This window comes from Falco biarmicus, chromosome 1, assembly GCF_023638135.1.
Source record: "Falco biarmicus isolate bFalBia1 chromosome 1, bFalBia1.pri, whole genome shotgun sequence".
In the NCBI taxonomy this organism is placed as follows: Eukaryota; Metazoa; Chordata; class Aves; order Falconiformes; family Falconidae; genus Falco; species Falco biarmicus.
In genome coordinates this window covers 28244795-28488587 of record NC_079288.1, presented here as the reverse complement: position 1 = coordinate 28488587, position 243793 = coordinate 28244795, and the positions used below count along the sequence as shown (strand labels likewise).

The 243793-nt window shown below is 49.4% G+C and overlaps 2 protein-coding genes and 1 long non-coding RNA gene across 9 annotated transcripts; all 3 read left to right on the top strand.

The window, feature by feature from the left end:
* Window positions 1-1560: 1560 nt before the first annotated feature.
* PITPNB (phosphatidylinositol transfer protein beta) lies at window positions 1561-37497 on the top strand. 2 transcript variants are annotated; one of them, XM_056338746.1, is made up of 12 exons: window positions 1561-1686; window positions 4442-4472; window positions 5327-5472; window positions 7350-7441; window positions 7879-7886; window positions 9130-9204; window positions 10389-10472; window positions 24250-24327; window positions 29011-29121; window positions 31315-31437; window positions 34586-34670; window positions 35561-35624. In XM_056338746.1, the coding sequence occupies exons 1-11, from the start codon at window positions 1667-1669 to the stop codon at window positions 34631-34633; spliced, it is 816 nt and encodes a 271-aa protein (XP_056194721.1). In that variant the 5' UTR covers window positions 1561-1666; the 3' UTR covers window positions 34634-34670; window positions 35561-35624. The 2 variants fall into 2 exon arrangements, with proteins under 2 accessions (XP_056194721.1, XP_056194713.1); XM_056338738.1 differs by lacking the exon at window positions 34586-34670 and having other exon boundaries at window positions 35561-37497.
* A 1081-nt stretch (window positions 37498-38578) lies between these two features.
* LOC130143749 (uncharacterized) lies at window positions 38579-50641 on the top strand. Of its 3 annotated transcripts, none has more exons than XR_008819854.1 (4): window positions 38579-39834; window positions 40948-47666; window positions 49451-49531; window positions 49920-50641. It is a non-coding gene; the product is annotated as an uncharacterized LOC130143749 (long non-coding RNA). The 3 variants fall into 3 exon arrangements; XR_008819855.1 differs by having other exon boundaries at window positions 38579-45403; window positions 45619-47666; XR_008819853.1 differs by having other exon boundaries at window positions 38579-47666.
* A 7263-nt stretch (window positions 50642-57904) lies between these two features.
* MN1 (MN1 proto-oncogene, transcriptional regulator) lies at window positions 57905-170272 on the top strand. Of its 4 annotated transcripts, none has more exons than XR_008823734.1 (3): window positions 57905-61803; window positions 87466-87737; window positions 93666-93802. XR_008823734.1 is itself a non-coding variant. In XM_056350451.1 (3 exons), the coding sequence occupies exons 1-2, from the start codon at window positions 58362-58364 to the stop codon at window positions 167064-167066; spliced, it is 3630 nt and encodes a 1209-aa protein (XP_056206426.1). In that variant the 5' UTR covers window positions 57905-58361; the 3' UTR covers window positions 170079-170272. The 4 variants fall into 4 exon arrangements, 3 of the variants coding, with proteins under 3 accessions (XP_056206426.1, XP_056206423.1, XP_056206435.1); XM_056350451.1 differs by lacking the exons at window positions 87466-87737; window positions 93666-93802 and adding exons at window positions 166879-167066; window positions 170079-170272; XM_056350448.1 differs by lacking the exons at window positions 87466-87737; window positions 93666-93802 and adding exons at window positions 166879-167098; window positions 170079-170272.
* The last annotated feature ends 73521 nt before the right edge of the window (window positions 170273-243793 follow it).

Genomic DNA, 243793 nt, shown 5'->3' with positions numbered 1-243793 from the left:
CTGCCCTGCCCCCCCTCCCCCCATTTCTCTTGCCCCCGCTCTGTTGTTTGATTGTTGTGTTAATAGAAATGTGTTGGATGAGAAGGGAGTCGACGCTTTTTCACTGTACAGTGAAAGCATGTCCCACCCCTCTGCCTCCCAGTGAGGTACCTCAGTAAAACTCATCTCCTGCCACACACACTCGTAAATTGAGTGGTGTCCACTGCCTGGTGTGGAGGGACTGGGCACCAGCACCCCCCTGAGATATGAAGGCAGTTTCTCTCCTCAAGGACTCGAGTTTCAGGTTCTTTACAGGCTCAAGGAACTTCACTGGGTATTCTGCCCTTGAGGCTATTTCAGCCAGCTTTCAGTGCCTCTGAGCCTTAGAAGCTTCTTTCGTTTTTTCACTTTTGATGAAAGTTGATGGTCTCATATCACCAGCAGGTCTGTGGGACCAGAGGGTGCAGGTGGGTCTGAGCCCAGCAACGGCTGTCTCGTCTTATGTATGTCAGCGTGTCGCTTAACTTCTGGTGGTGGTGTTACCTCTGAATGTGATACAGGATAAAATAAATTATCTCACAAGAGGGCAGCATTGGACGCAGCGATCGCGGGTCCTTGTGTTACAGCCTTTACATCAGTGAGAGCGTCTCTCCCTTTGTGGCGGCATTAGCAACTCTGTGTCTGATTTACCGTGTTTCCATTTCTGCGGCAAAAGGGGGGCAGCCCCGAGGTAAGGCCACAGCAATCCACCAGGAAAGGACTCTGCCTGCAACACACCGCGGAAAGACATTCTAGCTTCCCCCCTCCCCAAAAAAATTTAAAAAAAAAAGCAAAAAGCACCGCGCGGTCCGGCGGCGAGTCCAGCAGAGGTGCCCGGGCCGGCTGCGCAGGCGGGGGCGCGCACGGCGCCGGGGGCGCGGACAGGCCCCCCCGGGACCCTGGCTGCGGGAGGAATGACATCGATACACACCCCGGGTTGCCCCCCGCGGCCGGGCCGTTCCCCCGGCCCGGGAGCTGGCTCCGGCCGCCGCGCACCTTCGGGAGGCGCCCGCGCGGCCCCGCTCCCTGCCCGGCCTACGGCAGGCGGCGGCGAGCCGGGCCGGGCCGTGCGCGCCGGCCGCCCCGCGGGTGCGGCTCGCCACGGTCAGTAGGCGGGACCCAAGCGGGGCTCTGATTACCGGCTGCGGTTTTTCCGGGGCCGCCAGAGGCCAAGAGCAGGAGGGGTGCTGCCCGGTAAGCCGCTGCAGCCCGGACACCGGCAGCCGGAAATGCCCCGGTCCGGGCGATCGGGGGCGGCTGCTCCCGGCCAGGACCCTCCGACCGGCCCCGCCTCACGGCGCCGCGGGGCCCCGGCCCTGCCTCACGGCGGGGAGCGCCCGCCGGTGACGTCACCGCGCCAGCACGCGAGACGCGGGCGGCGCCGGGAGCGAGCCAGCCTGGCAGCGCACTCCGATTGGCTGCCTACGGGTGAGGTGGGGCGCTCGCGGGAGCTGCGCGCCCTCGGATTGGTGACGGCCGGCGCACGCGCGCCTTGCCCAGGGTGCGCTGGGGTCAGGAGCGGGGCCGCACGGCGCGGCGGGATTGGGCGCGGCGGCCTGCGGGGGCGGGGACTTCCCCGGAAGCGCGCGGTGCAGCATGGGCAGGCGGTGCCGGTGGCGCGTGCGCAGTGTGGGCCTGCGAGGGGAAGATGGTGCTGATCAAGGAATTGTGAGTCGGGGCCGGTGGCGGGGGGGCGGCCCCGGGGCACGGCCCGGTGCTGTACGGTGGGGCACGGCGCGGCGGGAGCCCTCCGCGGCTCTCCCCGCTGGGCCCGGCCGCCGCTGGGTGGGGCAGGGCCCGTTCCGGCCCGCGCCCCGCTGGGCCTCCCTGGGTTCCGCTGCGCGGGGCCCGGCAGCGCCTGGCCCGCCGCCTCGGCCGCTCCTCCTGCCGGGCGGCGCCCTGGGGGGCGCCGAGTGTCTGGCGGCCCGGCGGGGCCGCACCCATCGGGCCGGGCCGCCGTGGGGCTCGGGGGGCGGCGGGGCCGGGAGCGCTGCCGGCCGGGGCGCGGGGCCGCTGTATGTTTCCCTGCCCCGCCGTGCGCCCACGCACCGCTTCCCCCCGGGCTTCAGGCCGCGGTCGCCGCAGGGCACCGAGCGAGGGTCCGTTCGGCTTTACAGGCCCCCGAGTGTGCGGTCCCCGGCGAGGCGGTATTGCCCGGGGCGGACGGGCCGTGTCCCCGCGCGATGAATCCCGGACTCGACCCTTCGCGGCTGAGGCTCTGCTGAGCCGGCCGTGCCGACGTGTCCCAGCAGGCGCCGCAGGCAGAGCTGTGTCTGGAGAGCTGTCGGGCTGGAACCTCATTCCGCTTGGGAAGGAGCTGGAGTGGCAGTGGTGACGGCCCTGCAGCACGCTGCAGTTATCTGTCCTGGTCGTGCTGGGAGCTCCACTAAGCTCCCAGATCTTCCCCTTTGGTAGATCTTTGGTAGATCTTCCCCTGAGGTCTTCTGCCAGCCAGCCATCGACTGGTTCCTTCCTCCCTCCCACCCCTTTGGCTTTAAATTACCTCAAAGTCTAGTAATATGTAGTGTCTGCTGTAGCAGTAAAGATGATGTGTATGTTCAAAATGATGGATAGTAGCAAATGTGTGTGTTAGGTTCCAAACGGGCTTCCAAAGACACTTCAAAGATTTACCTAAACTTCAGGAGAGTAGGTGCGAATGGGCAGCACTGAGGTACCAGGGCTGTAGCTGGCAGCGTGGTGTGAGATCCAGGTGTCCCGCTCATCCTGCATTTTAGCAAAAGCTTACACCAGCCCTCACAGGAGAAGCTGTCTGTCTGTCTTGCATTTCCTGCAAGATAACGGTGGGTTGTGTGTTTATTTGTAAGGTAAGGTCTCATCAGATTCCTTTGCTACTCAGCTCTTTTGAATTATCACAATGTGTCATCGTTCTTAAGTTCAAAAAAACCTGTTCCTTACGAATTCTTCCCTTTAATCCCTTGCTTTCCCTTGTACGTTTGCTGTTTTCCTAATTATACCCCTATTTTACGTATTGTCATGTTGAAGACTAAAACTGAAGTTGCCCAAAAATCTCCTGTACTGTCTTGCAAGCCACATATGTGTCCTGTCTAGGTATTGAGTCAGCATCTGCTGGTGCCAAGACAGCTGTCTTCTGTCTGTATTGGTCTTGATAGCCAGCTTTAAAAATAGTTTAAGGACTTTTCTGTCAGGTAAAATAAGATACACTAGGGCTTCTTGTGGGAATTTTATTTTGATTGCCATTTGGCCGTTCTGTGTTTGGATGCAAGCTCTGCTTTCAGCCAGACACTTGCCAGCATTTGAGGCTGATTATGTTTTTCTCAGTTTCTCTCTGAAGGTTTCACAGTTTAAATAAAATTGTTTCAGTGAGGCATATAGTAGGCTAAAATAGAAAAATCTTTGTCCAGTCAGGGATAAAGAAGAAGTTACTTGGAAATTGCAAGACTGAGTTTGACCCGCAGGGATGATAATTTCTATCTTGTCAAGGTTGCGGCGTTTTCTGCCGGGGGTGGGGGTTGAGCAGAGCACTTTAGCTGCTGAAGTCATTTTCACAGCAGTACCTAAACAAAAGCATATCAAACTCACTGTTCACAAAGTGCAGACACAGTAGCAGGTAGCAATAGTTGAATCAGCTAACTGTAACTTTCTTCCTCTCTAGAACAGTGGGCAGGCTTAATTTATATTCATGCTTTTGGGATGATTATGTTGCAATTGAATCTTAATGGCTATAAGGTTGTCACTAAGGGAGGTAACATCACTTAAAAGCACTAGGAACAATGTTCTGTGATGTTGCTTTGCAATAATAGTGATTTACATCGTCTCTGTCCATTTTATAATGTAAGGTGAAACTGGAAAATACTGTCTGTGCAGCGTACTGTTGCTGTGAAAAATCAACTTCTGTGTCCCTGACGCTGCTTTTAACTGTACAGCGAAACAGTTTGCCTAGAATGCACTTGCTTCTGCCACCTACATGGGGTATGAGCTGTGGTTGGTTTTTAAACAATGCATAACAGCTGTAATTGCCAAAAATAATTCGTAGGCTCTGAGGGCCTATGCATTTGCCTTTTTAAATTGTATAGATGGGACTTCTTACTGTGTAACATGTGAAAAAAGCTCACACCTCAAAGTTTAAACAAATTCAGCACAATACAAAGTTATGGCAGAGCTGGAAGCAGATCCTAGATTTCCTGGCTCTTCTGTGCAGGTTCTAACATTCTTAACCCTCTTTTTTTTTTTTTTCTTTTCCTTTTGTAATGTATCTATTGTTGGTTTTTACTTGGGTTTGTTGCATTATATCCATGCAGCCTTACTGTCACAGAGCATTTCTAAAACAAAAACTGGAATTTTGGCACTTCCTTCTTGAATGTCTTTGTTACAGTTTATGTCTGTTACTTGCAGATGAAGTATAATTACTCATTTTGTTGAATTTGCTCTTTTCTTCTTTCAGCCGAGTGGTTTTACCTTGCTCAGTGCAAGAGGTATGTCCTCATCCTACCTGCTTTTCTTTCGGGGTGATGGGTGGGAGGATGTTAGTGTCTTATTTAAATCTGACTAGCCTGGATCCAAGTGGTTCCTGTGCTGTACACCCACCAGGCTGCGCAGGTAAGTTACCAGATGTGTAAGCCACCAGTGAGCAGAGTTAACCTCTTGTAGATCAGTGAATTTCAAAGGAGGCACATGCCTGCCAGCAGAGAACCTTTACTTGTGCAATTCTGCACGGCAGCAGAATTTTTCAGCTGATCAAGGCACTGAGTGACTCCAAGCCTTTTCCTAAAGGCACTGGTAGGAATCGCCTTCCAAGATCTGAAGCCTGCAATTTAAATGGCACTGAGATATGTTTAAATGATTGTCCCTCAGAAATATGTTCAGACATTCTATCGTGAAAGTGTTACACTTTTTCCCCTACAGTGTGTATTTTATGGGTCCTGTGAGAGCAGTATCTAGTTAAAAGTATGAATCTGGGGGGCTGAGTGCTGGAAATCAGTCATTTCAAAATCTGTAAATAAAAATCATATTTCTCTTATACAATTAAGAACAACATATATACTTTGCTTTTAGGATGGGAAAGATTAATAACAGCATATTTGCTATGCTGTACCAAAGTGTTGCATTAATGTGAAACAAACCGATTATAGACCTGGTACTTGTGAGCTACATATAAATTTTGCCAGTAGCTTGTCATACTTTACTAAGTATTTTTTACATGGTGTATTTTACTTTCCTGATAATTTTCTTTGTACACCTAATTTTCACTGGAAAGAGCTAATTTTTTTATACATTAAAAGTTTTGGCTAACTTTAATACAGAAATTTTACTTCTCTTAATTTTTCAGTATCAAGTTGGGCAACTTTATTCTGTGGCAGAAGCTAGCAAAAATGAAACAGGAGGTGGTGAAGGAATTCAAGTCTTAAAAAATGAGCCTTATGAAAAGGATGGCGAGAAGGGACAATATACTCACAAAATCTATCACTTAAAGAGGTGAGAAAAACTGATACGTATCATGGTCACCTGATGTTGAGTGAGAAATGTGTAAAAGTGAGGGCAGCCTTCCATTCTTTACTGTTCGGGGGTACTTGTATTTTTCTACATTCTGTAATTTGCTGAATTGTGCATGAATGTTCTGGTGAGTGGGAAAATGTGAAATACAGTGGATTTTAAATATGTGGGATAGAGTAATAGAGAACCGTGCAAAATGTCCCATTTGTTAATAGACAAATGCATCTCTAAGTAGGAATAATTTGAATTCTTAGTATATCGCCAAAATAATGGGTTAGTATCACGGATGCTTTGTAGGGTAGCCTGAAGGACAGGAATGTTGATATAGAAGGATAGAGAAAATGAGTGGTTACTGTGTTATAAAGGAAGAATGTTTTTATATGATCTGGTATTTAAGAAAGAGTTCTTATGGCCTGACTGCTCCTTAAAAACACTCTGTAAGGAATCACACAAAGTCTTGTGGTGTGGTAGGGTAGTTTTTTCTCAGAGAGAATGAGTAAGTTAAAGAATATTTTCAGAAGTTACCTGCGTTTCAGAGCAGGTAAAACCAGGGTTATTTGGAAATCTGACCAACCTGGGGTCTGAACATGTAGGGATTAACAGTGGATGTTACTCCAGGGGGCTGCAGTACTGTAAAGGTAGCCATGTCATTAGGGTTTGTAATATGTTGTCAAGTTGTGAGGATTAGTGTTCCAGATGTTTATAAATGGGGGAAAAAAGATCTAAATTAAAAGTTGAAGAACTGAATACAGTTACGGTTGGCTACCCCTGGGGGAGGCACAACGATGACGTGGGAAAAAAATACTGTACAGCAGTACTGTTCCAAAGCATCTGAGTGTTTAGTGTCTCGGCTCTGTGAAAGTAAACAGGAAGGCGAGCTCACTGCAGGGCGGTGTTGTGTGGGATTGCTGCACACAAGGTATGAATCGTAATTCCTTTTGGTTGGCTTTGGGCATGGGACTTTCAGATGTGCATGAACTGGAGGGTAGAGAGAAGTGTGGGCAGCGTGACTGGTGTGGAAGAGCTGTAAGAATTGTGTTTGCTTATTCTAGAAAAAGTCCCAGATGGGTGGGACTTAAGGTTCCTGCAACGTAAAAAAGGAATCATCAGTAGGCTTTTTTTCCTTAAATCTAAAAGAAAAAAGGACAGGAACTCACTCACCATCCTTGGAGGAAAACTGAGGATGGAACACTTACACAGATTGAACTCTGGCTGTTCCTTACACACTTCTTGCTGACTTAAAGGCACCAGTCTCAAATACTCTCCTAGGTAATACCAAATTTTCTTTGTATCGGGTTTTGTTACTTTTTTTCCAAGCATCCAGGTTTGGGCAACTGTCACAAGCCCTCTGTTGGACTACAGGGCAGTTCCAGAGCTGGTAATTCTGCTGCTCATGGTGAGCTGCAGTTTTCCTCTTCAGGCGTGGCTGGAATAGCTGAATGGCCTTCCATCTGTGTTGTGGGCCAGCCAAGTTACAGCTTGCTCACTGATCAGCCTCCAGTTTTGCTAGAGAGTTTGGAGTCAGGATCCCTGATGCAGTGCTCTCCCTCTACAATTATCTTTGCTGTTCTTGAAGAGAAAAGAAAGCACAGCTTTCATTGTTGTTGTAGTTTTTTTCCGAAAATATTTCTAGGTCACTCTGCATTATCTTGTTATTACCTTCCCCATTTTTTTTCTTTATTATTTTGTGATCAGTAACAATGTTGGAGTTTCTGCATGTTTAACTGTGGATAACTTGTACATCATTGCCTTTAAAGTGCTTAGGTAGAATGTGCCTTTCTTACTAGAGTGGAAGAAATCAGTGAGGAACTTCAGCTGGCAGAAATTTTGAAAACATTGTCAATGTTTGTTTTTCACAGTAAAGTTCCTGGTTTTGTAAGGATGATTGCTCCAGAAGGCTCCCTGGTGTTCCATGAGAAGGCTTGGAACGCATATCCCTACTGTAGAACAAGTAGGTCTCCTGCTGTGTGTTTTGCTGTCAGTGTTCAGTCAAGGGATGGTCTTACACGGTTTGGGAGAAATGATTCTCTTAAGGTCTAGAACAGAGCCAGTTTGAAAGCTCTTCATGGTCCATTAGAATAAGGTGACTGCTTTGTTTTAATACTTTCAATTCTAAGTATTGAAGTAAGTTCTAAGAGTAGGCCCTATGTCTTTTGTGTTTCTGTTCAGTATTTGAAGTATCTTATAATGAACTTCTGAGGCTAAGGCAAGCAAGTCAGAGTTTGCTGAACTCTGCTGACTTGACACACACAAATGCTCTTAGAGTAATTTTGAATTTTTCTTATGCTGTGAAGCAATCATTAGATGTGAGACTTCTCAAAAACGATTGTATCTAATAACACTTTGTTTTTCCTTTTCATTTTCTTTGCATGTGTTTTCGACGGCCAGTTGTGACAGTGAGTATTTAAATTGCTATCAGTCCTTTGTTGGTTTTTTTTTTTAAATATATTTTTTCTCTTATTACTGCTGCAGTTGACTCTGACTCTAGCAAGCTAGCTCCAACCTTTTATATATGCATATGTGCCTCGCCAGGGTTCCTGGCATAGACCTCCTTGTTACTTTATTTGTCTACACATGGCTATAATTAGAAAGAACTGTAATTTGTCAGAGAAATGCTTTCATTTTTTACATCATCTTTTTATGTCTTTACTTACCATTACAGCTGCATAATGTTTGTCCTGGTAAGATATAATGCTAAAAAAGAGAAAAACAAAAAAGCCAAATTGGAGGTTTCTATTCTCTTGAATGCAGGAAGAGCAATGAAATACAAGTAGTCCCTGACTGTCTGAGAACCTGTTTCTGTAAGGTTAGAACAGGTTAACTGAGAATCTAAATGGACCATCATAGCTGAGTGGGTTGGGTTTTTTTGTTTTTTATTTAAGTTGCATAGGAAAGAGATCATTAAGGCTGTTTCCCTGTGTATTTATTTTGGTGACCTAGGAAGCTCATAAATTTAATGTTAAATTGGTTTATCTGCTCACTTGGAAACTCGATTTAGATTGTCACTAGGTGGATGCAACATAAGCAGTAACAAATGAGTTTGTGAACTGTTAACTTGACTCATTGTGATAGCGTACACCAGTGTGCACACCTTTCTTCTGAAATTAGAAATGTTCTGTGCTAGTCTTCAGAGATGCAATTTAGAGGTAGCTGGACCTTTATGATTGAAGTTGTGCTATACAGTAGCATCTAATGTTTATAAGCTATTACCCTGCCTCTCAGAATAGTATCATTTATTAAAAATTTCATGCAAATGTATTTTAGTTGTTTTGTCATAACTGCAGTATTAATAATTTGAAAATTACTTGAACATAGAGGTAAAGAATTTCATGGTTGAGGAAGAAGGATGGTAAATGACAGTATTATTTCTATTTGTATGCACAGAGTCAGAGTTGGATTTCTCAAACATGGCCGGTTTTAATTTAGTACTTGCTGCTGCAGCTGATACTTAAGATTTAGATACTAGTTATCTCGTTTTACCTATTTCTGTATGTGGGTAAGGGGGCTATTTCTTGTATAATTTAAATAAAATGTGTTGCTAGTCAAGGCTTAGTAGGGACTAATATGTGAATACCATTTATCTAAACTTTAAGCAGAGAAGGTAATCAGCCCTATGCTTTTTGATTTTAATTCTTACAGAATGAATACATGAAAGACGATTTCTTTATAAAAATTGAGACCTGGCATAAACCAGATTTGGGGACATCGGAGAACGTGAGTTGGGATTTGTATACCGGGCATTAGTATTACTTTCACCACATAGTCATCCAGATAAAGCATTCTATACCTGATAATGGTGGATAATTACTGGATAAAGGCAAAGCCCTACCAGTGTTTAATGTAAAACAAGAAAAGCGTTATTCAGATCTTTCTAAGGTGGTCAAGCTGTCTTACCTATACAAGGTGTAAGAACAAGAGAAACTTATTTTCTATATTGAGGTCAATGCAGATACTTGATTCTCCCTCAAATCTTTAAATAGATTTTGAGTAAGTTCTTTTTAATTTCATGTTCTCTCACCTTAGGCATGCTGTGCTACTTGGGCTGACAAGTTTGTCTGAAAACAGGTTTCCCGAGGCTGTTGGAGTTTATCTGTGTACAGCTTCTGTAGAGTTATGTATTGAAGCTGCTTCTGTAAGTTTCCCAGGCTGGCCATACTCTTGCTTTCCTCCCTAGGCAGTTGGTTTGGTTGACAGGTCTCAGGAGATTTTTATTTTTTTAATCTATAGTGACAAACATATTTATAACTCATCCACAAAGGAATAATGGTCAGAGTGTTTTCAGTGCTTGGATGAACTGTAGCACTAGACGTACTACAGAGAAGATGAGTATTTCCTGGACAGCTCTGCTTGCTATAATTATAAGTTTAGGTGTGCCTAGCAGACTGCAGGTGTGAAGCTGATTACATCTTCAGACCTTTATATATCTTCATACCACACACACTTCATCTGGTCCATATTAAAGGCAGCCCTATGATTTAGGGTACCTATAGATTAGTCAGGTTATTGTAGATTAGTCAGGTTATTGAAACCTGCCATATTTGCACTTTGGAATTTGTGCAGCTTCTTTCTAGATCAAAAAGCTCGTGCAGATTACTGAATAGGTAATGTTTCTAATTAGAGCTTGATTTCATTAGCACTAATGAATGTGACAGAAGAATACAGCTTAATCTTAAATCCAGGTTTCCTGAATGCACAAGAAGTGAAGGCTTTGTGCTGGTTTAAAATTGGTTAATGAGTGAATTAAACTGTAACTGAAAGGCAGAGGACGAAAGCACAGATTTTGAGAACACTGCCTTGATAAATCCAGAAAAAAATCCACGACATGCATATGTACTGTGTAAGATGCACTACTGTGTAAGGTGGCAGCATGGAAATCATTCCTTTTTCTCTTCTTGCAGGTGCACAATTTAGATCCAAACACATGGAAGAGTGTTGAAATTGTCCATATTGACATTGCAGATAGAACTCAAGTAGAACCAGGAGTAAGTAAATGCTCTGCTATTGGGGTATGGATGTGGCATGTAGCATGCAGCTAATGACATTGATGCTTGGTGTTGATCATGTTTTACCCAACAGATAAATGAATATTGTCTTGAATAGAATTGTTCTTTCCAAAGTTTCACACTTGGTAAATGCATTTACAACTTCAGTCTACTCAATTTGACTTCTGGTTGCACAGGACACGAAGGGCAACAGACTTCTGGCACAGGTGTAGTTTTCACTTTTAACTGTAGATAAAGTAGTTGATTTGGTCAAGCAAGCATTTATGTGTGCGTCTTAGTGCGTGAGACCAGAATCGGTCATGCAGGACATCTGGGACAGAGCACAGTGGCTCTGCCAAGCTACTTCCATGCTTCTGCTGCTACTTCTGGGTTACAAATTCTTCAAATTACATTCTGTTCCTCCACACATCCTGCATTCTGGGGTTATGGCAATCTCAAGAGGATCAGTCAGGTTTTGCCATTGAAATCTAGACCTTGTTTGTTGTTTAGTTTTTTTAAACTTTTGTTCATCAGGGTAGTTCTCAAGACATGAACTGCTCATCTCTTCTGAAAGCTGTGGGATTACTTCTTCAGTTTTGTCTTTAATGATTGCTTTGGCAAGCGTAAGTGTCCTGGATACACTCAGAAGTCTGTCAATAGGAGCCTGTGGTCTTTTCCTTGAGAACTTGAAGCTTAATATCATGATAGAAGAAGCAAAAATTTTGGACAGATTTTATTAGTAAGAGTGCATGGTTACTCGGAGAATTTGTATGTTGAGCACAGGTGTAAATTTGGAAGGAGTGTCCATACCAGGTTGTGTGGAGTCTGTGTTAGCTTGCCTAGATGTGTGTTGGAAGGAGGCAGCTAGATGAAGAAGTGAGTGTGGCAAAGTTTAGTGCTGGGCATGCGCACCTTCAACTTGCCTTTTCGATAGCCCTTTGCACAGAGAAGACAGTGGTACTGTGAATGGCGATTGTATCAAATGCTACTGAAGTAAATACATGAAGGGATTTCTAGTTAAGCTTTATCTGCCATATTGAAATTTTGCTGACAGGGTTAACACTAAATATTTGTAACAGTTTCTGTTCTTTTCCCTTCTGTTATCAATATTTTGTTAACCAGCTCATAGTCGTATGTTTGGGTTGGAAGAGTTTTTCAAATATCACCTAGCTCCAGCCCCCTGCCACGGGCAAGGACACCCCCCCCCAGCCCAGGCTGCTCCCAGCCCCGTCCAGCCTGGCCTTGAGCCCAGCCAGGGATGGGGCACCCACAGCTGCCCTGGGCAGCCTGGGCCAGCGCGCCACCCTCACAGGGAAGAATTTCTTCCTAATATCTAACCTAAATCTGTTCTCAATTCAGAACTGTTGCCTCTTGTCCTGTCACTACAGACCTGGGTAAAAAGTGTTTCTCCATCTTTCTTATAAGCCCCCTGTATATTAACAGGCTGCAGTGAGGTCTCCCCAGAACTGTCACGTCTCCAGGCTGGACAACCCCACCTCTCTCAGCCTGTCCACACAGCAGAGGGGCTCCAGCCCCTGACCATCTCCGTGTCCCTTCTCTGGACCCGCTCCAACAGGTCCCTGTCTGTCTCTTGCCGGGGACCGCAGAGCTGGATGCTCTGGAGGGGGGGTCTCACCAGAGCGGAGAGGCGGAATCACGTCCCTCCACCTGCTGGCCGTGCTGATTTCGGTGCAGCCCACAGCTGGCTTTCTGGGCTGCGAGCACACGTTGCCAGCTCATGTCTGGTTTTTCATAGTGCATATGGTTAATGTGAGTAAGAAGGTAGGATATGTTGATTGTAGATGCTGGTTTCTGCAGCTTTAGAGAGCAGCTTCACCATACTTATGTGCCAGCCTTACTTCCCTGTTTTTACTGCTGTTGATTTCTACACTTCTGTATCTATTGGGATTGTTGTCTGGTTTGTTCAGTTGTAACAGCTGGACTGGTCTGTGTGTAATCATTAATTTTTGGATAGTAGGAAAATGGTATGCACTAATACCAACACCAATTTTTTTTACACAATAATTTGATTTTCTCAGTTTTGTGCAAGGAGACATTCTTTATACTATTTAATTGTTATTTTATGAAAATAAATACTTGGATATCCTGCATTGTGGGAGAGGACTCCTTTGCAGGGAACAAGGGGAAAGGCTGTGTCGTGTGAAGGAGAAAGGTTACTGCTTCATAAATTTCCATTTGCATTACCAACATTGCACTGTTGCTTAATTGATGTTAACAGATGATCTGTGGATTTACATGTGTGAAAATACATTGTATGGAGAACCTCCCTGTAAACCAAATTAAATGTGTCTTGCCTATTTTAATGCAGCGAGGAATCGTTTTGCTGCCCCTTGTTCTTTCAGACATTCCATATGACCTTAGAGCTGAACTGGCAGGTAAATGTATGTTGTGCATTCCCTATTACATGCCTGGAATTGTGGCAGACAACTACAATGCTGTCATCTGTCAGAGTGCTTGCTTGATCACAGTATGTGTAAACAAAGGGTTGTGCTTATTACTGTGTGTTGAACTTCAGTATTTATTCTGTTTGAAGTACTTTCAGTGAACAGCACTGCTCATGCTGTATGCCCTCTTGCACCATTAGATTACATGGCCTGCCTTTGATATTGCCAGTTTCCTTTGTACTGAAGACTGACAGATGGTGCTGTGCTAAAAGAAGTTGTATTTTTGGCTCAGGGCAAAGATCCATCTAACCCAGTATCCTGTTAGTGGCCAGTAGCAGATACTTGTGGAAGGATAAGAAACTTGGGAGGTATATACTGGAAGCTGCGAGGTGCATATCTCTGAAAGATCAATCTGTATTTAAAGGACTTCAGAGCTAGTGGTTTTATCTGTCCTATTGCATTCATTATCCACTTACATGCCCATGAGCACATCTAATTCATTTTTTTTAACCCATTTATACTTTTGACCTTTATGGCATCATGAATTCTGTAGAGTGTTAGATGCTATGGAGGAGAAAAATACTTCCTTTTTGCCTGACTGATTAATTAACTGGGGGGGGGGGGGGGTGGGGTGGAGGAATGTTACTTGTTTATATTTTCTGCACAATTTATTTTACAGATTTTGATCATATTTTCTTTTTCTTCCCCCACCTTCTCTTTAGCATACCTTTCCAAGCTGAGGGTCCTTATCTTTTAAGTCCATCTTCATGTAGAAGCCATTTCATGTGTAGAAGTCCTTGGAACTATTTTCAGTCCGTTATCCTCTTTTTATCTTTTTTTACATTTGACCTACAGAGTATCAAAACTAAATGGAGAGTGGTTTAATCCAGAGTCTGAAATCTCTTCTGATGTTTCTACATTCTTTCTTTTTTAGTACCATTTAACGCTATTTGTGCTTTTAGTAGATATCTTCAAATTTAAACTCACAGTGTAGCCCATCATTGCGTAGGAATACTTGGGACTAATTTTCACCATGTGATTCAGATTTTCATTTCCATTTCATCTCCCAGAAGTTGTTTTGCAAAGTCCTGATTTCATTGAACAGATGACTGTGTATTCAAACACTTACACGGACCTCAGTAACTCTTGAGTTATCTATTGGCAGATGCCCTTCCCGCTCCACTCGTTGGACCCTTTCCTAGACAGTTAAGCAGAAATTCTCTGGGACCCACTCTTGTAGTTTCTTTTGTTACGAAAATTTGCAGTTTCTGGCCTTTGTTTTCTCTCTCTTTACTGCTTATGACTCCATGAGAGAGACTTTTCATTCGTGCAGATACTTTTATGAAGTTCAGGTAATGGAACTTGAGGAATTTTTTTGGGGAAGATCAGCTACATCATAGTAACAAAATTGCCCTGATCTACTTACTTTATGTCTTCGGAGAAGGCTGCTGGTTTTGGAAAGTAAATGTCCCCTATGAAAGCATTAGCTGTTTTCTGTGTATTCTGTTAGTCCAGAGGTTCTTTTCCTACAGTTTCTTCATCTTTGTTCAGTAATATTAGAGCAGTTGCTAGTTTACTCTGAGTAGTTTCTGAAATCATGTGCGTTGTATGGCGTTTGGTTTGGTTTGATGCTTGTTGTTTGGGAATTATCATTCTTAGTGGCTGGTGGGTTTTTTGGTGTGCCCCTTTTGTTAGGGAAGAGGGATAGTCAGTGTGGCCAAAGGAAAGTTTTATTTGTACATTTATTTTCTCGGTCTCAGTTTTGCCTGGAAAAGCAACTCAAATGTACTATCTTGGGTAACAGTATGACTGAAAGAATGGAACTATCTAATTTATCAAATCCAGCAATTTTGATAAAAGTTTTCATATATTTAAGATTTATCATTTCATTCAGTCACTGAACCTTGTCCAACCCATCATAGTGTAGCAATCATGTTAGTTCCAGAACTACAGTCAGCATAAATATAAAAATAGTAAATTTCTTTAAGATACTAATGGCATGCATATGCTAATTCATGCTCATTTAAGTATGTATAGAAATAATTTGGCTGACATCTGTGGCTTTCTTTAGATATAAATTTAACCCTGCCCTCTCTTAATCATCTCCAGCATACAATCTATGTAGCTTTATGTGATTTGTATACAAAAATCACTTCCCAGGAGAATAAGACTTTCTAAAGTGTAAGCAGAAGACAACACTCAATTAACATCAGAAGAGACTACACTTTTGGAAACAATTTGTAAGAAAGTAGAGTGTAGTGAAAACAAAGAAATTGAAATCAGGTTTGTAGATATTTTTGTAAATGAAGAAATTAAATATCTTGTTCTAGGTCGTAGTGGATCTTCGTTATGTTACTTAAAACAAAGACCTAAAAATACAGTTTTATACAAATCAGTCAAATTACTTAATGCGTGCCTTAAGGGATAGGATGTCTATGTGCTGTGCGGTAAGTATTATTCCTTGCCCTACAATTTGAAGAAATATAACGGCATCTAGGATATGCTCTTCGTTTGTAGTCTGTAAAGAGTGTTAAAAGATTCTTGAGTGACAGAGCTGTTATTCTCATAGGTGGATCTCTTCCATTTTGGACCTAACTTATCATGTGATAGGCATCTAAAAAGTCCATATTACTAGTCCAGAAGCTTAGTATCATCATGCGTTTTATTGGTAACAGTCTTGGAACACCTTATCTGGGTGATAGACTTGACTATGTATTAGCAAAATGATCAAAATATACCTCTTAGTTTCTTTGAAAAAATCAAGAACATTTCTTTTTGGAGAAGCATGAGAAAACCCTCTTGTTTTAAACTTGTTTTTTGTTGGACTTCAGTTCAGCGGGGCTATTTCATTTTGGTGTCCAGGTGAGGCAGGTGTGTGGATGTATGGACCACTACTGGTGCTCAGCAGGTGGATGATAACTAGTTGACTTTGGATCACATAGTCCTATCTTTATTCAGCAGTTGTTTCTCAAGCCTTGTGAAGCTCCACTGTCACGCTGCCGTAGGTGTTTGCAGTCTAGTCTATAAAATCACCATGTGCAGAAGGATGCTACAATGGCTACAGGTCTGGAGTGGTCAGTTTTTATTGACCTGCTGCTGAGGAGAGCCCCAGTGACTTACGAGACTTGAGAGATCCAGGGGATTGTGGATCCTGTTTAAAAATACGTTAGTGGTCAGGATTCAGGCGCCAAAATTGGCAGTCTGGTGCTCAGAGTACTGCCTGAAAGTGACCCTGTGGCTGTGTCTCTGGTCACCAGGGCTCCTTGAAGTGTCAGATCCAGAAATGCATGGAAAATACTGACTGCTACAGACTTGACTTTTGCCCCAAAGTGTGTGTTCTGCTTTGCCTTGGACATTTGTATTATCAAAAAAGGCTTGTCTGAATTACTGAGTTTGAATAGATGACTGTTCAGCCTCCATCAGTACTACTTTAGAATAAAAATGCAAAGGATTGTTTGCTCATGTGATTCTTAGAGGGCCCTGGTACTTTCTCCCAATCTTCAGCCTGCTTCCAGAATCAGCCTTTCTTCATATTGGGATGTTATTTACTGGTATAGAAAGTAGAATAACCTGTACACACTTTGAATTTTGCTTAATCCCTTCACTAGTACCTCTGGCTTCTTTTACAAGTATGCGTCTAAAACTGCGCATTCCATGGAACAACCTATGTATGTATAAATAGGGCTTATTTCTAGTCAACTGGTTTTTTCCCTCCCCTGTTTTCTATCCCCTAACTAAGGCTTTTTTCATACTGTCCTGGGTGCTTGTAAATCTTCATGTCCTTCAGTCTCTTTCATGGGACCTTTGACTTCTAGGACACGGCACAACACTGCAGCATACATCTGTGCTAATGGAACAAGACTGGCTTTATTTTAAATTTGAACCTTGGCATTCTTTCAAAGGGAATTTCAGGGAGTAGTTCACCTGATAGCTGTCCTGTAGATACAGGACTCTTCAGGAGATGGGGATGACTGTAAGGTATCTGTTACTAAAAGCCATGTAGCTAAACCTACCCAAAATACTTGAATGTTTTTTTGCATATCAGTTAAGTGGACAGTAGTGCTAGTGATTTTCAGTTATGAGACTTGGGAATATGACATACTTTGATTAACCTGATCTTGATCTTTATTGTGCTGTGAACAAGTATTCACAGAGCTCTGGATCATTTTGGGGAAAAGTGCTAGTATACGTTTCCTGCCCCAGTCAACTTTGTGTTTTCTGCAAAATAACACTTAATATTATGTATGTTCTCCCTTTTAAAAAGCTAATGCCATATTGAGTTGAAAAGCCAGAAACTGTGTCCACCTGCCTAGTTGGTCTTATGGCACTCTGTGTTCAGGAAGCTTTTTTCATGAATTTACAGGCATGACATCAGACTTGTATCATTTTTATGTTCAGTTCTAAAAGTTTTCGTTCTGTCCTGTATGTATGTTTTCAAGTTTTATATTACTTGATAGAGTAAATTATGAGCTATCTGGAGTACTGTTACTACTTCTAGCAGGTCTTATAAATTAGAATTGTAAAGAAGCACCCAGATCCCAGGTTTGTTGCAATTACTACTTTATTGTATAGGACTCACAGTCTCTCTAAACAAATCTTTACAACAGTTTGTTGCATTCATGCATATTACATTGAGATTTGAGCAGAAACTGCCTATGAAATGGTATCTGTATATTTCTTTGAAATGTTTTTTGGCTCCTCTGTATTGTTATGCTGCTGTGTAATGATGTTTTGCCTGTCTAGCTTTCAAGAGGGCTTCAGGGTTTTTTCACCATAATATTTGTTCCAACAGCTGCCTGTTTTTCTTCCTAAGAAGGACTTGTTGCTGTCAGGAGTTAAGCTCTTGCTGCACAGATATTTTCCTTAAACTCTGCAAAGAACTGTTGTTTATTTGTACTTTGGCTCTAGTCCAGTCTTCTTCCTTCCATGCTGTTAGGGTTTGTGTATTGAGAAGAGTTCCTACAATGCTCTCTTGTCCATCTCGTCTTTAAGTTAGACAGAGTTTTTTCTTTGTCCTTAGCAGCATTTGTGTTAACTGAGTCCTGAAAGGTCTTGGTTCAAAGCCTCTGTATGTGGTCTCTAGCACAGAAAACTTTACCATGACTTAGATTATTTTTCTTCAAATTTTTGTTTTCACTCCTGTATTTTACTTGTAGGTAACATTTTTTTTTTCCCCTCCCAGTGTTTCCAACTGTGTTTATATGTGGGTCCTAAATGCAAGAGCACAGTTGCTTTTTACCAGTGTCCCTGTGCAGGGAGAGGTATGATGGCAAATTACATGGTGTCACGTGGACTTGGGTGTCCCTCTGGTATCCAGTCAAATAATTCCACAACATATAAGAGGCAGGTCAAGGTTGCATGTATAGGTTAGTTTAAATGACAAAACAAAGATTGCATATGTAAGCAAAGTTCTTACCTTAGCAAGTTTTCTCATCACTGTATATTTGAAAATTTGCATCCTACTGTTCATTTCTATAAGCTTGTGTGGTATATACCATAACGTGCGGGTCTTAAGTACTGATGATGCAAGATACCACAGGTTTTGTTAGCGAATGCAATTTTTAATATTAAATTTTTGGAGGATTTTGAATGAACAGTCTATTACTTGGAAATAGTGACGTTTGTTGGTATTTTTGCTTTATTTCTTTTTACTATTTTTTGTCAGGAAGGGGTTTGCAATGCAGATGTAGAAGTTGCCAAATATATTTCACTTTAGTCACGTGTCAAGATCGTTTACATTTCTGCATTGTATGGAACGTGGAAGCTGTCTTTCTGGTGGAGAAAAAGCCTTGTTTTCTGAAGTTCGTTTAGCTTTCTTCAAGCAAGGATGCTGACTTCTTAAGTTTTTAATATTTATGTAGATTTCACATTGTAGTGCTTACAAAGGAAAGTAGCTCAGTTAAATATCTGTATCTATAAGCATGCTTGCAGGTTTTTGACAGTGCTTTGCAGCAACTTGTAGCAAGTTGAGGCATTTCATCTTTGGTGTGTGTTTAACACTGGCTATCTTGCTGGTGTTGTGAGGCATGTATTAGTCCCTTGTAAGCTTCTCGGAGTACATTGATTCTTCCCGTCTGTGCTGGTTCCTGGATGCTACAGGGCTGTGAAGAGTGATGGCGGTTACTTTGGTGACAATTTGAGTGAAGGGGTTTTTGTCTTTGAAAATGATTTTGACCTGGGTCTTCCAAGCTAGTACAAAGGTCCAGTCTAGTAACAAGTCATGTCACCTAGTCAAAATATGTGTGCTTTATAATCTGATGCAGGGTGATTCATGCAGTCTCCTGTGGATTTTTCTTACTGCTATTGACATTTTTAGATTGGACCACAACAGTGTGCGTTTTCCAGTAGTGATCAACACTGGATGTTAAGGAAGGTAGAAACCTCCGCTGTGCTGCTTACTCCCCCTGCTTCCCAAGTGGAATGGGTGTAGGAAGGGCTGGTTAGGCAGAAATTATATTCAGCGTTGTCTAATTGGAACCAAAAGCAAGACAAACAATATAAATGTAACAATTGTGGTATGTAAATACATGTTTTTATTTATATGTAATCATGTAAAATAATAACTGTATAATTAAATTTAAATTGTGTAAACATAAACAATATTACAAATACATAATCTCTGCAATATTGTATTGATATTATTGGGGAAGAGATGTACTGTTTTCTATCTTTTTCTGCATCGTGGGGCTTCCACATGTTATTGCAGCCTAAATTGTTTCATGGGTCAGAAAATTGTTCAAAATAGTCTAATTCCCTGTACTTCCTTTCCTCAAGTATAACGTTGACAAATAAATTGTGTTTTATTTTTCTGTTTAATGAGAAGGGCTGCACTTAATTTGAGATATTTGTCGTTAAAATGAAGTGGTTTGCTGCATTCTCTATCTTGGGGCTTTCCATGGTAAATCCAGTGCTGATGAGCTGTGTTGTCTGATGTAATCTTTCTCTTTGACAGTTATGTAGAGAAATCTCTGCAGAGTGTGCCGTTGTAAAGGAACAGTCCAAATTACATCCTGTTCTTCATGAGAATGCACTCCTGTAGCTTTAGTAAGGAGTCGGAACTGCAGCTTATCTGTCCTTCTAGTGAACAGTTTGGAAAAAATGTTTTACAGCCTAGAAACGTGTCACTGTGGCAGCACAGACACCTGGGCCCAGCCAAGCACTGCCTATCAGAAGGCAATTAATTCTCTTTCAGCAAAAATCTCTAAAAGATTTCTGTGCCTTCTTTCTTTCTTTATCATTATTGACCTCTGATGGAGTTAGCAGTATTCTGCCTGTATTTGTGTTGAAAGTAACTTAAAATTTTTGTTTTAAATCGCTGGCAATTTTACCTGGTTGGGGTTTTCAGTTTCTACTAGCTCCAGCCCCTACCTACATATATTCCCTTTCTGGTTTTGCAGATTTCAATTTTTTATTCCTCTCAATCATGTTTTTTCCAGGCTGAAGATTCATGGTCTGCCTTGTTATTTGAATGGAATTAGTTCCATAATTAATCATTCTTGCTGTCTTCTGTATCTCTTCCACTTCTAATGTATTCTTTTAGAGAAAAGGATACCAAAAATCAATGTAATATTCAAAATACAAATGTACCTCAGAATTGTAGTCTCATAAGGTATTTTGTGTTATGTTCTTGCCTGGTTTCCTAATATCCCAATGTATTTCAGATGTTGGGCTCATTTTGATATTGCCTTTCTGTTGCTTTTAGGTTTGGTCTGTTGCGCTCCGTAGCGATCCATGAAAGCACAACAGCAATCTCATTATAATTATTGCAGTTTCTTCTTTTTTCCTTTAAAGAAAGCATGGAGATACTCTTAAGAACATCCTGAATATGGTATCATCACGCAGTGCTGTGAGACACTGCTTACAGCTGGGACAGCAGGCCAGGCAGCATCCTCCGGGTATCACTAGTGCAAATGAAGTTTATGGTATGGATGTCCCTGTGCCCTGCACCGCTGCGGTGCGAGCTCTGCCTTGGTAGGGTATTCAGACAATCAGACTAAGAAATTCAGGGTTGTCTCGATCCAGTACCTGGCTTTATTTACAAAACTGGCATGAAAATATGGAAGCTTTTGTATTCTGTGGTTCTGTTTAGCACAGCGCTACCTCAGAACAGCAGCAATATTTATGCCAGGAATTAGTTCTCTAGAACAACATGTTTATTGGAAAATTGTTTATCCGTTACTATAGCTTGGTCCTTTTCTTAGTGTCTTCCATCCAGTGTTTGAGTGAAATTGTTAAACGCAGTTATAATCAGTAATTTAAAACATTAAATATATTTCTGTAAAAATATTCTGCCGTAGTATTTACATATATTTTTAAAACGTGATTTACTTGTGAAGAAAATGCTTCTTTTTTTTTTTCCCCACCCAAGGATTGTTAAAAAAACAAGTCGTGCGCATCATTCAGCCTCCAGAATATGCAGGACCTGGGGTTTCGAGTAGGTTGCAGCTGTCTTCAGCCACAGTATTTGGAAATAACTAATGAATGAGAAGTCTGCAGCTGGTGGCGAGCACTGTAAATTGTGTGCCCTCAGCTCGCCTCCCCCTTGGCTTCCTTGGCTTCCTGGAGGAGACAGGCTGCGCACAAAGGCAGCAGGCACGCTCGCTTGGTGCGCGCTCCCGTACAGCAGTAATTGGGAGCTACGGCTGCGTGTTGGGTGCTGAAGCCATCACACACTTACTTGCTCTTTTTGATGTCTGTAAAAAGGGCATGTCCAGTAAAATAATAAATAAGCAGGGTTTTACTAAAGTTCAGGTGACAAATACTGCTATTAGTCTTTCTCCAATTATAATAATACTGAGTAATAAAAAAAATTACATTTAAGTGTTGCTGAATTTAAATGTTATATACAGTGCTTATGCTGATTCCTCTGATTGTCCCTGAGGTAGACAAAGTATTATCTTAGCACCTGTGGGACCACCCTGCTAAAGTTGTCTGGCCATGATATCCGTTCTTTAAATAAACATACTGTTTCAGTTTAGAGGAAAATACTACTTGTAGAAGTTCATAAAAAAATACTGGTGAGCAATGTGATTGAATGTCTTGACTCAGATGTTTCTAGGAAATTCTTGCTCAATTCTTAAAAGTGCACGTTTGAATACTCAATGTGGAAGTTTGTCTGAATACCTATTAATACTTTCTAGATATATTAATTACAGAGGCTGGAAAAAATCTGTTAAAAGGTTTCTTCAGCCTACTTTAATACATAGTGTAGGTAGCTACATTAGAAGAACTGGGAACAATGAGGAAAAAACTGGGGAGAAGAATGTATCAGAGAATAACAGCTGATTTTCTGTAAGTGAAATCAGATTCCTCTGAGAGGATCTCCTGGATTTTCCAGTTCCATCTAGCTTGCAAAAAGTGCATTGTAAATGTCAAAATCTTTATGAAAGCATTAATAGCTAATTTGTGTAGCCTCGCTCAGTGGATCTGGAATTTCAGCCTAGAAGTAGCCTTCATTCCTCTGTGCTAATGGAAAAATGTAGATTTGAAAACTGGCGTGTTACACGGGATCTTAAAAACTTCTGATGGCTGAAACAATGAATTCCTGTAATGGCTCCCCCATTGTATATGCACTAGCACCATCTGTTGAATTCAAGTTACATGAGTTAAATGTGAAAAGTAGGGAAATGGAGCTGTTTTGGGAGGGCTGAGGAAAGTTGATGGGAATTCTTTTGTGTGGATTGGTTTTCCCATGTTCGTTTGGGATTGTCCCGGTGAATAAATGTGAAATCCCTTCAGAACAATGAGAGGGAAATGCTTTTGCACAGGTGATAATTCATCAGGTGCTAATTATCATAGGGTGGGAACTGAGGCCAAGAATAAAAGTGGAGAGGAATACCCAGTTATATGATGGTCTGTAACTGAGGAGTTTATATCCTTTCTGGGAAAAAAAACCCAAACCCAACACAGAATAGGGAAGACTAAACTGTTCATTGCTTGGAGTGACAGCTCTGTCTTGGGTGTTTGCATCCTTCCATGAAGCATCTGTTACTGGCCACTGAGACAGAATATTAGATTAGAGTGGTCTCTTGTACAACTCCGTCTGACAATTCCTGCTCGATCATGTTACGGTGTTCGGGTTTTTCATGTGTGCTTATGTTCATGCTTTTGTCTACAAGAATTAACTTGGTCATCTAGGGAAACCAGTTCTCCAAAACACACTGCTTCTGCAGCAGGGTTGTAGTTAGATGGTTTCAGTATGCTTCAGAAGAGACATCACGATTTCAGTGGGTAATATTCAGAGAGCCATTTTTTTAATTCACATCTATCTTGCTGCTGATGGCATGTAATTTTGAATACAGGGGTGAAGGTCTAGTTTTAATTAATCTTAGAAGCAGTTTACAAACGTGATTCCTTGTTGACAACTCTCAGGTGCAGGAGTGGGGGGATGCCAGTAGCTACTTTTCTGGTGGTATTACTTTCACTCCATGTTCTGCAAATTTTGTCCTCATTGAAACTTGTTTTTCAAAATGAGACCTTAAACTCTGCTAAACTTCCTTGGGGCTTTTCAGTAGGACCCATCAAGCATTTGTTCTGCTTTAAAGCAACTTAAACTTTTACGGTTCTCCACGGTTGCGTGGGTGTAGTGTTATTCTTAGGGTTGATGTTTTTCATGCATTGTGTAAACCTTAGGTGTTTTCAATTACTAAGGTCAGAGTTTTTAATCCTTTCCTAATTTCCAAGGTAGCATCTTTATCAGGTAATCATTTTCATGCCCCTCATTAGGAAAATTTAAGTAAATCTCTACATTGGAAGCATTTGTCACTTTTGACTCTGTGGGTAATAGTTTTGTCCCATTGTGTATGACTAGGTAAGCAGGGATGTCTGTTGTGAAGCAGTGCCACTCAGACTGCTGCCTTCCCTCTCTGTGCTTAGCCTGCTGATGTCTCGCAGATTGAGATTATGCAGTTTCTAATTTTGCAAGTTAGCTCACTTATGCCTTCTTCCCTTTCATTTTGGGGTTCTCAGGAGTGGACACATGTTACAGCTTGGAAAAATGTTAGCGCACTGATTTCTGTATCACTGGGTTCTGTATTACTGCTATCTCTTCCCCTCAGAAGTTCACAAAACTGATAGATAATGCTGATGTCACACAGTGTGCAGCACAAAAAAAATCCTGAGCTAGAAGGCAGCCCAGGTGTGCTGTCGTAGTATGAACTGGTAATGAGCACCACTGGTGATAACACAGTGAATGGGTGAGTGTGATGGAGTATTCAACACAAATGTAAATCAACCTAACACGTGTTCCACCTGTTCTGCTGCACATCACTCAGGAGAAGCAGTTTGGTAGTCCTCAACAGAAGCTTAATATAGTGGAGTATCGAATCTGTTTGGGTTTGTTTTCTGACTCTCACGGGTTTTTTATGTTATAGGACTACAAAGCTGATGAAGACCCTGCATTATTCCAGTCGGTTAAGACGAAGAGAGGACCTTTGGGGCCAAATTGGAAGGTACTAAGAACTGATGTTACAACCTTGTGAAGTCTTTATCAGCAGAAAAAAAGTCATGGTTCCTTAGAGACTAGCACTAGTACTGTTAGTCTTAAAACAAAGGGCAGAAAATGAATACTTTTTTGTATTCAGCTAAAATTCCAAATGTGTTAGTAAGCAAAAGTACTGTCTGCTACTTGTTTAACATCACTACTATAACCAAAGCTATGCAAATTTAAATTGGATGAACTTTATGCTTACTCAGGTTTGATATGTGAATATACACTGCGATGAATTCCATGGAAGTCATCAGTGCGCTGGAGGTGACTGAAAATGAAAAAAAAATTAGTTGGAAATTTCCTTGTGTTTAAATGGATATCAGTGTATTAGAGCAGGCTAATAGTTACTACCTGTGTATGTTTTATTTAGTTACCAAACAATTAGCAGAAAAGACTGGCAACTAAATCTAACCCTGTCTTCACCTTACCATACTGAGTATCTAGGTATTTTTCATTTGTATGGAGTGTGTACAAAATGCTATGAACCTCCAGTAATTCATCATACTTTCCCTCAGTGAGATAATGCACCGTGCTTGCATTTGTGCATGTTTGTGTACATGCATGCACAGATGCATCTACCATGTTCTTGACATTTTCAGTCTGGCATATGTAATGTGAGTTGATTTGGGAAATCGGTTTTCTACATTCTTTGGTCATTTAGCAGTTCCTATGTGGCTGTCAGTATGACTGCAGTGTGAAAGCTTAGCACTTAGTCACATCCAATGTGAATTTGTTCTGCTTATATATTCAACTACAGGAAAGTCATGCTTGAGAACAAAGTCTTTCGTAGGTAGCGTGTGTACTGGTGCAGTGCCAGAATATGTATGTGCCACCCTTTGTAATGCCTCTGTACTTCTCTTAACAATTTAGCCTAAACAGTTACTGCATACGTAAATATGATCTTATCTTGAAATAACTTTTTGTAGAGTCTCTTGCCTGGGTTCCGCTTCCATTTCCTCCAGAACCTTGCTTGACTCAACTCAGGAACACATTTCCTGTGGACCAGCACATACCACATGGAACCCAACGACACCTAACAGCAATGCAAAACTTGCCAGCACATCCCTGCCCCAGTCACAAAGCACACCCTTCCACAGACAGCCATCCAAATTCATGTATATATGCCCATCCCAGAAAGAAATACACTGTCTGCTACACCACATATCCTCATAGAAACTGAGAAGCTAACTGGTGTATACTGGAAGGAATATGCAGGCAGTCTGTCAGGAATAGGCCCTCAGTTACCAATTATGATATAGGTTTTCACTTTTGTTGTTACTGTAAATGAAATATTTCATCGACAGAGCATAATTTTACTTCTTATGTTTAGTGTGTATTGTGATGAATTATGCTGAAGTCTGTGCTGAGGGGTTTTTTAATATATTACAAAAGGTGCCCCAGTTCCTGAAATTTTCTTGTAAAAGTATTGTCTCTCATTACCCAAAAACGTTCTGACTGCACCATGAATGTTTCTGTCAAAATACAGTGTGGAGGACTTTCTCCGAGAGGTGTGAATTTTCTTGTAGTTCATTACTTTAGATGTCACCATTAGTTATTTTACCACTAGCTTTTGCAAAGCAGCAAGATAAGCGTCAGATATTAGAGTGGGATGCATTTGGACCAGCAAGCTGTCCGTCTGATTTCCAGTGCTACAAGGTGGCTGTGCGAGCTGAAGTGGGCAGAAGGCACACCACCCTTCTGCTGTCCGAGGCTTGGCCTGTGTCTTAAATGTCCGATAACTGCCCGGTGTGTCTGACAGAGCGGAGGCCCCGTGTCCCAGCACACAGGACCACGCTCGTTCCCAGCTGGCCTGAGATCACTAATAGGCGCAGTCTGAATTCAAGGACGTAAGGTGTCTCTTGTCCCACTGTGGCGTGAGGCTGTGGTTCAGGGGCACCACTGTGCAGCGCTGACTGGTCACTCCTCTACTTTAGTACCTGCTGCTACGGTGATTTTAATGCTGTGTGGTAATTAACCTAGGGGGAAAAGTAGCAAACCAGGTTTTTGTGAGAGGATGGGAAGCTATGTGGCAACACAGGGAGCCATAACAGGACCATTGAGATTTTCAACAGATCAGAAAGGGTTTGGGCAACTAAAGCTGGCACCTCGCTGCCACTAATGCTGTATTATCAGAAGAAAAGCTTGCAAAGGTACCTCCTGGGTCCTCCACGTACTTCAGTTTGTCTTGGTGAGAGCTGAGGATGCAGTCAGTGTATGCCATGGACCTGTTTGCTGTCACCATAGCTGTTCCTAATGTCGTCTTTTCAACACGATGAAAGATCCTGTGATAGTCTGACTGTACAGACACAAAAATAATGTAAAATTCCATCTGAACACCAGAAAGCACTTTTTTACTATGAAGGCGATTAAACACTGGACCAGGTTCCCCAGGGAGGCTGTGGAGTCTCCATCCATGGAGATACTCAAAACCTGACTGGACACAGTCTTGACAGCCTGCTCTTGATGACCCTTCTTGAGCAAGGCTCCTGCACCTGGTGGGCAGGGACAGTCCTTTCCAACTCAGCCATGCCATGATTTTGCAGTCTACACATACCTACACGCTTTGTGTGTCCAAAGACAGAAAACAGCTCTGCTTCAGAAAGTTTCTGAGCTTATGAGTAGCTGGAGATTGATTGAGTTTCTAAGTGAATTATCAATATTTTCTTCTTTGCGTTTTACTTTTTTACGTAGGTTTCTACCATTAGTTGCTGTCGAAATACTGAGCCAGGTAGACTTTGCGTCTGAGCGGTGGGGTTTGTCCTAGGCCCAAGCATTAGCTGGCATCTCATGATAAAACAAGCGTATTGCGTGTACCAAAATGATGGCGAGGGGAGGCATGTATTCGAACTCCCATTATTGTAAGCTCATTCTACCTGGGCTAAGTACTCTTGCTAGCAGGGTAAAATTGTCACAGGGGTTTTTTTTGTGAACTGGGCTGAGAATGTGTATCCTGCCTTAGAAGCTCGTTGTTCCTTCCTGCTCAGGAAGGAAGGAGGAGGCTGATGCAGGAATAGCCTGCGTGACCTAAAGAAAGCAGGCAGTTACTGGTTTGTTTTTTAAAAACAGCTGTAGAATGATAAGGAGAACTTTAAATGCCTGGAACTGGTGGCACTGAATTTGCATGTGCCATTTAGTTCTGCCCTGTTACTGACGCCTGGACATAGGCTGGTGCTGTTTGGGAACACCAAACAACAGCTGCACTTTGTTTTTTGCTCGTGAATAGACCATCAGTCTTCTGATTATAACTGGTTTTCCTTTAAGTGCTCTCTGGTGGTGAGTATTTGTGAATAAAAATCTGTCTTAAATATTCATTACACACCTAATTTTTTTATACGTTAGATATGTCTCACAGTAATCTTTTTATTGTGTACATGACCAACAGGAGTTGTCCTTTTCATGGTTGAAAGAAATCTAGCTTTAAAGTTATGTAAAGTATTCCTACTTAGAAGTTTGTTGCAGATACAAAGAATAAAAATCTGTGGACTTCTAGTAATTGTTTGTTGTTCAAGCCACACACACAGATTTTTAGGTTTTTTTTAAGCTACTGTCAACTTCCGTTTTTGGTTTGGTTTTTTTGTTTCCTTTCTTATTTTTCCTTCCTCTTTTACAAGGCTTGGCATAACCTAACACACTTTGTTGAACTGAAAACATGATATGGGCTCTTGTATTATGTAAATTGGACCACACGAATTGTAGGAAAATCACTGTGTATGATGTTACAGGTACTTGAAAATTGTTTGGATGTAGGAACTGTAAGAAACCTGGGAATTAGACAAAATGGTTGTGGGCGTCTCATGAATTTCCCTCCGTTCATTCCTCTGGGGAATCTGTGCTCTGCACGAAGTCCTTAAGCTGGACCTGCTTCCAAGCAGTTCGAAGTGGAGCTTTAGTTGCTTTTACAACCACCTGTTGACATTGATGATAAACAAATTCTCTCCCTATTTTTCTCAGGGTAGTAGTCAGAAGGTCTGCAATTCAGTATGCAAAAATAAATATGTAAATTACACCTTAAAACTAGAAATTATCTCTGCCCCTGGGTACAGACGTACCCTTCTGGCACTGTCTGCAGGAGAGGGATGTGATGGAGGGAGGAAGAAGGGGGAGCACGCCAGCGTCTGTGTGGGCAGAGCAGAACCGCAAGGAGATGAAGTTTTGTACTTTTGCGAGAGGCAGACCTGATGGGCGGGTTTCTGCCACTGCTGAGCAACTTGGTACAACTCTGATTATAATTGCCTTTGCACAGTAGACCCAAAAGTAAAAATAATTTGGTGCTAGCTGTTGTAATCTAGCTTCATTGTCATTTCAAAATGTCAGAAAGTATATTACAGTGGAAATCATGAAAATTAAATCCGTGGCAAGACTAAGATGTCTGCAGCATGGATAGAATTGTTTTACAGATTTAACCTGATAGATTGTTAATGCCCTGTGTTCAGAGTACAGTGCTAAGTATTTACTAATACTTGGAATTCCAAGTACTATCATAATTCTAGTAATACTTAGAGTTATAATTGTAACAATTATTTAATTTACTATAAATTAACAATGTAATCCTAATAGAATACTTGGAATTATAATTTCTAATAATGAATTTGACTGAAGTAAAGTTTTATAAAATTAAAAATTCCTTCCCATTATCCATGAACAGAAAGAGCTAGCAACTGATGAAGAGTGTCCTAAAATGTGTGCTTACAAGTTGGTGACTATCAAATTTAAATGGTGGGGACTGCAGAACAAAGTTGAAAACTTTATACAAAAGGTAAGTGCCTCTGCCTTGTTGGGAGGCGGCTGGGGAGGTGGGTCTGTGGCGGTGGGGGGGGTTGAGGAGGAAGAGTGATGAAATTTCCTGTTGCTGACTTTCTGTTCATTTCTTCAGCAAGTACAACCATTGGTGTCTTAATCTACTAGTGATGGTGTTTCATTGGTGGCACTAGAATAACTTTCCAGGTTAAAAAAGCGAAGGTATAGGCAAAGAGCCTGTCTCATGCAGGTTTAGCACTTGATTTGGTACGCACCGACACTTGGCAGGGAGAGAGGTCTGTGGTTCTTTTTGGTTTTTTTTCTCTCCTAAGTCGAAAGTTGCATAAAACGTGCTGGTGTTTCTCTAGTATTTTATGTTCTAGTTTTCTTATGAAACTCTTGTGTTTCTGCTAATTCTAAACTATTTGATTTTTTTTGGAATTGAGTGCTTGCAAAACCAGGTATGACACCGGTAGAATCCAGTGCACTAGGGTGTAGCTGGCGATCGTGGTGTTTGGTCAGTTTACGATTATGTCTTATTTCGTTACTGCTGTATCACCAGCATATGAATAGTAAAATATTTTCTAAAGTACAATGAAATATTTAGAATGTGAACTTAGGTGTAGCTAGAGTGTTTAATCTAGACCATCATGCCAGTTCTTTCCAGTCCAGAGTAAATACGCTGTAACAGTGGGTTAACCAGAATGTGATCATCCAGTAGCGGCTGGCCGTCGTGTTTCCTCATGGACAGCCAGCGCCAGACCTTTTTCCTTGTGGTGACCAGGGCTTTCAGCTCCCAGTGGACCACACAGCTAACTGCATTAAGTGCTTCTTATGGATTTCAATAAATGTGATAGCAAAAGAAAAAAGTTTCAAACAATAGTAACTGAAAAATGTGATGGAGAAGGAAGTTTGTGATGGCGACAGTATAAAGTAAGGGTAAAGAGACATTGGAGACCACATTTAGCATGGTGGGTTTGGGAAGGAGTTGCCTGTCATGCATTTCAAACTGAACACTGTTAGGAAATAAGCTGAGTGGAAGAGCCAAGACCGATTCTGTGGTCTGATGAGGAGTATTTGAAGATACAACTTCTTCTTTTTTTCCTTGCTTTACTTGAAGCTTACTGTTTAGAGGAAGTTATCTCTGTCTGCTAGTTGTCAAGAACGGTATGTTAGATATGGTCAGCATTGGTTTTGAGGACAGCCAGCAGCTTGAGTGATGCAACGTCTGGGAGCAGATGAACAAGACGAGAACTTTAGGTGGCAGCCTGGGTAGCTGAATGCATGCAGAAGTCATGAGTTTTAGTACTAAAATAGATGCCAGTGTTGTATATACGTGACTACTTTTATCCGAGCAGTCGGAAGCCGTACTGGAAATCTTGCAGATCAAATCATTTGTATGATACATCTTTCATCATCCAAGTTGCTGTTATAAAAGCTGAGATTTCAGGGCACTAGAGATGGGCTGAGCTGGCAAGTTGCAGTTCTTTGGCACAACACAGCGTGGTTTTGGAGATGGAGAGTGTTTTGAAATGTGAAACCTACCAATTTAAGTAGGAGAGGTACAGTGAAAATATTCCTACTGTCATCGATTCAGAACACAGAGAGGTGTACTTCAATGAAAAGGCTGTGGAAGCCTTAGCTTGAATATTTATACTGTCAAGGTTTTGTACCTCTGAAATTGCATGGCAGATATTACTGGGATGCTGATTTGGTACAAATTACAAGCATGCCATCTTTGGAGTCAGAATTACTTCCCTTTTTGCTTCATTCTGGCTTTAGGAATTGGCTGCTCTTGTTTCTTTTAACAGTGAGCACAGAACCTGCAACAGTTCTGTTGTAGATTTTTTGTACAGTTCATGCTAAATGTTCTAGCTGTTGCAATGCTGCTTTTATTTTCTTTAGTGCTATCTTGGAGCTGGAACAGATTTTGAAAGGATTCTTCAGCATTTTCAAGTGACATGAATTGCTGAACTTTCTTAAAACTTTATTTTTTTATAGTGAAATTTGTTAATTTATTTCCATGTTAAAGCATGTGAGAAATGAGATGAGTTAAAATTGGATCCAGGAATATGAGGGGGCTGAACCTGTAGCAGTGTGAAACAGCATGCACCTAAAGATCATAACTTCTCAAATTGAACAGCTGCAGTCACTTCACCAGTCTTTGGCAAAATGTAGGCCTATTATCTAATGCTTGTTTATCTTCTTAAAGCAAGAAAAAAGGATATTTACCAACTTTCATCGCCAGCTGTTCTGTTGGATTGACAAGTGGATTGATCTGACAATGGAAGACATTAGGAGGATGGAGGATGAAACCCAAAAGGAGCTGGAAGCGGTAAGGATGCTTTTTTGAGGCTGAGGTGTGTGTGCTATCTACCCGTAGATTTATCTGTTCGGGAATTGGCGCAAGTTACGTTGTGTCCATTCCCGTTTGTGTGTTTGGGCAAGTGCTGATGAACATGACAGGCCCTTTAGTGGTTCTCCTGTGCAGACCTGTGCACCTCAAGCTTCTGCATACTGTGTTGTGTCAAGCTGGAAGTGGCTGTAAGGTAAATATTTCTGATGTCACTAAATCCAGAATGTCTGCCCTGACCACCCCTTTACTTATGGTGCCATACCCATTGACGAAGTTCCATTTGGGGCCTTTTTGTCACTTGTCAGTTAGAATTCAGTTGTCATCTTGCTTTTCCATCCTATGTCTTGTTTTGTTTCCTTTCTAATCATCATTAGATCTTTTTACTTTTTCTCTTCAAACGTGTCTTCAAGAAAGCTTCTATGTGTCACTTCAGCTGTTCCACTCATCCCAATTAGCACACCAAAACTGAGAATTGTTCTTGCAAAAAGGAAGTCAGTGATAATTAACAGGCTTGAGATAGTGTCAGTGTTCGTGCTCTAGTGGCTGTGAGGACCGAAAACGTATAGCCTGGTCTGTCTTTGGACTGATGTCTAGAAGGAAACTCATCCATAGGGCACTTTCTCTACTCTTTCCTTTACGAGGCAGAGGAGCATCCCAGGCTAGGCAGGCACCCGCCTTCTGCAGTGCCATTCCAGAGCATGACCTTTCTCATTGTAAGTCCTGCTGGTTTTTTGAGTTTCTGGCAGTCTTTGCCAGTTGCCTTATGCCCCAAACCCATTCAGCTTGTCACTTTCCTTTCATTGTCTTGGTTCATTCAAGACACGATGTGTCTTCAGCTATAACTTGCTTTTTTGCATGGTTTAACTCATTTCAGCCGCCAGACATCTGTAACCAGATTGCCTGGTGCTTTAGACCTGCTGTTGACAGTGGTTCTGAAGCGCATTTTGTGGTTTGTGCCTAGCACATCTTTTAGTTTCAAAACTACCTGTAGCTCCTCCATCCCCACTTGTTGCGCTCTCCATGTTTGGGCTTTACAAACTGCGTGGAACCATCTTGCATTGGGTAGAGTTGTTTTCTGGATTTAGAAGACGTGGTTCTTCGTTGTGCTTTGTGTTAATAGGTTGATGTTCTAAGCTGGTAAAACCAAACTTTTCCTTTCAAATAAGCAGAAGGGTTTGTCTGCTTTGGCAGTTCCCAGAATATGCTTTGGAAGAGAATGATACTCACTTGCTCTTGCAAACGTTGTGCTCTTTCATTGGCATTTGGATATTTTTGGTTACGGGAAGAGTTGTCTGACATGGATTCCTTTAATTCTACTTTATAGTAGAACCTATTCCTAGGTGTCTGTGAAGGAGGAAGAGTAACCACTTTCCTCTCTCCAACTGATTTTTGCCAGAGGGGTTCTCTTTGGCACACCCATAGTTCTTTATTTGGAATGAAACCGACTTAATCCAATTTCTGTGCCAAAGGATAGTGGCAGTGTGAGGGATGCATACAAGGTGGTATTGGAGAGAGCAAGCAGCACTTGGCACATCTGTGTGCATGAGAAAATTTCCCTTTTGTGTTTCTGTGCGCTGTGGATGTTTGTCTTCTTGTAGAGAAAGTTCTGTTTCACATTTTTTGCTGGTAAGTAATCTTTTAGTATTTTTTTTTTTTTTGCAAAATATTTGCTGCTTTTTAGTTCTTACCTTAAGCCAAACCCAGATCACATGCTTCTGGGTGTCACACTTAGCCTCATTCTTAAATATCAACCATGTTTGTTTACTGTTTTCTTGTTTTGCAAAGCAATGCAAATATTTTATTTCGAATAACTTGTTGTGTAAGACATTACCATCAGGAACTTAAGTGTATTACTTGTTGAAAAAGTCAGCTTTTTGCAAGAGAAATGTATTGATGAGTTATACTAACACAGCTTTTCTGTGTGCACTGTGAAATGTGAGAGGAGTGGGGACCTACTGTTAAAATTTTGAGGTTTTTCTCAACTGTTATAATAGTTATCTACAAACGCCTGTAAATGATGCAATTTCAAGGTTTTTGTGGTGAAGTGCATTATTGGAGAATAACCTAAAGGCAAAAATGTCACTGCCAAATAAAATACAAATGCCAATTTTATCCCAAATAATTCGTGTTTGTTTCAGATTTAACTACTTCATCTGTTGTGCTAAACAGTAACTTCCACTAAATCCCAAATGTACCACAAAACCTTATTTTTTTCATCATCTTTTGTTTATGGCCAGGACCTCTGGGAAGTGAGAACACTTAGTGATAAGGTGCTTAATATGACAAGAGTATCTTCCTGCTTCCATCCCTGCAGAGTAGTTGGCTTTTGACAGTATTGCACTATGCAGTTCTGTGATGCTTAAAAAACCAACACACCTGCAGGAAGCAAACCTGATAATATTGGCAGCATTACACTTTCTTACACACGATGCTTTCTGTTCCTGTTTGCTTTCTCATTAACACCCTTTCTTCTTCCTGGTTTGAGCTAATCTTTCGCTTTGGCTTCTGTGCACATTTCAGTTCTTTTGTTGGTCCTGTTCTTCATATTAAGTTGACTTTTTTTTTTTTTTGATGGTCGGGATATCTGCTTTTGTTACTTCTTTTGTTGCTTTCTGAATAGTCATCAGTGTTCTTCCAGACTTTCTCTAGCCCAGCCCATCCTTTTCTCACTGATTTTCTTTATCTTTTACTTTGTGGTTTATGTGTCTGACTCCTGGAGATGAGGAGCACCTGTGTGCTTCATTAAATACACATCAGCTAATCAGTACATAGTAGAAAAGCATCTGACCCTGCCAGAGCACTGTGACCGACCTACTGCATGTCTTTGTGAGGGTAGAAACACCACATTGGGTATTTCAAGCAGGGAGGCTCCATGCTGAAGCATCATGGGCTGTTAAAAAATTTAAAAAGTGTCATTTACAGCTGCTATACAGTTCCCAGTGTTCCTTCCCAAAAAGAAACACTGTGTCCCCCATCTCCAGACAAACCCTCAGCTGTAGCTTGAGGCTGGTTCTGGTCCTGGCCAGGGAAAGGTGGTCCTGGTCATGTAGGTTATTACTTCTCTCTGACTAACCAACAGCGTGATAGGTTCTTTATGTGGTAGCTCACAGTTTTATTTTACGTTTAGATGCGTAAGAAGGGTTCCGTTCGAGGCACTTTGGCTGCTGACGTCTAGAGGAGTTCTCTGTAGGTTCTGAGGCAAATCAAGCTGTGTAAGTCAACTGCTGGATGGAAAAGGAGAAAAGTGATTAATGTTCTGATGGATGGGAATTGCTGGCAGAAATCACCTGAATGGACATTATCCATATAACACTTCTGGGCCTTACCTCCCTCCTGTTTGATAACCTTGTGGTGATCAACATGTGGAGATGACCCTTGGTGTCCAGGGTGCACAAGAGACCTCCTGTGCTGGGGGCGCTCGCTGCGGTGGCAGGACGCCTGCGGTGTTGGCCACCTCCCCTGGTCCTGCCTGCTTACCCAGCGCAGAAGCCCGCTGTGCGTGACCTGTTGGTGTCACTGCTGGCACTGAGCTCTGAAGCCCACAGGTAGTCTTCTGGGCACAGATCAGAGAAGTCGCGAGCATCATTCTGCTGCACACCCAGCAGCAAAGTGATACGTGGACTTGGTCCATGTAATTTAGGGAAACCATGGGCTGTAGTGGTCAAAGCCTGTTAAGTCCCTGAAATTCAGTTCCACCCAGATACTTATAAATTGTTACTAAATTGCGTTAAAACTGTTACTGCAGGAAACGGGTTGTCCCTGAGTTGCCAGCTTTTGAGTGCGCGTGTCCAGTACTTCGCTGGGGGTGTTTCCCGCCGTGACTTTTAATGCTGCAGATGGGGTCCCCAGCCAAAGCGTTTTTAAAATCCTGCTGATTAGTGTGGGGCTCCTCGGAGACTGGAGCTGCTGTCCGCCACTGAGCACAGCACCCAAATTAAGATTCCCTAACGAGTCTTGCATTGCTTTGGTGTGATTTGCTCAGTCCTGGTGATGTTTTGACTGCTCTGCCCTACTTTTCTTGGAGATTAATAAAACTGCCTGTTTGGAATTTGCCGTTTGAGGAAACTATTAATGCTTAATTATGTATTTTCTCTCTCCACAGTTACGTAATCAAGGCCAAGTCAGAGGAACAAGTGCTGCCAATGATGAATGATGATGGATTTAACCGTCACATGCAGTGTTGATATACAAATGTGTGTGTGGATGCATGATTATTTGTATATAATTATATATACGCACATGCATACTGAAGGGGGTTGTTACAGTGTCTCCAGGGTACTATACCTGTCCTCAGCAAAGATTCAAAGGAAACTGCTTTCATTATGTATACCCGAAGCAAATAAAAATCAACTGAGTAATGTCATTTAAAGGATGAATTATGCTAACTGGTATGTTTCATGAATGTCAATACTGGACCAATTTATTCCCTACTTGTGTTTTTTTCCTGTCTTGAGTCACTCTGCTATAACTTGCCCCATATCTCATTGTAAAGAAACAGATTCAAATAAGTTAATTTCAGTTTTGTGTCTTCCCTATGTGGTTATTTTTGGAATAGGAACAATGAATGTATTTATAGCTATTTATTTCTGGGTTGTCATTATCCTATAGTCAAATCAGAAAAAAAAAATTTCTATTAGTGGAAATTGGAAGACTTTTACTGTTGAGTAAGTTTAACCCAAACTTTACCCATTCACTGATTTAAAAGGAAAAAAAATCGTGTTTTATTGGACTTTTGTACATTGAATTGCTAATGTTTTTTCTTCATTAAAATTGGCAAGATTAAGGAAAAATGGCTTGTGATTTATAAAATAAATGCAACTTGAAATTTTCCAGAAGCTGGCTTTTTTAGACAAAGATACTGGCAATACTTGTAGACTATTTCAAGTGTATCTGTGGACGTGGAGGGCGATGGTAGCCCTTCCCTCAAGTGATGCTTCCTGTTAATGAAATCGCTGTTCTCCAGAGTTTCACTTTGGAAGCTATGCAAATGGTCTTGATTTCACACACATTACGCAATGGGATATAATTGTGATTTTAGCTCTTTTCATGTTGAAAATACACTTTAAAAGAGATGTATACTTTCAGATATGATGAAAGTTTAAATTGTAGCATCTGACATATTTCTCTGATATTTGTTAGGAGTAGACACGTAAAAGAAAAGATGGTATAATAAAGACCTCCTGTAGATAATTCTCAAATAGGGGAAATGTCTTCAGCATTTTTTAAGGAACTATTCAGAGCATATCATAGATGTATATTATCAAAATGCTTGCTAGATCAGAAACGATTATTTTAAAAACACTAGTTAGATAAAGTTATATTAATGCCTGGTTTCCTCCCAGCATCCCCAGAAGCCTTGGTGGGGTGAACCTTGCTTAAGCTTCCATCTTCATCATCTCACATACCTCCAAGTACTTTGACATCATTTTGGACCTACTTTGCTTACAAGAGGAGTGATCTGATTTTCATTACAGTCAGTGACAAAATCTTCCTAAACTTCCAGGGTGGGCCAGGTCTGCCGTGCAACTTGCCCTGCCTGCACGCCTGTCTGCTGTGAGTGCCAGGCACTGATGTGTCTGCCAGCACGCGGGCATCTGTCCCTCTCCGGTGTAATTGCACCCTCCCACCCTCTGTGTTGCGAAATTAATTTTTTTTTTTTCCTTTCTGGATTGGTAGTTAAATGGTTTTGTCCTCTGTACCATCAGGAGGTTGGTTTTGTAAATGTACATAGAGAGATGCGCACGCATACATGCACACGTACCATTTGACAAGTGTGAGCAGCCAGGAGGGCTGTTGCACACCTGGAACCCAAGGGCTCGGTTCTCTCTTCAGCGCTGGAATGCGAATCCCGCTGCCGTTGATGTGAGTCATAACGCAAACTGAGGGAAAGGGACCCTACAACTTTCATGTTTTTGGACTAGTGAAAACTTGAGAGAATCTTGTAGTGAATGTAAAATGTTTAGTTTACTTTGGCAGTCTCTGGTGTGACCTACAGTAAAACAGTCAATGAAATTTAATTAAATAAATTTGATCATAAAATGCTCTGTCTCTTGTCTTAGGTATTAGTATTTGCAGTTCGCTAATGAGCTGGCATTTAGTTTTATTGAGCTGTGTGAGAAGCTTGGAAGTCCTCTAAGGATGCGCTCTGGCGGCCGTGAGCTCAAACCTGGCGGGGGGAGGGAAGGGCTGCTTGTGATTTTTCTTTTGTTTCAGGACTCCAAGCTGAGCAATGCGTATTTAGCTGGAACCATGCCACTATCTAGAGGAGGATGAGTTCCTTTTGCTTTTGTTGTGTATCATGACTGCCTACCTTAACGTGCCAGGCTGACAGTTTTGCAGACACTTGGCGTTTGATGCTCTCAGTCTGCAGCAGCTCTCTGCCTGTGGCCGTCTTCGTCTGTTACAGCTGCTGCTGATTCTGCATCTTGCCCCTGCGCTGAGAGGATGGTCCTGCTGTGCGGAGAGGACAGGATGGAGGCGCGGAGCTCACCTTGCCCGGTGCGGAGGCGGCTGTCTGAGCACAGTTTCCTCCGGAGCGAACAGCCGCTCTGGCAGAACCTGAGGGAGCAGCACATAAATTTGTGGGTCTCTTGGCAAGGATGGCTGAGAAACCTTTCAAGCTGGGGTAAGATCATGTGAGTATGGAATATGTATGTATGGCGTGTGGGGGAACGGCTGCGCAATTCCAGGCGGCACGTTCAGTCTGGTGCCGGTGATGCGCAAGGCTTCAGAACAGACTTTTGGAGAAATAATTAGAAACGGATTAAGTAATATAAAATTAACATAGGCAGCTGCCTCATCGGGTGGCACCGGGTGGCTGTTGGGTACCAGAGTGCTTGCGGTAGTCCCAGGCAGGACGTGAAGCCACACAGTGCGCCCGAGCTGGAGTCTGGATGGGAGAAAGGGTTGCGGGCAGTGGGTGCTGATGCGGGGGTCCCTGCCCAGCTGATCCCATTCTCTGCCCTGTCGGCTCCCGCCGGCAGGCTGCCCTTGCTTCGCAGGCTGGTGGCTCCCAGGCCAGCACGGGGAGGGCAGCAGGGCAGCTGGGTGGGGAAGGGGCTGCCGGCGGGGGTGGGTGTTGGGGTTGGGGTTGCTGCCCAGCAGCGCTGGCCTTCCCCAGCTGCATTGCTGATGGGATGCATCTCCAATGGGCTACGTCTCCCGGTAAGGCCTCAAGACGAGGAGCAGGAGCTCGCTAATGCTGATTAAAACCATCGTCCCAGGGGAGGAGAAAATGAGAAATGGATCACGTGCTGCTGGTCTGCTGAAGGTGCTGGATTTCAGAGAGCATCTGTGATTTTTAAAAGCTTTTTTGAAAAGACATAGTCATTGTTGGGTAGCGCGAGGTCCTCTCGCTCCCTGATCAGGCCCCAGAAAGTGCTGCGAGAGCTGCAGGGTGGAACAGGAGGAGCCTTTGTGTTTGGTACGTACAGGACTGAAGCTTGCCTCGGTGTCCCGTTGGAAGCTGGCTCTGGCCTCCCCTCCCTGGCTTCAGTCTTCTTGTAACGGAGCATCCCAGGAACGACCTGGTCTTTTTGTCAAGTATTTTAAAATAATATAACTGCTGTAGTGAGGGAGAAACGATCAGAATTGTGGCAGGAAAAAAGCAGTCTGTGCAATCATGGAACTGATAAATTACAGAAAGGCTTAAGAGCAGCGGCTGGAGATTGCAAGGCACTTTGCAGTTTTTACAACAGCTTTACTTTTTACTTTACAACAGTAACTTTTCCTCTCGGGTCCCAGCTTTCAGCCTTTTTTGATGAAAGTTTGAGTTAAACCGGCATCGGCATTGCTGCTCGGCATTGCCTGCAACAAGGCTTTACTCCTGTCTTCTTTCCCCCTCTTCTCAGCACTCGTTGCACATGAGCTCTTGCTGTCAAGGTTGCTGGCACTGGGTTTGCTGCCTGTCCCTGCTGAGCAGCAGCGCTGGGGGTTTGCCCCCCCGACCACAGAGGCTGCTGCTTGGCTGCAGAACGGCTGAGGGATGCGGAGCATGGTGGGGGCAGCTGGAGCAGGAGCTGCTGTCCCCCCTAAGCTCTGGGACATACGGTGGGTGCGTGTTACGGGATGCTGGGAGTGATGCGTTAGTCCAGAGAGGTATCGCAGAGGCACAGCATCTCTCTGCAGCCATGGGTGAAGGGGGCAGAGGGTCTCGCCCTGATGCTCGGTCCGTGTGGGGAGCGGGCTGGCTGGCAGCTGCGGCAAGAAAATGGTTCAGAATTGACTGTTGGTTTTCTGCTTTCAGCAGTGAGTGTGTCAGCAGGAAGGATGCTTGTTCTACCTGAACAGAAGTCAAAGGGCTGGATGTCAGATAGGAAGGAGGATGCAGGTGCCTCCATCCCTGGTCTGGCACTGGCAACCTGCAGCCAGCAGCAGGTAAAGCTCCTTGCGGGTGGCACTGAGGCAGGAGCGGGTGCACGGAGACCCCCTCCATCTGGGTGCCTGGGCAATTCACAGCTGCCGCTCAGTGTCGGGGGAGCAGGAGCGTGTAAAGTTGGGGTGTTTGGTCCCGCGGGGGCAGCAGGAGGGAGGCACCGAGCCCCAGCCTGGCTGGGGAGAGCCCTGCGTGCTCTGGGCTTGGTGACACCCCAACCCCTGCCTTCAGGGACCTGGGGTTTGGGCAGGCACATGGTGATGGGCAGCGCTGTTCACATGGGGTTTTTTCTTGGTGGAAGGCTCAGAGCAAGGAAGTGCCCCTTCCTCGGGGAGTTTCTGAATATGTAACACAAAGCCTGAACATGACACAAGCTGAGCAGTGCTTGGTGGCTCCGACAGCGTTTGGCTCTGTGTGCAGCCTGCTCAGGGTGAGCGGGGCGAGTTTTCCACAAACATGTTTCCAGGCCGGTCTCCGGACCGATGCTCCCATGTGAGATGGGTTCTCCAAAGGGCTGTTTGGCACGGCGGAGCCCTCGTGGCTCTGTTAACTGCCCTCCCACATGGGCACGGCTCCACTCTCGGTGGGCAGATTTCTGCCTGCTAAGGTTCCGTAATCGCCTGCTATAAATTGAAACTTGTATGGCTCCTTTTGGTAAATGCAAAATGGAATTATTTTATTTTTACTACACAGCTTGTTTAGCTTCCAGATGGCAAACCAACATGAAGTAATGGAAGTGCAACATAGTTTTGTTATAATGGATATGTAAACGTGATATTTATTCACTGCAATAGACTGCTGTGAACCATATTCCAGCAGTAACCTTTTAAATCCATCACTTGGCTGCACATAAGTGTGGTCTAAAAGGGACTTCTAAGGGATTTGTTTTTTTCTGGAGGATTTTTTTTAATCATTGAAAAGAAAGGGGAGTGTTTTCCATCTTTTGCCTTAATGTGTGGACTGGGAAACGTCAGGAAAAAAAAAATCTGCTGAGATTTGTGTTTTGGGATTTTGGGTGTGTTGGGTTTTCCAGCCTAACGCCTTTGTAAGCGCTCTCTGAGCAGTCTGAAAACGTCTCCAGTAAGACAACTTACTATGAATTTCCCCAAACTCAGTTGATTCAGCTGTATTTAGGAGCTCCATCATCTACTTGGCGGTGCTCTGGCTCCTCTGTGTCGCACGCCACCGGCAGGGCTGAGCACAGTCACCCTTCCCACCGCTTGGGGATTTCTGACTCTGGCGCCACCCGTTTTGATGGGTCCATCACCACCAAATCTGCATTTCCAGAGGTGAGCATCTGTACTTAAAGTATAATTATTCCTCCTCTTCACTCTTTGGAGCAACTATTCCACCATTTTTGTGAACAAGCGGGGCAGGCTGCACTGCCTGTTTCCCCTTTGGGTGAAGGTGCCGAGGGCACCGAGATGATCTCCCGGCAGGACCGGTGGGGCTTAGTGCCAGGTCACTTGGTTACTTGTTGTTTCTCCCCCTGTTTTTAGCTTCTTTAAAAGAAAAAAAAAAGCCGAGCCCCTCTGAACGTTACTTCGGTGGTGTCACTCCTCGGTGTACACAAGTGCTGTGGCAGGAGCGGTGACACTGTCTGCTGGGCCCTTGCGGAACCGCCACCCGCACGCTGCCTGTGCCTGCAGCACCGGCCTTGGCCCTCTGGCACCACCGTGAAAAATTGGCACGGGATGGGCAGGGATGCGGGTGTGAAGCACCAAGCTGACAAAGTCTAAGCAAGAAAGAACCCCCCCAGCATTTAATTAAACTTGAGGAGAAAATGGCTCCAAATGAGCCGCTGCCCATGTGTGGTGGGTCCCGGGGGAGCTTCCCCCTCCCCGTATCTCCCACCTCATTCCCTGCCCTCCCGGGGTCCGTCTGCACGGGACGGTTGATCCCACAGTCACGGGGCAGCGCAGGCATTTGAGCGGGGCTGCCTGCGTGTGCCCGAGGAATGGAGGGACTGCGCTTCCACCGAGACAGCGTGCCCACTCACCGCCCGACCTGCCTCGGGCGCCCAGGCATAAGCCAAGCCCACGGCACCGACACCAGCACCGGGGCCTGCTGGGGGCCGTCGTGGCTGAACCCAGCAGGTGCATTGGCGTCAGACGGGGAGAGCAGCCACGGCGAAGGTTCCTGCTGTCCTGGGGCTCCAGAGGGACAAGGGGCCGTGAGCAGCCGCCGGCACTTCCCTGCCCGTCAGTCTCCCTTAAAAAATGTATTTCATAAAGCTTTTTCCCCAGGCGCTGGAAATTTGTGTTTCAGAGGAAAACTCAGAAATTTTCAAGTACGAGGCAAGGCTCCTGGCCTCCTCACCTCTGGAGGATGCAGCCTCCTGCAAAGTTTTTGTTTTGATGTAGCAAAACCCCTGTGAGCTGAGGATAGGTATTAGAGCCCTTTCGTCTGTCAGGTCACCAGTTTGTGTCTCGAGGACCTTTTCCCAGTCTCCTGAACCAGCGACAGAGTCTTGGAGCAACTGTAAATGCTTTTTAAACTGTCCTTAAACTCTGTGCTGATTTGGGCTACAAGCAAGAAAACGGAAACATGCTAAAAGAACTACATATAACTCAACAAGGTGCCTATCGATAGAAGTTCAACACCTTTGTTTCTCTTAGGACACCAGACCACATGGAAGTGTACAAATAAATGCCTCTGAGAGATGCACAATAGGGAAGGGGGATGGGAGGAGGTTTCCACATGTGGGCATGTGCCAGAGTGGGAGCATGGGCACAGGGAACGCTGGAATTGCAAGGGCCTGCCCTTACAGTTTGCTGCGATGGCACAAATCTCTTTGACGATTTATTGAGGATTATTTAACCACCTGCTGAAAAGCAGTTGTTCTGGCTGGACTCTCACTGACCGTGTGAAACAGTAAGAGGGGGAGAAAAATGGCTGTGAAGGATTTGTGTTGTATTTCCATAGCGCTTCTAAAAAGTGAAATGGATTCAGTTCCTGCTGTGCTTAGGCTACCCCTCCACAGGGCAAAATCCTGCTCCGGCACAGTTTTGCAAGACTGAAAGCCCAAATCCTGCTCCTGTCCCCCTCACTGGGACTGGACCAGCTTTCCGCAGAGGTGCGTGTGGTTCCCACCGGTACTGGCGAGCACAGTGCTGAGAGCACTCGTGTCCGCACCAGCAGCTCCAGGAGCAAGCAGTTGGCTCTGGGCTGTGGGGGTCCAGCCCAGCCGGTGCCACAGGCTCAGCGCTTGCCATCAGCAGCTGGGCTGCGATCATGAAAAATGCGTCTGGGTCTGGTAAGCCAGAGGGATGAACGTCAGGGCAGGTGATGGGCTGTTGGCAAGCCAAGGTGAAGGCTCCTGCATGGCCAGCCCTGTTCCTGCCTTGGGGCTGCTCCTGCAGCATCGGGTGGTATCAGTCTAAAATGTTACCCTGCCGCGTGCAGCTTCTGCTTTCTGAGCTCTTGGTGGGTCTGTAGTTGTAACACCTCAGCGCGCTGCTATTATCTGCCAACATCCACCGGCAAAAGCGGAGGATGAATGCTGCTCCTGTCACCCCACACCTTCATGTTTGCAGCACCTGAGCTTGTGACCGGCAGAAGGCTGGCACCGGCGGGCGCACGCCTCAGGATGGTCACGGAGTGTTGCATGGGCAGATAATCCTGTGTCAGGTGTGGTGGGGCTGTACAAGCGCTTCCACCTCTTTGCTTTGCCCCCCTTGAACCCTGGAGCAGCGTTGCCTTAAGGCCTGACTCCTGCTCTGGTCTGAAGCGCGCCTGACAGATGGATTTTAACATCGTGACCCCTCCCCAAAGAGCTGGACTAAGTGTGTGCTTCGCTTGAAATGTTGAAATAGTATGTCTATGCTTGTCAGGAAGAATAAAATAGCTTTGTAACTTAGCAGAAGCTTGCACCGTGTTTCCCTCAGCACTTAGCTCTGCAGGCGCTGGCAGCAGCGCAGCAGCTCCGTGTTAAAGGAGGATGTCGCTCGGGGTTAATCAAGGCAGGGCGCTGGGTGCTGGCTAAAGCCTGAGGTCTGCAGGGACCCAGAACGGAGCTGGCACAGCGGGGAGGTCCCTGGTGGTTTGTGCCTTGGGGGGCTGCAGCCCCAGAGGCACTGGGCTGTGCGGGGCACATTGGCACGAGGGTGGGCTCCTGCAGAACGAGCTGCTGCTGAGGCTCCATGGGAATAGCGCCTTGTTTGTGTTGGGAAGCGGAGAGAGAGCTCCGTCGTCTGCCAGAGCAGCTGGCATGGCGGGCTGAGGGCACGCACGTGGCACGTCATGGTCAGCAGTGCCCGAAGGATGCAGGTGCGACCCAAACCAGTCTTCAGCGACACTGACCACCACGTGGTGCCTTTAGGTGCTGTCATCCTCACCTGAGAGCTGTGATTTTAGGAGAAAGGCTGGTGCTGGCTGGTGTGCTGGGGTGAGGTTTGAGCACCAGGTGGGTGTGCGGTGGCCGTGGCTGCCAGTCGGGCTCCGTCCTGCTATGAACAGCCGGAACGGCCCATCAGCAGGTGCCAGATTCCTCCGGTCTCAGTTCCTTTTGTTCACCATTGCTGTTTTCAGCTGATCATCAACTGATTTCAGCGTCTTCCTTCTGTGTCGGCCTGCTCAATGTATGAGCAGCACCAAGACACCCACAGCCCTTTCCCACTGCAGGGACCTGTATTTCTTGCAGACACCTCTGCTTCCCCAAGACCTCAGTGCACACTTGGGCATCTCGCTCCTCTCTCTGCTTCCCTTCTAACCAAACCCTAGAAATACCACTTCGTGTGTCGTGGCCAGCAGAGGTGCAGAGGGCTCTGCAGAGCCCCTGGGTGGGCAGGGACGCACAGCGCAGACCCTGCAGGTTTGCAGAAAGCTGGAAATATTGCATGTGGCTGGAGCCCTTGTCCCCAGGGCCATCCTGGGGGTTGCTGCTGCAGCTCTGCCCTACCTGCAGGTAGATGCAGGCATGTGTGGGTGCTGGTGCCAGCCCTGTGAGGCTTTCTGCCCCTGCACATCCTGCTCTCAGGTGCTCTCGTCATATTTTTGGCTGAGAGGAAGAAGTTGTGGCTGATCTGTGGTTAGAGCAGTTGACGTTTCTGTGTATCACTAAATCATAATTGCTGGGTTGGAAATGATAGAACATTAAAAATTAAATGCCCATGTGGGTTACGCTGGGGGACAGCACCTCCCCACACGTGGCTGGTGTTCATCCCTGCAGAGGCGTGGGAGGGTTTGGAGACGGTTGATACGTGGAAAAGCCTGGTGATGTTAAAACTGTGTTTTGTTACATTGTGTATTGGTGGATAAGGTCTAATAGCTTTTATTTGCTCTTCCCTGGCAGACCTGTGGTGTATGAATATTAATGCCTTTCACACAAATGTGGAGGGTTTAGCTCTTTTCTAGGTTACGGCGCACAGAGCTCCTTAGGTGGGCGCAGGTGACGTGCTGCAGAGGTGCATCAGGAGCTGCACTGAGCGACGGCGAAGCTGGGAACTGGAAAACTGCCAGCACCTCCCTCCTACAGTGACCAGTCCAAAGGAAAAAAAGGCTGGAGGTGGCCAGAAGTGCTCGAGGCAGTTCTGCAGCAGCCACCGGCTGCCCGTGACTTGCCGGGTTCAGGTGCAGCGGCCAAGAGTGAAACCTGTTGCTTTTGGGGCTTGTTTGTCCTTTGCCACTGTCAGGTGTCACTACCCACCTGTAGTTTTGCTAGGGCAAAGCTTTCTAAAAAAAAAAAAAAAAAAAAAAAAAGCATTTGATTAGCTTAGTTTGCAATGTTCATGAGATTTTTCAAAGGTATTTCCTTTTTGAAAAGTTCTAACGTGTTTGTTTTGCAGATGCAGCCGCCCCTTGCTGGCTTCCTCCCGGAACAAAGACCACCAAGGTCCACTCACTTCTTGGTTTTGTAACCACACCACTAACGGCATTGCTACAGCTGCAGGGCCCCGCCAGCCTGCAGCTTCCTTTGCGATCTGGCAAAACTTGCTGCAGTGAAAATGAAATACCTCAGCGGTGACGGGGGTATTTTGTTCTTGCAACGTTTCCTGCCAGTGCCAGAATCTCTGCAATGCGAAATATTCTCTTACAGTCAACATACTCTAAATCAAGCTTTAGTAGGGCAGCTTGTTAAAAGGCACAAAATCTTTATTTTATATCATTCACACACACAGTGTAAACTTCAGTTTTGGTCCTGTGGTTCCTGCAGTAAATACCTCCCTCCCCAGCCTCTGTTATAAAGCACTAACAGGTCACACCTGGTGCATAGTACCTGGTGAGAAGAAAATCAGAACATGTCTCTGATCACCACAAGCCCATCAGCAAAACCTTTTCCTCATGTGTCTGATGATTAGCCAGCTTCCTCAAAAAGGATCTGCAGCTGACATTAATCAGCATGGAATGTTTGCTAATTGCTTCTGCTTTAAAATAAATACAGATATACCTGTAGAAGCAAAAGAGGAGGCAGAGTTCTAGCTGAAGCACTGTGGGTACAGCAGCATGTGGTGGTGTATCGCTCCCAGGAGCTTTTGTAGTGTGTATTTGTTTTGTCACTGCACAGAAATGTATCTTCTTTAAAAATTTGATTCCTGAAACTTTATACTAGTAAATAGTCTTTGATTTGAAGCTCTTGGTAGCAGAATCAGTATTTACAGTATTTTTTGCAATTTATGCTGTTCTGTTTATGCAAAAAATACTCCTGCTCCATTTGAGGTAGGAACAAATGTGATATATTCCATGAGTTTCCAGCAGATGAAAGAAGCAAGATAAGTAAGATTTAAACGTAAGCATTAGACAATTTCCTAATATGACTGCTGAAACAGTCATATATGGCAGATACTTTTGAGTACCTCAGGATTCAGCATATGTCATACAAATAAACAAGCATTATCTATTGCTTCTAAATTTCCATTGACATTAATGTTCTTTTCTGATGGACTAACTTGCCTTTATTTAAAAAAAAAAAAAACTGGTGAAATTGGTGAAATGGATTTGCTGATACAGAATTATGAAAATGAGGTGTGTGTCTGTATATATATATGTGTGCATGCACACACACCACTCGGCGAAGTTACTCGCCGTTTTTCTGACTTGCCTTTGTACGTTTCTAGCTAAGTTACATTTCTGAATACAGCATCTGTCATTAGTTTTGTGTTGTAACTTTCCCTCTTTGTGCGTGTTTGTATCAGAAGTCAGAGCAGGCAGAAGCCAGGCTGTTCCAATTTTGAGACTGCATCATAAACTTTTAGCACAACAGAAATATAAATAGTATTCAGTCGATTAGAGGATCTTCTTATCTCGAAAGCATTTACATTGTAACTGGGAAATATTAGCTCACTGCACGTAATACATTCCTAATTGCTAGAAAACATTTTAAAACCCTTTCAGATGTAGGTTTTAGGAACAAGTATCTCATGGGGACAGACTCCAGCATTTCCAAATAGTCAGGGCTGACAAAATGAAATACGGGCTGTTACTCTGCAACTTCTGCTAGATGAGGAAAAATAACTGAGCATTTGTTACACAGTCTTCAAATTCCAATAAAGCCTTATCTATAGCGTCTTGTGCTCTATTATGCAGTATCTGTGTTGGGCAATTAGCTAAAGCAGACATTTATTTTCGCTTTCCATTAATTTGTAGATAATTGCGTCTCCCTAAATTAACGTTAGCTGTAGGAAATGGTGATGCATTGTGAAAGCCCAAGCCATCCTATCCCTTTTTTAGGTCCAGCCTTGACGTCCCGGGGTCATCTCTGCTTGCAGAATCAAGTGAAGGAAGGACCATCCTGTTTGCAGCTGCGCTGCAGCAAGCAGCTGTTGGACACGTTTGGATGTTTCAGTGGGTTTGAAGTGGCAGTGGCCACACAGACAAGAAACCCCATCTCAACCAAGTGAGTATTTTCTCACTTGGAAGAGGAGCCAATATTTTGGCAGCTTCTGGAGCTTTTACTCCGGAAAAATGCACACACCAAATGCCTCAGGCGGCGGCCGAGGGCTCCAGCCCCGCTCGGAGGAGGACCAGCTCTGAAGCAGGGTCAGGTCAGGCAGTGCTGTGTCCCACCAGGATGGGGGGTGTCCCCCGGCTGCCAGCCTTCCTGGTGGGGGCACTGGCCTGTGCCCCCTGGGTGCCGCAGGGGCGAGCCCAGCTCCGTGCAGCAGGCGGCAGCGACCGGGGGCTCTGCTGGAGGCACCACTGCCCTACGGATGGCTCACATGGCAGGAGAACCTACTGATTTTGTGGTTGGGATCAAATGATCTATGGAGAGGCTCTGGATAATTTTATGGGACATCTTTGTTTCTTCTGATGTAGAAATGTGTCATTTTCTATAAGCTCACATTTTGTAGCAATGACATTTTTCCCAAGGGTCTTTTTTCTGAGGAACTCTGCTACAATTACTTGAAAAACTTTTTCTATTTTCATATTTTTATTTTAACAAAATTTTTCAATAAAACATAGTGGTAATGATTGCTACCCTTTTGTTGACCACTGCAAAAATTTCAGTGGCTGCTATCAGTGTTTTTATATTAATCTGACCGAGAAATTTAATTGTTTTGTAATGATTCTTCAAAACCCAGGGTTGTTCTGAGGTCATGCACAAAGGACTTGGTCCCAACCAACACAGTGGCTGGAGAAAATGAATAGCTCTCTGCAAAGACAGCTCGAGCTAGTGCTGCCGGGCGACTGAAGGCTCTCGGAGGTGCTCCCGTTCTCTGCTCTGCCCGTTTTCCACCCCTGCCCCCAGAGCGCTCTGCCCCCCACTCCCCGGCCCCAGGCAGGGCTTGCGGTGGCGATTGCAAAACTGCAGGCACATTCACTATTTATGCCTCTGTCATTAATTAATCTTTCTACGAGTTTCCTTTGGGGAATGATATTTCTTACATGGGCCACTGGCAGCGGGGAGAAATAAAAAAAAAAAAGAGAGAGTGCCTGGGATGGTGCCGTGGTTTTAGAGCAAAGTCTGAAACTTGGGGCTGTAACTGTGATTTTTTTCTTTTTTCATTCAGTGCATACAATTCAATAGTCTTCTCTATTGAATTATGTCTCAACAGAGACATCAGAAAAATAATATCTTTGTAGTTTTGTAACTCTTTTTACTAAAGACTTTTTACTGGCTTGAATTTATATGGAAAATTAATTTTAATCAAGAGCAACTAATTGTTAAGACCATAGTGTTGCCTGGCAAGGTTTGACTCAGCCTTATTCACACTTGGGCTGGAAATGAACAGTTTAAAGGGAACTTGCCAAAGGAGGGAAAGCATTCTTTGCATGAGGAAAAAAGAGTGTCTCTAAGATCTGAGGAGGGTGGGAAATGAGACAGACATTATCTAGAGGACGGTGACTGCCATGCCTCATGCCTCTTACCGGGGCATGTAGCCACTGGGGATATTTTATCCACTGCTACCCTGGATAGCCTCCTCCCCTTCTCGTTACCTGCTGCCAAACCACGCCAAGAGCAAAGTTCTGGCACTTGCCATGATTTAAAAGAAGGATATGTCAAACCCAGCTTTTGGAGGCATGCTTTCAATAACTTCCACCTGAGCATTGCCTACATGAGGACAGGCTGGACACTTAATTTGTCTTGAGTTCAAGGCTATGCGGGATCTTGTCTCACTTAGGCTGCCTCTGTTTGAGTAGTGGGTTATGGTTCTGATGTTCCTCCCCTTCCCTCCACAGAGATGCACCTGAAGTGGCTGTTTGAATGTAACACACACACCCCCAGGCAACAGAGACGAGAAGGATCTGCTAGTGCCGAGGGTATGTATTTTACGTTTTGCTTTACAATGCACTCTGCTGACAGAACCTGGAAGTAGTGTTCTTCTACTTGTTTTGATACTTGTTCTTGTACTTACTCTGCTTTGTTGCTCCTTCCCCCCACTTATCCTGGATGTGTTGTATTTTTTCAAAACGCCAGTCTCGGCGTGCATCAGCACAGCCTGGATGCACCAGCGTGTTACCCTGCACGTCAGGATCTGCCTTCCGTGCTTCACGGCAGCCTTGGATTTCTCATTGCTATAAGCACAGTAAACTCAAATTTAGTTCTGAAACTTTATGTCCTCAGGTTGGAGACACGTTTCTTTCTAGCACCCATTCTACCTGGTTTCTTTAATTTTTCTGTTTAAAATTCTATGGCTTTCTCTTTTAGAATTGTGTATCCAAGGCCTGAACAAGAAACTCAAGGTATTTGAACTTTGCAGTGCTTCTCCAATCCCAGTTAAAATCCTGATACACTAATTCAACAAATTTTCTAATTTTAAATGCTTGGGTTTGACACCCTCTGGAACAGTACCTAATGCTGTTGCTTCTCCATCTCCCTCGGTTCTTGTGGCCACAGAAATGTGGTGCGAGGTAAATTAAGGGAACGTGATTACAAGGACTTGTGAAAGATCCGGTAGTCACCAGCTAAACTGTATCATAAAAAGAACCGAAGTCCCTGAAAAAGCTTGGAAGCAAAATTGCTATAATTAAAAACTGAAAGCAACGACTTCGTAAAGAAGTAAACGAAGAGGCGGGCTCTTTGTAAATGATGATCTAAAAAGTGTTATGGGTTGTGAGACCTCATTTCAAATATATTCATTAAATAATATTTGAATCATTTAACAGTTTGAACTCTACTGCACTGCTAATATCTTCAGGGGATTTCCCGCCCCCCCCCCCCCCAGTAACAAAGAAGTGTTTGTTCCTGCTCTGTGCTTGGGCTGTGCCTTGGATATGAGTTGGAAACCCGATAGCCTGACAGCGCTGCAAGGCTGGAGTACAATGTGAGTCTGCTTCGGGATTAAATCAGGCCTTTTGTAGAGGGATGCTGAGGGGCCATGTGATCCTGGAGAAGGATGGGTTATGGATGGCAGGAGATGTTTAACCCTTTGTGCCTGTGGCGGGGAGCCAGGGGGGGGTTGGTGCTTCGAGTCCTTGCGGGGGAGGTGGTGGCTGGCGCAGGGGTACCCGGGGCTACTGCGTGTGCCACTCGTCAGTAATTCCTGTCAAAAAGGCAAATAACGCCTTACCTGGCGTGGATGGAATCCAGCCCCGTGCGAAGGCCCAGGAGGAGCTGGGATCCCTGTCCAGGGGGGTGTCAGGGCATCTCCCCACAGCCACAGACCCCCTCAGCCCGCTGCCTGCCCTGCCGTGCTGCCCACCGAGAGCCTGCTGCATTGGCACGGCTCTTCACCCTGCGCCTGGGCAGAGGCACTGGCGGGTTTAACCTGGACAAAACAGGACGACAAGCCAAGGCTCACCATCGCGAGTCATTCTGTGAAATCTCGTGGAGTAGCGTGATAAACAATAGATACAGGAGGGTCTACTTGCCGGTGGCTTTGCATTCTGGGCACCACGTTCTCAAGCGTTCCTCTTGCCCGCAGCTTGCTCCTCAGCCGAGGCTGGGCGGTTCAGTGGGCGTTAGGTGACAGTGAAAAGTGGGGATGCTCCGCTGTGGGTCCCCGTGGGAGGTTCTCCGGGAGACACCAATCTGGTCCATGCTAGGTGAGTTCTGCAAAACAGCGACATCTGAAACTGCATCTGACAGCCCCAGCTGCTCCCCCAGCGCGGTCCTGCTCTGCCTGGGCAGGAGGACACTGTCATGCGAGTGACAGAAGGGAAGGACTTGCAAAGGCAACGTGTAAAATGCCACGGGATTTTGGGATGTAAAAAGGAAGTGCTAAGGTGAACGCTCTCATGAAGTTAACACTTGGGGAAAATGAAGTCATCAGGACTTTACAAAACAGCCTCTGCTTCTCTGCTTTCACAATAGCACAATTTGTAAGACGATGAAAAATGAATTAATTTTAGTGGTTTGCTGGCATCACCCACAGTGAGCTAGACTTTCCAGATGCTCAAAGATCATTCCTGCTCCACCAAGCTTACATAAATTCCCACCTGGTTTAAGTTTAAGAAAACAACAGAACAAAGTCGATCATGCAAACTCCATCATAAAATACTGAGGAGAGTTAAATACCGATTATCCGTATAGAGAGGTACTATTTTTTATTTATGTTTCACTGAGTTATTTTAGGAAATATAAAACTTCTAGTGTTCCTGCAGCCAAACTAATTATTTTGTGCTACACATGTGATCTAATTTCTTTTTTCTGCCCACTGCAACCAAGTGTGTAACCCTACGGTGTGTGTTTTAGAGATGGGAATTTGAAGGGGGGAAAAAAAGCCCACAAGGTACATATACTGTAGTACAATCGTCATACATGGGGAAATTTGCTTTAGTGTTTCCTAGTGGTTTTACTAACTGTAATCTCAATTTTGTAAAATTTTAGCACTAGCCTGTTTCTTAATGATCTAAATTGGAAAAATCTAAATGTGTCCAGCATGTACACCCAAGTGCCCCATGTGCTGTAAAGGTTTTCACCTAAATGACATAAATGGGACCTAATATACTCGATGTAAAAAAAGCTGTTTGCAGCAATGGAAAAACATACCAATATTGTGAAAATACCATGATCCATACTGATCTGCCTGAAGAATCAAACAGGGAAAATACACAGCTTAAGGTTGCAGAGATGCAAAGAAACTAAACCAACCTTGCAGAGAAAACAAACGGGAAAATCCTTCTGAAGGGCTGAGTTCTGAAATTGCTGTCGGCTCCGCAGGAAACGACTGGAACAGTTTTAGTCCCTTAACTCTTATTATTCAGTTATGCATTTTTTAAAATGGGAAGCAGTCAAGTGTCTGAAGGAATTTGGTTCAAACTTTCCAGAAAACAACATGGTTGGCAAAACTAAGCATAAAATATTCACATCAGTGAGGCAAACTTTTCAGAAACTGAATGCAAAGCAGGTTTTACAGATGAAATTGTCTTTAATCTCAATTACTAAATAGTCACCTCCAGCCATTCAAGCAGGGAAGGACACAAAGCAACAGAGGAGGCTGGACTCCCGGACAGGTTTCCACCTTTCAGTGCACTCCCCAGTGCCTCCCAGCTCTGGAGGCCAGCAAGGTGGCTGCCCCTGAGCAAACCCCCCCCGGAGCCGCCAGACCCCCGTGTGACACAGCCCTTTGCCCGCTGCGGGCACAGCCTGTGCCACACAGGGCCCAGGGAGCCCCTGCCGGGGAAGAGCACTGCCGTACCCAAAACTCGGCCGTTTTTGGGAACTAAAGCAAGTGCACACAAGTAAACATCGTCTCCTCTGCAGGAATGCCTGTCCTCGTGCTGCTGCTCCGCCTTCGCCATGCTGTCACGCTCATCTCATTATTTCATATATTTCCCCCCCGAGTTGGTCCAGTCACCATGTTTGCTATAACTTTGAGAGAGAGGAGATGCAATAGTTTCCCTAACTTGCAGACAGAAATGTTGAAAACCTTTCTGATAATGTCAGCCACCAGGCGCAGAGACCTGCCCTTCAAAATATTCAAAGTCTTTTCATTGAATATCCCTGCTAGGAGCAGCAAACACTGCCAAGAAACAACTATCGGCTTTTTTTGCAAAGTAACTGTTGGGAGCCCATGCTCTAAAGACAGGAGTCATCACTTTGGCTGGTACACAACGTGTAGCAGCAACCAAATGCTTTTTTGTATTGTTCCAGATGGCTGCACTACCAAACACTGCACAGGCTATTTGGTAGCTAAAATTTATATACACCTGAAGCCTGACATATGAATGAAAAAGTATCCTTACAGAGCTGGGGGTATAAACACCACCGAAAGTAAGCTGTGGTTTTGCTCCATGGAAGGCTTTAAAAGGCTTGTCGCTAATGGCTAGCCGGGCTGAAGTTTTGCTAGCATATGGGCTTGTTTTGTACAGTTTATGTGGTGGTTTCTTCGTTAGATTCTCAGTGGTAATGAGCCCACACAGTTGATTGCTGCAGGGAGAAAAAAATCATTCTGAATAGGTTTGCTGAATAATTATGAACTGAGCTGAACTCTTACATTTGCTTACTAATTGTATGGTTCGTGATGTTTTATGTATGATGCATTCATTTTGTTAAAAAGGAATTATTTTATTTTTTTTTTTTTTGCTGAGCAGCAACTTTTCTCAGTGCAAGTTAAACTGGCACAGTGGAAAGAACTGAATTCAAGTCTGATGAATTGATGTTGTTTGAATTATTTTTTTAAAAAAACTCAGCCCCACCATTTGGTGTTCAGAGCTTGCAGTATGAAACCCCAAATTGTGCTATTGTCTTGAAAGTCGAAATAAATGAATCCCCTCAACTTTGGATTTGGCAGGAGTGATTACTATTGTTAATTTAGAATATAATCCCCTGCAGCTACAACTATTTAAATAATGCCTTTCCCTGCTTCCCCCAAGATGACCAAAGACTGAAAGTAAAAATATATTTTGTAAAATACACTTTTCAGTACTCGGTACAATTTGAGAGAGGCTCCCTTCTACTCGGCTGGGTGACTGTGACCCGTTGCGACCAAAGTGCTCCCGATGGTGCTGGTCACGGTCCAGGGGCAGCCTCCGGCCAGTGCTCCCCAACACTGGGAAGCCAGGAGGTGCACGGCAGGTTGCCAGCCCCAGGGCGCCTTTAGCCAGAACATGTTCCAAGTTAGAAAGCAGGGTTAAGCCGCCTTCTGACATTTAACAAACAGTGAAGGTTTACACCACGGGCCTGTAGAACGCTGCAGCTAGTATAGGACCTTGCCATTTTAATCACTGTTTTTACTGTCAAAATATTTAGGTTGATACTATCTCCATATTTGCCATCGGCCAGTTATATGCCGCTGCTGAGCTGCAGCTGGATCTGGGCAGCGCTGCCGGTGAATTACTGTGCCGAAACCTCCAGCCTGGGAATTTGCTCCGGGCAGTCGGTGTTGCCTGGGCTGGCAGTGGAGGAGCAGAAGAGCCTTTGGGTGAAGCAGCCCGGGAAAGTCACTAGCAGCTGCTTGGAGAACCCAGAGGCCAGCCTCGCCGCTGGCCCTGGCAGGGACACCTGCAGCTCCGGCCGCTGGGCACAGACAGGAAGGAGGAGAGAGGAGGATCAACACTTGCCTGGAAGCATTTAAGCTGGTCAGCCCACGGCCCAAGGAAGTCGCTGTCCTAAGTGTATCCTCCTTCTCAGCATCGTTCTGCTCTTCAGGTAGACCATGCTTGCTCCACTTGAGGAACAAACCGAGTCTGAATTGCCTAGAAAATGCAAAGTCAATCTTCTAAATGAGTAAAAATCTGTCTTTTCTGAAGCGTTGGGTGTCTTCCATGGAAGGCAGCATTACAGGATGTATCTATGAAAGGCACAACTCCCGGCCTTAGGAAAGAGCTGCGTTTTCAGAGAGGCCTGAGGTCCTTTTACATCACTAGAAATAATTCTTCCCAGCAGAATTCTAGTCACCTTACATGAGCGACTTTCTTCCACGCCACTTGTGATACACCTCTCATGGCACCCGCTGTGCGGAGCGATCAGACTGTTTCCCCAGAGAAACACCTGTACATAAACATGACAATGAAGCCATGATAAAAAGGGTCAACTGCAAATGAAACCCACCATGATTACAACAGTAATTCCCTCCAATAATACTCCAGACAGATATATTGTCCACCTGGCACGTAGCACTTTACATACGAAGTATCTTTTTAGGCCACTGTAGAGCAGACACACCAAAAGGAAAGAAAAAAAAGGGTTCTAGCTGTAGTAAAAGTGGTGTTACTCCTCTGAGGTAGACGCTCTGCTTGCCGATCTGTCCCAGCAAGAGCTGACCACGTTTCTTGCCCATGTTAAAGACTGACCAGCCGGAGAGCCTCAGCCCCACTGGGCAATTCTGTACTGGCAGGACATGCAGTAAAACGCCAATGTTGTTTTGGCTTGCAATGCTTTTACTTGTTCTGTTGCAGTTTTTTGACTGGCACTCTTAAAATATAATCCAGCTTTTTTTGTGGGTTTTTTTTTTTTATATATAATCCAGATTTAAATCAGATGCCATTTTGGCCGGTGAAATACCAGCTAATAAGCGAATGCTAGTTTACACAACTAATTATTACCATTTTGAGGCAGTAACAAATTAAAGTGAAGAGCCCAGTGCACTCCACGTATGTACATGGGATGAGCAGAGGTACCGCCATGCTGTGCCGTGCCGTGCCGTGCCGTGCTGTTCCTTCGAGCCCTGCAGGCTCAGCCTTGGCAGCCACAGCCCAGCGCTGGGCAGGCCTGCTGCTCTCACTGCTGAGACACCACCTCCTTGGGAGCAAAAGCCAAAGCACGTCGTTAATGCCGCTCCTGCAAGGAACAAACTTCAGAACGATCCACTGTGTGACAGAGACATCGCTTCCGCACTAATAGATGTATCTCCTCAACAAAAGCATCCCCCTTTTCCCAAGTTCGGGAAGCAGTGCTATGTCTGCCGTGGCCTTTGTGTCCGGCATGTGCCTGCCTTGCTGCTGCCGAAGCCCACCTGGGCGCAGGGCATGCGTGCCCCACACCTAACACGCTGCCGGCAGCACGTCTCACAGCCCGGCGTGTGTGCAGGTGGAAGGAGGCCTGGTGGGCACACAGTGGGCACGCAGTGGGCATGTGGTGGGCACACGGTGGGCACATGGTGGGCAGGCTTCCTGGAGCTCAGTGCAGTGAAGGTCCCCATGCGCTTCAGAAGCCAGTTTCTCTGCTGGGCTAGGATCTGGCTCCCACGAAAGCCAGAAAGCTGTTCTGAGCATGGGAAGAGGGGCTTGGGGGGGCTGGGGGTGGGTGGTGTGTGTGTGTGTGTGTGTGTGTGTGTGTGAGCCATTGGGATGCCCCCGGCTACGTTAAACGCTGCCCCAAGGGACAGGTGCTGCCCTCCGGGGATGCCGCCGCTCTGCGCCCACCGGCGGGCCCCGGGGGCTGTCCCCAGCACACACCCCCCCCACCCCCACCCCCCTCACCCCCAGCCCCGAGCGGCCCCGGTGGAGAGCGGGCCGGGCGGTGACCGGGCCGTACCCCGGGGCGCTGGGCCGCCCGACGAGCGCGGCAGGACAGGCCGGGGAGGGTGGAGGGGCCGATGCCCCGAGGCGGTCCCCGCCGGGGCCCTGCCCCGTCCCTCCTGCCCGCCGTCGGGGGGCCCGGGGGCGCGGCTGCCTGCCAGCCAGGAGGGGGGGGGGGCGGCCGGGCGGCGGCGGGGGGGGCGGGCGCCAGGGGGCGCTGTGCCCGTTCGCAAGAGCCGGCTCCGACGGCGCGCACGCAGGCGCAGAGGGTGCGCGGCGGCAGCGGCGGGAGCCCCGGGCCCGGGCGGGACCCTGCCCTGCCCGGAGGGGGGGCTCCTGCCCTGCCCTGACCCGGGGGGCTGCGGAGCCGCTGTGGGCCCGGCCCGCTGCCGCTCTGCGGGGCCACAAGGGTGCAGGGGCCGGCGGCTCCCTACCCCCACACCCCGCCGCCGTGGGCGCCGTTCCCGAGCCCCCCCCCCCCCCCCCTCTATTCCTTTGTGCCGCTGCCGGGCCGCGCGCACTTCATTTTCTGCCCCGGTGCCAGCCCCGCACCCCGCGCCCCCCCCCGTCACTTGGCTAAGTAATAATTTCCATGTCCAATTCCATTTCTTCTCCAGTTCTGAAATCTCCAAGCCATCAGCAAGGAGGATAGTTCACATGAAAACTAATTACACAAAATCAATATTTAATCACAGCGCAGCATCCTGATCCTGCAGAAAAAAAATCCCTTTAAAACTCTCCTGCCATATACAAATACTTCTCGGCCGCTTATTTATAGGTCTCATTTTTTTGGTGGGAGTCATGTTCATTTTGATTTTTTTTAAACCATCGACACGTGCGAGCCGCCGGCACCCGGAGCGCCGCCCGCCCGAGGGGTGCCCTGCCCCGCGGGGGGGCCGGCCGCTGCCGGCCCCGCTCCCGGTAACGGCCGGGCGCAGGCGGGTGTCCCGCTCCCCCCCACATAGCCCGCGGCTCCGGCTGCCCGCCCGGGCGGGCCCGACGGGGCGCGCCGCTCGGCCCCCGCCGCCGGGCTCCTCTGGGCGGGACGGCGGCACCGCTCCGTACCCAGCCCGCGGCCGCCGGGCGGTGTCCCCCGGGCGGGCGGCGCGGGGAGCCCCCCCGGCCGTTGCCAGCCGCGCGGCGGGGCCGGGCCGCCAGCACCCCGGGGCTGCGCGCAGGGGCCGCGGGGAGCGGCGCGGCGGGAGGGCGGGCGGGGCGGCGGAGCCACCTTAACGGCGAGCCCCGCCCCGGGCCGCGCGGCGCTCATTGGCGCAGCCCCGATGGCTGAAATTCATCGCTGAAATGCAAAACTTGTTGCTGCTCCGCCAGCGCCGGGTGAGAGCGAGGGAGCGCGCCGGGGAGCGCGGCGCAGCCCTCCCAGCGCCCGCACGCAGCGCCGGCCCCGCCGCCCGCACCGGCCCCGCCGCCCCGCCGCCGCCGGAGCCCTGCGAGCCGCGGGCAGCGCACGGCGGGCCGGCGATGCGGCGCGCAGCTCCCGGGCGCCGGAGCCTATGAGCGGCGGCGCGCCGCCCCGTCGGCTCTCGGGCAACGCAGCGCGGCCGGTGCCGGGCGGCAGCGAGCGGCGAGCCGCCGCCGGGGTGAGAGCGGGCGGGCGGCCGGTGGCAGCGGCGCGGCGGCGCGGCAGGATGTGAGCGGGGGCGGCCGAGCGGGGCGGCGGGGGACGCGGGACGGCGGAGCGGAGCGGCGCGGCGCGGAGCGGCCATGCCCTTCTGAGGAGCCGCGCAGGATGTTCGGGCTGGAGCAGTTCGAGCCGCAGAGCAGCGGCCGGAGCGGCGGGCAGGCGGAGCGGGGCTTCGGCCAGCCCGGACTGAGCATGAGCGCGCACTTCAAGGCGCCGGCCTTCCCCGGCGGCGGCCCGGCGGCGGCGGCGGTGGACCCGGCCCTGGGCGCGCTGGGCGAGCCGCCCCTCCTGGGCATGAACATGAGCCTGGCCGGGGACGCCTACGGCTTCCCGGGCCGCGGCCCCGCCGAGCTGCACGGCGGCGGCATGCAGCCCCCGGTGCACGGCTTCTTCGGCGGGCAGCAGCCGCACGGCGGCCACGGCGGCGCCCACCACCCCCACCAGCACCCCCCGCACTTCGGCGGCAACTTCGGGCCCGACCCCGGCGCCTCCTGCGTGCACGGCGGCCGGCTCCTGGGCTACAGCGGCGCGCTGGGCGGGCAGACGGCGTTCGCCGACGGCTACGAGCACATGGCCGAGAGCCAGGGCGGCGAGGGCTTCGGGCAGCAGCGCCCCGGGAACCTGCCCGACTTCCAGCACCACAGCGCCGGCGCCTCCAGCCACGCCGTGCCGGCGCCCTGCCTGCCCCTCGACCAGTCCCCCAACCGCGCCGCCTCCTTCCACGGGCTGCCGGCGGCCGGCTCCTCCGAGCCCCACGGCCTGGAGCAGCGGCGGCTGCCCGCACAGGGTGGCGTGGACTCGCTGGAATACAATTACCCCGGCGACGGCCCCGCCGGCCACTTCGAGCTGCCCGTCTTCTCCCCGTCGGAGCCCGAGGGGCAGCTGCCGCACTACGGCGGCGGGCGGCAGGTGCCAGCGGGCGGCAGCTTCGCGGGGGCGCCTGCCCTGCCCCGAGCGCCGGGCATGGCCGTGGCCAAGGCGCACCCGCCACAGCAGCACGGCGTCTTCTTTGAGCGCTTCGGGGGGGCGCGGAAGATGTCGGCCGGCCTGGAACCAGGGGCCAGCGCCAGGCACCCGCTGATGCAGCAGCAGCAGCAGCCACCGCCGCCGCAACCGCCGCAGCAGCCGCCGGGCTTGCTGGCCAGACAGAACTCCTGCCCGCCAGCCATCCCTAGGCAACAGCAAACAGAAGCCAACGCTCCCAACCCCAACCTGCAGGACAATGGGCCCATAATGCAGAACCAGCATGCACAGTTTGAATACCCTATTCACAGACTGGAGAACAGGAATATGCATCCCTACACCGACCCCGTGTTTAATATGCAGCACCCTCCTCCGCAACAGCCACCAAATCAAAGACTGCAGCACTTCGATGCCCCCTACGTGAGCGTCGCCAAGAGGCCGCGGTTCGACTTCCCTGGCAACCCCGGCGTCGAGCGCTGCGCCTCCTGGGGCAGCGGCATGCACGGCCCCACCATGGAGAGCCACCTCTCCCCGACGGCCTACTCTGGCCTGCCGGGCGAGTTCACCCCACCGGCGCCCGAGGCCTTTGGGGGGCCGTTGCCACATGGCGGCCCCGAGCACCCGGCGCTGGCGCAGCGCCAGAACGCAGCCCTGGTGATGAAGCAGATGGCCTCCCGCAGCCAGCAGCGCCTGCGGCCGCCCAGCCTGCAGCAGCTGGGGCACCATGGTGAGGTGGGCCCGCCCGGCGGCCTACCCCCGCCTGCCTTTGAGCGGGAGGCTGGCGGCAGCAGCCGCGGCTTCGACGCACCGGCGCCGCATCTGGCCCCTGACAGCGCCTGGTTTGCGGGGCCGCCACCGCCCGGGGAGCTGCTGCCGCGGCGCATGGCGGCGCCAGGGCTGCCGGCCGAGGCGGCCCCCCACGAGCTGGGCCTGCAGCCGGGCGGCACCGCCGTGCTCTTCCGGCCGGGTGCTGGAGGGCTAGGGCTGCAGGAGCCGCTGCGGATGGCGGGCGAGGGGCCGGCGCAGGCTCTGCCCTCGCCGGGTGTCCACCCGCCATTTGCGCCCGCCATGGGTGGCCTCTCACAGCTGCAGTCGCCGGGCGGTGGTGTGGCGCTGCCCAGCGCCCCCGCTGAGCGCCGCGGCCCCGCCGACTTTGCCGCCCAGCCCAGCTTCCCCTTTGCGGCGGCAGCGCGGCAGCCGACGGCCCATGGGGCCGCACCGGCCCTCAGCGCCTCGCCGGGCGCCTATCCGCCACCCCCGCCTGAGTTCCCGCCGCCACCGCCGCCGCGGCCCGCCGCCAGCAAGCTGGGCGCCCTCTCGCTGGGCTCCTTCAGCAAGCCGGCCAGCAAGGACAACGTCTTCGGGCAGAGCTGCCTGGCCGCCCTCTCCACTGCCTGCCAGAACATGATCGCCAGCCTGGGTGCCCCCAACCTCAACGTCACCTTCAACAAGAAGAGCCCAGCCGAGGCCAAGCGCAAGCTCAGCCAGGCTGAGCCCGACCCACCGCCACCCGCCGCCCCAGACTACTTTCCGGCAGGGCCGCCGGCAGGCGGGGGCGGCGCGGGCAAGGCGTCGGGTGCTGCCCCGCTGCTGCCTGCCGAGAGCAGCCTCTCGCCCGGCTACGCGCTGGAGCCGGCGGCCGGTGGCGAGGGGAAGGCGGGCGGCGGGCGGGGGCGGGGCCGCCGGAAACGGGACAGCGGGCACGTCAGCCCCGGCACCTTCTTCGAGAAGTTCTCGGCCACAGAGGGCGGCGGGGCCGGTGTCAGCCCGGGGCAGCCGGCAGTGCCGGCGGTGGCGGGGGGCCCACCGGGGGCTCCGGGTGCGGAGCGTGGTGGGGGCACCCCGCATGACAAGCCCCTGACCTCACCCTCCTGGGGCAAGGGTGGTGAGCTGCTGCTGGGGGAGCAGCCCGACCTGATGTCCTCCCTGGACAGCGGCATCCAGAGCGTGACCAAGTCGGATGGCAGCTCCCCGCACGTGGACTTTCCCGACGAGGTCAGCACCAGCTACGGCAACGAGGACGAGGTGTCCTCCAGCTCCGACAACGCCGCCTCCAAGCCCACCCGCAGCCCGCTGCTGAGCGGCTCGCCCAAGCTGCCCCGCGGGGAGCACGCACTTCTCAACGGACAGAAGCCCCTGGCCCTCAGCCTCCTCAGTACGTCTACCTCGACCCCTGACAGCTATGGGCTCAGCACCACGGCAGGCGCCCACCCCGGCACCCCAAGCATGGAGCAGGTGCGGACCCCCACGAGCACCTCGGCCCAGGACGAGATCCACCCCCTGGAGATCCTGCAGGCGCAGATCCAGCTGCAGCGGCAGCAGTTCAGCATCTCGGAAGATCAGCCCTTGGGGCTGAAGAGCAAGAAGGGGGAGTGCGCGGGGCAGAACGGGGACAGCGACCTGGGCAGCTGCTGCTCGGAGGGCGTCAAGGGCGCCATGAGCACCATCGACCTGGACTCCCTGATGGCGGAGCACAACTCCACCTGGTACCTGCCTGGTGAGAAGGCCCTGATGGAGGGGCAGGAGGAGGACAAGGCCATGGCGCCCTGGGAGAAGCCCAAGCCTCCGAACCCCAGCAAAGAAGGTATTGGTTGTCCCGCGCGGGTGCTGGCCCCTGGGGGAGGGCGTGGGGGGCTGCCTGGGGAAGGGGCAGCGGTGGGGCTGCAGCACCGGGATGCTGGGCATACGCCAGCCCCAGGCCCGCTCCATCCCCGGTGGGGACCTCGGCAGATGCTGGGAACGGGCTGTGGGATGCTGGCTGGCTCTGCCGGGTGGCCAGTGGCAGGGACGAAGTGCCCGCTGCCCGACCGGCCCGGGTGACGGCTGGACTGCCAGCCCCGTCCCCATCACACCTGGGGAGCGGCCCCCCGAGGGCTGCGGCGGCCACGGCTCGGGGGGCTCGCGGGGTGCTGAGCAGAGGGGCTCCCGGCAGAGCCCCGGCTGTGATGATGGGCCTGGGGTGTTGCGGAGGGGGCCACAGAGGGTGGTGCTGTGGAAGGGGCTCCCCGCGGGGCATAGGGTGCTGAGGAGGGGGCTCCCGCAGAGCCCTGCTGGGCACGGAGTGCTGAGGAGGGGGCTCTCGCAGAGCCCCGTGCTGGCTGAACCTTCCAGCCTTTTCTCCCAAAGTGATTTTCCTAAACCGTGAACACAGGCGTTTGTTTGCGGTGCTGTCCCTCCGCTTCCAGGTATTTCCCCGCTTGCAATAAGAGCCTGCCAGCAGCGCAATACTGGACTGAAAAGCTCTTGAGATTTTTATTTTTTTTTTCTTTAATAGAAAGGCAATTTAAAATAAAGCTCTGGGTCTGCTGGTGTAAAACTTGCTTAGTTGACAGATGTTTAATTTCAACATTAGTTGTAATTTTTGGTCCTTCCCTGTGTCCAGAGGGCACCATTATTCCCCAAGCTCAGGGAAAAAATATTTTAATGGAAAGCCCTCTATTATAAACGCTGTTTAAGATAAAGATGATTATACCTTCAATTGGTTTCTATTTTCTCTTATCAAAGCCATATTTTACAAACTGCCTGATGGTGTGCGTGAATATTACAATAGATGCACGTGCGTGTACCTGCTGTATGAATGCTCGCAGGCAATTTTTTGATGTGCTCTAAGTGCACGTGCGTAATTTACGCAATATAACCTCATTATTTGTGCCTAGGAAAGTTGATGTTTTGCTACTGCTGGTGTAGTTTGAAATTGTTTTCATTACGTTTGGTGGTTGCAGAGTGACTTTTTACAGTCTTCCACATTTAGTAATTTTGCTGAGAAAGGTGTTAGGAAAATCAAAAGGGAGATGGTTTGAAAACTGGGCAATTTCCTACCCCCAGTTCTGGTTGGCTTTCCAGCTTTGGGTTTCTGAAGCGTGAATCCTAGCCCCCATGGTTTGTCTCTTTGTTCATGTTTAATGCCCAGCGCAGGAGACTCATTTCAAGCGGGAGTGTTTAGCATGCACAGCAGACTCTAGGAAGCCCATCAGCATTCTCCATGCTTCACCCAGGCAAGGACATAAATTGGTTTGTTTGGGGCCCTTCTTTTCCATTTTTAAATGGAGTTGCACACAGCATCCTTCCTGGCCCCTTCTCTTTTATTGTTTCTTGTACACAACATCTAGATCTGACTGGATCAATAGCTAGTTAGCACAAATCACAGTTCCTGTCACTTCTACCTTGGCAGACTCACACACATATATACGTTCTCTCACAACACACGCACACACACACACGTACCACCACCACCCCCCGTTATGTGTGCACTCTCACACACGCATACAGACATGCAGATCTCAACACCATGCGCTATTTAGAATTAGATTTTAAGAGTAACTTACTCCATAGATCTTAATTTCATGGGTTTAAAAAAAAAAAAAAGTCCTCAGCAGGGATTTAATCTTGAGCAGCACATTTATTAAAAGCATAATCTGGCTTAAAATTACGTATATTTTGTGTATATGTGTCATATGGAGCAATGCTTGCTTTAATGTCCTTTAAGCACTCCTACGTTCACTTTGATCACCGCTATACTTAGTAACATCTAGTGAAATAAGTAATTGCTTTCTGGTTGCGATAACCACAATGTTGCTGTTGAAACAGTTCATCACTTGGAAGGAAAACCATTTAATCAGTGTTCCTATATAAGGGTATGTTTTAGTATTTCGGAGGCTTAACGTAAAATAGCAAAGCAGTTTTACAACAATACATAGAGGCACTCGTTTTGTTTCACACTTTAGTCACTTGAAGGATTTGAATGGGCTGGTTCTTCAGATGAGGAAATTCATACAGACCAGTGGAGAATTTACTTTAACTGTTGTTGGAAGTGGTAAAGATACAATAGGTGAAACAAAACAGGCTGTTCTCCTCGGTTAGTAGAAATGATTTAGCTTTCCATTGGCATACCCCCGAGTGTTTGAGACTGTGTTTAAGAAAAGGCTTTATTTATCCAGCGAGTGAGATTTTAAACCTTTTTGGTCGGCTGGGATTTGCATTCGTGGTGTCTGTTCCAGCAGTTCCCTGGTGTATGCGTGCAGGCTGAACGCGCAGCCTTCAGACAGCACTCCTCCAAATTTCAAGCGGTTCCTAAATGCGCTGCAGTTCTGCGCTGGGGGAGTGCTCACCATTTCACATTACTGTGCTGTATTGTTAAGGGTGAGATTAGTCGTTAGACCCCAGTTCCCTCACCAACACATAGGCATTGTTGGTGGGCTTCTTAATTACACCTGCCGTGGTGGGAGGGAAGGCGTTCGGTGATTTATTCCTATTGTGGCACTGCCGCGATCCGCATCGGCTGCTCAGCGGGTCCGGGGCAGGATGGAGGAGGGGGTGGCGGGTGTCAGAGGGCAGGTTGCCCCTCAGCAGAGTACTGGGCACGGCAGCTGCCTTCCCGCTGCTCCTCCTGCGCCAGGGACCGCAGGCTCCAGCTTTGCTGCCGGCCGTGGAGGGGCAGCTTGGGAACGGATAGGCTCCCCAAAACGCAACAGAATTGGGAACTTTTCAAATACTCTGTTAATGCTGGGATTACTGGGTGAAACAACTTGTTTGAGTTGTTTTAACGGCTGGTCGGATTCCTCAAGACTTACTGCTTTTTTTTTTGCTTTTTTTTTTTCTCATAATGCCATAAAAATGATTTGCTAGTATCTAGCAATCTGTGTGAGCTGTGAATTTTAAAGGTAGATGGGAGCAGATAATGTTGTTTCAGACACCTGAGCTGTAGGTGCCCGTGTAACAAGTACACACCTACATCCTTTGGTGATAGCCTTTACGAGTTCTGTGCATGTGTTTGCATTTTGTTTCTGAATTTAACATTGTCAGGGCTGGCTGGATGTTGATCTTCGCTGAAATGTGATTTTCCATAAGGAGTATTCTCCAATACATCATTTCTTGTGCTACCATGTTTGATGTGAAGTGGGTGATGGTTTGGTGTGTCGTGTCCCCCCCCAAATGCTTTCTAGAATTTCATATTTTCCTCTGCCGTGCAGCTAGAGCTGGGAGTGAGGTATAATAATACTGAGTCTGGAGAGGTCGTGTTGACTTCCAGCACCGCGGCCCTAGCTAACAAAGAATAACCAGATCAAATTCACTTTAAAAGGCAGGGCCAGTTCGGTGGGGTTTTGCTTTGCCTGGTTTGACTGAACCGGGATGATTTCCCTTTCAGTGAAATGTTGATTAGTATTCTCTAGAAACCCAGTAATTAAGTGCTGGTGGGGTTTTGTTTTAGTTTTTAATTGAAATTGTGAAGGTCCCACGCTGCAGATGTCAGGTGAAGACATCAATATGTAACCTAGAACTGTGCGAGCGTTGATTGGAAAAACTGAGAATATATTCAGCTGCTCGGTGGCCGCTGGACTCGTCCGTCCGCGCTGGTGGGCACATGCAGTGCAGCACGGTTAGTTTTCATCTTTGAGTTTTTGTTAATATTTCATCGTAACACTGAACCTATCATTTGAATGAGCCAGCAGGCCAGAACTCTTGACGAAGCAGTACGTAACATCGGTAAATGACTACCAAATAACATTAACAAAGGTCAAATTTGGTCCAGATGCAGCTGGGAGCCTTTGTTTTCTTTCTCTTCCTCGTATGTTCTGCTGCGTGCTTTTATTTTAAATACTGCTGAATTCTTTTGGAGGCTTTACCAAGGGACTAGGTTTGTTTACCGAGACCGAGTTTGTCAGACCTCTGGTGAGGCATTTCAAACAATATCACTGAAGGCAGTATGTGATTCGGAACAGGTTTGCGCTGTAGTAAGGGCTGCTGGAAATGAGTTCAGTGACGAAGCTCAGCGCACTTTGCAGCCATGGATCTGTGATTCCCGGTGCTGCTTTGTTTGCTTGAAAGGGCTGTTTAAACTTACACGAGGTATTTTAACAGTTAGTGGGAAAAAATGCTGTTGCCTTTGCCAAGAAGTTATGCGATATACTCCACAGATATGAAATACACATCTTTAATAAATGATCTGGATTAGCATGCAGATTTATGAGGGAGGAATGCTCCTGTTGCGTATCGCAGGAGAGAGTTCAGTGGGCATTAGGTTTGGGTTTAATATGATCCTTTAAACTCTTCCGACCTGTTAAAAAAAAATATAATTACTGAGAAGTTGCCCCTGCTTGGCTTGGCTTCATGTAAATTACAGTGACACTCTATTGTTTACTTTGACCGACTATAATTTTTAGTATTTTCTACTAGAAAATAGTCCTGTTTAGAAATGTTTTCCTTTGTTTTATAAACGTCCTGCAGCAGTGTGTTTGTAGACCTTTGTGGCAAATACTAGAGAAGGCAAGGGGCAGAGCTTTCAGTAGTGTTTGATGCTGCTGCTATAATGCACTAAGATGTTGAATGCAGAAAGTGTGTGAATTTATTGGCATTTCAGTAACTACCATAGTCCCTCTGTTTGCCTTCGCATCCATTCGTCTGTCTGTCTGTCTTAATTTTTGATCTTTACATTTACCTGTTCCGCTCATTTTAGCAGAGAGTCTAGCTGTATTCAAGTTAATGCAGATCACAAATTTGGTTTGCATCGTGATGCTTGCTTTTGTGAATGTCACGGCCCATTTTATAACGGCATGTTTAGTTGTGAGGTAAGTTTTAACTGGGTTGTTTTGTACATGCGTGCTGTGAGAGAGTGCATGAGACAGACTTTGGGGGATATATTTCTTGAAACTGGTATGTGAATGTGCTTCAGATCTTTACATGTGATGTAAAAGGAAATGAATTAGACTTAATATATGAGCTTAGATGACAGCATAGATTTATTCTGATCTGTGATGTATTACACCATGTCTGCTCTTAATTTTTAATGTGCAATACCTGTTTTTTTTACCAATGACCTAGTGGAATGCTCTGCCATAGAACTGCAAATAATTTTTTCCTAAAAAACATTATTAACCCACAGTACCTACAGACACAGTTTATTGTTAGTTGTATAGAGCAAAGGATAAGGCATTAAACAAAAGTCTGACCTGAAAATATGTGGGCTGCTTTTTATTTGTAACAGCTGACTCCCAGCTTCCGCAATGTTCTGTACCAGGGAGAGGTTTTGGTACAGCAAAACCTCTTTATGTGACCATATAAAATTTTAGTACTAGACAAATTACTGTACAGTTTTAGTCTGTGGTTTCTTGTGTATTTCTATTAAAGACAAGTGAGAGTAGAGTATCCACAAAAAGTGTAAAGCCAGCTCTGAAATGAATCTTCAGGTGGCCTAACACATAGGCTTTTTGAATGCTACATTTACTGAAATACCATAAACAGTTTTAATTACATATTTCCTAGAACACATTGAGGATATTAAATGAGACCGGTCCAGTTGTGGCTAGTGGGACCCATCCCTGATTTATCACTAGCATGAAATAGATCGTCCTTAACATGTTTTAGGCTGGAGCGCTTTGTACGCAGGCGGCACGGGTAATGCAGGCGGCACGGATAGCGGGCGTTGGGCGCCGGGCTCTGCCTGCCCAGCACGGCCGCTTGCTGTCAGACCCCTCACTGACAAATCTTAAGTCCTTGAAAAGAACAATTTTGCACCCGTAAAGACACGCTTATGGTTTGCAGGACATTTTCAAGATTGATGTGGTGTTTATTTAAATACAGAATTATCCTTGTTTCATTTGTTCGAGGGATGTTTTTAAAAGGAGAGCTTCCATTAATGAGGTATATTTAGAACGGGGCTTGCTTGTGCACTTCCTCAGCACCGGTTCTTGGGTGAGGGACGCAGGGCAGGGAACCCCCTATGGAAATTAAATAGGTGAGGCTGTGGAATCTTCCAGGAAATTTAAGGTCTGCTCTGGCTTTTCTGGTCTTGGTTCGATTTCTCAACTTTGAAAATGTAAATCTGAATTTTTGCTATTCTGTAGATAGAGCCAGTTTGCACATAGTGATGACACGACTAGCTTTTGTAAAGGTACTGACATTCTTTGTAGTTAGCTGCTTTTCCTTTGCAAATACTTTTGTGTAGGTGCAGTTAAAACATTAGGAAATATTAGAAGTCTTTTTTAGTGCAAACATTTTTTTAAAGCTTTTTTTTTTACAAATTTAAATTATTTTGTGGATTATGTGCCAGTGTTCCAAAGTGAAATGCCTTTTAAATTTAAAGCTGAGAATTGAACAGCTGGAGGTCTAATCCATTAATTTTTACAAGCTGACTTTCTTAATACTTCAAAGAGAACGTTTTAGATGATACTGCTTTGCTACCCCCCTCATCAGAACCCCTCTTCTGCCCGCCCCCCCCCCCCCCCCCCCCGGCAATGCCCTCTCTTCTAAGTCTTCATGTTCTGCTCATCTCCTGGCAAATGACAAAACCATATGTATGCAGTGAATGCATTTTCCTTAGTTGATGTAATAAGTTGTAAGCCTTGATGCTCTAAAGATGTCCTCTCCTAGCATTGCACTTTTTATCTATATGCTGATGCAAAAATACTGAGGTTGCTGTTTTTCTAGTAGTCTTCTCCCCCATACTTGAGTTATTTTTTGTAATGGTGCAAGCGTATTCGTAAGAGTATTTGTGTTCAGCAGCCACGTATCCTGGGCTTGTGCCCTTTCAAGCCACCTGACTCAAAGCTAGGTGCATCCCTTTCCCAGAGGGCTGGGTCTGACCCATGCTGGCCATTTTTAAATAAAGTTTTTCCAAGTTTTGTCTGGCCCCTGTTAGACAGTAACTGTTTAATCACATCTTATGATTTCACTCCCCAGGATGCACATACGTATCAGTCAGGGGAAGCTCCTGAGAATGAACTGTTTCTTGTCTGCTTATTTAGCTTCTGCTGGGAGCCTTTAGTTGTGCAGTTTATGTCTGTTTATTTTAAATTTTAGGAAATCTGTTTGTGTCTGTTTAGTATGTGAACGTAACAACACAGTGCATGACATTGTGCTGTCTCAATTTTTATTAGCTTTTAAGATTTGTCTAAAGAAGCTTTTTTTTGTTTGGTAAGCAGAAATCTGGTTATGTTTAAGTGCTGCTTTGATAGTTGGGGGTTGGATTTTGGGGTTTTTTTTACATTAAAATAAATACAGTTTATTTGAGTTTAAACACAAACAACACATGCGTGAGCTCGAAGGGCTGCGCCGGCTGCAGTGTTGTGGCAGGGGCAGCGCTGCAGCCGCGCTCTCATGGCCACTTTGCCTGAACTTCTGGATATTTGTATTTGTTCCCCCCCTCCCCCTGGCTTGGAGCATTTAAAAAGCGAGATGAGGCAACTGAGTTGCTACCTTTTTTTGTTTTAACTCTCTTACCTTCAGTTCCGACTGCTGGGCCTTTAGGACGTGATACTCTTGATCACAGACAAGCCTGTAATCAGTCAGTAGTTGGGAGACAGCGGGTTTTTTTGTGGTAAAATGTATATTTGCGGAGTTAAGTCTGCATTTAATTAATTTTGTGAATTAGTATTCACAAAATATTAGAAAGAATTTGTATTGCTAATAGAAAGATCATCCTGAGGCTGAGGAAGCACAGTTAATTGAAAAAGCAGCCATTTGTAAAGTGAAGAAAATTTTAAAACATTTCATACCCTAATTAAGAATATACTCCCGATTTAAAATTGGGAATATTAATTCGCTGTGTGAAGCAAATACACTAAAAAACCCTGGAAACAGTCATATCCTTCCTTCCTCCTCTTAATCTTCTCCCAAAATGCAGTTTAAGAAGAAAGGCATGACTTTTTTTTTTTTTTTTTTAAATGTAGCCTGAAACCATTTTGCTAGAAAGATGTAAATTGATCTATTAACATAGGAAATGAAGGCTGGACTGGGGTTATTATCTGGTCAGAATTTTAGGATCTCTTTCCTAGAAAAATCTTCAACTAATTTTTTTTGGGGGGGTGGGTATAGTCTTCCTCTATAATGACATTTTAAAGCCTTTTGGTTTTGGGTGAGAGAAGTCACGGAAAGCAGAGGATGCTGTAGATGAAGGCTGTCGAAGAGACGCAGATGTGAGTGCATTGCAAGCAGGGCCGGTCCCTGGGGATCAGGACCGAGTGTTCCCTCCCATCCGCTGCTGGAGGTGATGCTCGATTGTCTGGTGAAACAGGCGGAGAGGGAGCGTCTGCCTGAGTGTTCCAGTCTTCTGGCTAGATGGCACAGTTGGTCAAGTCATTACCATTGCACTTACGGATACTTGGGTTTATGTTTGATTTAGAACGCAGTGGAGTCCATATTCAGGTCTCACTCTATTATTATTTTTATTATTTAAGATCATATTTATTGCACCATAAATTGACACGGTGCTTTAGAAACCTGGGAGATGTTCCCACTGCTAAAAGATTAACCGTCCAAATGAGATAAAACAGGCGTCGTTTGGCCACGCAGCTGTTTTACCGGGGATGGGTAAGCTGGCAGCCGTGTGGCCCAATGACCGCAGTGCCACCGTGACTGTGGCAGAAGATGCTGGCGGGGTGCGCGATGGGGTCGCGCGCTGGTGGAGCCGGAGGGACCCTGGGGATGAGTCTCGGCGCTTGGGTGCCCGACAAAGGCTGGCATGCTGGGACTGAACGGTGCTGGAATGGAGCGTGCAGCTGGGGGCCCAGCTGCGGTGCTTGGGTAATGCGTGTAGGCATGGGGAATGAAGAGCTGAGAGCGTCTCGTCCCACTTGGTAATCTCATTTCTGCATTGTTTACTTCTTCCTCTGGTGTGTTTGGTGGGGATGGTGCAGCCATACTGCCCTCCCTGCTGCAGCATTTCTCCTCTCCTGGAAAAAAACCCTCAAACCCTCCGTTACGGCACTTCTGACCTAGTATGTGAGTGAATTTCTAAATGAATTTCTTAGACTGAGCAACAGGAAAAGAAACCAAAATGATGTGGAAATAGTTTGATGTGAGATGCGTCAGGTATCTGGGGGTGGAGGCATCACCATGGGTGGGATTCTCCTCTCCTCTGGGTGAGGGGGATCCTGCCCGGCCAGGACCCGACCCCGAGGTTGGAGCTCTCCGGTACGGCACAGCGCTCCGGGATCACCTAAACCTAGGGTGGTACTGACGGAGCGTTGCTAGAAACAGGGCATCCCTTAGGCCCGTAAGGCAGTCAGGTAACTTTTTGCATCTGATGTTACAGGTATTTTTGATCTGACTCGCTTGTTTTGGTATTTTTTTTAGTGCCAAAATGTTAGGCTGAAAAACTTCTTTTGCCTGGTCTGAAGCATAGCCCAAATTTCAGACCAAATGCCAGTTTTAAAAGCAAGAAAGTAATAAATGTCCCTGTTGCTTGTATTCTACAACAACAACAACAACAAAAAAGGAATTCCCCAGTAATCATAATAAAAATTACCACAATCTATGAGACAATAATTCTGAAACACTTTAAAAATAGTGTTACCATTCAGAGTGCAAAGCAGCTGGTATTTTATGATGGAGCAGATTTTATTGTTACTGGATATAGGGTCAAACACTTGCAACGCATTCTTGATTTAAACAAACCAAAAACACAAGTGCTTTTCTGAAGATAAAATCAGTGTGATTTTCATCCACCCCCCCACCCCCCCTGGATGCTGTAGTTCCCTTCTCTACCTCTAAATATAGGCACATGCTGTTCTTTTTATGCTGGGAGAAACAGCTAGCATCCCAACTCCCTGTGCTCTCTCCACTACGCTGTCGTTCTAGAGGCAGAGGAAAAAATAGGACTGTCTCAAAGTATAATTAAAATCTCGTATGAGCTATTTTAAGATAGGCAGATCACCAAAAAAAAGAGAGAATACCAAAGCATTTCTTCATTCCGGTACTTTTTAATTATTAGTATTATTTGCTGTCGATAGGAAGTTTTGTACCATCGTCTGTTAATATGTTGTAGCTGTCTGCAAAATGGGGAGGAGTGGCGATGGCTCTGGAACTGCTGGGGGACGGGGCAGCGGCCGCAGAAGCCCCAGGGAGCCTGGGAGTGGCCTCAGTTATGTGGGTTATCTTTACTTCCAGACTTCGTGCATGCAAAGTAATATTCTATATTACATGATAAAGTGATTTGTCATGTAGATGAATCAAGTTAGTATACTGCGTCCTGATTTTACTTCAGCTGGGGTGCTTACAGGAATTGCAGAAACAAATTTGCTGCTGGCAGCTGCAGGGCTCCTGGATGCTGCGGGCTCCCCGGGGCTGCCGCCCTGGTGCGGGTGCTGCCGCCCTGGTGCGGGTGCTGCCGCCGTGATGCAGGTGCTGCCGCCCTGGTGTGGGTGCTGCCGCCGTGATGCAGGTGCTGCCGCCGTGAGGCGGTGCTGCTGCCCTGGTGTGGGTGCTGCCACCGTGATGTGGGTGCTGCTGCTGTAATGTGGGTGCTGCCACCCTGGCTCAGTGGATGCCTGGCTGCTGGGGTGGCCCAGGAGCCTGCCTGCGGTGGGCTGACAAACACCACTTGGGAAAGGTGGGGTATTTAACAAAGCAATGGAGTTTTACTCCAAATAATTGTCCAAATCCATTCGTATTTGGTGTAGCTTTTTCTCTAGAGTGGTTTGCGCCAATGGTGCTGAAACATTTCAGTTACAGAGAAGAATAAAAACTCTCTTCCTTTCAGACAAGTGTGAGCTTCAGGAGCTGGAGAAGCATGCAGTTGGAGAGATTGTGATACAATTACATTTTTATGTCTACCTATTAAGCATAATGAAGGGTTGGTTGCTGGCCTTAAATTTGGAAAGAGCTTACAGTAAAGCTTAAAACAGAAGTATATTCCTGTAATTACTGCTTTGCAGTGAGGAGTATGGCTAGGTAAAGGGAATAAAAACTATTCATTGTCCAATTGTATTTCCATAACTGCTGCACTTTTAAACATCTGTTTTGAAAGATAAAATTTTCTGTTATACTAATTTTTGGAAGTAAGCTAATAAGCCAACACGGGAGGGGTAAAAAAAAAAAAAAAGAGGTGAAGAATGTCAAAAGAACAATGCTTAGAAAACACACAGCTTTAACTTCTTTTGTGAGCCCTGCTACATTATTTGGAGAATCAGTCGATTTGTTTATTAAGCACAAGGCCAGTGTACTGTTTTGGTTTGTGTTTACTTGAGTTTGAGATATGTGGTGATGAAATCAAGACTTTAAAAAGCTTTGAATTTCATGTTTGCTTTTATTTGTGCTAGACTAGGTGAACCCAGTAACACATGGTTCAGTCAGTTCCAAGTTTGCTTTTGCTTTTACTTGACTTCATTCTCATTGCCTGATGGCAGTATATCAGGCAAACTTGGATCACAGCATCAATTGTTTGAAATTATTGTTTAGATTATGTTCAGTTTCAAATGGTGTGAAACTATTTGTAGTGAGAAATGAGCATTTGTTTATGATGATAAAAATAGTTTTTCATAGCCTACATTTTTTTTCATTGTATGTAATAGCAACTGTTACAGCTCAGAATATCTGTGTGTTTTTTCAAAGTGGTAACGGCGGCACCGTTGTGCTCTTTGTGTGCGTTTGGGACTGTGGACTACACTGAAGAGGAGCTGTTTCTGCTTCACGCCAGGAAGAAGAGGGGAAAAGACCAAACCTTTTCTTGCCCCTTAGGGGAAAAAAAAAAACCACCTAAACCACCTCCTTTTTCCTCTTGGCCTCAAAAATTTGGCTTATATCTTTAAGGTGGAGGGTTTTTTCCTTTCCTTTTCCTACCACCTTTTAAGATGTGCTGTACTGGCCTTTCTCTTCCTTTTTGTGGAGCTTCTCTTGGAATCTGTTTTAAGGGGTTATATTTGAAATGTTCTGCCTTCTACCGTGGTCTGGCCCGAATAGAAATGTGAAAAGTTCCCATTACTGAGCTGTAAAAGAATACTGTAAATGGGTTATGCAGGAAAAACCATTTAGATAAAAATGCAATTTTCCCGTCTGCATACACTGCTAAGAATTAATGGCACATTCTTCCTAAATGGGTACTTCTATATTATATTTTCACCTTAATGAAATTCTTTCCAAAACAGGAGTGTTTCATTTAAAATTTTTGAGCAAAATTGATCTGTCTTTATCCTCTGTGCTCCCCCCACTTTAGTTAAATCTCACTGGAACGACTACTGAGGGCTCTCTGCGTACTTTACAGAAAATAGATGTTGGGCTTAAAGGTCAGCATCCCGGTTGGCTCTGCATCCCTTTGCAGGGCGCACGTCATGGGGCTGCTCTTACCCCTGTGGCTTCATGTCTGGATTTGTGCTTTCTGATGGGGTGGTACGTGGTGAGCGTGCCAGCTGTGCTCTTCCTGGCTCTGCTACTTGGCGTGTGGCCACCAGGTGATGGAGACATGAATAAGTCACCTAGCAGGTCATTTTTTGTCAGAAATACTCCAAAAAGGAGAGTGGTCAAGCCTATCGTGGCCTTTGCCAGCGTCACCCCAGCATGCGTTTGTTGCACACCTGGAGCAGAGGCCAGTCCCAGCCAACAGAAACCCAAAACATATATTCATGCTTTTTAATGGTTTCCGTTTCATTAAAGGGTTTTAATGTAACAGTGAGAACAAAACTGTACTGTAGGAATAGGGCTAATAGAAAGATTCCTGCTTTAAGCAGCTATTTACTTTTGAGTTGCAGTGGGGAAAATGCTTTTATTAAATAAATTGTTTGGTGTTTTCATAGTGTTAGCAAAATGGTTCCCACATATAAGCAATACTCGTAACGATGGAGACACGGATATTAGTTGTTGCAACTCAGAGTCTCCATTTGCAAAATAAAAATTACTTCAGCAGTAATGCTGAGCAGCCTTTTGCATCGCTTTTGTGACAGATTACTCTTCAAGGGACTCTGTGCTTGGAATATCCCCCAAAACATGAAATACAGGAAAAATGTAAGGCCTTTTCTCAAAGCAGTTCTAGTGCCTGTAGAAGCTACTCTGGAGCTCTTCTCTGTAATACTCTCTTTTTTGGACACCTTAGTTGAACTCAAAATCTGGCTGGGCTATTGCAGGCATCCTGCATCAGGGTTTTAGTGGCTTTTTTACCCAGCTGTTGCTTCCCTGCCTGCGTTCAATGGGTCTGCTCCTGCACAGCTGTGTGAGTGTGGTCAGTGGGGGTACTGCTGCTGCCTTCACTGTAGCGTGAGCCCAGGCAAGTACAGGAGACGGTGTTTGTGAAGGTCCACGTGTGTGTGTTTGGGAACTGGGGGAAGAATTGCCAAATAAACACTCTTGAAGATCCCCTTACGTGCTTGTGACCCGGTGCTGTGCCCGGCCCCGCTTGTGTGCACGTGGCAGCCAGACGGCAAGGCTCGGCGCGGGGCACAGGCAGCTGGTGTTCTGACAGATTTTTCCTTTGGGGAGGACAGCAGCGATCCCTGTTTAAAACTGCGTGTCTTTCAGACTCGATAGGTAGGAGCCGTGCACATGCTGCAGGGCCAGGACAGCCCTCAGCCGGTGCCTCCGCTGCCGCCTGCTCGGGGCTCTGCCGCTGGGCACGTGTGGCTCCGCCGCTGGGCACGCGGTGGCTCCGCCACTGCCTGGTCACTCCTCCCTGCGCAGCGTTTGCAAGGAAACGAACAGCTTCAGCGGATTCCCCCACCTGCCGATTTGCAGATTCCCGGGAAATGGATTGCAGAGTTCTGCAGCTCGTTATTCAAAACGTGTTCCCGAGCTCCCGCAGCGCGTAGCTATCGGTGCTGTGCATTGGTGACTTTCCGTTCGTGTTGACACCTTACTTCAGAGGCTTGGCACCCGTTTGTTTTCTTTCTGACTCTCACTCCGAACTAACACTGAGCTTAATCCAAATTCTGTTTGGAAAAAGGGGTGTTTATAGTCAGTGAGGCTTTGACTACTTACAGTTGTCTTCCAATACTCTTCCAATCAAAGAACAGAAAAATACTCTACCCCTCATCAGGTGGGTTACGCAACAGCTATTTATTCAGTCACAAAATTTCCCTTTTGTGATTCACTTTTTGTGAATCAGAGGAGTTCAGCAGAGATTGCAAATCGCGACTTTTACAGCCAAATATGCAATCCCCCTGGAAGCAAATGTTGAGAATTTAAATATTTCGGTCTAGTTCTTTGTAACTTGCAAGTCTTGGATTAATGGGACATTGGCTCTTGAGATTTCGTGTAAAATGAAATTTTAAAAAGCCCACAGAAATGATTGCTCCAAGTAACTCTGGAAGACAAACGTTTCTGAATAGTTACAGTTTGCTTTTTCATCGGTGCTACTTATAGTATATATATACTCGGTGGTGTAGTGTATAGTGTTACACCGAGTGCTATTTTTTATTATTACTCAGCGTGCTCTGCCATCCTGACCGATACAGAGGCCTCTGCAGGGCAAAACCCTGGGCAGGTGCAGAGGCCTCGCTGGTCACCTGCTGGGCAGGACATGTCACCAGGCAGCGCTGGCTCTTCCCCTGCTCCTCAGGTGAAAAGGTGCTGCTCAACCTGGGTGTCTAGGTCTTGTGCAGCCATCTTACCGTCAGGGAATGGAAAACTCGGTGCCTGAGAAGGAAAATGCAAGACAGCTAGGCAAGCCATGGGCTGCTGCCCGATTCTCTGCTGGCGGTTTCATGCCCTAGGACAGGAGTGCCTGTCACGGGAGGTGTTTGCTGCCCCGTGTGAGCGGTTAGCTGTTCAAAGGGTGCTGCTTGATTCCACTCTAGATAGAAATTTCCTATGCATCGCTGGTTTATTTTTTAATTATTTTTTTTTTCCCTTTTGGTGCTGTGTACCTGGCAGGCACACTGCATACTAAGTTGTGCATTTAAGCATTGGCTGCTACAGTAAAAATCTTGATGGCCATTGTTTCTACCAAAAAAAAAAAACCTTCTCATCTTCAAAGTCACTGCTGTTACAATAATTTTCTCTTTGAACATGTCAGGATTCTGTCTTTGATTATATACTGGATTGTCTCTTGTCATTGCATAATGATTTTTTTGGGTAGACGGAGACATTTTTCAGTTCATCACAGTGCATCCCCCATCCCAGTACTTCTTTAAAAAAGAGACTTATGTTGAAAACAGGTATTTAAGACTATAGATCTTCAAGAAAATAACTGGTTTTGACTTTATTTTCCTGGGAATTTTGTAAAGCTGATGTGAAGTATAGCTTTCTTTTACAATTTGAACTTAGACTTTCAAAATCTCCCTTTTCTCCCACTCTTCTTTTTGCTTTTGATTGCACCAGAAGTCATTATTTCAGAAATTTTCTTCCACTTTTTCATTTGCTGTTTTTGCAGCTTACACTACACAAAAAGACTGAATCTCTGTAATTCCACCACCAGTTTATTCAGCTTTAAACAAGTTTTTGGAGAAAAAAACCCCAAAGAGAATGGAAAAGGGGGTTTAGAAAATTAAATAATGCTTATTCTTTTACCAAAAAAAGAATGTGAAAAATTAGGTTTTTCCATTTCGTGTGTCACTATTCTCTGAAGCTGGGAAGGCTTTAGAAAAGGAATGTTGGAAAAGAAAATGGGGGGAGATAAGTGATTAAATAAACATTAACACTCATTTTTATGGTTACTGAGGAAAGGGGAGAGAGGAAAGGAGGCCAACTTCTAAAAAAAATACCATGAAAATGAAAAAACATTTGTAAAAATGAGTAGGCTGGTGCTGTGTTGGTGATGCCATTCTGTTGGCCAGCTCTGTGGTCTAACATCCCTGCTCCTAGGTGAGGAGGTGGCTGTGCAGGAGTCGAGGAGGCATGGCTCCAGCATGCCGTCCAACAGGGTGGATATCAGTCAGTTGGATGGATGGGTGGGTGGTTGGTTGGCTGTTGTGGAGGTCAGTCAGTTGGTTGGCAGCTGGTTGGTTGGTTGCGTAGTTGACTGCTGTGGAGGTCAGTCAGTTGGCTGGTGTAGAGGTCAGTTGGGTGGGTGGGTGGGTGGCTGGTTGGCGTGGAGGTTGGTCAGTTGGTTGGATGGGTAGTTGGCTGGTGTGGAGGTTGGTCAGTTGGTTGGCTGGGTGGTGGGCTGATGTGGAGGTTGGTCGTTTGGTTGGGTGGGTGCCTTTGAGGTGGCTATCTGACCTGGGGATTGAGCACTCTGCTGCCAGACCCTCCCTGCCCTGCTGTCTTTTGAGGACTTGTTCAAAGCCTGGCAAGCATACATCTAGGCCACTTCCATCAGGAGCTGTTTTTTAGTTTATATGATGTGTACTGGTGGTCTGACCACTTTCCAGGGACAAGAGTTTCTGCCACTGCTGTGATGGGTGCTCGCTGGCATGTTGTGGCTCTCTGAGCACAGTGGTGGGATGAAGGTGCCCTAGAAGCAGAGCTCCTCTCCCACTGCTGCTGAGTAATGGAGGGATGTGCCAGCTTTGTGGCTTTTCATGGTCAATGGCTTGAATTGTGGTGCTGCACTAGTACGATGTTCACCTTGGATCAAAGGGCAGGGGTCCTTCTGAAATGGAAGGTGCCTTGGAAGGTCCGCCTGAGCTAAGTGGAAGCCCAGAGCATCTGCAATTGTCTTGCGCCGTGTGTATGTGCAATCATTTCCATCACTGAATGATGCTGATGCCACCAGTATAAGGGGGAAACTGGACAAAAATGGGGGACAGTAGCACTGCATCAAGCACTGAACAGAGTTATCCCTGGGAAAATGGGTATGCTGTGCGAGGGGCAGGAGACCCCAGCCCAGGTAAAATCTGCAGACCCACATCTAGTCATGATATGTGTGCACACTTCCAGCAGGTTGTTGTAAAATTGTATTACTTGATGAGTTTGTTGCTTCAGAGGGTTAAGTGCGATTGAATTAAAGGTACCTTCTCAGTGGGCTTCGCCTCCGTGGTTCCACGTGATGGAAGTCTTTGCCGTAGAGTTTGTAAATCCTGGCTGTGGTTTGAAACAGGCTCTTTCTGCCCTTCTGTTTTGTCAGGAAAAGAGCTAAAAAGGACTTGCTGTATCTTTAAACTGGCGGATCCTTAAAACCTCCCTGGGAAGTAGAAGGGGGAAGGGACCCTTTCAGTATTAATTAAACAGAGATGTCTTGCTGTAGACTTCAGGGTTTACTGATAAACGCCAGCCCCTCACCCACGCCTGGTGGTGGCTGCTATTATTTAATCAGGGCTATTATGAGGAATCTGAGAAATCCTCTCTTTCTCCTCCTCCGTCTTCCATTTATCTGTCCTCCCAACCTGTTTGTTTGTGTATGGTTAAGTTCTCCATGCCAGGGAGAAGCAGAGTGGAAATGTCAGGGGTCAGGCTGCAGGCCGGTCAGGCAGGGAGCAGGCAGCCCAGCTCCATGGTGCAGCCTTTGACTTTCCGAGAAACCGGAGATACACTGGTTCCAGGCGAGATTAACTCTTTCAGCACAGCTGCCTTCTGCTCAGGAAAACCTGGAGGACTGGAGGCAAGGTGGGTACGTGAAGGCACTGAGTCTCTGTTCATGCATATATCCTTGCGGTCCCGTTGTTGGGTGTTCCTGCTGTCATTGCACTCACCCTCTTATCTGAGCCCAGCAGGCCCAACATTTCATCTGCCTTGGCAGCTATGCAGCTGGAGGATGCGGCTGCGTGGATCCAAACTTCTGAGAAGGATGGCGGGCAGCATGATTTGTTGCACTGCTATTACCGATACCTGTATTTCTCGGTGTGTTTTCCAATAAACAGAGCGTTCATCCTCAAAGGGCGCGATGCTGCTGTTCAGAGGTGTGTTTTTGAGCAGCGGCGTGACTCGGGGTTTGCCACTCAGAAGATACCTAAGACCAGTCTGAATGCCCTTACCTTCAGGATAACCAGTTTTGATGCTGGGCTGACTGACTGAGTATCTCACCGGCTTTAAGATGTGTGTAGTGCGGTGGTTTACATGTGCAGCAGCCCTGGCTGGTGCCATGGTGATAGCTGGGGTTTGGTGAGTGTTGGTTGCATGCCTCCAGCTGTAGTACCTGTGTCTCGCCCCACCTGCGTGCAGGACAGGTATGATTCAGCGGTGGGGTGGAGGATTTTGTTTGTTTGGTGCCGCCTTTGCATGGGGGTTGCAGCGGTGCAGCAGGTGCGGAGGGGCCAAGTCCTGCTGGTTGGACAGAGCTCGAAGTGCAAACAGTGCCCTGCTTGGGACAGTTGCAGGTGGAGATCACAAGGTAGCCCTTACGCTGCCACCTGGTAGCTTCCTTGTATGTGGCTTTATTTCAGTAGTGAGGTGCTTGTGTGGAAGTTGCCTGCACTAATGGTCCCTTCTGCAGGGGCAGGACGGGGTGGGGGTCACGCGATGGCAGTTCCCCCCCGTGAGCATCAGGGTTGTGTTTGCAAAGTCCTTTCACAAAGGGGTCTCGGTCTCACTGCTTTGTGCCTGATTTTATGGATGTGTTCGTGAGCTTTAAAGGCCTTGCAGACCCCGTGCTTGGGAAGGTTATTTAGCTGTTGCCTGATCAGCTCACTCCAACAGCAGTGTTATGTGCTACACAACCGCTTTGTATAGGGGCGGCGGATGTGCCACAGCACGATTCTCTGTTGTAACTTGCGTGAGTAAAGGACTTGTGTCGTCTGTGTCCGGGAGGATGAGGCCATCTGTGCCAGCGTTCCCCCCGACAGCCCTGCCGGGTGGATAGCCCCTCAGGGCAGGGGGACGAGGGCGCTGCCTGTCGCCCCTCCTGCTGCACCCGGTGGGGCCGGGGCTTGGCGAGGGGCTCCCCACCTCCCTGTGCACCCTGCGCTCCTCTCGCTTAGCGCTGCACCTGTGCAGTATTTGCTTTAAACTTGCCTTCCTCCACCATCCCCTGTTAACTTGCTGACCGAGAGTGGTGCAGCAGGGGAGAGCGTCGCTGCTGCTGGAGACCCTTCTTTGATGGGCCGGGTGGTCAGAGGGACCTGCCCTTCTGGCAGGGCAGCCTGTGCTGCTGCGCTGAACGAGTCTCAGCCGGGTTAACAGCATTGGCACAAGCAGCTGTAGTTGTGTATGGGACAGGAATAAAGTCCAGTCTCTCTATCCAGAGTGCCCCCCACGGCGAGGTCCCCAGGGACACGCTGTGCTCCTGTGTGCCGGCGTGTCGGCACTGCTCAGCCCTGTGCCCCTGCCCTTGCCAGGGGAGCAGGTGCTCCTGGGCATCCCCTCCCCGAGCGCCGCAGGGCAGAGCCCACAACTGCCAGCACAGCGGGGCGAGCTAATTGTCTGCCACCTACTCATTTTCCAGGGATATTGAAATTGTTGTGGGTCATAAATCACATGAGCATATGGCTAGAAAGGGAACACAGGCCCGTATTTTAGCTTTGGGTTTGAAGATGAGACTGTCTGTCCTGTCTTGTACTGGCCCGTTTTGTTGATTTACTGGCCTGTGAAACTTTAGAGTTAATTTTTTGGTGAAGCAGTGAAAGTCTGTCTACCCCTGACTTCCTTGCTTGAACAGCTGTTTGCTGCTGATTCGTTGCTATTCTGAGAATTTCGTGAAGACTCTCCACAGTGATGTGACAATTGGAAGAAAAAGATGAGCTTATATTTTTCTTTTCGTAATAGTGGCACTTACGTACCTAAGAAAGCCAGGTTTCTTTGTGTGTGTTGTTTTTTTTTAAGATGCATTTCCCTTGCTGCCATTCCTCCTTCACATAGTTACATATTTCTTCTCATGATTTCTTTGCTTTTCCTTGAGATAGATTTAGTTTTAAAACATGCTGTTCAAACAAACCCTGGTCCTCAATCAGATTTATGACCCCCAGCTAATCACCACACTTTGCTGCTGTTTTATGGGATGTTTCTGAACATGCCAAATCCATTATGTGACAACAAAATTTCCATCTCTTTCTGTAGCCAAAATAAATGTTGGGATATACAAGAATTTGGGATTTTTCTGTAACAGAAAAGACCTAGCAAGAATTTATCCAGAAAGTGTGTTTTGGGTTGATAGCATCAGGTATCAGTCCGATTTGCAAACACTGGAATGTTTTCCTGCAGATTTTGACCCTTATTCAACAAACTCAGGCTTCCTGAGAATTCTCCTTTTTTAAGTTACTTTTTGTAGACTCTTTAGAAATTGTCCATGAATTACTAGGGACTTGGAAACCATGACTGGAAAACGGTTGTTTCTGGAGTGTCACACCTCTGCCTTCTGTGCTCCTCGGGCCGGGGTGTCTGTCTCTGAACCGTGTCTCTGCAGGTGCCTTGGTGAGACCCGGCTTTGTCCTGGGGTCTTTGCTCTCCCCTTCCTCTCGCTCTGTGACCGGTGAAGTTGTTTGAGTGGCTTTTGGTTTCAGGGAGGCTGTTCCCCCAGGTCCCCTCATATAAGCTGCTACTTCTGAGACACAAAACTGCAGTTGGAAGTATCCTAAAGAGGAATGGGATGTATTTCAAGGTAATTCTATAAATAAACCGGATAAAAGAGCTAAAGATCCTGGATGCTGTTTCTTCTTGGTTGCTGTTAGCCTTTGGTAAACTCCAGTTGTATTTTCACGAGTATCCTTGAACTCGTGTGGTTTAACCCAGAGCATTAAGCACATGATCACCATTTCTTGGTGTGCAAGAGCCTCAGATGTGTGAGGCCCCTGGGAGAGATTGACTTTGCCTGTGGCAGTTTTGTGTTACGGTCTCTCGTAATTGTGAGTTATAGATAGGGCAGAGGCACCTCCAGGAGCTGCCGGCGGGGCTGGGGGGGAGAGGGGAGGGAAGAGGTGGGCAGCTGGGCGAGCCTCCATTCCCAGCCCAGGCTGCCAAGCTGGATGCAGATCTGTCTTTGGGATACGAGGACATGGCTCCTGTTGATTTTGTAGGGAACAAGGCGACTGGACACATAAAAGTCTTTGGCCAGCTCTATCCAAGCCTTCACCTCACAAGAGACCAATACTATTTGAGAGACAAATTCCCTTTTTTACATGTGGCTAACAAGTACTTATTTAATTTGCATCCTGAAACTATGCGACCACAAAGTTCTTTGAAGGGAATCTTCTTCTTTCATTTCTGTTTTCACTTCATTTAAGGAAAATAGAGATTTCCATGCATAATATGCAGGGCTTAAATATCGTACTTATTGTTGTCGTTTCTATTTTTTCCCCAGCAATTATGTAGAAGCTCTTGCACAAATCTGATGAGAGAAAGCTGGAATTTACATGTTTCTTCCTCTGTTGCGCTCTGTGCATAATCACCAGCTATTCATTGCCTTTACAAACTCCATTAATACACCCACTTGCCTTGCCAGTGTGAGTGGGCATTTTCGTGCTATTTTTGGAGGCCTGTGCATGGAAACTCGCAAAAGGCTGAAGGTGATACTGCTGGTTTTGACCTGTGTGTCCTCAAGAAGAAACGAGTAGTTGCAAAACTTACCAAAATGATATGACAGGTTACGGAATCAGCAGACAGCTCAAGTAAATATTGCTCTTTCAGGCACCATCCCCTGGTGAAGAGTGAAGCAGGTGGTGGCGGTGCAGCAGCAGTGAAGCTCAGGCCAGCTCAAGCCGTTTCTCAGTATTCAACACGCATTAAAAGGTTGCGTCATAATGGGGAATAAACTGCTTGGGGATGGATGAAACGGGATGCATCTGAAGGCAGCCTGATGTGCTCAGAGGCTGACAGTGAGCACTTGGCGGTGTGGACTGGTGGTGGCCACTGGTGCGGTGCCCACAGGAGAGGGCAGGTCTGTGAGGGGATCCCACGAGGGAAATGGCAGGCATTAGTCACCATTAATCAGCTTAGCTCCTTGTTAAATGTCTAGGTGGCAATTTAATGCAGAACATTTAAGTAACATCTTTTTTTCAATTCGGCCTATCCTGAAATAATACTAGACATTGTCCAGGAACTGCTTTTAGTTAAATGAGGGAGTATTGGACAATTTCATATGACTTCTGTACATGCAGAAAATTCCACTTTGGATTTTATGAAATACCTTTTATTTGCTCGCACATTCTGGCTGTCAAGAGATGGATTTCACATGGGCTGAAGTTGTGCGTAAAGCTGCCATGTGATAATTAGCACACATATGAAATAAATTTGAAAGTATTGGGTGCAAACCCCAGCATTTCCCTACTCATCGGGGCTGTGTGGGTTATTACCCTCGGTGAAAATAGGCTCACCACATTTAGTTAGCGCAAGTGAATGATGTACGGCAACAGCAGAGAAAACATGGGATCAGTCAGCCAATATTCACTCCTACCGTGGAGTTCTCCTTTTTGCATTACAAGCTGGATGCAGAGGTAGGGACATGACTTGAGACTGCTGCAGTCCTTTGGGAGGGAGGGTCAGGAGAAGCTGTTTGTAGCCTTCTCCCAGTGCCAGGCCTGAGTGTAAATTTGATGGAGAATTAGGTAACTCCTTTCCGAGATGAGCAGAAGTGTTTGGTTTTGGTTTATTTTTTTTTAGGGGGGGTGGGTGGTGGTGGTAGAAGAATAAGCCCTGGAAAATAACTCGGAGCTCCCAGAGGATTTGCTGGTCTTGGATGGCAGTGTATGAATGTTGGGAGTGTTGATTCAACTATGCTGGGATGGGTTGCAGTTGCCAGACTCGTGTTTCTTTTCTCCTGGAAGCATTCAGAAATGGTTTGACTGTTGGTGGCAGTTGGTTTGGTTTGATTTTTAAAGCCAGTTTTCCTCACTTGAGCAGGGTTGTAGCTTCTCATACTGTGCAGAGCTTAGGAGAGCATGGTGCTGGTGATGGCTCTGGGGAGCCCAAGCAGCGGTTCAGGGCCATGAGGTGTGTTGGGTGGGCTTTAGGCTATGGTTGAAAGCTTGGCCGTCTGAACCTCAGCTTTAGTGGCCGTTCCACATGAGCTATGGTTTGCCTGCGTGGGGCATGGCAGGAGCAGGCTGGCAGAAAGCGGCACCACAGCACTGTAGTTATGATGGGACCTGGTTTGCAAGAATGGTCTTTTATCTGAGAGCCAAACCCCCAACATCGGCCTCTTTGCAAGGGGGGCAGGCACATGGCCCCCTGCCGTTTGCGTATTTTGCAGTGAAGCCAGCCTGAGAGTTAATGTGTTAAACCAAAAAGAGGAACTGAAGGTAGCCAAAAGAAAGGAAGGATATGAGTTAAAAACAGACCGTTGTCCCCATGGCTGTCTAGCAGGGCACAGGAGCTGGTGCTGTCCGAAGGTGTGGAGCTTCTGGCTTCCCCCTTGGACACAGGACTTGTATTTCTTCTCGGAGAGCTGTAGAGTTGGAAAGCAGCAATTCAGCAGTAGGTTCCAGGGAAATCAATAGATGTAGGCAGTTTCACACTTCCCTGTAAAGCCACGGACGCGTGTTGCTCTCCTGCTGGGCAGTGGGCAGCACCATGGGGAGCTGCGGGTTCCCCTGTTATCGTCTCCTCCTGGAAGCGTGTAGGGAACGCTTTTTTTAAAACAGCAATGTCGCTCTCCTCATCCGCACATCATTCATTCTGCGTCTTCAAGGTCATGCTACGTGTAAGATGACTGCCACCTTTTCCACTGATAGGGTTTGCATTTTCCCTACTTAATAGTATTTTCACCATTTTCTTCAGACATCGGCATGTGGCCAACAGTCTTGAGTTTGTCCTGGAGTGATATCTGCCCCAGCTTGCTGTTGGAGCTGTAGGGTAGGATGCAGCAGTCTGGCTGTAAACCTACAGCATTAACAGCAAACCCTTAACACTGCTGTGGGTTTGGGCAGCCTCCCTGTCATGGTGTGCTCATCCTTTTGTTGCTCCTGGTGAAAAGAGTAGCATGAAAGGAGGTCAAGGGAGAAAAAAAGAAAAATATGTATTCTCAGCAAGCACTCTGTGTCTCCTGTTATGTAAATTCTGTGCAAACAGCGAGCACTGATGGAGCTCCATGCCAGCTCTGAGACCACTGAAAGCAAAATAAACATCTTTGCAGCATAGGCTGATACATGCTCCCTTTAGAGTCACGGGCACCTCTAATTAATCATGCTGTCTGTGGAGGAAGAGGCTTTGAGGGTGGGAGGACGTTGCCAGACCTGATGGGCTGACGGAGGGATGGGCACCACTCGACCTTAAGGGTAAATGTGCCGTGTTCCCAGCCCCGGCAAGTGGGGATGGCCATGCCTTGCCTTGCCTTGTCTTTAAGGTGAGCGGTGTCTTACCTAGCTGCAGCAAAGCCAAATGCTTTATTCCTGGTTTGTGGGATATACTAGTGGTGTGGGACGGTGCTCGGTGCTGTGCACACGTTTTTGGCTAAAGAGCCTTCCCTCCTTTGTGAGAAAGGCTTTCACAGTGCAGCTCAGCTGGCTGGGTCTCAGCAATAAATCTACGGGCTGGCCAAGCCAAATGACTTCTTGAAATGTTAATGAGTGAGATGTGGCCGATGCTGGGGAGTTGGGGGGGTCTCTGCACAGCCCTCCTGGTTGGCGGAGAGGGGAATCGCCTGGTTCCCATTTCACCTGTGCTCACCATTACGAGTCCTTGGCATCAGCTGTTCATCTTAACTGTGAATGCTTCCAGCTTCTGTTAATTCTGTTCATCTTGGGGAGGGTAGTGACTTTAACATCTTATGGGCTTTAAAAATTGCACAGGTTACACAAAATAAATGAAGGAGTAAAATCAGAGTAAGAAGTTGTTTTTGGTAATGGAGCGGATGGGGCTTTGCATTGAGTGTCAGCGGAGTGCTCGGTGCTGCAGGGTCCGAAGCCAGAGACAGCCTTTGCCCGAGGCATTTAAAATAAAAAGAGACAGACCCAGTCCATAGCAGGGTACAGGTTGCCAGAGGTGAAAGTGGTGCAAATTTATGGAGTAAGCAGGTGGCAGGTGCCATGTTTGTGTTTATAAACAAATGCAAAACATGTGCTTACTGGTACTCCTGGGTCAAGAAAATGCCTTTGTTTGGGGTTTTGTCAGTGCTACAGAGGTGAGGGAAGAGGTGGCTTATTTGTTTATCAACACAAATGAACTAGTTGTATTTAAAAGTACCATTTTAGGAGTAAATTAAGCTGTGGAGACTAGGTCCAGTGTGCAGGGAGACATGAAATGTTTTCAGACCTTATTTTTCTTGAAAACTGAAAAAGATGATTCTGTACTGTGTACAAATGCGGAGCTATGTGCCTGAACCAATATGTCAAACTGTCATGTGGGAGATTTGGTGAAAAACATCTTGTCCTAAGGGAATAATTTTAAACACTATATGTAGGTTTGCTGCCTCATAAGAGATCATTACTCAAATCTATTCCCTCTTATGGTAGCTCGGCCTCTGCTTAACGGGTGCAGAGTGAACAGAAGCCTATTAACGCATCCTTTCGGAGTGCTTATCAGATGGTAGAGGGGAAACTGATCTCTGATCAGGGAATATAGTGTTTTTGGCCAAATCCTGTGATTTAGCCTTAACAAGATCAGTAGCAATCCAGGGGCTTCACGCTCGGCTGGCCATCGAGGGCGGCGGTGGCAGGGCCGTGCTGTGCTGGGCGGCCGGACCCTGGGCAGCGCGGGCGGCCGAGGCTTTGTCAGAGCCAGTGAGGAAGTGTAAGGGATGAGCCCTGGGGCAAGGAGCCGTTCCAGGGATCTTCACCTCCTGTTTGTCACTTCAATCTCACAGGAACGCTGAAATGTGGAGTGGAACCCATTCCCAACCAGACCCCTACCAGACTGTGACTGCGCTCTTGCTCCTGCTTGTCACTGCCTCCCATTCCTTTTGTTGGTGGTGGCTTTGGCAAAAATGAGAGGAACAGCATGAGCAACACCTGAAGAGCAGCATAAACTCCCATGCCTCCATGTAGCATCCGCAGTTGCCTTGACTACACACCATCCCTCCCTCATTTAATCTCCTCTGTCACAAGACGATGCACGTAATCCGTGCTAGCATTGCAGGTGAACTCATTTTTATTGGGATTAGCTTACCTAAAAATCGGGACACATCGGGGTTTGCACATGCTTGATGGAGTCGTCACAGTTAAGAGAACACCTATTTTTATAAAGTGCCTAAGAAGATGTTACATGGGGGAAGAGGTTTTACATAGCAGCTTGATGTGGGCTAAGGAAAAAGAGGGAGTGAGAAGGAAACTGGAGGGATTGAAGGTGTCTATGTATACATGGTGTCTTCAGGAGGGAGGAGAGTGTCAGGATCTAATCTCACTGGAGAGAAATGTGGTTTTCCTGAGCTGATGTGAAAAAAGCAGTCTGTGGTGTGTCTATTGGATTTTTTGGTGGAGCAGAACTCCTTGTCTTCTCCCTGTGTCCCCACTGCTTGCTACTGGCCAGGCTCCTGTGTTAGTTGCCCTGCTGCCATTAATGCCGTGTAAACAAACAAACAGCAACCTTTTATTTTCTGAAGGCATGCATACCTTTGCAAAGTAGAGCGGAACGAAAGAGCAGCTTCGGAAATGTGCAGGGTCAGAGCAGAGGATACGGGGCATGGGAGAAAGGCTGGGTGAGTCTTTCATGGGCTGTGCTTTTCTGTCTGTCAGCTCGTTTGTTCGGGACTTCATGATTGAAATGTGTTTGTGTGAGTAAAGCCTCTTCAAAAGCTTAATGTGTGGCTTTTACCTAAAAGCAAACTTTAATATTGTTTTTCTAAAAAAAAAAAAAAAGCTCTTTTAGTCTTTTGGGAATGTGAAGCTGTCTGTGTGCGTCTGTCCCTCTAAAGGAGAGCAGCCTGGCATTTTTTTCCTCCAAACTGCTTGAAACGGTTCTTAACATTGCTTTTGTATGTTGTTGTAACTGATGAATGTTACAAGCTATTCAGAGGATATTTTGAAGTATTTACCTAAAACATGCAGTTTGAACTGCAATAAACAAACTTGCTGGAATAGTAGCTGTACAGAAGCGTGTAAGGGCTGTGAAAATGGCTGGACTTTATTCACTTTCATGTTCCAATGAATGTTTGCAAATATTTTTTCGCCATAGCCACACAGCTCTTCCCGATGTTGTGGCTGGCTCTTGGAAGTGCCTGTGCGCAAGCTGAGCTAATAATACTAATCAAACCCCATGTTAACTTCCAGGGCATTCAGTGATTATTGCAGGAATTTTCTCTGCTGTGAGCAATTTTGCACAGTTGGCTGGGGTACACGGGGCCGGATTTTCCTCATCTTTATCTTCCTCTGAAATACAGAGGATGGGTTTGCTGCTCTGGGCAGGGTACGGTAGGATGGGCCAGTATAATCAAAGTAAAAGGAAGAAATAGTTTCCTGTGCTAGAAACTTAAGCTGGATCTGTGCAGTAACTGACTTTTGGGACCACCACGACTTTGCCCGGCTGCAGTGTGTGAGAAGGTGCTGCGGCCGAGGGGGTGCTAGCTGCGCCGGGTGGAGGAGCCCCGCTGCAGTCGCAGGCTGACAGTCCTCCCCGGCTCAGCACCCACCATCACATATGGGAGGCACAGGCTGCCACAGCCAGGACGTGCTTTAACCACCGCCCTTCGGGGTGACGGTACCGTCACGGCTGAGCTGTTCCCAGACAGACTCCTTTTGGTCTTTGGTCGCTTTATTGCTTTGAGTTTCATGCCTTCCATGTGAACACATTGTGTACTTACGTGTGACGGTTTATCTCTTATCTGTACTTCAACATTTGCTGTTTTCAAGCAGCACACGCTATCCCAGCTGGGTCTTTTTTACTTGCATTTGTCCCAGGTTCTGTTGTGTCACATCCTTCGGTTTGGAGAGGAAGTCTCCACCCAGACCATCTCGAGGTCTTGGGTGTGGAGGATGGCTCTTATTAGAAGGGTAATTGCTTTTATTAATAACGTGGATTTCTTCCAGTAGTTGCTAATAAAGGCAGTTGTGCAGTTTAAACATAATTTGTTTGAAAATTCCTTGCTTCCAATTAGGTGTCCTTCATAACTGACAGTGATTTATCTGAAACTTGGCAACTGCGAGGCAATGACGTGATGACACCATCTTGCATTACCTGACTAATTTTAACCTGCTGAGGCACTGCTGGTTTGAAGGAGGCAGAGAGACAGCAGGGAAGGGAGAGCGTTACTGTTTTGGACAACCATCAGGCAGTATCTCGTGCTTAAGGACAGTTCTCATCAGGTGGATCAGCACACCTTTAATTTTTTAATACAAAGGTTTTTTCAGAGAAGCATCATAGCTTTGTTAAGACAGAAGTATTGAAAAAAAGTAAATTGCACTGAGTGTTTCCCTCTAGATTGGCTTTGAGAACACTTGTGCCAATGCAAGTCTTTTTGTTTTGGATTTGAATGCATCATTTTCTGTGCTCCTTAACAGCAGACCAAGAGAGCTTGAGCTCCTGCACAGTGATGTTGAGTTAGGCGTCGTGTGGACAGTGGCAATCAGCATTGACTTGGCAAACCTAGAATCAGATCCTGCTTACCTTGTTTGCTTGGGTTTTCCTCTGAGGTAACGAATCCAGCACTGCAGGATAGATTTTGCATTGATTCTGTTGTCAGTTGTTTGCTTTTGAATTTTATCCACAGCAAATGTTTTAGGAATAATTTGCTGGTTTACAAGTAAATAAGCCTGATTTTTTATTCTTGAGATGCTTGTGGCTTTTGAACTTCCTCACTTCATTGTTGGCTGAGGACCTGATCCATTCCGGGTGTCGGTGGCATCTGCATGGCCGATGGAGATGCTGCTGCCCGTGCCGGCAGAGCTCTGGCTCTGATCCCGGCTGTGTGCCTGGGCACGTGTAGCCGGGCGCCAGGTCCTGTGCCGGGAATGTGCTCTCTCTGTTTCTTCTGCCAGTGTCCTCAGCCCAGCGGCTGGTCTCCTGCAGCCTGATGGTTGACACTCCTTGCAGAAGCACCACCAAGATCTCTGGGCCCCTCGTGGCAGCAGTTCAACAGTGGGACACTTTCCTCTTTCTCTGCAACAGAGGAAGAAAACTGCTGTCACAGAGACTAATCTCAAGGCGCTGGCTTTTCCTGTACCGAGACCAGCATGTCCTGTACAGTCAGGGAGACCCAAGAATAAAAAATATCGGGTACTGTGTGCATTGCAAGGGACGTGAACAAATACAAATAAGAAAAATGTTTCCCTTTCTCAGTTCTCTGTACAATCCCATTTGAGTTTAAAACATTTTATAAATGTGAAGTTATTCGGGTGTATTTACATTCAGGACAGTAAGTTTAAATCGAACGCTTCATCAAATGGCATTTATTTAGAGAGGTTTTTTTGCCCTGTGATTGTCCCACAGTGACACCATGATGTCAGTGTGGCGTTGGTGGCCCTGCCCTGCGCTGCCAGTGGGGCAGCTCCGCAGCACGGCCATGGCCCTCTTGTGAAGGGCTGAGCTGAAATGCTGACATGGATATGTGATGGGGCTCGGGGGTAGCAGGAAGGAAAGGTAGAAGCTCCCCACATGGGCGCAGAGGCAGGCTGTGCTAATGCCATCTCTGCTGCCAAAACTCTGCGCTTGGGTATCATGCAGCGAACTGTGCTTCAGCTCTGCTCAGTACTGCGTATTTATCCAAACTGCCTAAAAAACCCCAACACCAGCTACAGGGACTGTAATCGACTTCGGAGTTTAGAGAACATGAGCGTCTTTGACCTGCTGATGTTGGATTCTTTATTCGAGCAGTGGAGGAGGGTATCTTACAGAAATGCAAACCCAGAGCGCGGCTGTGCTAGGCTGAGGTGTGTAACAGAGCTTTGTGTTGATTTTGCACGTGGTTGCACTAATGCAGCGCATGGCTGAGCAGGCAGCGGCACTGCCCTGGAGCCATGTGCCTTCTCCCATCGTTTATAGCATCGTGTCCCCAGGTTCTAATTAGTTTCTCTGTATGGTGTGATGATACTGTTTTGAATACGAGCATCTCTGACATTCTATAATGAAGCATTAAAAGCATTTTCCAGTTTAGATCAGGGACTTGCAGACTAGTTTAAGATTATTTTTTAGTGTCACTGTGATCGTGTAACAAGCTGTTCAGTTCCTGTTTTGTATCTGGTGTAGCAGCTGGTTAAGTGAAAGAAATACAACTTGCCCCATGAAGTGTGGTAAATCCGCACTGCTCAGCTTTGTGGAACATGAGAAAGACGATGTGAAGTAGAGTCTTAACATGGTTAAACATTCACAGCCATTTTTTGGTATCTTTGGCACACTCCAGCATCACGCTCAGCCCTGCGCCACGGGAACTCTCAGGGTCTATCAGAAATTATGGTCCCTACATTTGCTAGTGCTGCAGCACGTCTGCTCTTGTGCTCTGGGTGAATGTGAACGAAATGGTGGATGGGAAGAAATACAGGCTGGCTGTCAAGATGTTATTGGCTTTTTGTTCTTGCCTTGCACTGTTCTTCTATTTACTCACTGTTTTTGTCCTACAAAAAGCCCTTCTTTCAGGGCTGGGGGGGCTGTCTGCATGGGCTCAGGCATCCTCCCTGGCAGAAGCAGCGGCGTTCCTGGGGGTGCAATAGCTCCACGAGAGTTTTCTGTGTTATGGGGCTGGCAGGCTGGCTCCAAGCGGGAAGAGAGGAGCAAGCCCCAGCCTGCATCGGCCGCTGGACTGCCCAGTCCCAGCCAGGGTGGACACCAGTCACTGCCATGCCCTTCCTGAGGGTCTGTGAGAGGGACCCCGTGGAGGGGTTGTTGATAACGTGAGGAGCTACAGGGTGAGGGATGGAGTTTGGGGTGTGATTTGCATTTTGGCTTTTTTGTGTGATTTGATTAAGAGTGGTAGAAGAATTGAAGAAGTGATTGATTTCAGAGAGGAAGAAAGTGATGGTCTCTTCTCCCAGATAGCAAGTGATAGGACAAGAGGAAACAGCCTCAAGTTGTGCCAGGAGAGGTTTAGATTGGATGTTAGGAAAAATTTCTTCATGGAAAGGGTGGTCAGGCATTGGAACAGGCTGCCCAGGGAGGTGGTGGAATTGCCGTCTCTGGAGGTGTTTAAAAAACATGTAGATGTGGTGCTTAGAGGCATGGTGGACTTGGCAGTCCTGGGTTAACGATTGGACTTGATGATCTTAAAGATCTTTTCCAACCTAAAAGATTCTATGATTCTATCAAAAAAACATGTCCCTGGCTGTGCCAGGCAGGGAGAGGGCACGGGCACCAAGGCAGACTTTGAAGATGAGAAAAACGTATTTGCAGCAGATTACTTGAAAGTATGGAAGCAAGGAAAAATAGTGGAGTGACAGTGGGAACGAGTCACGAGTACGTGGTAGTATAGTTTGGAAGGAACAGTTTTAGCTACTTTTCATGTGAACTGTAAAATCCATAGGAAAAAAGCTAGGGACATTCTTTAGGGTGTTCAAGTTAAACTCTTTCAGTGGTTAGCAGAAACTAATGTTGGCTAAAAATCATACGAAGTCCTAAAACAAAGAAATTATAAGAAAAGTGTTACCATGATGCTGCATTAAAAGAGGTAAACAGGGAGGCCTGTGCCTGTAAGAGCCTGATGATAGGAATGACCTGGAGGGTTCGGGGCTGGTTTGGGGAGGTTTCAGTATCAGTTTCAAATAGTGGAGGGTGTGCAGGGCGTGAAAACTCCCCATTGTGCTGCCATCCAGGACAGACATGATCAGCCGTGTGTGCATCCCCAGAGTTCAGACATACTGCTGGTTTACTTTAAAGCAAGTGCATGTGAAAGAGAATATTTCTGGTGGTTTTCTGGCACAGTGAAAAATTCAGCCGAGAAGCTCACTGCGGGGTAAGAGGGAGCTGTACGAGTGGCGGGGATGCTGTGTCCCCAAGCCGGGGGACACTGTGGGTGCCAGAGCTGGGGTGCGAGCTGACGGGGCAGAGGCAGGTGCTGAGATGCTTCCCACATGCTGCCGGTTGTGTGAGTTGCTGTGGTTGCATTGCACTCCTCCTAACGCTCTCTCTGTGAACCCTTTCCAGCCCACGACCTTCCCCCGAGCAAGACCTCGGCCACGGCGCAGACTGGCAGCCACCTGCAGTGCCTCTCGGTCCACTGCACGGACGACGTGGGCGAGGCGAAGGGCCGGACTGCGGTGCCGACGTGGAGGTCCCTGCACTCGGACATCTCCAACAGATTTGGGACTTTTGTGGCCGCCCTGACTTGAACAAAAGAAATTATTTTTTTTCTCTTTTTAATTTTAAAGGGCCGCTACTGCTAGGTGGACTATTTTTCTAGGTTGGTACCTGCTTAGTGGCATATGGACTGGAAAGGGTTAATTTAAAGTAAACCTCAACTTTTTTTTAATCTTCTGCCACAGTATGTTACCAGTGTTAACCCTTCTGCAGTTAGCACACTTTTGCTTAAGATTTTCCTGCTAGACCACTTTTTCCCATTATTCTGTAACCTTGGCATACATTTATAGATGAGGCCTTTTCCTTTTTCATCTCAGCGTATGTCCAAGTCACGTATGTCATAATAAGACAAAGATCCTCCTCCTCCTCCTTCCTCATTTGCTTTGTGTTTCTTCTTTTTTTTTTTTTTTCCTTTTGTTTTGCTTTGTTCAGTGCTTATTACAATGGTGATCCTGAAGAACAGCAGTTCAGGAATAAACGCCGGTTAAAGTAAAATGGTCATCATTATGTTATATATTATATTGATACCCAGCTTTTGCCAGTCACATACAAACCAAACAGTTAATGCTCTGTTGAATATTCAGGCAACGAGCCTGCCCTTTCCTGAGAAAATGATGTTCTGTTATTAATAATGTTCAGCCTTGTTTGCTCTCCGCCTTCCCCAGCGAGGTGAGGACGCTCGTTCCTGTATTTACCCTGCTGAAGCCCAAAGACAGAGCTGTCATGAATGGGCTGGTTCAGGCACAGCTGGGGAAGGTGTAGAGAAGTTTCTCTAAATAAGTCTAACAGGAAGTTTGCTTAATAATTAAGAGTCATTGTCTCCCCCACGGAATGGCCGGGCTCCCTCTCCGCTTGTGAGCAGGGGTGGGCTGTGCTCCCCAGCGTGGCCGTAGCCTCCTGGTCCTGGTGATGCTCCCACAGTTCCCACTTTATCACTGCCAGAGAAGAAAAATCTCCCGGAGGCACCGCATGCCTCCTGTGTGCACTGTGCTGTGGCATGGTGTCACGGTGTCCCAGGGCAGGAGCTGGCACCCACAGTGCGGCTGGGTCCATCGCCAGCTGTGGCCGGTGTCCCCAAAGCCCTGCCAGGTGGCACAGCTGCACCCTGCCCATTTGTCACCCCTTTTTAGCTGAAGGAAGATGCTGTCAATGGGAAGCGGGGTCCAGCGTCCCATGTGCTTCTCTGCAGGGCACCCCGGCTCCTGCCACGGCCGTCCCACTGCAGTGGCAGCAGCTGGGGGACAGCCCGGGGAGGGACACCCAGGGGTCTGTATTCCCAGGGTCAGCATTGCCTGATCTGCCAGGGCAGGGAGACCCCACGTTAGACCCTCCTGAACTTTGAGGCCCCGTTTTTGCCACGCATTGAAGAACAGCGTTATAGATGCATACGATAAAAGGAAAACCATACTTCCCTGCTGGTGATAGATAATACTCATTCAAGAAGAAAGTTGGAAGCAGACCAGATAAATACACGACTGACACGATGAGCCGACACTACTGTGGTTTTACGTAACGCTGTGCATTATTTGTGTATCCTCTGTGTACAGGAGCGCGAGCCGTCCCGCCCCGCGCAGGCCAGCTCGCTTTCCTCTGCTCCCTGAAGCTTAATACCACCACGGGAGATTTAGGTTTTAGCTGTGAAATAAAGGTCGGCCTCTCTAGGGTTATTTATTACTCCTGTCATGAATTCACAAAATGTGTCCCTCCTCAAGGGATGGAGTTTGAAGACTGCTTTGTATTTTATCTTCGATGATTGTGCTGGGCCTTTAATTATTTTGAAGTGATGTTCTCAGTAGACACCAATGGAGAGGAATTTCTGCCTAAAATGCCAATGGCACGGGATGGTCTGAAATCCTCACTCGGTTGTGTGTGGCTTCAGAGAGACTCGCAGTGTTTGGAAATGTTATTTGAATGTGCTCTTATTAACCGTGCATGGATTGATTTCCTCTTACGGGTCTGGTCAGTGACTTGACTTTGGATAAATTTGGATAGTTTTGAACCTTGATGTTCAATATTATTTTACTTTTTATTGAAGCTGGAGCTGCCACGAGGATGAGGATTTTTGCTCCTCCTGGGGCAATTGGCTGTGGAGATGCCTTGCACCCGCTTGGTTTGGAACAAAAAGATGGGATGCTTTGTACCTTCTGCAGGCGTGTGCGCCACCGAAAGCTCAGAGCTCCTCCCTGTCCCTGCAATAAAACAGCACCGTCCCCAGTAAAATACCTCCTGGTAGAATAGTTGTCAACCCCCACTCTGCAAGGTGCCTCTGTGCCTGTGATTTCTTAAGTCCCGGTTCACCCATATATGTGATTAATTTTAAATCTTGCCTAGCAAAGCACTTGAGGGCTGGGGCGGCTGTGCCTGCCAGGGGTGAGCACTGCTGAGGTGGCTTCAGCCGCAGCTCCCACCCTGTCCCGGCAGCTCCCACCCATCCCAGCTGGGTGAGTCTTGGAGTAACCCTAGCGAAACTCATGCCTAGACATACAATACCGTGTTTCAGCACTTACAGCTGGAAAATTAGGAAGAGTTCATGGTCTGGGTGGCACGTTCCTGTCCCACAGCAGTGCAACCCTGATGGCTTGCCTCTTTGTTTTTAGTTTTTCCTGCTGTATTCAAGAGAACAGGTTTTTCAGGCTTCCTGAGGTCAGGGATGCACACCCTGTGCTACCAGGGAGAGACCTTTCAGTGAACACTGCATTAGAGATTTCAGATCGCTTTTAAAGAGAAATCCTCCTTTAAGTAGAAATGTGGTGACTCTGTTGGTCTCACCCACCCTTTTCTTCTGTTTTGCTCTCTGCAGCATGTGCTCCTCTGCTGGAGCTGCTGTTCCCCTCCACTTGGAATTTAACTTTTTTCCTTGCTTAAAAAAAATAAAGTGCAAGCAATTCCTTAAAAACCGGTGGAGTCCTCTAACAGTTTTGAATCCTATGAAATGAGGCGGACGGGCTGTACTGAAGCCAGGGCCACGTGTTCAGCTGCTGAGCTGTACAGCATGGAAGTGCGGGGCTGCAGCACACGGCTGCCCCTGGTCATCCTGCGTGGCTGGCGCTGCTGGCCCCAGGTGGCTGCAGCAGTAGGACAGGATTTTTAGATTGTGAGGAGTTAAAAACAGTGGTTGGCTGTCTGCTGGACCTTAATTCGCTGTGTAGTTTTGCTGAATAGCATGGTCACATGCCGTCCTGCCAACCTCCTGCCCATTTGGTCTTGCGTAATTTAAGTAACATTATCAACTGAACAAAAGGAGAGGTTGGGAGCTCTACTGGGGCAGCTGTGAGCAATGCCACGACCAACCTGTGTTTTCATGGTTCCTTTGCTTTTTGCCAAAGATCAGAACAGAAACGGTACATATGACTGACCAGGAGGAGCATCACTTCATGCTCATAACCTGGTGTATTTGGTACTGGCAGCGTATGCTGAAGGCTACAACTTTGTTGCAAAGCTCGTGTCACCTGTAGTAATTTCATTGTGCTCATTTTTTTCTATTAATTTGGCACTGAATGCACTGATTTTTTTTTTTTTTTAACATATATAAAATATCAGCATAGCCCTACGTGGTAAGAATTGAAATGAGTTAATTTTCAGAATATTAATAATACTTCTAACTGAGGCATGTTTGAGAGCTGTAGTTAAAAGCCTGTTGTGCAAGAGGTAAGTTGCACTCTTGTGGAGAGGGAAACAGAGGCACAGAGAGTGTCAGCCCGAGCTGGGTCAGGGGCACGTTGGTGGCAGAGCTGAGCCGAACCCGAGGTCTGACCTCTGCTCGCAGCGCTTGTTGCTGAGCCGCACGGCTCGAGGCTTGCTTCCTTCAGAGGGTGAGCTGGGGCAGCAGAGGATGGAATTTGAAGAACTACATATTCCCCAAATGAGTGGGTAAAGCCAGAATAACGTAAACTCACACCTGCTTGTCCTATAGGGCTTCCAGATAGCAGGGGTGTTGTACCAAAAAGTCAAGGACCTGTGGTAGATGTGCCATTAAGGGGTGCACAATCTTTGTATTGTGAACAACAGCAAAAATGGGGCTTCACATTTGTTTTGGAGCTGTCTCCCTGCCTCGCCTGGCTTCGGCTTTCCCGTGCAGCCCTGTGCCCAGGTGCCGGGGAGCGTGGACATCCCTGGCCTCCCGACCCAGCTCGCTGACTCCTTTGGTGTTTGCTGAAAGAAACTCTGCACTTAGTCTTCAAGTTAAAATGTAGTGGCAAACTGAGGAAAATCTCTCTTGCATTTAAATTGGGAGGAGTGATAAAAATATCTCTTTGCCAAAAAAAAATTAAAAAAAAAAGGAAAGAATAGGCTTTATTTATTAAATACTCTTACGATTTTTTTCCAGATCACTTTTCCCTAGGGTTACTAGTTCTCTGCTATTCTAGCTCGGTTTTTAGAGCATCAGTGGGAGAGAGTTTAGACTCATTTTTATTTAGTTAAGGATTTCATTGTGTGGTTATGGTGGAAGGGAATGAGCATCAGAATCACGTCATCTGGGTCATTTAGGGACTGTTTCAGATACTGTATGTCTGCGTGGTCATTCTGAGGCTGGCTAGCCTTCCCACACCAGGAATCTGTGTTGGGCTTCCAGGCACCACTGGTAAGGCAAACGGAGGAAGGGGTAAGGTGAGCACAGGTCAGCGAAACGCGTCTGCTGCTAGGAGGGCTGGAGGAGGTGGGGGGAGGTGCAGACAGAAACAAAACTGGTGAATTTTGATTATTTTTGTTAAGCTGCAGTGTAAGGTTTTCTCAACTACTAGATTCACAGCTGTTCAATGGATGGTGTGTAAGAGCATAACCCATTTTTATAGAATTGTTTCTCCTTTATTGCTTAAGGCTAATGGAGGAAATAGTCTAATTTTGTCTTAGAAATTCTCTATTAGAATTGTTGGTTTGAGTCCATCCGCTCATAGATCCTGACTGATGAAACTGCAGGCTGTGATTTCCGGCAGTTACAACTTTATCACTATTTGCTACCCAAGAATATAACAGCTTTAAAACAGCCTTAAGCAAAAGAATGTTATTTCTTTGTACTAAATTTGGTTCCTGGAAAAGAAAAAAAAAATACTCAAAACACTGGTAATCCGTACTGCATAGCAAACTCTTCTGAAAAATGTTATTGCACATGTAAAATATGAAAACTTGACTCTGCTGTGTGTTAAGCAATCCTGTAATCTTTTTTTTCTTTTTTTTTTCTTTGTTTTTTTTTTTATTCTTGTTCAATTCATTTCTGAAATGCTTGGTTGGAAGACTGTGACAATAGCTCATGAAATTGAGTGTTATTTTTCTTCCTTTTTTTTAAATATGTAAAGTGCAGTCTTCTGTATTCATGCATATTGTACATATCTGTATATGTTTTACTGAGCAACTAAATAACAATAAATATGATGTTAATGGTGGCTATTGTATATTTCATACCATGTTTGTTAATTTTTGTAGTAGGTCCTTTTTCCCCTGAGACATGAAGAAGTGAAGCAATACTGTTCACATACAGGTAAACCCTGGCCCTTGTGATGGTTGGTACGACTTTTGCCTGTGATCTGGGGAAATCCTCACTCCAGCTGGCTTCCCTCGCCGGCAGGGCTGTCCCACAGAGCCGCTGGCCACAGGAAGGCGTGGGGACGCGGTTCGTTCCTGGTGCTCCTGGGCTCTGCAGGTTCCTCTCTACCTGCAGTAGGGTGACCACCTGCCCCGGCAGCTCGTGGTGCAGCCCCGCAGCCAGGTCCAGCCCCTTGCTCCTGGCTCAGATGCTGGCTGACCCAGAGATCGCAAAGGTTGGAACTAACCGGCGCGATCAGAAATTACTTTTTAGCTGAAGTCATTTCTCTGATGAACAGCAAATCCATGAGGTTTGCTGAGCCCCTGTCTGGTAAATGGGGCTGGATGAGCAAAGATAAACCTCCTCAGGAGCTGAACCTTGAGGAGGTTCCTCCTGAGTTCGGAGGATCCCAGCTACAAGAGGAGGTTCCTCCTGGCCTTATTGTAAGCCGGAACACTGGGTCTTCCATAGCACTTCTTCTGGTAAGATTTTTGAGCCGAATTCTGTGAATAAACGGTAAACAGGCTAGAGCTCTTTACCAAGATTCTTAAAAATCCATTCATCTCTGTTACTCAGATTTCAAACTCTTAATCCTTTCACATTCCTACGAGTTTTCCAAGGAGGGCTGCAAGAGAAATGTATGATATTTTCCAAGGGGGAAAAAACCCCAAATGCGCAATAGCCCAGGCGCTGTTCAAACACGTCATCTTTGAACTGAAGAAACAACCTTCTGTATCTTTCATGCTTGCAGGAAACACAGAAGCAGTGCTCAGCCTCACGTATTTTTTTCCATTTGTTTGGCATGTGCTGAGGTGCAGAAAGCTGTGCAGTGCTCACAGCGCTGCTCCGCACGTTCTGGTGTGCAGCGTAACAGGATGAGCCGCTGCATCTCCTGCACAGCCTGTGAGCTCTGCCCGCATCTCACCAGCTTTTCTGTGTCTGAGACACGTATTCGGTCTCATCCCTCTACGTTGTTCTTTAACATGAAAAGCACACATGGAAAAATGAAACTATCTTGAGATTCATTTCAAGTCCATTGAGGGAGAAAGCTTTGCTTAATTTTCAAACCCCGATTTTAATATTCTTGAAGGGAGAAAGCAATGCATGGCAGAGAAGTGTAATTTGCTTTAAAGATGTAAACCTCACCTCTTGTAATGGTGGCTGGGTACAGAGCAGACAGAAATTTGTTAACTTTGGCTATAAAAGGCTATTTTGTTTTGAAACATTCTCTCTTATTAAATCTGGTAACTATATGTTAGATACTTTGTAACATTAGCTTTACAAATAAATAACTTGCTTACTTTTTTTCTGTATGTGACCCTTCTGAGAAGTGAATCTATTTTCACAGCTTTTTGCTCCTTGCTGTGTAAGTAGTACACGTTTTCCCCCTCAACTTTCAGCTCAAACCCATTGAAATTATTGAAATTACTTTTTCAGTATTGGTGGGTTTTTTACGTTTGGACTTCTTTTTGATCCTGACAGAGAAATGTCAGCAGTGTTCCTGGCAGCTGCACAGTTCCTTCTTCACAGTGGAAACCCACGGAAGAGGAGACCTTCCGCTTTCCCCGTACAGCTGCCAGCTCCCCTGTGGGACCGGTGCTGGGTTTGGCAGCAGGGAGCTCTGGGTGTTCCTCATTCCCACTGGTGGCTCCCAACCTCTCTCCAGCCCATCCCCAGAGTCGCTTGTGAGGTGGTGACCCCATGTGTTGAGACCATTGGGACCGTCCCAGCTGCTGGGCATTCAAGGTATTTGGTGCAGTGTCAGTCCCAGCCACTTTGCCCAAACGCTGCCCTGGGGAGTTCTCCAGGACATCTTGCTCATCTCGGTGTGCCCTCCCTCTCTCACAGCATTTCTCTTTCTCCTCTTATCACCTGTGGCTCCGGAGCTTGGAGGGGACAGACCTTCCCACAGCGTGGCCATGGTTGGAGCCACCTTGGTGCTGCCTGGCAAGTGGCTGGGAGGTGAGACTGGCCACAGGGAGCTTCACACACACACACACACACACACACACACAGCTTGTGTAACACAGCGCTGCTCCTTTTAGTGGTTAGTTGTCCCATCAAAACTGGCCATGAGCTCTGTTAGTTGGGTTCACATGGCTTCTCCGGTGCGCCACAGCTGTTTCTCGACAACCAGATCTTCTGTGCAAAGGCTCCTTTTGGTGCTGCCAGCAGCCGGAGCTGCCCCTCCTGTACCAGCAGTGCTCCTCTCTGAGCTCCCAGCTCCGAAAAGTGGCACGAGCTGGCTGGTTGCTGCACATCATGTTAACCGATGAAAACAAACTGGCTGATCTTTGATTTCCTACTCTCTGTACTGGCTTTACTTGTTGTCTGGTAACAGTCATGACCCCCAGTGATGCTGGCACTGCATTTGCTTACACCAAAGACTTGCCTTCATCCTGATGCTCTGTGCTAGAGGCTCATTTCTGGTCTGTGTCAGTGTTAAGCAGGGATTATAGTTTATTAACTGAAGAAAAGCAAGTAGTTGGTCAGAGAGCTTTTATAGTTCTTGCTTTTGTAATCGTTGTTCCCTGTGCCCTGAGACTGTACTGAGAGTTGAAATCTGGCTGTAGCCATGTCTCTTATTCCCAAGCCATTTAACTGATTTAATTATATCCTTTGAGTTATTTTCTGCACGATGCTTTGGCATTCCTGTCACAAAGGAGACCCTATTAATATGTATTGTATGTTCAGCAGTCAGGGATCCATCAGCAGCGCAGCTGGATCCCATGTGCTGAGATCTGCCCGGCCCCCCCGCGGCCCAGCAGCACCAACAGCCGGGAAGACAAGAAGCCGTGTGGCTCTGGGCAGCTCTGGCCCTGCATCCCAGCCTGCCTGATGTTCTGCCGGGCGGCTGCGAGCGTGGCACAGCGCTCAGCACGGCTCTCAGATGGGTTTGGTCATTAGGTGTTAGAAACCCTTTGCCTGCAGAGCATCCCCTCCCAACCTCTCCGGCTGTGGCAGGAAGATGCATGTGTGAGCCAGGGCAGAGCCACGCACAGCAAAGACGGGCAGAAACGTGTGCTGCGTTGCTCTTTGTGGGCTTCTGTGTGTAAGTCCAGAGTCATTTAAACCCCTTTTTCCCAGGTTGTTGTCTATTACAGACTGCTGCTGGTTTTATGAGAGTATGGGAGAAGGCATTGCTTTCCCTGCAAAGCAAAGTAAATAAACACAGGAATGAAAATTGGGGTCGATTACATCCTTTTGGCTGAGAAACTTGTTAGAAAATGGAATTTTGATGAGATTCTTTTAATATTAATTGAGTAGTTCCAAAAGTCTCCAAGCTACATGCCTGAAGCAGTTACTTTCCTGCATGGTGACCAGAATTTGTAGCCTCCCCAGCAGTTTTAGCTTTATGGCCAATACCATCACATTTATTTTGCTTGTAAAAATGTCTGAAAACTCTTTGCTCAGGTGAAGCCCGTAATACTGTGCCTGCTGGGCAGAGGTGGAAATAGAGGTGATGTCTGTTCTGAGCTCTCCTTCTTTCTGAGACATTGCCAGAGCTTATTAATGATAGTGCAGAAAGTGGAGGTGACAAGACCTGAAGAAAATCATTTAGGTCATCTTTGGTTAATTAGTGCAGGACTGCTCCCTGTTCTCTAATTCCCAGAGCTCTGACCAGCACAACTAAAATTGACAGAGCAGTGGGGGGGGTCTTAACCTTTTAGTTAAAAAAAATAAAAACAACCAAACCGACCAACCCTTTATCCCCAGCTGTCGAGTGGGGATAATGTTCAAGTGATGGAAGGGGAAAAGAGCTCGCCGGCCGTATGAGCTGTGTTGGAATTACACCACCCTTTTTTCTAGCACTTGCAGACAGTGGCGGGTTTGTGCATCTGCAGAACCCAGGCGGGTGGTGCGCAGGGAAGCTGCCAGCAGGGCTCCCATGGCCTCCGGTCCTGGGACGGTGCGTGGCGCACGGGTGGGATGCGGGAGGTGGGAACAGAGGCTCCTTCATGTTCTCACTTGGCCTTGGACACGTAATCACTGCAAAGCCTGTAAGCCATCGCTGAGGCTCATTATTGCCTGCTACATCTCGCTTGTATCACCACCTGTAAAACTGGCACAAGCAAAAAACTGTGAGCCCTGGTTAATGTTTGCTGTGTCCTTTTAGGGGCTAATGTTATTAATCCACAGACAAAGAAGCTGTTGAAATGTCACCCTAGATTTGATGTTAAAACATTAATGTCAATCTTCTTCAAGAAGGAGGCTGGAAAGTTTGGTGTTATGAGGGCTCCTGTCCTGCTGAAACACCCTCAAGGGTTGGTAATGCATTGGGGTTAACTGGCGGAGAATATTCAGTGCTGAGCTTCAGGAGGTGGGAACTTTTCTCAATTTCCTTTTATCCTCTGCAAAATGCCCCTCTCTCCCTTCCCCCTTTCTTCCCCCCACCCCCTTTTCTCTTTATAAAGCTGGAATTCTTCCAGACTCTGCTCTGGGCTTGCAAGAAAACTTTACTGTGTAAATTTGCTCTTTGTGTTGGGAGCCCTTTGTTTAAACAGCATTGTGAGCTTGCTGGGGAGGGATGGAAAGAGGGGGAGCTGGGAGGAAGAATTTGAAAAGCCCTGACCCCTGATGAATAAAATCCAGCACATTAACACATTCTTCAATAAATTCATGATTGCAGATAAGGTGGGAGTCCCCAGGGCCGGGCTTTTCATTAACCCCCTGCTGACTAACCCAAACAGACGGCAGTGTTTTGTTAGTGTGCTAGGACAAGCAGACCCCTTTTGTGGCTGAGGGGCTGAGTGCACATGGGGAGATCTCCTATAGGAAGCCAGGTTACAAAATGGGACTCTATTTCAGAACAAACTCCTTTTGGTTAGTTTGATGAGATTACAGAAGGGAAAAGGCTTTAACAAGGGGTTTATTGAAGCTAAGTAACTGTTCTGAATACAGTGAGGACCAGGGCAGAAAACATATGATTCCCAAGTAAATAGACGCCTCTACAGTATGGCTAAAACAACAAAGCTGGACATGCTCAGCGTGGTTATTATGTGGTGTGCAGGGACACTTGGAGGCTTGAACATGTGTGGGACTCCTGTGATAACCTGTGCACAGCACCAGGCATGTGGCCTGGCACCGCTGGCCAGGGCTGCTACAGCACCGACACATCCCTTCCTGTCCCTTTGCATCCACACACCACTCCGGGCTGCAAAGCCGAGTTCATTCTTTTGCAACAGGCCGTTTAACCTCTGGCAGCCTCCAAGCTGTGAGGGTGCAGGTCCAGTGCTGCATGTTCACATGGCGGAGGGCTGGCAGGGCTCGCCACCTCCTGCCCACGCAGATCTTTGTGTCGCCTGCAAGCACCATGCAGCGAGCCAGGCTGGTGTCCCTGCTCCTGCTGGAAGATGGTCAGGTCCTCTACTCCCCGTTGCTGGCAGTCCTGCTCCCTCCCTAGGAATGCTTGAGCAAGCTTTCATCCATTTGCTCCTGCTCTGGGACTACCCTTTTGCTTGAGTGACTCCCTGTTCTTCCCCACATTCATCCATCCAATGCATTTGTATGGAAGAGCTGTGTCACTTCTCAGCCATGCTGCAGGGCACAAGGTGAGCTGGGCTGTTAGCCCCTGCACACAGGCCAGCCCTGTGCCCCCGGCACCCCTCTTTGCACCTGCTGTGCCTCGGAGGCACCCCAAGAGTGGCCCAGCTACATCTGGTGTCCTGGCCAGCCACCCTGTGCTCTGCAGCACACTGGGGTGGAGAGAGGTGTTAGAGGGATGCATGTGCTATGTGTCTGCAGCAGCAGGAGTTGCGCCTTTTGCAATGTTTAAGCTTTGAAACCTTATTTGTTCTTGTTTCTGGGTGGAAAGCTTACTCAGGAAATGTTTTGCTTTTAGAGACCTATCCCCAAAAATGCCTCCCTCCCACACTAGGAAGATCTTCTGGGTTCTTTATTAGAATATTTACATTTCAAATGGTCTGAATTCTGTGGCCTGTGCTCCCCAGTCTTGGTCTGGCAAGCAACTCAGCATATCACTCAGCCCAAAGAAATGTGTTTTGAGATGAAACCCAGAAAAACTGTGAGTTTGTCTCAGGTTCCTGCTGCCTGACAGCAATAATGCTGTGCCTTTCTCAGGGAGCCGTTGCGTGAGACTGCCCATCTCCCTGAGAGGTAATGTGCCCAATTAATAAACTCCAAGCCTTTTGCAATATGGCTCATGCACAAGTCAATTGGATCCTGTCCTTTGGGACTAAAACCAGGTGTTCTGCATGGACCCCGGCATACCTGCATATGGAACGGGCCTCCTGCAGATGATGGGCACTTGCATGTCCTGCCAGCCACTGGAGACAGCACTTCTGCACAAGGGATCTGCATCACCAAAGGCTGGAGGCTGCTGGCAGCATCAGCCCTGGCAGCTCCTGCCCTCTGACTTTACAGACCTAATCTTCTTCTAACGCTGCTTTTTTGGTGTGCAATTTCATTTACCTGTGATGGAAGTTAAGAGTTCGAAATTATTTCCCATTGCTGCTAAAGAAGCATTTTGTTAATTCCCATGGAAAAGAATTCCTCTCTTTTAGAGGAACTGAAGGTGTTCTAGACCTGACTGTGCTCCTGGCCCCATTGGCACTGCATCTCCTCTTGTAAATGCAAGGAAACACCACGTGCATACTTGGTTGAACCTTCCTAGGGAGAAGAGTGAGGAATGAGTTATCCTTTCTTGCAAGCTCCCTGCCCTGCCCATGGGCAGGTCCCACGAACAAGAGCTGTTCCTGCAGCTCCAGAGAAGCCAGCCTAGCTGCAAGGAGGACCAGTGGGTGGCAAGGCTGTTTGAGGCATGAGCATTTTGGGTCAGGGAGATCTTGGCCTCCCGTGTGTCGTGGTGGGTCTAGGTGATGCTGGATTTGGATCACAGCACTATCTGTACCTCTGCATGTGCCTGGTACAGCCTCAGGCTTTGTGCTCCACTGCTCACCAGCTCTGCTGGCAGCTCTGTGGCAATACTGCTGAAACAGTTGATGATTTGAGCCTGAAATCCCTTATAAACAAATGCCATGTCTGCTGTGACCTTCCCTCCCAGCAGCACTGTGAGCAAAAGTGGCAGGGGCTGCTTTTCAGCCCCTATTTAGATTTCCAAAGTTAATAAAAATAGAGACACATCTATTTTATTTGTATTTAAATCAAACTATCTCAATTCATGGACCCTCAAGGTTCCTTATTCTTGATGCAGTGAGATTCGGACTTGCCAGTTTTCCTAATTAACGGCTGATACCCCTAGCTCTGAGGTCTCCTTGCGTCTAGCACTGCATGGATTTTGGCCTGAAATAACCCCAGTGGCTTGCGCTGCGTGTGGATAACCTCCTAAACGTGTTTGCTATGGAAGCTTGATACACCTTATCAAGGCTTTTGCTTACAAGCCCTAGTGAAGGCAGCTTGTTGTGTTGAGAGATTACTGCTGCTTCAATGCAATTTAATATTTTACCATTGCTGCATCTCATCAACAAGAAGCACCTGGAAGAGGAAAATCCTGGTGGTTTGGGAACGTAGAAACAATGGGCTCAGGCTCTGGCTGCGGACCCCTGTGAATTGCTGCCTGTTTGCCTTGTGCCAGGCTGAGGAGCTTTTCCTTCTGAAAATCCCCCAAAGCCCTCTCCTGGTGATGCTGTCCTAGTGAAGGGAGTGGGTTTAATGTTTTGCACATATGGTTCTGCGCGGCTGACATGTTTGACTGGAAGGAGGAGTCGCAGCTCCTTCCCATGGAAAATCCATCTGTTCACCTGAATTGCCTGGTGCGTGGGGTCTCGGTGCTGGGGCAGGGGCAACAGCAGAGTGGGTATTATTTGCCGTGCACCCTGCTCGGCTGAGTGATGCTGTGCCATGCTGGAGGTGGTTAGGAGGGGTCACGCAGGCATGTTCCTCCCCTTCCTTTTCCTTCACTTATTATTTGAGACTTTGCTTTGTAAGAAAAGGCTATTTTTTTATATGTTGGGGCTATGTTATTTATTCCCCTCAACTGTGTTCATGCTCTGCAGAGGGCTGCAGAGCCCCTTGGAAAATCCCGGGGGGCAGCCTGTGCCGGAGGGCCAGGGCCCATTTGCCAGGGCTGGCCTTGGTAGCAGGGGACTGCAGAAATGGTCTTTTCAAGGTGGAGGTCTGAGGATTAATCTGAAGGCAAAGTTTTGTGTTTTTTCCCCCCCTGGAATAACTTAAGTTCAGCTCTTTTCAGGCATTGTCCAGCAGGACTGCAGAGGGATACTGGTGAGGCAGTGGGAGCATGCTCACCGCTCCCCAGCCAGCCCCAGGTCTGCTGAGCCCTGCTGAGCTGAATGTGGGTGCTGCCTGCAAGACTGGTGCCCATGCAGGTGATGACCATGCTTGGCTGATGTCTGCTCATCCCAGCAGGATCTCAGGTCGGCCTTTCTCATGGACTGGCAGCATGTGCTAGTGCCAGTAGCCCACCCCCAGTCTGTTCTAGGGTGTTGTTTCTTTCCATCCTGAGCAGGCTATTGTTGAACTGATGGTTGCTGGCCTGGTTGGGAGGGAGATCAGTCCTGACGCTGCCTCCCAGCTCGCTGGTCCATCCACATGTGGCTGCAGCAGTTCTGCCACCCGCATGGCCAGCACATGCCCAGGCAGGGCATCCTGTGCACTCCACTCAGAAGTAACATGTGGCCAAGGGATGGCACAGGTAGCTGCTGACCTGACAATGAAGGCATTTTATCTTAATTTGAGCTGTTAAGAAGTATCCCTTTTTCTGTGATTTATGGCTCAAGATCAGGCCAGGAGACTCACGCTGGTCCAGCACAGCTCGGAGGGAGCGTTCCTGGTCGGGCCCCAGTGGGGCCGTTACAGCCTGTGACAGGGCTGGCTCGGCCTTTCAGCACTTTAAAGACTGTTTGTGTTTGATGGGCTGATGCGTATCAAATGCAATCCAGCTTCCCACTGTCTGCTCTGTCAGCCCCCTGATGTTGGCCTTTGACAGATAAAGCACCCCCTCCCCGAATTTCTGATTTCACACTGATGCACAAACATTCTTTGGCAATTTGAGCCCATTGTATTAAAGTAGTTAAATTCCTTAAGCATGTGCCTCTGAGCATACAGTGGTGATATTCATTACAGAACTATCAGTGTGGTGGCAGTGCTGGCTATCTGGCCATTTCAGAAGATCTGTAGCAGTGACGGTCCATCAGACCTTGAGCCAACAGGAAAGCTCATGCAGGCTGCAGGTGTGCCCACACCACAAGCATGCAGAACTGAGGATGCTGCTGCATGTACTGAAACACACCAATGGCCTTCGCTGTCGGTAGCACTGCTGCAGCGTGCACATCTGTATTTTAGGGGGTGTCCTCATCCTTTGTGTGTCTGAGAAGCCATACTTGCCAAGCTCAAGGAGTCTGGGTTGTGGACTGGCCACTGTGGCAGTGGAGTGTGTGTGTGAATGAGGAAGTGTTAAAACAGTAGCTTTCTTGCTGAATGCCTTTGCCTTTATGTTGGACCCCAGAGAAAGGACTCTGGCCATCCTAATTTCAGCGCATGGTGGGACTTGGCTATTGGACCTGGTCTGGCAGCCTCTTTTCCCACCCAAGAGTGCCTGCTGGGTCCAGGAGCAGCCTGGGAATCAGGAAAAAAGGTCCCAGGAAGGGAAGCAGCTTTGGCAAATGCAAGAATTTAATTGTTCTTTGCTAAGTGGGAGAGCTGGAGGGGGGGCACAATTGCTGGGGTCTGTTACAGTTCTGCATCTGATCTGCTAGTCCTTGCCTCAGAAACTACCCTGTGTGATGTAGTCACTTGTGAGTTAAGATTTAGTTTCAAATGTCTTAAGTTATTATTGATGCTTGAAAAGGTTACATCTGCAACTCATTTTCTATGTCATTGACGTTCTTTTCTGACAAATAATTTCAGAAATATGCGGCAAGATGTTTTGGCCCACAAATGCTTCAGCTCACCAAGTGTGCAGACCACATCTTTACACAGTTTGTAAGAAAAAGCTTAACTCCTCATGTGCTTTTACAGCTCTGCCGGCCTCAGTGAAGCACGAGGGTGATACAAAGTGCTTGCTGCTGACAGACCTTGCTGCTAGTGCACTGCCCACGTGGGTGACATGAGGCATGGTGGAGCAGAGGGTGCAGGGGCAGGAGTGCTGGCCCTTCCACTGCTCTCTGTCGGGGCTGGCATGGGCTGGGGCTGTGGAGGGCTGGCCACATGCCTCTCTCCAGTGCTGGATGCACAATGGAAACCCAAGGGAAGAAAACTGGTAGGTGACCTGTTCTAGTGACAGCCAACATCCTTGGTTCTAGAGAAACATGATTTGGGAGGGGAGTACTTTTGGGTGCCAGTCCTCTGTAGGTTTGTTGACACCCAGGCTTTAAAGTGCAGGTGTTATGTGGTGTCAAGATACGGAAGAGCTTTGGACATCATGAAAGCAACACACCTAAAAGAGAGGATTCAGTCATTTTGCTGGGATAATCACTGCTTGCCACTGCATTCCAGTGGGCTGCTCGTGGCTGTGGCTGGGCCACTCTGTTACTCGGATCACAGGAGTGCTCCTGGCAGCTGTACAATGGCAGAGGGAAGTGCTTTCACTGGGCTTCCCAGCTGCTGTCACAACGCGGTAATGATTTCAGGGAGACATAATCCAGATTGCTTGAATGAGAGAGCAGTAAGTGACCTTGGCTTTCTGGTTAATGCCCAGGTGTGTGAAGGGAAAATAAGAGAGAGTTGCCTCCCTGGAATCATCATCAAAGGCAAGCTTCATTCATGTAATTTGGAAGGTGGAACTTGCCTTTTTATTTACCAAGCACTGCTGATGTCCAAAATAGCATTTATATCAGATGGGAGCTTTTAAAGTTCTGCTTAGACAGGGCTGCTGACCTTCTTCTGGTCTTATTAAATGTTATGCATTTGACACACTCTCTTCTGTTATCTAAATTACCAGCCTGGCTGAGAAAGGTGGCTGCTGTAGTGAGCTGGGTGAGGTTAGATGTCATCTCAATGTCTCTGCTTGATGTGCCTTTGCAGGCAGAGCTCAGCGGGAACTTTGCTATTGGGATGAAAGCCGTAGCTTAACCTATGGGCGGTTTGAAATAACTTCATTGTAGAGTGGTATCCAGAGTGAAGATGGGACTCCACAGGAACGCTTCCCTTTCCCCAGCTTGCCTTTGTTGTTGCTACTTTGGTGAATATTAAGAGGGGTTGCTGACCCTTGCAAGCCTGCGACCTCTGTATCTGAAAGGCTGGTGGAGAGGAGCCTTCTTCTCAACCTTGCTGAGCCGATCTTTCCCCAGCGCTCTCCTTTCTTTGCCGGCACGACACTATGGAAATGCAAGCTATGGAAATGCACCTTCAGAGCTGCCACCCTTGGAGCAGATTCGGTGCACTCCCGCTATGTGTGGCTGACTGCTCTGCTTTGCATCCCTCAGGCAGGGTCATGCCTTCTCCGGGAAGGGAATCAGCAGGCAGTCTGGCTCACATCCTGCAAGTAAGACCTGGTGGATCATGTGGCTGATAAGAAGGTCCAAAAAGTGCAGAGGAAACTTATCTGGGAAGAATGTGGGAGGCACGCAGCTAAAGGCTGCACATGTATCTAAGGAAATCACATACAAAACTCTGCAGTGACTCACCTAGGTGGATTGTCTGTGCAGTAGCATTGCTTGTGCTGTTACACTCTGCATGCATAGGCTGCCTGTCCATCACTTGCCATCTTAATGCCTGGTTCTTCCATCATAAATGTTAATACTTAGAATATCTTTCATTAGTTTTGGAGAAGGCAAAGCAGGGGATCAGTCTTCCAAAATGCCCATCTTGAACGAGGAATTTTCCATTTGGAAAGCAGGACAATGCAGGTATGGAGAGAGGGACTGCTTCTGAGCTGCAAAGTGCCTTCAGGAAAAGGAGGGATCAGAGCTGGATGTTCCCAGTACCAGACACGGGTGTCTTGTACCAGAGCCAGACTGTACTGCAAACATCATGGGAAAGGCAATGAACAATGGAGCAAATCTGCCCCTCCACCCCTGCTGTTCTCGCCAGTAATGAAGTAGTAAGGTGTGAGTTTGACATACCTTGTCATAAATAGCCATTGAAATCTAAGACTTTTACTGATAGCCTTTGCAGAAGACTGGGAGCTGGAAGCTCTGGCTCCAAACCCTGTGCTTTAGCAGTTAATTGTTTCTTTTCATATTTTCTGAGAAGATGCCCAGTAAGGCAAGGCAACAACTTTAAAAATTGCATCTCTTATGGTTAACACAGCTGATTTGAGCACCCAAAGTCCCTGTCATGGCTCTGAGAAAGCATAATGTCAAGGTAGATGGTAATGTAGTGATAGCAGTCTGTCTCTTTCATCTGTGTTGTGAATGCTTTTCTTAATGACAGTAAATGTTTGTCCTTCAGCTAACAGAGGTTTGTTTTCTTAAAAATTTCTAGCATACTGGATTACTGTAATTTAGTTCTTGTATTTGTATTTTACACTTGTATTTTTTCCATCTTACTTTTGTTCCCACTCTGCAGTGCTGAGAGTTTGACATTGTACCATCTTCTTTTCATGTGGAATCATGTCTGCAGAGTGGAAATTCACCTCCTGTTCTTGCAGCTCAAGCTGTGAGATCTTTTTGCAGAGAGGAAGGCATGTCATGAACAGCCTTTCACGAGGTCCCTGCCCCATCAGCTCTTGAGATTCTTTGAACTTCTCTCCCTTTGGGGATCTGTGCTTTGCTGCCTAAGAACTGTCAGAGGATGTTACTGTTTTCCTCTGTTTGGTGAGGATGTCCCCTAAGATGTTTTCCCCATTAATCCAGCCGCATTAGGAAGTGCAGTGCAAGACTCACACTGCTTAAGTGAATCTGGTCTTGGTGTTGGAGCCCTCATGATGGACAGTAATGAGATGCTGAATGGATTTGTAATGAAAACTCAACTGGCTGAGTGTGCGGGGTGGCAGTACACTGGCTGCTGTAATCTTTCTGCTTTGCAAATATGTTAGCAGCCATGAAGATTTTTTTAATGTTTCAGGATATTTAGGAAAGTTTTGTTTCAATAAAATCTCCCAAAACATCTCCCAGGCTTCTTCCTGTACAATATCTGTCAGCCTTTTGGGATCAGTCAATATTAATTGGAGACGCTTGGGAATTTGTTTGAATATTACAGTGCTGTCTGGTCTGTATGGCCAGACAGACAGATTTACTGTAGCAATTCTCCTTTGTGAAATCAGAGGTGTTTCTCTCCGCCCTATCTGCCCTCTTAGAGTATGGCGTTTAGTGGATGCCCATAAGATAGATGTGCTAATGAAGGCATACAATTTTTGAAGGAGAAGGTGGTGGGGTTGAATTCCTCTCCTAGGCTGTTCTGTTGTCATTCACCTCACCACCCCCTCACATTCTCTAGAGATGTCCATGTTTATCTTGTCTGCGTTTAGTTTTCCAGTCCTCTTGGCTCTAAAGACCGTGCTGCATGCTTCCCTTTCTGAAGTCCTCGTTCAGTTGAGCTTTGGACACTCCGGATAAAGGAGCAGTGCTTTTCAGTGTTACAGGGGTCTCGTACTTGGCTTGTTATTGCCGTGCTTGCCTTTTCCATGGAGGTTTGAGCCCAGTTACAGCCAGTGTAACCCACTGTGGCGGGCCCAATGCAGGGAGCCCTCCTGCCCCTCTCCCCTGCCTCCGGGGGTCTCCCTGCACACCAGCCAGCACTTTGAGTTCCCTCCTGGAGAAGAAGGCCTGGCCCGGCCAGCCGAGCACCTTCAGGGCTAGCGTGCCTCCCAGGGCTGCCGCAGCCGCCCCTCAGAGCCACCACGCCAAGGGCACGGCACCAGCACCGGCGGGCTGAGGGGCGGCTGGTGGGGCAGGCGGTGGCGGGGGGGGTCTCGGCAGTGACCATGGGGACCCTGCCCCTGGCTCCCCAGGTGCCTGACCACAGACCATCCGTGGGGCTGCGTCACTGACAGCGCGGGCCCGCCATGCACCGCCCAGCCTGGTGGCTGCCGTGCCAAGGGGCCCTGGCTGGGCACACACGGCGGGGACCTGGCCTGGCCAGCGCCTGGGCCCAAGGGAGCGGTGGCACCGGGGAGGCAGGAGCGGGCTCCTGGGCTGCCATGGTGTAGATGCCCACGCAGGTAAGCACTTGCTGTGGTTCCCCTGTCAGGGCTGGTGACAGGCTGTGTGAGGAGGGCCGGGCTCTGCCAGGCCGCCCCACGTGTGGTGGGTAGGGGTCAGAGGTGTGAAGGCACTGAGGTCAGGCCCTGCGGGGGCTGCGGTGGGCGGCGTGGCTGCGGGGCTGCTGGAGGTGGTGAGGCAGCGGTGGAGCTGGCTTTGGCTCCACTGGTAGCCTTCTGGGGGAGAGCGGCGTGCTGGGCTGGGCTGCTGGGCTGGTGTGGGCCATGGGCAGGCCAGGACACGGGCGGGAGAGGGAAGGGGTGCGCTCCCTCGTGAGGCTGAGGGGCTGGGGAGGAAGGTGGATGGGGCTGAGGAGCGGGGAGGGCGGAGGTGGTGGGGACGGAGCGCTGTGGGGAGAACAGGTTCAGAGGGTCCTTAGGCCCACCGGCCCCTGTGCGCTGCCACAGGTTTGTAGCCTCCACTGACAAATGGCACGGAGTATGTGTGGAAAGAAGGGGCCAAAATGATATTCTGTTATGGAACATTCTCGTTCTAGTTGCTAGAAGCTTCCTGCTGATCTCTAGCCTGGGTTTATTCCTGGCCTGCTCCTCCTTCTGTGTTCCCATGACAGTTTCCCATCCCTTCAGTTTCCATAAGTCTTCTCTTTCCCAGTGGTTTTCTTTTTCTGTACTGTCAGTGAAGCATCCAAACACACTTATTTTAAGGCTGGGTGATGCTAGCATCTCTCGTGGGGTTGGTTCTGCAGTGCTTTCTCAATCCTGGTTGCTTGGCCCCTGTTCTGGTTGGGCTCATCTTTCTCAGCTCTGGGTGAGTGTCCTCTGGTGTTTTGTGAGCTTTGCTACCTGCAGCTATAAATAGATGAGGAAATACTAATATTTTTTTTAATATATTTTTGTGTGTGTGTGTGAAAGGAGTGCAGGCAAATTTCTGTACAATCTAGTAAAGGGAGGAGTGATGCTCTGTAGGTGTTCTTCAGTGCCACATGCTCTGCCCTGACACATTCCTGCAGGCATCCCCAATGTAAGATGTGTGTGAGACCCTTCACCTCACTTCAGTCTTCACCAGCCTGAAATGGTCCCTGTGGCCAAGGCAGTGATAGAACAGGGTGCGTGTGCCCAGTCACCCTGTGGCCAGCAGCTGCTGGCCAGGGACCTGGTGTGAGCCATGTGGCAGTGCTCACCCTCCTGCTGGCAATGCTTTGCCTAACATGGCGGGGACACCGTCATCGACCTTTGCAGGTATGTGGTGCTGTCCTGGTGGTGCAGATGTGGGGACCTTCACTGCCCTTAGCTGTCCTGTCTGTGGCTGGATGGCTTCCACATTTTGGGATGAGGCAGGTGAGTAGGCAGTGCTTCCTCACAGGAGGGTGTTACCTTTCCAGTGTGCACACACCTGCTTTGTTTTAGAGGAGGGGAATTAAATGAAGTGACTCAGTAGATTTCTTGCTTGGATATAATATGAACTGTATCCTCAGAGTAAGAGGATTTGTGGTCTGCTGGTGGGTTGTGCTCAGAATTACTGTTCATTTTCCGTTGTTGTTGAAGGTCTAAATGAGCTTTCTGGCTGTAATGAGATCAGTGTGCACAAGGGTTTGATAGAGCTAATCACAAAGAATGCCTTTTCCTACCAGAGAAAACGACATGAGAGTGTTAGATTTTAGGGCTGACTTCAGCTCCTGGCAGGCAGTGGTGGGAGCCAGGTCTGCAGCCCTGGTGCCACGTGGAGCTACGGACACAAAGCGAAGCAAGGGGAGGGCTGACCTTGGCCACGTGGCCCATCCACCTGCCTCAGGGATGCTGCTGGGTCCTTAGAGGGTCACAGGGGATTGTGGTGGGGATTTGCCTACTTGAGGAAGGAGGAAACTGCCCGATTTCAGATTGAACCTCTACATTTTCTGAACAACTAATCATGATTTCCCTCATATTCCCAGGCTATCTGCTTGCACTGTGTACTTAAAGCGATGTTTTCTGTGGTGTTTTTCTCAATGAGATAATGGAAAATGCTGCTTCTACCTCAGGTTTGATTCGTGCTTGTGGGAAGATCATTAATTTCAAGCTATAACCACAGCTAAAAATTATATTGCTTCTTAGACCTCCGCTTCGTTGCCCAAATAAAAAATGGCAACATGCAGACTTTCTTCCAGGGAGACTTATAGCAGGGGAGTGCGGTGCTGAGGTGAGTTGGACCTGCAGCTTGGCTGGTTTCAGTGGTAGCTGTGGGAATGTGGCTGGTGCCTTGATGGAGCAGGCATAGTTGCTGTGTTTTTTCTGACTCGTCCTTTTATTTGAAATAATTTCTTCAACTGGTTCAGACTTGGTTTCTTAGCTTCCTTCTTGGCTCTGTGTTGCAGTTCCCCAGGGTGGCCGGCAGACAGCCTCCCATGGGAGCTGGTGCCTGCAGACAAACCCGTCTTTGGTTCTTTGTGTGCAGGGACCCAGCCAGCCCTCCTGTCTACTGGAGGGGGGAAATCTTCCTGAATGTTTGGTTTTTAATTCTGGTCATTTCTTTGTAATTTGCAGAGTAGGGGCAAGATCAATAGAGTCACTTTGTAAATTGGTGATAGGAAACATAATTAACAGTGTTAGGGATTTAGCTAATAGTGTCGGTTAGGAATCCTAAATAACCTAATTTGTGACGTGGCTTTTGACTAGGGATTTGGCTGACTTGATCAGGTGAAAGTAGCAAGTGAGACACTTGTCACTTGTTCATGGGTGGGAATATGGATTAACCTGAAAAAAGCAAACGTGTGTGAAGTGTGTGCGAGATGCTGCTAGTACAGGAGGCTTTGAGGTGTGAATCACCTTCAGAGCCTTTGGGCAATGAGATTAAAACCTGTATATAAATAACCACACGTAGAATCTGTGGTTATTTATGTTGTGCAAGTTGTGGACAATTTCTTGATTTGATGATGATCCTTGGCAGCAAGTAGGCATTTCCAGGCCTTCCTTCCACCTGCAGTCTGTGGGTGCTGATGGCCTGCAGGCTGCAGGAGGGTGAACAAGGAATGTCCAAGCTGACACTGGGGCAAAGCAGAGTGCTGTGATGTTGTGCTGGAGGAGCCATTGCTTTCCCTTCCCTGGGGTGTTGGGCTGCAGGGGGGAACAGAGCCACTGGCTGAGGCAGGCTTGGGGATGGCAGTGCCTGCACAGCTGTCCTGCATTGCCCCAGCCCAGCAACTTACCTTCAACAGCCTTTGCTGAGCCCTGAGCTGCTACCTTGCTGGTGGAAGGGCCTTCGGACGATGGGCTGCTTATGAATTACTGTGCAGCCCACAGCTGTCAAGAACTAGCTCCCCTGCATTGTTGGACCTGGAAAATGTTTGTGGTCTAGTGTAACAATTACATAACAAGTCACTTAAACTGCACTTTAACGTATGTGAAAGCAGAGCAAAGAAGGACCTTGTTGGTGTTTCTGGGCTCCTGCAGCATCTCAGGCCAGGAGTATATGAGCTCCCCATCCCTGTCCATGGAGCCAGTGCTCCAGAGGGGTCTCCTCTTCCCCCACAGCTCTGCAGCGCCTGGCTGGGGGCTCCCCAGGTGCTGTGCTGGTACCAGGGCTGGTGTCGAGGAGAGCTGGTGTGTGTTCGCTCCTGCAGTCACACCCAGGGGCCCTGTCAGTCCTTTCCCAGTGTGTGCTGTGCTGTTGCAGGTGAGAGGAGGGAAGGTCAGAGGTGGTGGCTGCTCTTGGTGGATTTTTTGGGGGAGGCCTCCTCTTGCATGGGGCCCTTGCCGATGGCTGGGAGAGAAGGCAGCAGTCTGGAGCTGCTGGAACGCTGCACTCCCGTCGGCTCAGGGGGCAGGGTGGGATGGGGCCAGGGCTGGGCATGCTGTACCTCTGTGTCTCTCCTTCCTGCTCCAGAGGAGGCTCAGCCACCCGGCCCCGTGGCCATCTCCTGTCATGCCACACAGTTTTATTGGTGCTGCAGCACGGCTCTGGCTCCTCCATGGAGGGCGGGCAACGCAGCGGTGGGGCTGTGCCCATTTCACCCATTCTTTGGAGGCACGGCGGGGAATGGCCCTGGTTGCTTCCATGCTGCTGCCTGCTGGGCCTGGATGTGACGTTTGGCTGGTGCTGCAAGGCCACCAGGACTGTGGAGCTCTTTCTCTGCAGCTCATTCTCCTGGGGCAAAAATTGCATGTCTTAAAAAGCATTTAATAAACTAACAATGGCTTGAAAGGAGGCAGTGAACAAAGAGACATCCCAGGGAAGGCAGTGAAAAGCTGGAGGAGGAGAACCTGTGAGGAGTATAGACATAAAGCTGCTTGCAGGAGGGTGCTGGCTTCACCTTCTCGGGTTGAGAGCTCCAGTGCCACTGTCCCCCCATTATCCCTACTCATTCTGAACTGGTGGCGGTTAGCAGGGTGCTTAGTGCCAGCGGTTTGTAATCCCGTTGTATATTGTAAAGCAGAACCTGAGCCTCTGATTTATTTGCATACTGCGGAGCAAAGGGAGGGAATGTGCTCGAGCGCTTCCTCTGACTGAAGCGGGATGGGGACTTTGGGGAATAAATAATGTGATGACACCAGGACTTATACGCTTGTTCAGCTGCATTGATTTCATTCAAAGGGTCTTGCAGTTGTATTGATCTGGGTCTTTCTGTTACCTGCAGAGCCTGGGGAGTGGGAGGGCTGGTCCCAAACACATGTGAGTCCATGTATGCTATTTTAGCAAAGCCTCTAGTGCTTTGCACACAGCTGCTCGGCAGCTCTGGGGTGTTTGCTCAGGTGCCTGTGTAGAGGAAGGGTCTCCCCAAAGAGTTATGTAGTTAATCATTGCTAGTTGCCCATTATGGATGGGCCAGCAAGAACCTTGGTATCTGTTTATATACTTTAATTACTCCACTGTAAATGAGCCAATGCACAGGCTAACCTGACAAAATTAATAACAGCAAAATACCCTGAACACCCCCATTCCCACCCTGGTCTGTTTTTCCTATGTGGTTGTCCCATGCCAGAGCTCCTTGCCCCTGTAATGGGGGAAGAAGCAGTCTTCAGGGTCACTTACTCTCCCTGGCTGTGCCAGGCCTTGTTCGCCCCTGACCCTCCTGGCTAACCTCCTCATTCTTAACTGGGGGCTCTGCTCTTGTCTCTCAAGGGCTAAACTTGTTAAAATGAATCACATTTGGCATATCTCCCTGTGGTGCCTCTCCAGATAAAAGTGGTCCCAGCTCGCATGCTCTATTTTTGTTTTGTTTCTGTATGTGACAATTTTCTCCATACAAAACCCTCTTTTGTCAGTTTGTAGAAGAGATTATGGGGAGACAAGAGCCTGCCTTTTTTATATCCATCTTGCGCTTTCTCATGGCTCCACAAATGGCATTGTTCATGGCCAAGGAACAATGACATTTTTCTGTTCCCATATCTGATGTGATTAAAGGAGCTGCAGAGCAGAAGTTACACTGAAGATTATAATGAACAGAGGAGACCTTGCTCCTGGACATAAGATGTGAGGGAAGATTTTAACCCTGGACTTGCTTCCTGTAAAATAAATCCCCTTTTTTTCTAATCTGCAAAAAATGTCTGAAATTATGCCCTTGATAAAGACTGTAAGTGGACAAAGTGCACCCTTCATGCACTCTCCCAGCCCCAGAGTGCCTTCACGTTGGGCTCAGTGTGACAGCAGCCACCCTTGCTCCCCAGGGTGCTGCATGGCCATGGGCAGAAGAGTGCATTTAGATCAAAAAACACAAGGAAAAAGCTTGCCAGCAAGCTGTTAGGTGTGGGGCTGTAGCCCTTTTAGAAAAACCAGAGAGAAACTTGGGTAAGATTTTTAGCTGAAAGGGACCAGAGACATCTGTGAAAGAGCAGGAGGTGAGAAAGCTGGTCCTTTGTGGCTGGGCTTAGGCTGGGTTCCTTTCCGTGACATCCTTAACAGTGAGGAGGGTCCTGCTAGGGGGCTCTTGAAGAGGCTTGGAAACTACTGAGGGGTTTTTAGCCTTGTTTCCTGAGGAAATAACCATACTGAGCTTGCTATCTGTTCTTCACCTGCTAGCGTGGGAGCCCTGTTGCCAGGTTGCAACCCAATCCATGGAGTAAGAGGGGCTGGAAGGCTGAAAGAGGATCAGGCTGGTGGCTGGTGGGTGGAGGAGCATGCTGTGTCCCAGTGTCTGCCCTCGGCTGGCCAGCAGGTCCTGGCCAGGTACAGGGAATGGGCAGGCGAGGGGCTGAGCTCCTGCTCCAGCATGGTGCGGGGGGGGGAGGTGCTGGTGGGCAAGATGCAGCCAGAAGGAGTGTGCATTGGGTAGTGCCCTGGCGCTGGTGAACAAGGATGAGGTAAGGTGGGCTGGTGCATGCTCTTCAGTGCCAAAGGCCTCTCTTGGGGCTCTCTCCTCCACACTCCTCTTACCTAGGAACCCTCACCCCTCTGGGAGGGGAAGCTGTCTTTGCCTTCTCTGGGCAGGAAGGCTGCGTGGAGGCCAGCCTGAGTTCTGGAGGGCAAGGATTCACTTCTCACATCCCTAGGATTTTGCCTTAGCCTCCCTTGTCTACTGGGGGATGCTCCACCTTGCATCCTTTCCCCCTTTCCCTGCAGCTTGCATTGTCATGTACTTCGTTATTGATATGTAAAATGCCCCTTTGTAGACTCCCGGTCACTTAGGTGTGCCAAAAGGAGGATAGTCTCAGGCTGTGGCTGGGTAGGGCCCTGCAAGCAGATACTTTCAGCCCAGGTGGTGGGAACAGGTGTGCTGTGCAGCAGTGGTCACAGCCAAGGACCACCCTCTGGGCTACCCCAGGTGCAGAGCACAACTGTGATGAGCACAATGGTGATGAGCACAACCATGATGAGGCCACAGAGAACCAGGAGACACTAAGGAGCCTGCATGATTGGGATCTTCCCCAGTACTGGGCCATCTGAAATCCAGTTCTGGACAAGCAACAGCTCTTGCTGGTTATAGCAGTGGACGAGGCAGCGTGGTCTGATAAGTCTGTGTGGCCAAGTCCTCGCAAGAGCCAGTGAGGCCTTGTGGAAGCTGGACTCTGGCAAAGCTTAAAGTAACTGCAAGCCTGATGTGGGCTCTTGGCAGCAAATATCTAGAATCTCTAGGAGCTGTGAGCATAGCTGGTGGAGGGGTGGGAGTCTGCCAGCACCTGAGGATGCTTTCCATCCAGGTTGACTTTGGAAACCCTGCCATTCCTTGCAAGGCATCACTGGTATATGTTTTGGTGCATCTCCCTGATGTTCTCTTAGATACTACTGTCCATGTGCAGAGCTTTAGGCTGCTGTTGGCAACTAGGACAAATACACACAAAGTGCAAAGTACCTACCTGGCCAGGAACTGACCTCAGTATCTGTCCCCTACTGACCCTGGATTTTCACTCAAAAAGCTGGGGATTAAGTGGCAGCCTGGAGAAGGACCAGTCTGTCTGGACAAGGAGCTCAGATCTGCTGCCATTGTGAGCACGTGGGGCACAGGTGAGGCTGTTCCCAGCCCAGCGGTGTGACAGGGGGTGGGGAGTGGGGCTTCATGAGAGCTGGTGAGTGCTTGTACTGGAGATGGTAGAGTTCTGAGTTAGCATGAAGAGCAGTGACAGGTCTGTTTGTATGGGGAGGGGGGATACACAGGAGCACCTGGGTCTGCAGGCGTCAGATTTGCAAGACAGTGACAGTCTCGTACTTTTATTTCAGTTTTCAGAGTTGTGGAAAGAGGGCATCTAAGGTCTTTCAGTGACTGGCATCCTTGCACAGAATTAGTCATCCTGGAACTGGCGTCAGAAGGAGAAGGACATGCTTTGTATTGCAGTTGTGTTCTCTGGTGCACTTACTGTTTGCTGTACACATTTGCTTTTCCTCTTGATAACTTCTCTGTGGACTCTTGCACCAAAAGTGGTATTTACCAGTGCATATTCGATCTACTGTGTGGTGCTGAGATGCACAGCTGGAATACTAACTTGTCTCCATCACATGGCTGATTCTTGCAGGAGGCCCTGCTTCTCAACAGCATGAGTACCACTTCTGCAAACCCTTCTGGCAGAGGCAAAGAACTGTTAAATCCTGTTTCCAAATGCTTTTGGGTATGACCATCCATCCAGTGGCTGTAGGAGGCATGGGGGTCACTGGCTGGGTGACTGAGGTTCCCTCTATCCATCCAGGAGATGGGGTTGGTGAGTGCACAGAAATGGGGTGTCTATCAGCCATCTCTTTGGTGTGCCACCACAGTCCATGCCCACGCTTCTGCTCGTGCTCTGCCTGGCATTACTGTGAGGCTTGGGAACTCTGCAGAGTTTCCAAAGCAGGGATTTAGGTGCTCAGGTAAACTGAATTTATTTCTTGTTTTTCAGCGTGACTCTCTGGAAGTTGCTTTTGCTTGGTGTTTTTGTGTTCATGGAGGCAACCTCTGTGACTGCCTATGTGTAAACTGGAGAAGAAGGCTTATAAAAAATGAAGTTTTTTGTGACAGCTGCTGTTGCCATGCTCAGTGTTGCGTGGCCAGAAAGGGATTTCTGTCCTGAGCTCTGTATGCTCTTACTAGGCAAAAAGAGAGGTGCTGGACAGGGTGGGGCTGCAGCAGGCAAGCTGTGGCAGCAGGGGAGACACCACAGTGATGGGGCACCCTCCAGCTATCCTCATCTCTGCTATTTTCTCAAATGTATAATTGACTGCATTAGCTGTGGCAATGGGGAAATGTGTTTGCGCTTTCTCCTGGAAGAAGAAAAAACTCTATTTCTTTTCTAAGAAATAAATCCTTAGCAAGCTTTCCACAGTACATGTGGTCCTATATGAGCGCAGGCAGGGTTAATCCTGGCTTGAAGGGCAGAGGGCTGATGTTGGCCAAGCAGCACGGTACACAGTGTGTTAAACAAAGTTGTACAAGAAGGGAGAAAAGCTTTTCTATCCACAAGGTGAGGCAGGAATCAATGAATCAAAGACATAGGTATTTCATAAAGCATGTGGCAGGAGGCAGCCCTTGGATTACTAGAAATAATGTGATATATCAGCCCTTGATTTGGCGGAGTCTGCCTTATACTAAAGAGGAGGAGAGTGTAAATTGTGATGATTTGTGTAGAGTTTCTGACATTATCTTGGCAAAAAAAAAAAAAAAAAAGGCTATCTATACAGATAAATGCACTTGATCAGAATCATGCATGTGAATTTTTATACACGCTTTTCCCCATGATTAGAGAGGTCTTGGATGGACATTAGGAGATCTGTATAAAATGAGGCTTTGTAACAAATGCAATTTGCAATCTTGGGAGGAAGGCCCTGCATGATTTTTACTTAAGGAACTTACTTTGCCAATACCAATAACCTCAGGATTATAATGGAGTGTCACAGGCTCAGGGCCATGCCTGTGGGTGGAAAAGGAGGTCCTCTGTGTGGGTCAGGGAGTTCCCACTGTGCCGAGCCTCAGAAGTTTCACACCTTTTGCCCTAGAAACACAAATATTCAAGATCCCACACTTTTCCTGGGGAGGCCACAGGGCAGAGGGTGAGCGTGCTGCTCTGGGCATTGCCAAGCTCCCATGCAGAGCAGCTCCTGTGCCTTGACATGAGGTCAGCAAGTGCTTGTGGTGGGGTGGGAGAGGAGCATCCCTCTGACATGCTGGGAATGGTAAGGACGGTGCTGGAGATCTGAGCAGTTTGAGGACCTAGGAAAGGCTGGACAAAATGACAAGCCTTCGGTTAGTGGGAGCTCTGATGTTGCATTTTCTCTGTGGCAGTTGGCTCATCTACTCTCCCCTGCAGCGCTACCCACTGTAAATTGTAAATTAAGCTTGCCTGTAAATAAGAGAAAACACATCCTTATACTCCATCGTTCTGAATTAGAGCTCCAGCTGCCTGTGAGTGGAGATAAGTGAGAATGTTTATGCTTCCTTTTTTTGTCGATGGGCCTTTTTTTCTGCAGCAGTTGCTTAATACTTGCTCCGTATACAAAGCACATTTCTCCTTTTGTCTGTGCATTAGAAATCCTGCCTACCCGTAAGCTGGACATACTGTTAAAGTCATCACTCCAAAATCAGCTTGCTTTATATTTAGGCTTTTAAGTCAAAGAGTTTTCATTTGTTTCTAATGCTAAATTCCAATTTGTGGCATTGCAGGGCTCAGGGTTGTTAGTCTTCTCTATGCAAGTCAAGCTGTACTGTCAGAATGCGCTGCCAGGACATGAAGTTTTGGACCGAGTGTGTCTAGGCTGGCTAGAATTCAAGTTCATTGATCTGATTTTGTAGGGACACCAGTGGCTGAGTGACTCTCTTAAAGTATCTGCCTGTGAAAGTAAGGTCAGTGCTGGATTCAGATCGTCATATTGGGATTTGAGGTCCCTGGTGTTGTGCAGACAGGACTTCACTGAGTGTCCCTGAGCTGCCTGCTGGGGCTTTACAGACCAGTAAATTCTGTGTGTTTATGGCCATAAAAGTCCTACCATAGCATGTACCCTGGGGAACACTATTTTCAAAAATGGAAGGACTTCTTCATGCCAACACAGGCCTCTGATGGAGTTCCTTAACTCTTTGTTAGGGTCAGATCCTGCTTCTGATCCTCTGACAGTGGAGCCATGCATGGCCAGGGCCCTGACTGCAGGGTCTGCTGCCAGCCGGGAGGTTGGAGTGGGGAGGGGACCAGCTGCAGGTCCCAGTGCTGCTTGGTCCCAGGGGAGCCCCTGCGCTGCTGGCATAGCACGCTGCTGCAGGCAGACAGCCCTCGGCCAGGGCCGCGCAGGTGGGCTCTGCATAGGATGCTTTGAACAGCTAATGTAACTTCCCTGACCATAATTCTTTCTCCACCATTATTTCATTGGCTCTAAGTGTTCCCGCTTCATATAACCCTGCAAAATCAACAGTTGAATTTAATATGACTGAGTAATTCATATGGCACAGGTACTGACAGTGGTAATTCAGACTCTAAATTATGATCATAAATTTCCACGGCATGGCACTGCTGAGGGGGGTGATGATTTTATTGGGCAGAGCAGAGTCACTCAACTAATTAAACAGGGAAAGAAACCTTCATCTGCCTGGGGTGCAGCACAGCCTGCCCAGCGTACATGCGGTTGGCTCGCAGCGTGGGTGTGTGCCAGGGCATGCCAGGGCATTGTGGCACAAGCCTGCTCGGGCCTTTGTTAGAAGTTGCTGCACTTGCTCTGGTGCTCTGCAGAGGTGGTGGTGGTAGCTCTACAAGCACTGCCTGTGTCCAGGCAAGAGTGAGCAGCAGAGTGCTGGGGCTGAGAGTGTCTCTGGCTGTGGATGAGGGCAAAAGGCAGGCAGAGGGACCAAGGGCAGATGTGCTGCGTGCTTTGGATGCAGTGATGCCCAGCTGTGCTGACCAAGAGATCTGAATTTCTGGGTCAGGAGGTGAGTCGTGTTGCGTAGTGCTCCTCTGAATCGTAATAAAAGAAAGTCTTTAAACAGTTTATAATTTGAAATTAAGACTAAAACATACCTATTGATTTTTGTTTCTGTATTAGGAAGGAACAGCTTCAGCCATTGTATCTTCTGCTGAGCTCAACTGGCTTTATGTAAATAAAGAAAGACCATGAGCAGTGAACACCCCAAGCTGTGAGCATCAGGCTGGATAGTGTAATGCCTCCTGGTGCATTGTCTGAGAGGCGGAACGAGGAGTGTGCAGAAGCAGCGCAGGTGCTGCACGTGCGTGGGAGCGAGGTATCTGGCATCTTGGAGGTGGTAATGGCGCTCTGGGCTTCTGGATACCCTGACCCTCTGCAGCTGAGAGCTAGTGCTGCTGTGGATGCAGCTGGTTAAACCTGCCATGGGCATTGCTGGGGTTTGAGCTGAGAGGTGTTTTCTGCGTGATCTGAGAAGCGGGAAGTGAAGGGGGGTGCCCTGGGCATGGGCTTTATGGAGTACCTAGGACCGGCCAGGCAAGCAGGGGCTACAGTGTGCAGTGGAAGTGCAGTGTGAAGCGTGGGAAGCGCTCTCCACTGCTCAGCCTGGGCTGGTGGGGGCTGTGTTCACCAAACCAGGGCTGGCTCCTGCTAGGTTTGCAGGAGGAGCCCTGCTCTCTGGTTGTGGCACTGGTGGACATGCACAGTGCTGTCACGCCGGGGCCCCCTCCTTGCCTGAAAAGTACAGGTAGCCTCTAAGTTACTGAACCGTGGGAGGGGTTTATGAGCCAGACATGCAAGAATGGTCCAAAGTTAGAGAAAATGTATTTATTACAACACTTTTCATGGGCAAGTTATCATTTTGTCAAACTTTATTAGAGAAAGTAATTAATGGGCTGTAAAAGGTGCTAGTGCGTAGCCAGTAAAAGAGCTAGTCCTGTGCAAATTGGCAGTTCATAGATTTATGGTTCCTTCTTTCCCCATTTATTAATACAGAGAATGCACATGAAGTGTGTTATATGTATGGGCTGGTGAGCCCTTGTGTTCGTGCATGGGTGCCGTGCTCCTGGGGCTGGGCCACAGCAAGGGTGGAAGTGAGCAGAGGGTGGGGTGGGACTGCTGGGGTGCGATGGCTCCTCCATCCCTGTTGTCCCTCCAGGTTCTGGTGTCTCTGCATGGCGAGCAGCACTGAGGATGAGCAGTATTAAATACATCCAGCTTGTCATGGGTAGACTGTGGCCTCTGCCCTGCAGTAAGGGCCAGTATGGCATGGGGGATGTTCAGTGTGCACCCAGGCAGGGTGTCCTGTGGGCCCAAAGGGGAAAGAGGTGCAAGTCCCAGGGAAAGGGAGGAGACATGCTGCATTAAGGAGTGTGAGATGGAAGCTGTCTGTTCCAGAGAGTGGTCTGAGCCTGCCCCAGGCGGAGGGGCTGGAGTTGCTCTTCATGACACAGCCTTGCCAGACCTGCTGTTTGCAAACACCATGTGCTGTGCGGTGGCTGGTGGGAGTTCAGCTGCAAACCGCTTGTTGCCACGTGCCAGTGTTCTGGACACTGAGTTGCACATTTTGATTATGCAGGACTGTATGTCTGATTCTCGTCTCGCTATTGTAGGGTTACTTGGGAACTGATTTAGTTTAATTATGCCAGGTGAAAAGGAACTGCTTGTTCAAAGCAAAGTTCTGCCATAGCCCCTTCATCAGGAGAAGAAACGGAGATGGCCAGCACCATGCCCCTACCGTGTTGCTCTGAATTAGCTTTGTGTGTGGACATATCAGCCCTGTGATGTGGGACTTGGCTCTGCCCAGTGCTGATGCTGTCTCAGTTGGGATGGCTGTCCTTTCATCTGCCTTGGTGCTGTTGGCAAATCCTTCAGGATGTTCTTGCACTTGTGAGCTGGGCAGTATTCAAGAGGGCTACAGCAAAACTAAACCGTTCTGCTTCCGATTGCTGGTAAAGATGCTCATTATAGATAAGCAGCAAGCAGACTCAGTGCCCAACTGTCCTCTTGCTGAGCGGGTAGGGCATAAGATTTGGCAGCTTTCAAGAACGGAAGAAAATGGTGCAAGCTAATGTAATTTCCCCAATTATTTCACCTTTTGAACTGTAGGTCAGGATCCTGGAATATCAATTTCTAGATACCTTTTTCTCAGTGTTTACAGGCGAGCTCCTTGCCTTATCTCCAGGCAGCACAACCCCTGCCTTAACAGCAGCGATGCCTATTCTCTCTGCATGGCTCTGTGTCCCTGGGTGGGATGTGCTCTTGGGACAGTACAGTGATGATGCAAGGAAATGGGAAGCAATCCTGTGTGCTGGTCTTATCTAAGGATTTCTTTTTTAGATGTTTAAAGGAGTCACCTGTGATACTTACCTGCTGATCAGATAGGGTAAAAGATCTGGGCCAGTTACTGAAAAGGATAAAACAAACAACAGCCAAGAATGCTTTTACTTATACAGTGAATGCAGAAAATAAGATTTTTAGTGTTCAGTAGCAGTAAATGTCAGGGATGAGCGTTCAGATCTGAGCAAATGTAAATCTTCCTGGCTTGTGGCAACCCAAGGGATGTTTGGGAGGTCCTGGATCAGCTCCCTCCAGCTCAGCTGCCTTTGTCACCCTGCTGTGCTGCCTCTTAGCACCTCTCTGTGCCAGGACAGTGTGTAGCCATAGCGACAGGCGAGGGCAGGCCTCTGGCTGTGGAGGAGTGAGAAAGGCTGGTGGTGAGCATGGTTCTTCCCCGTGCTCTGCTGGGGCTGGTTGGAGCTGTGGCTGCCCTCCCTCTCTCAGGACCCCCCACCATCACTGCAGTGCCTGAGCCCTCTGTGCAGGGCTGGTGCTGGGTGGGCAGCGTGGTGCTCGCAGCAGTTCTGGAAGCTGTGCTTGGCCAGCTCCTGCCCGGTCACTGCCTGCTCATGGAGAGGTCTATAGCTTGCTGTCCTTTGCCCACCGGTTGGCATGTGTCACTGAATGAGCCAGCACCTGTAGGACATGGGCGGCTGTTTATCAGCATCTCTTCATGCAGGTGAGCACCAGAGATGTCTGTTTTGGAAGAACAGGAATAGAATGGGGAATACAGAGTGAAGCCTCAGTATTAAGGGGAGCTCTGTGTCCTTGCAAAGGGGCCAAGCCTTGGTGGCTGATGTGCTGGGATGTGGTGTGGCCCAGACCTTTGGGCAGCAGCCAGTGCTGCGCAGTGCCTGTTTGTCTCCATGCTTGGGGAGGGTCTGGCCTGGGAGATCGAGTTGGGCTGCAGCAGCTGCCACATGTGTGAGCCAGGCTGGTGGTCTCAGTGCCAGCCCTTTCTAGGGCTGTGGTGGCTGTGGTACAGGGGCCAGGGAGGTGCTTTCTATTCTGTGCTCTTGGCCTGGCCTGAGCCCCTGCCTGGCCTTTCAGCTTGGGGACCTCGCCTTCCCCTGCGGCTGACTGCTCTCTCAGCCAAAGGTCCCTTTCTCCTTGGCCTGATCTGCCCCTGTCCCAGCTCTGTGTGTGGTGTCTTGTTTTCTCCTGGGGATTACGTTAATACCATTGATTGGTTTGTTTTAAATAGCTCTGGCTGCTAGGTCATTATTACTAGATGCTGATGCATAATTTATTGATAGAAATATTGGCTGCCTGGTAGAGGGGCATTGACTTCCACCTGTTAACCCTTCACCTGCCCACATGACCTCTCATAATTTCTGCGGTCTCATAACACCCAGCCTTTTCCAGGCTGTAGAGGGTGATTTTATTTTCCACAAGCTCCCTTCTCTCTTCTTCCTTTGAAAGGGGAGACAGGCAGGTCTGTGTTAGTGGCTGCCTTAACAGCCAGGAAAAAACAGTGTGGTTAAGTGGCTGGGCTGAAAGCAGAGCATGTGTAAATGCCCATGACTGGCACTGGTTTATATTGGTCTTGTGTCTCGCCATTGCAGAGTGCTCTCTATGCTTTGACTGCCTTGGTTTGGGATACTTGCAGGTTAGCTTGTAGAGATGGGCTGGGAAAAGTAGCTTTGCCTGTTGTGAACCTTGGCTGGAGGAGAGTACGATGGTGCCGCTTTGGTCCAGGGAGCTGAGCCCAGCTGCTCTTGCTGTTGAGGGATGCTGCCAGTCCATACACAGTGGGGCTAGAGCTCCGTCTCCAGCCTGGAGCTGGCAGTTTGCAGGAAACCTATTGGCACAGGTCAGGCTACTGGCAGAGAGTGGAGTGCTGAGAGCTCTTGGCCAGGCTCGGGGAGTGCCTGATGTTTAAAAGATCAGAAACATGAAACCAGAACTAGCCAGTGAAAACAAGGGATTTTGCTCAGGCTCCACAATTGCTGCCTGCTGCTCTGCTTCTGCTATTATCGCACTTCCTACAGTGCCAGGAGCTAATCCAGGCTTCCCTCTGTGCTGGACTCTAGGCTGCATGGAGCTGCTGAGCCTGCAGCCAGCGTGTCACTTGCTGGCAGGGCCCTTGCCCCCGAGGACCTGGGACAGACTGCTCGGTCACGTCGGTGGAGAGGCATGCCAAGGCAGTGCCTTTCCATCACCATCCTGTGCCAGCGGGCCAGATCTCTGCCCCGAGCATGGCATACCTAATGGACAGGCTTTTGCATTCGCACACCCAGTCCCAGTCACAGCGGCTCTGCAGTCAAGGGCCTCTGCAGATGTGGCATGCAAAAGCCAGTGTGGTAGGGGAACCACCCAAGTTCCTCAGCAGAAAACTGTGGGGCAGGCATGTGTTTGAAATCTCTTTGGGACTTGACGTCTCCCACTAAGATCTCGTAGCCCCCAGACCTCTCTCTGAATTACACCTTGGCTTTCAAAACAGGCAAGCTGACTATATGGAGTTACTTTATATTAATTATTTGTAGAACAACCCAGGATAGAGATTTTTTTTTTCTAGAAATTTTTTTTTTTCTCAAAGACAGAAGCGTGTGCAGCCTTCCTGTATGCCTGTCCTAGGGAGCACCTACCTAACCCCCGCAAAGAGGAGGAGTGAACCTGGAGCTTAAAACCCCTCAAAGCAGAGCAAGCCCTGGCTGCTGCTGTGTTCCTGGGTGAAAGAGGGGTGTTCTTACCTGCCTTGGGTGATGGGAGTCCCACATGGTGAGTGTCCCTCAGAAACAAGACTGGGTGTCTGGTTTGCACAGGCAGTTTTTTTGTGAAATTTCTGTGAAAGAGACCTCCTGAACCCTTCAAAGACCAAGCACAGACTTCAGGATGTTGGGTTGCTGACTCCTGGTTTATGGTCCTGCATTCTCATTCAAATCAACTGTGAGCCCAAGTGCCTTTCTGATGTGGTTAAAGCCCCTCTGAGCCGATGCTGGTGTCCTGGCAGGGACCAGGAAGCATCTTGCAGTGAAGTGCCATGGTTCCTGCTTTAGTCTGTAGAGACAAGGAAATGCTGGCTACTTTCTCTGCAGGCCATGGTCAAATGTCTTTTATCTCGCATTATGCTGGTGGTTTGTTTTTTTTTTTTTTCAGTGCTGACATTCATGCAGATGCTAATTTCTGTGTCCCTTGCTTCTGCTGCCAGCATGGCAAAAGTCTTGCAGGCACCTCTCCAAGCACGTCCTTCGTCTTGCCTCATCTTGTGTTGATCAATAGGCTGCTTGGGGTGTGCTGCTAGCTGTAGCCTTGCTGCTGTCAGTGGAGACCCACCCATGCCCACCCTCTGCAATGGAAGGAAGGCAACCAGATGTTCCTCATGGGCTCAGGAGACAGGAACATGGAAACAAAGCTTGGCCAGCGTTCATGTCTCATACTGCTGGTGTGCTCTTCTGGGCCAAGGAATGCTGCTAAAGCACAGCGTGATTAAGGGCCTTACAACACTATTGTGCTAGGACTTCACTAAACAGGCCTGGAGTAATCCTCATGTGAGTTCAGCGGGAAATGGATGTATGCCTTCTACACCAGACTTTGGCTTTTGACAGGGACATGCATGTTGATGAGATGCAAGGGTATCACAGCCCAGGTCTGAATTCTTTCAGAGCTTCCTCTGAAGACCCTTGGTACCCTGGTGCGCCAAGAAAATACTCCAAGAAAGGCTGTTTGCATGGTGTCTGGTGCTCCAAGCCAGAAGAATGGAAGTAGGATATGAAAATGAGTAATTATCTTTTAAAAGCTCTCCAGATGTACTTGCTGGCCTTTCTTTTGTGTACCCCGAACTGCTTTCCATCTTCCTTGTTGTAGGTTCTCAAAATCTTGGAGAAAATGGAGTTTTGAAGGGTGGGGGTGGGAGAAATCAATGAAATCAGATGCTAATTTCTCTATTGGAAACATGTGAAATATGTCTCATTTAAATGGCAGAGCAGCAGCAGGCCCATTTCCCTTGGTGTGTTTCTGCCCATGGTGATAAAGCTTTGCAGTGCAGCAATGGAGAGCATCAGGTGGGGGCCTGAGAAGTGCAGGGCACTAGCCCCTTCTCTGGGTTGGTTTTCCTGGCTGCAGCATGCTGATATCTTGGCTCCTCTCTCTGTTCATGACATAAAGCTTTAAGTTTGTTTTGTTTTTCAAATTGTTCCTATTCCCTAGGAAAGTTAATTTTAAGCCCTTTCAAGGTTTTTAATTAGTAGGTTTGTTAGTGCTGGTTCAGGCTCCCCTCCTTCCCGCTGCAGAGATGGAACAGTGCTGTCCTTAAACTCTGCCCAGGCTGGAGGATGCTCAGAGGGTGGTCATGGCTCTGCTGCCCAGGGGCTGGAGGGGTTGGACCAGTGATGGAGAGCCATCCATCTTTCCCCTGAGCTGAAGCAGGGAAGGCGGGGGCAGGGGCAGTGCTACACAGCTAGTGCAGGGCATCTGGCAGGCTTTGGTGCATGGCAGGTGTGTTTGGCTGGGCTGAAGGGGCTTCTCCAGGGACAGCAGAAGTAGTTTGTGCAAACTGCAGAGGACTCTTCTAGGCTGGGGTTTGCTGCAAACTGGTACCCCTGTTCTTTGTGTCCATATGTGGCTTCCTTCAGTGATAGCACAGGAGGGAGTGAGCTTTGGCTTTTCATCTGTCCCCACTTAAACCTCCTAGCCAGCTTTCCAGCTCCGTGTCAGGCGCAGGACTCCTTTAGCACACAGCGTTCATTCGTAGTGAAGCCTCTGGCAGCTGTTTTCCTTGGATATGTTCCCTAGATCAAGAGTCAGCACATGCTCACCACGAGACCTATTTGGTAAACGGGTTGAAAACAGAGATAATCTTAGACTAGTCTGGTTTGCACATGAGGACTGACACAGGCTCAGTTCATATTTGAATACTACTTCGGAGCTGAAGTCTGCTGTTAGGTTCAGTCATGCAGCTCCTGGTCAGATAGCTGTCACAGGAACATGGATGCGCAGCACGTATCTGATTGCCTGTTGTCTGCATGAGGATGACCCTTGTACCAGGGATGGGGAGGAGAAATGGCAGGAATTCAGTCATTCATAAAAATAAATAAATCCGTGTTTAATGTGTACTCTGAGATCCTTATACCTACATCTTGCTCGTGTCCGAGAGGAACAAACCTCTGTGCCCAGCCCCTCTGAAAACTCTTGCTTTTATCCCAAAGCCTGTTGCTATGAAGAGCTTTGGATCTTCTGAATGAAGTCACAGAGTAAAAGGTACTGGGGAGCCAGTTTGTCCACTCTCCAGTGCAGATGTCCCCTTTGCACAAAGTGTGGACATCTGTATTGAAATATTGCAGCTGGGTTTCTTTGAATGATTTTACTAGCAACTATGTTTAAATGCTACCAACATAGAACTCTGCTTTACCTTACCCAAAAGATCACATTAGGTGATGTAACCTGATATTCTGAGTTTAGCAGGAAGATTAGCAGCTGTTAAAATGCAAAGACATATGCCATTGATAATCTATCACCAGCAGCGATTCCTGGGTAATTGTCACTTACTCAACGTAATGTGTCAGGTGCAGAACAGAACATGGGTGCCACTGGCAGCTCTGCCGGGAGGGAGCACGTGCCCTGGACATGTTCCTGCTGCACCTGCTTTGCTGACTAGTGCTGCTGGATGCATTTCTAGCTGTGATGGAGACATACCTGGGTGGTGCGACCCAGACCGAGCCCTGTCTGTCCAACTAACTTGGGACCTGGCCCTCAGCGCAAAGCAGTGTGGTGATGCTGTTTCAAAGGCCCTTCTCTTCCTCACGCTACTCAGATGTAAATTCATTTTTGCTGGAGCTGTCTGATCACTGTGACTGCCAGTTAAATCAATTGAGACAAATCCCCTTTATCTTGAGGAAGAGCTGAGCCTGGGCTGGATGTAAAGTGGAGGAAAAGGGAGGTTCTGCTTGTGTGGGGTCTCACACCCCAGGCCCATTCTGTGCATTGGCTGGGGAGGTCAGGACAGAGGGGCTGTACGGGTTCTGCCCACTCTACACTGCAGAGCTTTGGCCTTGGGCCTTTGGCCTCCAGAAACACAGCTGAAAATCACCAGGCACACTTATAAAGCTGTGTGCAGGAGTCGCTCAGAGAAAATCCAGCTCCAGGAGTTGGTTTACGAAAAGGAAAAAGAAAGATTGCCTAAACACCCACGCAGCGTTTTGTGCATTCACCCACTCTGATAGCGGGGGATTGGGCATCCCATCTGAACAGCGCTGCAGCTCAGCCCTGTGCTGCCTGGGATTTGCGGGTGCTTAATAGCAGAAATCAAATGTTCCTGTACCAGCAGAGATACAACGCAGAACTGAATGTATGTTGTCCTTACCATGTGCCATTCGTATGGAAGAATAATCCATAAATCAAGATATTACAAGGTTATTTAGTGATTCTTCAACTGTTATACATGTGTCAACAACAAATAAAAGAAGCATTTGATAGCATTAGTCCATGTGCCAGGAAATCCTCCTGGTTCTTTTTCTTACCTAAAGAAGGGGAGACCTAAGGCTATTTGGATTAGCACGCTGTGCTGCGATGCTCCTGCACAGGCAGTGTGTTCTTCCTAAGCACTGCCAAGAATTTGCTTGTCACAGAGATGTGTAATGTGATTGCAGTGGAAAATACATGCAAATGTTTAGCTGCCTCTTTTTTCTAGAGGGGAAGAGATCTTGATTAAACAGTAATTAAGAGTGTTTTGGACAACACGAGGCAGTCTCTCTCCCAGGTGCTTAATAAGTGCCAAGACTGTTGAGTGAAGTGTTTATTTAGCATAGTAATAGGAGGCAGTTATCGCCAGGCTCACCAGAACCAAGCCTCTATTGTATATGTAACCTCGTGTAGTGTGTGCTGCAGGCTCTGCCCCATCGAGGGCAATGCACTGACAGAAAAGCCTCCTGCCTGCTTGTCACCTGCTCACATTGCTGCCGCTTCCCCAAAGTGAGGTGGAGGATGAAGTGCTCTGTCCCCGGGGAGGGTGGCTGCAGGTGCTCGGTCTCAGTGTGAGCCCAGCATCGCAGGCAGCAGCCCTGGGACTGGGCTGTGGCCCTGGGGCGATGGCCGCGTCTGTCCCTTGGTGTGTCTGCAGGCAGGGGGCAGGCGGCAAGCCGGGGGCTGCCTGCGGTGGTCTTCCCCAGATACCAGCCTTTGGTGCTGCCCCTTGCAGTGCACAGGCATGGAGCAGCCTCGCTGACTCCTCTCAGCCAGGCCCTGGCATGCCTCCCTCGCCCGCTGCCCCTGGGTGGGATGCCCTCCCGCAGGCACTGACCCCACTGAGCAGGAGACGTGGTCCACAGACGCTGCCGATGTGTGCTTCGTGGCCCTGCCTCTGGTCCCCGCTGCGCTGCCATGCACAGTTAGATGCTGCTGGAACAGGTACTGGGCAGGGTTTTTTTCCGCAGTGCTGGGGTTAAAAGGGTGGAGAAAGCAGCTTGTCTTAGATTGCTGGTATTTTTTCAAAGATGCTGTTTGCATTGATAGATTTTCGGATGATGCTCTAGCAAAAAAAAAAATCAATGTCCCAGTGATTGTACCAGGAAGGGCAGTCGATTGGTGAAAAAGCTGCAGCAGGCGTATTGGGAAATGGATTTTTTCTGCCCTCCAGACATTAACTTGAAATTCTTTGAAATGAGGAGAAAACAATCTGTGTCAGAAATGAAAAATTAAGGAGGTTAATGTGGTGCCTTTTTCACTTTTAATTTCTTCGAATTCCAGGATGTCCTTGGAGGCTGGTGGGGAGCAGGGCAGGAAGCTCCGTTCCCGAGCCTGGCTTCTGCTGCCCCTCTGGGCAGGACAGCCGGGCACTCGCCCTGGCTGTGTCACCGGCTGACTGGGTGGCAGGGCTGGGAGGTGTGCAGTGCTCAGGAAGGCTGTTGCCCTCACGGTTGTGCAAGACCATTGTTGCCGGGAGTGTAAGAGCAGACGGAGAGGACATGTTGTGGGTAAACTTGCTTTGAGTGTTGCAATAGCTGGATGTCTTTAGAGATCAGCTGCTTGACTGGGGTCATTTGCCCAACGGTGTTAATGAGCACTAATTTAGGGTCTCTGAGGGGGGAAAGTGGTGTGTAAAGTGTTTGGGCAGGGAAGTGTTTCCTGTGCCCGAGATGCTCCCTGTCTTTTCTGTAAGGACACATGCTGGTGCGCACACACACGTGCACGCACACACACACGTACACTCCCTGGTGCCTGTTCTGTGCAGGTGGCTCCTTCACCTGCGGCACACACAGCGCGGTGCTGGCCGGCACGCCTGGGCAGGGCGCGCGGAGGGGAAAGCCGAGCAGGAGATTTCATGCCGTTGTTTTTCTGCTTCGGGTAATTGTTTGCACTTCAGCCTTTCTAAACAAAATGCCTCTTTCTTTCCTGTGAGGACCACTTTTCCCAGTCCCTTGGGTGGTCTTTTTATGTAGGTTTTTATCCACTCTGTGGTAGGCTATAGGCAGCTCTCCAGAGAGCTGGAAAAACCTCTGCTTGCTTTACTCTGTTGCAGAGGGGAAAAAATGAATTCCCAGAGTCTTGGTTTTGGGAAATTAAAAAGCAAGATGAACATAAAAAATGAATGTAAATAATGGGAGGCTTTTCATCCCCACTGAGCCATGGAGGGGTTGATTTCTCCATGCCTGCAGAGGACGTCTGTGTCTGAGCCCACTTCTGCCTGCACTGCAGCAGCCTGGTGAGGCTGGGTGGATGCTGACATCCTCTTGCAGAACAAGCACCCTGCTCCAGGCTCACCAATGGCTCCCGCCACCTCCACAGAGGACACTTTCCAACTTCCCAGAGCTGTTTGCAGATACTCCGCTACCCAACCCTCCAGAGACATGAGCTGAAAAGCTCGTTGGGTCCTGCCTGCAAGGGGCCTGGCAGAGCAAGCAGCCTGCTTGGGGAATGCTGCCTCTTTTGCTGGCCACGCATTATCTGCCAGCAGACAACGATTGCTTCAAATGCATTTATCATTTGAAATGATTGCACAGGGTGTGGCATGAGTCAGCCCAGCAGCACGCACCAGCACTGTTCACTTCCAGCCCTTCTGTGAACTTCTGCATTGTTGTGTGGGACTGGCCCCATGGTGTTCATCCAGATTCCTGTGCACTTTTCAAAGCTTCCTCTCTCCAGGAGGCCTGTGGACCCCAGTGCCGATCATGGGAAAGATTTGGAGGTCCTGTCCCACTCCGCCAGTTGCCTTTCTCAGCCTCAGGTTGGTCTAGCTGGTGAGTGACCAGCCAGGACTGGGGGAAGACGCTGGTATCTCCTTGGGATGGTGGCTGGGGTCAGGATCTATTGGTTTTCTCCTCATGAGAGGCATTAATGGGACTGTAGTGCTTGACACATGCATGGCCAAAGAGGATAGAGGACCAGACAAAATTAATTATACTGTTAAGAAGTTGCAGTGATCTTTGAATGTGCATTTTAAATCTAGTGAGTGCTGTTATATTCAAGCCCTGTCTTACAAAAAAGCAGAATAAATCTCTGAAGACGGTGAGAGGAGAAGGTGGTGTGAAACAGCTTCTGTGCAAGGAAGGCTAGAAGAGCAGGCCTGTCCAGCTGGGAAAGAACTGTTGCATTGGTTCTGGGGGTGCTAGCCAGCCATGTATAGTTATGGGTAGAAAGCAAAGGTTCATTAGAAAACAATTAATTGCTTTCTTATAGAGCCGGAGCTAGGGTTACATAATGAAGTTAGCCAGCAGTTTTGAAACTGAAGTACCTTTCGTATCATGGTGTTTAATTATGTTACTGAAGTTAATGGTTATGGATTATTATAGAAGCCAAAGCAGAAATGGATTCAAAAGGGAAATGGGTGAGTTCATGGGACAAGTCCATTTGTGGTTATTAGTGATGATAGTTTGATACATGGTTTGGTTCAGTCAGTCCCTAAGTAGGTAATAACGAGGCAGGAGGGTGTTACCCCATCCTGGGAAAGGGGCAGTCTTCTGGGTCCAGTTTCTTGTATTTTTTCTCTAAGCATTGGGACAGGGCATGGTTAGGCAAACCCAGGCTGGGCAACCTTCCATCAGCTGTAGGGCAGAAGCTTCAGCGCAGGAGTGTGGCCATGCCAGGGGACATACCTTGTCCCTCTGTCAACACCCGGGGTTTGGCACTTAAAGAATAGGTCTTTTCTCTCTTCACCTGAGTCAGCTGAGCTATGTGGGTGTAAGCTAGGGTAGGATTTGGCACATTAATTTTATAATGTGGATATAATTAAAAGAAGATGTGTGTTTCCTCAACTTCACTGTTGTTATTTATTGCATTAACTAGAAGGCAGAGACAGTGGCCACTTCACTTGTTCCCATCTGCATGAAAGTTTATCATTCGATTCATTTCTCTTTAGCTTTGCAGAAGTGAAGAGGAAAATCACTGAAGTTAACAGTGAGGTAGCAGGGAACAGCGAAGGACATATGGGTATGTAAGGGAAGCAGATGGCCTATCTGACTAAACCACATCATATAAGTTTATGAGTCAGGCAGGTGCTCTTTCCTGCTGTTTTATAGTGATGTCTTAAGGATTTCCCTTTTGATATACGAGGGCAAACCGTCAGCCAAGCCCTTCTCTATCAGGGGCTAATCCAGAAGTAAATCACTCTAAAGCAGCAGGAGAGAGGTCTTGCAAGGCACCCACTATAGAGATATTCTTTTGTTATAAATCATTGGAGTCATGTTCTTAAGAGATTATGCTGGAAAAAGCAAACAATATAAAAAGGTCAAATACAAATAGTAAAAATGAAATAGTTTGTTGCCTTCTGTCTACTCAGAGGAGAGACCACTCAGCCTAGGAGAAGAGATGGTGCTTCACTCTCTCTGGAGCGCGGCTAGAGGCAGGGATGGGGCTGCCTGGCTTGGGCTGAGTCAAAGTGGGCAGCAAGAGAGCCATGCCAAGCATGGAGGTGAGACGCACGCAGCTCCTGTAGGTGTCTGTCTGGGGAAAGGCTGCCCCCTCAGCCTGCCCTCTGCACCCCACCCTCTGGGTCTGCCCTTCTAGGACCCTGTGGGATCTGTTCCAGGGAACACCCCTGGGCTGCTTAACACACAATGGCTGCCTGCACCCTGGGCATTGCTGGTGGGGAGGGAGGTGCAGCCATTCACACAGCCAACTTGCTTGTGGCTTTGCTAAAGGTCTTGTGTTTGCTTTTGCTGGGAGGGTGCAATATGTATGTGCGGGAGGGCAGAGATACGTGTGGGTGCCCATCAGTGCACCGGCTGGAGCAAGTCGAGAGAGGTTTTGCTCAGACATCTGTTGCTGGATTGAGCCTAGCACAGCCTCGTTAATGGGCAATTCTGTCTCTCATCACCGCTAGTACTGCTGTTGGGGAAAACCCTCTCACCACGACCCTGCTACATGATCAGCCTAGGCATTAAACTGCTTTCCTGTAGCTCCTGGTATAATATCAAAACTTTAGGGAAATGTAAGTGAAAGAACATGCACGCTGCCGGCCTGCCATATGGATGTGCTGTCTGAGAGCTGGTGGTGATGTCAGCTCAGTGGCACATCCCGCTGTGCAATGCGCAGTGCTTCATTTTGCAGGGGAGATTTATTCCTTGTGCTTTAGTGCAACCTGAGCCTCTGCCTCACCTGGTAGGAAGCACAAATCCAGGCCCCAAGCTCTCCTGCCAGGAAGGTGCTCGGTAGCAGTGCCTTTCAGGACCGTGGGCTGTCTTGTCAGCTTAGTGCTCGCCCTTCAGCGTGCCCTGGATGGAGCCCTGTGATGTGAGGCTGGGGAGCAGGGTGAGCGCCTTGTTCCATGCAATTCACCTCATAATAATTGTCTGCAGTTAATACCATTCACGGAAAACTGGGTTTCTCATTTGGAGTATAAGATGGCAAATTGTGTTCCTGCTTGTGGATGTTAGGAATCCCAGCAACCATCCACATGGTCTGAAGAACCTGGGACACTCATCTCTGCTCTCTTGCCTCTCCCTGCTGTTGCAGCTGGCCCTGAGTGGTGTTTCCCATGTGATGTCTCGGGGGAGGCTGCATTTTGCTGTGAGAATGGAGGCAGTCCTGGTCTTGTACATTTTACGTTCTGTCATGGGGACAAGGTGCAATCACTCGGCAGTGCCAGTAAATACCCGTGTCATTTTCTTCTCCAAATCTCAAAGTGTAATTATTAATAATGTGAGTAAAACCACCATAGCTGCTGTTGGGGGCTATGACACACTTTGGCTCTTTAACATGACATCTCTGCATGGGCAGCCTTGAGCTCCGTCTGGCAGAGCAGTGGGTACTGCACACCCCGCTGTTGCTTTAAAATAGGTATAAATACTGCTTGGCTGCCCACAGGCTGAGGCAATCCCTTTTCTGTGGCATCCCTGGTTTCCCTGCCCTCTGAAAGAGAAAGAGCTTAATTATAGCAAGAGCCATGGCTCTGCTGGGGTGCGACCTGTCCCCTGGCAGCCTGCAGTGGGGGGCCACAGGGCGGTGTGGGGCTGGCGGGCAGACGGGGCAGCTCTGTGGGCTGTGGGGTTTCTCTCTGTGCTGCAGGTTGGAGGATCTGGTGCCCAGCACCGGTGGCTGCTGCCACCTTCCCCCTGCTCCATCATGTCAGATCAGTAGCAGCATCTTTGCTGCCAGATCGTGAGCATGTGCCTCCCTGCAATTATATTTAGGCCGTTGGCTGTCCCTGACACAGACTCGGATTAGGAGTCCCTGTGCTGACACGCTGACAGGTTGGCCTTGTTCGGTGTCCAGTTAAGTGTGCAATTCGTCAGCACATGATGAGTGCAGCCACTCCTGCTGCTCCCGCATGTGTGCTGCCTGCTGACAGGCTTGGCCTGCGCCCTGCAGCTCTGCGTCTTCCTGCAGCCCTACAAAGTGGGTCAGATGCGCAGGAGGGTTCATCCAGCCCTGGGCAGAGTTTCTGTGGGGTTGGGAAGAGACGCTGGGTCTGCAGGGCCGCCGCACTCTGCCTCACAGTGAAGCCCTGCAGGGAACAAGCTGCTTCCCTGGCTGCTGGGTGCTGCCAGCCTGTGGCATCCCCCCTTCTGCTATTGGGGTGCGCCTTGCTCTCCAGCCCCATGGGGTTCTCAAACATGGCAGCAGTGCCTAGCTAGCACCATGTACAAGATCCACCAGCAGTGAGTACAGCAAGTAGCACTCGGGGAAGGCATGCGGTCTTCCCTTAACCAACCAAGCTTTTTTTTAATTCCATACATGCACGTTCCAGCTCCAGCAGGTAAAGCTGGATTTTAATGGCACCAGCATCCACCACTCTGCATCTCCAGTTCATTCACAGAGCAGCTCCAGCACCCAGTACACTGGCTGCACCCAGCTTCTAGGAGGAAAACCAGTGTAACCTCAGTCTGTTGCAATCGAAAGAAACAAGAAGGTCAAATTCAGGTTGCAGAGGCATTCCTAACTTCTGAATGCTGGATTTGAAACATAGAAATAATGTCCTTTTAACATACTGCTTAATGTGTAATACAGTTTTATGCATCTACAGGAGTACAAATGGTCCGCTTGCTAAGTTTGACACTTAAGAACTTCAAAACTGATGAACTGATTTTCTTCGAGTTCAGCTTCACTTTAAAGCACCGATTATTTTCTTCAGTCTTGGCCAGCTCTGTGGGTGCTGCTGAGACCTCAGGAGTTCTGAGGCTTTGGAGATGGAGAGCTCCAAGGACTGCAAGCATGCAGGCAGCTGCAGGTGGAGTAGAGGTGGCTGTAATGATGCTACTTTGAGCTGTCATTTACTGCATGCTGTTTAGTGCAGTAACTATCTGGCAGTGATATCTTTGTAAATCAAACTCCTATTTTCAAAATGATCAAAGATCATAGCTCTTTTTTTCCTCTTACATTGCAACCATCTTTACTGAAGTCTTGTTTGACACACCATAGCTAGGTTTGTAGGGAGCAAGGACCTCCCCTACCTGCTTTTGACTCAATGTGCCCAAGGTTAGAAGAAGTTATTTTTTCATCTCTGCCAGCATCACAGATTCACCAGTCAGTCCAGGATGGACTGGCTGAGAAAGTCATCAGCATGTGCTTGCAAGTGGTCAAGGTGGTGAAAGTCAGCTGGGCAGCTTGCCTGCTGGCAGCTGATTCTGGGCTGACTCACGTCCCTCACCAGCAGCAGAATGGCTTCCTCGCCAGGGTGTTGGGTACCAGCACTGGTCTGCATCTCCCCAGCCATCGTCTGTCAGGGTGTGAATGTGGTGCTCTGGATGCTTCCAGCATCTTGGGGCAGAAGCGCAGGGCAAGCCCTGCTTATGCTTTGCTTTGGGCGTCTCAAAGCGGGATTGGTCTTGGGGGAGTTTGGCTGCTAAAATCTGAGAGCTGGCAAGGAAAGTGAAAGAGCTTTTGGAAGACTAAGTGGGCAAGTTTATGCAGTTTCTCATGGGGTGACAGAAAAAGGCCATTACTGGTATTAAACCTGCCAGGATTCTCAGTCCTCTTGGATCCTTTGCGGTGTAAATTAAAGAGAGTGGGAGAGATGGAGAGTTTACCTTAGAAATATTTCTCAGAAATAACCAAAGTTCTGAATTAACTCTTCAAATCAATATATTCTGTCTGGCTGATGTATTTGCCATGAAAAACTGGGATCTGATCAGTTAACCCTCGGCAAATTTATAAGCAACTGAAAATGAGGATTTCTAGCTAGATTTCAGACAATCTTATTAGCGGGTAGGACCATTGCCTCTGGTACGGGCAGGTGCTGGGTGGGGGTGCTGCGTGCAGCTCGGTCAGACCTGGCAGGAGCCTGGCGAGGGTGTGAGTGCTGGGAAGGCTGGGGTAGGGCTCCAGGGGTGCCTGATGGAAACAAGCTCTCCCGTAATGTTTCTTTTTCCTTTTAAGGGAAACAAAACCAACAAGCCTCCTAGGAAATGTGATGCAGTAGGTCAAGTTAATGAAGTGAGACTGCACTGCTAAGTGTTGAAAAGTTAAAATATGCAAAACTTAACCTCAGGTGCACAACTCTGACTCTGCCCCCTTGTGCATATTCATTAAAATACAGTCTCTAATTACATGTCCTAAGTTGTCTGAGCTGCATGTGTCCTTAAGTACAGAAGTGAATATTCCGTTGTACTGTATGCTGTGATGCTGTGGGTGAGTTATCGGTTTGAGGCCACGAGGCTGCTAAGTTAAAGGTTGCTGCTGCAACATGCGTGAGCTCTGCCAAGTCAGACATGTGAGTGCCTCGCTGTGCAGCCACGTGCTGCTCTGCCTTTGTGTGGCCACAGGTAGGTCTGACTCCTGTACTGTGACTTTGCTGGTGCACGTTGACAGGGATGCTGCTTGCATCTGTCCAATACCCATGGACGTTCACTTTTAAGATTTGGTTTTTTAATTCTGACTCTTTTGGTGCTATAACAAACCCGGAGCAACTGAACTGAAGGCAGTGTGTACCCAAAGTGAGCTGGTGGGTTGGACAGGAGCCCACCTGTGTGCTCTGCCCCCATCCTGAGACAGACTGGGGGTCAGACTGGTGACAGACCTTTATGCTGCCTCAGCCACTGAAATGGGGGAATTCCAGCCCATGCCCACCTCCCTTCTGTGGTGCAAACACAGAATGATGGACTTAAGCTGAATGAGGAGGCCCAAAGGGCTCTGAGCTGAGCCATAGTCCCTTGCCACACGTGCCTTGCAGGCTCAGCCACCCAAGAAGTGCCATCAGAATGCAGCAATGCGTCCTCAGCTGAACTTTCTTGGCCTCAGAAAATGGATTGAGAGGATTTTTAAAATAATTTTTTGCTGCTGTTCAAAATATCCCTCTCTGATTAGAAATAGCACATAAGACAAAAATGGGAAGAAATAGCTTTGGTGATCTCCTAGAACCATCAGAACTATATTGACTTTTTCATTTCTGATTTCCTGCCTGTGCCCTCCACACCGCATCTTTGCTCCAGCAGTGATCCCTATTCTCATAGAGCGCCTGCACTGAATTTATATGCTGCTTAAGCCTATTTAAAGCCAGTCTGAAGTGTATGGTATCTCAGTGGCATCTTTGCTCCTCTGTTACGAGCTCACCTGAGCTCTTTGCCCTGCCCAGCATCTCCATGCAGCTGATAGGGGATGAAGTCTGTTGAGAGAAAACTTGTATAGCCTTTGGAAAGAAGGCCTCTGGATGCTGCCTTAGTGTGGTGAGGGCTTGCACCTCTTCACTGCTGCCCACAAGTGGAGTTTCTATCCATGCAAGGCATAGTTAGTGACCCAGCAGACAGTTGCTATTAGTTACCCATAGCTCTGGAGCTCTTGCTGGTGTTAGTTGGGTTTTATCTTGATGCCTCCTTCAACTGTCTCTTTAATGGGCTGATAAATTAAAGCTCCAGTAATATTTCTTGCAGCATCGTTGCATGCAGCTGATCCACGCAACCAGGATTTTGAACTTACTAGTGCAATGAAGAGGCTTTTCCTTAGGTTTAGAAGTTATGATAGCTCCTGGTATATGGAGAGTCACACTGAAAATCAGAACAGGAACATCTGTCACGTGCAACCAGGCACTAGTGGTCTTTCTCGCAGGAGTACCTGGATGAAACATTACTCAGAGTAGACTGCAATGGCTGTGTGATGGCTGTCTTGCTTCTCCAGTCTGTCTGGGACCAGCAGTAAGAGGGTTAATGGTGCTGACACTTTGATATTACGGGTGGGGCCTCTTCCTGATTAAGTTCAAACCGGGTGTTAGTCAAAGCCTGGACTCCAAGGAGAGGTAGGTGACTTACCCATTTCTGAGGACAGCTTTTGGATGTCTGATTCTAGTTAGTTGAGAGGTAATAGGCCAGACATGAGCATCAGCTTTGCTGGTAAGAGCAAGAGCAGCTCTGGGCTCTGTCGTCAGGCTGCCAGATTGCCCCGTGTCCAGCATCAGCTTACATTCAACCTGCCTTTAAAACCAAGGCAGGTGCAAGACTGATGTTAACACTTAGATAGTGTAGCACAAGGTGGTAGTGTGCAGAAGTGGTGCCCACTCCTGCTGAAGTGTAGTGATGTAGCAATGTTTACTTTAAAGAAGTGTAATGATAAAACATCTGTCTAGAAAAGGGTGCAAAACACCCCATTTTCCTCTTCTTCATATTTTATTATTTTGAAACCCTTCTCAAGGTCTGTTATTCCTGCTGTAGGCTATTTGTTGGCATGCAGCCCTACGTATGCTGAACATCTCACCTTGACAGCATTGTGGCAAGGTACTCAGATACCTTTCAAGGTTCAGGCCTGTGCAGCTTGCCCAACACCTGGCAGTGAGCTTTAACTTCAGTGACTTTGCTGAGGAGCTACCTTGGAGCTTGGGTTTTAGGGCAGGAAGAGGTTAGATAAAACATGATTTTTCTTCCAAGGTGACAGTGCAAACAAAACACTCCTAGGAAAGAGTTAATATCGGTCTGTCTGCAGATGTCCTGATGGAGTGAAGGCAAGCAATGATATTTTATATCATTTTGATATCCGGTCTAAATTAGGCCCGAGGGAAAGACTGTGGCCTATTTAACCCAGCATCTGTCAGTTATCATTATTTTCAGCCAACTTTAGTAGTTTCAAGTATAAAATTTATATCTGGGGGGAGGAGAGGAAAAGAGGCTAGTAGGAGCTGGATTTGGCTACCTCAGTTTTTGTTGAAAGAGTTTGCAGTGGCCTTTTAGGGGTTGTCATATGAGATAAGAAACATATTAGTGGGGACAGTACTGTGGGTGAAACTGGCTGTGTGGTCACCAACCTAGAGCTGTATGGAGGGTGGCATGAGAAAGATGAAGGGCAAATGTTAGTGAGGTTTTCAAGGATTAGTCTTGGGTCTGGATAGCAGTGTTTGGTTAGTCATGTTGCAAGGAAAACATAGAGTTTGACTATGAAATCTGATGATAACCTAACCTTGAAAGGCATTCTTGACAGATACAGATGGCCATCCTGATGAGCAGGCTGTAGAGTACCAGGCAGGGGCTGGGACTCCGAAGAATGTGGCCTTGCTGATGGGCGTTTCTGCCACAGCTGAGAACACGGACTGAGGAGCTGGGGAGAGGAGGGCTTGGTGTTACTGCTTGGTGAGAGGGTGAGGGCTTCAGAGCTGCTGGAGGGCTGCAGCTGTGAAAGGCAAATCTCATCTTACTGTGAGTTTTCAGTAGAGATGTAGCTGGGCCCACACCAACCTGCAGATGGGGAGGACCTCCATGGGCATGCTCACACCCTTCAGGGGCTGTGTTTTGCTCCATCCACCCCCTGCACAGACAGCAGTCGCTGGAGCAGAGCAGAGCCTGGGGTGAGGCACTGGCACGTGCCAGGACCTGCCTGCCATGCTGGGGGAGGCACAGCGCTGTCATAATTACCTGAACTTGGTCTTGGTGGTTATCAGAAACCGGGCATGTTTCTGTTGTGTTGCTGTGTGGCCGCTCAGTTACTAAACAGTGTGTGGTGTGTGCAGCACATTGCAAAGCGGACTTTCCTGCCTTGCGCAGATACTGCTGGCTGCAGTCAGGCAGCTAAGCAATTTTTTTACCTGCTGTCATCTGAAACCAAGCAGAAACCCTGAACTCCTGATGACTGACTAATGCAGTTGCCCTTTTATTTCCTGATACTTTCTTGAGAAGCAGAGGGACTCTGAAGCCTACTCCATTGTAAATCCTTGCTCAGGCTGCAGGCATCTTGCTCAGGTGCAAAAACCAGAAACTTTAGAAGTTAGGGAGAAACTCAAGCCTCATCCTTCCAAACAGCCTTCTCTGGGTGCCATGTGGTAGTTGCTTGGTTTTTTTACACATCGGGATGTACTGGATGGTTTTTGTTGAAACAGAGATCAGTACTTCACATCTGCTATATGGCAGTCCTGGCAGTGCTTCTCACAGCAGTTCAGAGTAGTTAGGAATTGCTGATGACCACGGTGCTACCATTACCACCAAGCAGAAATCTGCAGATTGTGTAAAACTGCTGCTTGCCCCTCCACTGATCTCTAACAAAAATGACTTTACATTTTCTAAAAGTTAAAACATTTTCTTTATCCAACAAGGAGTTCCCCTGTCCTGTGATTTGGGGTCAGACCAGCCTCTTCCCAGCACATGGTGTTAGATCTCCTTCTCTTGCCTCCTGGTGTCCAGGCGAGCCAGGCTATGCCGTGCCAGGCTGCCTCCCCTCAGGAACTGCCTGAAAGCATCAGTGGGGAGGCAGCGTGGTGGGGAACATGCCTTTGGGTGACTGGCAGTGGGGTTTGCCGTCCCAGCATGCCGCCGGCTCTGGGGTTTCGAGGTGTGCCCATCCTGTCCTTATGCAATCTGCTGGAGTGCTGTGTTGTGTAACGCTGTTGTGTAAGCAGGGCTTGGGCGGGTGTCAGGGTTTCAGCACCCCAGCCACTCTCTGCATTGTGCTCCCTGCATTTCCCTATGTGCAGCCTGGAGGAGATCTGTCCCAGGAACTTCTTGTCAGTTTTCCTGGTGGCATCGCGGGTGGTAACCGGAGCTGTTTCTCAGAACACGCTGTTGGTGCAAAGGTTGTCTTTAGGCTGGGGCTGGCTGGCACATGGGGCTGGCTCTTGCTCCTGTGTTCAGCAGCACCTTTTCCAGGGCCAGCTGTAGCTGTGTTAGGGGCTGGGCTGTCTTTGGTCTTTGCAGGATGTGAAGCTGGTGGTGTGCCTGGATGTTAACGAGAGCAGCTTTGCAGGAGTCTCCTTGTACAGGCAGCACTGCCTTGCTCTCTGCCCTCCTGTTTCCAGCTGACATTACCAGGGGCACCACGCTACCTGTTACAAAGCTGTCTTGCAGGGGGAATGCCAGGTCTTCCGCAGCACCAGCTGCTCAAAGGGGTGCTTGAAATGAGCTCAGAGGGGACACGTATCCCCCTGCCTGCGATCACACTGCGGTGACAATGGCGTGGTCTGGAACATGGCGAGCAGGCTCTGAATGTCAGCGCATTGTTCATAGCGAGATATGTGTCATGTTGCATTAGCTCAGGCCGACAGCTACCAGTGGGAAAATATTTCTCCGAGTTCCTCGGAGTGCCCCCACCTCCTACAGGCAAGGACTTGTGCCTGTCAAGGCAGCAGCAAAACTATACCCAGCCATACTGGGGAAGCAGTGAGACCATCTGGTGCCCGTGTGCGTGGATAAGCTGTCCAAGTGTTGTGTCCAAAGGGCAAGCCTCCCTGTGCTGGTAGCACATTCATGGAGAAAGTGGCTGGCTGTTTAGAAGACAAAGCTCAGTTATTTCTTGGTAACCTCTGCTTGGGGGAGAGGACATGGTGAAATCCACCATGCCCAGACTGAAGGCTGCAGCTGGCGGCGCTGGGAGCTGAGGAAGCCCTCTTGTTCCTGCCTATGGGCTACAGAGATCAGAAGCTGGAAGCGTGCTGAGTGGTTCACAAGCATTTAGAGCAGGACAGAGCAGTCTTCTCTTGTGAGTGCAAGCAGCCCCTCGGCATTGCACAGCCATGTAATTGTGCAAGGATGGAGCTGGAGCAGGGCTCCTGTGGGGGAAGGATGAGGCATGGTGGGAGGACATCAGCTTGCTCACACGAAGGGACTCCAGCCCACGTGCAGAGCCCCAGAGCTTTGTAGGACTGAAGAGCTTTCTGGCGATGACCTGTATGACCCTTCTGTAAGAAGTGGGATTCCAGGCCTCATGCCCTCACCTGCAGAAGCAGCTCTTGGCAGGGCAAGCTCATTTTGTAATGAACTGCTCTTTCCAAATGAGCCAAGTGGGTGCCGGGCTTGCTGCTGAGCAGGCAGAGATGTGGTGGTACCTCCCTACAGTCATTTGTTGCTCTGTGTTTCCAGTGCTCTTCTGAGTCAGGCCCAGCCTCCAGCACAAGCTACAAGGTGCCACTGGTGCAAGCCAGGAGCTGTCAGTGGTGGGTGGCAGGGAGTGTGAGGGTTGGCATCGGTCCCTGGAACTCCTGTGTGCCCCTTGCAGCTCCCTCGGTGCCCTGGCGAAGGCTTGTGAGGTGCCTGCAGTGGTGTGCACTGGCTCCTCCGTGCTCTTGGCTCGCATCTTCCCTCTGCCTGGGCTGGCTCCTGCCCTGCCTGGTCTCGCTGTCTGGCAGGTGGGCTGCTGCCTTCAGAGCGCTGCCTGCTCTCATTATTCTGTTACTCCAGCATCAGCTTTCCTGAGCCTCTCCCTCTTCATTTTCTTCCAATGTCAAAAAGGTGAGGAGGTCAAACGCTAATGCAGTATTTCTTTCCTTTCATAAAACGTACCTAGCAGATGAGGAGTGTCAACACCGATTTGTTTTTCAAGTGTTTCTGTAGGATTATTTTCTTGTTAAAAGTGACAAGGAGGTGCAGAACTGTCGGCCTGTAGCCAGAGATGTCATCTCGTCTTTGCGTAGGTGAATGGGCATGAGATGACAGAGCACTTTTTTTGTGGGAAAGATGAAAAGTTGATCCCAATTTAATCATTTCCTTAAAAACCAAAAGGAGAACATGCTCCTTATCTTTTTCTGGTCCTCAGTAATGAGAGGCTGGAGAGAGGAAGAGCCTGTTAGGCCATAGTGCAGAGTTAACGTGTACTTTTGCAGAACCACTTTCAGTACCAAAGTGAATGGCTTGAGCATGGTTATTCATCTATGGCCTTTCCAAATTTCACTGCATCTTTCGACAGCAAAAGCTGATTATGGTTTCAGCAAAGGTAAGGTGCTCCTCTGTGGCAGCTGGCAGCACGGACCACATGGGGAAACCGTTCTGGGTTTCAGTTGCGCTCCCAGGACTTGCCCAGGAAGATGCCCTGTGCCCAGGAGCCTGCAAGTGGCTGCAGTGCTGCTGGCTGGCCTGGCTGCTGCTCCTGCTGCTGAGCTATCCCTGTGCAACTCCACGGAGGTGCTATCTTCTGCTCCTAATCGCAGGTGCTCATCAGAAGCCTCGCACGTGGCTTTCTACAACCCCAAGCTTTAGTCCTTGGCCTGTGCCAGGGCTGAGGAGTGGGGAGGGGGCAGGGGTGGCCTGAGGGTGTGCTTCTGCTCCTCGGCTACCCTGGCCATTGGCTGTCCTTCAGCATGCTGTGCGTGTCCTGGCACCGGAGAGAGATGAGGAGACGCTAAATGCTGCACTCGGGTCTCTCAGAGCTGGTGTTTTCTGGCAGTTAAGGAGACTAATAAATGACTTGCCACTTGATGTAATCATTATGGGATCTGCTGTGCTGTTTAAAACCCTCTCCCCTCCTGCCTCTGCACAGCCTCCAGTGACCCTCCAGGAAAGAGAGCGTCACTGATTAACAATGTGAAGTGCGGGATGGAGCTGAGGAAGCCGGACTCATGTGGACGGTATCGGCTCTGGCACATGGAACTGAGTTCAGGTGGTGCGGCACTGCGGGACCAGTGCTGGGCCTGGTGGTGGGGCTGGGGTTTATTGTCTGGGTCAGCCGAGAGGTGGATTGGAGGAGGGCTGGAGACACAGCTGGGTGCAGGAGGATTAGTACACTCGAGGCTGCCTGCACACAGGGCTGTTCCAGTTCCCCAGTCCACATGTCCTTCGCTGGATTTATACTAGTTCATACTCGCCACCCTCCCTGAGGTGAGGCATCTCCAGCAGCTTCAGGCACAGTCTGCTCCTGCTGTCTGGGGTGAGAGCACCTGAGCCTGGGGACCTGTGGAGGGAAGCTGTGTGTTTTCTGCTGCGGTTTGGGTGGGAGCCACTCTGGTGTGGTTTTTGGTGTGGTTTTCTGGCTGCAACATAAGCACAGCACCATCAACCCGGCTCTGCCAGCTGCAGCTTTGCCTCAGAGCTTCCCTTTGCCCTGTGCTGTTACCAAGTGTTTTCTGTAACTGTCAGGTGTGGTGATTAAAACTAGACACGGAATGCACTGAGACTGGAGCTGTGCCATCAGGACGCAGGTGAACTGTGAACTTGGGTGACATCACTGAAAGTGTTTTTCTCAACAAATTCTTCTGTTCTTTTGAGATGGTCTGGTAAGCCAGTTTTGCCTCAATTTGGTCAAAGTAAGGAAAAGAAACACACAGTTTTAAGATTTTCTAAGTGATACTTCTGAACACAGTCTGCATTTTTTCCTTTAGCAAAGCACCGCCAGGGACTAGCAACCGCATCTTATTTTTTTAGTAGGATGATGAAAATAACCTCATGTGGCAGGGTTGAATGCTCCCAGACTCTGCAGCTTTGTGCAGATTCCAGAGCACCAGGATAAGAGGTGCTTAGTGAAAGCTTTCTTTTCTAATTTCTCTCTTCAGAACTCAAGTTCTGTAGTGCTGCAGCAGAGATGCTGCCGATATGAACGAAGCAGCTCTTCCAAAGCCTGACTGCTTCATGCTTTTGTACCAACTTTGAAAACAGTGACCCATTGGACTGAAAGTTTCCCTGCGTTTTTTTAGCCCCTATGTGATGTGTGTGTGCAGACAGGTTGTTAAAATGGATATTTTTTTTTCATCAGTTGTTAATACCTCATCATGAAAGCTGCATGGTTTTAGGACAGCCTTGCTGAAGCATTTTAGCAGCGCGCCTGTTTGTTCAAGCTGGTAATAAACAATTTCCTTACATGTAAAAGATGAAGCAAAGGTAGCTTTTGGAAGAGAGCCAATTTGAAGCTAAAGCAGAATGCTTCTCCTAAAGCCTTTTACTTAAAAATGTGCTTGTAATCAAACAATTTAGCTTGTAATAGAAAAAACAACACTGGAAAAACAAGCAAACTGGAGACAACATATGAAATGATCCCTGTAGGGAGATGTCAGACAGCGAGAGCCGACAGAGCAGTGTGAAAGTGGGTGAATCAGTGTATTCTTTTGTCATCACTCCAAGACCAGAAATTCAACAACTCTGAAGAAAGTTGTATTTAGAGGAGTAATAAAAAGGCAACTGACTCACATGGGAACAACATCAGTGGAATAAATACATGCAAAAACAAAGAGGGTGAGGCTCAGACTGCTGCAAGAGAGACTTTTTGTTGGGGGAGTTCAATGCGCTTACATCGGTGGTAGCGGAAATGCGTGTATTAAAGAACCTGAGATGAGTCTAGCCTTGTCCAGAAATAAATTAGCTTAAGTAAATAACATACATCCACCGTCCCATGAGTTCTGGCTTCATTAACAGTGGTGTGATATCATGCCTTGCTTTTAACAGCTTTTGTGATCTCCGGGCAAAGTATTTAAAAAAAAAAATCAGGATAATTCTTTTGTTTGGAAAAAAAACACCCCAAAACTAAAAGCCCTGAAGTGACCTTTTATTCTAAGTGAAGGAACAGGCAGGCTGATGGCTTTTTCAGATACAAAGAGTCATGGCAAAGCAGCCCAAACGCTGGCCAACACTCCTATATGGGATTGCTGCCGGCAGCGTACACTTGGCCCTATTGTCTCTGCGCTTGTATGGACTAGTCAGTGGGAAATGAGGTATTTCCTTTTTGCAGCTTGCTTGTATTAGACTGCTGGGGGCCAGATCCTGCCCTGCCTTACACTGTGGTAAAGCCTGTGTAACACTGTGTTTTGTGAGGTTTACACCAGTGTGAGCAGAATCAGATTCTGCACCAGGTGTCTGGGTTGCTGTGACCTTCTGGGTCTTCTGGGGCATCATAAGTTAAACATGTTCTGATTAGCCTGCACTGTAAATCCAGCATTTTAATTCTTTCCATATGTAAGATCCAGTCTAATAAGCCAAAGTTTAAGACCATGCAATCTATTTGGAATAACCATATGGATTAGGAGTCAGACAGTGCTTTTCTGCTTCTTGTATTTATACTAATATAGAGACATTTGCTAATGCGTGTGTAGCTCATGCTGGTATCCATTTTTTCAAAATTACACCAAATGGCTTGCATTAAAATATTTGAAAAGCAGTAAAACTGTGAAAGTTCCTCTCGCGCACAGACAGACACATCTGTGAAGTGAAGTGTCTCCAGGCAGCACCATTCCTGTCTCTCCCTGTAGGCTCACCAGCAGGGCTGAAGACCCCTGTGAAAGCGCTGGGCCACCCCGAGCCGCCCTGGCCCACCACAGTTCTCCACGCCCGCTGGGCCTGATTCCTCTGAGAGCCCCTGGGCACAGGGGAGAGCAGCCTTCGGGGCAGGGAGGACATGACCACGTCCAGACCCCTCCTGCAATGACCGGGGCTAAACCGGAGGAACTTGTGGCTGTGGAGAGCTTGGGGGCTACCTGTGCTCGGCTGGGCACGTGGTGCTGGCTGTGCAGTGCTGTCACCCCACTGCTGTTGGGAGCTATTCCAGCCGGGGGTTCACCCTGATAATGCCCTCCAGCATGCTAGAGAGGTCTGGAGAGAAAAGCAGCAGGGCTGGAAGCTGGGCACTTGCTCTGATACTGGGGCCTTTGCATATATTAAAGTTATTAAGGTTTACTGGGTTTTCTTCTGCAGTTTCTTGGTTCTCTTGGGAAGATTCCCTTCCTCCTTTCACTTGTCTTACCAGTTTGATTCTTTCTCTGTCTTTCTGTTTTCATGTCTCTCTTTATTTAACAGCGTTATTGATTTGAAATATTATTTTAAAAGAAAAATAGCACTGCTCTGCTTTTGAAGCTTTGCTCTTGTACTCTGTAGTGAACATCCCTCAGGAGAAGGTCAAACAAGCCTACTTGTGATCACCTCTTCTGCAAGAACCTGCCAACACTGGGGCTGGTGGTGGGGTTTATGGGTGGACGCAGCTCCCAGCAGTGTCTGGCAGGCTCAGGGGTCCCCTTTTCTGCTGGCTTCTGCTTTGCCATGTGGTATTCCCATGCCACCTCCTGAGGGTGGCAAACCTGGCAGCTGGTGTAACCTGCATGTCCATACTTCACCTATTGTTTCTTGTCAATGAAGTGATTGCTCTGTTATGTTCCTGCAGCCAATGGTACAAGTCCACTGTGACTGAGGCTGTGCTGAGGAGAGACAGGTGCCTGTCCCCAAGGTGAGGACAGTCACTTTGCTCGCTGTTCATCGGCTCTGGCTCTGTCCAGAAGAAGGGCGGACTTGGCTCTCCCTGCCTTGAGGAGCAGCCGTGCAGATGGGCACTGCCTTCCCTTGGGGGCTCAGGGTCTCTCTGAAGGTCTAGTTGAGTTCGGGGCAAGCAGCACCAGTCCCTGCTGCACTGGGGAACTGCCAGGGCAAAGAGTGTTCTCCATCCAAGGGTTCTCCATCCTTGTCTCGCAGCCCTCAGCCTTCTGTTCAGGCCTGGTGACCAGACGTGGCCAGAAGCACCAAGTATCTCCCCTCTCCTCATGGCGTTTCTTGTGGGACGCATTTTGGCTGAGGGTGGGAGCCTGTGCCGCTGGCTGTTCCCAGGGTACCAAAAGCATCTGGGCCAGGATTATAAAGCAGTCAGCTTGTCATGGGAGCCAGAGTCGGACCTGGGTCTGTGCGAGCACTGGAAAGCATTTCTGAGTGGGAGTTGCACTCTGTCATCCGTCATTTGCTCAGACGGAGAGGAGGGAGTCAGCGTGAGACATGGCAACTTCTTCCTCCCTGTCTCCAGCATTAATCTAAATGCCAAAACACAGACCTTGTGGAATGCGCCGGCGCTGTGGAGAGCACCAGCCTCTAATTCCATATGGCATGGAAATATCCCCCAGGTAGCGCTTCACAGACACCCAGTGCTGTCTCGCAGCTTGTAGGTTAATGCCGCCAGCTTGGCTGCTTATTTGTGCCGGTGTTAGGCCATATTGAGGAGCTGCTGGGTTGAGCTGCCTGAGGTGAGGAGAGAGCCCAGGGAGAGAGGGGAGCATGGAGATGCTCCCAACACTGGGCTGGAAATTGTTTATTGAAAGGAAAGGATCATATTACACTCAATTTTTGCTGAGTTTATCTTGGTTTTTATCAGATTACACACGGGATAACTCATCAATATTGTGATCCTGCTGACATGTAAGTGAGCCGCTGCATAATTCATGGCTGCTGCAGGGCTCTGGCAATGGGAGGCACATATTTAATTAGACACCTCGCAGTTTCACTCTTCTGGAACAGCCCCGGGATCGCACCCACGGAGGTGGATGCTGCGGTGGGCCTGCCTGCTGCAGCCCCCAGCATCTTGGCTCGGGGGCAGAGGCAGTGTGTTGTGGCTTCATGGTGCAGTGCAATTCAGGGACGTCTGACAGCATAGCCCTCTGGGTGACACGGTCCACGTCAGAGTGCAGGATGGCATAGCCTGCTGCAGAGCAGTTCAGCCTGTGCTGTCCTTGGAGGAGTGCCGGATTCAGGAATACTCTGTGCGGGCTGCTGTGGGGGAGCAAGTCTCCTCAGTCCATGCTGTCCTTGGGGTGACCTTGTTAGGGGCCTGTTGCACTTCACCTCTGTGCCACTGTGCCCTGCCTGCAAATTGCAGCAGGGATTGATGCCTGGCCCTGTTGCATGACCAACTGTGCCAGCTCTCTATGCAGAAGAAAACTTTACATGCCCATCAGCTAAAGTGAAGTGTGCTGCTGTGGCTGGCTGGTGTGCCACAGACTCTCTGCCAGGATGCAAGGTGGCATGTCCCAGGGTGCTTGTGCTGGGGTGCCCACCACACAGCTCGCGGGGGGGGACCCTGGGAGCCTTGTGCTGCGCAGGGCTCCAAAGCGTGGCACAGTTTCAGAGCAAAAAGATCTGCGGGAGATGGGGGTTTCCCCAGGGCTGCCTCTCTGCCTCCTCTCTCCAGGGCAGCAGGTTTCTCACACCAATGGTACTGAATGAGCTCAGAGCAGAGCCCCAAGTTGTTAAATAACACTGTAATAGGCAGAAATGCAAAGAAAACTTAGTAATGGCCTGTTAATTTTTTAATGCCTGTATTGAGTAAGAGACAAAGTAACTAATTCCCTTCCCTGTGCTGAACTGTTCAATAAACTAGCTTTACAAAGTTCAGAGCTGATCAGGGTACCAAAGCACAAAGATTCCTGTGCTTTGCATTTAAGATATAGACTACTTCTGCAGCGTTTCCCTCCCTCAGGCAGTATTTCTAGTGGTGGAGTTAAAGGAATATTATTGCCTGTTTCCTCTTCAGTGCCAATTGTCATCTGCTGTCATGGGGCTGCATCACAGCCCACCTAGAGAGTGCTGCTCCAGAAAGCAGGCTGTTGGTTTTACTTATAAAGCGGGCTTTCTGCTTGTGGGTCAGTCTGTCTGTCTGCTGGCTCTGTCTGTCCTCACGGTGTCTGCCACTGGCAGTGGTATTGCCAGGACTGTGATTTAGGAACCTTGGTTGTGCTTCCACAGACCTGAGATGCTCCAGTGAACGGAGGTCATGCTGGTGGTGGGAGAGGAATAGGTGTGTTGCCTTCTGCATGGCATTCAGCTGGTGTGACAGATGTGTTTGGACCTACGGAGACAAAGGCACTCGAAGTAGGGCAGTACGTTGAGAGTGGTGATATATACAGTCACACCATATAAGCAGGTCAGTTGTGACATCTCACAGGGCTCAGTTTCCCAGCATGGGTGAGCTGACAGGAGGCTGATAGCAGCCAGGCACCCAGGGTAGGATTTAGGTGGGTGAGTGGCAAGCTGCATCACCAGGTCAAAACATGCCTGGCTGATCCAGCCCATGGGCCTATGTCCACAGGATGCAAACCCTCGTGAAACCTGGGAATTGATGAGTGCCATGGGTCTGTTCTGCCACCCACTGAGCTCAGGGTCTGAGCTGAACCTTTGGTGCTGGGGAGGGGAAGATGTCCTGGCAGAGACAAGGGGTCCCCCCTCTCAGTGCCCTTCAGAGAGCACTTTAAACCATGGTGATGAGATGAGGGGTGTAGCATCTCCTCCCACACCTGTCCTCTGAGAATCTACATTATCCATAAAAACACCCAATCCTTTGTCAGCCTTTTCAAGTTCAGATCTCAACACCTTCCTGCAGCAGTGAACTCCAGAGCTGAATTATGTGTTTATGGAAAAGTCTTCCTTAACAATCTTGAATTTCTCACTCCAGTCTCACTCATCATCTCCTCCATCTTGGGCTTCAGAACAGAGGCAGCGGTTGCCCCTGCCCTCCCCTCTCTAGGCCACCCCCGGATTTATATGATGATTATTGTACCACTGCTCATGATCTCCTTCCCACAGTGTGCAATGTCCAGAGGGATGAGGAGCTGTGTTCACAAGGGTTCAGCGGTGGACCCCTCTCCAGTGCTGGTCTTTTGTCTGGCTGTGTTCGAGGCAGTGTGTGTGGCTCCCTTCCTCTCACAGGCTGTTTGAAAATGTATCAGGGATAGTGAGAATTTTTTTCCATTTTTGTGGTGCTTCCCTCCATTAATTTTCTGGTTGTAGTACATTACTCATGGATAATTAAGAGTGAGCTATTAATACAACATTTAATATTCAAGTGCAGTGAAGAGGAGAGAACAATAAGTCAAGGAATCATATACTACAAGACATTTTGGTTTAGTGATGAAATTTTTTTTTTACTGGCTTCAGCTATCAGAGCATAGTGCTGTTTCCATTTAAGTACGGTCCTGAGAACTTCATTTATTGATAGAATACAAATAGGACATTAAATCAGGGGAAGTGAATTTGAATTGCTGGTCATATATACAATTATGAACGGGATTGGCTACTTCTATCTAGTGTATCTTAAGTTAGGAGAATTATGTTAGAGACCGCTAAAGAGAGCTTAGAGTGTCTTAAAATTAATGAGATTGAAGTCTGTCTAGGAAAAAAAATTAATGCTATAATGCAGTTCTTGCATTAGGGATGAAAAAATTGCTCTAGAGAAGTGGTCATGCTTTGTCCAGATGGAGAAACGTGGGGCGGGTAGGCTGTGTACAGCATCAAATAAACACGTCTCAGCCTTAAGTGCTCCTCTGCCCTGCCGTCCTCATGTGTGGGGGATGAATCGATTGCCAGCAGCAGAGCAGAGGGAAGATTTCACCCGTGCCTGGCTGGGAGGGGTGGCCATGATAGAGCCCAATGCTGGTTTTGCCAGCCTTCTTCCTCCCCAGTTCCTGCTGGCTGTTCCCAGCACTGCACACCCTCTCTGAGTGACCAAGTCCCCCCACCCCCCACCCCACCCCCATTACGGTATTTTGGAGGGTCACTGGGGAGCATTCTCCTGTCCCTCAAAGGCCATACTTTTTGTATCCTGTGTCCACAGCGTGGTGCTTTCTGGGGAGGGGGTTCTCGGAAGGCCACTTCTTTGTAGGGATGCACTGAGCCGTTTCGCACCATCCACAGACACATAGTATGTTGCTTTCTCCTTGTGCCACAGTTCTGCCAGCACTCCGGAGATGAGGTGGGAGCTTTAGGTCCATGAGCATGCCTATCTGAAACAGGCATGGTGGTGGTGGCAGCACACACCTGGCTGGAGATCACCACTCCCTGGGCAGGGACTTGTCTGGGCTCCCAACTGGAGCAGGGGCATGAGGGGTGGGCACAGAGCTGCCAGCCCCAGGGTGGAGCAGGGACGTGGGGTCCCTCAGTGCCACACGTCCTGGCTGGAGTGTTGGTGGGGTGGGCAGCAGGAGCAGCAGCACTGCGGTGGGAGGCAGCTCCGCAAAGCCGTGCAGGGAGCTCTCTGGAGATGGAGCGCGTAAAGATGTCAGGAGTCAAGCACATGTAAAGGTTGCCATTTACAAGCAAGTAATTGCAAGAGTTACCACACAGCTGTCTCTGAGACAGCACAGGATATTGTTATTTATATCCCCACCGTTCTCATGCTGCTCAAACACGCGTCCCTGCCCCCAGGCAGAGCAGCAGTGCTGTGCCTGCCGGTGAGCACCACGTTCTCATGGTACCTGGCCGAGCCGCAGAGCAGGGCAGCGGCCCTCTTCCCTGGGTGGGAGGGGGTCTGCCTCCGGAGGAAGGGGGTTCATCCGTCACTCCTGTGCTGAGTTACCCTGTCCGGATTTTGCACACACTCATGTCGTGGGCTTCCTATAGCTACGCCAGATGCACCTGATCAGACATGCGCACATGCACGACCACCACACATATGTAAATACTTGTGCATTATTTTGTTTGATGAGATGAATAATTGGTTGTTTACAGATGGGAAAGGGTAAGTGTGCTTTTGACCTTTCTTCCTGTGGGTTGTTTATAGTTAATAATGATCCTGCTAATTCTTTACGGGGGCTGTACTCTCCTGTAGACAGTCTCTGTGCTCTCTGCATCCTAAATACAAAGTCCCTAATCTCTGTAGGGAGAAAAAAAGACCAACTGATCCCAACCATTCTGAAATAGGGAATGTAATTAAACATAGGCCCTGTATTGATTCCCAATTAAGCAGCAACAAAACAAATTATTTACTAGTATAATAAAAATGTTGTCGGAGTGTTGACAGTATTTAGGCACAAGGCTTTCCTGAGTCCATTGTGTGTGCACATTTATAAGTGTCATATAAATAGCTGCATTTGTCAATGAGGAACCTTAAGTAGAGCCGCCTGTTGTAAAATTGCGTTTGGATCTTTGGACATCAGAGACTTCTCAGCAATTAGGAAACAGTCACTTCCAGCAGTGACTGCTCACTGGCGTCCCCCTTTCAGAGGACCAGGTCCAGCACGGGAGCTGTGGCTGAGCGGGGCTCCAGGGAAGCTGGCGTGTCTGGTGCTAGGGGCATGACAGAGGCCCAGGCTTGGGTGAGCTCCAGGGGTGGGAAAGGGATCCTCTGAGGTGTTTTATGTACAGTGTCAGCATTTAAAACTATTTCAGTATTTTAAACCAGGCTGAACTTGAATAGCCAACTTTACAGATCCTGTGCCTGTGCGCCTGGCTGTGCTAGGGTGGAGCAGCGCCTGGTCAGGCTGCTTACCGCTGCCTACCACTGGATTGCTGCCTCTCTGCCTCCCCTGCCCTGACTAGGCACCACTATGCCTACCTTGAGAGCCACTGGTGTGAGGTTGCCCCCTCAGTCTGACCCACCACTGGTGGCTCTGCTGCTCTCAGCTTTTCTGCCTTTTGGTGGCTGTGCCAAGGTAGTCCATGGCCGGCTGTTTCCCGATACAGGAGGAGAGCATCCCTGCGCAGCACTGCGATAGGTGAGCTGCAGGTGAAGCCTGCCAGGGTCACCCTTCTGCTAGGAGTCAGAGTGCCTTTTGCCGTGAAGCCTCCTGGCTTTGGGATGACATGCACAAAAGTAGAAGAGATCATGGATTACCCATAAGGAGGTGGCTTCATCATGGGAGAGAGGTCTCCTCTGGACAGGTATTTCTAACCATCCTCTTACATGGCCTCTGATGGGCCTAGTCTGCTGGGGTTTGAATTTGCCCCCGATGCATGCAGCCCTTTGGCATGCTGCTGGGGGAGCAGTGATTCCCAGTGCTGCTGGCATGCAGAGGGGGACCAGAGGGCCAGCTAGGAACATGAATTGTCCTTCACCACCAGTTTTGCCCTGGGCTAACTTGGCTGTTCACTGAAAGAGGGACAGGGTCTCTTTGGTATGAGGGAGATTGAAAAAATACCACTAACCCTAACATGATAATCCATTCCATGCACTGTGCTTTGGGAATGCTGCACAGCTGCTGCGGCATTTACAGCTTTAGGGCATGCATGTGTTTTCTGTGGAGAGTAGCGTCACTTCGTGTAGTTTCTTCGTTTCTGTAGGCTGGAGCAGAGCGTGAGTGTGTGTGCATGAGTGTGTGAGCGTGAAGCCGAGAGCAGGGATCTGGGGGAGGGGAAGGATTCAGCAAACATTTCCTTACCAAAACAGCCCTGACCTTTGCAGGGCTGGAGCTGTCTGATGCAACAGGCTGAACCTTTCCAGACTCCAGCTCCAACTTGAAATGCTTCAGAGCAAAATTGATGGCTGCTACACTGGACCCGGTGTTTACATCCACTCCTCACCCAGCCACTGTCAGAGCATGGAGAGAGGGGTCTAAAAGCCCAAAATGGGAGCCATAGCCTCTGTTTTTCTCATGCATAGCTCAATCGGTGTTGACTGATGCCTGTGGGCAGCAATGCTTACTCGTGAGGGCTGGGTGCTGCACCGTGGGTAGCTGTGCTCTCTTGGGCCCTTTTTTTGGGGAGCAGAGGGTGCCAGTGTGAAGGAAGAGCTGTGCAGGGCCATGGACATGGCGAGGTGCTGTGTTGCGTGCTCTGGAGCAGCCAGTGTTGGTTTGGAGGTATGGGCAGAGGTATTTGACCATAGGCAAGAGAGTCAGCTTTTCTGTATCTGGGACTCAAACCCAGTTCATTGAAACGAAGTCGGAGTCTATTTGTCCACACCTATGGTGTGCAGGCTGCAGCTGCCGTGCTCCAGGGATCGGCACCGAGAGGGGTCGTCGCTGCCTGGTTCTCCAGCAAACCAGCTGTTAGTTACAGAGATGCTGTTGTTTCTGTGTCCTGCGGTGAATAAAATTAAACAACTCTTTATTTCTGAATGACAGCCCAGGGACTGCACTTCTGCTCTGGCTCGGTGTGAAGTGGCTTCATCCCAGCGCAGGTCCTCTGGGGCCTGAAGCCCTCGATTCATTAGTTGTCAGGCTCGTAGGTGGATTCTGCATTAGGCCTTTAATTTAGTGTATTGCCATGGGCTACTGACCACATGACACTGCTCAAATGTGAGCAAATCTAACGAGGATCCAGGACTGCTCTTTAATTTGGTGAGAATAACAGAGTGAGCAGGGGCCCAGAGAGTGTTAATCATGAAGGAAAACTGGCTGAAACCAGGTCAGCTGGTGCTGGTTCTCAGTGCGACGCAATGGAGAGGGAGTGTGGGGGGCTGAGGAGGGAGTGCTGTGAACCCCAGCACCCTGCGGTACTGGTAATGCCTGCAATGGGAAGCGCCATGGCCCCAAACAGCTGGCAGCAGCAGCGCAGCATCTTAACTGCTGCCTTTTCTTCTCCCTCCAGCTGAGCCCTGTGGCCCACAGACCCCGCAGGGTGGGCCGGGGTCCTGGACAGGGCTGTGCTCAGGTCCCCAGCCTGCGGCAGCGTCACAGGGCCTGGCCATCCCCTCGTGTCCTCGGTGCCTGTGGGAAGGGGAAGGTGACGCTCCCTGGCTATGGAAGATCCGGGGGTGCCAGGCGTCTGCTGTCCTCGTGGGGAGCCAGCGGCAAAGGCCAGTCCCAGCTGCCACCCACCTGCGCCTTGGTCCTGCATCAAGTTGCTTGGCACAAATGCCCCAGAGCCACTCGCTCCTTGTGTTGAGCGGCATCCAGCCCCCACGCTCAGATTTGTTTCATACAATAAACAAATTCATGCTGCTCTCCTGCTGGCTGTTCCTGGATGGGGCCAACTCCCCTCGGCATGCATCATACAGATTTATTGCGTTATATTGGAGTGGTGCCTGGGCTTGGCTGGTTTCTTTAAATCTTTTTTGGAGAGGGGTGGGCTTTTAGAGAGGGGGCACAGAAATCCTCTGTAGTAATTCCTGTTGACTGCAGTGACCAGCGAGGCAGAACTGATCAACTGCAGGCTTCCCTGCTGCTGAACTCTGCCAACAAAGTGCTTACATCTGCTTTTACGCTAATGGGAACTTTATGGACTGGTGTATACCCCCCAGGAGCAAATTCCAACAAGGTCAGAATCCAGAAAGTTGCCACTTGACACCAGCCGTGAAGCCCTGAGCCAGCCGGAGGAGGCCAGGTTGCACTGAGGACCTTCTGGGGCAGGAGATCTAACACTATCGTGTGCAACTGATAGCCTGGAGGCCTCCCAAATGCTGCCGCCCCGCTCCTCCACTGCACGGCCCCCCTCTGTCCCTGGGGCACACTGCTGGAGAGGGCATGCTGCTGGAGGAGCCACAGAGATAGATGCCGTGTGGAGCAAGGCACTGAGTCATGCCACTCAGCAATGAAAGAGATGTGATGAGAGGCTGGCCTCCAGCAGTGCTCCGCATTTTGGGAGAGTCCAGGCCACATCTACCGTTAATGTGGCCTTACTAGTGCCACTTGCATGTGTGGTACCCGGTGCTGTGGCCATGACGTGCGCGCTGTGTACAGATGCTTAAACATAGGTTTGGAGCTGTGAGCGTGGGCTGCCAAGCCGGCGTGTTGTGGCTGAGCAGAGCTGGCCAGAAACAGGGCATGGCACAGCTGAGCTGGGGTCGCAGCCTGACTCACGAGCTGTTGGCTGCCACAGCAGTCCTGCTCCAGGTTTGTGCTGGTCACATCCCTGGGCAGAGCTCTCTGGACCACTCCTCGCTCACGCTGCACATTCAGGTTGGTGGGGCCTCGGTTCCAGGAGCAGCTGCTCAGGATGGAGCAGAGATGGGGGCCATGAGTGTGCCTTGCAACACAGTGTGCGGGGGGGGTTGCCCCAGCTGCAATGGGTAATTGGTGACACAGGAAGGCAGCAACGCAGCCGTGGAAGACATTTGGTGGAGAGCTGTTCGCAGCCCTGGCTTTTGGAGGTGTGGGGGCCTTTGGGCATTAGAGATCTCCCTTTCTCTTGCCTCCTTGCTGTACGTCACAAGCTGTGCGATCTGAAGGCGAGTGTGGACACCACTTTCTAGACCCCCTTTGCAGGGTGCCTGGGAGCAAGCCCTGGCTGCAGCAGGGGCAGAGCAGAGCCAGAGCCAGGTCAGCCCCTCTGCCACACACAGGCAGGGCTTCCTGGGAGGCTGCTGGGGACAGCACTTGTGCTGTGCAGACGGGGCTGGCTGGTCTCCTGGCAGGCCTGCTTCATGCTCTCAGGCTGCGCTAGTCGCGGTTACCAGCAGAGCTGGAAATCGTTGGGCTTGGGCTTAAACGAGAAGCTTAATGGAACTTCTGCTGTTACTTTTGTACCCCTTTTTTTCCACTTCCTTGGCTGTGCTGGTGTGTTGTGCTGTTCTCTTTGCACGGTTAGGTTATGGTACGGCGCTGAAGTGGTGATGGCGAAGGCTGTGCTTGGGCTTGGCCATGCAGCTCTTGGTGCATGGCTGCGCTGCCTGCTGGCGAGTGGGTGCAGGGTGGAGCTGGGTGGGCGTTGGGTGCCTGCTGGCTCAGGGCATGCTGTGCACAGAGGAGCACAAGAGCTGTGTTGTGAGTGTACAAGGTACTGAAATCATGAAACGATTGCTTTGAGGCCGTGTGTTTTCCTGAATTTAATGAATGACCATTCCACATTAATGTTTATTAAGGTGATTAATACTTTAATTTGTGTGGAAGAGAGTTTGCAGAAACATAACTTGCTTCTACACAAGAGTTACTGTTCATTTTTCAGGAAATATAATCAGTCTAGACAAGGGCTGCTGAATTGTGCCCTGCTTTGGCAGCCCAAGTGTGAAAGATTATGGGCGGTCTCCGATTAGCTGTCTCTTTTTTTAATCTAACATTGCAGGGGCCTAATTGCTTTGACTTTGACTAAAGAGAAGATGGTTTCTGTAAGTGTGTCCCACGGAGCTGTGCTCTGTCTGTGCAGCTGCTGGCCTTGGGCACAGCGGTCGGGCTTGGGTCCCCAGCCTCCCCTGTGCCAGTGCATTTACCTGCTGTTGCACATTCCATATTGCTCTGTTGGGATGCTGGTTGGCTTTTGTGCTACATAGCCTGCTGGTGGACCCAACTTCTTGTTGCTCCTCATCTGAACAGGGACCAGCTGGTATTGAAAGGGTGTCTGCATCCTGCCCTGTGGGGATCTCACTGGTGTTCACCATGTACTGTCCACCCAGTGCAAGTCATGGAGACTGGGCCACCTTTGCAAGAGCATTTGGCAGCAGGATAAGATGCAGAACATGCACGCAGTAGTGTCTCCACATTCCTATATCTGGACAGAATAGGCAGATCTTTAGCCTATGGTGGTGTTTTTGTAGTGCTTGGACCCCTCCTTGATTACAAGGGGCTGATGAGGAATCCCCCTGCCTGCACACACGGCATGGCATTCACATGGGCCTGTGATAGACCAGCCCAGTGCTGGAGGGCGTTTTCCTGGGGAGAAGGAGAAGGGCAGTGTGACTCTGCTGTGAGGGACACTGGATGTGATGTCTCCTGGTGCCCAGCTGGCTCCTGACAGGTCTGTAGGAACATTTTGCTCTGAAATGGCCATGCCAATGCCACAGCCTCTGGAGTGAGAACCTGGCCCACACCCGTCAGTGCTGGGTGAAAAGTGTAATTCATTTGCAGCATTAGGAGAGGGGAGAACACTGGGCAGGACCGGCTATCTGCCTGCACCAGTGGGGTTGCACCACAGCCTGGCTCCCTTCCTGCTGTGCCAGATCTCCACAATACAGGACCTCCGGGGCTGGCACTGAATTTACTGGTCCTTGGAGAGTTCCTGTGGCCTTGCCCTGCTGAGCACTTGCTGGTCTTGGGGACTCTGCCCCAGCCACCTCTGTGCCCAGGGCAGCAGAGACAAGTGCCCTCTGATGTGGGAGGAATTTGAAAGTTTGGAAAAGGGGCATCCTTGCAGAGCCTTGACAGTGGCCTTGCACAGGCATGATGTCCTCTGACGGTTCAGCGAGTCTACCCTGTGCTGCTCCCACAGACCTCTCCCCTGAAGTCATGCCGGAGCACTGGGCAGGCTGGCTGCTCCAGCCATTGGGGGTGGTGAGCAAGGTGGGAGCACCCCTCCTGAGCATGGTGCCTCTTCTCCATCCTTCACCTTGCTTGCTCTGTCTGGGTTTAGCTCTTTGAAAGAAAGCCTGTACCATCCTCTGGGTCCCCCATGGCACAGGGACAGCCAGGATGAATGTGCCCAGGTGTGATGGTGGGGAAGGACAGGAGGACGATGATCAGGAGTAGAAGAGGCTGTGGAACGGGATGGCAGCAGGAAAGTGGGCATCTGTCCTGCCCAGCACCCCCAGAGGACTCCCTGGGGAGATGGCCCCAGGGCATCGCTCCTGCTCCCACCACCCAGGTGCAGGGGCTGCCCTTGGCCATGCTGAGCACAGCTCTGGTGAGCAGACCACCATGCTCTGGAGCCCTGACCACAGAAGGGGGTGGGCAGCTCTGCACTCCTCATTGCTGGAGATGTGACCGCTGTGTCATAGCTGGTGGGAAGAGGCTCTGGTCTCTGCCTGGTGCCCCCAGAACTGGGTGCTTTTAGTGACAATGCCCTGGAGAGGCCAATCACTGGCTGTGCCAGCCTGGCTCTGCATCTCCTCCCCACTGCTGCTGTGGTTCACAGCGACCGCTGCCTCTAAACAAACTGAAAGGCGATTTCAGAGCAGGCGGCAGTGAATGAATTCTGTTTTTCTCAAGCATTTAGTGTTGCTTTCAGTTTGCTTTGATGATGTCTTCTCACAACCAGTGTAAACAGACTGCGCAACGGGGAGCACTCACATGTGTACAAGAAGCTGCACATGAAAGACAGAGGCATCTTGAAAGCCATAATAATGCTCTGAGTGCCAGTTAAAGGATTTGTCACTAAAAGCACTTTACAGATAGAAAGAACTTATTAACTAGTGTGACTAACAGCTTGCAAGGTTTAATTGATGTGTGTTTGTTGTCCTTTTATATCTCTCCCCCTCGTCTTCCTCTTGGCACTGATTCTAGCAGTTGCTGGTGCAAGAGCAGCAGCCTCTAAGTTGCCTGAATAGGTACCAGGAATAAAGGCAAGGCCAAGCCCTTCCCCGAGTGCCCCTGATCCCCTGATCCTGGGCTGTGGTCGGGGCTGCAGCAGCCCCAGGAGCTCACCCCTGCTGTCCGGTTCTCTCCATTGGAACTGAGGCTAGGCTTATTTTCTTGCTCTGGGTTCTGTTATTCCTCCATAAGTGATGCTGAGTTTTTGAAGATAAAGCTTTTCAATGCGTGAATAGTATGGATAATTAATGTTTCTGCCAGACAGACTACTCATTGCAAGATTGATTGACTATTAAGGTCATAACGCAGAAGCCACCCACACGAAACAAACAGGCTAATGTTAGACTTCAGGTTAAGCCGAGAGTTGGTCAGCTGTCCACGGTCACAGTGGGGGTTTCCAGTCATCTGTCAACAAGTGATTGATTGATGTGGACACCTTCCAATCTTATTCTGATTATTCTCAGCAGCTTGCCTGGTGGCCATTTTTCAGGAGTTGGCAGCACTCAGACCTCCAAGACTCAATGCGATGACTGCATGGGGGTTAACCCTTTCCTTTGATTCGAAATGTCTTTGTTATGGACAACAACAGCAATGCACGAGGGAAGAGTTGTGTTTGTGAGCCCCAATCATGGAAGACACTGGGAAAATCCCTGAGACACAAGCAAAAATGATGCTTTGACTTTCAGACGTTTCTAATTGACTTGGCCCTAGTAAAGCTGAGAGCGGGGATCTGCAGAGAATCCATCTGGAGAAGAGCAGATACAGCTTTGTAACGCAGCTTCTTTATTGGACTGTCTTTTGTGGGCAGTTTAATGTGCCACAGGGTAAACTGTGTGCATCAAAGCCCTGGCAGCAGAAAGGCAAATTCTAATAACTCAGGCAGGAGAGAATTTGGTATTGAGAAGGGAAGAAAACGTAAGGATTCAGATGTACTTGTTATGGTGTGAGAGACAATGAGTTAAAGAGGGCTCTGCTGTTTTTAAGGACAGCTCCTGGTTGAGCATTTTGAATTCACTGGGAGAAATTTGTTGCCTGGATGCTTTCTTTACGTTCACATGAAGATGACTTAAATATATCTCTGTAGTATTTTATGTGCATGTTATACTTGGTGTGTGCCCACACACATGCTAGTGGGAAAGTGAAATTATAATTATGTATGCTGTATAGTGTACATTTACAATATATAAACATGTTCTAGAGTTCTTTCAGTTGCAGGCATGTAACCTTGTATGTTTTTCAGCAATTTTACTTTATTTTGGAGGGCCCTGATGCCTGGCTTCACCCTTCTGTGCACTTTCCATCCATGGTTATAGTATTCATAACGTACCCTACAAAGCTTGCCGTGGGGAAACATCAAGAGCCCTTTCTCCTCCAAGAGTTGGATCTTTATGTAACTCAAGTGCATCATTGCATTTTTATGGTGCAATCCAAGTGCTGTAACATAGCAGAGCTGGCACAAAGCTGCTGTGCACAAGTTTGTGACAGGAGAGCTGTGCTAAACTGCTCCGGGTGCTGGTGTGTTGGCGTGCATGCCTTAGGATCCCAGCGTGGTCTGGAGGCCCTTCACGGGCCTCTAGCAATGGGCTGCAGTCTGATATTTTTCCCATGGAAGATGCTGCAACAGGCCCCGATCCAGGACCCCTTAATGTCAGCCTCTCTCCTGACTGAGCAGGGACTTAGTCTGAAGCCCAGTGGAGCAGCTGGGAAATGAGCTTCCATAACCACGGCTGAGTTTTGCTAATCCTGTCTGCTCTCCATCCCTTGCAGGTGGTGATTTGTCCCAGAGCCACACGGACACCCGCTTGGACAGTGCCCCGACACAGCACCATGCCAGCCTTGTTGCCAACCATCTTCTGGACTCCAAAGACCATCTTCCACTGCATGGCTGGGCAGCTTCCCACTCGGAGCTGCCATACTGGGCAGGGTCCCTGGCAGCAGCACTGACCTGCACCTAAGTGAGCGCCGTGCCCTGTGCCTGGTAGATCTGGTAGGCTCCCAGCGGGAGGCAGGACGGACGGGAGTTTCAGCCAGCCTTTGCCCACAGGCAGGTGTACCAGGGTCACACTGGTGGAGAGAGCGAGGTGGGGTGTACATAGGTTTGTGGGGGTATGCTAGGGGCCGGTACCACTTTGGGAGGGCTAACCTAATTGCATGAATGCCACCAGCCAGTTGCTTTCACAGAGACTGCCTCCCAAACTTGTTTTCTGGAATGAGGGTGCAAAATGTAGGACTCGGCTCTGGCTGGAGATGCTTACCAGCCCTTCCTGCGGGAAGAACCCTCTCCTCAGCCACAGAGGGGATGCAGCTGGGGCAGCAGCAGGAAAGGTCTCCCTGGGCTCTGCTTCCCCTCCTCCTCAGCTTCCAGGGTAATAGTGGGCTGGGGTTTATAAGACAGATACTTGCTGAGGCAAGGTCCAGTGTCCAGGTGCTGCAAATCCATCCCTGTGCAACTCACTGAGAAAGGCCAGACAGGGGCTTCTGCCTAGCCCTGCATCAAGCCCTTCACCGGAGAGAGCAGGGCTGTGCTGGGAAGGGAATGGAGTGATCTGTACTTGTGTAAACTGAAACAGGGGACTGAAATGCCACATGCCCTCTGCAGAGTTTTTCCAGGACACAGCAGAGCCACGTGCAGGGCTTCAGCCCTCTTGTCTGGGGCTCCGAGGGCTCTTGGTCTGAGTGCCTGGAAGAGCAAGAATTTGTCTCCGGGGGCTTTTGCACTGTGGCCTTCCCCTCTCCTCCTCGTGTACCCCACACTCATGCTTGTGTGTTTAGATCCTGCTTGACTAGGCAGAGGGACCATTGTGGACCATGGGAGGGCCTCTGGTAGTCAAAAAATGAATCCACAAAAAGCAAACGGGTTAGTTTTGTCCATAGAGTTGTATCATGAATTGCTTATATTCCCTCAGGGGTCCTTCCCTCCTGGGCCTTGGCCAAGGGGCACCACCACTTGGTGTAGCACAAGGTCTCAGGCATTTTCAGTAAAAGTTCTCTGCCACCATTGGTCTTAACATGCAAAGCACTCTGGGATTGCCACAAAGTGCAGTGGAAGTGCAGAAGCTGATGAATCTGTTCCCATGAGAGACTGTAGAGCTACTCTTTCAGCTTTTGTTGAGCAGAAAGTGGCTCGATTGGGCATAGTCATGCTGTGGAGCAGTGGTGAGGGTGGGAGAACCCAGCCTAGGTCCTTCATCCGTAGCAGCCTGTGTCCTCTGGATGTTGCGCATCAGCCAAAGAGGGATGCTGCCGAGTGCTTTTCCACTGACTGCAGGTGGTGAAGAGGAGTTGAAAGGCACCAGCACTGCTTGCTGACAGCTCCAGCTCAACAGGGTGTGTGGGACTTCCCTGGAGCAGCCCCAAACAATGGACACAGAGCAGTGCAAACCCCAGGACACATGGAGCAAACCTTCACTGTGCTCTGGGCAGGGTGTACCAGGGTATCTCCTGCAACTCATTACATAGAAGAGAGATACTGTGCAGTTATTTCTCCTTGTTTGATCTCTAACATGCCACTGTAGTAATTAAGATGGTGTATCAGAGAGTCACTCTGATAGGGGTGCATTCAAGACTTGAGCCTCTAGGCTTCCCTTTAGGTCACATAAATCTAACAAATAGTTTAAATGACTGTGGGAAACAAAGCGGTCACCTGCTGTAACAGAAACCCTGTGGCGGTGCTGGTTTCCTTCCTGTCATGGCTGTCCCATTGTCCCTCTGCTGTGCCCATCTCTCCCTGGCTCCAGGGTGCCACCTTGCTCCCAGTCCTCCACTGGTCAGGTCCTGGCAGGACCTTGGGGCCCTTGGCCGAGCTGGCAGGGTCAGTCAGTGTGGGTCTGGTGGCAGCTGGGTGGCCTTGGTGCCCCTCTTGTGACACCCCACTTGCTGTTCCTTGGCCTGGTGTCTCCTGCAGGTTGGCCATCTCACCTGGGCCTCCTGTGCTGAGCATGGAGCTGCATTAGCTCCTAGAGCCCAATCCTGATCCTCCTGCCTGGCGCAGTGCAGCGTTCAGATGCCCGTGGAGCAGCCCACCAGGCAGAACCTTCACCTCGCTCAGCAAAACTTGCAACAGCCTGCAAGCTGGCAGCCTTGCTGATGCGGACAAGGGCTGGGAGTGAGCAACCTGGTGGTGCTTGCCTTTTCCACCAGTGGCCGCAAGCCTTGGTGTCCCCATGGTGTGAGCCCAGCCAGTATGGCCTCAGGGCTCCTCCTAAGGCAGCGCTGGTATAATAACACTGATGAAAAGCTGATTAATCCTTGTAAGCGAGCCGCAATAGCTTCCCTCTAGAACTGAAGAGATTACCACTGATTTGTCATCCTGATTGTTTCAAAGAGACGTGCAATTAGTTGCTCTAATTTAGCTTCGCTTCTCACTGAGTGGCATGACAACTGAGATGTAATCAGTAGATCTGCACAGGATGGCAGCCACTGATGGGTGCAGCTGTGCCTGCCACCATTTCACGTGCAGAGGATGGCCACCAAAATGGTGGAGCATCATGTGCTCATGCTCGAGGGACAAAGTCCCCTTGGTGCTGCACGGCTGCAGGATGGTGGGGCAGACCCGGTACACAGTGCTGACCACCAGCAGGTGGGTGTTTATTTTTGCAGCCCACTCAGGGAGGTGGCTGGGGAATGCTGCAGGAATAGCGACCTGCTCCGAGCCACCCTGATGGAGCTGGGGCTTGGCGGGGTCCCAGGTGCTGGTTGTTCAGGAGAATCTTGGGAAGACACAGGGAGTGCTGGCCTGAGACCCTCGCAGGGTGCTAGGTTGCCTTGTGGGCATGACATTATACTTAGTTTTATTAAAAAAAAAAAAAAAAAGGTGGGAACAAATCTTGGTTTTCTTCTTCTGCCTCACCCACCTACTGTCCCTCCCCTTTGCCAGGTGCAATAAAATCAATACTGGGTGCAGGAGAGGGGTGGGTATTTCGCTTGAGGCTTCCCCCTTTCTGACAACTGTCTTTACTTTGGAAAAGGTGCAAAGCTACTACGGAAAATGAAGATCTTGTGGCACGTCCCTCCTCAGCAGGCACAGCCCTCCAGCTCACTGCTCTGGGTCAGCAGCCAGCCTCCCTCTGGGCAGACAGGAGGGAACACATGGTATTTCAAAATGTGTCCATTTTCAGTGAAACAGATCACATAAAAATTCAATTCAAAATGAATAAAATAAAAATGCTTTAAAAACAAAACCTGCCTGTGGCTATTTCTTGGTTGAAGCTGTGCTGGGTTTTTTTTCTTCTTTTTTTTTTACCACCCCCTAGGAAGGTATTTTGGTTTTGGAGCGAACCGGCCATGCTTGCTGGGGAGGGTCTTCGCGGGGTGGTGCAGAGCAGCCCTGCATGCTGGCAGCCAGCAGCCCATGCCCCTCGGCCCCCCGCCAAGTGCTGTGCAGCTGCTCCGCTCATGTTCCCCTGCCACGGCCTGGCCCGGCTCGGCATGGTGCTCCCTGTGTCACTGCAAGGTCGTGCTTTTCCCTGGCTGTGCAGCCCCCGGCCCCTCCGGCTCTGCCATCAGCTGTTGTCCCCTGCCAGGCTGGCAACCTTGCTGCCCCGTGGCACCCAGGGGACCCCGCGCTGGCTGGGGGACCCTGCACATCGCACACTAGTTCAGCCTCAGGGCTGTGCTCTGCGTGCTGCCCTGCCACCGGCCCTGGGGCTGAGCCTGGTCTGAGGGGGCCAATGCTGGGCTGAACCTGCCCCTCCACCACGCCGGCCTGCCTGGGGCAGCTGGGCTCTGCTTGCCCAGGCAGCAGCAACGTCCCTGGGCCAATGCTGAGTCCCGGCCAGCGGCTTGGCCGCGGTGCGGGGTGAAGACCAGGCTGACATGCGGTGCAGGGTTTGCCTAGAGGGCCCCTTGGAAGGCTTTCCACTGCTGGCTGCCAGCAGGTCACTGTACCCTCAGCCCCTGCCCGCTGCCGTGCCGAGTGTCCCCTGCCCATGGCAGATGTGCACAGCAAGTGCACGCAGCACACAGAAGCGGTGCGATTAGCTCAGTGCGACAGCCCACGCGTGGCGTATGGCACGGTACCGCTTCAGTGCTGCAGCCGGCCGGCTCGGCAAGAGCGTGTCTGAAACTGATGCAGAGGCGATCATGCCTGGAGCACACCAGTCCTGCCGGTGTGCCTCCCTCCCATCTTTTCCTTGTCCGTGAGAGTGTGCGGTGAGCCCAGCTCAGCACTTCCCGGCAGCAGCTCTCCCCCCGCCATGCCTGTGATGGCCGCCTTGTACCGCACCCACTGTACCGGTGTCAGTTGATCCCAAGGGCAGCCGGGGTCTCGGTGGTGCCAGGTGGGCCGGGCCGGACAAGTGCCATCGTCCAGGACATGTTCCCCTTGCCTTTCCTGGCTCGGGTCAAGGTTGGCCTCCGTGAACTGGCTGAGGGACTGTCTGGCACAGGGAGCACTGGCAGAACATTTTCAAGTGCTCCTGCTCCTCTCAGCTAAATATAAGCCCCAGTAGGAAGCCTACCTCTTGCTAGTTTTATGTTTCTTGCCTCTGCCTCTGCGCTTCCTAAACCTGGCAGCAGGCCCAGCTGTCTCCAAGTTTAAGATGAAAATACCCTTGCAAATCCCACTCATAAAAATACCTGCTGTATTCCCAAAACATGCCTGAGATAGCTTCCAGAGAGGATGGGGAGCTAAAATAAGATGCATGAGCTCAGAGCCCCATTTTCCACTGGCCCCACAGTTCCCGTCGCTGCAGCACACCACGCTATGGACTGAAATGGAAGTGCTGCAGTGTGGGGTGGCTTTTAGCTGGGAATGGGGCAGGCTGCAGCTCTCCTTGGAGCAGAAGCTGCTGCAAACCTCGTGCACCAACAAAACCTTGTGCTCTGTGCTTAACCAGTTAGTTTGCATAACCTGGACAGTTTCCCTGACCAGCAGTGTTGGCCTCAGCAGGGGAGGCTTGCGTCTGAGAGCAGGGTACAGAGCTGTGGGATGGTGTCTGGTCCCCAACCTTCAGGTAAATGAAACACCCTGTGAATCAGCAGGAGGTTGCTCTGCCCAGGGAGGCACATGTGGCAAGGCCACACTGGTGGTAGCACCCACCCTCGAGATGGGGATGTAGGTTTGCTGCAGACCTCAGAACCTCCCTGTGTCGCTCCTTGGCAGGCCTTCAGCAGCAAGAGGAGACACGAATCTGTCGTGCCTGCTGAGAGGCACAAGTCTGCGATGCAGGCACAGCAGCCGTGTACCGGGCAGGAGCGTGAGCCACCACTCCGCTTTGCCCCTGGGCAAAGGGACAAGTCCTTGAGAGGTGACATGAGCTGCCCATGCATCGACCGGCTCCCGGCAGCAGCACAGTCCATGGAACACAGCGGCAGGCTACCTGGGAACCTAAATCTCAGCCTTGTCCTCTTCTAAAATGCTCCACTTCAGCCTGTGAATGTATCCCAGATCTTTGCACACTCACATATCCTTATTCTTTTTTTCTTTTTAACAACCCACCACTTCTATTTTGATGCCAAAACGTTTCCTGGATCAGACACAGATGTCCCCACAGTCACGTCCTGCCATTGTCTCTGTGCGGCTACTCCAAACTGCCCACAGAGGCAGAGGCAGACGTGCCCGCTGTATTTCCCTGTAACCATAGGCGGGGATGTGCGGTCATGAGCTCTGGGCAGGGAGTGTCCAGCTGCACAGAGTGGGGTCTGGGGGCTGGCAGCAGAGCCACGGGCTGCTCCAGGTGCCTGGGCTGGGGCTGGGGCAGTCACAGGGGCACAAAACCCTCAGTGGCCATCAGAGGTATGCTGCTGCACTGCCGAGGCACACGTCCCTCAACACAGCCATCTACTCATGCTGCTCGCATCAGAGACCCTTCTTGTACCTGCCGGGCTCTGTGCTAAGCCAGTTGGGGTCTGCTTTTGCCCTTAAGGCTCTTCGGGACAGGCTGCTCTGTGCTGTGCTGCTCCAAGGGTCTTGGAGGATTTTTGTTGCCCAAGGAGGATCACCTTGCCAGGGTGAGGCCACTGGGGAGGAAAGACCCTTTTGGGCTTAATAATGATGGTAGTGGGCCCTGGGTGGCCTTTGTGTCACCTTAGGCACCACAGCGGTGACCAGGCAGTGCAGGACAGCACGCTGGTCCTGCAGCCCAGCACCCCTGTGATAACATTATTGCTGGGTGTTTCCATGGATGCTCTGAGCTAAGCTTTACTTGGCAGGGCAAAAGCTGTCCCCCTCTTTGGACAATTACTTCCTGAATCTCATTTAACACTGGGCTGGATGGCAATATTCAAAGTTAACCACTCCACTTGCATTGCCTTATATGTCAGCAAGTGCTACTTAATGATCTGTGAATGGAGGGAATGCTGGGAATGGGCCGGACCGCGTGTGAAATATCTATCCAGAGTCTATAAATAATGCAGCTTCTTTATGCTTTGCACATTTCGGAGCTTCATGGGAGGAGCATCTCCCCGCTATGACTGGAAGAGCCTGTAAGTGATTTGGGAATGAAACAAAGGCGATGAAATGCAAAAAGAGGGACCATCCAGTTTCTGAAATACCCTGCACATGTGCCTCAGCCGCTTCTGGCCAGCTCTGCGCTGTCACCAGCGCCCTACAGGCTGTGCCTGCATGCACCAGAGCATGGCCCCTGACACTGACCTGCACTAACTGACCATAAAAACGTCTGCAGGAGCGGAGCCTCTGCCACCCCTCCTGTGGCTCTGCTTCTTATACAACGGCACTGGGGCTGCTCGGGTGCGGCACATTCTCGCTGGCACCAGTTGCACTTGCCAAGTGAGCGGCAGTGTCTCCAGCTGTGTCAGCCTCAGCTTGTGAGCTCTCCCGTGGGTGGCCGTAGCAAGCGCTCCCTGACCTCAGCTGCTTCTGTGGCGGTGCCCTTTTCCAGCTAAGGCAAAGAGCTGGCAATGGGGAAATAAAGGTGGTTTTCTGTTAAAAGAAGCTTTCTGTCTGGTAGGTTTTCTAGGGCAATGTGTGGGTTTCCCTGTGTGTTTGGAAGCCGCCAGTTTTTGTTGGAAATGCCAGGTGGAGGCGGGCTGCATCAGCATTGCCACAGTGTGGGTGTTCAGCAGCCTTCGCTGGACACACCGAGGCTGTCTGCTCTGAGACACGCAAACAGCCAAGGAAAACCACTGCCGTCGCACACAGGCACGCAGGTGAATGGTCCCTTTCCCTGGTGCTCGTAGTAGCCATTTTCCACCTGCCAGTAAAGGCAACCTGCCCTTGCCAGGCTGCTGCCGGTCCCAGCCGCTGGTGCCACGGCCAGCGCAGGGTAGATTCCTGGGCATGGATGGCCCGCTCTGCCTCTGCAGGGAAGGGTCGCATGAATTTAATTACTTACTGGATAAATTTCTGTCATAAACCAATATTCTGTCATTGCTCTGCATCTCTTGTGAAATTTACTGTATGTGGCACTCACGATAACATCTATATAATTAATAACTGCAAAGCAGGAATGAGCTGGTGTGGCACCAGTGTGGCAACAATTAGGAAAAGCAGAGCCTGTCTCTGGCACAGCCCTGGTGTTATCTGCTGCGGAGCAGGTGGAGCAGCCCCAATGCCGGGGCTCGCTGCCGGGGCTGTGCCTGGCTTTTATTTTTAACACCCTGCTCCCAGGCGGTGACAAGCCTTTGCTAAGTGAGGTAATAGCCAATTGATTTTGTTCCGTTTTGCAGTGGGCAGTAATAAATCACACGGCTTGTCAGGGGGTGTTTCATGTTTTCAGTGAGAGTGTGCCAGCAATTAACCATCAGAAAGCTCTTGTGGCTCTGCTCTTGAAGACGTGGCTGCAGCCTGCAACTCAGGAATGCGGGGCCCTCCGCCACCAAAACAGAGCAGCAGTGGTGGAGATTTACAGGGAGGTTTTATTTCCAGGCTCCAAAGTGGACAGAGCAGGAATTGATTGATGAGCGGGAGGAGCAGCCGACCCATTGAGGGCGACGGCCGCCTGCGAGGGGACACGGGGAGGGTGGAGCTGTGGGATGTCCCCAGCCCCAGCCCTACCGTTCCCAGCCCTGTCCCCACCATGCCCAGGGGACCCCCAGCGCCGAGGTGCGTGACCCCAGGGAGGCAGCCTCTTGTGTGATGTGGACGGGGTGACAGAGCTGCCAGGCACTTTGTGGCCCTGCCGTAGCCATTGCCATACGCTGCCATCCCAGACTGTGCCCGGCCCTGGGTGCGCAGGATGCTGCACCGGGGTGCGAGGAGGCAAGTGGCATCCACGCTTCCCTCCAGCCCTGCTAAGCGAGATGCAGCGTGTGCGTCCGCGCTGCTCAGGCTCTGTGGCTCGGCTCGGCGCCCCTCGTGCCGTGCCCCAGTGGGTGCTGGCAGGGCCGGGTCCCTGCATCCCTTGCCAAGCTGTTGGGGTTCAGTTGGGCTGAGGCATGCACGGGTGGTGGGCCACGGGGTCAGCCCGGTCTCTGCAGCCTGCTGCTTCCCCTCGGGGCTCCTGCTTGATGATTCCCAGATGGTAATCGCTCTGCTTTTATTTCCCGTAACCTTTGTTACTCTGGGAAGGCAGAGCCTAGAGTCAGAGATAGAGGCTGGGGTGAGGGACATGGCGGGGAGGGTCGGGACCCTAGGGAATAATACTGGTTTCAAAGGAAGGCCTTTCACAGACCTCATTTGCATTTGGAAATAAGGAGTGACTGCTTTGCATTCAGAGCTGGAGGCTGCCGGTCCCAGGGGGGAACAAACAAGAGCAAGTGGTCAATTGATCCCCGATCAGAATAAGGAAATTATCTTTTGGGTTACCACTCTTCTGCTTTGTGCCGTGGGGCTCTGGCCACAAAAGAGCCTTCTCCTGCAAACTGCCTGGCTGCCCACGATAGCCGGGGTTAGGGTTGGGCTGTAACTACTTTTCTTGTTGCAGCGCTGCAAATAAAACCTCCAGAAGCACGGAAAGAGGGGTGGGTGCCGATGAGCACCCTGAGCCACCGTGTCACTCCCAGTTAGATCAGAGCAGTGCCGCTGAGCAGCAGAGCTGCCTCCTCCCAGGGCCATGCTTCTCCGCCGCTTCCCAGGACACTGCTGGAGATGACATGCTACAGCTCCAGCGTCTGCCTTATGGAAACTAATAAATAAAAAGCAGAGTGGCTCTGGAATGGGTGAGGTGAGTGCACCCAATGGGCAGCATCAGGCGAGCTCTGCCCCACACCCGGCGCAGGACCGAGAGCAGGGCTGCATCCTGCCTGCCACAAAGGACAGACATGCTCTTTTTCTTGGTGTTTTCACAGAGAAAGGTCTCTCCATGAGGTTGTGTGCCTGCGTGAGCAGCTGGAGGCTCGCACAGCAGCTCGGTGCTGATGGTGGGGTCGGTGTGTCTGTGTCCCACATGGGGACCGTCTAGCTGGGCAGGCAGTGGGTGGGCCAGCAGCGGGGGCTGAGGCTCGGGCCGGTGGGTGATGGCTCTGCTGCTTCCTGAGCTGGGAGCAGTGAGCCAAGCGGCTCCAGCCGCTTCAAAGTCTGAATAAAGCAGGAACTTTTCTGAGTTTGTGGCTTAGCTCACCTTGATTTCTGCTGTCCCACCAGGTACTGCCACTCCCTGGGCCCTCTCCAGATGCTCTTTTGTGCAATTTCTTTTATTCTAAGGGGCTTGACATATAATGAAAAGTTTAATATTTTCTTTTATTATTACAACTTTGCTTTTTCTGAATCAATTGCAAGAGTGAATTTAAAGAAAGAGAATTAATTATTGGAGGTTTTATTCCCTAATTTATACGACTGTCTGCAGTGTAGTCTCACACTCTGTGATTTCATGCTGAAATCCTTCCTTGTCAGTGTGAGAGGAGGATCTGCGGAGTGGCCTTGCCCTGATGCAGGGTCTCTGCCCGCCTCCTGCAGTGGGTTTGGCCACAGAGGCTGTGAGGATGGGAAGCATGTCCCACCTCATGGTTCACTTCTCTGCTGGTGTGCAGGAGAAATAATTCTACAGGCAAAGGGACCAACATGCATATGTGTGTGAGTGTATGTGATGGCTGGAGAAGACCCTTGGGAAGGCTCCTGAGTGGTGGGAAGGGTTGTGCCACCTGCACCTTCTTCCCTGGGACCTGACTGCCCAGTAAGACTGGTTTCCCCATTGGCACCAGTTGCTACAACACTGTGACCCTGCTGGAGGTACTGGTGCTGGCACCAAAGCATCGGCATCCCGCAGCGTGAGCCCATGTGTGTCTAGGAAAGGAGCTGGATGTTTTCATGGAAATGCAGATGAGATTTCATGGGTTTGTTACGGGTTAAAATTCCAGATTTGACATTTTTGTCATGGAGCTTTGGCCAGCGAAAGCCGTGGAGAAATCCCAGTGAGCTCATGCTGGGTGCCATGCTGTGCCTGCTCTGGCCTGAGCTGGGCTCATCTCGTGTGCACAGGGGAGTTCGTTCAACTTGCTTGGGGTCACCCCATTAGAAACAGGCTCCTAACACTTACCGTGGGGTCCTGGATGTGGCCTCCCCACGGGGGGCGAGCGCTGGCAGCCCCGCACAGCCCAGCGAGTAGGACCCGTCCCATGGCTGCTGTGCAGCGAATCGCACACAGACAGAAGGACAGTTGTTTTAAAACCTCCTCCACGGGAGGCAGTGAATGGACAGGAAAGGCAGTCCTTCCTCCCCACAGGCCCCCCAACATTTTTGTGATTTCATGGGAACTCGTAGGGAAAGAGTACGTGTTTCCCGCAGCTCTGGGAAGAGGAGCACGGTTCACAGGGTTTGACAGGAGAGCAGGATTTCATGGGCCCCTGGGCGTGCAATGAGCCAGGTTCTGCTCCTGGAGAGGCACCTGCCTGCACGGGGAGGGGTGGGTGGGAAATATGGCTCACTACAAAGACGCTAAAGAAAAGCACATGCCAGTGTGAGGGTGAGGAAGCCCTGTTAGACCTGCAGCTGGCTGCCCATGTGGCGGTGCCAGCAGCAACGCGAGGAGTGAGCCAGAGGAAACCTCTGGAGCATGCTTACACCCCAGGTCTCTGTATTTGGAGCTGGAGCGTACTGAACACCCTTACAGCAATCTGCAGGTCCAGCAGAGCCGACGTGAGCTGGGGGCTGTGCTGTCTGGGGCTGAGGGTCCATGTGCCAGCCAGCCCCCACATCTCTCTACGACTGTGGGATGAAAAAACAAGTGAAAAGGGAAAGATGAGTCTGTTTTCATGGCTGGCATTACTAGACATTGAGGCAGTGTGATAAAGCCCAATTACACATCTCTGTTACACCTTCTCTGGGGTTTTTCACCTGCAGCCCACTTCTAGTTTGTTTTTCCATCCTTGCTTTTATTTTCTAACATCCCATGCGACTTCTTTGTTATGTGATTAATGTGCCTTGTGAACTTAAAGCCAGGAGTTTTATGCATTGCTGGGAGCTGCACGGGAGCCAGACGCAGGTGATGCTCTGTCTCCGACTCCAGCAGCTCTTCCTCTCACAGACTTTGGGGTGGAAAAAAAAATCTGTCTCTACTTGGACTCTATTTATGGCCACAGTGTGAGACTGATTAAGGGTGACACAGCTCACATGAGTCCAGGTAATGCCTCATACGGTAGCAAGTGATCCAGAAACATCCTGGAAAAGTGCAGCCAAAGAAATAGCCCCTTGGAGTAAGTCAGGGTGTTTGCAGGCATTAGCTGTCTCTTGAGTCGCAGTGCCTGCTGTGATCGGGGAGGGGAGGATTGCTTCCCTGGCAGTTTGGTCTTAGGCAACGTCAGCAACTGTGAAGTCTGGTCATGGGCAGCCTCATGGAGCAGATCTGTTGAAGAGTCTGAAATATCTTTTTTTGTATCTGCAAGAAGCTGGCATTTTTGTTTAGCTGTTTCACAACTATTTAAATGATGGTACTGTAAAACAGCCCTGGGTTTTTCTTTGCCTCAGTGGCAGGGCTCCTTCCTGTGGTATTAATTGTCAATAAAAGTTAAAGGCTGGTACCAGAGGAGACGGGGGGCACGGCGGCGCGCGGGGGGGGGGGCTTGCACGCACTGATGCACGGCACGCTGCCTTCCCGGCACACTGAGCTCATTAAGCCCTACCACTGCGATAACACTCGCTTTAATACACATCCTCGCAGTGTGCAGGAGATTGTAGACAAGGAGGCAATTCAGGAGCAGGCGGTATCTGCAAACATGCACTGCTGGCTGGAGGCTCTCTGAGCCCGGTTCCTCCAGCAGAAAGAGGAAGCTGCAGCGCTTGGCCCCTGCTTCCTATTTCCATCAAAAAAAAAAAAAAAAAAAAAAAAGCCAACAAACCAGCGCTTTTTCCCTCCTTTCTGTAAACTTGTCAATCAGTTGTCTGTGGAAAGCACTCCTTACATTTTACATCCCATCAGCAGGCCCAGCAGACAGGTTTGTGTTGTACTAACAACTAGTCGTGGGTGAAAGTTTGTCAACACATCCATCCATGTCAACACTCAAACAGCAGACGCTCCTACAGCTGGTAACGTGCATAAAAAGGGCATTTCGTGCTGGTTAGAGAAAGCTCAGTGCTCTCGGACAGAGTGTAAAGCAGAGCCGTTTGTAAAAGGCAAAGATAAAAACCAGCTTGGGTGCCACCAGCTTGGGTGCCCGGCCACAGCTTTCCTGAGGGCTCTGCTGTCCCCGCGGTGCCACCAGCCAGCCCTCGGCGGGCAGAGCCCCTGGCCCCACACGCACCGGCTGAGCAGAGACTTCCAGGGCCAGGGCTTGGCACCGAGCTCATAGCACTGGGAGGAGGATGCTCAGCTCCCGGTGCCGCTGCTCAGGTGGAGCTGTGTAACCGTAACCGCACGCATCACCGTACCTCTTTACAAAGTCGTTTCTGCCAGTGCCCTCAGTGAGGGCGATGGGGTGGGAGGCTCCCCCCCTGCTCCAGGTCCTCTGAAGCCAGTTTGCCGTGAACATCCACAGCGCAGCCCTGCTGCCAGCTGCCTGCCGACTGGGAGCAGTGCGGGAAGGGCTGGTGGTGTGTGGCAGGGTCACCCGCTGTTGCTGCGTCGTGCGGTGATGTGGCAGCTCTGCCCTGTCCAGCCAGCCCTGCCCCCGGAGTGACAATGAACACATGGCTGCACGCAGCCCTGCGCAGGTGTGAACCTCCGCTCCAGCACACACACAGGCCTCTCCAGCTTTTGTGGGCAGCCAGAGGGACACAGAAACCCCTCACCCACCATGGTCAGAGGGCAGTGTGGGGCAGGGCACAGATCTGATTTTGCACCATCAACATTATGCTGCAGAAAGTCAAGAGATGCAGATCGAGTACAAACTTCTCCACTTGAAATCCAGAAAGGTGCAGTTCCTTTTTGCCACAGTTGCCACACTAGTGCATATGATTTTTTTTTTCAAACAAAGCCTGCTTACCTAATCTAGAGCACAGGGAAACTTGAAGCCCGTTCCTAGTGTGAGGGCCAATGCAGAGGTGTTTTGGACATTTGCATTTCCCAATGGAGGATGCTCTTATAAAATCTAAAGTCAGGGGTGGACTTTCTGGAGGCAGTGCTGGCTGGTCACAGTGGCATTGGTTCAGCAATCGCTGCAGATATAGTAAACAACATATTTTTAAGAAATGGAACAAAACTACAGGGCTCGGCAGCGCCTGTCCACAACAACCGTACTCTGTGTCACATCGACTGACATGTTTTGACTGTCAGTGCCGAGCACTGCAATGCTCTCAGTGACTGATGGGCTTTTGCTGGCCCTCCAGAAACGGGGCTACTGGCTGCATCCAACTAGGTGAGAGATGAGACCCAGATCAGCTCCTTCCCCGTGACCCCCTCTGGCAGGCGGCTGTGAGCGAGGAGGGGGCTGCAAGAGATTGTGGTTTAGCTCAGAGGAACTGGTACGAAGCAGCACTGGCACTCTTTTGAGCTACGTTTCTGAATCATCGCTGCACATGTCTTGTTTCTATAAAAAGAAACCAAGGATGGATCTGAAATTGTCAATGTCTTCTTTGTCCAGCTGAAATCGAAGATTTTCCCCATCCTTGCTGTCTACTCTAGAGAGCAGGGTTGTGTAGGGTTCCTAAAGAATGGACCTGGATTTTTTGTCTCCAAACAGTACAATATAAAATTGGAGTGTGGTATGCACTGGACACCTTAAACAGGAGAGAATTTTATACATAGGTGAGAAAGCATGGCTATGAGAGTTGCACCAGCATTGCACCTCTGAACTCCTTTGGCTTAGGGTGAATGCTGACCCGCCACTGATGGGCAGTGTCTGAAGCACAGGGTATGCCTTCCTTCCCTGGCATCCCACCTGCTCTTCTCGTGTGAACTGGGGTGGCTGCAGCATGAGCTGCCGTGCAGGACCCTCCTAATGAGAACCTGTGTAAGGCAAGGACTTACTGAGGATTTCCAAGTGTGTGACCTAGAAGCACAAGTCTCATTTATATTCATGAGGCTTGGACGCTTCTGAAAATCCCACCTGAACCCATTCATCTGTGTGTAGGAATAAGGCATTAGTTGACATTAGAAAGGACCTCTCACTTCAGCTAAGGCTTCCAGCAAAGAGAACGTGGGACCGGGGTTGTTCTACAAGAGCTGGCTGGAAACCCATTTGATTTCACACTCAGATAGTAACAACAAGGTGACCTGAGAAGGGCAGGAAAGGGCATGGAGGAGGACCAGGCGGGCAGGCAGCGATGCTCAGCCCCCTCTCCCTCTGAGGGATCCCAGTGAGGAGAGGGCTGGGGCTGCCCTGGACCATCTCTGGCCATGCCCATGGGCCTCCAGCACAGCGTGAACCTGCTCAGCTGCCTCCTCCCTTTTCCCTTGTTGAGCTGTTACCGCGTGCTCTGGATATGGAACGTGGGGCCGGAGACATGCACCTTGTGCTGCCCGTTGGGCTGGGGACGGTGTCACTCCGCTGAGCGAGCGCAGGGTGCCTGTGGGTGATGCACGTCAGATAGCTCGGAGAAGCTGTCTAAAGTAAAAATCAAAAAAATACATGAGAGCTCTTCCCAGGACGGTGTCATTTTAAAATGGGAAGAAAATTGAACAGTCATATGTGGAAGCGTTTATTTCCTTTCTTTCTTTATTTCTTGCAGCAGCTCCGGCCAGGTCATGGTGCACGCAGCCCGGCTGCTCCCGCCGCCCCAAGCCGGGGCTTCAGCCTCGGTTCCTATTACAAATTCTGTGGGACAAATCAACATCTTCCCATTAGGAAGCGATGACAAACCAGTCCATTTGGGGTGATTAATTGACATCTTAAATTAATCACGAGCACTCGTCTTAATGCTGTGACTCAAGATATTAACTGTTCCACCAGTCGCATGAGAAAGAACAGAGACCATTACAAAGCGCATTTGTCAAACAGTCACTTACACAGCCATTGTGGTGGCTGAAAAAAGGTCAAGTGACTTTGTTATTGTTAAGTAGAGAGCAGACTGAAACTCCTAATTCCTTACTATGTGTTTAATGTGCCAGTTAAGTAGTGGTAATTGGCAGCAGCTGTGCCCTGGAACCAATGGGTTCTTACTGGAGTAGGAAGCCCTAATGTGCTAAATGGTGCAGTGTTGCTTTCAGGGGTGTGTTTTATACAGAGGAGCCAGGGAAGGGGAAGGCAAATCCCAGGGAGCTGGTGGTGGTGGCTCTGGTGCAGTGCTGGGGGCAAGAGGCAGTGATAAGGAGGAAGCAGGTAAGAAGTGAGTTTGTGCTGATTTGAAAATTTAAAAATCAATAGACAAATCAAATTGTAATTTTTATGGAGGTTAATATAGCGATGATGATAAACTGCTAGGGATCAGTGCAGTAGTTGCGTCTATCGCTGATGCTGCTGTGTAGCTAAGGATGAAAGCCGGGGTCAGGTCTGAATGCAGTGCTGTGCCCCGACTGGGGGAAGGTGCTGGTCCCCCTGCCTGGGGCTGGTGAAGGAGCCCCCCCACCCCCTGTCCCCCCATGAGGGGCTGCACTGGGGGCTCTGTACCCCCAGCTCCCCGCCTCTGTGCTGCAGGGGATGGATGTATCTGACCCTCTGGCTGGTGTGACTCGCCTGGCTGAGACCAGGGGAGCAGAGATGTTATGCTGGGGGATCTTGGTGTGTTTGACTACTGACCGGCATTTTTCTTAGGGTGGAAACAAACTGGCAGCAGTGAGGAGGAGATGGTCACATCTTCCTCCTGGCACGTGACACGCGGCCCAAATGCTGTGGTTGTGCCATGCTCTGTGTTTGGAAGAGCTGGTGTGGTAATGTTTTGGGTGGTCCAGCAGTGGCTGCAGTGGTTTATGGAAAGCTCAAACCTGGGACTCCTGCAGCTTATTCCCCTTGGGTAGGGGCTGTGCAGAGGGCAGCTGTACACAGGGAGATCTCATGCAGCACCAGACCTGGGCACAGGCTGGAGGTGCTGTTCCGCGTGGGATTCCCCTTCTCCAGCCTCCAGGAAGTCTCCTGGCTGTGTAGGCATATATGCTGGGAGCCCAGAAGTGCCACCTCAGCACCATCTAGAAGGCTGTGGTCTTCTGGAGGCACAGGGATGCTCAGCACAGGGACCTGCTCTTGGCTCTGTTCCAGTTTTTACACCCTCCTTGCTCCGGGCCAAACAATGCAAGCCTTAGACTGCTGGGAATAATGGTGTCAGCTGCTGTTGGGCTGTTTCTGGCTCAGATGGGTGGTTGCATAAGGGTTTCAGCCCTGTTTCCAGGCCTACAAAGTTTGCACAGCTTTGGATAAACAACTGATCTTTCAGGTGTAAATGCAGTGTGAGCAAAATCTCCCACTTGCTCCTGGGACTGTGGCTGTTTCCTGCCCTGGGAGCAGAGTGAGATGCGCAGTGGAGATAAGCAGTGCTGAAGGCAGGTCAGGAATGCTGTGCAAACTCGAACATCAGCAATGCTCCTGCCTGTAAAGGCACAGACGGGAGTAGTTCTCGCCCATCCAAGCTGCTTCACCCAGAACAACATGCCTGCAGCCTGGCCACCTCCGGCACGCTTGCCAGGGTATCCTGGCATGATGCTGTGGCTGGGGACTGCAGCTGGAACCTCTTGGTCTGTGTACCTGGATCAGAGATCCTGTCTCCTGGGAGGGCACCTCTCCATGTCCAGCTCTGTCCCAGGAAGGAGCAGTGTGCTCGGTCCACTGGTATTTGTGCCCTGATAGACCACGGTGTCTGTGTGGGTGGGGGGTGGCTGGAGGGGCTGGGGGCCGTGGGAGCACAGGCCAGACCCGCTCTAGGGACCCTCCCCTGCATGCAGTGGCTCTGCCTTGCTGACAGCTGGTAGGTTGAGCACCTTTGCTGAGAAACGCATGGCAGCATCAAGTAAGTGGTTGTGGACCAGAATTAGCAAACAATCCCTTCCTGCAGCTGGCTGGAAACCTCTGCCTTGTAGCCTGGAGTTGTCATTTCCCTCTGTGAACCTGGAGTCTTAATATCTGAGTACTTGGAATATTTATTTTTCATGTTGCTTACTGACACCAGGAAGGGGAAATGAGTAAATCTTTATGCACTTTTAATCACCTGTTAGTGGAGAAGCTGCAGGGCACTGCTGCTTTGTGTCTAGAGATAAAAAATTGCGGATGGGTTTGCCTGGAGAGGTGGCTGGCGCAGGTGCTGCATGGATACCTGCAGAAGAGGCACAGAGCACGCAGAGAGGGAGCCGCTGGCCAGCAATACTTTGGTGGGATTATGACAAGGAGAGGATGATAAAGCAGCCTTCTCCTTGGTGTGGAAAGGGAGCTGACACCCCTGGCAGCGAGGATGGGGACTGCTTTGGTCTGCAGGCAGGGCTCCCTGTGCTTGGGCATCCATGAATGGTGCTGCTGCTCTGCTCAGGCACCCCAAGGGCTGGCCCTGCTCTTCGGGCTCCTGGAACCACGGCAAGGAGCTCCCATCAGGACTGGTCCTACGAGGGGTTCTGTGGGGCAAGGCCCTTGTCCCCATGGTGGGGGGTGTGTGGGATGTGCTGGGGAACATCCCATGGGTTGGGAAATACATGGCCAGAGCTGCACAGCCCTGGCCGGCCCCACACTGCCTCTTGCAGCTCGGGAAAAATTACCTGGCCTTGGTCATGTCCCTGCCAGCATCTGCCCTGCCGTGACCCATGCCAACAGTGCCTGTCCAGTCCTTGACCGTGGTGGTGGTGGGGGAGCTGGGCCAGCATGGCCATGGGTGTCACCAGCACGGCGGGGGCACCCAGCAGCAGTCTGGCAGGAGGAGCCAGTGAGGGCTGAGGGCAGCTGATGGCTGCTCTGGGGCTGCTCCACTCCCACCCAACCTTGAACAGCACCCTTGTGCCTCCATTGATCCCTTTTTAAACAGGGGGAACTTAGGGAAAAGGAAGGGCCTTCCAGGGGAAGTTGCATTTAATCAATGTCCTTGAAGGTCTTAGCTGAGGGTCTTAAAGTGTTATGTTGTTATCATTAATAAGGACAGCATTTAAAGTGAAACAGCTGACAGGCACAATAGAATAGCAGCCACTATAATATTCTCCATTTCATTCTGTACTTAAAATCCCTGTCAGTCTCCAATGAGGAACAAGGAGAATTTATGATGAAAAATCAAAGATGTCCATGAAAATCAAGGATGAGATCAGTGGGCTGATGGATGACTGGCACGCGAGCACCTGTCGCTGCTGAGGTGCTCTTGGCAGGGGATGGGAACTTTAGGTTTCCTGTGCAGAATTGCAATTGCTGGCTGGGCTGTGGTGGAGCCTCCTTCACCCTCGTGCTGGCCTGTGCCTTGCTGCTTCTATGAACTGGGTTCCCCCTGGCCCAGATGGGGAAGGAAAACTGTGCTGGCTTGGCAGGGTCTTCCTTGGTCCTGCCCACAGACCTTCTACTGGCTCCTGGCCCCAGGGATGCTCCGTGGTCCCTGGAGGCATTTCACTCAGCCCTGAGTGGATATGGATCTGAGTGACCCATCAGCCCCTGGAGCCTGTGGTCCCCAAATGCTCGAGGGGCTGGAGCATGCTTCTGAGTGTGGAGCAGCCCCTGTGCCCCTGCACGTCACCAGCCCTGGGAGCAACTTGCACTAGCAGTAATTAAGGCATTTGTGGTAACGCTAATGCTGTTCCACTTAATGGTATAGGAGATAAATGCCCAATGCACAAAGGGAGTTTCTTGCTTCGTAGCCCCATTCAAAAGAAGATTTCTTAAGTAATCTAATAATGGCAGTGATAAATACTGTTTACCAGGCAGGCTTGCCGCCTGCAGAGCCTGTGGGAGCCTGGCCCCGGGAGGCTGAGCCAGCGTGGGCTTGTGCGGCTGCCCCTCGCTGGGGCCGGCTGGGTGGGATGGCCCCATGGCACTGGGGCGGGGGCTGATCGCTCCCTGTGCCCCCCACACGCTGCCCGTGCTGTGTGGGTCCCGGTCCTGGGCAGTGGCGACTGACACTGTGCTGGGGCACCCGCCGCTGGCACAGCGATGCCGGGGACATGCGCTCACAGCTAATTAGCAGTCCTGCAAAGTTCATCAATAATAGATCTTGTGGCGGCAGCTGATTGCCGGCTCGCAGCGGGTGGGCATGGGGTGGTAAATCAGCCTGATTGATTGTTGACCACTCCAGTTTTTCCAGCAGTAATTTAGAGCAATTAAAACGCCTCCCTCAGAAATTAACAAGGTAAATAATGCCCCCATGGAGCTGCATGTGGCGGAGATCCCCCGGAGGGCTGAGGCTCCCGGGGAGGCCTCGGATGGGCAGGGATGACGCCCACCCCCCTGGTCCCACTGGGTGGGAGCCCAGGGATGTGGCTGCGGCTCCCGGACGGGCGCTGTGGTGCAGCCCCAGCGCAGCTGCCGTGCACACGTGTGTCTGCAGCGTGTGAAGTGTGCTGCTGCTCGTGCAAAACCTGTCCCTGTGTGGGCAGGGCGCCGTGTGTGGGAAACGGGGCAGAAAGCCTGAGGTTTTCCTGGCGCTGGGAGCAGCCCTGGAGAAGCCGGAGTGTCTGCAGGAACCTGAGCGCTGCTGGGCACGGGGCTCTGCGCGGCAGCAGGAGGGCATGTGAGGGAATCGTGCTCACCTCCTGCAGTGCTGATCTTGGGAAGCGGCAGGCTAACCTTTGGGATGAAATCTTGGACTCTTGGGCTTCTACCCTGGGGTTAAAATAATACCTAAATACTGGATTTTCCCTTTAATAAGAACTGTGCCCAGCCCTTCTGCTGCAGCTCCTGTTTTAATTGCAGTCTATCAATCCTGCTGCTGTAGTATAAATAGAGGCTACTTCACCCATGAAGGGTGATTATCTTTTATGAGTGTGAAAGATCTATAACTCATGAGGTGCAATGGGAAGAAAGTGAGGAGAGGAGGGGAGTCACTCTGCATGGATCAGATAGTCTGTTTAGTATATGGGAAGGGCTTGCTTTTAATTAAAACCCGGACTTTTCAGAAGTGAAAATGAGATAAAGATGCATTTGGCACCAGTTGCCAAAGCTTCCTCTGGGGTTGGTGCACCCCACAGATGTTCCTGGGCTGCTCCTCTGGGCTGATGGTGTTGAGGGATGAGATACAACCATGGGTCAAGATGTTCAGATGTGGCAGGTGGTTCTGGGTGCCCAGATGCAAGGTTTGGGCTCCTCTAGGCACTGTGCACCTGTCTGCCAGCATTACTTGGCTGATTTACATCCCTCCAGCTTGCTATCACTTGCTGTTACCAGGTTCAGGCACTCTTTGCTCCTGCAGGGTGCTGACAGGGGCTCCTCTTGCTGCTCTTCTGGTGATTGCCCCTCGCTGTTTGCTTTGCCATGTGCCCAGCCCTTGGCGCTCCGCGCGTTCTGGCACCCCAGAGCAGGGCATGTAAAGTCAAGTGGGACCTTGCAGCCTTGTTTGTGCCAGGGATACAGCCCTGGCAGGGAGCAGCAATTAAATTGGCTGTAACAGGGCAGCGGTGTGCAGGGAATGCTGTGGGGTGAGGGTCCCTGGAGAGAGGCAGGGTGCTGGGCTGGGAAGGGTGATAGGACCAGGCAGCATTTGCTGGCACAGCCCTTCCCTGCACCCGGGGTGTGCTCTGCAGCCCTAATCCAGGCAGACTCTGCTAACAGTCAAGAGCTTTCCCCCCAGTAAAATTTTATAGCTTCGAAGAACTGAGCAGGATGGCTGCCAGCAGATCCTTTTGGAAAATTTATGACAGTCTTTTCCCCAAACACCTTGCTGATTTTTTCCTGAAGTTCTCGCCTGTGGTGTGCTCAGCCTGCAGTGCCGGGGCTGAACTGGGTTTGCTGGTGGGTCCCGCTGCCACTTGCTGCCTGTCAGGCCTTTAGCACTCAGACTGGGTGAGAAGTGTCTGGTCTATTTTGTATCGAAAGCTGTGTTTGTTTATCTCCAGCTTTTTAGCAGTATTTATGTGTATGTAAATGATGAATATGTGTGCTGGCAAACACCTTCTCAGCCAAATGCATCCAGGTTGTTTTGAGGGCTGCTGGGAGCTGTGCAGGTCCATGGTACCTCTCCTTGGGCCCTTAACTGAGGTGATCTAAATGTCCACGTTCCTTGATGGAAGCGCAGCTCTGCTTTCCTTTGGATAGGAGGGATGCCATTCATGTTTGGTACTCTGCTAATGGTTCGCAGAGATATTTTTTTTCTTTCTTTCGTTTTTTGGAAGACTGCTAAAGTTATGTGAGGCTTGATCTCTCCAAGATCTCAGATATCTCCACTTATGCCTTATGAAGCGTCCTGATCCCATGCAAAGTGTGCTGGATAACAGCAGGAGATGATCACCCACCATGGGTAGAAGTGCCAGTAACCTGCCCTGAGATGTGGTGATGGCAGCACTTGGGAGCTGCTCAGCCCCTAGATGATGTTAAAAATTTAATCTTTGAGAGCAGCTACAGTGCAGGCAGCCTGTGCTGCACTGGCACCTAACTGGAAAGAGATGGGACAGCTAAACCAGAAACTGGTAGAGGGAGTTTTCAGGTGTTTGAAATGTGTATATATTGGTCATACCTTCTCAGCCATGCTTAAAATCCAGGGAAGAGTTACAAATTCTTAGTGTTACTTGTGGTATGGGCTCCTCAGCGAGGAGTTTGCAGCTGTGTGGCAGCAGCTAAGTGTGGTTTGACCCTTTCTGCCAAGGGCTGCAGGATGGCATAGCCTCTGCTCCCTGGCTGGGGGATGCTGCGTGGGTGCTGGGAGCTGCCTTGCTGGGAGGGCTGCTCTGGATGAGGCACGGGAGCGGAGGCCGAGTGCGCGGCCTCCCCCATGGGGTCTGGTCCCAGGGGCTGCAGGGCTGCAGCCTGGGGGCAGCTTGGGCTGGTGCAGGGCTGGGTTTGTGCTGTCGCGGGGAGGGAAGGAGCGGTCAGACCCTGTGGGCAGGAGGCTGCTCTGCAGAGGCCGTGGGTGCCTTCCTCCATGCTGTGGTGGGTGGCCTGTCCCCTCTCTTCGCCCACTCTGCACGACGGGTGCTGGAGAGGGAATTGCAAGTGTGCTGCTTACGGCACAGCAGAGCTTGCTGCCAGCTGCCAGCCCTGACTTGCTTAGGAAAGACATGCTTCCAGCCTCACCTGAGCTATAACCTTTATGTAACACAGGGGAACGTCCTCAGAATGAGCACCTCGTATTGTAAACCTATTAAGGGCTTGTACAGTGCAAGCTCGGGTAAATCAGAAACTAAACCACGGTATTTGCTGCAGATAGTGGGATCGGCAGTGGCTGTTCTCAGACCTGTGTGGCTGTGGGTGCTGGGGACAACCTGCAAGCTGCTGCTCTTGCCCTGCTGAGTCTGGATGGTATCACCCTGCAGGGCTGCGCTCTGCTGCTCCGGCCACCCCTGCCCTCCCACAGCTGCCGGGATGGGCAGGGAGCCCCTGACAGCACAAGGGGCAGCCTAAGGGACACAAGGTGACAAAGGCTGTCCTGGCTGTTCTGTGACATGCAGTCAAAGTCTAGAGAAATGCTTCCTAATGGAAAAGGTAGTTTGCTGTTGGGAATGCTTTTTCCTCCTGGCTGGATACTAATTTTCCTATTTCAAGAGCTTTGTGTTCTTGCATTGAGGTATGTGGAAAATAAATGAAACTAGACCAGTTCCTTGCAAACTGAACTGCCTTCAGCCTTGCCCAAACCTTGGGCTCTGGGCTCTCCACAACCCCTCACACAGCTCCTCTTCTACTTTGTTCCCTCATGTCTACTCTTGTACTTGCATTTGCATTCCTCAACCACATTCAAAGCCAAGCCTGGACCAAACCTGGATGACTTCTTAAGAAAACCAGCCTTTGGAGGAGCGGCTGGGCTGCTGGCACGCAGTCTGCTGGGGCTGGCATGCTCAGGGGCTGTGATTGCATGCTCTGCTGTGACCCCGGCACTGGTGCCTGTGGCTGCCAGCCCTCTCTGGGGGTGAGACTAGGACCACAGCATCAGGTGCATCTTCATCTATCCCTGCCAGCTCGGATGCCATCTGTATTGATGATCAATAGGGACTCGGCCGCACTAACAGCTGAATCTGACATTCAGATGTTTTTAAGGAGCTAGCTGTTTAGCACTGTGTCCTAGCGCTGTGTTTTGAATTATGTCATTTATCATTCTGACATGACACTGCGTTTGGAAGTGTCCTGAACTCCTTGCAAGCAGACACTTTGGGTGACAGTACTTGGTGATCTCTTCAGCCTTCCCTCTGATTTAGCTCACCCACAGCATGCCCCGTTTGCCTGTCCCAAGAGGCTCAGGCTTTGGAGGAGACTTGTGTAAGGAGATGGCAGGGACACATGCACTGTCCCTGGGCCAGCCAGGGCACCTCCTGGAGGCTCTGGCCAGGAGCCTAAGCATTAGGAGTCCAGTCCCACTGAGGCACCCCAAAGTCCATTAGTAAATGTGCACTTCTTTTTTTCCGTGTGCATTTCTGTTTAGAGAGAATCATGAGAGTGAAGCAAATCCTCTGCCCAGTGGAAGAGGGGGTTCCTGGGATGCCGTTTATTTTGAATAATCTACAGAAAGTCAAAGGAAGTTGTATGTTAGGAGTTATGTCATGAATTTAAGATGTAGTGTCCCATCTGCTTTAGTTCGGATGCTGAATGGAAAGGAATGAAGTGTAATTTGTCAGGCTCTTGTGTAACTGCTGTGTTGCCATTAAAAGAATATGATCTTACAAAAGAGGTAGGATGCTAAATCCAGTGAAGTAATTAAGCTACTCATCTAATTGAAAGTTCTATGATTTATTGAGCCATAAACCCCAATTCTTTCCACTTACTGACCAGGACCTACGAGACATGCTATTGCCTGATGGATTCTCATTTCCAGCTGGGCAATATGCTCCTTAAAAACAGTGTTAAAAATGTCACCAAGGAAGGCATCCTTCATACTAGGCAAGTGATTTAGTCCCATCTGAAGTCTGCAGTACATGAGAGTTATTCTTGCAAAGGACCACAGGATCCTGTAATGGATGTATGTGCTGGCACCTGTGGGAACAGACCTCCTCAGGCTAGGAGGTGGAGGCCAGAGGTGTTCAGCAGATGGTTTGTAGGGGTCATAGGGGAGGCTGAGGTACAATCACCTGCTCACACAGCAGTTGGTAAGGTACAAATGCTTCTGCTGGTCATCAAAGCTTGGCATCACGCTGGTGGGACAAAGGCAGTTTGTTCCTGGAGGGTACATGGGGTGGCTGTTCAGCCCTAGGGCACTGGTGACAGAGGTGCTCCTGGTCACACATGGACAGCATTGCCACCCTCTCCCCCAGGACGAAGGCTGGGTTGCACCAGGAGCTCATCCTTCACCAGGGAGTGATTTCTTCAAAACATTGCCCTGCTGGCATGTGGGATGGCTTTGCTTTCCTCTCTGCCCATCTGCTGTCCCTGGCTCCAGAGGGGTCTGATCCTGGAAGTGTGTGCAGCGTCATGGTCACGCCACCCTGGGTTCTCCAGCCCTTCCTTGCAACTCTTCTGGGAGTGGTCAGGAGGTCTCCTCAGCACTACCTCCATCTTTTTGTCTTTGCATATTTATTTATTTTTTTGACACTTCAGCCCTCACCCCTTTATTCCCTGGGACTGCCCGGTGCCTCTGTAGCTCCTGGCTCCACTGAAGGGCGCTTGGTCTGGGTAGAGTGGGCTGATGCTCCTCCCTGAGGGAGCAATGGTGAGAGCCATGGCCAGAAGCCTGTTCCAGGAAAGCAGGACCAGGGTGAGCAAAGATGACTGATGTCAGGATATTTCCAGCCTCCAAATATTTTTAGCTTGGGGGTTTCCTGAGCTGGATATAATGTGTCTGGAATTGTAATGACAGATGTTGCTTGTTTGGGTAGGTGGATGTGAAAGGTTGCGTGCTGTTTTATGTTGCTTGAAAACTCACCTGTGAGTGTCAGAGTCCAGATAGAGCTTACACAATGAGTGGGAGAAAATGGAAATAGAGGAAAATTAAAGCAGTTGAGAGTCAAGTGTTGATACGCAATATCCTCCTCTTGTCCATTCATCTGGACAGCAAGCCTCTGGATTTCTGTATTCCACCTGATCATAAATGCAATAAGCCCATGAAACCTCACAGCATCCTCAGTCTTTGGTTAATGCAGTGCTTCTGGAAAGCTGTTCTTTGTACTTTTTCCCCCTGTCAATTAGGAATTTCTTAGGCCATCTCTTCTTTAACCTGTACCAATTGCCTTAATTGACTTCCGCCTTAATTGGTAACAAATCATTTCCACAGAGCCCTTGTAATTCTTTTAAATCAATCAGTTCAGCCTTCCTGTGGGACTGCGTGTGAGCTGCCAAGCAGGGCTGCAGGAGCTGGGCAAAAGGTGCTGGTGCCTGCCCTGGCTGCGTGTGCTCCGGCTTCTGCGATGTCCCCGGCAGCCAGGCAGGGATGAGCGCTGTGACTGCTGTACAAACCTTTGCTTGCTGCCCATGTGGGCTTAGAAATACATGATGGCATGGGTGCAGAGTCCTGCCTCAGTCTGTTGCTGTCTCTTGCTTTGCACTTTTGTTTATGGGAGCTCAGCCACACTGATGGGGGGGGGCGGGCTGAGCAGGGTAGACCCTCCACAGAGAAGTGGGCACTGTGGAGCCAGTTGCCAGCGCCACGAGAGTACAGAGGCAGCAGGGCAGACAATGGAGACAAGGGAGAAAGAGTGTGGTTTTTCTGACCAGCCTGTTTTCATGTCTCTGGAATGGCCACAGTGAGGGCTGTGCAGTGCTGTCCTTGCTTACCCTGGCACGCGAAACTCACCTGATGCCCTCGTGTTGCTCTTTCCAGCCCCAGAGTCTTGTAACACTGATGCTGGCCAATGCTGTTATATTACTGTTGCTCACGTTAGTTGAGGGTTGATGCTGGTTTCCAAAGCCACAGGGGGAAATGTGGTCCCTGGTGCCTCAGGCAAGGTCTGCCGATGGCTTCGAGGCTGAGACTAACTTGGTTTTGGTGGTTGATTTGCACTCCCTGCTGTAAGTGAGATCTTTCTGTTGATATTGACCCTGGCCTGTTGCTTCTGGGGAGCACCTGCAGCCATGCTGGCTGGGAAGATCGAGACACCTTATAGTCCAAACAGTGTAGTGATGAAGGAGTCTGAGGATGGTGATGGAAAATGCCTCTAGACTGGGGGACCTGCCAGGGAAAAACCGTCTTTCAGTGCAGTTTGCAAAGTTCAGGCTGCTTAGCTTATCTTAAAGCAGACTGAGAGCTGATTTAGTTGGAGGGAAGTGCTTCCACAGTGGTGGGGATTAACTGCTGGAAAAGCCCAAGGAAAGTGGCAGATGCTCTAAACTAACATCTTCAAACGAAGATTAATGCTTCTCTGAAAGGTGTCTTGGCCAAAGAAGCTATTTGGCTCAATACAGGGCAAACTGGTAAAAACAGAAAAGCCTGTGCTATATTGGAAATGAGACAGTGTGATCTACTGGTGCCTTCCAGCATAAATTTCTAGGAGCCTGTGAAAGAGCATCTCACATCAGTGTTCAAAACCATTAGCTGGCTGGCCTCTGGTTGGTGCCACGTAGGTGGCTGAGTTCACCCTTGTCATTGTTTTTCCTCAGACACTGAAGTCACACCCAGTACAGAATACCTTTAAATAATGGCAAGAAGATAATGCAATGTATGACAAAGTCGGGTGTGAAATCCCTATGCACACTATAAATCAAGGAAAAAGGCTTTTGGAACAACACCGGTCCCTTTGATGTACTTGTGGGGTGTGTAATTAACTGTAAAAGGAGTATTATTTGATCTAAAGTGTTGAAAAATCACAATTTGTTTTCCTATGTGTGCATATGAATATACTTAGAGCATTTCTTTGTGCTAGCTTTTCTGAAAGCTACAGCTGACCTCCTAGAACACCCAGACAAAAAACCTGGGGCTGCACATACACAAATGGAAAGATCCTTTGTTCCTGAGAGAGGTTCTGCTTTGGTGTGATGAACAGGAGAGCTGGGTTTGGCAGGTAATGGAGGCATTCGACGCCAGCACCCAGCCTGCTCTGTAGCAGACCTGTCCCTGCAGCAGTTCAGCCCTTTGGGGTGTTCCCGTGTGGGGCACCGCACTGGGACATCAGCCCGGGGCAGAGCCCTGTGGCTGAGCATGGTGGTCTTGCCCCTTGGAGATGTGTGAAGCTCAGCTGGGGGGTGAGCACACGGTTGAGAGAGAAAACTCTGTGGGTTTTCCTGCCTCTCCCAAAGTGGGGTGAAATCCTCTGTAACTGGCCAAACCAGGGGTCCCTGGGGAAGCTCCGTGGTGGCTGCAGCAGGTGGGATCGTGGGGTTCAGCTGGGAAGAGCCCAGCCCCGGATGTGTCCCCCTTGGAACATCTGAAATACCAGCTGCAGGGCAAACCATTATGGGTAATAAAGTTAGCTGATGTGTGAGACTGGGGTTTACTCATGCCTGGTGTCACTGGCTTCTCTGCCACTTCCTTATTTATTCCATTTCTGAAGCAATTACACCAGCTTAGCGTGTTCACACTGGCTGGGTGCTGCTGGCGCCTTCCCCTGTGTTGGGGTGTACGAGGTCCCAGCTTGCATTACCAGCGGCTGTGCGGGGTTAGTCATGCTCCTCCAGCACTGCTAGGCGTGTTTCGGCTGGATGCTCTCCTCCCAGCCCCTTAACTCTTTACTTGGCAGGGAGCTGGGAGCTCAGGGGATGGCAGCTCCGGGTGCCGATGGCTCAGGGGCTGCCTGGTTTCTTCCTGCCCCTGTGGCCTGGGGTAAAGACAGCAGGATGCTGTGTGCGCCCCATGGTCCCCAAGCCAAGTGAGGCGGAGGGTGCTGTGCAAAAAGTAGGCTGTGCTGGGCAGGGTGCTCCCACGGGGGAGAAAGGCTGTGCCGTGACCTGGATCAGCAGACCACCCAGACCACTTGGAGGCATTCTCAAGCACAAGCAGCCCTGAGATACAGGAGGGTGGGCTTCTGGCTCTGGGCTTGCCCGGGTTGAAGGCACCATGCCCTGGCCCCACGGCTGAGTGTTCAGCAGCCACCTCCAGCCCCATATGGTCCCAGCTCCCCTCTCCCTCCTGCCTCTGCTGAGCAGACCAAAAGCTGTGGCAAAGCAAGGCTTGAGCTGGAAATCTGGCATAACATGGGACTTTTTCTTTCCCTGTTTCAAAGTGCTTAAGCTTGTCATCGCCTTAGATGGAATCCCTGCATCCTCTCCTGCAGAGCCCTGCTCGCTGAACTCCATGGCCACCCAGGAGAGCACAGATGAGGATGATCTCTGGGTCCTCCGAGGTGCTGCCTCCTGTTTGATGCCCAATGTGCTGCCTGGGCTCAGGGCTTGTTGGGCAGCAGGGTCTCTGGGCAGCCCTCCAGCTGCTGGGGGCTTGGTGGCATAATTTCACCTGCAATGGTGATGAAAGTTTTGGGGCTTGCAGCTGAAAGCATCCTCAACTCTTCTTGCCTTGTCTGTAGGCAGAACTGAATAATTTGAAGGGAGTTTGCTACGAGAACGAGAAATGTCCCGCACCTTCCATCTTGCGGAGCTGTCTGCCTCCATAGCCAGTGAGATTTCTTGTGTGAGTTGTCTAGATTGCCGCCACTGCATCCAGTTTCCTTGGAAAATGCTTTGAAAAGGAGTCGGGAAGGACCTCCCTGATTAGAGGAGCAGCCCTCGACCAGCTTTCCATGAGGTCTGCTTTGGCACCCAGCAGCCTCCCGACAAAGCGTGGATATCCTTTGAAGGGGAAGGGAGGCCTCTCCCTCCCCATTGCAGGGATGACTTACAGTATCAAAATAACTGGCAACAGAAAGGTTTGAGAAAACAATCCCTCCAAAGTATTTTCTTCACCACAGCTGGAGCAGTCCCCAGCAGGAGCCTCCACTCTCGCAGGAGTCAAAGGCAGGGGCAGGGGCCAGACTGGAAGCTGCGCTCCTGGCCAGCAATAATACAGATGGAAATGCCAAGAGCAGCTTTGCAGTCCTGCTGCCATGAGGTGTGACGGAGAGTCCGGAAAGATGAATAATCACCTCTTAAAGGACTTTGCTTCTGCAAACTGGAGGAGATGCAGCCCCTCAGAACAGACACCCAGCCCTGCTGGGGTGCCCTGTCCTGCCTGGGGCGCGTTGCTGGGGCTCAGGACATGGTGGGCAGGTACTTCAGGGGCCTCAGGAGGGTCTCTCAGCTATTGGAGGTGACAAATGAGCTTTCTGCTGGATGCCGAATCACTGCTCTGTGACCTTTGATGATGGCCATGTATTGCATCCTGCTATGTCCTTTCCAAAGCTGAGGAGGAAAGCCCAGCACTGTCCTATTTGCAATACAATTACTGTGTGTGCCCTCTTAAAAAGCTTTCCTGCTTCAGCAGCACTTTAAATCCAAGAGACAATCAGAGTTTGACTTGGCTGAGTTACAAGGGCCATTTCCTTTCTGATTAGCCCCGTTGTCGCTCAGCTTCCCTTCCTTTCCATCCATATCTGTGGTCATGGAAGTCCCTGTCTGAGATCTTTTAGGGTGTTTTGTGCAGCTTGTAGAAATCTGGTAGATGGAGTGCAGGACCTGAGCAGTAATAAGTGTTTGTTGTCATCATCCTGCTAAATATCTGGCAGGTTTCAAAGACCTGCCACATTTGCCTTTGTGTGGTGGAAAGTGGTCTCCAAGAGAGTTTCCCGAGGATCAGGGCATTCAGATGCAGCTTCTGAGGATGAGGATGACTGCTGGATGCAACCACAGACAGATTTGGAACCAGCCCTCGGCTGAAGCCTTGGGGTGGTCAGCTCTGTCTGCCAGTGCTGCTTTGCCATAGTTAAGTTTGCATTTGTGAGATTCTGGGACCATTTCCAGTATAAAATCAAACAGAACACTTGCAAGATAAGCTTTGTCTTTACAACTGCTCTGCCATCTCCTAGTCTGGATTACCTACTCCCACTCTGTCCTTGAAAAACCAGAGAGGACCAGAGGAACACGGATTCCCTGATGTGCACGCTCAGCGGTTCCAGAGCTGAGCAAGGCCAGCCGCTGGCTCTGGCTGCAGCACTGTGCACCCTGCGCTGGATGGGGACCAGGCTGCAGCCACCTGCCTTGCTCCCGAGGAGCGGGCATGTCTCTGCTGCCCTGCTGTGCTGCGAGGGGTCTCATCTCCTCAGGCTCTGGCTGTAGGCAGTGAGGACAGATGGGCTTCTCCAGGGCAAGGTCCAAACCCAACCTTCTTCTACGTGGGTCCATTGGCTCCCAGGTGATGCTCCCTGCCATGCTGGACATGCTGCAGAAGCTGCGACAGGCGCGATGTGTGGTGTGAGCCAGGGGCACGGGACAACCTGGGACTAAGAAACCAGCGCAGATGGTGGGGCTTGGCTTGGGTTCACACTTGCTCTTCAGTTCACCTTTAAACCCAGATTTTGCAAACAGCTACCAGCGCATGCTGCAGGACAGTGGGGACGCGGCAGTTTGGGCTCGTGGGGCTTTGCGTCTCCACAGCCTGACTTGTGGTGCAAAGTGTTTGGCAAGTGGAGGCCTGGGAGGAAAGAGTAATTAATGTGGAAAGCTGGAGGGATGCACAAACTAAATAAGCCCTCTGCTTTACTCATCTCTTTTTTTCCTTTTTTTTTTGAGCATTGCTCCTGCTGATGGATGAAAGGGCAGGCCCGCAAACCTCCCCCAGCCCTGGGGAGGGGATTTGCTGCTGAAGTGCAGGGCTTTTCAGTTTTCTAAAGGACTGCAGCAATGCCTGTCTAAGGAAGGTAAATGGCAATTCAGGAGTTGGGGTGGGGAGAGTCTTAAAGGGCTGGGGAGCAAGTCCTTGACAAAGTGTTTTGATGAGTTTTTCCGCGTTCTGGTGGTGCAGAAGGAGCTTTCCTGGGGCAGACTCTGTGTATCAGTAAACTCTGTGGATGTGGAATTATGGTTTCTTTCCCGCTGCCAAATGCAGGGAGAACCAGCCAGCACCCTGTGCTGTACTCCCTGCGCCACCACTACTCCTCATGGGGCAAGGGCTGGCTTCAGCTTTGGCTTGGCTGGCCTGGTGTGTGCAGCTGGTCGGGGAGCTGCCAACACGCGGATCCCTGCTCGGGGACAGCACTGGGCACCGTGTGCCGCGGGAACTGGCTCTGCCTCCAGAAGGTGAGCTTGGTCAATGCTGCTCTTGGTGCCAGGGCCATGGCTGGTGGCAGGGTGTTGCGGCTCAGGCTGATGCTGGCAATGGCATGCGGATTGCTTCTCCCAGCTCCTTCTGCTGACAGCCAGCCAAGCAGATTGATGGTGCTGGCTCAAGTGATGAGAAGGGGAAAAGCTCATGTGCTGGTCCTGTCACAGAAACTGCCTCCAGATCCCCCAGGCTTCAATGCACTGCACACACCGGGTGAGAAAGGGTGCTGCAGCACACTGTGGTGTGATGGTTAGGGACAAGCCTTGCTTCTTACCCCGATGCAGGGCTTGAGGGAACCTTGCTGCAGCTGCCCCAGCATGGGACTGCAGCTCAGCCTGGGATGCTGCAGGAGCAGGACGGTGGAAGTTGCTGATGGTATCAAGGCCTGGAAGAAACAATTCGTGATAAGGCAAGTCCTGACCTGAACTTGTCCCCAGCAATTTCAGCAAGAAGGGAGCGAACCTGCTCGGTGGTGTGAGAAACCTCAGCTAACTTCCTTGTTTAGTTTTCCCACAGCCCTGTGCTTCCTGCTCACCCCGGCACTGGAAAGACCAAGATAGCATCGGGGGGCCATACTGGTGGGATTTCTGTCCGGGCAGCAGCAGGACGTGCCAGCCATCCCCCGGGGCGTCCCATGAGCATGGGAAGGGCTTGGGGAGGCTGCTCTGGAGCCGAGGAGGTGACCCTCTCCCTGGGGTTATGTTCGGGATCAGATCCTGGCCAGATGATAAACCCGAGTGAGGGACACAGGATACCTGGGGGGGAGGACTGCTGCTCTGGATATAGGAGTTAATTTTCAGGACGATGCTCCCTGCCCAGCGGGAGGGTGTGCGGTGCCTCTGTGGACTGAGATTACTGGAGGGGAAAAGGGTGGGACGCAAGTCTGGCTCTTCCTCCCCCTCCCCAGGTCACGGGCTGTAAATTGGCGCAGCCTTTCTGGGCATAAGGAAAAATACCAGTAGCCTGCCAAGCAAAACAATAGGTCTTTCCACTGTTGAGCCACGTCCAGACAGTCTGGGCCTGTGTCCAGCTCTGAGCTGGCGCTCGGCTCAGCCTCCTCTTGCTGGAGCTTTAATAGGAGAGAAAGGAGAAGCAACAGAGAGTAATGAAACAGAGGAATGTCTGTGACATTTTTCTAAAAAGGAAAAATGTGGAGTTTCCAGTCAAACCGAAAGACTTATTGGGTTCGCTGGAAGGCTAAGTCCAGCTCCTTAGGACAAACTGCTAGATAAGGAAAACAATTTAGTCCCAAGTAATATTCACTTCAGGATGGCTTGGGCTCCGCCAGGATCTGTTTTGACTGCACCACTTTCATTGATTTTCTTCCCAGCTCTTCAGCTAACGTGGTCCTGCCGGCCCCCTTGGGAGAGCTGGGATGGGCGGCTGTGCCCTGCACCACAGCTGCCAGCATGGGACCCCCAGGAGCTGCCACAGATCCCTGCCAGCACAGAACCCCCCGAAAAAAACAGCACAGCCTCGGCTGGGTGAGGGAGGGGAGGCAGGAGGTGCTCCAGAGCCTCTGCCGAAAGCACTGGCCCAGTGTGGTTTGGTGTGTGCACCACAGAGCAGCAAGACGCTGTTGGGGAGAGCAACTGAATGGCACTGGGGGTCCGGGCGCTGCCTGAGGCAGGGCAAGGAAAGCAAGCTGGTGTCCCGCTGGAGGCCGGAAAGGTGACAGCTTAGACCATGGCAAATGACAGCAAATATATGTGGGAAATTCTGGAAGAGAAGCAGCTTCCTCCAGTTAAAATGTGAGTCACTTGTACAATGCAAAATGTCACCTTTACCCCATGAAGTGGAGGATGTGGGGACACCCCCATTCCCGGCACCTGCTGCTGTCCCCAGCTGACAGAATTGGTGTTTGGAGTTATGGTAATTAATCTGCGGAGTGTGGTGTTTGCTGGCTCCCTGTACATCGGCACAGAGCAGGGATCTGCTGCTCCTGGACAGCCAGCAGCACTTACCACCCTGTGCTGGGGGAGAGGGGGGGAAAGCTGTGCCTTCATAAAGAACAAGGAAAGCTGTACCCGAGGTATTGGTGCAAATAAAAACAGGACTTCTGGCAGAGTGAATAACTGCACCTTCAGGACAGAGAAGAGCCTCAGGATTCTGGGGTAAAGAGCTTATTTCCCTTTTGCCAGGCTGCCCTGCTGCTCCCTTCTGCATGGCTCCTGGCCTGCCCTGGGACCGCTGGCACTGGTGCTGCTGGTGGGGAGCTTGGGGCAAGAGGAGCAGGGTTTGATCCAGCCTGATAGCTTCTGTAGAGGTTATATTCTTAAAATAGTTTTCCATCCATACTGTTAACCTCATTTGCACTGGCTGAAGTAGTGCAGCAGGGCTCTGGGAAGGCAAAAAGTCTCGAGCTGCGTTAGACATGTGAGTAAGTAACAGGACCACTAAAACTGGGGGTTTATGAGTGCAAAGTACTGTATGCTGCTCAGAGCCTGCTGCCTTCGCACCACGGGGTCCCCTGAGTGTTTTGCCTTTCTGGGTTGCTTGCTGCAGTCGCGCAGTATCTCCCCAGCACGGTTGCCTGTGCTCTGGGCTTGGCACTACCCCAGCTGCCCTGCGATCTCTGACCTGGCAGCCACTGCCTTGACTGGCCAAAAGCCACAGGCATCTGGGAAGACTATCGATCGCCTATGATCGACTAATAAGTTGGATTTTATAGCACACTCACCAGATTAGTGCAAGGTTCGCTGTGGTTCTATATATTTTATTTAGGATCTGGCTGCTGGCAGGTTTTCCCTGCTGTTAACCATTCTGGGGCTATTTTATACTGTTTTACAGCCGTGTCTGGCACACTGTGCTGTGCTGGAGCGGGGCACACGGAGTGAGCAAGTCCCACACCCTGGGGAGATTCCGTCGGCTCAGGAAAGCAGAGGGCAGCCCAGGAGCAGAAACTCAGGAGTTCCTTGCAGAAACAAACCGTTAACTACAGCAATGGTTGGACATCAGGCACGCTTTCCATGCTGATCTGACAGCGCTGTGCAAAGTGGGGACAGGTAGTTCTTGATGGGGAAAAACATACGAATAGTCCAGTAGGATCAAATTATGGGACTGGTTAGGAAGCATAATGCAGCTGGTGCTGTGTATTTCAATTTTTTTGAAGGCGTTTGACATTTTGCCCAGAGAACCTGTAGCTAATAGCACATATTATGTGGATTAAGAATTGGCTTAATGACAGCTTTCAAAGTATGGTCATTAGTGGCAGTGTCGCTTCCCGCAGTGTTCCCAAGGAGCATTCTGACATGATTTAATATGTGATTTAACAACAGTGATGATAAAAACCTTTGCTGGTAGCATCTGCAGATGACATGCAGATCGGTGTTGTTGTAAGCAGTGAGGGCAGAGCTGTGAATCTCTTGGTTCAATGGTCACAAGCCATCGCGATGCATCACCAAGGAGCTAAATGCAAGGTTAACCCCCCAGAAAGCGAAGTGGGGATCCCCCACCCCTGGGGACGGGATGTTACCACAAAGCTCTGAGTCACCAAAAAGTGTGGGGTCATGTCAGCTGTCTGCCTGTGGACACTTGCCACGGGGCTGCCTCCCAGAGCAGGCAGGAGGGTGACACCGGAGAGGTGGTGGGCAAGGGCATGGGCAGGGGCTTGGTGGTGACTGGGGCTCTGCCCTGGCTCTGTGCTGGGTCCAGCTGCCACTGGGGGGGGTCTTGGGCCAGAGCCTGGTGTTGCTGCTGTGGGGGCCAGGCGCCGCTCCCCTCTGTTTTTGCTCTCGGGAGGCATTGCTGCTCGGTTTGGTGTGCTGGGTGTCCCCAAGGGGGCTGGAGCTGGGGGTGGGTATCTGGCCTCGGGGGAAGCCCTGTCAGACTGGGGGGCCTTAGGACAAGGAACCCTACTTCAGCCTGGCTTCAGAGACGGGCTATGGCTGCAGGCTCCCATGGGGTTCCCCAGACCCGCTGCCCACCCCCTCCCCCAGGGGCGTCTGCACCTCTCGTTCCCCAGTTCCAAGGCAGCCCCCTTCCCGCAGGCTCCTGGCTACCCGAGTCTTGCCGCGCTTCCCAAGGCAGGGCTCAGCCGTCGCCTGTGCCAGCAGCCCAGGCTGTTGGGAGCAAGACAGGACTCAGGCTCAGACTGAGGATGTGTCTGAGGAAAGGCCGTGTCTTCCTTTGTTATCGCTTTTGTTCATGATTCCTTCTTGCCAGCACTTGTATTTGCAAATCATTTTCTTGCTGACAAATGGATGCACATCACCAACACCCCGCAAACAAGACGTGGATGCAGATAAGAGCCAGTACCATGTGCAGAGACACTGATCCCCTGATACCAGCCTTTCCATGCACCAGACCCTTCCTTTTCACAAGGCAATTGCTCAAGCCAATGATTACTCCACCCACATCACTCCTGCCCACATCAGCACTTGTTTCAGAACACCCAGCATGAGAAACAGTACTTGCACCACAGGAGGAACTGGAGCTGGGGTAGTGCTGGCATTGCAGGCTTCAGTCTCCGTAAACACAGGCTGTGTGGGTGCTCTGCCCTGACCAAACGTGACTGTGGGTGTTTGGTATATACTTCCCCACCTCTCACAATCATCCCTCCCTGTCTTGGGCTGTACTCTGGATTTGTATGGTATTTAGATGAAGCTTCCCAACATGTGGCTGAATTTTTGAATTTTATTCCACTACAAACGTGACTCCTTTGCTAGTCAAGGATGGTGAAATTCTCAGTATTTCCAAAGCCTGGACAATGTACATAGGTAAAATACTTGCCTTTTGCAGTATGAGCTCCCTAGTGCAGGGGGAAGCATTTTCTGTGCATTCTCACCCGTGCCCCTTGGATGGAGAAGAGGGTCTGAAGCTGGATCCCTGCCTCCATCCTAGGTGTCCCTTGTTGCCTGCAGCGGAGTAGAGCAGGGCTAGCTTCAGAGTCTCCATCAGCTGGAGGGCCAGAGAAGATCTAAGCATGACAATATTCCCTCTGAGGGCAATTACTCTCAACAGGCAACAGCTACAGCACAAATTCTGGCACCTCAGACCCTGCTCTTCCTCCCCGGGTTGCTTGGAGAGTTTGTCTGAAGCAGAAAGTGAACTCCCTTGCTGGAAGCCCATGTAGCCTCAGTGATAGCTACAGGGATCTCATCAAGCAGGAATTTCTTGGCAGGGGATAGGACCTGTCTGCCATATGGTTTCCATGTTCAGAGCAGAAGGTGATCTGTGGAAGTGGAAGAAAAAAAACCCCTGAACTTCTGTGGTTGATTTTCACTCGAGACTAATTGTTCAGCGCAGCTCTGGGGAGGGACCGAGGACAGGTCTGACCCTCAGCCCGCTGCAACTCCCACAGCGTTTCGCACAGGAATGCCTCAGGACCTCCTCTGCAAAGTATTTTTATTGTCAGGAGATTTTATATTTTGACAGCTCCGATATGTGTTTGAAGGGCTAGACAATAAAAAGTAAAACTCTCCAGAGTGTAGAATGTACAAATAATTGTCATATCCTGCCTGGCTCCAGCCTCCCACTGCCCTCCCTGCCTGCGCTGGCTGTGGGAGAAGCTCATCCATTGACAGCACGTCACTTAAAGGGAGAGCACTGGCTGGTTGGTGGTGGGATGTCATCTTCGGGACTGCATCGATCTTTGAAAAGCCTGTTATAGGAAAGCTGGGTAAAGCCTGTTGTGATGAGATGCCTTGTAAGATGGCCTGATCTGCCACTTCTGTCTTTCTAGCATCCTGTTCTCCAGCCTGAGGCAGTGAATCATGTGCAGTGACCGTATTAGAGGATTTTTACACTCTCCCACCTTTCTCCTGAGCCTGGTGGTAAGCTACTAGAGCATGTTCCTGGGAGCATAATAATAGTTTCAAATACTATGACTAACTAGGTAGGTGAACAAATCTGATCTGTCTCCCTAAACAGTTTGTCACAGTGAAATGCCCATTTAATTAAAATTTGAGCCAGGAGTGAAGCTTTTATTATGCACTCAAAATGCTGTGAGTATGGAAATTGCGCGGCTGCGATGCCAGGAGTGCTCTGCAGCAGTCCTGAGTGCAGAGGAATGGCTTTGTTCCTTGGAGGGGGCGCAGAGCATCCGCTGCTGGAGGGCAGCCCCCCAGGGAGGGCACAGTGCACCAGGAGGCTCTGGGGAGCACAGCCTGCGTTCGGGCTCTGAGCCTGCCTTGCTGCCAAGGTATGCTGCGGGACAAAGCGGTGAGCGTTTATTGTAAAAGCAAATCTGAGGGCTTGGGCTCGGCAGCACACTCCTCTGCCTAAATTAAAATTCATTCTGCTCTGGGAGGGCCTGGTTTGCAAACTGCAGCTTCCAACTGGCAGCAACAAAGAAGTATAAATGGCTAAGCAGACACAGAAGAAAAGTCTCTCTGTGCCTGACAGACAAAGACACTCACTACTCTTGAACAAATATTTAGGACATTTCTGTTGCCAAAATCATCACAAGCGTCCAGGACACATGTTTGCAATGGAGCCATGACCCATGGTGTCCTCAGATCTAAAGCCCTCGGCGAGCGGCTCAAAGCCTCACTGGGACCAGCCGAGCCATGTGCCCATCAGGGAAGGACATGGGGTCTCCCTGTGCAGAGTGGTGGCACTGGGAATGGCATGTTGTGGTTAAGATTTTACGTGTGAGCCTGGGAGTGACTGCTGGGGGGCTACGGTCAGTCTCCTGTCAGTCTGTTGCCCCCACCCATGGGGAAGGTCAGGGTGCTGCTGCCACCTGATCCGTCTCCCGAAACAGTTTGTCACAGTGAAATGCCCATTTGCTTAAAGTTTGAGCCAGGAGTGAAGCTTGTATTATGCACTCAAAATGCTGGGAGTATGGAAATTGCGCGGCCGAGATGCCAGGAGTGGTCTGCAGCACTGGCAGCGTGGTGCTGCACAACCAGCCTGGCGAGCAGGAGCGAGTGCAGCAGGCTGCCCATGGTTATGCAGAGGCAGCAGGAGAAGCCAGCGACGGTGCATGGGGCAGCTGCTCGGTGCCTTGAGGAATGCACTTGTACCGTTGGGTACAAATCCCTTTGGTAAGGAGGCAGCGGGTGTGCCGTGTCTCTTCTTCCCGGCATCCCACAAGTCAGCAACAGCTGATCTGTCTCATGCCCCTTCTATGGAAAATGAGTCACTGCTCAGCTGGGAAGTTCATGCTTGTTCTCATAAACAAAACATTGTGCCCCAGCGTGTTGCTGCAGTGCTTGGGGGATACCTGCCTCCAACCTGGGGCGCGGTGCCCTCCTGTGTGGTGCAGCCAGAGCTGGAAGCTGCAGTGTCTCCTGCGAGAGGAGAGCTGCCCCGTCCTTCTGGTGGGCCACGTAGCAAGCAAAGTGGCATCGTGTGTCTGTCTTTAAATGTCTCATTCCCATTCCGATGAAAATGCTGCTGATCAGAAATAACTAAAGAGAGCCAAATAAAGAGCAGTTGATGTGTTTGAATTCTTTCGACGTCTTTGCAGTTTCGTAAAAGCACGGAGTGTTTTAAAACATGAAATGTAACATCAAAACAGTAAAAGTAGATCAGAATGTTCTGTCTTGAGTTTCAAACAATACCCTGGAAATTTCCAAGTCTTTCCTGTTTGTCCCACTGCTCACTGGAGTCCTCTGTTTGCCATCCTTCTGCTGTTTACGATGGCAAAGCTATCTGATTTTTCCTACTCACAGGCATCGATCTGGAGGCACTTAGCATATTTTGCTAAAATAGCCTCTCTCCAAAAGTTTCCTAGTGCGCTCAGGCAAAGTGGAAACATTCTGGTGGCTTCAATGGGCTCCCTCTGTCCCCGAGGAGGCAGGAACCCTCTTGCTGTCCCCTCCCAGACACCGGGGAGGCAGAGCCCAGCTGGGCTCTTCTCATGAGGAGCTCTGGGCTCCTGCCAGAGCTCAGCTCCAGTAGTTCAATCCAGGGACCCAGAACCTCTCATGACTTGAGGTCAGACGAAAGCAGAGCTCCCTCCTCCTGCTCTAGTTCTGGCAGGCAAATTCCATCACTGCACAAATATTTTGGCAATCAGAGATAATGGAAAAGGAAATGCAGAAACGTCCAGTCCGTCAGGAATTCTCTAAACTAGGACACTCCGAGCAGAGCAAGCCGGCGAGCACTGGGACTTGGCTCGGCCCTTGCCGTCCCTGTGGCAGTGGCTTTTCCCGTGCCATCCGCAGAAAGCCTTGCTCCGGCCCGGCCGCGTGCTGCTGGGTGTTTATTGCCTCGGAAGTGCAGCAGCGTGTGATTTGTAACGACGGGCTGCTCTTTATGGAAGTGTTTTATGCTCTAAGTGGTTACAGCAGTGTGGGATGGTGTGTGTATTTTGGTATCTATAAACAAAGCAGCTCAAGAATGCCTTGATACCAAAGGTTGTTTTTGGCTTTTGATCAAATACTTAATGTGTAGTTTTTAGCTTTTTCTTTTTAGTGGGGTTTTTTTTTTTTGTTTTTTTTTTTTTTTTTTTTAAAAAAAGAGGTCAGCTGCTGAAAGTGAGTAAAAGAAAAGAAAACTGTGAAGCTTCTCACTCATGTGATTCTTTGAGTTAAGAGGAAAAATTTCCACGTCTTTGGAAGGAGCAAGGCTGGTGGCTTGTGGAGGTGTGGGGAACCAGCAGCGTGGAGGGGGGGCCTTGGGGAAAGGCAGCCCCCTGATGCAAGGAGAGCTTGAGCTCCTTGTGAGCACCCAGCCCACCTGCAAAGAGAAGCCGGGGGTGGGGTGGGGATTACTTGTAGCAGTTCTGAAGCCAAGACAGTTTCAGACTGAAGCCCCCAGGGTTCCCGGACTGAGGACAGACATGCTCATTGCTGCAGCCCATGCACCCTGCCTGCTGAGCTGGGCTGGGGAGTGCTGTGCTGCTGGTGCCAGTCCCACCAGCATGTGAGACCCTGGAGAAAAAGGGGTTTCTCCCATTGCTGCTGGTGCACAGTGGGCAGGGGGCTCAGCTGGACCATGGGTGGCCGGGACGTGGCAGAGAGAAGGTGATGCCCCTGTCCCTGGCACTGCTGGCGTCCTTCTTGGGAAGCAGGGTGGCACCTCTGGTGGTGCTTGGGTTATCCCTTGAAATGGATATTGTGACACCACACAGTAATATCCATTTCTCTGGTTTGAGGAGCTGGATTCTTGTGTTTCATGCTATTTTGGTATTCATTTCGGTTTTTATCATTTTAAGGTTCATGCGTTTCTAATTGTTATGAATACCATGCTAAAATTAATAGTTCTATGGTTGGTTTATTACATTTAGTAAAATTATGTGCATGTAATGTTTGCCAAGAAAAGACGCAGCGAGACTTTAATCATGTAAAGATGATAATTTAGTTGTTACACTTGTTGAAATGATGGGATTAATTTTTAAAAGTTTGCAAACTAGAGGAGAAATATAAAACATTAATTTAGTTAGACAAGCAAGCCAGCAAGTGACTGATCCTCCCCGGCCAGCGGAGGAACACTGCTGTCACGGCAGTGGGGGGGAAAAGCGGCACCGGACAGTTTTATAATTGTGGGAGTTTTTGTTATTCAGACCAGATACTCTGACTTTCTCTGGTGAACTCAGAAAATCTTAAACCAGCAGTGCACTTCGTTTCTCACTGCTGTCTCTACCGTTCCTACTGAAGAAATCATGGGTTCTGTGTGGCAAACAAAAAGTGCTTCACAAATCAAAACCTCTGTATCTAAATTAGATGCTTTTGCTACCAAAAGGAACGCATTGACGCCATAATCCCAGCCCTTCATCTCCAGGCCAGACACCGTGGCTGCCTGGCGGGTGGAAGGACAGCCCAGCACGGAGCTGCTTTACCCGTGGGTGGCAGGCAGGGCATGGGGACACTGCCGGCACCGCTGTTACGGGGTGCCATTGCGTGTCACAGCACTCTCCAAACTATCAAGCTGCAACAAGGTCTTTTACCATCTCATACCAGCACACTCTTTATGCCAGTCCCTCTGCTGCCTTCTCCTTGTCTCTCCTCATCCAAGGTGTACCCTCTCTTCTCTCTGCTTCTTTCTCTTCCTCGGCTGCCCAAATCCTTAACAGAACCAGCCACAGCTGCACCTTGTCTACATCGGCCAACCCACCGCCCCTGAAGCCAGCCCACAGCTGTATATTATCAATGCTAATTAACCCAGCTTCATTCCTCTACAATTGCGCACCGCTGGGCCACCTCCCCACAAGTCTTACACGGGAACACCCCCCACAGCCTTACCTTTTCATTTGATTTTTCCCTCCTGAAGCCAGCCTGCCCTTCTGAGGTGGGAGATCAAAGCGCCGAGCAGATCTGAGCGGTGTTCAGGTGCTCAGGGCAGGTGGCTGGGACTCCCAAGGTGGGTGCCCAAGGTGTGCCGGCCGGAGGCACCAGCTGATCTGCTCCTCGGGGGTGGCTCTGCTGACTCATGAACCAGAGGCTTGCTTGCCAGGATGCAGCAGGCTACTGCTGAGAATAGTTGCAAATTATTGCAGGGACCAAGAGAGCCAGCTCCCCATGGGACTCCCCACCCTCACAGAGGACCCCAGGAAATGTGACTTTGCCTATGTAGGATCCTGACTTTTCTCTTTTACTTCCTGGTCACCCTTCTCCATGTTACAGATAACCCCCTTTTTGACTAGAGAACTACCTGCCAGGAAGGGAGGGGGCCCCTCCTTTCCTCCAGTGCTCCAGGACTTTGTGCTTGTACCAGCTTGGGTTATTTTTAAGAGAAAAGGAGAGGGAGGGAGGGAGCAGGCGTGGGAAACCTTGCACAGGTTCGGCAGCCGAGCTTAAAGCTTCTGGCTGTGCACAGGTTTGCCTTTGTCGTACAGGGTATAGGTACTCGCTGGAGAAAATCTGGTCATAACTTCGGCATTAATTCCGCAGAGCGTTTTGTAGCAGATAGTCAGGAAAGAAAAGAGAAATGTAAAATAAGTCTTGTTTACTATAGATGATGATGTGGCAAAATAACTCACCAGCAGTTCTCAGGAGTTTATGACAATAATCATGAATATGTTTTATAAATGTGTAGCAATGTGAGTGGACTCAATTCTGGCTGAATTTAAATAATACGGCTTTGTGCAGCAAAGCCTAAATCAAATGGCTATAATTTATGCTGAAATGTACTACAGGATGCATTTATTCACAAGTATGTGCTGATTGTAGCATTGTGCCTGATTTATGCGATTTTACTTTTTCATATGAAAATCCCTACCAAAAATAATATTTAGAGCCTCCTTTTATTTACTGAGCCCCAGCAGTTTTCTGTAGGCACCGTGGCAGTGGATCACTTATCTTTCTTTAGTTCCTCAGCAGCTGGTCTGGAGCCAATAGCTGGATGTGGCCCGTGGTGCAGCACTTGCAGCAGGGCTGTGAAAGGAGAGGAGTGATGCTCATGCTGTGGGAGCAGCTCTGGAGCCTGCATTGCTGTCCTGCTTTGCTACATGAGTGGTCATCACATTTGGAGCCTGATTAAGATTAGTAAGAGGGAAGTGAATTAAAACCATTACCCCTCTGTCTCTGGGGTGTCAGCGAGCGATGGTGGATACCAGAAGTAGGTCAGGGGAGAGCAGACTTTATCCCTCGCCCCTGCAATTTGGTTGGCAATTGATGGTAATTTGGACGTGGAAGGCATATGGGTGCATTTAGACTACAGAGCTGTAAACTTGAAGGTTTCACGTCTGCAAGCACTTTTCTGACACGCGAGCGGGTTGAGATCCGATCGCCTTTGACATCTTTGCTGATTTCCCACACAGCAGACTGGCCGGCGATCCCGCAAGACCAACATGCGGCTCCTGCAGCTTTCAGTTCTCATTAAACCGGGCCCTTCATGGTTCCTGCCGCAGGGTCAGGGCTGGTCCCGGGGACAGTACCCGTCAGGGCCACGCTCCCACCTTCGCCCTGGGCTGCTGGGGTGTGTGGCTCCCTCCCACCGGGACACCCGCGAGGGTCTCCACAAGCCCCACGGGTGCTCTCGAACCCAGCTGTGACAGCCAGCGCTGCCGGGACTGGGCACAGGGCTGCTCTGGCGTGTGCCTCTGCCCTGAGCCGGCTCCTGGAAGCACTGAGGCAGGGTGCACAGGGTTCAGGTGTAAAAAGCAAAACCGACCCAGGCACCAGCTGGGGACCCTGGAGCCGACAGCTGGCAGCGTGCCCTGTGGGTCCAGACCAGGAGCCCAGGACCCATGTCCTTCCTCTGGTGAGGGGGGCAAAGGCTAAACCATTGCGCTGCCTCAGGACATGCAGAGGGTCAGCTGGGGTGTTTGGGACATCAGTGGATCCCCAGCCACGTGGCCTTACATCTCCAGTGTGGTGTGTCCCCTTGTCAATGGTTTATGTCTACAGTTACAGAGGCTAAAGCAGCTGGTTGTGCTGGGCTGTGCAAAGCTGCGACAGCAGAATTAGTGCTGGTGCTCTTGTGATGCTCCCCAGGTGACTCGAGTCAGTGCTGGGCACTGAGGAGCTGATGACAACTGCAGCCTCCATGGCCAGGCTCATCACCCCACTGGCCAGCCGGCCCCGTGTAAGGTCTTCGGTAGCCGCTCATTAATGTTGACAAGCTTGTGTAGCAACCCCTCTCCCCACAACTCACACCCGGCGCGCGGGTGGTGCTCAGGAGCTGGGGTAAGGCTGGAATGGGCAGCTGTGAAGTGATGTTTCCTCAGCCGGGAGAGCATGACCCTGTGGCCCAAACAGTGTTCCTTTGGCAAGCGTGGTGCCTGTAATGTTTTAATTGGGTGTGACAATGCCCCCTGGCACAATTAAACTGAGAAGCCTCATTTATCATCGCTACTGAAGGCGAATGTCAGCCCCTGAGCACCCTTTTCTGCGCTTAATTTTTTGGAAGTCACAGAAGAGCTTTCTGTTGTCAGGCAAATGGAAAGGTTTGGGTAATCCTGGCCTTGTAGAATTACCTTGAGAAAGTGTCATCTCTCTGGCTCTGCTAGAAAAATACATAATTCAGAGACTAAAAGCAAGATTTATTTAAAGCATTTGAAATCCCTAAATAAATCATTTCATTTCATAATAGGTCCCAAACCATCCTAGGCGTGTGCATATCCATTAGGAGAAAGTTAAGATGCAGCAGTACTTCTTCCTGGGTTAAAATTAGTTGTGCTGAAAGTTTATCAGTGATTTATTCTGCAGAGTGACTCCATTTGTAATCCTCCTTCCTGAAAGTTTCAGCACCATTGTTTTTAATGATAAGAACTTGTTGTAGCAACCTCTGTCCCTAAACACTTGGAAATTCTTGTTTAAATAAACATGCAACTTGCAAGCAACATGCAGCTTAAATGTGTATCTTATTAAAAGCTGGCAGGAACGGAGCCTCCTGGCTTTCTTGCCAATGTTTGGAATACAGTAGCATTTTTTACTCCGTAGTAATAAATTTCTGTAGAATGAAGGGCCATAATATTTGCTGTTTTTAGGGGAAACTCTGCTTAGTTAGGTGGAGAAATGGAAAATATTCCTAATAAATAGGACACAGAATGAAGGAGGTAAATATTTAGGGTGTTAACATTGTGTCTGCCTTACACAGGGCTAGAGCCCTCACCCTTAATTTGAAGGAGGGAAGGAGGCATTTCCCAGCGCATCCAACGCGAGGCTGCGTGGCGAGGCATCCAAAGAGCACCCGATTTTAAACTTGCCTAAAATGAGACTGAGAATTTCCTCTTGCCCCTTGCCCATAACCCATCAGTACAGGACGGGCCGGGCAAAATGTCTGCAGTTTTCGATTGCACAACTGCAACAGGGAGTTTTCAATCAAACATTCTACTTGGTGTGTTTAGCTGAATTTTAGTGCTGAGCTCAATCCAGCTCTTTATTTGCAAGGAAGGAAGCTGGTGAGAAGAGCAAAGCCTGGAGGTGGGAGGGTGGGAGGCAGAGCAAACCTAGGCTGTGGAAACAAGATGTGGCGGGTGAGGAAGCCTTGCACCCCACACAGCGTGGTCAGGCGGCTGTGGCTGCTGTGGCATACAAGTATGGAGACCAGCGGCGGTCCCTGCAGTACGGCCCTGCCAAAAGGCCAAGGTGGTTGCCACGGGGTGTCTCTGACGGCAGACCCCTGGAGCAAGGTCTGCCCTGAGGGGTGGGTGCTCAGAGGCCAAGGTGGTTGCCACGGGGTGTCTCTGACGGCAGACCCCTGGAGCAAGGTCTGCTCTGAGGGGTGGGTGCTCGCTGGATTGCAGCTGGGAGTGCTGGTGCCCCAGGGACTTGGCAGTGACCTTCACCTTCTGGGTAGGAAGCCTGGCATTGTGAGGGTGCCCAGATGACCCCCATCATCATCTACGTGTGTCCTGCAGCTGCCTCCTCCATTTCTGCGCCTTCTGGACCAGGAGGGCTCACTGCTGCCTTGCTCTGACCCATCTTTCATTACGAAAGGAACTTCTACTGCTGTCTTTTAAGTTAGCGTTTTCTAATTAGTTCACTATTAATTAAGGGGTTCTGATGTTATGATGTGAAAATTAGCTGGCAAACCAGACTGCCATTAACCAGAATTTGCAGAATTAAATTCTGAATTCCAAAATAACTTCCTCATTAATAATTTTGATTTTCCAGACATTACACAGAAACAGTGGTGATTAGCAGAAGTGTGATGTGTTCTCATTCATAGTATCCCTAATTAGCAGTAATTTAGTTATTAACTCTTTGGTGCAGATGAGCTGGGATGGAACTGGGGAGTGTTGACTTCTTTTTTGCATGGGAGCGTTTTGTCCACTGCTTTCAGGTCTCATATCCCCACGGAACTTCGTCTGCCCAGATCCCTGGTTTGCTGCGGCAGTTTGCAGAAAAACCCCTCGCCTTGTGCAGGCAGAGGGTGAGAGGGACAAGCTGCTTGCAGGCTGGTGCTTCCCTGTGCCGGGGGAAATTCCACATAGGGCCCCCCATACCTCCCAAGATGTAACTGGGGAGTGTGGGGAAGGCGAAGCGCTGGACGTGGCCGGTGCCGCCGGTTCACTCCAGCCCAGCAGCTGGGGCTGAGGCTTTACCTGCTTCATTCATAACTCAGCCAGAGTTCAAGTGGGCAGGAAGCTGGCCCTCTGCCTAGGAGAATTTGTCACAAGATTAAAGAATTAATGAGAAAATACAATATATTAAAGAATGAGAGATTTTGCTAACCTCTTACCTTGTCTTTGCCTTAATTGCCTTTAAAAATCATAGGATACAATGAATTATCATTGATTTTTCTCAATACCTTTTATTTCTCCAGAAGCCAGATAAATTGCAGCCAGAGGTGATGGTTCAAAGGGACTCGGGAGATCTATGAGGTGGGCAGGATCACAGACATCACCCCAGGGCCCCGGCTCCCTCGGCGGTACAGCAGATCGTGTGGCAGAGCTGTGTCCCCGCTGGGCCTGCCCGGCTGCTTGGACACACCGCCCCGGCGTTCGGCACTGGGCAGCCGCTGTGGCACCTCGCTCGCAGTGCGGCTGCCGCCTCGATTGGGATGGGAGGACATTGCGGATTTACGTCACCTTTGGCTGGTCCAAGAAGTCGGGCAGCCCTCTCCAGGGTGATGACTTCTGTTCAAAGCACAACATCTCAGCTTTATTTTTTTATCCTAAAACTGAGGTTTTGGTGGGCAATATGACTTCTCCTGGAGCTGGTGTAGGACAGAGTTGGAAGCACTGTGTTTCCCCCCCCATGTGTGCTGTGCGCCTCCAGAGCCACAGCCCTGTGGGCAGGATGGAACCTGCACCAGCTGCCTGGCCCTGGGTCCCACAAGACCCAAAAGCTGCCAGGGCAGGGGGTCCCTCTGCTCTGACTGCCTTAGGGATGGGGGAGCAGGGCTGGGAGCTTGGACCCCTTTGCTGCTATTGTCCCCCACTGCCATGGTGTTGCCACCCTCCCCAGACCATCATGCCAATGCAGGCTGGGTTTCTGTGGGCAAGCCCCAGACAATTGCATGGGGATGGCATTTGTGGGCATGACGTGGGGATGGACAGCATGTGCAGTGACCTGTCCCGACCTGGACATGCCAGGGCAGGGGACTCGGCAGCTGGTTGTGTCCAGATCTGCAAGAGGGTCCTGCTGCTGGCTCCACCAAACACCATCGCTGTGCAGCATCCCCATGCTGGGGTCTGGTTTTATCGATCCAGAAACGAACACCGCTGCTATGGCAACTGAATTATCATCCCAGGGCTTTCCAGTTGTGGCTGGTGATAAGTCACCCCGCTGCAGAGGCTCAGCCCAGACCTGTCCTCTGCTTTGTAGAGGACACCCGCTGTGTGGGGCTGGAGACACAGTCACCCCATAAACCCACCCTGCGGCACCTGAAAACACAGTGCCTGTCTGGGTGAGACCCTGTTAGGCTGCTCCCCTCCAAACTGGCACCAAGAGGCATCTCAGGGAGGGCAGCATAGCCAGTCATAGGGACCCCATGTTCTGAGCGTGTGGAGAGGCACTGCTGGTGATCAGGCTGAAGCGAGCTCGACTACAGCATGGAAAGGAGAGATGGGATTTCTTTGAGCCACTGGTCCATATCAACCATTGTTTATTCAAAGCTCACCTTAGAAACAAGCAGCGTTGGGAAATTCAGTGGGGCAAGTCCAGATGGATGGAGATCGTGAAAGATTTATAAAGCCTTTTTGGTGGCAATCAATACTGCTTCTTATTATAGCTGTGTCCTTCCAAACTCTTCCTTGTTTATTCTTCTACCTCTGCTAGTTTGACCAAAATTTAATGGATGAAGTACCAGGGAGGGACCCGGATATTTTAGAGATGCTGTGCCCCATTTCAAGGACTAAGCCTGGTGATTAATCTGTCCATCTGATTCCTTCCACCAGTGATAGGATTTGATTGCCAAACTGTAGTGCCTAGCAGTATCAGTATTTATTCACATTGTCCATGCACCTGCAGACCACAGCCATGGGTCGTACCCCAGCTGCATTCACATGTACCACTACAGTGGTCCTCATTCGGAGAGCTGACGTTGTAGGGACAAGGGCTGTGTAGTAGGAATGACAAAGAGTGAGCAGAAAGTGCAAGGAAGCATGGGGTCATGGTGTCAGGCTGTGTGTTCAACCTTGCTGCTGCACTTCTGGAGAATTTCACAAAAAAATTGCAGAAATCAAAAAAAGAATGTTCCCATGGCTTTTCCAGTGGTAACCAGGAGGTTCTACCTGCAGGAAAAGCAGCAGAGGAAAATGTAAGGAAGCATTTGCAAGTACACCAAGCAGTGAGAAAAGCTGGTGCCACTGGCTCCCGGGGGTCAAGCAAAGATCTTGCAGAGAAAGATCATTTGGCTGTGAACAGCCTTGGAAGTGTTCAGTAAATGCTTCTCATTTTCACTGTAGTTCTGAAAATATTTCATTACCATACAGCACAAAATACGACCTCGCTGAGGAGGACGTTCACTGACAGACCTTGGAAAGATCACTGAGATTGGACCTTTTAAAGCACCAGCTAACATATGTGCTCAAGCATTTTAGAAGAGCGGGATGAGATCCTTCCTAGACTGTTAACAGTAGCTTTGCATACTGTTTGGTGCACTGAGGACATTCCAGAGGACAAAAGTTTGTGCAAGATTTTGCAAAAGATGAGGAGGGTGAACTGAACTGTTACAGGTTTGTTGGCTGACAGTCTCAGACAAAATTATTGACAGACTGAATGAAAGGCGTTAAAAAAAAGCTTTTGAGGAAGCAGCCTGAACTTCACATTTCATTGAGGGTTTATGTCTGGTTGGTCCACAACGGAGCCATTGAGGTGATGGAGAGCAGGGCAGGAACATGACTGCTGAGACATAAACGTGGTGGTACCGAGTAGGATGTAAAGTGAGAGCTGCGTGTGGGGCTGGTGTCTGGACATCAAGAGGCTGTGGGAAGCTCAGCAGGGTCCACAGGAGAGGCACTGGATTTAATTCAGGCTGCGGCAGATGTGCACAATAAGGAGAGAAGTCAGCAGCTCTGTCTGGTTCGACTGCTTGGAAAAAGGCGTGCAGGGGCAGGTGGGGAGTCTCCAGGTTGCTTCCTGGGGAACAGCCCTTATCACAGAGGATTCCTGTTGAAACTTCAAGCACAGGCATGGGATTTATATCAGGAACCGACACAGAAAAGCCCTCAGGTCTGATCTCCTGCTTAACACAGGCCAGATGAGCGTGAGGATCCCTCTGGCCTTAAATGTATGATCTGTTATTAGAAAACACCTGGCAGCTTGACTGGCATCACTGGGAAGGGACAGGGGTAGGAACATTTCTGAACTGAAGCTCTGCTCCCAGTGTGAGCACAGGGGTAGCCCCAGGCAAAGAGTAACCTCAGAGTTTACTAACCTCACAGACAGAGGCACGTACTGTGCCCAGGGCACAGCTTTTCGAGCGATGAATAGCAACAGGGTAAGCTCACATTTTTGGTTCCAGCCAGCATGAACTTGTGGCTGCCCACCTGGTGGCTTTACCTGGTTCCTGAACTGGGAAATCTCACAGTGACATGCTTAGACAGCCTTCCAGGTGGGACTGCACTCCCACGGGCCAGCAGCATCCTCAGGATCACCTCGCTGGCTGTGCTGTGCGTGGCCCTCCCTGCAGCAGAACCTGCTTCATGTTAGATATTCACGGTGGCTGCTGGGAAAGCCTCAGTGTAATGGGATCATTTTCCTGCAAGCTGTTTCAGAAGACATCATCCAGCCAGTCATATTTTTGTGCAGCATCTGTCAGGCTTTTGCACTTCAGCAAGCTTCAGACAGGACCATTTATAGTTTCAATAATGCTTTATTCAGAGACAGGTTATGATAACTTCCATCTCTCTGTTTTGCAGGTATGATGTAATTTGAACATGTCTATGGAAGTTTGAATGAAGGAATTGTCTTGTGTATATGATGAATATTCTAATTGAGAATAATATTCAATAAAGGCCAAGACAGGTGCTTTCTCCTTCTTGGGATTCCTAATTGCTGATGTGTGACTGGAATTTGTATGTCCTCTTAAACATCTTTCCAGTGGTTTCCCAGATTTATTACTGTTCCATACTACTGAACATTTGCATAAAAAGAATTTAAATTAGCCTTTGCATTGGTATTTGATATAAGGAGGATCTTGCTGTCACATTCAAATTTCATATGCAAAGAGGGCACCAGTCAGAGGGTAACTTAAATTTTACTCTGGCTTTGGAAATACCTTGGCTCTCTGCATCACTGTGGTTCAGAACTGTCCTGATGCAGTGGCTACTCCTGACACCTTTCTGGCTTGCTCGGATACTTAGATGGCCACAGAAATCACTCTGGAGTCCCCAGGCTTTGTCACCAGAGGCAAGTAAAAGTGTTTTGTAGTGGAAAAAGGAGATTCAGAGATCTGGCTAGTGGTGCTGCTTGCCTCAGGTCCTGGAGAAGAGGCAGATCCCACTTCAGCTTCCATCCTCAGAGGTGTTGACCCAAAAACCTGTCCTGGAAACATCTGTCACCATCCTGGAAATGGCTGGAAAATACCAGTTGATTTTAGCAGTCTGGATTTTGGCTGCCTGTGACTCTGGTTCCCTCAGCTTTTCACCCTTTCCTGCTAACCTCTGTTTTTTGGGAAAAGTCGCCGTGAAAGGACAGCAGAGAGGGAGATGAAAGTAACCATTGTCTTCCTCATGGCCCCATCCCATCAGACAGCCCCAGCACCTTCCTCCATGCTGCTGCTTGCCTGAGCTATACAAAAGCAGGGACTGGACCCTCCTGCTTCTTGACCTCCTTTTTCTCCATCCTCTTTGTTTCCCTCATTTTTCTGGCTGGGTTTTTTTTTTTCATTTTAACCTTGGGTTTGCAGTTTTTCCCAGCACTCTTCCAGTTTGCCTGGCAATTCTGCTGACTGTGCAGGCGAGCTCAGGTCTCCCAGCAGACCACCTGGGAAACAGGAAACGCTCTGAAGCTCTGGATTAACTGAAAGACCATATTTAGTTCCCCCTTGACTTCTCCATTTCCATCTCCTGGTCTGAGTTTGGGCCTTTAGTCCTAGCAGTCATAATCATGCTCAGACAAAAGTGGCTTGAGGCGAGCTGGAGAGCCCCGCACGCCAAGGAGTAAGTGTATCTTCCTCTGGAAAAGCCTGGGATGTACATTCAAGCTGTCGAGCACAGCACCCCACTTTTCTGATGTCTGATTTGACAAAAGCTCAGCTTTCTGAGGCCCTGCAGAGCAGGGTGAGTGCTCACGAGGCAGCTTCTGGTTGCTTCGAACCTGCTCTGGGACTGGCACCGTCTGGCCCCTCATTCCTCATTCTCACAAGCTACTTTATTTTGCTTGTGATGTTTTGCTCAGCTGGGTGAGGAGTAAGGTCCTGCACAAACACAGTGTGTCTGTAGACCTGGGAAAATCTCCCAAGTCCCAAGTAAGGAACAGAGATTGTATCAGCAACCTCTTCACAAAATCTCAAAATATGAAACCAGGATTTTGCATATGCGGAGGATCTGATGAAACACTTCTGGTGCCACATCCTTCTGTAGACAGGAGCCTCTGGCCTGAGAGGTGAATGGGTGTGGGCACCAGCTGGCAGCCACCAACTTGTGAGACCTCCCTGTAGCTGCTCGTCCTCTGACCTGAGCTGGGTGCTTGGCTGCTGCGCATCCCTGTCCCCGGCACGTGTATGCGCCTCTGTCACAGCTGCCTGAGCTGCAAGAGCAAACCCCTTCCCTCTGCATGGCTGAGAGGTATCGGGAAATTGCCTTTGTGTCTGCAGCATGGAGCTGCTTGCGCTGCTTTTGAAATACTACCCTCCCTGTGCAGTGGCTGGAAGTGCACAGCTCCAGCCTACAAGCAGCGTACAAAATGAAGTGTAATTTAAACTAAAAGTGGGGGACAGGGAGGAATGCATGGGCCACATGCAGGCGTCTGCAGAAGTGTCTTCTTTGCCGGTGCAGTTCTGGACGTGATCCTGACAAATATCTGCTCCCGTTGTTTTCATATTTTCTCTTTTCTCAGCCCCGTTGCTGCCCCTGGCCAGCAGCACTGGGTGGCAAAGCACCCAGTGGTGCCGTGGAGGTGGCCCTGGGGCCCATCCCAGCTGCCCAGGAGGTCCAGCTCAGCCACCACAGGATTTCTCGGAGAAGTGGGTCACTCAGAAAGTGAATCCAAAAATAGCTCTCGGGAAATAAATACCCCTCTCCCCCTGACCTCCCGATTTCCTTGGCTCAGCCTGTCAGAGTTTTGGACCTGTGCCTTCTGACTTACACAGCCATTGCTGCCCTGCCTGCACCCATCCTCCCTGCCTGCACCCAGCAGCTCTGCCTGCACCCAGCAGCTTTGCCTGCACCCAGCCTCCCTACCTGCACCCAGTGTCCCTGCCTGCACCCATCCACCCTGCCTGCACCCATCCTCCCTGCCTGCACCCGGCCAACCCTGCCTGCACCTGGACTCCCTGCCTGCACCAGCCTGCCCTGCCTGCACCCACCTGCCCTGCCTGCACCCGGCCACCCTGCCTGCACCCGGCCACCCTGCCTGCACCCGGCTGCCCTGCCTGCACCCAGCAGCTTTGCCTGCACCCAGCTGCCTGCTTGCACCCAGCCACCCTGCCCTCTTCCAGCTACCCCACCAGACCGGGCAAGGAAGGCAAAGACTCAGACACAGAGATAATGGGTTTCTAGCTGAGATGAGGGGAAAATTCAAGCTGTAGGAGGGAAGGACTGGGGTGAGATGTCTGCAGCTCCTGCTGTGGCACATATCCTCTGGGTGTACATCATGGATGTGTTTCTACTGATTGTTACGTGATGGAGCTGGCTGCTGCCACGAGCTGCTGCAGCTTTGGGAGGCTCAGTTACGGTGCTCTGCCTTGATGGGCACTGTGCAGGAAGGCAGCAGGGAGGCAGGGGGACCAGGAATGAAGGTCACAAAAATAGGACTGGGATGTTAGAGCCCACAGATGGCCCCGTGGCCATTGGTGAGGGAAGCATCTGCAGATGGGAGCCCGAGCCCCAGCCACCCCCGTGCTGCAGCCCAGCTGCCTGCCCAGCGCCCGGGCAGAGGTTGATGCACCAGGACAGGGTGTCACCACTCAGCCAGGCTGGCAGGAAACCTGCGGGTTTAAGTCGAGAGCAGGAGACTTTTTCCAAGAACCATCTCTGGCCTGCAGTTTCCAGCTGGCTGTGGGAGGGAGCAGGGGGCACGTGCCCAGGTGCCTCGCGAGGGAGGCAGGCTGGGCACCACGGGCACAGCCCTACCGGGCTGGGGTGCCCACTCCCTCCCCAGCACCTGCAGCCCCAGAAACAAGTTAATGAGCGGTAATTAGAGCATTCAAAGGAGTAGGATTTCTTGATCATGTGTGCATTAAAGGGAAATGAAGCAGAGCACGAATCAAATCAAACATGTTGCTGTCCTGCGAGAAGTGCGAGGGCTAAAGGGTGCCGAGGCGCCGGCTCCGGTGAGAGGAGATGGCCCTCTTTCCCATTCATGTATTTTGTATTATAAAATGACTGCGGTTGTCATGGCAACATAAAGGGAGCAGATCTCATTACTGAGGCCTGGCCACATTATTTTCTCCAAGGAATTTCTTCTTTTCATTATTTTTCTCCAAAGGTCAGTTATCCTCTGAGGCAGGGTGGGAGATTCTGTGAAAGGTGAAGCATATTCATGGCAGAATTCCCCTGGTGGAATTTACAATCATTTTGCTTTTTTATACTTGTAGAAAGATTTCTTTTAGTATAACATTTTCTTTTAACCCTTTCTGTGTGAAGCCTGGCTGCTCTGCACATCAAACCGGGCTAGTGACTAAGAAGCTTTGCACAGGGATTTTCTGCAGAAAGTGGAGAATTAATGTCAAATCATGCTTTTATTATAATATAAACCAAAGTGTGTCATACTGCATGCGAGCATTTCTCTGACTTTTTGTTTGCCTTTAGCAGTTGCACAAACTGTAAGAACTGTTTCAAACTTTGTCCTGAATCTGTTTCTTTCCTTTTGTGAAGCTGCCAGCTGTGATCTGGCTCTGACCATCACACCAGCCTGGGAGCCAGAGAGCCTGTTTGTAAATCACACGTCCTCATCTAATTCATCACTTTGAATATTGGGGTGCTCCGTTCAGCTCAACTCAGCTGGAGACGCGGGAAAGGATAAGCACAAACACGGCGTTATGCTTGTGTGACCCCCTGAGAGCAAGCAGCACCCCAGGGACCTGCCAGCCGTGACCAATGGCCGCTGGCCTCCCCTGCCCTCCCGGCGCTGTTGTTGCCTGCAGTAAGCAACCCGAGTGTGCAATCAACAGCATCGCTGCAATTTTGCCTGTAAATGTAACGTGATCACCTTTGCTGCATTTCATCAATTCCAGAATTTCACACAAACACCCCGGTTCCTTTTCAAAGAAATATTTCCCATTACCTTGTTATTAAAGCTTTTAAACAAGCATTCCAAGTCTAACTGCCAACACATATTTTCTAAATATAACCTAAAAGAGGAATGATAATACCTAGCCAAAGAGAGGGAAATGCAAATTGCACCTCTGCGATACTGTATCCATGTGGTAAGGTAAAAGACCTCTCTGGCTCTCCAGTACATTACTTATGAGGTTGCCAAGGGTAAAGAAGTTTTTCCAGCTTTGCAGAGTTATCACTTGCCCAGAGATTGAGAGAGATAGAATCAGATGCACTAAAGGCAAGAGTAATTCTGTATTTTTTTATAGGATGCAGAGACTTGCAATATCTTGAAAAATTTTGTAAGAGGATGTATCTATTTTTGTACATACAGCTGTATAGAAATACTGTTTTGTATTTCTGTCCACATGTATTTGTAAATAATTGTGTGATGTTACATATACAAAGGGTCTTGAATTCCACTCACACCTGCGGCATGTGCACTGTATTAATGCCATGTAGTCGGAGGGAAGGGATCTCTGGTCTCCAGTGTGCAGGAGGCTGGCCCATCAAGCTATACAGCACAGTCTTAAAGAAGTAATTAAGTTTGATATCCTGCTGTTATTTTTAATTTCTTTGATTTAACGTGGGTAAGCTTAACAGACCTAATATAATACTGAAACGGCACAGAAATTTATCATGTCTCTTCCCCATTATGAAGAAGAAAGTGGAAGGAGCTAGCAGTAAGCAGGAGAGGCTGTGGAGAGCATATGGTCATCAAGTCTCTACTCATTAGTGGAAATCTGCCTGAAAATGGGATCACTTTTTGCTATAAACCTCAGTCATGCTGAAAGCCAGGCTTTCCCAGAATGATTTCTTTGTGTGCGGCAGAGCACCAGAGCGTGTGTTCAGCAGGCTGCCAAAGAGTTAAGCAGAAGACCAGGTCTGGGAAGGCAGGAAAACCTTGTGGTGGAGGCATGGATGTAGGAGCTGTCTTCCAGGAGCACAGGCTGGACATGACTGGGCTGTGGAGCTGCTGGTGACACTGGGGTGTGGGTCTCCTGGTGTCACCGGGGAGGTTCCCACTGGTGTCACCGGGGAGGTTCCCACTAGTCTTATGGGCTCTGCCTTCAGCTGCTTGGGCTGAGAATTCCCCTCCCTCAGGCTTGGAGGGCTCATCTTTTGCCTATTTGCTGTTTTTACAAAGAGGTGCTCGGTGCTTCCCAAGCCCCTGATCCACAGAGCACCACTGGCACGGCTACACCAAAACCATCATCCCGTCGGTGGCTGGGGCAGCACACGCAGTGAGAGGGGCTGTGGGCAATGCCGTGCCTCAGTGATGCTCGGGGAATCTGCCAAACACACCGCTTGCTGGAAGCTCCCAGGGTCTCTCCTGAAGTCAGTGTTAGAGATACCGTCCTCATAATCCTTTCAAAGGTTTCCCTGGTGTTGCTCTGAACAGGGTGGACGTGTTGGAAATCAGCTGTTCTGCACAGTGAAAGGGAAGGGGGGCAGTTCTGACGGCTCACAGCCTCCCCTCCTCTGGCACTGCGCAGGCCGTGTATCCCTGCTGTACGGAGGGGAGACCAGGGCAGAGGAGTTAATAGTACTGACCCACTCCAAAGGTGTCTTTTAAAAATTAATGAATGCTAATGAATCCCCCTAGCTGTAAAAATAATAATAATGCCTGGCCATTTTACAGCACTTTTCATGAACAGTACTCATAATAATTTAGTGTATATGTCAATATTGTCCGCAGCGGTGGCAAAGCCATTACCACGGCCAGGGCTAGTAGATGTGTTGGGACTTCGATTTAGATGTCCATTTTCTGTAAATCACATTTTGCCTGCAAAAAGGAGTATTTGCATATGCAAATGAGCAGGCATCTAAGTGGCCATGTGTGCCTGCTAATATCTACTTTGCATGTTTGCTTACCGTAACTGTGCTTGGTGAACAAGAGCATGTGAATTTGTGCGTAATGACCATGGCATGCTCTTTATGACGGCAGAAGAAACCCAAGTAAATCAAAATGTGCCTTGATTTTAAAAAGATTTGGGAAGCCTTAGGTATTATTTTAAAAAAAGATCAGCTGAGAGCTATATCACACCAGCAAGCTTCAGTTAGCGTGTGCGAGCACAACGCCCTGTCAGAAATCCCAGCAAAGCCAGGATTTGTAATGAACACATACATTCCAGCTGAACTCTGGCATTGCCGATGCCGTGACAATTAGGCTGATCTGCCAGGTGATATTGCTGTGCAGCGTTTCACTTCGTATTCATCACAGGCTGAACCGCTTCTTAATTTTAATTGCATGCTGCAGCAGGTAGATGGTGTCATATCACATGCACTTCAGAGCGAGGCAGAATGCTTGGAATATATTATGAACACAGGTTATTATAGGGCTTTTAACTGTGCATTTAGCAGTGGTAGATGTAAAGCTTTTAGCTTGCACTCCTGTTTATTAATTAATAAAGGGCTCTGTTCTGACATTACTTACGTCCTCCCGTGTCTCTCATTTTAGATGCAGGTCTCATTTAAAATGATAAGTAGCCCAATGCACTTCTCATGAAATTCACTTAAAGCTGGCGGCCTTCCTTTCAGACGCGTGCCAGGATTCACACTGCTGTCTCCTCTTTGGCAGACTCTCCTCCAGGACCCCTTGTCAGCTCAGTTTTTGCAGTTGGCACAGGGTGGGAGGGATGCTGCACACGGGCAGCTGGGCAAAGCCAAAGCCACAGCCCTGCTTGGCACAAAGCAAGCCCTTGTCTCCAGGATTGTCCTGTGCACAGCAAGGCTGAGGCTTTTTCCAGCAGTCATGATTTGTCTCCTTCGTGGTAGCTCCAGCATCCTGCAGGGATGGAAGATTTAAAACCGGTGCTGAGCATCCCGCAGCCATATGGTGCAGGGCGCGTGTGCCAAAGCGGGACATGAATCAGAGGTGGGCGTGAGAGAGGGGCAGTGCCTGGGAGCTGAAGCAGCAGGTTGAGCACCGTGCTGGGGCAGAGCTGGCAAAGCCGGTGCTGTGTAAACCCTGCGGCTCCTAATCCCCCACGTGGGAGAGTCTTTGGAGCGGGAGAGTAAAAATGGCAGTAAAGGAAGAGATGCCTGAACTCTGGACAAAGTGCTGCTGAGTCCCAACTCGTTCAATGGTGTTATTTTGAGCGGTGATTTCCTATCCTGTCTGTGCTCACCTCCGTCGATTCTGCCTGGTCCTCCAGGACTTTGCTCTGGGACTCCAGCAGCTCTCAACGTTAAGGACAGGTGCTGGTGCTGGGGTCTGTGAGATCTGGCCCCAAGGATATGGCAGGGGATGTGGCTTCAGGGAATGCTGGCCCTAGCACTGAACTTGGTACCACACGGCCCCTTGCTGGATTTTCAACATGCCCCAAGTCTGTGGTGTTGGGGTCTGGAGTTTTGCGTCCTCCCTCATGGTGAGAGATATCTCTGCACCTCCTTCAGCAGCAGACGTCGTCTGCGTTGGCTGTGGTTGGAACTTGCCTCAGACTCACTTTAGGCGCAGGCTGCTCTGCTGGTGCACGTCCCCTTTGCAGCCTTTTCTCTCTCTTTTTTTTTTTTATTATTTTTTTTTCCTACTAGCTTGTGGTGGGCCAATAACTCACAACAGAAACAGCTTCTTCTGATTAGGATCTGTTCAGGTATTTTTGTATCTTTAGCTCTAATTTGGATGACAAATCCCCAATAGCTGTGATAGGGAGAAGGGAAATGTATACCGATAGTTAAGCTAGAATAAAGTGGTGTGATAATGTGGTGTTTGTACTTATTGCAAAGATGTGCTGAATGGAGAGAGTCTCTTTGCCTCCAAGCAACCCCAGGCTGCTCTCCACTCCTCTTGCTGTGAGTGTTTACAAGGGAGCGAGGGGCAAACCCAGCTGGAGCCTGCGGTGCAGCTACAGGTGTTATCCCAGAGAAGTGCCCCATCCTCCCATAGCGTTGTGTGGAAAAGCCTGGAGGTACATTTTCATTTTAAAAGGCTGCAGGAAAAACGTTCATGGCTTGAATGCCGTGTCTCCTGTGCTCCTCGATCCTCCAGCCTAGAGGGAAGCTGGAGGGATCTTGGGGCCAACAAGCTTGTTCCTGAACCCCTGGTGCCAGGGTTCCCTCTGCCCCTGCTGATGCCCCAGCAGAGCTGGGTATCAGCAGCCCCACGCACTGAGGCACTTGACCAGGGCAGAGCTGAGGTGCTGTCGGCTTCAGCTGCTTTCTCTTCCTCTTCTCCAGCTGCCATCCACTCTCAGCTTGTGCAGGCGGGGGAGAAATTCCCGGCGCTAAATCTCTGGACCTGAAATCAGTGGCTTAACATAATTTGGGTGCTTATACATCAGTTCGACCCAGGGTTAGCATTCCTCCAAGGTGCAGCAAACATTAAGCAGATGTATCAATAGTAAGAATATTTTTTTCATGGATATTGAAGGTTTGTTTTCATTAAGTATTCTGGAAACGTTGCTCTTTGTGCCTGAGTATTTGGGTTATGGAGCATACTGCAAGCTCTGAAATTTGCTTTTTTTATTTAAGTTTTTTCTGACTTGAAAGGCTGGTTTTTATAACAGGTCAATTTCAGACCATTTGATATTGATATATGAAGATCCTCAGGGATTATTGTAATGCATTTTTCATCCTGCTGTGATAGTATCATATAAGGAAAATGGGACTGACTGTTAAGTACAAATTGAAAAAGACATGGTCATTTAAGATAACTCCTTATCTGTATACAAGGAAATGGTATCAGGGAAATAGACCACCAGTTGACAGAAATAAATTTTGCCTCAGGCTCCTCCTTCTCTTCCCCTGCTGCTCAGGCTCACCCTTCCCTTCCCTTCCCTTCCCTTCCCTTCCCTTCCCTTCCCTTCCCTTCCCTTCCCTTCCCTTCCCTTCCCTTCCCTTCCCTTCCCTTCCCTTCCCTTCCCTTCCCTTCCCTTCCCTTCCCTTCCCTTCCCTTCCCTTCCCTTCCCTTCCCTTCCCTTCCCTTCCCTTCCCTTCCCTTCCCTGCCCTGCCCTGCCCTGCCCTGCCCTGCCCTGCCCTGCCCCGCCCCGCCCTGCCCTGCCCTTCCCTTCCCTTCCCTGCCCCGCCCCGCCCCGCCCCGCCCCGCCCCACCCTTCTTTATCGCCAGGTCTCAGCGGGCTGGCTGTGACCAACCCGGGCAGACAGCCCTGCTGGGGGGCAGCCCCGCAGAGCTCGGGACCCCCGCTGTGGCTGCAGGCCATGCCTCTGCCAGCCTCTCCGGGCAGGCTCCACCAGTGTTCTTGCGACGAGCTCCTGAAAGGGGCACCCAGGATTTATTTGCCTGTGTCTGGATGTGCTGAAGCAAGTGGAGGAACTTAATGAATGATTTCTTTAGTCAAGTGAGAGCTGTTTGTTTTTATAGCCCTTATAAAAAGATAGGAAACAAACTCAATAAGCCAAGTCACACTCAATCCAGTCATATTTTTTTTTATTCCTGGCATTTTATCTCAACTCACTCTATTTTAATAAGCCATAAATCAGGGCTTATTATGATGGTGTGAACAGTGTCAATGGGCCCTCTTAGCACTCCCAGGAATGACGCTGCACTGCCAGTACCTTTCTGGCGTTTCACTGGCTGGTGGAGTTTGTTGGAGAGTCTTCCTCACAGAAAGCTGCAAAACCCATTTGAATTTATGATCATTTTGGAGTCCAAGCAGGAGAAGCGTGTTTTTCCAGATCCTGTGAGGTAATCACAGTGCAATGACATATGTTGCAATTCCCTATATACTGCCACACGCTATGCTGAGCATAATCTCTGAAGTGAGCTTTCTCCTCCTCGTTGATTATTATATCCCGTTTGGACTCCAAGCGTTTTGACCATTAGTAGAATGAGGGTGATTACAATTTGGCATAAGGCACTGCAGTCAGAAGCCAATGTTTAGAGACAGTGGTATAAGAGAAGTCTCATAATTGGAGCTGTAGGGCTGAGTTTGCCAGAGTATCTATTGCTGGCACAAAATCCTTCTTGGCGCTGCACCTTTTGTAGCTGCACTTTGGCCCACACCTTGTTTCATACTGGGCCTGCAATTAAAATATAATCAGTTGTCCCTGTCCAGCCCCTGGATAGCATTTGTGCAGCCCAGATTCCTATACATGCCCAAGCGGCATTTGAGGCATCCACGGTTTAACACGGCACGCTCACTGCTGACACCTTTGCCAGGGCTCAAGTACAAATTCAGATGAGAACTCTGCAAGCTTTGATTTAGTGTCAAGGCAGACGCGAAGCAAAATCCTTGCACTACAACATGGCATTCCTGTTTAATCTCCCAGGACTTTGGGACATCATTTCTCTAGCTCTCAGGTTCCTTTTATGTTATCCCTGGGCACTCAGCATCTGTTGCATTTAACAATGACTGGTTTTTTAGTATATCCTTGTAGAATTCATATTTCTCTGTTCTGTTTCCCAGTAGTGGTGCCAAGGGACACGACAGCCTTTCAGCGCTGCTCAGCCCTTGTCTGAGGTACCATGGCTCTGCAACCAGAGCTACTGCTGGTGCTTGTGGAAAGGCTACGAGAGAGGCATACTTGGGAAGGAAGGATGGATGGCACAGAGGAGGTGAGAGATCAGGGATCTAGGAGGTACCCTGGCAGCTGGAAAAGTCCTCAAAAAATTCCAGCCAAAGGTTTACAGTGGTGCAGCAGGAACACACTTCTGCCTCCAGAGAGTCTGCGGATGCTTCAGCTGCCTTTTGCCCAAGAGACTCTGTCTGTGCTGGAGACATTGCAGATCCTCATCTGCTGCCCTTCCTGGGGTTTCCAGAAGATGTAAGGTGGCTGTGTCTGCTGCGAGAAGCTTTGTTCCTGGGCAGAAACGGTGGCACTGTGTCTGGAGTCGGCAGAGCAGCACAGCCAGCAGTGGTGGGGAAGATCTGCCCTTGGCTGTGGGGAGGAGACCGTTTGCTCTTTTTGAGAAACATTATCCCAGCATTCTGTTTAAAGCCCACACCTGCCAGCGTGGGGCTGTTTGCTGAGCCGGTCACTTCATAGAACTGACTCAACAGCATGCTTTATAATTAAAATATTATAGCTGGAAATGTTGAATATCTTCCAAATATGCCAGGAGGCTTCTGTTTGCATGGCTTGAAGCATAAGCTGGCAGTGAAGGCTGGTGTGGAGCAAAGACAAATGCGTTTATGATGGGCTGCATGTTGTCTCCTGCTCTAACATCTCTCTAATTCACACAGTGGAGCTGTTGCTTGCATAGCCCATAATTTCCTTCACACCTAATTGAACTTTGTTTTAAAGTCTTTGGTCTGACTAATGTCCAGAGAATGCTCTAACATGGGCTCTTTGGCCTTTCATTCTGGTTCTCCATCAATATTTACGGTGCGAGGCCTTGGGGAAGCCACCGCTGACTGCTGTGTGGCAAGGGCTGACGTGGGACGGGCACGGCTCGAGGGGAAGGGTGCTGGGTGCCTGAACATGGCTCCGGTGTGGAAGGAGGGCAGAGCATCTCTCTGATGGGATAAGAGGCTGAATCCTGCAGCAAGCACCCCCGACAGCCCCTGCCATGGCACTCACGAGGCTGTGGCTCAGCCCCGTGCCAGAGAGGTCCTCTGGCCACCAGCAGCCACCGGTGGTCTCAGCTGGTGCCTGGTGGTGGCTGCACTGTGTGTGCCATGGGGTTGCTTGAGGACAGGGAACTGATGCAGGGGGGATGCTTTGCTTGGGGGTCCCCTGTACTGTAACTGGGTGCCTCTGCTGTGACCTGAATATCAGCTGGAAACAAAAGTGTTTGCAAGGGAACAGCCTGTCTTTTTCTTCAGAGGCTGCTTAAGACTGTACAAGGAGATAAGCAAATTATGTGGCCTTAAATATCTATGGGATCTGTGATTCTCGAGACAGCCATCAAGGCAGGGCTAACAAGGGCACTTTAAACACCGAGTCAGGCATTTCTATTGCAGAGATCTTTGTCTCAGCCTTTCCCCTGGGAGAAGAGCAGACAGCAGGTTTGTTAGAGAACAGTGCTTTTTTTTTTTTTTTTTTTTTAAAAAAAACTTTTTCAAAGTGAAATTCTTGTTTTTCTACTATTGCTGAGGAAACTGAACATTTTGTCCTTGCTGGCCCTTTAGCTCCAGTTCTTACTGCTGTGGTGGAAAAAGCTCCACACACGGCTCAGCGTCCATGCAGGAGGTCAGGGATGCTGACAAGTGCACTCGCTCCCGGCACGTGGCAGTGGTGGCAGGACAGCCCTGCAGGTACCTGGAGTAACGAGAACTCCCAAGGGGCACTGAGAGGGGGATGGCAAAAGGTGATGTGCAAACTGGTGGTGAAAAAAAAAAAAAAAGAATAGGCCAAACATCCTTCCCTGAGCATCCTTCCCTGCGCATGCAGAGGAGAGGCAGGATGGCTGAGCGTGACACCAGCCAATGCTTTGCCAGCCTGGCATGTTTGGTTTCAGGAGCCGTGCTGGCCGAGACGAGGAGGATATGGCCAGGCAAAGTGGCTGGCAGTGGCAAGATCTCTGCCCAGCATGCGGGGCTGTACAGCATGGGTGGACCCCTGCCCTCCACCCCATGGTCAGCACCCTCTGGGCACGGTGGCCATGGTGGGGGACTTCAGACTTCCCCACCGCCGCTGCTGCACACCCGGCCAGGGACTGCAGAGATGGGGAGGAGTGCTTGTATGATGGGTCTATTGATTTATCAGCTGTTCCTTGGGGCTGGCAGGAAGGATAATCCTCATTAACACACCCATTATTGCTGCAGCTCCTCGGGAAAGAGTTCTGATTTAATTCTAGCTGTTGAAAAGAAAAGTGCTTTTGAATTAGTAATGTTTATCTAACACAGAAAACTCCGGGTCACCTGGGATAGTTCACAAGTGGTGTCTTGTGTTTTGGAGGAAAGGGAAAAAAGGGTTTCAAGAGGCAAAACCCTCCCATGAGCTGGGTCGGAGGCTACAAGACTGTGCAAGCTACAGAACTGCAGAGCAGGCAGAGATCTTCTAAGCAGCGTCTCAAATGGCAAGCACAGATTTTTCTGAACACGTGGGCTGTTAATGTGGCAGGAGAGGCCCCACGCAGAGCAGAGATGAAAGCAGCCCCAGGACGGGGGGCAGCTCACTCACTGCCCACCTGGGCTGGGAGCCATGCCGAAGCCTGTGCTCCATGGAAGGGGCTGGCCAGGGCTCTCGGCTGCCCCAGCATCCCCGGTCGCTGCTGCCGGCCCCGCTGGGGTTTCAGCTGGGGCTGCCCTGAATTGCCTCCGACAGAGGCTGTTGTGGAAGAGGAAAAGCAGCAAGTTATGTCCTGGATGCCAGTGCTGGGGACGTGGTCTGGGATCCACTGAGGAAATGGGATCCAGCTGAATCCCTTGGAGAGGTGGCAATGCGTGCCAGTGCTCGGCCCCGGCCAGTGCCAGTGCCACAGGAGGCACTGACCTGCCCCTGGGGAGCTCGACCTGCCCCTCTCCAGCCCCTGCAAACACTTAAACCAGCCGCCTGGCACCCTCCTCCTCCAACCATCCCTCTTCTCGTTGTTGCAGCTGTTTCAGGAGGATCCCGGTCTTGCTCCGGGTGATTTTCAGTGGTCTGAAGGATATTATTCTCTCTGGCAGACTCATCAATACTTTTAATTAGCTTTTTTTTACCCCGCTTCCATTCCCTTCATAGATATCAGCCTCTTAACAGATTTTAGTATGTTTTGAACTGCCATACTCAATGCCATTTAAATCACTTCTCAAGGGCACTGGGCCAGGGATGTGCAGTGGCAGTTTAAAAGGATTAGAGCCCTTTGTTTTTTCACAAGTGGTTCAATTTACAAAAGATCAGGGTTCAAGACCTGCACACTATAAAGTGACTTAAAGCCATGAAATCTATTTCTCACTAATTCTAGATTACTTTCTACTTAGGAGCCCAGGGTGCCAAAAATGGTGGTTTTTGTTAAAATGATATGAAATCCTAATGCAAGTCCTTTTAACCACTATTGCATAGTATACAATGTCATGCAAATTCTGGACCTATGTGAGCAATTATGTTGCAATGAACATGATCACTTCGATTAAACCAACACATGTTTTCAAAGATTTTATTTAAAGCAGATAACCGTAAAACTTTGTCACTTAGCTTCTCCTCTTGGGCATACTCACAATGCGTTAAACACCCCACGTATCTCTTTTGTAAAGTCTGAGCATTAATTGCCCACTGCTTATTCAAGCAAAGACCCCATTGAGGTAAATGGGATTTTGTCTGAATAAAGACTGCAAAATTGGACCTCTTGTCTGTAGGCAGAGATAGGAGACCTATTTGTATTTCAGGGTCTCCCGCTGCAAAACTGGAGCATTAAGGAAGATGGCTTTCTGTTAAAAAAGTTTTATCTTACTCAGCATCGTACTTGTAATTTGAAATGGAGAGAACTGGTGGCCCACGCCATCATGAATAAAGAACAGTGGGAGAAACTGGGTCAGGCTGGCAAGAAGGTAGGAGCTGCCCCGATTGTTTTTCTCCCAGCCATTAGCTTCACAAGAGAATCCTTTTTCTCACTGGACGACTGTACTTTATTTTTCTAAAGCAGTATCCCTCTGACAACCAAAAAGGAATACTGCATCTGCAAATGAATGGTGCCTGCAAAGAGACAACATGAAATTTTTAAAAAGCATGGTAATAAACGCTATTCAAAAAAACACAATCTCTGAAAAACACGGCCTATTGAAATGACAAGCCGAAAATCATTTGCTAAGCACTGAAATGGCCCCTTTTGTCACCCCAATCCTTCTGTTGACAGTTACCTTTCAATCCTACAATTGTGCAGTAAGTACTGATTTTTATTCAATGTTCTATTCACCCTGCGTATTAATGAAAAGAAAAAAAACTTGTAAGAATAGCCTTTAATAGGCTGATAGACAAGGCTCCCCTATTCTCCTGCTAGAGCTCCTCTTATCAGCTTCTCACAGTATTGCTTGCTTGCTCAATTCTTTCCCTTTTCTAAACTTTGCTCACCCATCTGGGCTTTTTCTCAACTGAGATGGAAACATTTTTATTTCAAAAGTCTCACTGACCTTTTCTTCTCCTCAAGACAGCGTGTTAGGTAAAGCACTAACCTCAGACGAGCCTTTTTTGGAAGGCTCAAAGAGTTACAAGGAGTGGATCTGGTCTCAGCTCATCCCAAACGAGCACTGATCTGAAGGGCCAGGCTGGAGGGGATGTGGGTGTTCCCTGACACTTCAGACCTCTCCAGGGCCAGGGATGACAGGACAGTGGCCAGAGGAACGGCAGGGACACCATGCCCAGAGAGGAGGGGAGCTCGCCCTTGCTTGCCCTTGCTCCCTGCCCTCGGCGGTGGGAGCCACATTCCCGGTGTGTGGGTGGCTGGTCCTGGCTCAGGAAAAGCTTCGCAAGCCACCCGGCCTCGCAGGTGCTGGTGTCAGTGTGACTGTTCCCATTCCTTGGCCAAAACACCGACTTTTATGCAGTTGTTGCAATTAGAAGAAAGTGCATAATGAAAACCGGACAGTGTTATCCTTGGCTGAGAGTATCAAACAATCCTTCTGCCTAAGTTCCTGAAACAGTAATGCGTAGCTTTGCCCAAACCTAGCAATTATAGTTACTACAATTAAAAATCAACTTTGTAGCCCGTCCCCTGTTCGTGACTGCAGACACATGCCATCTCAAACAGGGCTGGTGGTGACAGTGGCCGGGCTCTGTGCAGAGGTTTGCAGGGGCTGCCCCTCGGTCTGGCTCCAGGGGCACAGCAGCCTCCAGCTGATCCCAGCGAGAGGCTCCACAGCACTGGAGTGTGGCTGGAGCAGGGGTCCCAGCTCCACCCCAGTCTAAGACCCCCACCTCTGCATGTCTGCCAGCATGCCATCAGCCCTGCAGGTCCCCATAGTGAGCTGCTGGCCTCTTCGACAGGGCATGGGCAACCAGAAGTCTTGAGCAGTCCCACGGTCTGGGCTGCCCAGCACGACCACCATGGGCTGCAGATCACCTCGGCCAAGCAGGGATGTGAGGGGCCCCTCAGCCTGGGGCAGCGAGGATGCGTGTCCGCTCCTAAGTCTGCTCCCAGATGCGATGCAACCCCCTTGCTCCGGAGGGGAGAAGCCTCCTCCTTCTCTGCATTCCCCACTCATGCAGTTTTTCTTTCCAGTAGGGAAATTCAGCACATAACTATCCAGGATTGCAAAAATGTAAACAGTCTGTGTTACATGTCTTCAAATTACAGCCCTGCTGCTCTACACATGTGCAGCTAATAGAAGCCCTCTGCTAGAGGAGGCCCTGGTCCAGGCAAGTACCAGCAACTGTCCGGTGCTCCCTGTCCCAGGTCCCCACTGGCCTTGGTGCTGCTCTGGGTCCCCCCTGCCACCAGCATGCCCTCCCACACCCCACCAGTACCTCTGCCATCGCTGAGGGCAGTCCGGAGCTGGCGGAGCCGCCCAGCGAATATTAAATAGGAGAAATCTACTTAGAGGTTGTTTGAATAGAGGAAATTGTTTTACATTGTGATGCAATATTTCCACACCGGGGTCTCATTTATGCAGCATATTAAAGTCAACACACTGCACATCTATCTCCATAAGGAGCCAGGCCCATTATCCCCAGTTACTTTTAAGCAGTCTTTGGCTTAGTTCTGACATGCCTGCCAGTGCCATATATCACAGGGAATGCAGTTCTTTAAACTGCAGTTCGTGATTGATAGTTTAACCTTTTTCTCTGAGGTTAATTCGATATATGCTGGTGTAAACTATAAACCAAAGCTCCAGCCTGTCGGGAGGAGGTAATCTACATGGCACTCTTTATGAGATCTCAGGTGCTGCAGTAATTACACCGTCTTCTCCTCCTCCTCCTCCCTCTGCTACTTCTGCCTCCTGGTGAGAGGAGGAGGAGGAGGAGGAGGAGGAGGAGGAGGAGGAGGAGGAGGAGGAGGAAAAGGCTGCTTGCCATCGGCCAGCACCTGAGGAGTCCAGCTCTGACCCTGCTGTGGCAGAAGAGGCAGGTACCCAGCTTGAGGGACCATCTGAGGCTCCTGCTTTCACTGACTTCCACGGTCACACTAAGGTGTCCCCAGGGAGGGTGGGATTTTGGCATGGCTGGGCCCTTGGGCTGCTCTGCAGTGCGTGCCTTCCCAGAATCCTAGTGCAATTCCTGGAAATGGAGGTGGAAGTAGCAGGGTGGTGAGCGCCTGGCACAGCACAATGTGGTCCTTTCATTGGGAGGGATGCAAAGCCGTGCCAGGCGCACAGACACTCCATCTCCCCCCACATCTTTGCAGGGTGTTTCTAAACTCCTGGCTCTTTGCTGCTCTCAGGCATCACAGCCAGACATCATGGATGGTGCTGGCTCATGCCGGGGCAGCCTTGGTGCCTCGATGCCCTGCAGGAAGGGAGCTAAATCCTGTGCTGGAGCTTGAATGTCTCTTGGTTTCTTTTTTTTTCTCTTCCCTCATTCATTTGTTGCTTTAGTTCCTCAGGTGGAAAGCGGAAGGTTTGGAGGGATGTGCTGACTTCTAATTGCTCTTCTGTGGCATCTTATCAATAGAGCCCATGGCAAAGAGAAAGGGAGTGATGGGGATGCGTGTGTGATGTTGGAGGGTGCTGCATCTCCACAGGCAGCTGGGACCTGCCCGAACCACCCCCAGGGCCAGTGCATGCTCTGAAGCAGCACAGGCATACAGGTTGAGGGGTGTCCTCTGGTCTCCTGGGCAGAGGTGTAGGCTGCAGGCATCAGGTTGGGAGATATTCACCTCTTCAAGCCCAAAAGTTGGGGCTTTGTCTTGGGGAGGGTCATTTAGGAGATGGCAGGCTGCCCTTGGAACTGTGAGAATCTCACTGGATTCGTAGACTGGGGGAAGGAGATGAGCTGACCAGGAGGGGTCAAGGGACAGCTGCAACTTGTGGGGATATGGGAAGGCCCTTGTTCCAGGCAGAGTGCCAGAATTTGTATTTGCAGTTTTTCATACAGCTGGCCTGCCTGCAGCATCTTTATAAGTGAAGGTGAAGAATACCTCCGGTCCCAGAGCGGCTCACACTCTGGAGCCTCATGCTGTGGTGTGTTAATATCAGAAAGTTACAGATGCCAGCTTTTCCCAGGCGCTCTCTGCTCTGATCTGGGATCTCTTTGCAGATGTAGCCCAGAGCTGGGAGGCCACCCAGCTCAGCTGCTCTTGCAAGTCTGCACCGCCTTGCCCCTGAGAGCCTCGTCCCCTGCCTTTGCCGATGGGACTCAGGATACCCTGTTGCTGGTCCCAGTCTTGAGTGAGGTCTGGTGGGTCTGCAGCAGGTTTGCCGTCAACCTCAAGCCCTCCAGGCACAGAGGGTCTCAGTGCTGGTTGTCCAGTGGCAGACTGTGTGTGGCACAGCTGCAATCTGATCACACTCCTTAGGAATGGCTGCGCTTCATGCATCTTTTTGGCCTCTGTCCCCAAAGGGTCATTATTTCCATAGGAAATAACTATTTCTGCTCAAGATCAATAAGATTTTGTGGAGAAAAAGGAAGAATTTTAAAGGCTTGGCTTAATTTAATCTATTTCTTTGCAGGACGCTCCCTTTGGTAACAATAGGAATTCGATTCCTGCCAGAGCAGACTCCTTAATTAGGCCCCACAAAATGAACAGTAACGTGTCTCTGGGCTGAAATTCTCCCTTTCTGGAGCTTGCAGAAAAGAGGGAGTTTCTAACTCATAATTGCATCTGAATGCAAATGGCTGTGCCAATGTGAATATATTAAAAGCAGCAGCGTCAGCAATCACTGTGAAAAAAAAAATACATACAAATGAGGCACTAGCTTATTGCTCCATTTGGATGCTGTGAAATGGCACCTTATTGTGTTATTATAAGATTTCTTGCTTAGTTAACAGAAAATGCTTACAATTAAGTCTGAACTCATTTAGTGCTCAGACTAATTCACATTAGAAAAAGGATGTGACCTCGGCTCCAGATCCCTTTTCTACGGCTCTTCCTCCTTGTGTTTCATGGTGGTGGGATGAGGGAGGCAGCCGTGCTGCTTCCCCCGTCCCGACAGCGAGCAGTGCAGGGAAATGCAGCGCACAGTCGCGGGGCCACAGCTCACACAGGTCCTTGCACGAGGTGCCAGCTGATCCCTGTGGGAGTTACAATAATCCCTGTCCTGTTAATGAACCAGGGAGGGGGTGAGATAATGCCGTGTGATGGGCTTTCTGCATTTTCTATTTCTCTTAATTCCCTGCAGTAACGTGGTTTGGCCCTGATGCTTTGTGGAGCAGTAACAGAAAGGGGGGCTGATGTTTTGGAGGTGCAGCCCGTCTCAGGAGACATGGCTTCTATGTCTCTGGTCTGTTCTGGGAGATGGGCTGTGCACAGAGGCTGCTGCTGGGGCTGTGGGCTGCGACTGTTGAGGGCTCACAGCGCATGGCCAGAGTCAGCCCAGATCTGCCCTTCGATAGCGAGTAAAAAGGCTGCTGTGAATGCTCAGTGTTTGGAAAGAACAGGTGCTACTTACTGGATATCCAAAATTAGTGGAAACTTGAATTTAATCTTCTTGCATCTCTGCCCTTTTTTATGACGCTGTGAAATACCATCCCTGGTTCCTTGTAAGAAGGCTGTGAGATAAATGAAGATATGTTTGTGTGTATATTAAACACTGTGATGATGTGCCTTGTAGAAAAGCCTCCCTGGCGCATCAAATAAACACTCTGTCTTCCAAGCAGTTTTAAACATGGTAACTCTGGCAGGGGCCATGTACTGAGGAACGAGAGTAAGGCAAATATCGAAGAAGAGTTGCACTGTAGGAAGTTTCCTGTGCATCCCACAGTTAGGATCTCCCTCTTACTGCATCTGAGCGAACAATCAGAATTAAGATTGTGATAGACAATTTTAACATTTCTTAAGTTTTGTGTGCTTGGCTTTGAAACAACAACATTATTTAATGATGCAACTTCTGTGTGATTTTAATTATGCTGCATTTTGCACATTTCAAAGGGACAGCTTGTTCTCATGGGCTGTGCAGCCTTTTGCCCAGGTGGGCCCGGGAAAGATAAACACAGAGTGATTTTTGCCTTGGCACAGCTCACCCCAGTGCAAAGCGCTTGTCTGTGGCAGGTGAACAATTGCTCAACACAGCTCCATCCTGCCATCAGAGCTGGCTCCATGCCTTCTTCCCCCTCTTCCCAAGGGCTTTGGTTGACCCCTATGCTTCAGCACCATGGAGACATGAATCAAACCCAAGGCCAGTGGTGGACTCTGCTCTGGAAAGGTATCGTACATGGCATGGAGAGAGGAACCACCGTGTCTGCCTCTTGCAGTGGCTCTTCCCATGAAGAAATAGAAGCGTGCACAGTTCACTCACATCTGTAGACGTGAACGTGCTCCCACAGTCTGCAAAACATCCTGAGGCTCAGACCCCTTGTTGCTAATTAAGACTCATGACAAACCTGCACACCTTTAAAGCAGGACCTGCTGAGGGCATCTCCTAGCATCCCGGTGGGACCGTGCTGGGAGCTCACTCAGTGCACTGTATGTTGTGTGCTGGCCTGCAATGGAGAAGACATCTGAAAGCCAACTGTTTGCACAGCACTCATTGTGTTTTACCAGAGGGTGACAAGAACCAGAAGAAAAACTGCTCCTGCAGCCTCAGATCCAGAAGACAGGATGGGGTGAGCATGGAGAAGTGCTGGATCTCCAGCCAGGCATGCCTCAAAACAGAGAGCCTGGGGTGCTCAGAAGCAAAAAGCCACAGGATGCAGGCAGTTTTCAGTGCCCATCTGTCCTCTGTGCCTGTTGGTGGCTCTCAGGAGCTGAGCCAGGGTGCCTGGACCAGCAAATCCATGGCATGCTGATGTCTGTGCCACCCGGGGAGCCATGGATCTCTGAAGGGTGGTGGGTGTGGGAGGTTTGGGACTCTTTGCATGGCCTAGGCAAGCTGTGCTGGTGACATGGGATGAGCCATGCCGATTTAATGGGCTGGAGAGCATGGTGGAATTCAGGTTGCAGAGAGGTAATTTGCCAGTCCAGGTCTCCAGTCAGCTTAACCCTCCCTGGGGCACTATCTCCCATCTAGTCTCTTCTTGACCGTGGCTTCTCATTATGGCACTGAGGAACATAAGATGCCCACTTGTGCCAGGGATTAAGTAATTAATTATAAAGGGATGTCAGACAGACTCCTAGGGACTGACAAACATAGCATGCTGCAGTTCAGGTATCCGACTGCATGTGCATCAGTCTGTGCCGAGGCAAGAGGACAGGTACCTCACCAAGCCTCAACAAGACGAATTTCCCCCCACATGCGTGTGGTCTGCCGAGCCTGTCTGTGGGCTTCAGTGCAGTGTTGCCCCTGCCTGGCAGCTCTGCCAAAGCCAGAGATGCAGCAACTGGACCCCATCAACAGTAAACAGCACGGTTAGCTGTGTGAGTCCTGGGGATCACAGTGTTCTTTGCCCAGAGACGTCATACATTGAGATTATTCCAAGGAAACAAACATGGCCAGACGCTGACGTGGCCATGTTCCTTCCCTTCTCTCAGCCATCTGACTCTGCTGTGGGAGTCTTCTCCCAGCCACCCAAGTATCAACACTTCTCTTGTACAAATAGTAATTGTAGAACGAGGCCTGTGGATAAATTATTATCGTGACCCTCATTCCAGTGTGAAAAACTTTCTCGAGCTGCTGAGTGAAAAGTCAAAATTTGCATTTAAATAGAAAACGTTTGGCAGCGTGGAACACACCAGGACCTGTGTGCGGCAGGGGTCATCGGGCCCTTGTGAAAAACACCAGTGGTGGCAACACCAGGGTCTCGGGAAGCAGACCACCAAGCAGCAAGATGGGCTGCACCAGCTTGCACTGCACCAGAGCCACGTCTGCCTCTTCTGTGCCTGCTGGGCTGCAGCACCCGCCCAACGCCTCCGCTCGCTGCGGGTCATGCACCGGCCTGGGGCTCCCTGGCCACCCTCTGCCCCTCTCTAGGGTGGTAACATTGACGACCAAAGTTATACACCAACTGTTTTAACAGCCCATCTCCATACATGCACCCGGGGAGTCTCAGCCCGTCCCTGTGCTGGGTCCTCACCTGCGGTGATGCCTCTGCCCCTGGCCAGCACTGGCCACGCTTTGCTGGCCACCATCTCTGCCTCGTTTTGCATTTAATAACCTCTTCTGGGAGCTGCTCTCCAGACACGCTCAGCAGGCAGAACTCCAGGGGCTGTGCAGGAGACTGGCCAAGACAGCAAGGGCCATGCACCAGAGGGAGAAGTGCAAAGCATTTTAGGAGGTATATAAATTAATTAAGACCCTTTTAAAGGTTAACAAGGTCCACTCTGTCTGTCATTAAAGTAACTTCATGCATTTAAATTTTAACAGTCAAACCAATTAGCAATAAAAATGTTGTATGAACTGCATTTTATTGGATTCTGGTCAAGTCAGAATTGGTTAAATGTATGATGTCTAGTAGATTTTTTTCCCTTTCCTTCCTTCATTTCAAACATAACCTGTATTTCCCAGTCCAGTGGAAGACAGTGGTGCCTGTGGAGAGAAGCAAGCACAGGGCATGTCACCTGTCACTGCAGCCGCCCCTCTGAACTGTGCAGGTGGGGGAGCCCAAAAGCCCTTTCCTGGAAGAGAAGCTGGCAGTGGGAGCATCCTCTAGTTGGCAAGAGGAATTCATGTACTGGTGAAATAATAACCTTGCTGCTGGGTCAGAGCTGCTGAGAGGTGGAGCAAGTTGCTTTCTTTACAAAAGTTGTAATTATCTGACTTTTTTCTTTTTCTGAGGCAGCTCCCATGTTGCAGCAGGATCGCTGTGCATGTTGCTCTGACCCGGCCATTAACATAGCCATGCAGGCAAGTGGGGAAACACCAGTGTGCACAGCACGCCCGGCATATCGCTTGGCCAAACTGCAACGTCCCCTCTGCTGGCGGCAAGTTAAGCCTGGACCAGTGGGTGGTGGGAGCAGCTGCGAGCTCAGAAGGTGGGACAGTGGGACAGTTGCAGTGGCAGCCAGGACTATGATGACCAAGACCCCCACCTCGCTCCCCACAGGTGGCTTGGCATACTGACCCCAGGCTGAGCATTGTCAGGAAAATGCTTGGGGCTCTTGGTGACGCCTTTGTGAATGCACCCACCGCCCTGCTGCTGCAGGGACCCCTCAGAGCCCCTTCCCACCTAAAAGGGCAGTAAAGGAAAATCATCTGCACAAGGGGCCCAAAAAGCTGATGCAGCAAGTTCCAGGCCCCAGCAAAAATTACAGGATTATGGCACATCTTGCGCCCGTAATAAGGACCATGTGAATCGGGATGTTTGCATAATTGCAGGCTGTCGGATGGCCAAGCAGCCATTGGAGCGTATTGCAAAGGAATCAGTTCAGAGGAGATGTAGATGGTACCTGATTAGTTAAATTGCCAGCACCTGTTCATCTTTGATTGCAAACATAAACATGAACAGTTTCAAACAACTTGAGAAGTGTTCAGTGCATTCAGCGTTTTCCAGTTTGCGTTTGATAGTTGCCGGTGGTGGGAGAGGGACGCTGCCCAGGGTGGGACTGGAACAGACTCGGACCTGCTCTTGTGTACCCCTGGAGAAGCCCAAGGAGGGAGATTATAACCAACTGTGCAGACATTTCAGGGGACTTTTTTTTTGCAGGAAGATGGAAGCGACAAGTGGCGCGGAGAGCAAACAAGGTGCTCCAATCTGAAACCTATTTCTGTCTCGGTGGGACAACAGGTCAATCCAAATGGAAGGGCTCAGTGGAAGGACAATGGATGAATTCTCTGCACATGGGCACAGCAGTATTTATTTTCCCCAGAGCTCTGCAGCCAGCAGGCTGCACAGGTACTCTAAAAACAGAATTTGGAATGGAAAATGGGGATGGCAAAAGGATGTCAGGACAGAGACAGGACGGAAGGGCTTTGCTGCAGGACAGGGCAGATTTGGTCCCTCTGAAGGGCTGGTGCACTGTGTCTCTGTGCTGCCAGGATACCTGGGATGAGCCCATCAGGAATGGTGGGCTGGGGAATTAAGATCTGTTCGATGCTGATCACCAATCAAAATGAAAAATTAAGGGAGGGATGTAGGAAAGGGGGAGTGGAGTTTAATTCCCAACAGAGCTGCTCCAAGGGTCTGTGTGCTGAAGCTGCAGCTCAGAGTACCCCCGAGAGCGGTTGTGGAAACCAGATGTTGAGGAGCAGTCATGAGGGGGAGGGAGAGTGACGAACTGGTATCTGTTCATAATTACTCTTGATTTTGTGCGATGACATTGAGATTGTAGGCAAACATGAAAGAACACTTGTGGGGACAGCAACGTTCATGCCGGCCAATGGATTAATAAAGCATGACTGACATGCAGGGAGCGGGAAGGCGCACATGGAAGTGTTTTGTAGGGGGTTTGATGTTCCACAGGCCCAAGGAGACCCTCGCTGATGCTGCTGCCTGCCCTCCCCCCAGCACAGCAATTGGAGCATCACACTTGGAAAGCTCCCAACCCTACATGTGTCACGCTCCAACACCTACACGTGACCAGTACATACTCACTTTGCTGTGCCAAGGGGAGTCCTCAGGCCACGCAAGGAGCCCGGTTCAGGCACAGGCACAGGGGTGCAGGACGTGGGCTGGCTTGCCTCTGCCGAATGCACGGCAGCCCCGCAGTGGAACAGAGCCAGGGGTGCTCCCAGCGGGACTGGCAGGGTGCAGGCACAGGGCCAGCACCCGCCAAGGCCAGATGGCACTTTGGGGATGCAATGGTGTTCACAGGAACCCTGGCATCTGCTGATCCTCCAGCACAAAGCGGTTAGACAAACCCGGTAGAGCTGGCGTTGTCTAGCTCAGCAGCTGGAGGCCCTGGCCACGCAGAGAGCTGAGTGAATTCCACTGGCATGGAAGTCTGGTCTTGAAGCCTTTCTTCCCTTGGATGTGAAGGAAACTGCAGTTCATTGCAATGAGCAATTAGCCCAGTCTGTCAGGAGTGGGGAAGACTCCCACAGACTCCATTGGCAACATTAAAAATTAGTTTAATCAAGTTTCTTCACTCTTTCAGGAAGCATTAAAGATAAAGGCTGATCATACAAGCACTACATTTTCCAGTTTTAGTAATAGCATTGTGTGTCAGCAGCTGGAATGCATTCTTCATAGAAACTTACCTTTTCTTTTTTTTTTTTCTCCTCTTAAAAAAGGGGCTTGCATAAACAGCCCTGTGTAGAGCTGTGCCCCCAGCATTGGTCCATGGGTAACACATAGTAGATGCTCACTCAGAGCCTGAACTTGAAGATGGTGAATTCCACCAGTCCCGAACACCCAGGGCTGGTGTGGGAGATATTTTCACTCTGGGCTTTGCTCACACTGGCAGTGTTCAGAGATGCAGTGATGAGGCATCTTCCAGGAAGGCTGAGTGAACCTCTTATCAAAGCAAGTCACTGACTCAGTAACAGCATACCAATGGTTAAAATGTACAGGTTACCCACTTCCAGTTATATTGAAGCAATTAACAAGTAATCAGGTAACAGAGTATTGTATTCTGGATAAAAGGAATTCTCCTTTAGTAATTGCCCCATGGCATGCACCAAGGGGACCCAAAGGCAGGCTGGGGAGCAGGTGCTCACCCTGGCCAGCCCACGTGCACAGCGTGGTGCAGGTAGTGCCTGTAACCACACAGGGCCCCAGGATCATCCCTGCACCTCTAGGGTTTAAAGCCACATCCTCGGAGAGGTACCAGACTGCTGTCAGATCCCAGGTGGATCCTGGGATCCAAATGTGACCCGTTCAAAAGAATGAGGATCTGGATCAACCTTGAATCCTATGCTGAGCAAGGTTTCACCCAGCAGGTAGGTTCATTTGTACCTCTGGAGAAAGACAACCTTCCAAGGGCAATGGGTTGGTCTGGGTGAGAGATGTGGGAAGCACAGACCAGGCTCTGTTCAGAGCCAGGGGGAGTCACATCAGTCACCAACCGCCTCCATGTACTCGCTTCAAACCTGGGGAGAAACTGTTGCAATATTTAATTTGTAAAATAATGAGAAAAGGAGTGTGTGAATGGAGAGACCAGAAGAGCAGATGGGCAGCAGGGGCTGCCCAGCTTCACAAGCAAATTCCAGACGCTTCTGGGATTCCTTGCATCAGCAGGGTTTGTTTTGTTAGCGGTTTGGCATCCTTCCTTTCTTAACCTTCGTGTTGTGTAGAAGCAGCCTTGCTGGGTGCATGACTGGGAAAGCACAGAGCAGCACTTTGCATCTCACCAGCTAGTGCCAGCAGCTGCCAGACTCTCCAGCATGCTCACGAATTATTTTCCTCCTTCCTCTGCATTCAAACCACTATCATCAGCCCTGTTCTTAATCATTGC

Bases quoted from the DNA above. Each gene is read 5' to 3' on its own strand.
- PITPNB (XM_056338738.1), top strand. From the start codon at position 1,667: ATGGTGCTGATCAAGGAATT. The intron at 9,205-10,388 runs GTGAGTTGGGAT...CTCTTCTTGCAG, and splicing joins ATTTGGGGACATCGGAGAAC to GTGCACAATTTAGATCCAAA. The intron at 31,438-35,560 runs GTAAGGATGCTT...CTCTCTCCACAG, and splicing joins CCCAAAAGGAGCTGGAAGCG to TTACGTAATCAAGGCCAAGT.
- MN1 (XM_056350451.1), top strand. From the start codon at position 58,362: ATGTTCGGGCTGGAGCAGTTCGAGCCGCAGAGCAGCGGCCGGAGCGGC. The intron at 61,804-166,878 runs GTATTGGTTGTC...CATCCCTTGCAG, and splicing joins TCCGAACCCCAGCAAAGAAG to GTGGTGATTTGTCCCAGAGC.